Below are 288,358 nucleotides of genomic sequence, written 5' to 3' on the forward strand. Positions count from 1 at the left end.
TGACTCAGCCTTCCATCCTTCTGAGGTGGGTAAAATGAGGACCCAGACTGTTGGGGGCAAGAGGCTGACTCTGTAAACCGCTTAGAGAGGACTGTAAAAGCACCATGAAGCTGTATACAAATCTAAGTGCTAAGTGCTATTTCTATATAATGAACATACTTATATAAAGCAGTGAGAAAAGGCTGAGTATACTATGGTATCAGGATGGGGTTTATGAAGTAGAGTAGGAGATATGTACCAAGGAAACTACTCTGCACCTACCTATCTATTATAGTTATGTCTTGTATTATGAAATATCCAACATCTTTAATCATTTTTGTAAGCCGTCATGAGAACTTGGGTGGCCGTATAAATTTTCTTGATGAACAAATAGCAGCCATAATGGTGTAGTGGTTAGAATGCAGCATTGCAGGCAAACTCTACTCACAGCCTGCAGTTTGATCTTCACCGGCTGAAGGTTGACTCAGCCTTCCATCCTTCCGAGGTTGGTAAAATGGGGACCCGGATTGTTGAGGGGAATAGGCTGACATTATAAACTGTCCAGAGTGTGTTATAAAGCACTATGAGGCAGTATATCAGCCTAAGTGCTATTGCTAAACACTATTACTAAATACATTTCACCCTTCCTTCATGTTTAACTGACAATTTGGTGGCACGACATTAGGGCAGGACATGAAGTTGTACACAACTGCTGGCGTCTGAAGACATGCATGAACTGGATTTATTTTTCCCATCAAGGGCGTTTGTAAGAAAAGGCAGGTCCTCCGTGGTGAATTGTCGTCCATATCCCTGAGATCTGTTTTTCATTAATGAGGTCTTTTGAGCTGCCTACAGAAGTCTTGCCCATTAACCAAGCCATGGAGCCCATTCAAAGCTTTCAGAGTAAGTCGTAAAAATTAGTGGCATTTATAAAGTTTTAATCTCCCCGAGCATAGCAAGGGGCCCCCAAATTAAAGGGAAAATGTTGCTCTTTGCACAATGCAAGAATGTGGAGGGGAGATGGGGACAGAGAAAAGATGGGATTCATTTTCTCGTTGGCGCTGTAGAGCGGTGATGCTAAGGAAGGTTTTATCACTTTTCATATTTGGTGTGGACTCGGGCCTTTACAGAGTCTGATAATAAATATACAAATCTTACCCCAGTCCAAAACTGGTGAAATGGAGTGGAATTTGTGCTGAATTATAGAGTTAAAGGGTTCATACATAATACTAAATCAGTACTAACCTTTTTGTCATTGCTTGCCAAAAGCACATGCGCATACAATACACACCCACAACCATAATACAATCTGCATGAGAATCCCCTTGTGTGCCCTACCCCCTGCCCATGCATGTGTGATCCCCCCATGCTCCCCTCCCCCTGCGCATGCACACATAACCCCCTTGCACTCCTTCCCACACCCTGTTTTGGGTCTAGTAGGCATCCCAGCAGCTTCCTTGGACCAAAAATGGGCCATGGGGGTGGAGGGGGGAGGAGAGTCCACTAGGGATTCAAACTGCCAACCTTTCTGATAGACAAGCTCAGTGTCTTAGCCACTGAGCCACCATGTCCCCTCTAACCATAGTGATTTGTAAAACCATGGTTTATGGTTGAGGGCAAGGATAGGCAAGGAGCAGCCCCAGAGCTCCATTTGGGCCAAGTATCCCCTTTTTTTTGTAAGTGTAGGAAGCCCCTTTGACTAGGATGGCCGAAAATAGACATTGTTTTCATCCATCTTAAATAGGACCTCTAGCAGAAGCCCCATAAAACATAGTTTTAACAAATTATGGGCTATTTGTGGCTTGGGTCCATGGTAGTTTTGATCAGACTCAGGTAGAATTTTCCTATTCTCTATGTCCAGACCAAGAGGTTGTGTTGAGATTCCTTCTGTCAATTAGGTTAGGAGGAGGGAGGGGAGTACCCAGAAATAGACTTGGACTTCAGGGTGAGCTTGTCCCCTCTGTTAATGTTTCAGTAGGCAGTGAAAGCAATTCTTTTCTCATGAATCTTCAGGAAGCATCTGTATGGGGGTGGTAGAGCAGCATGATGCCTTAACTATGATATTTGAATGTTTCTGTTGGTGTAATGCCATCAGGAATCCACTGAGGACATCACAAATAAACAAATAGATCCTCCTCAAAAATCAGTCTAAAGAGTGAAACCTGCACGCTTTGTAGACCTCTGCCCACACTAAATGGAAACTCTTGACCATCAAACCTTGCTTGCCTCAATAGAGTGTGCAGAGTTTATTAATTCTCTGTAAGAACTCAAGAGAGCTGCTCTTGGGTTGAGGTGCTCAGTGCCAGTTGCAACACCAGAGTGGGTCTATGTGTGATTTTGTTGAAAAGGAGCACCTGTTCAAGGGGAGGGACTGTGCTGGACTCCCCTTCTCATTGTAATTTGAGATCGGAGTTTGAACTGTGGTGCTTGAGAAGGCGCTTGCTTATTTTGGGGATACCCACAGTGACCAACAAGCAAGTATTGGAGCACATAACACTAGGCATGTCACTAGAAGAGAAGTCACAAAACTGCATCTCACTTATTTTGGTCACATCATGCAGGGGAATTCACTAGAGAAATCAATTATGTATGGACGAATTAGCAGTAAAAGGAAACCAGGCCAACAAAGAACAGGGTGGTTGGACATCGTGACCCGACAAATGCGCGAATGACAAAAGCGCACCGACAAAACCGCGGTGCTAAAACCGCGATGTCAAAAGCGCGCCGACAGAAGCGCGATTTAAGTTAAGGTAAGGTTTAGGGTTAGGTTTAGGGCTAGGTTTAGGGTTAGGTTTAGGGTTAGGTTTAGGGTTAGGTTTAGGGTTAGGTTTAGGGTTTGGTTTAGGGTTAGGGTTACAGCGTGCTTCTGTCGGCGCGCTGTTGTCGGCGCGCTTCAGCACTCATTCGTCGGCGCGGTTTTGTCACCGTGGTTTTGTCACCGCGGTTTAGTCAGGCACGCTTTTGTTGTTCGCGCATTTGTGGTGGAACCGTTGGACATCATCAAAGCTGACACCAGCTAGAGCATAGAAAAAAATCAAAGAATCAAGTGCAAGATTGGAAAAGGTGGAGAGACCTGGCCCATAGAATTGCCAAGATTCAGAAATGACTGAATGGAAAATCACCACAGCCACCACCTCCTCCTGCTCTTCCTGCTCCTCCTCATCGATTGGATTCAGCACCTGATGTCAACTAGATGTTTGGCTTTTGATCTCCATCAGCCCCAACTGCATTGCTGAGGGCAAAGGGTGCTAGAAGCATTGGTCCAGAAAATCTAGAAGACAACCGATTGACTGTCCTTCACTTCTGGATACTATTAACATGGGATAAAAATAGAACAAGAGTGCTTCTAAGCCAGGTTGCTAGGTTAATCGCTCTATTGAACAATGTAAAAAGTGCAAAACAGTTTAAGAAATATATTGCACAGGTACAGTATATGTGGTACCTTGCTCTATAGTAGTAATTGTGAGAGGGACCTTGAAATCCTAGTGGACAACCATTTAAATATGAGCCAGCAGTGTGCCAAAAAAAACCCAACACAGTTCTAGGCTGCATTAACAGAGGAATAGAACAAGATCACGTGAAGTGTTAATACCACTTTATAACGCCTTGATACGGCCACACTTGGAATACTGCATTAAGTTTTGGTCGTCACGATATAAAAAAGATGTGGAGACTCTAGAAAGAGTGCAGAGAAGAGCAACAAAGATGATTAGGGGACTGGAGACTAAAACATATGAAGAATGGTTGCAGGAACTGGGTATGTCTAGTTTAATGAAAAGAAGGACTAGGGGAGACATGATAGTAGTCTTCCAATATTTCAGGGTTGCCACAAAGAAGAGGGAGTCAAGCTATTCTCCAAAGCACTTGAGGGTAAAATAAGAAGCAATGGGTGGAAACTAATTAAGGAGAGAAGCAACTTAGAACTGAGGATAAATTTCCTGACAGTTGGAACAATTTATCAGTGGAACAACGTGCCTCCAGAAGTTGTGAATGCTCCAACATTGGAAGGTTTTAAGAATGTTAGATAACCATTTCTCTGACGTGATGTAGGGTTTCCTGCCTAAGCAGGGGGTTGTATTAGAAGACCTCCAAGGTCCCTTCCAACTCTGTTATTCTATTCTATTCTATTCTATTCTATTCTATTCTATTCTATTCTATTCTATTCTATTCTATTCTATTCTAAATTCTTCAAAATACAACCAAAGTGAAGTAACAAGGACATCTTTATTTTTTCTCATGCATTTGGTTCCCAGGTCGCCTCAGGTACCTATAAATTGCCCACCTTAAGAACAATATTGTAGTAAAGCACTATGATTAAATTGTGCCTTAAGAACGCAATAAACTTCAATTTATCAACCATATCAAGTCTTTTATCTGCTTTATTGCTTAATAAAGTTAATATGTGGCTTTCCCACTATTGGTAGTTTCTATTTTTAGCCTCCTAGAGTTATTTTTAGGTCCATTAAAATACCCCATGGTTGTCAGATAGGAAATAAACGTTACAGTGAGGCCTAACAATCACAAATGCTCATGTTGGGTCATGAATTAACTCTTTGTTTTCATTTAAAAAAAATAAATAAATATGTTTTTGAACCTGCAATCCTGCATGTACAGTCTATCACCCCCTCCCCACATTTTGTAAATATTTAAGTATATCTTTTCATGTGACAACACTGATGAAATGATACTTGGCTACAATGCAAAGCAGTGAGTATGCAGCTTGTATAACAGTGTAAATGTTCTGTCCCCTCAAAATAATACAACACACAGCCATTAATGTCTAAACTTCTGGCAGCAAAATTGAGTACATCACTGAGTGATAATGTCCAAATGGGGTCCAACGTGTCAATATTTTGTGTGGCTACCATTATTTTCCAGCACTGCCTTAACTCTCTTGGGCATAGAATGTGTGCTTATGAACCTGTTGCTAAAGTTCGCCTCTGGGAACAGCTGATGGGGGATATTCCTGGCGGCTGGTCCACCCGCCAATCAGCTGCTCATGCTGAATCAGGCTAATGTGCTGAAACTGACCGGGCTGTTTGTTAAGGACACTAGCCAGAGGAACAGCGATGGATGCTGGTAGGCAGAGGCAGATTTTTTTTTGTTATTTTCCTCCCCAAAAAGTAAGGTGTGTCTTATACTTCGGAGTATCTTATACTCCAAAAAATACGGTAAATGTGCCAAAGAGGGGAATCATACAGGGGTGTTTATCTTATATGACTAAGTTGACCAATCCCAAAGCTTGATTGTATCTCCTTGTCTGAGGTTATGTAAAACCTGTTGTGAAAGCTTATTACCAAAGAAATTCTTTTTCTATTTTCCTTTCTGCTAACCACTCAATAAAAGTTTCAGGGATGAACAAGTTGAAAATCAAATTTATCGCTTCCTTATTTCTCATGGCCAAGGGAACAAGAACAATCTTTATAAGCTCTCTCAGAGGGTGCATAATGTTCCCATTGGAGTCCAAGTTGTGTGGCTGCACGTCTCTATACAAGATCCATTGATAAATTATTGAGAGTATATCATAAAACCGTCAAACAGGATAGGTTTATGAGGCTAAGGAGCATAGGGTTAAAAGGAGTTATGTACAATAATAAATGTTTGGAGTAAATAGCCTGTCCACTTATATGAAGAGCACCATGTGAGTTGGATGTTTTAAGCCCCTAAAGAGAAGGTGGCATTTCTAAAGCTGATGCTACATCAATTTATTGTTTCAGCAGTATCAGAATGAAACATAATAATAAAATCTTCCCATTTGGTGTCCTTTTTTTCTGCAGCATCTCTTGAAAAATGTTTGCTAATTAATTTACATTTTCACTAAAATATAAAAAAATAACGTGTTGAGACTCTAGAAAGAGTGCAGAGAAGAGCAACACAACTAATTAGAGGACTGGAGGTTAAAGCATATGATGAATGATTGAGGGGACACACTGTAATAAGTCATATAGTTATACCTGAAATTCTGCTATTTTGGATAGATACAAGAACTCCATAACAAACATTAATTTAAGGAACCTCAACCCAATCAACGAATGAATGAATGAACCAACCAACCAACCAACCAGTCAACCAGTCAACCAGTCAACCAGTCAACCAGTCAACCAGTCAACCAGTCAACCAGTCAACCAGTCAACCAGTCAACCAGTCAACCAGTCAACCAGTCAACCAACCAATCATATTGCTCAACTTAAAGTATAAAGTTAATCATAAAGGAGGTTGCTTCCTTGCCTTCTTAGCCAACTCTGCCCTTGCTAACCCTTTTTCATTTGCATATTGGGCCATTTTTGTCATTTAAAAAGAGCAACATATTCCAGAGTAGAAGAAAATAGACTAGAAAACTCTCTAAAATTCCCAGGAGCCAGTTATTGCTTTCCATATACAAAAACAATAGAAACCTCTTATTATGGTAAGATGCCCATAATGAACAACAGAGTTCTTGTTGTCAAGAAAAAAAACTAGCCCATTATAAGTCTGTTTGACTTAATCTTTCTTGCTACTGTCTTTTACATAATTTATTTAAAGAGTTCTACCATTTTCCATTTCCATTCTCTGTTCTCTAGACAGCATGACCAAGTTGTTGAATTCCAGGATTACTTTCTATACTCTTAATTGTCTATATAAGAGATGACCAGGCTGAGTCAGGGAGCAGAGTGAAACATGTCATGAGTTTGGAGCTGCTACACTATCACAAGAGACCTAGGCCCAGCCCCCTTTGAATTCCGTTGACTCTTTCTTAGCTCCAATTTGCCTAAACCATTAGTAGATCAGATTCTTGTATATAGCTAAAGGTAAAGGTTCTCCTCGCACATATGTGCTAGTCATTCCTGACTCTAGGGGACAGTGCTCATCTCCGTTTCAAAGCCGAAGAACCAGCTCTGTCCGAAGACGTCTCTCTGGTCATAGCTGGCAGGACTTAACTCCAAAGGTGCACGGAACGCTGTTACCTTCCCACCAAAGTTGGTCCCTATTTTTCTACTTGCATTTTTAGGTGCTTTTGAACTGCTAGATTGGCAGAAGCTGGGACAAGTAATAGGAACTCACTCCGTTAACTCAGCATCCTAGCCACTTAGCCACTGTATATACGTAGGTAGCATGTAATAAATTCAAAATACTTTGAAACTGTATCCTGGCTCTTGGATTCTTGTGCCTGACATTGTTTCTCCTGCACTTCTCAAATCTGCTCCAGTTTGCCATCCATCTCTTGTTCTTTTTCTTGCTCTTCTTCCCAAAAACTAAGACTGTTATTTTTTTTTAAAGCCCCATGAGAGCCTATCCCATATTTTAAACTTTCATGCCTGAATAGTTCCATGAAATCTGTGCATTCCAGTTTTGAGGACATTTTTTTCATTTGTTAAATAGATTATGCTTCTATTTTCCAAAGGCATATATGTCATTTCTTTCTTCACTAAAGTTCTAATGACCTCAATCCCTCATATATTCACAGGCATTTGTTCTTTCTGCTACCTAAGCCATAACTTTCAGCTTAGCCATCTACATATGCTTTCAATCTGAACTTTTCAACATTTTCCAAAGCTCCCAACACTTAACCACAAAAATGTTACATTTATTTTTCCTTTATTCCCGACTTAATCCGCCCAATCTGATTTTATATCTTAGAGTCCCTTACTCATTTCTACATCATGCCTCCCGCTCATAAAATACTTCACTGGGCCAGTAATAATCCTAGAAAAATGAATTGGGCTAATTCCAGTGGAAGTGGCTTGTGGATCAACCTTGGCAGTTCTTTAATGAAATAACTGGGAAGGAGTAAAAACAATCCAGGAAATCTACACGCCTTTTTTCATCCACAGTCTGCTCTCACTTCAAAACAACCAACCATATTAAAGGATTTCATGCTGCATTTCTAATTGTAGCTATTGCATTAACCTGTAGCCTTCTCAGGAGGAGGAGGAGGAAGAGGAGGAGGAGGAAGAGGAGGAGAATGGGATCTTTGGTGGTCTCTGAGCCTGGTGGTTTTCTGTAGATGTTTCATTATCCAACTGGTTAACATCATCAGTGCTTGAAGTGAAGAAGGAGGGGGGAGGAGGAGGGGAAGTGGAGGAGGAAGAGGGAAAGGGTAAGTGGAGGGGGAGGAGGAGGTAAAGAAGAAGGAGGAGGATTGGAAGAGGAGGAGGAAGAGGAGAAGGGGAAGAGGAGGAAGAGGAGGAAGAAGAAGAGGAGGAGGAAGAGGAGAAGGGGAAGAAGAGGAAGAGGAAGAGGAAGAGGAAGAGGAAGAGGAAGAGGAGGAGGAGGAGGATGGGTTCTTTGGTGCTATCTGAGCATGGTGGTTTTCTGTAGATGTTTCATTATCCAACTGATTAACATCATCAATGCTAGAAATGAAGAAGGAGGGGGAGGGGCGAAGGGGGAGAGAAGGAAGAGGAGGAGGGGAAGGGGAGGAGGAGGAGGGGAAGGGGAAGAGGAGGAAGAGGAAGAGGAAGAGGAAGAGGAGGAGGATGGGTTCTTTGGTGCTGTCTGAGCATGGTGGTTTTCTGTAGATGTTTCATTATCCAACTGGTTAACATCATCAGTGCTAAAAGTGAAGATGGAGGTGATTGATGATGGTGAGGATGATGATGATGAGGAGGAGGAGGAATGCAAAAGAGAGCCAGTTTGGTGTAACAGTTAAGGCTAGAAAGTGGGAGAACATGAGTCCCACCTTAGCTCTGCAAACCAATTGGGTGATTTGGGGCCATTCACTCTCTCTTAGCCTCACCTATCTTAAAAGGTTGTTTTTATGGGGAAAATAGGAGGAAGAAGGTATGTTGGACATGTTTGCTGCCTTGAGTTATGTGTAATAATAAAAAAAACCAGGATGTAATCAAATAAATAAAATAAAAATGATGGGCTCCAAGTAGATTACAAGTCCAAAAACTCTATAGAACAGTCCAGTGTTTTAGGAAAAAAGGCTAGGATGAGAGAAGTTGTTAACTAAAACGGTTCAGCTATTATGCAGCACAGACAGGGCCTTCAATGACATCTCTGCTTAGTGTAAAGTGATGGTACAATTTGTCTGAGATGAATTTGCTGCATAGCAGTAATATATTGTCAATACAGCCTTATATATGTTGTATTCCAAATATGAAAATGAAACCGAGACCTAGAAATGCTGAGGATCTTGCTATTTTTTTACTACCTGTTTTAATCTAGATTGTTGGTATGTTAACATACACAGGTTCAAGATATTGTTCATTCATATATATCTGATGTAGAATATATTTTTTAAAAATAAAAAGTTCCAGTTATTTTTCTACTGACTAATTTCCCGGACGTGATGACCCAAAGATGATGTGAAGTGGGATGCAGTGGCTCAGGGGGTAAGATGCTGAGCTTGTTGATCAGAAAGGTCGGCAGTTTGGTGGTTTGAATCCCTAGTGCTGCATAAGAGAGTGAGTTCCCGTTAGTTGTCCCAGCTTCTGCCAACTTAACAGTTCGAAAGCACATAAAAATGCAAGTAGAAAAAATAGAAACCGCCTCTGGTAGGAAGGTGACAATGTTCTGTATGCCTTCAGCATTTAGTCATGTCGGTTACATGACCACGGAGATGTCTTCGGACAGCGCTGGCTCTTTGGCTTTGAAATGAAGATGAGCACCACCCCCTAGAGTCGGGAACGACTAGCACATATGTGCGAGAGGAACCTTTACCTTAATTTTCCGGAGAAAGCAAAGATGGGTAGTTATTTTTCCATCTCACAACTTTGTTCATCATCTCCACAGTTACAAAGTTCAGCTTTCTCAGAACAATCAATTTTATTTCATAATCCCTTCTAATCAGTTTCCCAGTGCTAACACCCCAATGTGATTTTCCTAGCAGATGATACTTTACATTGGCTTTCAAGTAAAAACTGATTGCTCTGTAATTTTGAAGCACCTTAAATGCAGGAGCACATGGAATGAGCAATGGCCCAGAATGCTTGTCACAAATGCAATCAGGGTAAAGGAGAAGAGAATTTTGAGATAAAAATAATTCAAAAGGATGGATTGGAATATTTAGGATGTGTTCTTTAAGAGAGGCACATATTGCTGATTCTTTGGTGGCATGCTCATTCTTACTGTAACGTAACCTTTAGGGCATACAAAACCTTTGCCAGACCAATTCTTGAATACAGCTCGTCTGCCTGGAATCCACACTGTTTATTGGACATTAATATAATTGAGCAGGTCCAGAAGTATTTTACGAGAAGAGTCCTCCACTCCTCTGCTCACAATAGAATCCCTTATGCCACCAGGCTTGAAAATTTGGGCCTGGACAACCTGGAACTATGCCCCCTTCAGTCTGACCTAAGACCAATGATACACAAAATTGTCTGCTACAACATCCTACCTGTCAATGACTACTTCAGCTTCAACCTCAGTAATACACGGGCAAACAATAAATTCAAAATCAAGGTAAACCGCTCCAAACTCGATTACAGAAAATATGACTTCAGCAACAGAGTGGTCAATGCCTGGAATGCTCTACCTGACTCCATTATTATATACTCTAACCCCCCAAACTGTCTACCATGGACCTCACCCCATTCCTAAGAGGTCCGTAAAGGGAGTGTGCATAAGCGCACCAGCGTGCCTACCGTCCATATCCTACTCTCCCCATTTATTTGTACTCATTTCCTTTGTTCATGTCCATGTTTATACTTATACCTATTAACTTGCACATATTTGACTATCTAACTAACTAAATAAAAATAAAATAAATAACAGAATAACCTTCTAGTCCAGGGGTCTCCAACCTTGGCAACTTTAAGACTTGTGGACTTCAACTCCCATAATTCCTCAGCCAGTAAAGCAGCCATCAAACCAAAGCTGGCTGAGGAACTCTGGGAGTTGAAGTCCACAAGTCTTAAAGTTGCCAAGGTAGGAGACCTCTGTTCTCATCCAACCCCTTGCTCAAGCAGGAGACCCTATACAATTCAGGACCAATAGCTGTCCAAGCTATTGTTAAAAACACCCACAACTTACGTAAACAAAACATTTCCACTGATTAATTATTCTGATGGTCAGGAAATTCCTCCTTCGTTCTAGGTTGCTTCTCTCCTTGATTAATTTCTATCCATTGCTTCTTCTGCCTTCAGATGCTTTGGAGAATGAGTTGATCCCCCTCTTCTTTGTGGCAGATGCATGACATCGTGGCTGCTATCCTGTCTCACAGGTCCCCAGAGATGGTTGAACCTGTGACTCTTCATATATTGCATTTATCTATCTATCTATCTATCTATCTATCTATCTATCTATCTATCTATCTATCTATCATCTATCTATCTATCTATCTATCTATCTATCTATCTATCTATCATCTATCTATCTATCTATCTATCTATCTATCTATCTATCATCTATCTATCATCTATCTATCTATCTATCTATCTATCTATCTATCTATCTATCATCTATCTATCTATCTATCTATCTATCTATCTATCTATCTATCTATCTATCTATCTATCTTATTGAGTACCTTCAGTAAGGTCAATGTTGACCTCTGGTGTCTCTCTGAACTAGTTCCTGTAGCATTTTTGGCAACATTTTTGGAAGTGGTTTGCCATTGCTTCCTTCCTAGGATAGGAGACAGTGTGATTGGCCCAAGCCTGGTAAGCCCCAAATATGGGAGGAAGCTAACAGCTTCCATTATCTGTCAATCGGCTCGTCACAAGAGTCCATCATGACAGAAACCCAATATTTTTACTGTTGCCTTTGTTATACATTTTGTGTTATATTTGTGCTGATAAATAAATAGCACAGGTTCAAATCCCAGTAAGGGTATGGCTAGCTGATGAGAGCTAAATAGCTTGAAATAGATCTATACTAGTCTCCCTTTATTTATTTATCAGCATAAATATAACAAATGTAACAAAAAAGGCAACAGTAAAAAATATTGGGTTTCTGTCTGGATGGTCTCTTGTGACGAGCCTAATGACAGAGAGTGGAAGTGTGACCTTCCTCCCATACTTGGGCATACCAGGGGTTGTGACTTTAAGTATATACCTCCCACCCTGGCTGGCTGATAAAGGAGTCGTTCTCTGTAGCTCAAATGGTTAACTCCCTGCCTGGGAGGCAATTGAGCACAGGTTCGATTCCCAAACTTGGGTATGGCTAGCTGATGAGAGCTAAATAGCTTGAAATAGATCTATACTAGTCTCCCTTTATTTATTTATCAGCATAAATATAACATATATATATATATATATATATATATATATATATATATATATATATATATATATATATATGTGTGTGTGTGTGTGTGTGTGTGTGTGTGTGTGTGTGTGTGTGTATATATTTATATACAATTTATATATTGTTTACATATAAATATATTGAATACAGTGTAATTGTCCTGGCATTCCACTTGCTATGAAACAAATAAAATATATAGTATTTTAAACTTTGCCAGCATTGCACAGTAATTTCTGACCATCATATTCTAGTATGTCAACTTATCTATCATTCTAATACCTATATTCTAATACATACATAGTATCTCTTTCTAGGTTCACCTAACCTGATTCTTTCACATTCCAACTTCTACCTTGGGTTTCTAACCATTGATAGAATTATCCCAGGTTGCATAGTAATTTACATCTTCTTTATCTTTTATTTTTCGTATTAGTCTGTCCATTTCTGCACAGACTAGTATCTTCCTTATCATCTCTTCTTCTGAAGGAGTGTTTTTGCTCTTTCACTGCTGCGCATACACATGTGTAATGTTAGGTATATTGTCCCTCTATCCATTTGGCATAATGCCTAATAAAAATAATTCTGGCTTAAGCTCTATATGTCATTTTTTTTTAACCACCTGTGAATTTGTATCCAAAATTTCCTTACTTTTCTACAGGTCCACCACATGTGTTTTGTTTTCAAGTTCTACTCAACTCCATTGTAGAGGTGTGATGGCTTAAGACCTTAATGGTTTTGGAGATAAACTCAGCTCTGGCTGTTTGAGCCCTAGCTCTGTCTGAGAGAGTGAGCGCCTGTCATTTGACTCAGCTTTTGTCCCCCTGGAAATTTGAAAGCATGTTCTATGTGAGTAGATAAATAGGTACCACCTTGGTGGGGAGACAAGTTGGTGCTCTGTGCAGGCAGATGTCTCCAGACAAATAAACATTCATATAATATATCCCAAGTATGACTATTTTAACCTAGTCATTTGCACCTCCGGTGGGACACAAAAGCCAGCTCTTCGGAAAAGGAAATGTTTATTGCGCAGCTTCAGAATGAATGGCCTGAACAATGAGTGAAAGTCAGAAAATTCCTTATATAGTTTATCGCTTTCAGCTAAAGCCATCTGTGAGTTTTGGAAACACCCCACAAGATTTGCCCTTGAGTTACAGCAATATTATGTTTACAAGATGTCATAATACATAAGTCAGCCAACGGACAGACATAGCATGTATTTTGAGGAACTAACAATATGTGTCTACCAAACAGATTTACAGCCAAGCCAGCAAATGGGCTGAAATAGATGCTTCGCTTCAGCATATTTCATGCGCAGACTTCCTTCTAACCCGTGTCTAACCGCACCATGTCCTAAAAGCAAACCTTGCAATTTCTATATGAACAGTTAAAGCTTAATATCATGAAACCCTAGTTTGGTTCAGGCTTGAGGTCTACTTTGGTTCAGCCTGCCACCTTACCGGTGGGAAATTGGAATTATCTGAGGAACTGTTTGTTTTCTTTGCTATCTGCAGTATTCCCAGGAGTCTTTTCCAACACCATTGTGGTAATATGTGCCAGGTATTTGTTTACATTTCCAACAGTTTGAGGACATATTGCTAAACATTTTAGCCAATCTTGCCGGGGGCAGGTGCCACCTATAGAACATTTTATACAAATTTTCCTGATATGATGTGGCAGTTGTCAATTTCCAATTTCTCTCCCAAACTAGTTTAGTGTCTTAATAGCTAAGTAAACTGTCTCATTGTGAAATTACACTTCTTGCACATTCCTGAATAGCATGGGCAGTGATGAAGGATCCTGGGATTATAGTTCAGAAATAGGATCTCTCTCTTCTCCATTGTGTTGCAAGAGTGATTTAAGAATGAACATGAGCAGTTTGATAAGACAAGCTTCGAATTAAATATTTTAGTGGCTTCTCTATCCAGTTTCCACCTCAGTTGACTTGCACAAGCACATTTTAAGCCATCGTTTTTGAAGCTGGATTGAGTTCTCTACCCACTGTCAAAACTAAGTGCCATGGAACTCTGTGTTGAAGTCAATCCAAACAAGAGATATTCATCTCGAGCCCATGGGACTCCCCAAAGACTCTTCAGAAAGTGTCTGTTCTGATGGAGGCGTCCCAAGAGCATGAGGCGAACACCTTGTCCTGACTAAAAACCCTTTTATTCATTTACTGTGAATTCTGCTCATTCACATCCAGCAAAGTTTTTCAAGGGAGGATTTACAGTCACAGACCTTAGCTGGCTTGGAGGCCTGCCAGGCCGATGACTACAAAACGTGGCAAAATGACTTGGAGAGTCCCGAACCAATTAAGTGAATTAATTGTCTCCTGCAAATGCCACTTCCCTTTCTCTCCTCTTTTATTTCCCCTGGGAGGGGCCATTCATCATCCACCTGTGGCCTTACTCCCAAGTCGACCCCTGTTCTTTAGCTGTTCCCTTCGTCTGGCAACTCGATGCATGTGCACACTGGGAACAGGCTCCAGTTGTTTGTCTGCCTCACTGATGTCTGAATGTAGCTGATAACTGGCATATGGCCCTGGCCTCTGCCTCTGACACAGAGCCCTCATCAGAGGCTCCTCCAGACTCCAGGACTGGCCCATGTTCTTCCCCAACCTCCTTACTGTCCAAATCTGCTGATAGCTCCTCTGGCTGCTGGTGAGCCACAATAGTGGCACTAACTTATAAGTTAAGTGATCTTTAGTTTTTGTTCTGTCACCACCCACTTCCTTGTCTTGCCTGGCTGACATTTTAAGCCCTTGATATATTGCTTAAAGGCTAAATGTGGCACTTGACCAGGGAGAGGCTGTGCATCTTTGATTCAAGCAGGGAAATGTGAAGGGGTTAGTTTGAAGGATGTTTATCAGCTATATTGATTTATTCCACATGTCTTGGGACCATATCATCAACCATTCCATTGGGAATGCCCAATCAGCATGGACTGGGAATGCTGGTAAGTATCATCTGAGACTATCTGGAGGGCACCAGGTTTGGGACCGAAGAAGTCCAAGTGAAAATTTAGTCTCAATGCAAGCAAGTTATGGTGCTGATTTCCAACTATTTAATTCATGCTCCTTTATTTGACTGGGATTAGTGTACTCCCATCTCGTTTCAGGCTTTTAAAATACTTTCCTGGTGGCAATGCAGCATTCCTCATTTCATATGGAGCGATGTAAGTATCATCATTTCCATTTTGCATTTTTTTTTTTAGAAAAAAGAAAGGCAACATATGTTGCTGTCATCTTTTACAAATTCTGCCGCCTCCTGTCTTTTCCAGTCCTCCAATTGTACAAACAATTTTCTGACACATGGTGGATAAATCCCAACAGGATAAAAGAGAGATACCGCCAGCTGTTGAGTCATCTGGATTTGGGATAGTCACCATCATCCATGTCCTCCTCAAATCTATTGGAAATGAGCAGATGGATGTTTAATTGGTGGCCGTTCCTATTAGACCATTTTAATTCTTACAGTTCAGCTCAAAAGGAACAACTAACACCAAACCAAACTGCTACATTGCACTGAGAGGAACAGGTGGATAAACAGCACTGAGTTCTCACTTTTTTGATTTTGTTTTCTAGTTCTACTCACCTCCATTGCAGAGGTGCGGTAGCTCAGGGCCTTAATGGTGCTGGAGATGAACTCAGCTCTGGCCGTTCGAGCCCTAGCTTTGTCTGACAGAGTGAGTGCTTGTCATTCGCCTCAGCTTTTGTCCACCTAGCAATTTGAAAGCACGTTCTATGTGAGTAGATAAATAGGTATCACCTTGGTGGGGAGACGAGTTGGTGCTCTGTGCAGGCAGATTTCTCCAGACAAATAAACCTTCATATAATATATCCCAAGTGTGACTATTTGAGCCTGGTCATTTGTACCTCCAGCGGGAACTTGGAGTTGATTGTCTGATGAACTATTTGCTACCTGCGGTATTCCCAGGAGTCTTTTCCAATATCATTGTTCAAAGGAGTCAGAGGTAGTATTCAGAGGTAGTATTCAGCCAGTTTGGACCACTTCATCCGAATTAGTAACGGAAATTGCAGGTGAGCCTGCCCACTCGCCCTGGCTCTATGCCATCCTAATTAGGCATGTTTTTGTGTCCGGGCACAAGTGGGAAGGAACGTGCACAAGCAAAGCACATGTGCGAAAGGCTGGGCACTTGCGTGGAAGGGGCATATGTACAGTGAACCAGTGGTAACAAAATGTGAAACCTACTGCTGGTCCTATTTCTTGAGAGTCTCATTCTTGTTTCCATATTTCCATGTCACAGGGATAACTGCTTGTATGATTCTGATCATCATGGATGGACAGGCATAAGCAAATCACAACTTCTGAATACTATTCTTAGGGCCTTCATTGCTACTCAATCAAATGCTAGTTTGTTGTGTATTTCTACTGCTGGTTCCTTTATTGTTGACAGTCAGCCTCAAAGTATTGAAGTTATCCACCTCTTCAGTCTCTTCAATGTCAATGATTAAAATAGGATGCTTTGAGGATGAAAATTCCTGGTGCTGTGGAAAATAGGAGTCAATGTATTTTCCAAAGTACCAGAAGGCATGGATGGAAACTAACCAAAGGAGAGAAGCAATGTAGAAGTAAGGAGAAACTTCCTAATGGTGAGAACAATTAACCAGTGGAGTGCCTTGCCTTCAGATATTCTGGAAACCCTATCACTGGAGGCTTTTAAGAAGAGACTGGACAGCCACTTGTCTGAAATGGTATAGGGTCTCCTGTTTGAGCAGGGGGTTAGACTAGAAGACCTCCAAAGTCCCTTACAACTCTGTTATTCTAGGTTCTATGTTTAGTTCTAAGAATAGTTAGAACATAGATTAATAAGGTTGGACAGGACCTTGGAGGTCTTTTAACACAAGCAGGAGACCCTATACTATTTTGGACAAATGGCTATCCAGTTCTCTTCTTGAAAACTTCCAGGATATCTGTTGTCATTCATTTGATCTTCTTTACACTATATTTAACTGCACTAGTATATATTTCCACTACGTTCCTTGATTTGCCTTACTACCAAAGTACATTAGCGTGGAGGCCTTTTTATTTTCTTTGTAATAGCTTCCTGATGATCTGGTGAAGGATCAGGTGTCTTCACTGTTAAGGGGAAAGGTAGCAATGGATTGCTTCAGTGGTGAAATTCATTTTTTTTACTACTGGTTCTGTGGGTGTGGCTTGGTGGGTGTGGCAGGTGAAGGAGACTGCAAAATCCCCTTTCCTACCCCATTCCTGGGTGAAGGATACTGAAAAAACTCCATTTCCATCCCATTCTGGGGCCAGCCAGAGGTGCTTTTGCTGGTTCTCTGAACTACTCAAATTTTCCGCTACCGGAAATGGAGAGAAAGAGAAAGAGAAGGAGAGAGGATAGGAAGTGGAAGAGGAAGAGTAGGAGTAGGGGAGAGGTAAGGGAAGAAGGAAGGGGAAGGAGAGGAGGATGAAAGAAAGTAGAGAAGTGAGGGAGGGAGAAAAGAAAGGGAAAATAAGGTGGTGTTATAACAGGCGGAAGGGATGGTAAATAAAGCAACCCAAATTGTATATTATAAACTATTAAATGGAATAACAAATGTATAAGAATGACAAATGTAAAGAAGAATAACAACTATGTGAATGTATACTTATAACTGTATGTAAGAGAATAAAAAATAAAACAAACTTCTTAAAGAAAATATATTTCACTATCGGTTCTTCAGAACCTGCTGAATTTCACCCCTGGATTGCTTGCATTATAGCTTCTTGACTTTTCATCAGTCTGGGAAATATCTGATGTGGCTTGTTAAGGAGAATAGCTAGTTGGCTGTGCCCTTAGCATGTTTATTGTGGAGCCAAAGAACGTGTAGATTTGGAATGGTGATTTTTTTTTTTTTAAAAAAAGTCTTCCACCAGTTTTGCACTTGGACAAATGAGGCTTGCTGACTAAAATCTCAATCAATCAGAATAGAGCTGGAAGGGACCTTGGAGGTCTTCTAGTCCAAACTCCTGATCAAGCAGGAGATCCTATACCATTTCAGACAATCTTTTCTTTAAAACCTCCATTGATGAAGCATCTATAATTTCTGGAGGCAAGCTGTTCCACTGATTAATTGTTCTCATTGTTAGGAAGTTTCTCCTTAATTCCAGGTTGCTTCACCCCTTGATTAGTTCCCATCCATTGTTTCTTATCTTGGCTTCTGGTGCTTTGGAAAATAAGTTGACCTTCTCTTCTTTGTGGCAGCCCCTCAAATGCTAGAATACTGCTATCATGTCACCCCTAGTTCTTCTTTTCTCTAGACTGGCCAAACCCAATTCCTGCAATTGTTCTTCATATGTTTCAGCCTTTAATCATCTTAGTTGACCTTCTTTGCACACCTTCCAAAGCCTCAACATCTTTTTTTTGGTAATGTGGTGACCAAACCTGGATGCAAACAGATGTAGTCTTAACTCTTGACCAGGAATAGGTGTGCAGGGAAAGGAAAGAAGGCCAAATATGAATTTCTGATGATTTTTAATACTGGGAAATATCATAGGCGGGGAAACAACAGAACAGAACATGAACTCACAACACAGGGGAAAGGAATTTATATAGACTTAAAAGAAAGAAAGCATGGGCACATTTTCACTTGGAATGTCTTTCGCGTGTTATTCTCCCTTTGTTCCTTGGAGCTGTTATGAATTATATATTGTAAATATGCTTCTTGTTCTTACGTATGATGTGTATGTGTGTTCTTGCTTTGTTTTCCTATGGCTGATCAAATAATTGTGTGAAACAGAGTTTGTTTTGTTGTTTTTAAATGCCAGTCCTCCATTTGTATTCCTAAATGCTATTAATGAGTGTGATGGGAAAAACGCTTTCCACTCACGTGGCATCTTCCATTTCATACACATTTTGTGGAGGAAAGTTGGTCTCACCCGAGAACGCGAGACACGGAGCTGGAAGGGCAGAGATGTTTTCGGAGTTGTGATCTTACTTAGATCAATAATGTATTTGTGTACACCTGTGTCACAATGTATGCCTGTGTGTATCTCTGTGTGTGCTGTAACAGTATTACAATACACACAGTACTAGTGGTAGTAGTAAGGTTTCCCATCACAGGGGAATCGACTGTCTGTTGTTTGTGTGAGTGCTTACTTAATTTATCCATTTGTGAAAAGGCAAATCTATCTGCTAATTTAAAAACGATTCAATTTACGTTTTATGGCATAGAATAGATCCATGATGGTGAACCTATGGCACACGTGTCAGAGGTAGCATGCAGAGTCCTCCTTTGTGCACGCATGCTGTTGCCAGCTTGTCTTTGCAGGCACCAGAATACCAGAAAACAATCGGGAGAAATGGCCAAAAAAAAAGAAAAGCTCTTTTTCAGGCTGTTTTCAGGACATTTTTGGGTTGTTTTCATCCTGAAAAACAGCCCCCAAACAGGCCTGACAAATGGCTTGAAAATGACCAGGAAAACGGCCTCAAAATGGCCCGAAAAATGGCCAAAACTGACCAAAAACCAGGCATACTGATACCGATCATCTGATGTTCAGGTTTCTGGTTCTCTGACGCATGCGAACACCAGCTGGCTGGCATGCATGCAAGTTCCGGAAATCTGAAGACCAGCTCCAACACAAACACATGCATTCAGTTTTGGGCACTCATGCTGAAAAGGTTCGCCATCACTGGCATAGATTTATGATATTTTATTACTTTTTAAAATTCTTTTTGCTATAGATTCAGAAATGTGTTTGATATTTTGATGAATAGGCAGCCTATATAATTTTTCTGCTTTTGTTTTGCTTTGTTTCGCTAACATGGTATCTACATTATTTTTCAGTTTTCATGTTTTTGTGGTTTTCTCCCAGAGGTGGGTTCCTACTGGTTTGGACCAGTTCAGCCGCACCGGTAGTAACTTGGCTGCCTGGGTCGCTGGAACCGGCAGCCACCCAGGCCTGCCACGCTCCCAAACCAGTTCTCTCGGCGGTGCCATTGGTGCCACCATCTTGTTTTTGCCTTCTACGCATGTGCAAGAGCAATTTTTGTTGCATTGTGCAAGTGAGGGAACTGGCAGTAGCGGCAGCCGGAACCCACCCCCCAGGTTCCCCCCTTATTACTTTCTGTAAAACGTGTTAAGATAAAATAAAATAACTATTTTAAAAGCCAGCTGTGTGTTCTTCTTGGGAAGACAGTCCCCTTGAATTCTGAAGAATGGATACTGGTGTAATTTGAAAATAATGTACTAAAGATAGCACGTAGGTGGATAACTTCCACTAATAAACTCAGCGAGAAGGAGAAAGGCTTCAGTTACTTTTCAAGGCTAAAATTCCTTTTAGAGATAACAATAACAATGCTATTCAAAGGTCCCATGGAAATAATTCTATGGTCAGGTTTTTTGTTTTTAGATTTAAGAGAAATGATACAGAATGTACCCAGGGGTGGTATTCACTCACTTTCTCTACCGGTTCACAAATGGAAGGGTACAAATGTGCTCGGCCTTCCACAAATGCGCTTTGGCTTGAAAACGTGCCTAACTAGGACGACATAGAGTTGGGGAGGGTGGGCAGATCCAGCCACAATTTCGACTACTGGTTCAGGTGAACTGGTCCGAACCGGCTGAATACCACCTCTGAATGTACTCCATGGGAGATAGGATTGCACAATTAATGTAGGCTCCACTTACATATCTTGGTCATCTCATAATAGAGCAAGTGCACAAATAGCACAATTCATTGATAGGAATTCCAGTGCAATTTCTTTTTCTTTGAAATAAATGTTGAAAAGAAATCCTCTATTCATAAATTGGATTTTAAAAGAATCATAAGGGAAAGAAAATATACATATAAACCAACTGTTGTGGCCTGCCAGCAGCAGATTCGGACAGTGAGGACGTTGGGGAGGAACATAGGCTGGTCCTGGAGTCTGGGGAAGGCTCTGATGTCAAAGGAAGAGTGGGGACCAGGGCCGTCTGACAGTTATCTGCTGCCTTTGGAGTCGGATATCAGTGGGGCAGAAGAACAGCTGGAGCCTGTTCCCAGTGTGCGCATGCGCAGAGTTGCCAGGAGAAGGGAACAGCTAAGGAACAAGGGCCGACATGCCTGCTTTCCAGAGATGTATCTCTCAAGACGTTGCTCTGAATTAAGGTAGCCCTAGACTTATGACCACAATTGAGCCCAACATTTCTGTTGCTAAGTGAAACATTTGTTAAGTGAATTTTGCTCCATTTTAGGACCTTTCTTGCCATGGCTGTTCAGTGAATCACTGCAGTTGTTAAGTTTGTAACATGGTTGTTCAATGAATCTGGCTTCCCCATTGATTTGGCTTGCCAGAAGGTCGTAAAAGAGATCACATGACCTCATACAGCAATGATCATAAGTATGACTCAGTTGCCAAGCATCTGAATTTGACCCTGGGGATGTGGCAAAGGTTCTAAGTGTGCAGAGCAGTCATACATCACTTTTTCAGTGCCGTTTCAGTAACTTTGAATGATCACTAAATGAACTGTTGTAAGTCAAAGACTACCAGTGCTTTTTTAACGTCAGTAAGGATAAGGAAACTTGCCTTTGAAAAGGAATGCAACAAATGATTTGTGTTATTGGCATGGTTGTGTTATATTCATACAGCCTTCTCCTATCTCTGATTCTCCAGCTTCCAACATTCCTAACCAGCATCCTAGCTGAGAATTTGGGAAGTTAACCCCAACAAATCTAGAAGATGCCAGGTTGCTGGAAACCAGTATTCAGCCAGTTCTGACAGGTTCTGGAGAACCAATCGCGGAAATGTTGAGTAATTCGGAAAACTGGCAAATAGGCTGGCCCCGCCCCTGCTGCCTCCCAGCCGATCTTCTTTTGTTGCCCTGAACAGGAGAACGGAGCTGGAAAGCAGGTTAGTGGGGTGGGGAAAGAATGGGGATTTTGCAGTATTTTTCCCCTGCCATGCCCACCAAGCCACACCCACCAAGCCATGCCACACCCACAAAGCCACGCCCACAGAACCGGTAGCAAAAACCTTTTGAACCCCACCACTGCTGGAAACGACATTCAGTGTTTTTGATGTATATGAATCAATAATATGCCTGCATATTTTTACATTACAATGTAAAATTTCATTACAATTGTGGATAGCAATAGCAATAGCAATATAGCAGTAGACTTATATACCGCTTCATAGGCCTTTCAGGCCTCTCTAAGCGGTTTACAGAGAGTCAGCATATTGCCCCCAACAATCTGGGTCCTCATTTTACCCACCTCGGAAGGATGGAAGGCTGAGTCAACCCTGAGCCTGTGAGATTTGAACCGCTGACCTGCTGATCTAGCAGTAGCCTGCAGTGCTGCATTTAAGCACTGCGCCACCTTGGCTCTTATGGCTATTTCTATTTTATTTTATTTTTTCAGGGAAGCACTAGTAAGCACTTCTTCTATTCTTTAGGATGAGCATCACACCTAGCCAGGGTTTACTTGAAGCTGAGCGTTCTCCATCTGGGGAATATAAGCGATCAATCCCTTGCACAATTTCTTCATATAGAATTAATGTGATTTCTACGAAGGGACCTTAATAATGTATACAGTGCCCTCCTGTGGTTAATATTTTTTCTTTTCCACAAATAATAGTTATTTCCTAGAATACGCTGCTTCATATCTTTTTCTCTAAAATGCTTTCTCCAAAACGCCCAACACTGTCAAATCATTCACTAAGGCTGCATTACTATTACTATTAGTCTTCTCATTGTTCTTATCACCCATCTCCTCCTACTTATGACTCCAGAACTGTAACTTTGTTGCTTGCATCCTTATGGTTTACATTGATATTATTTCCTGATTGCTTATTTGTACCCTATGACTATCATTAAGTGTTATGCCTTGTGATTCTTGATTAATGTCTCTTATCTTTTTATGTACACTGAGAGCATATGCAGCAAAGACAAATTCCTTGTGTATCCAATCGCACTTGGCCAATAAAGAATTCTATTCTATTCTATTCATTGAACGCGTTGATACTCTGGTCCTGGTGCCTTAGAAGTTACAGGATGTTTACAGATTGGCGGGACAGAGAAGAGGCTATTCTATGATACAGGAAGATAAGTAGCACTTAGAAGGTTTCAAGAGTGTCCCACAACCACATTGCCACCATCTGGCCAAATTTGAAATGCAGGACTGTACCTTTTCTGTGTGTCAGGGTTCCAAATAGCATCCAAAACTAAATCAGAGTCCAAGGCAAAGTATTGCTCAAAGTTTCAATTGATTAAGAGAGCCATGTTGGCACATCCGGGAAAACCCGAATCTGAAAGCTTCCCGATTTTGTCCACCTAGTTGAAAGTTCAAGATCTTGCCCCCACACCCACAAGTCCATCACATGGTCCAATTTCCCACTGCCATGCTGGCAGTTCCACCCATCCAATTCTGGTCAGGTGCAGAGGTCCAGAGACAAAGGATGACCTTGGCTTTCTAGAAAGAATTTTGTTATGGCTACATAGTATATAACTCCTTACAATCCTCCCTCCCATTTTCCCACAATAGAAAATGCATAGTATGAATAATAGAAAGTATGGCAGGCCAGAGATCCAAAAGAAAAGATGGCTGCAGGCTTGACACTGTGATCCCTAAGATGAATTAGATATCCTGTTATAATGATATGTACATAGATAACATAAATCAAACATTATTTCAATATTGGGAGAATTGGGCAAAAAAAGAGAGAGATATATTGAATGAATTGGCTTTTTTGACTTTGATTTCTTTCCAGGATGTATTTGGAGATACGATTGTTATTGGAAAGTTGGCAGCCCAGGGTTGAGACCTGAGTGCTGTGTGACGGGGTGAGCTCCGGTTCTTGCCCCAGCTTCTGCCAGCCTATCAGTTTGAAAGCATGCAAATACGAGTAGACAAATAGGTACCACTTCAGTGGGAAGGTAACACTGCTCTGTGCTCTGTGATGTCATGCTGGCCATGTGACCACAGAAATGTCTTTCTCCAAAGTGCCTTATGGGTCTGAATAAGCTCAGTGTCCTGTGGATATTCAGAGAGTAATATATTTTGAGAGAACCTCTCCAAATGAAGAAGATATTAAGGGTCTGGTCCCATGCAGTAGCAATGTATGGCTGTGAAGGTTGGACCATAAGAACGGCTGAGCGCCAAAGAATTGAGGCCTTTGAACCAGGGTGCTGGATAAGATTCCTGCGAATTCCTTGGACTGCAAGGTGATCAAACCGGTCAGTCCTAGAGGAGATCAACCCTGACTGCTCTCTAGAAGGCCAGATCCTGAAGAGAAAACTCAGATACTTTGGATACCTAATGAGAAGGAAGGACTCACTGGAGAAGAGCCTGATGCTGGGAAACATGGAGGGCAAAAGAAGAAGGGGATGGCAGAGAACGAAGTGGCTGGATGGAGTCACCGAAGCAGTCGATGTGAGCTTGAGTGGACTCCAGAGGATGGTAGAGGACAGGAAGGCCTGAAGGAATGTTGTCCATGAGGTCACAATGGGTTGGACACAACTTCACAACTAATAATAATACATGCAGATGCCAAATGTCTTAGAAGTTACAGGACATTTAAAGATTGGTGGGAAAGAGGAGAAGCTATTCTGTGATACCAGAAGACAAGTAACACTTAGAAGGTTTCAAGAGTGTCCCACAACCATATTGCCACCATCTGGCCAAATTTGAAATGCATAGTCAGCAATGACTAGCGGACTAAAACCCACAGGAACTCCCTTACCTTTCTTGATTAAACCCAGATAAACCCAGGAGAGAAATCAAAGTCATAGCCTGGAGTATAAGAAGTATAACAAGCAAAGACAAGGGAAATATTAATAAAAGCACAATAGGAGTGAATATACTCTGTATTCTTTATTACATGTCAATACCAGCGTCTGTGAAGGAAGAATGGTCATCTGTGAACATAACTGTTGTCGGCTCTTGCACCATCTGAAGACAATGGAAGCTTTAAGGAAATACCAGGACCAACCATCCATCCATCCATCCATCCATCCATCCATCCATCCATCCATCCATCCATCTGGCGAAGTCATATAGATGATAGAAAATCAGGGGAAATAGAAGTCCTGGAGGAACAAGTTGAAAGCAGTGGAATGTTCCAGTGGTTTGTGCAAGAAAGAATGAAAGCAAAAATGATTCTTCTATGGAACTGGGCAGATAAAATAGCCTAGAAAAGTTTTAAAGTTTATAGAAGTAAAAAAAAAATTCATATAATGAGTAGATTCCCTAGCCTAGGTCTCCGTTAAGTTGAAAAATATTTCGTTCTCAACCGTGCTCAGCTTCTCTCTTCATGATAGCTTTGTGGAAAAAGAACCAAACCTCCTTGTAATGTCATCACACATTTTTTTAATTAAGTTATAGAATATTATAAAATACAAAAGTAAATAGAAGAACAGTGAGGGGGAGAGGAAAGGTGGGAGTGAAATGAGGAAAGATAGGGGGAAATGAAAAAGAAGCATTGACTTCTGATTCTCTCTGTTACAGTAAAATAAGGCATTAACATTAAATCACAGCTTTTTGCTTTTCCATAATAGTATGAACAAGTCACTTCTATAAAGATCTATCAATCTAATCCAGGGATGTCAAACTCAAGGCCCGTGGGCCAGATATGGTCACATCCGGCCTGCAGGGCTGTCCTGGTCTACCCAATGCAAAGAGAAAATATGCCAGCAGTTTGGGGAGTGGCATCAAGCTAACCACGCCCACCCAGTTGTCCACACCCACCCAGTTGACCATGCTCACCCAGTTGTCCACATATCCCTCTGAGGTCAACCACAGTCCAGATGTGGCCCTCAATGAAATTGAGTTTGACACCCCTGATCTAATCTGTAAAACCCAAAGTCAGAGTTACATTCTTTTCCACATAAAGCATGAAGTTCAGAAGCGGTTTCCATGTGGAAACCAAAGTACTTACCATATTTTTCGGAGTATAAGATGCACTGGAGTATAAGATGCACCAAGGGACAAATTAAAAAAAGTTTTTGCACTCTGCAAACCTCTCAAAAATGGACCCGTTTTTTGGTCAGAAAAAGGGCATGGATAGCCTTTAGGAAGCTTAAATAGTGCTCCTGGCAGCTGGGGGGGGGTTTAAAATTGAGCAAAAAACAGCCCATTTTTTGCTTGTTTCTGCCCTTCCCAGCCCCAAGGAACAATCTGAAAGCCTTCTAAAAGTTATGCATGGCCATTTTGGTGAAGGGGCAGGGCTTCAGGAAGCAAAAAATGCTGTATTCAGTGTATGACACAGCCAGATTTTGAGCCTCTTTTTTGAAGGAAAAAGGTGTATCTTATACTCTGAAAAATACGGTATGTACTTTTCTTTAATCAAAGTAGTCAGTTTTTTCATTTCCGCCAACTCCATTAACTTCCGCAACCATTCATCCATGGCGGGGATCAAAGTGTCCTTCCATTTTTGCCCATACAATCAATAGTTGTGCTGCTGTCAACATGTATAGCAACAAAGTTCCATTTTTTTTCTCCAGTTCTTTTTCCATGAGACCCAAAAAGAAAAGTTCTGGCTTTGTTTTTATGTCTGTTTTCAGAATTTTCTGTATTCAAATATGAATCATACTCCAATATTTTTTTTTGCTTTATCACATGTCCACCATAAATGATAAAAAGTCACTTCTTTATTTTTACACCTTCCAACATTCATTTGACATGCCTTTATACATCTTGGATAACTTATCTGGTATTAAATACTAACCATATATCATCGTATAGAAATTCTTTTTTAGTTTATAATTTAACGTACATTTTAAACCCATTGCCCACATATTTTCCCATTGTTCAAGCATCACATTATATCCAAAATTCCTTGCCCACTGAATCATACAATGTTTTTACATGTTCATTTTCCAAGTTCAATTTCAATAACATTTTACAAATCTTAACAATCATATGTTCATCGTTGCCACATAATTAAAGTTCCCATTCATTTTTTTAGCAAAGTCAAATCCATAGCATTTTTTATCCAATTTGAACCTTTCTTTCAGTTGCTGATAAGTAAACCAGTGGCAAGCATAACCTTCTGTTTCAAATTCTTCCCTCGGCTTTGGTATTGAGTTACCAGAATTATAAGATAAAAGTTTACCATACGCCAGCCAATCTGGCTTTGCCACCATTTCTTTTTTTAAATAAAGCTTCCTGTAGTGATACCCAAAGGGGCAGCTTCATAGAGAGCCTTGTTTTACCCTGTTTCCCTGAAAGTAAGACCTCCCCGGATAATAAGCCCAATCAGGTTTTTGAGTACATGTGCTAAAATAAGCCCTCCCTGAAAATATTGCAACACAGCAGCAGCCATGAGGTGACCACGCTCGCCGCCTCCCGCACCTTCAATAATAATAAGACCTTCCCAAAAATAAGATCAAGTGCTTATTTCGGGGCTCAAAAGAAAATAAGACCCTGTCTTATTTTCAAAGAAACACGTATATTTACTCCAAACTCTTAGTATAGCATGTCTAACAAAATGGTTATTAGAATCAACATTAATTTTACTTTTGTCATAGCATAAATAGCCGTGCCATCCAAAGCTGAATTCAGGGTCCTCTAATTCGAGTAACCTCTTGTTCTGCAGTCTCACCCATTGTTTTGCCCAGGTCAAACAGCATGTATCAAAATACAATTTCATATTTGGTAGACCCAACCCTCCCTCCCCTCTTTCCTTGGCATCTTGCAATAAAGGTAATGGTAAGGTTCTCTTCACACATAATCGTTCCTGACTAGAGGGCGGTGCTCATCGCCATTTCAAAGATGAAGAGCCAGCGGTGTCTGAAGACGTCTCCATGGTCATGTGGCCAGCATGACTAAACACCGAAGGCGCACGGAACACTGTAACCTTCCCACCAAAGGTGGGCCCTATATTTCTACTTGCATTTTTATTTGCTTTCGAACTGCTAGGTTGGCAGAAGTAACGGGAGCTCACTCCGTTATGTGGCACTAGGGATTCGAACCGCCGAACTGGCGACCTTTGTGATTGACAAGTTCGGGCTCTTAGCAATTACTTATATCTAAATTATTGGTTTTTTCCTGTGCCTTCAGAGCTGGGTTGCTCCCAGTTCAGCCCAGATTGGCTGAATCTGTAGTAGTGGCAGCAGGAAGCTCTGCCCACCTGCTCAGACACTTCTGTCCATGCACAGAAGCATCACACATGGGAGCATGCATGGGAGCGCGCCCAAACTGGTAGTAAAAAAATTGGCAAACCACAACTGAGTGCCTCTTTTTTGTAATTTGAACCTGAGCAATTGAAAGCAAGCTCTCTCTCGATATCTGAAAAACGATTCATTTTCCTCTTGCAATTCAATTAGTCACCACTGGGTGGCAGGAAAACATTACAGAAATACAGGGCAGGGTTATTTTTTCTTTCTCAGTTTTGTTTTTGGTTTTGTTCATGATGGGTGATCTTATTGCACCAGATGCTTTGGAAGTAATACACCTTTTGGAAGTCAAGATGTCAGAGATGCAGTGTGACCTGAGCTTTTGACTCTTTCGGGGCAGATGAAAATGCAAACTGGGTGCCTCCTACAGTGCACCTGTTGTATGTGATCAGGAGTATCCAAAACTCTTCATGTGCAGAGAGTTGAAAAATATAATTTCATAGGGGTTTTGTTTTTTGGGGAGCGAAATATTTCAGAAGCAAGGATGAAGCCTGAAGCTTGGTAGAGGATTAAGTCACCCTTTAATTCTTTAAGCTTCATAAACTCTCTTAAAAACTTTTAGAAACTCTTATCCCTTTTCTTATTTTTAAGAGTATGCCTCCCTCCACAGTTTGATACACAATAGCAATAGCACTTAGACTTATATACCTTTTCAGAGGGCTTTACAGCCCTCTCTAAGTGGTTTACAGCGTCAGCATAACGCCCCCGAAAATCTGGGTCCTCATTTTACCAACCTTGGAAGGATGGAAGGCTGAGTCAATCTTGAGCCTGGTGAGATTCGAACTGCCGAATTGTAGACAACCGGCAGTCAGCAGAAGTAACCTGCAGTACTGCATTCTAACCACTGTGCCACCATAATACCCAGGGAGGTCATGAAGGTGTTAGTAGCGTAGGTCAGAAGTGTTAAACTCAATGTCATTGAGGGCAGAATCAGCGTTGTGTTGCTGGCAGAGGCACCGTGGGCCAGTTGTTTGTGTTTCCAGAATGACCCGTGGGCCAAATCTAAACACCCCATGGGCCAGATTTGGCCCCCGGGCCTTGAGTTTGAAACCCCTGCTCTAGGTTATGTTAGTTTTACAGACATGGTCTAAGGCCAACTCAGTGGCTTCATCTGAGTAGTTCTGAGTACTGAGAACCAGTAGCAGAAATTTTGAATAGTCCGGAGAACCTGCAAATACCACCCCTAGCTGGTCCCAGAGTTGGGTGGGAATGGGGATTTTGCAGTATCCTTCCCCTCCCACGCCCACCCAGCCACGCCCACAGAACAGGTAGTAAATAAATTTGAATTTCACCACTGCTCCCAGTCACTAGTTTATCCAGTCTTGTCCATTTGTGCAATGCTTCTCCAAACTGATTTTCAAAATATCATTATGAACAGAAAGGCAGGAAAACTAAAGTTGAAGTGCAAATACGATAATCCCAAACAAACATTCACGTTCCTTTCCCTCCTTCTGCTCTGCTCTCCCCTCCCTCCCCTCCCTATTCTTCTCTCCTCTCCCCTCCCCTCTCTATTCTCCTCCCCTCCTCCCCACCCTCCCCCCATCCCTCTCTTCTCTCCTTCTCTCAAATTCTCTCTTAGCTGAATTGGCTGGGAGTCTTGTTTCTCTCAGAATAAGGAAAGAGGTGAGAAAAAGAAAGGGGGAAGATTAGTTAAGTACAGTATAGGCCTACAACTTTGTGTAAAAGGCTGTTACCATTGTTTGTAAGTCATAATAGTCTGACTGTTCTATCCACTCCCCCTCACACACAAAAAAACTTGAAAAACAGGATAATAAAAGAAAATGCAGCTATTTCCACCTGGGAAGCAGATTTACCAGCAAGTCAATCACATTTACAGTGCATTTGTTTAACTTAGCCTGTAAGGCATTTATTTCAGGCACAAACCTGTTTAAGAATTGTCTGGCTTTGTATTTATTTCATTTATTATGTAAAGTTTTATAGGTTATTCAGAGGTGAGGGCCAGTCCTAGCATAATCAAATGTCTGTAAGGTAAAGGTAAGGGTTCCCCTCGCACATATGTGCTAGTCGTTTCCAACTCTAGGTAACGGTGCTCATCTCTGCTACCAAAGCCAAAGAGCCAGCGCTATCTGAAGACATTTCTGTGGTCATGATTAAACATGATTAAACACTGAAGGTGCACGGAATGCTGTTACCTTCCCACCAAAGGTGGTTCCTATTTTTCTACTTGCATTTTTACCTGCTTTCGAACTGTTAGGTTGGCAGAAGCTGGGACAAGTGATGGGAGCTCACTCGGTTACGCGGCGCTAGGGATTCGAACCGCTGAGCTGCTGACCTTCTGATCGACAAGCTCAGCGTCTTAGCCACTGAGCCACTACGTCCCAAATGTCTGTACCTACATCATAATTATGCTTGCTGTGTTTATCTCTGGAGCCGCTTTTTCATTTTTAATGGACCACTAAAAAAAAGGCAGAGTCCTCGTCCCGACAAAGCCCCATTTTTTTCTTCTCTTTGAGATCCCTGGCATAGGTTGGGGAAATTTAATGGAAAGAGGCAAAGTTTGGCAGTACTTTTTGTTTTGTTTTATTTTTTAAAAAAATAAGAAAGCGAGAAGCCAAATCGGGGCACTAGTCCTTCCCTAACTTTAATGCACTCATTAGACTCAATTTTCTACAATCTTTTGGGACGGAAATGTTTGGCGATGCCATTTCAGATGGCTCCCTGCTGAGAGAGGGTTGCGGAATACATGAAATGGTAGTTGTATGTCTTTTATGTACGTCACTCTTGGGGAACAATCTGGACCAAGGATCAGACTGTTCTCAGGTCTTTGAAATGAATCAGTGAAGAAGCTTGAACTTCAGAAAGGTTTGTTCTGACCTAGGCTTCCCCAAAAAGCACGAAGCAGAGTCCTGGTCCCGACAAAACCCCTTTTATTAAACGAATGTGAATTCAGCCAGGGTGGCATTTGGGGGTTCGCCGAACTGGGCAGAATCCTAGCTAGAGGATTGCCCAAACCTGTGTGATCCCCCAGAAGCCCACCCCTAAATGTTATCCTTCTCTCCATGCTACTACCATATTTTTCGGAGTATAAGACAAACTTTTTCCCTCAAAAAAGAGGCTGAAAATCTGGGTGCGTCTTATACACTGAATACAGCATTTTTTGCCTCCTGAAACCCCGCCCCCTTCACCAAAATGGCCATGCATAGCCTTTAGGAGGCTTCCAGAGTGCTCCTGGGAGCTGGGGAGGGCAGAAATGAGCAAAAAACGGGGGAGGTCTGCAGAGTGCAAACACCTTTTTTTTAATTTGCCACTTCAAAATCTTGGTGCGTCTTATACGCCAAAAAATATGGTAAGATGACCAGGACTTTGTGAAGTGCTTGTTGTGACTGACATCAGCTCCTTATGAACATGGATTAAATTTAGGTTTGAGGGGATTCTAGACCACATCTAGCAACTAAGTTGTGTGGACTTCAGCTCCCCAAATGAACTGAACTATAATGAATATTATTCTGAAGCTCCAAAATTTATTTGTTTATTTAATGTTCTTTCCTCTCATTTTCCAGGATTTGATTGATTTCTGAGACCTACTTTTTGCTTTAGTCAATGCCTGCAAAAAATACTAGCATGATTAGCACATTTGGGCTTAATTTTTAAAAAATTAATAATGAATGAATGGACTGATAAGATTAGTTTACATTTAACAAGGAGCTAAAGAGCCCTATTGATAGCTATCACATTTATTGTTGCAAAATAGTGGGAAAGTAAAATAAATCTCTCAGACGTTTTGAAAGATGTGGGGGAATAGATTGAATTTTGCATCAATGCAAAATTCTATAATGAAGGAAAGGCGTAGTCAACTCTGCCACCATTAATAGCTATCTTAGAAATGTCTTTCATAATAAGATTACCTTCCTTTGTGCAAATGTTATTTTGAACAGAATATTGAATAATGGATGATTAAAATGTTTGTATTTCCCATTTAGGAGAAAGAGAATGAGAGAGAGAGGGGGGAGGGAGAGGGAGAGGGAGGGAGGGATATAGAGTGTGGTATAGTAGTTAGGTGGGCTTCAAAAATTTTAGCAAGGGATTCTCTGCTGGATGGTTGCTGGATGGGCGTGGTTATAGTGGGCGTGGCCTAGTCGGCCTCCAGCACCATGGTGGGGGAAGGGGAATTTTTGTGCTCCATGGACCACGTGGGGCTCCTGAGAGGGGAGGGGTGGGTGGGGCCAGCCAGGAGTGGGATTTGGGGGTTCTCCAAACTGCACAGAATCTTAGCTAGAGGTTCTCCCGAACCCCTGCAAACCCCCAGCAGCCCACCCCTGAGTTAGGGTGATGAAGTAGGAGTTGTTTTGGTTGGGTGACTTGAGCCAACCATTTTTTCCCCAGCTTTAGGCTGAGAAGTATGTGTGTGTGTATGTATGTATGTATGTATGTATGTATGTATGTATGTATGTGCATATATATATAACTTTAAAGTATATATATATATATATATATATATATATATATATATATATATATATATATATATATATATATATATTTCTACCTTCTCTGACTCTCATGATGGATTAGGATCTATAAATTTAAACGTACATAGCTACACATACAAATTCTTATATGTTCACCAGTTCCCCTTCCCCCCCTCCCTTACTGCTTTTCTGTCTCTTTCTATTGGTTTAGTTTCCTTTTCAAAATGGTATCCCTGTAGTTTGCTTGGCTGGCTTATACATCATTAAGTGTTGGTTTGCATTGATTGAGTAGAATTCTTTCAAAACATAACTTTTCTTTTTAATTTTTTTCCCCAGGTAAAATTAGTGCACGAGATTGGTCATCTTCAGAATAGATCTATTGCATGTTTGTAAGGGATTACATGTAATGGACAGTAACTGGCTTTACCAGCTGAGGATGATGGGTATTGTAGATGGAAGCTTATGCAAGCTATAATCAGAAAGAGTTGGCATCACATGTGAAAAAGTGGGTTAGAATATCAGAGGAAGCCTGGGAAAATCCCGTTTAATTTCGCAATTTGTCATGAAGTATCTGGATGAATCAGATTAACTATCTCCCAGGGCTGTTTGGAAAAGAGAAAGAAATGATCTTAGTTTTTTGATGATGAATTTGTACGTGTAAAGGTTTGTTCCCTGGCACACCTTTGTGATACCATGTAGTAATCAAGATTTTATAAACAAAAACTAACATTGGCTTGGGGTTTGGTTACAATCAGGAAAATGAGCAGCGTGTGCAATAGATGGTGTATATTTATTTAACACCAAGGGTTTGGTTCTGCAACACGACAGGCACAGATTTCAGAGGATAATCAGAACTGCAGAAAAAACAATTACTGCCAACCTGCCTTCCATTGAGGACCTGTATATTACATGAGTCAAAAAGAGAGGCATGAAAATATCTACAGACCCCTCAGATCCTGGACATAAATTGTTTCAACTCCTACCCTCAAAACCATGCTATAGATTACTGCACACCAGAACAACTAGACACAAGGACAGTTTTTTCCCCAAACGCCATCACTCTGCTAAACAAATAATTCCCTCACCGCTGTCAAACTATTCACTAAGGCTGCATTACTATTACTATTAGTCTTCTCATCATTCCTATCACCCATCTCCTCCCACTTATGACTGCAGGACTGTAATTTTGTTGCTTGCATCCTTATGATTTATATTGATATTGATTGTTTCCTGATTGCTTATTTGTACCCTATGACTATCATTAAGTGTTGTACCTTATGATTCTTGATGAATGTATCTTTTCTTTTTATGTACACTGAGAGCATATGCAGCAAAGACAAATTCCTTGTGTGTCCCATCACACTTGGCCAATAAAGAATTCTGTTCTGTTCTATTCTATTCTATTCTATTCTATTCTATTCTATTCTATTCTATTCTATTCTATTCTAATGAGGTTGTATCAAGCATGGAGCCTGTTAAATATCTAAGCCAAATCATAATTTTTAGTTATAGGAGGACATTCATCCTGTTTCAATTCAGCACCCATTCAATTCACTTCACTGCACTGCAACTCAGCACCCTTCCATTCACATTGAATTCATATTCATCCTGCTTCAAATAACTTCAATTCAGTGAGGCTTAAAGGAAGGTGCAAGAGCATCTGATTGGGGCTAAAGTTTTGCCCATGTGGGGAAAGGTTATTGGAACTGTAGAACAACAGAATAACAGAGTTGGAAGGTAACTTGGAGGTCATCTAGTCCAACCCCCTGCTCAAGGGGGAGACCCTGTACCATTTAGGACACATGGCTGTTTCCTTGGTTAGTTTTCATCTATTGTTTCTTGTCCTGCCTCCAGATGCTCTGGAGAACAGGTTGACCTCTTCTTCTTTGTGGCAGCCCCAGAGATATTGGAACACTGCTATCATGTCACCCCTAGTCCTTCTTTTCATTAAACTAGACATACTCAGTTCCTGCAACCGTTCTTCATTTGTTTTACCTCCCTAATCATCTTTGTTGCTCTTTTCTGCACTCTTTCCAGAGCCTTTACATCTTTTTTATAATATGGTGACCAAAACTGGATGCCGAATTCCCTCCCTCCCTCCCTCCCTCTCTCCCTCTCTCTCTCTCTCTCTCTCTCTCTCTCTCTCTCTCTCTCACACACACACACAAATAAATGTCCTGATTTTCTTTTTAGAGGCTTGGCAGTTATTTATCCTCTAACCAGTGATGGGATTCAGCCGGTTTGCACCACTTTGGGAGAACCAGTTTTTAACTTTCTGATCATTTTGGTGAACAGGTTGTCAGAAGAAATCATTAGGACAGAGAACCAGTTGTTAAATTATTTGAATCCCACCACTGCCTCTAACCCTATTGATAGTAAACCGTAATAAAAGGTAAAGGTAAAGGTTCCCCTGCACATGTGTGCTAGTCATTTCCGGCTCTAGGGGTAGTGCTCATCTCCGTTTCAAAGCTGAAGAGCCAGCGCTGTCCAAACACGTCTCCATGATCATGTGGCCAGCATGACTAAACACCAAAGGCGCATGGAGTGCTGTTACCTTCCCACCAAAGGTGGTCCCTATTTTTCTACTTGCATTTTTTACATGCTTTCAAATTGTTAGGTTGGCAGAAGCTGGGACAAGTAACAGGAGCTCACCCCATTATGCAGCGCTAGGAATTCGAACTGCTGAACTGCCGACCTTCCGATTGACAAGCTCAGCAGCCACTGAGCCACCACAACCTTAAACCACAATAGACCCTCCAAATGTACTATTTGTAAGCTGAATCAAATATAATGCTGATTTGAAGTAGGATATATTATTTTTCAAGAAGTGATGGTGTTGAATGAAGTATTCTTCATCTGCCAGTCTGTCTGGGGGGTTAATTAGTTCCGTGAAATGGGATTTCTGCTCTATCAATGTGGGTTTTTTATTTCCTTGTATAATTATGCATGCCACTTACTTTTCCCTCCGTTCTCTCTGCTTTTGATCCTTTCTTTAGTACTGACCTGATCTGACCTGATCTTTAATTTTGTCTTTTAACTGTGCTTCCAATAAACAAAGCTTCAGTGTTGTGAGCTTCATCTACAATAGCTTTGCCTAAAACAGAGGTCAGAAGAAATGTTCTAGCACCACAAAGAAGGAAAGGAAAAAAGAAAGAAAGAGCAAAGAGAGGACAACACAAGGTGATCATTCGTGGGTCTCGGTGATGGAAATTGGAGAACATGAACTGGGTGATTCTTCCCACAATAACCTGCTTTGCTGTGCCAGAACATCATGTTCTTTTGATGTTATTGTTTTGTTCTTCCAAGAATGTGGAGGGCCCTTCTAAAAAACTCCTGTTCAGAGCAAATTTTACAGTAAGAACCAAGCAATCATTGCCACGGAAATGCCTACTTACAATTTTGTAACCTGATTAACTTGAGAGAACATTCTCTTGTCTCTGTCACGTCTTCTAAAAGCCAAATTTGGCAAACGAAGGTCATACTTTAAGGTTACAACCTAGTGCCATGTATCAGCAGTAATTTCATGTCCAGATCCTTATGTCAACTTACAGGGAGTCCTCAACTTATAACCATTTGTTTAGTGACCATTTAAAGCTACAGCAGCATTGAAAAACATGACTTAGGACCACATATCTTTCTCCTTCTGTCCTGGCCACTTTTTACAGAGGCATGATTGAGAGCATTTTAACAAACTTCATCCCTATTTGGTTTGGTGACTGCAGTGCCTCAGATAGAAAGACCATACAGAGAGTGGTAAGGACAACTGAGAAGATTATAGGAATCTCACTTCCCTGTTATTCAGTATGCTGATTATAAGAGCTATGTGATTAGAGCTCAAAGCATTGTTGGGGACCCCACATGCCCACTTCACAGTCTATTTCTGTTGCTCCCCTTTCAAAGTATCTCTAGTAGGACTATCTGATTCTGTAACAGCTTTGTTCCAGGGGTGAAATGCTACCGGTTCTGCCCGGTTCGCTGGAACCCGTAGTAACAAATGCTTCCAGTTCCCTGAACTGGTAGTAAAAAATGCTTTAAAAAAGTTTACAAAAAGGTTCTCAGGATTGCACAGCATAGCTGATTGTCACAGCTGATGAACTTTTTTTTACTTTTTAAAAGCATTTTCTACTACCTATCTGCCCAACTGATAGTAAAACAATGCTTTAAAACGTTTAAAAAAGGTTCCAACTATCAGCTGTTTGACAATCAGCTGTTCCGGGGGGTGCTGGAACCTTTTTCTTTTTTTTTAACTTTTTAAAGCATTTTTTTTTACTATTTATTAGCCTTAACTGTAACTCTGTGAGGTTCCTGCTTGTTGTGGGAGCCATTCTGTGTGAAGTCCAGCTGCTTTTGCATTGTGTGTGAGTCAGTTTTGTAAGAGTCAGTTGTGTAACATTTCTGTTAATTTTGTGTAAAGTGTGAGAGTTGATTTTTGAACTCCCTGTGACTCTGTGAGCTTCCTGCTTGTTGCAGGGGCCATTTTGTGTGAAGTCCAGCTGCTTTTGCATTGTGGGTGAGTCAGTTGTATGGCTTTTATGTTGTTTATGTGTGAAAGTTGGTTTTTGAGCTCTTTGTGGCTCTGTGAGGTTCCTGCTTGTTGCTGCAGAGGCCTTTTGTGTGCTTTTGCATTGTGTGTGAGTCAGTTGTGTAGCTTTTGTATTGTTTGTGTGTGTAGTGTGAAAGTTGGTTTTTGAGTTCACTCGGTCACATGACCACATCCACCAAGCCACACCCACCCAGTCTCATGACCAACAAGCCATGCCCAACAAGCCACGCCCACAGAACCGGTAGGGAAAATTTTTAGATTTTTTGCACACTGAACCGGCAGTAGCAACCTACCCCTTATACATGTGTGCCTGCCACTCACTTAAATGGAGCACATGTGCTCATTCATCCACTGCTGGCACACGCATGCACCTGCTGGCTGTTTCCGCAGCCTGGTTGCAAACCCCTCACAGCCCACTAGTGGGCCACAGCCCATAGGTTGGGGACTCCTGAGCTATGTCTAAGAGCCGAGGTGGTGCAGTGGTTAAATGCAGCACTGCAGGCTACTTCAGCTGACTGCAGTTCTGCAGTTTTTGGCTGTTCAAATCTCACCGGCTCAGGGTTGATTCAGCCTTCCATCCTTCCGAGGTGGGTAAAATGAGAACCCGGATTGTTGTTGGGGCAATATGCTGACTCTGTAAACCGCTTAGAGAGGGCTGAAAGCCCTATGAAGCGGTATATAAGTCTAACTGCTATTGCTATTGCTATTGCTATGTCATGGACAGCTGCACTGAATGAATTTCAGACATTGACTGAAATAGGAGAGGACCATGCAGAGCCTGAGGGCGGGGTCAAAGGCATAATTAGTTTGGAGTTGTTACATCTACACAGGTAACCCAAATCTATCCCCTCCTTTGAATTCTGCTGACTCTTACCTAGAGCCAGTTTGGATTGACTACATGTAGATTAGATTCTCAAGTATAAGTAGCATGAAATAAACTTTTAATGCTTCGATCTCTACTCTGGCTTTTTGCATCTAACATTGACTGCATGAATGGGCGCAGTGAATGAAATCTTCTACAGTCTCTTTGGTTAATATTTCACATCAATCAACTCTGCCTAAGGAGAGGAACCCCAATGTCTTCTAAATATTATTTGTTCATGTCTGTCATTATTTCATATGGTCTGTAACTAATGGAAGGTGGAGTCCCATCAACATCTGGGTGGTTGTGGGTTCTGTGGGGTCTTTGGTGGTCCCTGAGCTTGGTTGTTTTCTTGCAGATGTTTCATTATTCAACATCATCAGTGCTAGAAAAGAGTGGGGTTTGCTTTCTGTTTACATACAAGTGGATTGACCTTGTTAGTTTTGATGGGACTACTTCTTGGTAGTTTCAAGATTAGTCTTGATTTACTTTTGATTATTGGTCTAAATGGGTAATTCCTGACCAGAGTATGATTTGATTGTTAGTCTGGTATTGATTTTGGTATTGATCTCTGCTGATGTGGATGTTAATTGCTGGTGTGGAGTGTTTGGGTCTTTTTGTTTTCCTGCTTAGCTTTTAGTCCCTTTTGAATGGCATCTAGATGTTATCTGCCTATTAATGGCTGATTTGTCTGAGTGCCAGACTTCTAGGAATTCCCTAGTATTTCTTGGCTTGGTCTAGGATGCTCACAGTTTCCCAATTGAAACCATGGTGTTGTCTCTTCATGTCTTGGGCAATTAGTGTAAGAGGATTGTCGGGTCAATGTTTGGGAGTGTTCTTGGTGGTTCTGTGTTTACCATTAACTTGTTTATCTAAGTTGGTAGTTCCTTGGTTAAGTTTATTTCTTGATTGGTGGCCTTCTTGGTGTTAATTTCTGCTTATCTGAGTATTGTTATTTTGGCCTTTTTGTTTACTTTATGGCTTTTTGATTCTCTCTTTTGAATGGTGTGTAGAGGTTGTTGATCGCTATAGGTCTGCCGATAGCTAATTTAAGTGCCAGGCTTCCAGGAATTCTCTAATGTTTTTGGCCTTAGCTTGGTCTAGGATGCTCACAGTTACCAGCCGAAGCCATAGTTAAGTCTGTTTATGCATTTTGCAATTGGTGCAAGTGTTGTTGTCCTAGAAATGTTATGGGAGTGTTCTTGGTGATTCCTTGGTTAGGCACTCCTTTATTATTAGTTTGTTTGTCTGAGTTGTAGTTCCTTGATCAAGTTTGGGTTTAAACAAAGTTTATAAAACTTTTATAAAAGTTATAAAACTTTTAATATTCTCTCTCTCTCTCCTCCACCCCTATCATGGACAATTTACAAATTATGCTCCCTAATATAAAATACTTTTGAGCAGTCTTTCACCTAAAATATGCAAATGTATAATATGGTTCCCGTTTGTTTGTTATCTATACTTTTTGATAACTAATTACATTAGTAGTGAACTGAATCACAACATTGAGAACATTGCAAATTTCAGCATACACACCTGCTTTGTAACAACATGCAAAACTCTAGCAAGAAAAAAAATTGGGCTTCTTTTCCTATTCAAAGTAGGTTTAGGAAAACAAACATAGTAAATTCATGTAAAATATAAAGGACTGAACAGTTATTTCAGTCCATACGGCAGTCTTCCTGCTCCACACGCTAAAGCTAGCTATAAGATTCACCATACAGATTATGCCATGAAATGTTGACCCTAGTACACTGTTTTTCCACCTTAACAACTTTAAGATGTATAGACTACAACAAGTTGAGAAACACTTCACTAGAACAGTGTTTCTCAACCTTGGCGACTTTAAGTCCTATGGACTTCAAGTCACCAAGGTTGAGAAACACTGCACTAAAAGATACATTAGACTTCACACATTTAGGGAACAGTTAAGAATACAATTGTTTTTTTTTAAATGTTAATCCTTAAAAGATCAAAACAATATATTCATTTGTGTGCTCTCTGTGCACTCAATGTACCCTAACATGTTTATGTATTGAATGTTGTCTGGGATTATAATATTTGCAGATCAACTTCTTTAAACCTCCTGCCTTTCTGTTCATAACAATATTCAGAAGCTCAGTTAGGAGAAACATTGTACAAAGATTGGGCAAGATTGGATAAACTAGTAATAGGGGAGGCAAGGTTATATTGTCATGCATCTATTTTTGGGATGTTCAATCTAGGTATTTCTCCCATCTCTATCCTCATCTACTGCCTAGTTCTTTTGATTAATTATTCTCACTGTCAGAAAATTTCTCCTTAATTCTAGCTTGGATCTCTCTTTAAGTCAATCCCCTCTTCTCTGCATTAGTCCTTCAAGTACTACGGTAAGAAAAGCAGTTATCATGTTCCCTTTATGTCTCAAGAACATTCATTTCTGAACATGGTAGTCGTTTACCTCCCACGTTGCCCTCTCATTTTAAAAGACTAGACAATTCTCATTTATGGCAGTGGATCAAAAGGCAACATCAGAAGAAAAGAACATCTCTTCGTTCTTTTGCCTCATTAACAGCAAAGTATATTAAAAAAATCTCACACAGTGAATCCTATTCATGTGAAGTACCTGTAATATAGTAACTACTCCCTCTGGGATTTCTCATGAGAGGGGTTAGGAAATAATAGGAAAACATACTGTATGTCAGGGTTCCAAGTAACACCCCCAATGAAAGAAGATTCTAAGGCTTGGGTTTCCTCAAAGCTCCATTTTATTAGAGACGTCATATTGGCACATCTGGGAACACATGAATCTGAAAGTTTCCAGGTTTTCCCCACCCAAAAGAAAGTTCAAGTCCCTGCCCAGCACCTACATGTCCGTCACATGATCCAATCAGTACCATCCAAAACTGGAGATGCTTCCCAGTCACGCCACTCAATTTGCAGGGCGAAATGTCCTTGACTCTCTGAGAAAGGAATGTTATTTAGACCCTATGGCACCCATACTCCATATAATCCCCACTCCTGTTTTCCCACAGCAGAAAATGCGGCAGGCCTGAAGGCCCCAATATAAAAGATGGTTTCCTGGCCTGACACTGTATATGCTAATCACCGCTGCAAAGAAAACTGTTTTAACAAAATGAAAAAGTTAAAAAACCTTATTCATATTTTACTGCTGTGCCCTACACAAGGGGATAGATTTTTCCAGTGTGATATTTGATGGCATCTTACAAACTTATCTAATGTCCCAGCTCCTGTTCAAATTTCTAAACTTTACAACATCACCAAAGATCATCTCAAGATTTAAGTATTCATAATTACAATTTCACTAGTGTTCTTCAGACAGATCTTCAGATTTCTGCATTCATTTTTTTAAAAAAAGAAGAAGAATATACTTTGATTTGAATCCTGAGTTCATGGGCACTCTTCTGACCCTTGGAACATGTAAGCATCCTGTAGCCAACAGAAGAACACAGTCAATGATCTCAAGGCAATTTCCACCCAGATGTGTTGGCTGACTGGGATTTGTGACAGCTGCAGCTGTAAGAGGGTTGTAAGCTAACACATAAGAGTTCAGTTTCAGGAAAGTTGGTCTAGCTGCGGTCATAGAGTAAATACTTCTGTCTAGATCAGGGGTGTCAAACTGTAGGCCTGTGGGATGGATCCGGCCTGCAGGATGCTTAGATCTGGCCTGCAGGGCCATCCTGGATACAGCGAAGGACCGGCCTGTGGTCTCTCTGCTAGCAGGTCCCTCCTTCACTTTTTCACTGGCAGAGGGTTGCAGGAGGCACTCAAAGTCAAAAATGGAGCTTGCGAGCAATGGTGGGATTCAATTTTTTTTACTACCGGTACTGTTGGCATGGCTTGGTAGGTGTAGCTTGGTAGGCATGGTGTGGCTTGGTAAGTGTGTCTTGGTGGGTGTGGCTTGGTGAGTGTGGCTGGGGAAGGATACTGCCAAATCCCCATTGCCACCCCACTCCAGGGGAAGGATACTGCCAAATCCCCATTCCCTCCACACTCCAGGGGAAGGATACTGCAAAATCCACATTCCCTCCACACTCCAGGGGAAGGATACTGCCAAATCCCCATTCCCTCCCCACTCCAGGGGAAGGATACTGCCAAATCCCCATTCCCTCCCCACTCCAGGGGAAGGATACTGCCAAATCCACATTCGCTCCCCACTCCAGGGGAAGGATACTGCCAAACCCACATTCCCTCCCCACTCCAGGGGAAGGATACTGCCAAATCCCCATTCCCTCCACACTCCAGGGGAAGGATACTGCCAAATCCACATTCCCTCCCCACTCCAGGGGAAGAATACTGCAAAATCCACATTCCCCCCACACTCTAGGGGAAGGATACTGCCAAATCCCCATTCCTTCCACACTCCAGGGGAAGGATACTGCCAAATCCACATTCCCTCCCCACTCCAGGGGAAGAATACTGCAAAATCCACATTCCCCCCACACTCTAGGGGAAGGATACTGCCAAATCCCCATTCCTTCCACACTCCAGGGGAAGGATACTGCCAAATCCCCATTCCCTCCCCACTCCAGGGGAAGGATACTGCCAAATCCCCATTCCCTCCCCACTCCAGGGGAAGGATACTGCCAAATCCCCATTCCCTCCCCACTCCAGGGGAAGGATACTGCCAAATCCCCATTCCCTCCACACTCCAGGGGAAGGATACTGCCAAATCCCCATTCCCTCCCCACTCCAGGGGAAGGATACTGCCAAATCCCCATTCCCTCCCCACTCCAGGGGAAGGATACTGCCAAATCCCCATTCCCTCCCCACTCCAGGGGAAGGATACTGCCAAATCCACATTCCCTCCCCATTCCAGGGGAAGGATACTGCCAAATCCACATTCCCTCCCCACTCCAGGGGAAGGATACTGCCAAATCCACATTCCCTCCCCACTCCAGGGGAAGGATACTGCCAAATCCCCATTCCCTCCCCACTCCAGGGGAAGGATACTGCCAAATCCCCATTCCCTCCCCACTCCAGGGGAAGGATACTGCCAAATCCCCATTCCCTCCCCACTCCAGGGGAAGGATACTGCCAAATCCCCATTCCCTCCCCACTCCAGGGGAAGGATCCTGCCAAATCCCCATTCCCTCCCCACTCCAGGGGAAGGATACTGCCAAATCCACATTCCCTCCCCACTCCAGGGGAAGGATACTGCCAAACCCACATTCCCTCCACACTCCAGGGGAAGGATACTGCCAAATCCACATTCCCTCCACACTCCAGGGGAAGGAAACTGCAAAATCCATATTCCCTCCCCACTCCAGGGGAGGGATACTGCCAAATCCACATTCCCTCCCCACTCCAGTGGAAGGATACTGCCAAATCCACATTCCCTCCCCACTCCAGGGGAAGGATACTGCCAAATCCACATTCCCTCCACACTCCAGGGGAAGGATACTGCCAAATCCACATTCCCTCCACACTCCAGGGGAAGGATACTGCAAAATCCACATTGCCTCCCCACTCCAGGGGGAAGGATACTACAAAATCCACATTCCTTCCCCACTCCAGGGGAAGGATACTGCCAAATCCCCATTCCCTCCACACTCCAGGGGAAGGATACTGCCAAATCCACATTTCCTCCACGCTCCAGGGGAAGGATACTGCCAAATTCCCATTCCCTCCCCACTCCAGGGGAAGGATACTGCCAAATCCCCATTCCCTCCCCACTCCAGGGGAAGAATACTGCAAAATCCACATTCCCCCCACACTCTAGGGGAAGGATACTGCCAAATCCCCATTCCTTCCACACTCCAGGGGAAGGATACTGCCAAATCCACATTCCCTCCCCAATCCAGGGGAAGGATACTGCAAAATCCCCATTCCCTCCACACTCCAGGGGAAGGATATTGCCAAATCCCCATTCCCTCCACACTCCAGGGGAAGGATACTGCCAAATCCCCATTCCCTCCCCACTCCAGGGGAAGGATACTGCCAAATCCCCATTCCCTCCCCACTCCAGGGGAAGGATACTGCCAAATCCCCATTCCCTCCCCACTCCAGGGGAAGGATACTGCCAAATCCCCATTCCCACCCCACTCCAGGGGAAGGATACTGCCAAATCCACATTCCCTTCCCACTCCAGGGGAAGGATACTGCCAAACCCACATTCCCTCCACACTCCAGGGGAAGGATACTGCCAAATCCACATTCCCTCCCCACTCCAGGGGAAGGATACTGCCAAATCCTCATTCCCTCCCCACTCCAGGGGAAGGATACTGCCAAATCCACATTCCCTCCCCACTCCAGGGGAAGGATACTGCCAAACCCACATTCCCTCCACACTCCAGGGGAAGGATACTGCCAAACCCACATTCCCTCCACACTCCAGGGGAAGGAAACTGCAAAATCCATATTCCCTCCCCACTCCAGGGGAGGGATACTGCCAAATCCACATTCCCTCCCCACTCCAGGGGAAGGATACTGCCAAATCCACATTCCCTCCCCACTCCAGGGGAAGGATACTGCCAAACCCACATTCCCTCCACACTCCAGGGGAAGGATACTGCCAAATCCCCATTCCCTCCCCACTCCAGGGGAAGGATACTGCCAAATCCACATTCGCTCCCCACTCCAGGGGAAGGATACTGCCAAACCCACATTCCCTCCCCACTCCAGGGGAAGGATACTGCCAAATCCCCATTCCCTCCACACTCCAGGGGAAGGATACTGCCAAATCCACATTCCCTCCCCACTCCAGGGGAAGAATACTGCAAAATCCACATTCCCCCCACACTCTAGGGGAAGGATACTGCCAAATCCCCATTCCTTCCACACTCCAGGGGAAGGATACTGCCAAATCCACATTCCCTCCCCACTCCAGGGGAAGAATACTGCAAAATCCACATTCCCCCCACACTCTAGGGGAAGGATACTGCCAAATCCCCATTCCTTCCACACTCCAGGGGAAGGATACTGCCAAATCCCCATTCCCTCCCCACTCCAGGGGAAGGATACTGCCAAATCCCCATTCCCTCCCCACTCCAGGGGAAGGATACTGCCAAATCCCCATTCCCTCCCCACTCCAGGGGAAGGATACTGCCAAATCCCCATTCCCTCCCCACTCCAGGGGAAGGATACTGCCAAATCCCCATTCCCTCCCCACTCCAGGGGAAGGATACTGCCAAATCCCCATTCCCTCCCCACTCCAGGGGAAGGATACTGCCAAATCCCCATTCCCTCCCCACTCCAGGGGAAGGATACTGCCAAATCCACATTCCCTCCCCATTCCAGGGGAAGGATACTGCCAAATCCACATTCCCTCCCCACTCCAGGGGAAGGATACTGCCAAATCCCCATTCCCTCCCCACTCCAGGGGAAGGATACTGCCAAATCCCCATTCCCTCCCCACTCCAGGGGAAGGATACTGCCAAATCCCCATTCCCTCCCCACTCCAGGGGAAGGATACTGCCAAATCCCCATTCCCTCCCCACTCCAGGGGAAGGATACTGCCAAATCCCCATTCCCTCCCCACTCCAGGGGAAGGATCCTGCCAAATCCCCATTCCCTCCCCACTCCAGGGGAAGGATACTGCCAAATCCACATTCCCTCCCCACTCCAGGGGAAGGATACTGCCAAACCCACATTCCCTCCACACTCCAGGGGAAGGATACTGCCAAATCCACATTCCCTCCACACTCCAGGGGAAGGAAACTGCAAAATCCATATTCCCTCCCCACTCCAGGGGAGGGATACTGCCAAATCCACATTCCCTCCCCACTCCAGTGGAAGGATACTGCCAAATCCACATTCCCTCCCCACTCCAGGGGAAGGATACTGCCAAATCCACATTCCCTCCACACTCCAGGGGAAGGATACTGCCAAATCCACATTCCCTCCACACTCCAGGGGAAGGATACTGCAAAATCCACATTGCCTCCCCACTCCAGGGGGAAGGATACTACAAAATCCACATTCCTTCCCCACTCCAGGGGAAGGATACTGCCAAATCCCCATTCCCTCCACACTCCAGGGGAAGGATACTGCCAAATCCACATTTCCTCCACGCTCCAGGGGAAGGATACTGCCAAATTCCCATTCCCTCCCCACTCCAGGGGAAGGATACTGCCAAATCCCCATTCCCTCCCCACTCCAGGGGAAGAATACTGCAAAATCCACATTCCCCCCACACTCTAGGGGAAGGATACTGCCAAATCCCCATTCCTTCCACACTCCAGGGGAAGGATACTGCCAAATCCACATTCCCTCCCCAATCCAGGGGAAGGATACTGCAAAATCCCCATTCCCTCCACACTCCAGGGGAAGGATATTGCCAAATCCCCATTCCCTCCACACTCCAGGGGAAGGATACTGCCAAATCCCCATTCCCTCCCCACTCCAGGGGAAGGATACTGCCAAATCCCCATTCCCTCCCCACTCCAGGGGAAGGATACTGCCAAATCCCCATTCCCTCCCCACTCCAGGGGAAGGATACTGCCAAATCCCCATTCCCTCCCCACTCCGGGGGAAGGATACTGCCAAATCCACATTCCCTTCCCACTCCAGGGGAAGGATACTGCCAAACCCACATTCCCTCCACACTCCAGGGGAAGGATACTGCCAAATCCCCATTCCCTCCCCACTCCAGGGGAAGGATACTGCCAAATCCCCATTCCCTCCCCACTCCAGGGGAAGGATACTGCCAAATCCACATTCCCTCCCCACTCCAGGGGAAGGATACTGCCAAACCCACACTCCCTCCACACTCCAGGGAAAGGATACTGCCAAATCCACATTCCCTCCACACTCCAGGGGAAGGATACTGCAAAATCCACATTGCCTCCCCACTCCAGGGGAAGGAAACTGCCAAATTCCCATTCCCTCCCCACTCCAGGGGAAGGATACTGCCAAATCCCCATTCCCTCCCCACTCCAGGGGAAGAATACTGCAAAATCCACATTCCCCCCACACTCTAGGGGAAGGATACTGCCAAATCCCCATTCCTTCCACACTCCAGGGGAAGGATACTGCCAAATCCACATTCCCTCCCCAATCCAGGGGAAGGATACTGCAAAATCCCCATTCCCTCCACACTCCAGGGGAAGGATATTGCCAAATCCCCATTCCCTCCACACTCCAGGGGAAGGATACTGCCAAATCCCCATTCCCTCCCCACTCCAGGGGAAGGATACTGCCAAATCCCCATTCCCTCCCCACTCCAGGGGAAGGATACTGCCAAATCCCCATTCCCTCCCCACTCCAGGGGAAGGATACTGCCAAATCCCCATTCCCACCCCACTCCAGGGGAAGGATACTGCCAAATCCACATTCCCTTCCCACTCCAGGGGAAGGATACTGCCAAATCCACATTCCCTCCCCACTCCAGGGGAAGGATACTGCAAAATCCACATTCCCTCCCCACTCCAGGGGGAAGGATACTACAAAATCTCAATTTCCGCTGCTGGTTTGCCAAAACCAGTCAGAACCAGTTGAATACCACCTCTGCACGTGAGGGCCATGCATAGCCCTCCTGACTCCCGAGCTCCATTTTTGCTGGCAGAGGGTTGCAGGAGGCTGTTGAAGCTGAAAATGGAGCTCATGAGCCTTTTTTCACTGGCAGAGCACTCAGGCAATCACAGGCGCCCCTGACACGAGTGATGTCCAGCTGGCCATGCCTACCCCAGCCCCCTGAGGTCAAACACAACCCTGATGCAGCCCTCAGTGAAATCAAGTTTGACACACCTGATCTAGATTGTCAAGGGGGAAGATTAGTTGAGGAAAACTCAAGTTTTTGTTACCAAGTATTGACTGCTTTTGCCTTAAATGTTGTTAGGCACAAAACAGTGGGAAAGAACAGGATAAAAACTAATTTAATTCTGCACAAGTTCAGTCAATTGATTAAATGCAACTGATAGAATTGTTGCCCCTTTTATCAAGTTATAAAATGCAGTTTGGTAGCTTCTCTTGGAAATGCAGGTTAAACATTAGTGGCTACATCTAGAAGAAAGATACTGAGTCAACATTCCAGGAGAATTAACTTTACGAAATGGTTTCACTGCCAAGCTCATTTCAAAATGTTTTACTTCCTTGGTACATTTACATTTACTGTTGATTTCAGTAGAACTTACTTCTAAGTAAAAAAAAAATGCCCAGAATCATAATTTGGGAATGGAAGCTATCATGACCAGCATATTGCTATTTTCATCAGGAATATATTTAATACTTTTTGTATCTCCCAAAGCCATGAAAATCTCTTCTACAATTCACTAGGCTCTATGAGGCTTATGTAAATACAGTTAGTTTACTTTTTACAATTAGTTTCATGCCTCAGTGACATCATTTTACAAGACAGACTCATCAGTTTTATCTTAACCATTGCAGTTTGAAAGTCTTCACAGACAAAGAAGAGGAGCAGCAAAACAGCATATAAATACAGGAGAGGCTTCATAAAAATGTCTATATCAGCATGCTTATTCACTTTTGTTTGTTTGTTTGCAATTTCCATTCAAAGAAGCTAGAATCATCTTGGTGCTCAATAGAGACCCTCAGAAGGTCTGCAAAACGAGAATTGCTATAAGATATTTTGACTAACAAATTACCATCTTCACTCCTTTCAAGCTGCAGGGAACAAAATTGGAAATTTCATTTGAAATTATTGTTGCATAGCGTGGGAGAATAATGTTCTAGGACACATGATACCACCCACATTGAAACTTTCACAACATTCAGAGAAAGGCAACATCACAGTGAAAATTACTTCTGACAATTTTTTCCTGAAAAGTATGACTGAAAAATGACCTGAAAAAGGCCCGAAAAATGGCCAAAACCCCAAAACAGCCTGAAAAACAGCCTGAAAAATGGCCTGAAAAAGGCCTGAAAAAGGCCTTAAAACGGCCTGAAAATGGCCTGAAAAAGGCCTGAAAAAGGCCTTAAAACGGCCTGAAAATGGCCTGAAAACAGCCTGAAAATGGCCTGAAAATGTTCTGAAAAAGGCCTTAAAACAGCCTGAAAATGGCCTGAAAATGTTCTGAAAAAGGCCTTAAAACAGCCTGAAAATGGCCTGAAAAACAGCCTGAAAAATGGCCTGAAAAACAGTCTGGAAAATGCCTTGAAAATGGCCTGAATAACAGCCTGAAAAATGGCTAAAAATGCCCCCAAAACAGGCATGCGCGCCAGCCAGCTGCTCTTTGGGTTTCCAGTGCTCCGGTGTGTGCAAAGACCAGCTAGCTGGTGTCCATGTGTGTGCCGAAAAACCAAAGACCAGCTAGTCAGCGTGCACATGCGCACAAGCCAGCTGATCTTCAGATTTCTGGTGCTCTGGTGCACATCCATGCACCCATGTTCCGGTTTGGGCACTCGTTGCTGAAAACTTTCACCATCTATGGAACAGGTGCTTTTAAAAAGCATTTTGTAACTAAACTTTGCAGGTGGTCACTTTAACTGAACAAGTGTGTTGCTGTTGGTGACTGATCTGGTGATTGTCTGCTGTGGTCATCCAGCTGCTCAGAGGAAGTATTAGTCATTCTGAAGAGAAGAAAGGGAGGAAGATTTAGTATTGAAATGTTTGCAAGAAAATAACCAAGCTCAGAGAGCACCAAGGACCCCACGTCCACGGTACTCATAAGCATGAACTGCTACAAAACAGCAGTGATACGAGCAGTGCTTTACAATGACAAAGTCTGCATTTTCAAGAATAGCTTTACTAACCATTGATTTCCAAAAGGTTAAGCATAATAGCTATTGCAAAGTTGCTTTGCTTGGTCTCTTGCCAGGATCTGATTCAAAGAATCGGACAAAAAGAGATTAATGCCACAGAAAATGTAAGAAGGAATCATTTTTCCCACATCTTTTTTTTTTGTTTCTTTTCATGCCTCTGCTTGTTTTGTTGTTTTATTTTCTAAAGCTGTAAAGAGTCATACTGTGACTTATGCACTATTAGAATTAGATGTAGTCAAGGACGCACATATTTCACCTACACATATAAAAGAGAAGGGCTTTGTGGCCATCACCCTGACAGTGTTTTACTAACTCTCCCTGCAGATGCCCATAGTTTCAGTAAAAAGAAGAAGAAAAATGAAATCACTGAACCTTAGTGGTGGTTAGAACTCGGAGAGATGTTCATTAGCAAAATGAAGAACACAGTAACAAAAATCTAATTTGGTATTGTGGTTAAGATCCTGGTCTAGAAACCAGGAAACCATGAGCTTCAATCTTGTCTTAGCCAGCTGGGTGACTTTGGGCCAATCACCAGGAGACTGTGAGTTCTAGTCCTGGCTTAGGTATGAAAGCTGAATGGATGACTTTGGGCCAGTCATTCTCAGCCCAGCTTAACTCATAGAGTTGTTGTTGGGGAAAATCGGAGGAGGAATGTTCACCACTTTAACATATTTATAAAAATAATAGAGGCAGGGGAAGAAATCTAAAAAAGAACCAGAAATCAAGAACAAAGCATTTGACCATACACCCTATAGGTCTATAATTATATTATGGGAACTGCACATTGTCAACAATGGTGTTATTCAGGGGTCTCCATTTGAGATTAGTCTTGGCTCCAGAGACTTTCACCTGACCCTTCTTTTTTTGATGCCTAGTTTCCAAGACAATTAAGACTTTAATCACTATGCTGTAAGTGCATTTGGAATGGCTGCCACCAGTTATGGAATTCTGTGGTTTGGGATGGAGCCATTTCTTCTCAATTGTAGCAAAATCCAGGTGGGAACTCACAAAAGCCTTTGGCTTTCTATCGACAGCTTGTCAGCGACAAATGGCGCCTTGCACTCCATTCTTGTCTGTGGGTGTCACTCAAGAGGGCTTAACATCAGCAGCCTGCAATGTCTGTGCTTGCACAAACATTTTCAGTTTTCCTTGACCTCAAGTGAAGTTTCTATCAGCTGTGAGTGGGAAGAAAGGGATATTAGCTTTCTGGAGAAAATACTTCCTTGATCTTCCCTACTCAGCCTTTTTTAGGGTGAAGTTGCAAAAAGGAAGAATGGTTCAAGCGAGTTTTGAAACATTTGCAAATCTGCTGAGGTCTATCCTAGACTTTCTAATTGATTTGTAACATTTATTTTACTGTGGTATCCTTTTTGGAGGGCCAGTATGGTTTGGTTAGGGTGTTGGATTGGGTTTAGGATGCCCATGTTTAAGTCTCCAGTTACCATGCACCTCCCTGGGTGACTTTGGACAATTATTTTTCTCAGCCAGTCTAACTCACATGATTGGTGCTGTGTAGATAAAATGAGGGGAGACCTCTATATATCATCCTGAACTCCATGGAGAAAAGGTGGAATATTAATGTATGAAAAGACTAGAGATTCTTGATTATAGCTCTTATGCAATTGATTATATTGAAGGATTTTCTGTTTATGCTTTTTCTCTTTGACCAAGACAATATCATTCAATGTAGATCTAATAAATCTTAGCTTATGACGCCAGATAATAGACCAGCAAACAAACACAAGAATATGATTAAGATACTTTTTCTAAAATATCTAAAAAGGGTTAGAATTAATAGTACATTGTACAACACTTAGCTGTGATCAAGGAAACAAAATCAGATTGATCCAATAATAACATTTTGAGATAAAGCAAATCAGAATGACCAGGATATTTAGTAAAGAGTGAGAATAATAATGAATTCTTGGTGAACACTTGCATAGAGAGAGCAATAAAGAATAACAGGTTGCATCAATTCAATTAACAGATTAACAGAGTTGGAAGGGATCTTATAGGTCATCTGGTCCAACCCACCACTAAAGCAGGAAACTCTACACCATTTCTGACAGATGGCAATCCAATATCTTCTTGAAAGTCTCAAGTGATGAAGCCCACACAACTTCTGAAGGGAACTTCTGTTCCATTGGTTGATTGTTCTCACTGTCAGAAAGTTACTATACAGAATACAGTAATATAGGAATTACTGTATTACTTCACCACATGGACACAATCTTTGCTTGGAGGAGATTTTTTGGCATCTTCCTTCAGTAATGACTGGTATCCAGTCATGAAAAACCATAAATTTATAATTTTGCATTTTTGCCTGGCTCCAGGAATACTGAAGCTGTCAATCATAATGAAAGGGGCCAAGCCAACTAGAGAAATCGAAGTCTGGACTCATATTTTCACCAGCCTAACCTCCAGCTAATGAAGTTAAAATGACACTTCCAAGTAGCTGACATGGTGGTTTTATTAACAATTAGCATCAAGGGTGTCACAAAGAAGTTGATAATAAAAGAGATAATAGTTACCCAACATGAATGATCATTATGTTGGAAGACTTGAGCAGGGAATCTTCAATTGAAGATGGCTTGAGGGAACTTGTGTCCATAGGTACCCCATTGAAATGATGATAGAGACCCATAGTAACATTCAGATTCTCCAGTTCCTTTTATCTTTAAGCGCACATCATGCACAGTTTAGAGCAGATTAGGTCCATAATTAAGGTCTTTGATGCACCCAATATGTCCTTCATTGCAATGGACACATATATTGCTTTAAGTAGAGTGACCATTAAAGCATTGGGCAATGAACAGCTGCCATTAACAGTACACAAAATGAACTCATTTCCACTGTTTCGCATTACCAAAATTTTCACTTCTAAAAAAAGACAGCAGCTGAGCTAACCAGGAGAATGTTAGCAAGCTTTCCTATTAAGGAAGAAAGACAGAAAATGTAATCTGAAATGTTGAACGTGTTGAAAATGTGGCATTAAACAAAGAGGAAGGAAGTTGAACATAGTGTTTAGCTTCACATAATTTCAACAAGTTGTCTGATTGAGCACTTGACAACACGTTTACAAAATTGTGAAACGATGGCATATTTCCAAGTATTGAGCAAACCCAAGGGACAAAAGAGAGGAAACTGAAAGCCTTTTTAAAAGTTGCACTAGCCAGCTTAGTTTCTCCTTTTCCTTTTCCACTTCTTTTATCCACCTATAGTCCTTCTCAAGGACCTGGAATAGGCAGATATTGATGTTTGATGGTGTTAGAGAGATCATTGCAAGATATTATGGATATTATGGTCCGAATTCCATCATCTAGCCAGTGTAGACTGGCAACTACCCGGAGGAGAGCCTTCTTGGTGGCTGCTCCGACCCTCTGGAACGAACTCCCCGTGGAGATTCGGACCCTCACCACCCTCCAGGCCTTCCGCGCCGCCCTAAAGATCTGGCTGTCCCGGCTGGCCTGGGGTTAAGACTCTAACCCCACTCGAATTTGTGTGGCTGTTGTGTTTTTTTAATATGTTATATTGTCTGTATGTTGGAAATTGTTTGTCCCTCCCCCCCTTTTTTTGAACTGTGAGCCGCCCTGAGTCCCCCCAGGGAAAAGGGCGGCATACAAATAAAGGGAAAACTATAAAACTATAAACTATTAGGTGTTCCGAGCAAAGCTGCTTTTTGAATTGACCACATCAACAGCTTCCAGAATGCTTTGTCAGTTGGAATCCAGCAATGGAAAACATTAATCCAATGTATTCCAAGAATACCCTGATGAACCAAAAGTTCATCACGTTTTTTCTTGTTTATGCATTGATTTAGAATTTAGAATGGAATAGAGCTGAAGGCACATTGGAGGTCTTCTAGTCCAGCCCCTTGCTCAAACAGGAGAACCTATACTATACTATACTGTCTAGTCTTTTCTTAAAAACCTTCAGTGATGAAGTACCCACAACGTCTTGACTTCTTCAGGCTTCTTGACAAATGTAGAAGATATAAGATTGAAAGGGTGGGAACCATTGGTTTCTAGCCTAGAGAAAGCCATGAAGCATCTTTCACCTACTTCCTAAGCCACTCAATGAAGTATTTGTGAACTTAGAAGCGCAAGAGGAAAGTGCAAGAGGAAAGAACCTTAGGACTTCTACTCTGAAGTATAGAAGCTTTGAATGTCTAGCATTATAAAAACAGACAATTGTTGGATATAAGGTGTCATTCTTGCCTGCAGTGAAGATCCTAATGTCATAAAACCATTTCTGAGAGTTTTCTGTCAAGCTATGTCTATTTCTGAACAAGAGTTTGGAAAGCTATGATAATGGAAGAGTTGATATCTGATGATTTAAACTGTTGCAATTCCCTTGTTACCTTCACAGAAATTGACTTGGGTTTAAGTAATTTTTGCAGCATTTAAAATACAGGTTGAACTATTATTTCCCAGAAATAGTAAATATTTTGGTCAGATCTATATACATTTCATCAATGAAATAATTCATGGCTTTGCAATTAGATTTAACTGATGTGGCAGTTCAATAATTTATGAAAATTTCCATTAGTCTGACAACTATGACAAAAAAGTTTTTTAAAAAAACTGACCAAGAAAAGAGATCAGACATTGAGACAGGACATCAAACAGGCAAGAATTATCTCTAATTTTCAGATTTGGCTATTTATTTAGTAGAAATATATAACAGAGAAACAGTTATATTTTCAGGAATATTTATTGAGAAATGAGATACTGGGGAACAACAATTATCATCAGGATTGGTTTTAGATTTTCTGATTAGAAAAACTTATTATTTGTAAATGTTCAAAGGCTTTTCCATTTCATTTGGCTTACAATCTTGGGAATGTGTTGTTTTTATTGTAAGGGTATGATACCTAAGTGACATTCTATTGTCACAACATTTTGCAACATGTCCCTTTGCGGTTTTGTGATTAACTTCACATTTCAATCAGTGCTCAAAAGTCAAAGCAGTGCTTGTGTTGTTTACTTGGGTTTTGAAAGTACAGTAGGTGCTTAAATTGCAGGAAATAAAAACAAGGACACCACCAAGTACAGTTGGATAGTGACGCTGGTACTGATTGAAATTACAGTAACAGCATTATCTATGCATCATTTTGCAAGGAAATTTACGTACAGAACTTGTAGATACAAACATTTGCCTCAAGATGTTCCCCTCCCAATATAATTACAAAGAACACTAAAGCCTTCAAAAACAATTAAAGTTCTGCTGATAGTTTGGGTAGCTTTCTCCAAATTTTCCATCTTCCAGTGATGTGGATTTCACCTCCCAGGATTCCCTAAGCAGTGTGCTTATTGCTAACTATTCTGAGAGTTCATCTACACTTCTCAATAAGTGGCTGTAATAAAAACAAATTCATATATGGTTGGTTTTGTTATTTGCATATGATGTATTAGAAATGTTGCTGCCAAGACTAATATAAAATAAAATCCTTCTCAGAATAACAGAGTTGGAAGGGACCTTGTAAATCTTCTAATCTAATTCCCTGCTCAAGCAGGAGACCCTATACTACTTCACAGAAGTGACTGTCCAGTCTCTTAAAAGCCTCCAGAGATGGAACCCGCATAACTTCTGAAGGCAAGCGGTTCCACTGGTTCATTATCCTCACTGTTAGGACATTTCTCCTTAGTTCTGGGTTGCTAAGGAATTCTGTTTCATCTCATATTCAATAACACAAAGCATTCCCTTGTAATGTATGTGTCTCTTTCCCCTTGTTCCTTTGGTCTTCTGAGAATTAGCCTCAGAGATGACCCTAGAGCAGGGGTGTTAAACTCAAGGCCCGTGGGCTGGATCCAGCCCACAGGGTGCTTAGATTTGGCTCACAGGGCTATCCTGGAAACAGCAAAGAACCAGCCTACAGGCTCTCTGCCAGCAAAAAGCCCTGGGTTCCATTTTTGCTGGAAGAGAGCTAGAAAAACAAACTAAAAACAAAAGGAGAAATGTTTCCCCTTTTGCATTTCAGCATGCAAGAAGGAACAGGAAAGGAGAAAGGGAAAGAGGAAAGAAAAAGAATGGAAGATGGGAAGAGAGCAAGGAAGGAAAAATAAGGAAAGAGGGGAAGGAAAAAGAAGAAAAGGAAGGAAGGAAGGAAGGACATTATAATGAGAGGAAGGGTCTCAGGGAAGTCCTTCCTTGGCAGTTGGCCACCACAGATGTCTCCGATTTGAGTGATGTCGAGATGGCCACACCCACCGTGGCCAGGCTGCTGGCCACACACACCGTCCCTCCAAGGTCAAATGCAATCCTGATGCAGCTCTCAATGAAATTGAGTTTGACACCCCTAGACAGTTAGATATCATGTCGTAATCAAAGGTCATAACATGAAGCTATTTCTCAGGTTTATGGGAAGATGCAACTGAAAATGACATCAGTGGAACTGTTTCTCACATTGATCATTCCAATCAATCAGGGATAATGCTGGTGTAAGATAACATGGTGTGAATGCAAAGCTGATTTTCTATATTTGTGCATGACAGATACTAAAGAAGAAATGCAAAGAAGAATTTGTGTAGATTTTATTTTTCAATTAAGGGGGAGAGAATTTGGAAATGCAAAGTACCTTAATATCACTAATATAACTCTCTTGATAAAAATGCAGTCTTATTCTTTTAAACCTGTATTAAACCATCATACAAGTGTTCAATGTGATTAAGAAATGACGTACTCTATGAGGACTCATATTTCCTAAGTACTGTTCTTCCTTATCTGTTAATAAACTGAAACAAGAGTACAATTTTAGGTGATCAAAGAAAAATAATGATGTGATTGAGTTGTGCAAATGTTAGATGTTTGGGTCATTGCTACACTGAAAACATTTTAGGCTACTTGTCATCAAAGCTCAAAATATTGATCTAGGGTGATAAATTCTCTTTTACTGTTCAGAACAGCACTACTCATATCTGCAAAAATGATTTTCGCTCGAAAGTAGATTGGTTTCTGATTGCCAAAGGAAACTCAGTGGTATGAAAACTATCCCCAAGTTGTTTGCAAGATGGTTGATGTATGAATGGTGGTTATTATAGCAACTTAAACCTGCTTCTTCCCTTCCCTGCTCAGTTCTGGACAAAGCCAGGCACCCTGCATTAAAAAAATCCTCCTTTTGCATTGATATCCCAAGAAATAGGAAACCAGATGCAAAAATAAGATAGGGGCTTGTTTACTTTCAGTAATTGCCTGAAAGGGAAATTTGCAGGTGTGCTCACCATTCATATGAATGGTTATAGCAATAACACTTGGTCTTTTTACGACTTCACAGTGCTTTACAGCCCTCTCTAAGCGGTTTACAGAGTCAGCATATTTGCCCCCAACAATCCGAATCCTCATTTTACCCATCTCAGAAGGATGGAAGGCTGAGTCAACCTTAAGCCGATCAGAATCGAACTGCTGGCAGTGAGCAGAGTCAGCCCACAATACTGCATTCTAACTACTGCACCTCTATGGCTGCTTTTATTTCATGAAAATCTCTTGGTACAATTATTAAAGAGGGAGGGCTTTTTTTTTCTTTTGCAGCTGTTCATCCTAAAATGCAACATTCCCTGATTTCAGTAAGAATGTTTGAATTAGTCTTGCCTACTGGCAGGCACAATAGAGTGTAGAAATGAGAGAGATGGCTTTGATGGAGGCAAGAACTGTGCATCAGCAAAGAGGGCTGAAACATTCATTAAGTCCCAAGAAATAAGCTACCATTTAGAAGAGCCTTGGGCTCCCTTCTCCTCATTCACTGGGGTTTGTGAGGGAGGGGAAATAAAGGAAAAACAGGTTGCACTATTCATGTCAGCCCTTGAGGTGCCCTATGAACAATTTGAACAAATGAATCAGATGACATCACAAATTTCAACTAGTTAACTAAAGCATTGCTCATAATCCTATTAAACAGGGGGATTTTTTTTTGCCTTGGGGGGGAATTCATGAACAGGACTTTTGAGAACATGACACAGAGATGCTCCTGTAGGAGAATAACATAGACATATTTGCGACAATTGCAATACTTTTTGAGTTGACAGATATCCGTTGAGATGAAGAGAGATGACACAATCTTCCTGTATGAAGACATTGAAGATCAACTTAATCTGAATGTAGGTCCTTTGCTACCAACTCATCCTAGCACTGTCCAACACTCTGCATTATGTTCCTACAGGGATAGGCAGCCAGTGTGATCCTCCAGATGTTGAGGAAATTCCAAGGCTGACCTGTATAGCTAATAATCACAGATGCTATAAATGGTGAGATGCTGGCTCAACAACATCTGAAGTGCTTCAAGTTGGTCCTGCCATTGCTGAATAATACTGGATCTCCATGAGTTGCACGCATTCTCTCTCTCTTCCAAGAAAACAAGAAAACCCAAACCCTATCCTGGATTTATTTAGTAGATGAAGAGGAGTAATTACTTGGTGTTCTCTTCTATAAGACAATGAACATGCATCATTTTTTGACTAAAGAATTAGGACAAAGCCAGATCCATAGACTTGAGGAGGCTTTGCAAATTCAGTTTTCAAACTCATGTTTGGTACAAGAATTCTGAGCTTCAACATCCTCTAAAGCTGTTTAGGCTCTAGATGGAAGCTTATGGTAGGGACCCTTTACCTCCTCTGTAAATTGCTTATTCTTCCTACTAATGTTGCTTATAATGTTCAGCCGATACCAATCTTTGTGTAACTCGCACTATGAGAGCTAGTCCATTTTCTAAGAAAGACAATAAGAATTGACTTTTCTCTGTAACAGTCTTCTGAAATGTACTCTCAGCTGCCCCAGCTTTCCAGCATCTCCTCCACACTTAACAGACTAACAGAGTTGGAAGGGACCTTGTAGGTCATCTAATCCAACACCCCACCCAAGCTGGAGAGCCTACACCTTTTTTGACAGATGGCAGTGCAGTCTCTCCTTGAAAGCTTCCAGTGATGAAGCTGCCACAACTTCTAAAGGCAAGCTGTTCCATTGCTTCATTGTTCTCTCTGTCAGGAAATTCTTCCTTATTTCCAGATTGAATCACTCCTTGTTCAGTTTCCATTCATTGTCCCTTCTCTGACCTTTGGGTGCTTTGGAAAAGAGCTTGACCCCCTTCTCTATGTGGCATCACCTCTATCGGAAGACTGCTATCATGTCTCCCATGTCCTTCTCTTCATTAGACTAACCATGTCCAGTTCCTGCAACTGTTCATTGTATGTTTTAGCCTCCAATCCCCTAATCATCTTGGTTGCTTTTCTCTGCGCTCTTTCTAGAGTCTCAACATCTTCTTTCTGGAGTGGTGACCAAAACTTGATGCAGTATTCTAGGTGTGGTCTTACTAAAGCTTTATAGAGTGGTATTAGTACCTCACTTGTTCTTCATTGTATCCCTCTGTTAATGCAATTTAGGATTACATTGGTTTATTTGGCTGCTGCCACACACTGTTTGCTCATATTTAATTGGTTGTCCACTAAGACTCCAAGATCCGTCTCACAGTTATTGCTATTAAGCCTGGTTTCACCCAGCCTATATGCATATTTTTGGTTTTTCTTGCCTAAGTATATAAGACTTTACTTTACATTAAATTCCCCACATTGAATTTCATTTTGTTAGATAGGGTCCGGTGTTCAAATCTGTCAAGATCCATCTGGATCTTGAGCCCATCTTCTAGGATGTGGGCTATTCCTGCCAACAAAACTTAACAAGTGCCTTTATTCTTTATTCTACTTTATTCTTTTCTCACATAACTTGTTCTCTATATCTATGACAATTTATGTGGTCCTTCCCTAAAGTGGTTCTCCACATTCTCCATGAATGGTAGAGACCAGAGCTGAAGGCCCCACATGAGGTCTGAATAATGCAAGACCAAAGTTAAACTCCTTCTCAGAATTTGGAAATTATGTCTCTCATAATGTACCCCCACAGCATAGTGATTCTTTTGTATTATACTGGGATTGACCTCACTGCAACCACTGGGGACTTAAGCTGTCCAGCCCCACCAAGAGCAAATCAAAGCCACTGATCCCCTATTTCTTTCCCACTGTCACTGTTTGCACTTTGATCTCTGAAAGGCACAAAGAAAATTCAAAATGGAGGTAGGCTCCTTGAGTGGAGAACAACAAAAAAAAAAGATACAGGCTGAAGACAAGTGAGTGCAAGTCAAGGGTGGGTTCCTGCCAGTTCTAACCTCTTCTATAGAAGAGGTTCCACAAATCTACCATGCCATTTAGAACCGGTTCCAGCTCCCTCTCCCCACCTTCACACATTATCAAGATGAAGAGCGAGAGGAGCAATTCTGGGAGTTGAAGTCCACAAGAGTTAAAGCTGTCAAGTTTCAACACCCCTGGGGTTTTGTTTCTAAAGGGTTAGGGGTGCAAAGGTCTTGTAACTTGACAGCTGTAAGACTTGCGTGCTTCAATGCCAGAGTTCCTGAGCCAACATGACTGGAGGAGGAATTCTGGGAGTTGAAGTCCACAAGTCTTAAAGCTGTCAAGTTTGAACACCCCTGGGTTTTTTCCCCCTAAAGGGTTGGGAGTGTAGGGGTCTTGTAATTTGACAGCTTTAAGACTTGCGTGCTTCAAATGCCAGAGTTTCTGAGCCAACATTTTGGTTGCTAAGCAAGAGTGTTGTTAAGTGAGTTTCACCACATTTTACAAGTTGACCACACCCACCCAGTCAGATGACTGGCAAGCCACACACCCCCGGTCACATGGCCAGCAAGCCACCCCCCCCGGTCACATGGCCAGCAAGCCACTCCCAAAAAGCAGGCCACACCTACAGAAGAGGTTCTAAAAAATTTTGAAACCCCCCACTGGCGCAAGTGTATTCCACATGACGCAGAGACACAAGGAAGGAATAGGATTTTCATTTGGGGCATTTGTCTCCTTTCAATTTTTGGGTCATTCCAGTGAAAGTGTACAGATTAGTGAAAACAGACTCTAAAAGGAAATATGGTTATAGCTTTTCCAGCCAATGCATTTTATTAAAGGGTAGGAACTATTACGAACTTCATCAGATGCACAGAGGGGCTAGACCAATGATGGCTAATCCTTTTGTCATCGTGTGCTGAAAGCACACCCATAATGCAATGTGCCCCCCTGTGCATGTACGTGTGACACCTAGCAGGCCTCCCTGAAGACTCCTGGGCCCAAAAACGGGGTGTGAGGGGAGCGCCGCACCTCCCCATGCTCCCCCACTCCACCTCACATGTGCACACGACCCCCTACCCACATGTGCGGGTGTCTCACACATGTGCACCCCTGTGTGCCATAGGTTTGCCAGCACGGGGCTAGACTGATGCACAATTTAAATTGGGGTGGGTAGTTATTCAAATGCAAGTTACATGTAAAACAGATTACCAATACCTTATCACTTAAAGGATTAAGACCCACTTGCGGTTGTTGAAACCTTCTGATCCTAGTAACATAGTTTTAATACAATACAATAGTAGAGTTGGAAGGGACCTTGGAGGTCTTCTAGTCCAACCCCCTGCCTAGGCAGGAAACCCTACACTGTTTCAGACAAATGGCTGTCCAACATCTTCTTAAAGACTTCTAGTGTTGGGGCATTCACAACTTCTGGAGGCAAGTTGTTCCACTGATAAATTGTTCCAACTGTCAGGAAATTCCTCATCAGTTCTAGATTAGTTTCCACTAAATGCTTCTTGTCCTATTCTCAGGTGCCTTGGAGAATAGCTTGACTCCCTCTTCTTTGTAGAAGCCCCTGAGATATTGGAAAGTTGCTATCATGTCTCCCCTAGTCCTTCTTTTCATTAAACTAGACATACCCAGTTCCTGCAACTGTTCTTCATATGTTTTAGCCTCCAGTCCCCTAATCCTCTTTGTTGCTCTTCTCTGCACTCTTTCTAGAGTCTCCACATCTTTTTGTCATCATGGTGACCAAAACTGAATGCAGTATTCCAAGTGTGGCCTTACTAAGGCCTTATATATATTTTAATATGTTTCAAGTGTAGCTTGCATCTGTCTTAGGTATTCCATGATAACACATCCTGTAAGTTGACAATAAATGTTTCCTTGTGCAGTCCACAATGAATAATATATGCTTTGTGCATAAGGTAAAACTAGAACTCACAGTCTCCCAGTTTCTAGTGGCACCTTAAACCTATACAGCAACCTGGCTCTTTAAGCAGTAATACTTTTTTCTCCCATGTTCAAATGAAAGCCAAATAATATTGAGCTGCTTTAATGAATGCCAAAGACATTTCCAGAATACTGTTTGAAGCATACATAACCCTCTTGCTGTAAATAAAGAGTGCAGGGACTTTTGATTTCCATTGGTTTTTAATTAAAAGTGCCCATAAGATACTTACTAAGATAATAAATGTCAAGGGATCTGTGGACACCTGCTGCTCATACATACCACATTGCTTAATCCAAAAACTAGAGAATGACAATGAGCATTTAAAGAGATGAGCAGTCTGAGCAATAAAGAAAACAGTTCTCTCTATTTACACACAAACTCCTCAGCTGGGAACACTCAATAGCACTGCAATTGGGTTTGACGCTATTGGAAATTGCATCATTCGATGAATATTATGTTTTGCTGTTGGGTAATTCTTTTTTGCATTGTCATAAACTACGAACATCTCAGGGAACTGATGGGATACCAGTGTGACAGCAGGTACAGATTAACAGAGTTGGAAGGGACCTTGCAGGTCATCTAGTCCAACACCCTCCTCCCTGCCCAAGCAGATTCTACACCATTTCTGAGAGATGTAAGTCCAGTCTCTTCTTGAAAGCTTCCAGTCATGAAGCTCCCAGAACTTCTGAAAGCAACTTCTGTTCCATTGTTGATTGTTCTCACTGTCAGGAAATCCCTCCTTATTTCCAGGTTGAATCCCTCCTTGTTCAGTTTCCAACCATTATTCCTTGTCTGGCCTTCAGGTGCTTTGGAAAATAGCTTGATCCCCTCCTCTCTATGGCAGCCCCTCAAGTATTGGAAGGCTGCTATCCTGTCTCCCCTGGTCCTTCTCTTCACTAGACTAGCCATGTCCAGTTCCTGCAACCGTTCATCATATGTTTTAGCCTCCAGTCCCCTAATCATCTTGATTGCTCTTCCCTGCACTCTATCTAGAGTCACAACATCTTTTTAATAGTGTGGTGACCAAAACTGGAAGAAGTACTCTAGGTATTCTAATTGCTTTATGGAACAGACTGTGGAATGAGGTCTACAGGCTTTATAGAGTGACATACGTACCTCCCTTGATCTTGATTGTATCCCTCTGTAAATGCAATTTAGGATTGCATCGGCTTTTTTGGCTCATATTTAATTGGTTGTCAACGAAGACTCCAAGATCCTTCTCAGAGTTACTACTATTAAGCCTGGTTTCATCCAACATTGCCACTTTTAGAATCTTTGGCAACAGAGAATACCTGTAGGGTGCATAAGGAATGGTTTTGAAGGACAGGAGAATAGTCCCAATACCAAGTTAACAGTCAGATAAGAGGTACTTGAGCCTGGGCCAACAAAATAATTTGAGAAAATGCCACTCCCTAGTTTAGACAAAGATAAAGCAAAGGAGGGGGGGAGCCACATTCAGACTTGTAGCTTATATTACTATAGATGTTACAGTTGGAATAGTCCTGACCTATATGACATTGATTTCTTAGCCTGGTCTGCCATGTTGGGTTGACAAGACCTCATTCCACAGTCTGTTCCATAAAGCAATCAGGAACTTTGGTTTTAGGAATTAAATTATGGAAAAATATGATTGAATATTATTGATATCAGGTTCTTGAAGCTGCAAATTTGGCAATATGTCCCAATGAATGGAATAGGGTTTCATAGAAGAGATGGTAACCCTTAGACCTCCAGATGTTGCTAAATTAAAATCTATATAGCTTGGCTATGTTGCTTAGGGAAAGTAGGAGAAGCCCAGTTTTTGTCAATTTCTAAAAACTTAAGGGACTATTGTAAAAAGAAGAAGAAAAGAATTCTGAAACAAAAATCTCGATGTGCCTGTTACATATAACTGTACATATAACATTGCTATTTAAAGACAACAGAAAAATTGTCTCACTATTAAGTGAACTATTCTCAGAAATTATTTCTGTTATGAGAGATTATTTGTCCCACTCTGAAGAGCAAGAAAAAGTGTGGGAAGGAAATCTTTAGCTCACTTTATTCGTAGGTATTTGGCTTTGATTAAGATAAATCATACTGCATTGCTGATATTATCTGAAACCTACTTGAAGATATAGGAGTGAACAATGTCATCTCCTTGTCTTTTGGCCTATTTGTTATCGATGTATCCACCAGGGGCAGTGTTGGCGAACATTTTCAGCACCGAGTGCCAAAATGGGAGTATGTGCATGCGCACATGTCCCAGAAACTGGAAGAGCAGCCACCTGGTGGGCATGCATGTGCCGTCAAGATGATCTTCTGGTTTTCAGTGCTCGCATGTGCACTGGCCAGCTGGTCTTCATGTACGTATGCATGCCAGAAACTGGAAGGCCAGATAGCCGGTGAGCATGTCAGAGGTGGGTTCCTACTGGTTTGGACTGGTTCGTACAAGTAGGTAGTAACTCGGCCTGCCACGCCCCCAAGACGGTTCTATCGGCATTGGCGCCATCTTGATTTTCAGACAATCTTCATTGCAGAAATGTAATTTTTCCCTTTTCTAACGTTGTGCACATGCACAGACATTTTTAGGTGCAAATGTGCATGTGTTTGGAGTGTGTGTTTGGTGCATGCACAAAATTGTTTGTGTGCCAAACCAGCAGTAATGCTGGCAGTAACCCACCCCTGGTGCATGTGTGCATCGGAAACCAGAAGATCATCTTCCCAGTGCATGCATGCACACTGGGCAGCTGCTCTTCCAGTCTCCTGCACTCCCACATGCGTGAAGAGCAGCTGGCCAGTGCATCAGAACCAGAAGAGCAATCAGCAATGGCTTGTGTGCCCAGAGAGATGGCTTTGCATGTCACTTCTGGCACCCGTGCCATAGATTTGCCATCATGGCATTAGGGAAAGGAAGATGGTGTGCCCTGCCATATAACAAATGACATGAATGAAAAGTGATTATGAATAACTAATGGACATAAACACAAATTTCTTCTACAAGCCACAGTGACATCAAAATTATGGGTTTGTGAAACGGATTCATTATATCTTGATGAATCAGCTCTTCCAGTCAAGATGAGGTAAATTCAATCTATAGAAGCCAATAAATGCCCAAATAAACATCTATCCTAAGAAATTAATGATGAAGCCCATTTTTTTAGTCGTGATGGTGCAGTGGTTAGAATGCAGTATTGCAGGCTAACTGTCGACTGCCAGCAGTTCGATCCTGATCAGCTCAAGGTTGATTCAGCCTTCTATCGTTCAGAGGCTGGTAAAATGACCCAATTTGTTGAGGGCAATTATATCTGTCAATCGATCCGAGGAGGCTGTAAAGCACTATGAAGTGCTATTGCTGTTGCTTTTAACCTAAAGGCAGTCATGTTTAGATGTTAACAGTTTAATTTTGTACATTTCAACTCTTTCACCGTGGGACAATATATATTTATTTGTTTATGTCTGCATTGTAGTTTCATTTCCTCTATGAAAAGTGGCATTTTTATTTTGTGGCTTTTCTCTTGGAAAAAATTATAATAGCAGAGTTTCTGCTATTGGGGAGGCTAAAATTATACAGATTGAGTAGAGGTGTGAGTGAGTGTAGGGAATATTCATGTTTTCTGGTATGGTCTTCCTTCTATTTAAAGTACCAGTAACTGGAGTTCTTTGGGCAGTTTGTCAATGAAAACCTGAAAATATAGGGAAATAAAACAAGGACAGTCAAACAGATCTGAAAGGAATCATAACCCCACAAAAAGAGTCTGCAGGAGAGAGAGAAAAATATATAATGATGATTTTACCAAATGAGGCAGCATATGCAAGAAGTGAACATATGGGGATTCCTAATGCTTTGCATTCCCCAGACTCTGGAAGAAGAGATGGAGAAAAATAATAACTTGGACTGAGCTAAAGAAAGAATTGGAAACAAATTTAGACAAGGGAGGGAGGTTGAGAGTATAGTGTTAAGTATAAGGGTCAAAAGATTAATTTTCATGTGTTGTGGTGAACAACTAAAAATAATTTACACAGAGAGTTGGCTTATGAAGCAGTTATTCTCAATCAATAAACTATCTTACAGTCATTGACCAATTCATAAAAAAAGAAAAAGACAAATATTTTAGCTCTAGTAAATAAAACTTGAATAAATATTATAGTGAATAAATGGTGCAGTCAAAATGCAGCATACTTTACAAGAGATAAAGCAAAATGTAGCCACATTCAGTGAAAGGGAAACAGATCAAACAATAAACATTTAGACAGAATTAATCTGAGTACCTGAAAATGATCAACAATTATTACAGCAGAGAAATACAGTATGTGGTGATCTAGAAGTTTCCTTGTCTACCGACTTGTGACTGATGATCTCTTCTTCAGAATCAAACTATAGAGGCACAGAAAGACAAATTACTGGGTGGTGGTTCAATTGGGTAGCAACTATGAGGAATGACCTCAATTGTGGAAATCTGTTTTTTTTTAATCTCTTCATTCTTTGATCACTCTAAAACAGGACCCTGTTCTCAGTGTAAGAAAGCTTGTTGGAGAAGCCATTTCTAAGAAGGCAATGGGTGGAAAACTTTTTCCTCCTCTTTCCCTATTCTGAGGAAAGAATTTAAAGTTTCTAGATCAAGGCCAGCATCAAACTGAAATAAGAAAAGCATTAAAGGCAGGTCCATATATGCAGAGGCATGCATATATTGTAACACTGGTTTCTCCTTTATCCTCCTCTCTAAGAGAAATGTTAAAATCAGCATAAGATGTGGCTTGAGGCTACTTCTATAGCACTTCACCTAGACAGGCTTTGGCATTTTAATTAGTTTGGTGCCATTGCGAGAGAGGACTGATGGTGATGGCAAGGGCAGAAGTTGGGAAAGAATACAAGCTGGCCACCAAAGAGAGTTTCAAATGCTCACATACCTCCTTGTTTCTAAACAAAGAGAAGATTATTTTGCCTTTGTCCTCTTGGAATGAAGCTGCTGTTTCTACCTTGACTTCTCTTTCTCCTGAAATTGCCAGACTAGTCAAAAGTAGATTTTCCTTTTCCCCTCTTTTCTCTCACCAAAGATTTCTGCTTTACCTTTAACAGGAGGTTGGGTTCTTGCCCCCCTTTTTTCACACGCCTCTTTATTTTGTCCTTGTAGATGTCTATCCCAGGTGGAGACAAAAGGAGAGATTATAAAGGAAAAGTGGGGTCCCCTTAAGGCAATTGAAATGATCCACTCTGCTATGTGAGTCATCTCCTAGTTCCCCTTTCAAAAGCCCTTTGAATGCATATTACTGCTGCCCAACATTTGGATGACCAATTCTCTTGTTTCAGAAAATGGAGGGGCTTGTGGAGGTGTTACATGAAGAGCATTACAAAAGGTTCCTGTTTTTTTTTTTTTTTTACAAACTGAAAAATCTATTATTGCATAAGGTTTTCTCCCCTGCAGTGAAGGCAAGGGTCCTTTTGGTAACTGCATTGGCATGGATTCAGTCTTTCGCCCAATAACATCATTTTTCAGAGTCTACAAGCCAACTCATTGAGCTCCCTGATGATCAACTAGCCCTAAATGCTAGCAACATTGAAAGAAGGTTAGATTGTTCAAAAAGTGTCCCTGACTCACAAAATACTACAAAATCCAACTCACTGCTAGTGTTCTCCTTGGAATTTAAAACCCCTTGCACAAGAGCGCCCAAATTTAATTGTATTAGCATGCCAGTCAGGGAGAGCTCTGGTGTGACCACTTAATCCCTTCCTTTTGCCTTAGATTGTTCAAAAAGTGCCTCTTACAAAATACTACAAAAACCAACTCATTGCTGTCTTCTCATTGGCATTTAAAGCCCCTTGCCCAAGAATGCCCAAATTTATTATTTGGTGGTATTAGCATGCCAGCCAGGGAGAGATCTGCTGTGACTTCTTAATACCCTCCTTTGGGTTTTTGCCTTGGGGGCTGTCTTGAAAGAGCTCTTCCAGGTATCATTGTTGGAGTCACATGCTAAGCCAGCTGGAAACCTGCCATCTAGTAGTACTTGTTGCAACTTTGAAGTTGTGCAACACCTTTAGCAAACACTTCCTCATTTAAGGGCATGAAAGCTGGAGCACTCATTACTCGCTTCTCACAGTCAAAAGGAGAACTGCTCAGGTTGGCTAGAAAGCAGAAAGAAATCTCTTGTCCACCAGCCAAATTCAGGATCCATAATGATCCAAGCCCTCCTGGTTACAATATGCTTAACAATGTTTTCATTCCAAGGTAAGATGTTTTCTTCAGTTTCATTTTTTTCAGATTCTTATTGCTTAAAGGCTACTGTACCTGAGAAGTTTCTATGGTTTTTCTTTTGATGATTAACAAGCACTTGTCCCAGACTAGCCAAAAGAATGCTCTCAAAGATCTCAATTGTGCTAAAATTACATTGAGGGTTTTTTTTTTTTTTTGTATTTGCTTAAATGTTGCCATGCAGAAAACAGATCCTAAGAAAGAAAAATCCTAAGATCCTAAGAAGCAAAGCACGTTCAAGTTAGAGGGAAAGTTTTCCAATTATGTGAGTGAAAATTAGGGTAGAAGACTGAAGGGGATAGAGAAACAGAGTTGGTGTCAAGAAAATTTCAGGAAGCAAAATATGAAAGGAAAGATAAATATTTTTCATTTTTAATTTTCTTCCATTAGAGCTCCTGTAATTAAGCTTGCATAATTTTCGGCCAAACAAAATCTAGTGCTATTGTTGTTATCTTCAGAGAATCTTCACACTGTACATAAACTAATGTGACACCACTTAGTACTTTTCTCAATATAAGATTTTCAGATGTATGCCACCAGAGAAATGCAGATTTTATTTCCCAGTTAGCATAGATGAATATTCTTTAAAATCCATGTGAAGTGTGGCATTAAAAACTTTCCCTTTCAATATGAGACTTGGAGTGGGGGGAATTGTTTACTATGGTAGGGAAAGCTGTATTTATCCAACATGCTTAACTAATTTGGTGGAAGTCTGGGTGGGGGTATCACTAATGGGGTATATCAATTATAAACTTGGTTATATGATTTTGAGGTTTAGTGTATCTATAAAGTCAGTCTGGTTGGTAAATTTAAATAGGGCTCGGTGTAGTGTGCTGGGTTAAGATGGTGGCATGAACCACTTTCAAGCCAGGATTTAGAGTGGGATGCAGTATGGAGATCTACTTTGGTTGTGCTTGTTTTTGATCTGTGGTAAACCTAGGATGTGGGTAGTGCATTCATCCTGATTCCCTTGATCTCTCAGTAGCTTTTGATACTATCAGCAATGGCATCAAAGGTTGCTGAGGGAGTTGAGAGTGGGAGGCACCATTTGAAGAACACAGAGTTTTTCCATCTTTGGTTTTGCATGGGATGGTACATTCCATTCAGAATTTATGAGCAGTCTGGGGTTTCTTCTGAATCCATAGCTCCTACTCCAAGAGCAGGTGGCAGCTGTGGCCAGGGAGACCTTTGCACAACACAAATTTGTGCACCAGTTTTGTCCATTCCTGGGCTGCAAGGCACTGTGCTTGCATTCACTCATCTCTTAGTCACTTCCTGATTGGACAACTGCAAAACACACTTCATCGGGCACTACATAGTCCTTGAAGACTATCTGAACCTCCAAAATGGTATCGCTATCCTAATTTATTTGTTAATTTGTTAATTTGTTAATTTGTTAATTTGTTAATTTCTTAATTTCTTAATTTCTTAATTTCTTAATTTCTTAATTTCTTAATTTCTTAATTTCTTAATTTCTTAATTTCTTAATTTCTTAATTTCTTAATTTCTTAATTTCTTAATTTCTTAATTTCTTAATTTCTTAATTTTAGGAAATTTATATTGCCACCTATTCACACATGGTGACTCAAAGCAGCTTACAATACAAAAGCCTCTTATATAAAACAATAAAACTAATAAAAGAGAATGATCATATAATAAATAAATAAAATAATATAATAACATAATCTCCTACCCCAGTGACATCACATGAGCCATTTAATGGGCTCCATCCCACTCTGCGTTCCCCATGCCCGCTGGCATTATTCTTCCATTTGTGCTTCTTTCCTATTTAGGATAGTGTCTTTTTTGTAAGTAGAAGCAGGGATGCATTGCTTTGTGAAATCTGATGGGAGTGGGAAAGCTGGACCAAACTTGCTGTGTAATATGCATGCTTGGATCTAATCAAACTGAATCAGCACTGTGGCATGGAAGGAGATGCCTTTATCTTTCTCCCATTTTTTCTCCAATCCTGCTGTTTGCAATAGAGCAAGTGTGGTTAACTGTAACCGTAAATTCAAAGAGTTGCTAAATGAATGGTTCTAAGACAAGAATTACCTGTACTTAACATTCTGGGAAATTTGCAGCATTGTTTTTTTTTTTGTTTTAAAGAGAACATTTATATTTACAAACCTTGCATCATAAAAGGAGAAGAACAGGAAAGTTTCCTGTTTTTTTTTTAAAAAAAGGTTATTGAGCAACTTATATTAACAATACATCAATTAGGTGATTGTTCATAGAGCTTTTATGTGTTAAAGTATATTGGCCATGCATAAAGGCCATCTGAAGATTGATATAGTCTAGGTTAAGTGTATGTTGAAAAGCAATTGCATTGAACACTTTCATGCGTTTGTGTATTGTGGACCAAAAAACAATCAGGTGCCATCACAACTCAGTGTATGTTAGTGTTGGTGGCTTTAAGATCTGTGGACTTCAATTCCCAGAACTTGAACTTCAGCTCCAGAATTCTGGGAGCTGAAGTCCACATATCTTCAAGTTGCTAAGGTTGAGAAACACTGGTCAATGTAACCAAATTCAAATGGGGAATGAATCATGGAAAAGAGGCAAATCTGTAGATTTGGAATAATTTCTGTCTTCAGGTTCCTATCTAGCAGCTACAAAAGCAGTAGCACATATCAACAATTCAATAACTTGGAAGTGAGAAGGATATTTCCTTTCACAAGCTCCTTACATGACTCTGACTGAAACAGCCATCACTCTGTTTGCCTCACAGGTGAAGTCTTGTGTTAGCTGGTGGCACATTTTGTTCTCCAGGTTCTGATGAATAATTTGCTTTTAGGTTGCCTTACCCAAACACCCATGCAGAAACTAGTTTGCATTTACTTACTGATATAAAATCAGCGGTAGTCAAATAACACAAAGTAATTGTTTGGAAAGACCTGATTCCTTAAAAAGCAACAATTGAAAATGGTTGATGGTTCACTTCTAGCAGATTGATTGCAGGACAATACTGACAGGTCCAGACCAGAATCCTGCTCTGATATAGATAAATGGAGCAGATCTCCTGATCTTCTAAGTTGTACTTCTAATTCATTTCTGTAGAACAGGGGTGTCAAACTTGATTTCACTGAAAGCCATATTAGGGTTGTGTTTGACCTTGGGGTGGGGGGAGGCATGGCCAGCTCAACGTCACTTGTGTCAGGGGCGCCTGTGGTGGCCCAAGTGCTCTGCCAGAGAAAATGGGCTTCCAAGCTCCATTTTTTGCCTGAGACAGCCTCCTGCAATCCTCTGCCAGTGAAAACAGAGCTTGGAAGGGCTTGCCCATGGCCCCCGCTAGCTCTGTTTTCACAAGCATCATGAGCCAGTTCTCTCTTTCCAGGGTGACCCCATGGGCCAGATCTAAACACTCCATGGGCCGGATCCAGCCCCCAGGCCTTGATTTTGACACCCCTGCAACAGAACATGGTATCTGGCAAATAACTTTTATAAATCAAATTGCTCCTGGAAATATCCATTGGACCATTGGATACCTAAGAAACCCTATACCAGTGGTTCCCATCTTTCACAATTTAAAGATAAGTGGACTTCAGTTCCCAGAATTTTGAGAAATGGCTATGTTGGCTGTGGAATTTTGGGAGTTGAAGTCCACATATCTGGAAATTGCTAAGGAAATCCTACTGTGTATGGTCAGATAAACAGCCATTGCTCCCTTGGAGTAGGGCTGTCAAATTCCTGGCCCATAGGCCAGATGTGTCACAGGCTAGTCACACCCATGCCCAGTTTAGTGAATGGGGGAAAAGTCCCGATATGTCATGTGACATTGGCGTGACAACGTCAATTTGACATCCCTGCCTTAGAGGTTCTTCTAATCAGAAGTTTCTAATTAGACATTTTTGAGTTTAAATAGCAAACTGCCTACTTAAAAAGCAAGTTCCTAACCCAGACAAGTCAATTATTCCATCCAGGGAAGGAGACACTGTGTTATTTCAGGCCAAATCATTCTTTCTGTGAACCCCATTTGAAGTTAGCTCACTAGGTCTTCACATCGATCAGTTTTTCTTATGAAAAGTTAAACAGGACTTCATGCAATCAAAGCATTCCGGAGTTAAGAATTTTGATTTCTACCACTCCTTCTAATGAGGTAACCTAACGGCTGCTTGCCAGCAGAAAGAATAAAAGAGATTAGTGTGCCAAACTTTAAACTATATGCCTGTAGAGGTTTTAACCTTAAATTTAATGTTTAATTTAAATGCAATCCAGTTGGATTGCTCATATCCACTTTTTGGAGTACATACCAGGTAGGGTACCCAAAGATCAAATATGGCCCTTGGTGGGGGAGGGGAACATAGACCTCCATTATAGGGATGGTTAGACACCCTTAATCATCTTCTTCACCATGTTTTGAGGCTGTTCTGCTTGTTTATGTTCTTCTGAAAGGGTCATACTAGAGATCAGAAGTGGTATTCAGCAGGTTCTAACCAGTTCTGGAGAACTGGTAGCAGAAATTTTGAGTAGTTCGGAGAATCGGTAAATACCACCTCTGACTGGCCCCATCTCTACCTATTCTCTGCCTCCGGAGTCCCAGCTGATTGGGAGAAAATGGGGATTTTGCAGTATCCTTCCCCTGGAGTGTGGTGGGAATGGAGATTTTACCGTATCCTTCCCCTGCCATGTCCATCAAGCCATGCCCACCAAACCATGCCCACAGAATCAGTACTAAAAAAATTGAATCCAACCATTGCTAGAGATGATACCTTTGGCATCCTTTGAGTTATTTCTACTATTCATAACTTGTTGTAGAATCCATACTATAGATACAGCATATCCTGCTCTGTTGCTATCAAGCATTCCTATGTAATGACCTGTAATATGGATCTATTTAATCCCTAATTACTTTACTATTATTCAAGCTCAAGTGGAAGTTGTCTGCACAGTTTTTTAAACACTCTGAATTACACACCACTACTAATGTTTCATAGCTTCAGGCTGGCATTAGGGCTTAGGTGTTATAAATATATGGGTGGTTTCCAAAGAAGTAAGCAGAAGTAGGATCTTTTACCTGTAAGGCATGTTCCCCCATGACCTGTGTGAAAAGAACAACCCTTCTGAAAAAGTCCTTGTTGAAAGGATGAGTCCAGATTAACATAGTTCTTCAGTCATATATGTATTAATTTCAGAGGCCTTTTGGGAGGGATCAGATCTCTGACAAAAAGCCACCCATCCTCTTTTTTGGCAGCTTGCTGTGTGAAGAGGAAGGCAAGAAGGAAGGAGAATATTAGAGAAGGAGAATGACTAATGTCCCTTCTTGCTTTTAGCTTTGTCCCTGTGTAATATTGGTACACTTACGTAGCCTGCAACAAATTGTGACACATGAGAACAACTGCGTTAAACTGAATGTAGACTGCTTTAAATTTGATTGTAAAAAAAAAAAGACTTTTATAACAGAGTTATCAAGGTCTGGAATATTTTACCCAATTCTGTTGTTTCAGCTATTAAATTTCAGTTTTAATTCCAAATTAACTTCTGTGGACCTCATTCCATATTTAAGAAGTTCCTAAGGAGGTGTGCCTAAATGCACTAATATGCCTATAATCCCTGTCACATTTTAGTTCTTTCATTTTGTTAGAATTCATAATTTTTGTTTCATGATGATGATACATGATTTAAGATAGAAATAGATGATAGATGATAGATGATAGATGATAGATGATAGATGATAGATGATAGATGATAGATGATAGATGATAGATGATAGATGATAGAAGATAGAAGATAGAAGATAGATAAATTGATAGACAGACTGATAGATAGTATTTGTAGGAGAAAAGCCCCCAACAGAATGTGCCCCCCAAATGTTGGCAATTCTCCACAACAGGTTATGGCATGACACCCTGAGTTTTTGCAGATAACCAGTATGATACAGTAGATACGGGTTAGTCAAGGATTCAGGAAGGCCATGCTTAAGTCCGAGAGGGCAAGGTTCTGAGCATGCATATACTGTATGTATAGAATTACTCTGAATTAGAAACCAGGAGCTGGAGCATTGCATTTTTCTGCTCAGATACTCACTTCCTTTAGAATTAGGTTACTATCCCTAGTTGTAGAGAAATATTCTAGTCTTCATCCCACTCATCCCCTGACAAGAATTACAGGAGGGACTTTCAGGAATGGATGTGTCAGCTTACTTCAGGGCAGAAAAGAGGATGGTAGAAATGTTGAACCGAAAAACTCTGAAGCACAAATGCACATAAGAATTCTCTATTATGTGCAAGTGATTCATAATTCCCTCTCTGGCCGATTCATCCTTGACTTTGTGTTCTTGATAACTATGCTTACTATGCCATAGCCCAACCCTCACCCACGTTTCGAGACTCAGTCTATTTACTTTTAACGCTGAAGGCAGGGAATTTTCTAGTTTCTGGTTGAAGAGTCCTTCATTCAGTAGCTTCAGGCCCTGAGAACATCTGCATTTTACTTAGAACAGGGACGATGATGAATGAAAGAAAGAAAGAAAGCTGATTACGTATTTATTTCTTTAGTGTTACAGTGTTTTATTAGCTACCCAATGTTATTGCAGTAATTCAAATACAAAGCAATTAAAATAATGCTAGCTTCATCAGGTAGTCTAGGTAACAAGCACAAGAATGAATATTAGTTCTCTGTAAAGGTATATTAACAGCATCTTGCAAGGCTGAAATTATTTCTTCCCTCTGTGCTTTTAGTCTCCAAAAATCCCACAATCCCTTCCGAAATGCCTCCCACATTCTCCTTCCTTTTGCAAGCTGAGATACCTTTTACAAGCTGACCTCTTTGTGGCTCTTCCTCCTATCTCCCAAGTCATTCCCACATAACATAACAAATCATGATACTCCACTGATTCAGATGATTGCCCAACCACAACTAAGAATTAGAAGTTCACTGGAGTAGCCCTGATTTTTTTTTTAAAAAACAAGGACAGGTGGGATTCCCCTTACCAAGGAGGCAGTTTCCAAAATTAGAAAAGTAATTGGTAGAGAACAATTTGGTAAAGAAGAAAGGGGTGTGGAATTGCTGCTTTTTCTGTGCTCTAAGCAGGAGATAATAATAATGTTTCTTGCCCTGGAGGGGAAAGCAATCAAACCCCTCCCATGTTTCTGGGAGCATCAGGTACAAAAAGGCAGGTACATAAAAGTATGAGAAAGGTGTAAATTTCTGCCTAGTCAGTGATGGTGAACCTTTTTGGGGCCCCAGTGCCCAAACCAGAATGCACATGCATGCACGCTGGAGTGCTGGAAAGCTGAAGACCAGCTGGTCGGCATGCATGCGCTTCCTGGCCAGATGGTCTTCAAATTTCCAGCATGCAGCTGATCTTCATGCATGCCTGAGCACCGGATACCCAAAGACCAGTTGGCCAGTGCACACATGCCTGGTTTTTGGCCATTTTGGGGGGCATTTTCAGGCCATTTTTCACCATTCCGGCACTCGCGAAAACCAGCTGGTGATGGTGCCCGTGCCCACAGAGAGGGCTCTGCGTGCCACCTCTGGCACGCGTGCCATAGGTTTGCCATCATAGGCCTAGGGCTTTCTTTGGAAGATGTCCATCAGTTTCAGAAGATTCATTTCCATGGCCAAATGCTTAGTCTTCAGTCACTCTCTACCTTAAGAAATCTCTTTCCCTCTCTCTTTTCCTCTCTCCCTCTCCCTCTCTCTTTTGCATGGAAGCAGACGATAAAGACTGTCTCATTAGGTGTTTGGACATTAAGTTTCCCCCCCTACTGGGTGGCTATTCATATTTTACTTTATTGTTTCATTTGCAATTATAATTATTGTTATTATTGTATTGTTTTGTAATGTGTATTGGGCTACTTTGAAATTTACAATGTTATGAAAAGACTGAATTAGAAAAGTAAAGAAATAAATAACCTTAATATCTACTGTAGGAGAAACAATTCCGAGTTGAACCAGCTTCTGGTAATTACATGGTGATAGTTATGTAGTTTGCTTGGCTGCAGAATGGAAGTGATTTTCCACTATTTTCATTCTTCATGAGTAACTGAATAACAAATTGTGTTGCAGATGTGAAAAAGGTAGAATAACATACTAAAGTGAACCTTTTTATCTTTTCTTTGTGAAGTGAGCTCTACAAAGGATTCCTGGAAGGTTAAAGATTATGAAGTAGTGTATCCACAAAAAGTCCATGCATTGCACAGAAGAGACGTGGGAGAAGCTCAGAAACCTGACCAAAAAGTAAGAAAAAGATTTGCTTTTCATCAACTTGTTTACTGATGAATCTGACCATAGGTTTTGCTCAAGATTCATGTGAATCAGAGTTAAAACTACACTTCTTTCAAAACTTTGCAAAGGCAAAGTCTCAACTGTTTTTATTGTTCACTAGCTGATAATCCGATGCTGCCCGGGTATTTATTTATCCCAACCGTCCTTCCATGAACATCATCACAATTTCTAATGTTGGATTTTCTCCCTTACCAGAGGGAGCCCCCTTGTGGAGTACTGTGAAGCCATTACCATGGCAACTCCACTGCACTGAACAGTAGAAGCCATTTTATGGCAGTACAATAGAAACCATTTTAAGGCACAACAGGCTGTATCTTAACAGAACACACATCCCGAGGGGTGTTATGGGTGTCTTACCCCCACAGTATTTGTTTCCAGATGGTAAGTCATCTGTGTACCAAGTTTGGTTGAAATTGCTCGAGGTGTTGATGGAAGCGAGGTTATAATTTGGAACCTATCACCTGCTTAATTTTTTAGATTGGATCTGGCTTGTCTAGGATCCTTGTCCAGCCCTTAGAGATCTTTGAATAATACTTTAAATAATATTTGCATAGATGGATTTTCATAAACAGCTTCAAGTAAAGAATGATTTCCTCTTTTTAGTTAGACATACCGTAAACCTCATAAGACTGAAAAATTCCAAAGGGGTGTTTCACTTTGATTTAAAAAATGGTCAAGTTGCAGAAATCTGAGAAAAGTCATTGCACACATATCAAGATTTGCAATTGATACTGTTTGAGTGAAACTTACACAGCCCCCATATTTTATGGGAGCGAAAAATCCTACTGTGCAGGATCATTTAGTCTGGCTAATTACTTTGTTATTAGCCAACAGAACATTTAATGTCCTTTTGCTGCCATCTAAATTTGCCATCTGCTTATCTGGATTTATGCACTGCAATCTATGCAATTGCTTGGGTAATTACTGATTTATTATTAATCTGTAATAATATTAATCTATTTATATGGCTGCCCAATTCAACACAATTGAAGAGACCAGGGGTGGGTTCTGGCTGCTGCTACTGCCAGTTCACTCAGGGACTGGCTGTGCACATGTGCACACTTTGCACCTGTGCATGCTTGAGGCACACTATACGTGCATGCACAGTAGTAAAAAATGCTTCTGCGCATGCGCAGAAGCAAAAAACAAGACGCCACCCACGGTGCCACGAGAGAACTGGTTCGGGGATATGGCAGGCCAAGTTGCTACCTACTTGGCTGAACCGGCAAGAACCCACCTCTGGAGGAGACTTCCCAGAATGCATCACTAGGAAATATAAAAGTTGTATTTGTAGATGTAAATGGCATAGTGAGGTTAAGAACAAGAACTGGATGCAGGTCCATCCTCAGCCATAGAAAAGCTCATGGGAGAACTTTTGAGTCAGTCACTGTGTCACAATCCAACCTTATTCATCAAGATGTTGAAATGGAGAAGAAAACCTTGAACCTCTGGAGAAAGTTTAATTTAAGAATCTAATAAATGAATTGGCTGTAACTTTCCATTTGACACAGGTTTTTGAGTTGTTAAGAATGTACACGTTTTGTTTCCCTATTTTTAAAAGAATATTCCACTGTTACTTCTCTAAATATTGAACTCTTTGCATTTCAGACTACATATGATGATACCATGCAATATGAATTTAAAGTGAATGGAGAGCCAGTGGTTCTTCACCTAGAAAAAAATAAGTAAGTTAATTCAGAAGTTCTTTTAACTTTGATGAGATGATGTGAAAAATATATATTCTTGGACACAGTCCAAGAGAAATTACATTGTATTGCTTTGTTTGGGAAATTAAAACTAAATTAAATTAGTTAATTGAATTAAATTAAATATAATTACTGTAAAGGAGAAGGGGATAGAGTTAGTGAACATGTTAATTATGTCTTACCCCAGAATTGAGAATTTCTTTTTTCCTGCTTTCTATGGTAGACTGATGAACCATAACAATTCTAGATAAAGTTTAACTACTCAAGGCTCATAAACTTCAGTCCCTTGATTACCTAGGTTAGTTATGAAATATTAGAGATTTAAATATGATTGGTAACACATTGATGCTGCTCCACAGACACCCCCAGCAATCTGTATAACTTTTCTTAAGAGCCTTACATAGCAATAGTACTTAGCCTTATATACCACTTCACAGTGCTTTACAGCCATCTCGAAGCAAGTCACTTCGAGATGGCTGTGACTTTTGCAGAGTCACCCTCTTGCCCCCAACAATCTGGGTCCTCAGTTTCTCGACCTCAGAAGGATGGAAGGCTGAATCAACCTTGAACCAGTGAGAAATGAACTGCCTAACTGTAGCCAGCAGCCAGCAGACGTAGCCTGCAGTACTGCACTCTAACTACTGCGCCAGCATGAATTTACATCAGAGTTTACATGTTGAAGCATGAAAGGCATGAAAGGGGACATGACCTAAACAAGCCCAGATTTCAACACATCATGTTAGGGTTTGTTTGGGGGTTGTTGTTTTTTTCCCATTTCTTTCAGTGTTCTCCATTTGAACTGTAAATCCAGATACCAATAAAGATAATAATAAGTAGATTTGCCACCTGGATTATATCTGCATAATAATTAACCAGTGGAACAGGTTTTGCGTCTTTCACTGACTTATCTAGCCAGGCCACTGCGTTTTTATTAGCAGCTTTGTTTCAGTAGGGGGAATAGACACGGACTGAAATTATTTCTCCCCTCTAAATAAACTACTTCTACTAGTAATAAAAATAGGTGTATAATTTTATTGCCTCAAATCCAGTAAATGTCACATCAAAGTTGAAATTAGTATAGCAGCCACTGCATGGTAAACATAGGAACAATTGTTTAGAATTGAATCTCTGCAGCCCTGATGCAATTTAATATGAACATTAAGGCCCAGATACTACATACTGAATGCTTTGGGAATGACTTCCTGCTTTTGATTTTAGAATGTATTTTTCTATCTATCCTGCTATATGTGGCCCTCTAAATGTATATTGATCTAATTATTAAGGATGACCTGTAAAGAAACCGCCCCATGGGTGTGTCATTTTATCTTATATTGTTGAGCTATTTTGTGTTAAATTAGATGATGTGTGTTTTTGAAATTATCATGTTACGCTTTCCTATTGTCTAAATCAGTGGTGGGTTGCGAGCGGTACGCCCTGGTATTGGTGTACCAGAGTCTGCCCGGAGCACTGGGTACCATTTTGGTATGATGCTCTGGAGGAAGTGCTCCTTACCTGTCTTTAAATCCTTTGGCGCTTCCGCACACATGCATGGCCCATACAGTGCCTGCGCGATGCTCCGTCGAGCATCTGGAGCATCACGGAGGTTTGTGGAGGCATTGCTGGAAGGTAAGACACATGTGTGGGTGCTGCACATGTTCATGTGGACAACTCCAGGCCCCACTGTAACTATGCCAGTTGCAACGGGATCCAGAACCCACCACTGGTCTAAATGTGAAGTCTGGGTAGAATTTCATGGGTAGCATCTGGATCAAGGGTGTCAAATTCGATTTCATTGAGGGCCACATCAGTGTGGTGTTTGAACTCAGGGGGCTGGGCTGTGTGGCCAGGGTGGGTGTGGCCAGCTCAATGTCACTTGTGTCAGAGGTATCTGTGGTGCAGCTATGGGATCCTCCTGCCCCCCCTGCCAGAAAAAAACAGAGCTTGGGAGAGCCGCGATGACCTCCTGAAGCTCTTTGCCAGTGAAAACAGACCTCAGGAAGGCAGCCTGGTCTAAGGCTATGGGCCAGGTCTAAACACCCCACGGGCTGGATCTGGCCAGTGGCCATGAGTTTGACACCCTCGATCTGGATGACCTTATTTGGACTTGGAGCAAAACAGGGCTAAAGCAAGGGTGGGTTCCTGCCAGCATTACTGCCTATTCAGTGAGCCTGCAATTTTGCGTGCATGTGCTTGCTTCACTCATGCACGCACGAGACATGCACTCTGCACACATGCGCAGTTGCCTACAAAGAGATCTGCACATGCAGAGAAGATTTTAAAAAAGGAAAAAAAATGCCGTCCTGACCAGTGAACCAATTTGGAGGCATGGCAAGCCTGGATCACTGATGGTTCCAGTGATCCAGACTGGAAAACTACTACTGTTTTGGCAGAACCAGTCCAAACTGATAGGAACCCACCTCTGGGCTAAAGTTAGGAGACCAGTAAGAAATGCCGGGAGCATATTAGAAAAATGGAAGGCAATGCCAAGAAAAGGGCATGAATGTGTCTGCATAACCAGCAGGAGGAGAAAATAACTCCATTGTGTTGATTTAGAGCAAGGGTGTCAAACTCATTTTGCGTGCATGTGCTTGCTTCACTCATGCACGGACGAGACATGCACTCTGCACACATGCGCAGTTGCCTACAAAGAGATCTGCACATGCACAGAAGATTTAAAAAAAGGAAAAAAAATGCCGTCCTGACCAGTGAACCAATTTGGAGGCATGGCAAGCCTGGATCACTGATGGTTCCAGTGATCCAGACTGGAAAACTACTACTGTTTTGGCAGAACCAGTCCAAACTGATAGGAACCCACCTCTGGGCTAAAGTTAGGAGACCAGTAAGAAATGCCGGGAGCATATTAGAAAAATGGAAGGCAATGCCAAGAAAAGGGCATGAATGTGTCTGCATAACTAGCAGGAGGAGAAAATAACTCCATTGTGTTGATTTAGAGCAAGGGTGTCAAACTCAAGGCCCGGGGGCCAGATCCGGCCTGCAGAGTGCTTAGAACTGCCCTGCGGGGCTGCCCTGGAAATGCTGAAGAACTGGCCCATGGTGCCTCTGCCAGTGAAAACCAAGCTTGGAAGGGTTGCGTGTGGCCCTTCTGGACTCCATTTTCCCTGGCAGAGGGTTGCTGGAGGCCATCACAGCCAGAAATGGAGTTCAGGAGCCCATTTTTGCTGGCAGAACATTTTGCTGGCAGAACCAAAGGTGCCCTCGACATGAGGGATGTCAAGCTGTCCATACCAGTAGTGGGTTGCAGGCGGGACACCCCGGTACAGGCGTACCGGTGCCTGCTGGGAGTACTGGGTACAGTTCCAGTATGGTGCTCCGGAGGGCCCGCCCGTCTTCTTCATGAAGCAATATGAGCCCCTTTACTCTGGAACAAAAGGAGCTAAATTGCTCTCCTTTGCAGACCTAGCAGCTTCTTTGGGTTGTCACATTGGCCAGAAGAATCAAAGAAGAGGCAGTACACAATGTCTTCTCCTGGTCAATCATGTCCCCTACAACAGTAGTTGTAGACTTATTATGCAATTATCTATGTTCCCAAGACTAAATAATGTCTTCTTTGTATTATTTCTAGGGAACTTTTTTCCAAAGATTACACCGAGACTCATTATTCCCCAGATGGCAGAGAAATTACAACAAGCCCTTTGGTTGAGGTAATGTTCAGAGCATCTCACTTTTATGAAATAAATTGAAAATATGTGTGCACAATAGTCAAAATATGCATATACTAGAGCAGGCTATTCAAACAAGAAGGGCTGTATATGCATGAAGTGTCTTATATTGAGAATGTTCTGTGTAAGGATTTGTGGGTTGTTAAAACCCAGTTGATTCTACTTATTGAATTAGAGCAACATCTTAATCAATCAGTTGTTTCCTACCGATTAAAAACAAACATTTTGGGGACTGAGCTCCACAAACAGGTTTATTTTAAAAAATGTCATGTTTATAGGATCCACTCTGCTTTTTAATCCGATTGCATTGATACAAAGGGACGTGGTAGCTCAGTGGCTAAGACACTGAGCTTGTCAATCGAAAGGTCGGCAGTTCAGTGGTTTGAACCCTTAGTACTGTGTAACACAGTGAGCTCCCTTTATTTGTCCTAGCTTCTGCCAACCCACCAGTTCGAAAGCATGTAAAAATGCAACTAGAAAAATAGGAACCAACTTGGGTGGGAAGGTAACAGCATTCTGTGCACCTTTGGCATTTAGTCATGCCAGCCAGGTGACTACAGAGACGTCTTTGGACAGCGCTGGCTCTTCAGCTTTGAAACAGAGATGAGCATTGCTCCCTAGAGTCGGGAACGACTAGCACATATGTGCAAGGGGAACCTTTACCTTTACACTGATAAATGCAAAAAAAAAAACACATTTGTGTAGAATACCAAAAGTAAGAGGAATTCACAATGCTTCTATAGAATATAGAAACCCACACTTAAATGGGCCAGAACCAGTTATAATATCACAGCACTAACATGCTTTCTTGACTCCCTCCTCCCAAATTCATCTTTGTCTCCAAAGATTGTCTATTTCTGAATTAGCATCTTCAAAGGTCATACAAACTGTTCTTACTTAATGTGTAAAAGAAATCTGCTTTGATAATTTGATGTCTATCTACATGGGTCCTGCTTGCAGAAGATGCTAGGAATCAAAATTCAATACCAGTTGGAGTCTTCCAAGTTATATAGGGATTTTTAGTGTAGTGTTAGTATTGTGTATTTGTGTCTCTGATGTGTTTCTCAAAGCTTTCATTGTGTGGACTCAAGTAAATATGCAATTGATATCATAGGTAAATATGGTTCCCCCCCACACATTGTGATAATATTTCAGAACATAGGACAATGAGCAAGACTTAAAATTTATTCAGCAAATCCTGTGGTGCAGGAGTAGATTTGACCTCCAAGAAGATCAAGTTGGTGGAGAAAAGTTCTTGTAACTTGAAAACCACATTTTATATTCCTTTGTTGATTGTCTGCCCAAATGTTCTTAGCTTTTTTCATCCATGGGGTTCTTCCTGCAGTGATATTCTGTAATTCCAAATAACCAAGAGTTATTTGTAAAATACATTTGTTTGAAAGTCAATGTCTTTTGGCATTTGTGTACTGCATGTGATTATTTCTCTCTGTTATAAACATTCACTTCCTTACATTCAGAACAGTTCAAAGCCAGTTCTGTTCTAGGACCAGCATTTGCAAAGTCATATCTCATTTACAATCAGCACAGGTTTTGGTACACCTTAATTTCAATCTCTGTGGGAGGACATATGATCCATTTTGGGGACTGGGTGGCTTTGTGCTTGCTGAGAGATCTCATTTTTAGAGATTTATCACAGGGACACAGGTGTTGCTGTCTGTATTCCAAGACAAACAAATGATTCTCCACCACCCCAACACACACACATATCTCAATGTTATTAATCTATTAAAGAGATGTGTTGGACTTCAATTCCCATTGCCTCAAGCATTCTTTGAGATTTTCTACAGAAAAAGTCATTAAGTCAGAATACAAATTATGACTATGTTAATTAAAACCACTTGAAGAAGTCATTGCTTTGCATGCAATTCTAGATTATTTCCTTTGATTCCCCTTTTTTAAGGTTCTGTCTGAAGGAATTCTTCCCCTTTTTGGCATGCTGCAGGAGGTGGGGGTGGGAGGCACTGTCCTACGGTGGTTCTCCTCTTACTCTCGGACAGGTCGCAGTCGGTGTTAGTCGGAGGGCAGAGATCGACCCCTAGGCCCCTAACGTGTGGGGTGCCGCAGGGTTCGGTCCTGTCCCCCCTTCTTTTTAATATCTACATGAAACCGCTGGGAGAGATCATCCAACGGCACGGGATAAAATACCACCAATATGCAGACGATACACAGCTGTATCTGTCCGCCCCGTGCCAACTCAATGAAGCGATGGACGTGATGAGCCAGGGCCTTGAAGCTGTTAGAGACTGGATGGGGGTTAACAAGCTTGTACTCAATCCAGATAAGACCGAGTGGCTGTTGTGCTTCCCTCCCACTAATTGGCCAAGTGTTCCATCTCTCAGGCTGGGGGGTCAAATTGTACGCCCCTCAGACAGGGTCCGCAACTTGGGAGTCCTCCTGGACCCACAGCTGACTTTTGAACACCATTTGTCAGCTGTGACCAGGGGGGCATTTGCCCAGGTTCGCCTGGTGCACCAGTTGCGTCCCTACCTGAACCGGGAGGCTCTCACAACAGTCACTCATGCCCTTGTGACCTCTAGGCTGGAGTACTGCAATGTGCTCTACATGGGACTGCCCTTGAAGAGCATTCGGCGACTTCAGCTGGTCCAGAATGCGGCCGCACGAGCGATCGTGGGTGCACCTCGTTTCACCCACGTAACACCTATCCTCCGTGAGCTGCACTGGCTGCCTGTTGATATCCGGGTGCGCTTCAAGGTGCTGGTTGTCACCTACAAAGCCCTTCATGGTATTGGATCTGGGTACTTGAGAGACCGCCTACTGCCAATTACCTCCACTAGACCAATAAGATCGCATAGATTAGGCCTCCTCCGAATTCCATCAGCCAGCCAACTACCCGGAGGAGAGCCTTCTCGGTGGCTGCTCCGACCCTCTGGAACGAACTCCCCGTGGAGATCCGGACCCTCACCACCCTCCAGACCTTCCGCGCTGCCCTTAAAATCTGGCTGTCCCAGCAGGCCTGGGGCTAATGACTTTAACCCCACCCGAATGGTATGACTGTTGTGCTTTTTTTTTTTTTTTAACAATGTACTGTCTTCTTGTTGTAACTTATTTGTCTTCCCCTCCCCCTGAAATGTGAGCCGCCCTGAGTCCCCTCAGGGAAAAGGGCGGCATACAAATAAAGTATACAATACAATACAATACAATACAATGCTCAAAGAATTTTCTACTTTTATCCCTTCTTCCTGATATCTGATTCACACAAGACACTTCTCTTAAATGCTTTTTGAGAACTTTTCAAGGAAATGGCAAAAGCCAGTTAAATCTCACAAGACTTGTGTTTATGCAGCAAAATGTGAATAAAAAATGCTGCAACATAAGCTAAAAAACCTGATTTAATTTAGAATGAGCAAATAGATATTTGGAGCCCTAAATGCTGCATGGATTAAGCTGGAAAGGGAGTTTATTTATTTATTTATTTTAAAAAAAACTTATTTAAATTATGTATAAGATAAAGGTGAAGAAGTCCCCGTATGTTTTACTCCAGTAGCTGTAGCCAACTTTACAGGGTGTTTCTTTAAGCCATTGAGACTGTCTGAAGATGAGACATCATGCCACAGCACAAAGCACACAGCAAAACACAGAGTGCAGGTGCTTTTCCACCAAAATAGTACCTATTTTTCTACTCACATTTGCATGCTGTCAAACTGCTAGGTGAGCAGGAGCTGAGGCAATTGACAGGAGCTCAACACTTGGGTCTCAAATGTGAGCTGTTGTTTTCCAGCTACCATACCTAGCATCTTAACTGCTAAGACATCACACCAGATTGTGCTGCATCAATTCAACTATGCTGGGATAAGAGCCGTGGTGGTGCAGGAATTAGCTAACAGTCATTTACTTGTAAGATAAGGGAAGTTAGATCTGCCACAATCCAAAATGACATACAATTGAACAGCCGATGTTAGAGAGAGCCTGCTGGTGGAGGATTACTCCAGTTTCACCCGAGGGCTTTCTAAAAGCATTTGTTTTTCTATAGCTGATAGCACATTGCCCCTATTCAGAAAAACTCTTCCCTTTTCTTCACATGAAAAAGTCTAGTGAGTATCTGCTTTGACTCTTGCAAAATATTGCAAGAAACAGTGGTTTTGTATTTGTTGTTGTTAATTGCAAAGTCATGTCTGACCCATCACAACCCCATGGACAATGTTCCTCCAGGCCTTCCTGTCAGTGGTGAAATTCAAAAATGTTTACTACTGGTTCTATGAGTGTGGTTTGGTGGCCATGGTGTACCTTGGTGGGCATGGCTTGGTGGGCATGGCAGTGGAAGGATACTGCAAAATCCCCATTATCACCCCACTCTGGGACCAGCCAGAGGTGGTATTTGCCGGTTCTTCAAACCACTCAAAATTTCCACTCCGAAAAAATTTCCACTACCAGTTCTCCAGAACCTGCTGGATTTCGCCCCTGCTTTCTGTCCTCTACCATCCTCTGGAGTCCATTTAGCTCAGGCCAACTGCTTCATCCAGCCACCTCATTCTCTGTTGTCCCATTCTTCTTTGGCCCTCAATCCATCCTAGCTCTTCTCCAGTTAGTCCTTCCTTCTCATTAGGTGGCCAAAGTATTTGAGTTTCCTCTTCAGAATCTACCTTTCTAAAGAGCAGTCAGGGTTGATTTCCTCTAGGACTGACTGGTTTGGTTGTCTTGTAGTCCAAGTGACTTGAAGGAGTCTTTGGTTTTGTGTAGGAAGCCTCTTCCTAGACTCAATTATCAATTTGCAAATGATGTTTCAGATCTGGAAGTGCGAAAGTGTATCTTGCTTTGGTTTTTGGTGTTGGAGAAAACTTCGACATAATGCTGTTCCTCAGTGTGTTTATGCATATAGTACATACATAGCACATTCCTAAGTAAAGACTCAATGTGCTTGTCTTGCTCTTTGGAATAGAATGATATATAGGCAACTTTTTGGAAGCAACTTCTAGCAAAGTGAAAAGAAAAATATTTTAATACCCTCCCCCCTTTCTACCTTGTCAACAAAATCCTGATAAAGCAGATAGGCATAGAATTTTGATCAACAAAATCCTGCATCAGAAAATAGGAAAATCTAAGTAGTAACTTTTTTTAAAAAAATATTTCTGTCAATTAAGCAAGAAAATGTGAGTCTGCTTTTTATTTATAGCTGCTGTCCAAAACACTAAGTCAGCCAACGATTTTACCAACTTATATACCAAGTAGGGTGGAGAATCAGAACTGGTATTGAGTCATGAAAAATAGCATCTGGGAGACCTTCTTTGGCAGGGAATAAATTATTGGAAGGTGGCTCAGTGGCTAAGATTCTGAGCTTGTCTATCAGAAAGATTGGCAGTTTGGCAGTTTGAATCCCTAGTGCTGCATAATGGAGTGAGCTCCTATTACTTGTCCCAGCTTCTGCCAACCTAGCAGTTCAAAAGCATGCAAATGCAAGTAGAAAAATAGGGACCACTTTGGTGGGAAGGTAACAGTGTTCCATGCGCCTTCGGTGTTTAGTCATGTCGGTCATATGACCACGGAGTTGTCTTCGGACAGCACTGGCTCCTTGAGTTGTTCCTAGAGTCAGGAATGACTAGCACATATGTGTGAGGGAAACTTTTACCATTACTTTAAATTATTGGATGATTTTTAAAATGCCACATAGATGCATCAAACTGTACACTGAGAATTGCCAATCTAAAATTTTATTTCCCTTTAGTTGTTTTTCATGCATTTCTCTCTCACACTCTCATTTGGAATGCTCAAGTATTTCACAGAGCCACTTATAGCTCTCTCATTAGTAAATTAAAGCAATCTTTAAGTAACATTTTTAACATCTTTCTATGGGAACATTTTTGAGATTTCTTTTAAATGGACTCAGCCCAGAAAAAAACATTTCCCCATCTAGGAATGATGGCGTCAGAGTTTATGAAATCTTGAGGATCACATATTCCCCAGTTCTGCAATAGAATTCTTTATTAGCCAAGTGTGATTGGTCACACAAGGAATTTGTCTTTGGTGCATATGCTCTCAGGTACCTAAAGAGAATAAAATACATTCATGAATAATAAAAAGATACAACACTTAGTGATAGTCATAGGGTACAAATAAGCAATCAAATCATACTAGGAAACAATCAATATAAATTGTAAGGATACAAGCAACAAAGTTACAATCATACAGTCATAAATGGGAGGAAATGGTGATAGGAACAATGAGAAGATTAATCGTAATGCAGACTTAGTGAGTAGTTTGACAGTGTTGAGGGAATTATTTGTTTAGCAGAGTGATGACATTTGGGAAAAAATGCTGTTCTTGTGTCTAGTTGTTCTGGTGTGCAGTGCTCTGTAGTGTTGTTTTGAGGGTAGAAGTTGAAACAATTTATGTCCAGGATGTGAGGGATGTTTTTCATGTTTCTCTCAAGGATATTGATTGATTGACTGATTGATTCAATTTCTATAGTTGCTCATTTCAAGCAATAACTCTGGACAGCTTATAAAAATCAAGATAGCAGTCACAAAGGTACCATCAAAGTTCTGCCTGTTTTTGGTCTGTATTGCAATGGCGCCAGCAACAATATTCTTTGGATATCCTTGAATTCAGGTTAAGTTCTCCCATATAAGCTCTGTTGAAAAGTTAAATAATTTGGGAGCACAGGTGTGCAGTGCAGCTTGCTTTTAGGGAAAATTGTGTGTTTCTACAAGTCTACAAAATATGCTCATTTTGAAACAATCAGTCATTCTGATTCCTACAATGGATTAATGACTGCAAAAGTTGGTGGAGTTAGCAAAGATGGTTAAATTGAATGCTTTGATTAAAGGGGAAAAATCACAATTACTTTTGGAAACCACTTCTGGACTTTGTGCTTGAGGTGGGAAAAAAAGTGAAACTTTGATTTTGGGTTTTACTGATTAGACAGGTTTGTTGCTTTAGAAATGGCTAGTTTATACTGTTATGTAAAAGTAAAAAGTTGAGGTTTAATACTATTATCTTATTTTACTGCACCAAAAGGAGTCGGAAATCAATGCATTTTCTTTCTTTCCCCCCCTTTCCCTATACTTTTCCCTTCGCTACTTTCCCACTATATTCTTTTGCATTTTATATTATAATCTAATAAAAAAAAGAAACAATCAATAGTAGTCAGATTTTTTATCCCACCAATCAAACTATTCTGGACTGTTTTCTGTCTTGCTCATTACTTCACTTATGTGGTGGAATACATTGGAACCACATTACTGCTTAACAAATCACAGTCCAATCCAGTGTAGTCTTCTTGCTTCCATACAGGATCACTGCTACTATAGCGGGCACATCCAGAATGATACTGACTCAACTGCAAGCATTAATGCGTGCCATGGTTTGAAGTAAGATACTGTCTTATCTTTTCTTTATTTCATAAGAATGAAGTATATTATTACTGTTCTTAAAGCTGTTATAGTTAAAAAGTGGAACATCACTTTCTTATGAAAATTAGTTGCATAACTTTAAACTTTTTGGTTGGATACTTAGAAGAACTGCTGCTCGCCAGCAGATACAGTAGGGAGTTAAATCTCTGTCTAAAGGAGCTTCCAAGACCCTGTCTCCTTTGTACAAGGAAGCTGATGTTACAGGAAGAGAAGATAAGTAGGTTTCAGATTATGAAGGAAGTGTAGGACGTAGCTAGGAAGTATACAGGAAGAAGTAAGCAGACTTTCAGTTCTACCAGAAACATTTTCTTGAGCCATTCTGCACACTTTCTCCAACCAGCTAGATATCTTAGCTGTATAAAGATTCCAAAATTTAGAAGGACCAAATTATCATTAGCCTGATTCAATGTCTTCCTGACAGTCATTACTGAAGGAAGACATCAGGAGATCCCCTTTGAAGAAAGACTATGTCCATGTGGCAGAAGAATAATTGAAATGACAGAATAAGTTGTTGCAGGTGTTATTATGTTAGGTATTTACTAAATATCCTGATAGTTTTGACTTCTATCTAAAGTTGTTATTGTCAGATCAATATGATTTCATTTCCTTGACCACAACCAAGCGCTGTTTTACAGTTTGTATTCTACACACTATTTTCTCTTACATATTTTAGAACAATTATATTTTATCCTTTTTTATCTTTATTAACTGTGACTTTCATGTTTTATGTGCTGATCTATGAGCAACAAAAGATTGATTTGATTGTCTACAGTAGGGAAATATATAAGATATATAGTATTTCACCCCTGTGAAATAAAATTGTACAAGAAAACCTGAATCTTCCAACATGTATAGTCTTACATTTTCACAGCTAGAAACATTTTCTACCTTTTAAACAATAATTTAGGAATTGTACAGTGTTGGATTCCATGACAAACTAAATCCATACAAATGTTGTATACGTAATTCATAATTGTACTGATAAAGTGCAATATCTTATTTTTTTCTGAGCTTAAGGTGTATCTTTGAGAAGCAGGAGAAAGTGATATGTAAACTAGGGAAAACTATGACTCAGTTTATTTTCAGGAGGGATTCATAAAGATAAGTTATGTTGACTTTCTTAGTTAAAACTGACTATTCAATATAGAATAGCCAGTTTGAACTGGCTTTGTGTTCTCTGAGCTTAATTGTTTACTTGCAGATGTTTCATTGCCCAACTAGGTAACATCTAGTGCACTAATGAGGTTACTAGCTGAGTAATGAAATGTTTGCAGGAAAACAACCAAGGACCCCACAGTTCAACCCTGAGCTCCGAATATTCTTTTCTATTGGTCTTCCACATTGTGAAATTCATTTTTTTTACTACTGATTCTGAGGGAGTGGCTTGGTGGGCATGACAGGGGAAGGATACTGCAAAATCTCCACTCCCACCCCACTTTGGGGCCAGCCAGAGGTGGTATTTGCCAGTTCTCTGAACTACTCAAAATTTCCACGACCAGTTCTCCAGAGCCTGTCAGAATCTACTGGATTTCACCCCTGGTCTTCTACCTCTAATCATGCTTTTAAAAATGAACCTACAATTGTTTTACAGAGGGTATTTCAAGAATCAGGGTGAGAAGTACCTTATTGAACCTATGAAGCTTTCTGACAGTGAAGCCCATGCAGTCTACAAATATGAAAATCTGGAAGAAGAGGATGACACCCCCAAAATCTGTGGGGTAACCAATACTACTTGGGACTCAGATGAGCCCCTCACAAAGACCTCTCGGATGAGCATGAATATTGAAGTAAGTCTCACATTAAACCCTCAAGAATATGACATGGTTTGAGAACAGGGAATCATTTACTTGTTTTTAAATTGTAAAATGAAAGATAAATTCTCTAGGACTGCTAAAAAGATTTCAGAAGATAAGATCCCTAAACATCCATTCCACCCATGCTGCAGAAGAACATATGGAAACACAATGAACAGAAAATACACATTTCAGGTTTACATCATTTTCTATGGTCATCCAAACTTAATTTAGAAAATAGAAAAGGAATTCTTTATTGGCCAAGTGGGATTGGACACACAACGAATTTGTCTTTGGTGCATACGCTCTCAGTGTACATAAAAAGAAAAGATACATTCATCAAGAATCATAAGGTACAACACTTAATGATAGTCAATAGGGTACAAATAAGCAATCAGGAAATAATCAATATCAATATAAATCGTAAGATTCAAGCAACAAAGTTATAGCCCTGCAGTCATAAGTGGGAGGAGATGGGTGATAGGAATGATGAGAAGACTAATAGTAATAGCAATGCAGCCTTAGAGAATAGTTTGAGAGTAGTGAGGAAATTATTTGTTTAGCAGACTGATGGTGTTTGGGAAAAAACTTGTGTCTGGTTGTCTTGGTGTGCAGTGTTCTGTAGTATCATTTTGAGGATAGGAGTTGAAACAATTTATGTCCAGGATGCGAGGGATCTGTTTTCATGGCCCTCTTTTTGACTTGTGCAGTATACAGGTCCTCAATGGAAGGCAGGTTAGTAGTCATTGTTTTTTCTGCAGTTCTGATTATCCTTTGAAGTCCGTGTCTGTCTTGTTGGGCTGCAGAGCCAAACCAGACAGTTACAGAGGTGCAGATGACAAACTCAATAATTGCCTTGTAGAACTGTATCAGCAGCTCCTTGGGCAGTTTGAGCTCCTTAAGTTGGCGCAGAAAGAACATTCTTTATTGCACTTTTTAATGACATTTTTGATATTAAGTGTCCATTTTAGGTCTTGAGATATGATAGAACCTAGAAATTTGAAGGTCTCTACCATTGATAGTGTGTTGTCTAGTATTATAAGAGGGCATAGTATAGTAAGTGGTTCAAAACAGATTCAGCTGAGTTTCCAAATCATCACAACTTTCTGAATCGGTTTAGAAATAAGTGTAATCAAATTATCAGTTGGAGGCCTCTTTTATTATGCATCCATAGGGGACTTGGGATTGAGGGTAAAACTGGTTTGAAATACTAAATCAAAGTGCTTTGCGATGTCTAATTAGACCAATACCTAATCTTGATTCAATTTTCCAATATGATTTGAATCATCAAGTTGAATTGAAGCAAGGATTGAATAAAAATTGACAAAGTGAATCTGGTTAATCATTGCAAAGTTTCCTCGTTCTGAGAAATTTCCCAGCACATTCTAAAGTGCTGAAGTTTTAACAAGCTCTCTCACAATAAATGTCTTCTTCAAAGAGCCAATATTTCTAAAAGTTCAAGGACTTTGTTGAGGGAGTATAACAAGATTATCTGATGATGACCCAACATTTCTGTTGACTGCAGGAAGCAACATGTCTAAACAGTCTTTTGGTTCATGTTTTGTCTAGAAAAAGGAATACTTGCAGGCCAGAAAATATGTTGAGTTTTATGTAGCGGCAGACAACAGAGTGGTAAGTATCCTGAATACCATTTTTTTCCTTTCTGCATTGAACACAAAATTTTGTTTTTGTCTTTTTCAGTGTGGGTGTTTTTGAAGACATCACCAAAAACAACATTCTAACTACATTTTATCCTAAAATATGTATTAAAATATACTTTAACAATTTTTGTTTTTTTATTATTGGACCTGACCCCTATCTCCAAACTTAAGTCACAATTGAAATTCAATGATTCTCTGATTTGTACTAAATTGTTCCTGCAATTTACCTAAATTTTAATGATAGTTTATCCAGAAATGCCCAGATCAGGAAACTGAAGTTAGTTAACATGGAGAATATAAATGAAGAGTAAAAGAGAGAATCACCATACGTCTCTTCTACCTGGGAAATCTAGCATTCCAAGATCCAGAGGAAAATTCACGAGGAGATTTTTGAATTAGTGGGAGGATGGGCAAATCTGGATGTTTTGCTTTCCCTTATTTGTTTATTTATTTCAAAAGTCTTACATTCAAGTGGCTTTTTAAATTACATTGAAATATAAATATACTTTGGCTTCTATGCCTCCCAGCATATAATTTTTTTTTATTCACACTTTGCTTGATTTTGAAAATAAGTTTCCCTAGCAGAAACATATTTTAATTTATTTTTATGAATATATGGATTTGAAATTGATTTTCTCCTTTTGTGTGTTTGTGCAAGTATGAGTTTCAATTAATAAATTGGTTCAAGAGGTCAACATTATGTATTGTTAATTTTCAAACTATCATTCATATCATTGGTGGAATTCAAATTTTTTTACTACCGGTTCTGCAGGCGCATCTTGGTGGGCATGGCGTGGCTTGGTGGGCATGGCAGTGAAAGGATATTGTAAAATCTACATTCCCTCCCCATTCCAGGGGAAGGTTACTGAAAAATCCTCATTTCCTCCTGATCGGCTGGGACTTGGGAGGCAGAGAATAGATGGGGGCAGGGCCAGTCAGAGGTGGTATTTACCGGTTCTCCAAACTACTCAAAATTTCTGCTATCTGTTCTCCAGAACTGGTCAGAACCTGCTGAATACCACCTCTGATTCAGTTTAAATATATTTCTCCATCATAACTAGCTCAAATAGAAGCTAACCTTTGGTTAATAGACAAGTAAGATCCACATTTTACTTAGCCAACCTCATTTGCAGTAATATAGCATTTGCAGTAAAACAACTCTTGGGGATATTTGAACTCTCAGAATGTGCACATTTCCCCCCAATAAAATAAAACTAGATACCAGTCTGAGCTTTCTCTTTTAATACTATTGCAAAAGGGAACATCTTATGCAAATTTATTTCAGGGAAATTGGTCTCAGGCTGGTGGAATTTAAATCCAGTTTGTAGTGAAGAATGTTTAACTTTTCTGAGCAGAGAAATACAGTTTCCAATTAAGGAATTGAAAGGTTTTCAATAGGCTGACCAAAATTTTCTCCAACCAGGAGGAAAACGCATGTGTGATGCTGAAAAATTTGTTAATATATTAATGTAGATTCAAATTAGGTTAAACAATCAGCAAAAAATAATTCATCAGTGTGCTTGGATATAGAATTATTATTTTTATCTGAATCAGCAAATTCCATGAATTTTTTTAAGTCTCTTACTTTCCCTGACATGTTCTTTCTCTCTCTCTCTCTTTCAATCCCTCCATCCAAAAAATACCTCTTCTTAACCTTTTTGTCTTTTCTGTAGTTCAGGAAGTACAACCGGAACATCACAGAAACAAGGCTGAGAATATTTGATATGGTCAACTATATAAATACGGTAAGACAACATGGCAAAAGTTATTTCACTTTTTGGATTTAAACCTCTCAAATTTTCACTGTGTTCACACAACAAACTTAACCAGGTAAAGAGACCTAGGAGATGCACTTCTACAAGAATGTTAACTTTTCCAGTTTTGAGTTCAGCAAAGCTGGGTCATTTGGTAAACTTGTGATCCAGTATGCAAGGCCAGTTCAGAAAATGGGTTAGTTCAGTAACTAAGTTAATAAGCCTCTTATGTGAATACAACCACTGTTTCAGGAGGATGCAAGTCCAAAACTGTTGCAAGAATTCAATCAGTAATAGATTTCAGTACCTGGATTCTTTCATGGCTGCGGTTACTCTGCTGAACTTGAAGATTAGAAAGAGGTTATTTTAGTAAGACTATTTTAAAGTTAAATGATTACGAACATGATCTCTGAGAAGAAAGCAGGAGAGAGGAACCCAGTTAAGTTGGACAGTTTGAGTTGAGGGGTGGGCTGCTACTGGTTCTCCCGGGATTAGGAGAACCCATAACTAACAATGACTGGTTCAGAGAACCTCCAAATACCACCCCTGGCTGGCCCCACCCATCAACCTCACCTGCCACTCCCACCTCACGCCTCCCCTCCCAGGAGTCTCCAAGCAGCCCGTTTTGGATGCAAAGTAAGCGCAGGGCCTGCTCAAAGTCTCGGGGAGGGGAAAAAATAGGCCTCCCAGTAGTTCCAAAAGGCCGGAAACAGGCTCATTTCTTGAAATGGACTTGTTTCTGGCCTCCAGAGGGCCTCCGGAACCTGGGGGAAGCAGTTTTCGCCCACCCAGAGGCTCAAGGGAAGCCCTTGGAGCCTGGGGAAGGCGAAAACAGCCCTCCTGCTGTGGTGCAGGAGACCAGCTAGGCCACACCCACCATGGTCACGCCCACCCAGCAACCAGGCAGAGAACCCATTGCTGAAATTTTTGAAGCCCACCCCCGGTTGGGCTGTGACACTTAAAAGGAGATCCACTCATATTGTACTATTATATAGTATACTATTATACATCTTGTACCTATTCACCTTGTTCACCATCTTTACTGTTGATGATTAGTTAGAATCAGGGAAACCAGACAAAGGGTCAAATCTCCCTTAAAGTCCTCCTCCACTTTTGTTGCTGATGAAAGAGAATAATCACCTGTTTATCATTTATTTCTCCTGCTTAAAGAATAGCAATAGCAATAGCAGTTAGACTTATATACTGCTTCATAGGGCTTTCAGCCCTCTCTAAGCGGTTTACAGAGTCAGCATATTGCCCCCACAGTCTGGGTCCTCATTTTACCCACCTCGGAAGCATGGAAGGCTGAGTCAACCCTGAGCCGGTGAGATTTGAACCGCTGAACTGCAGATAACAGTCAGCTGAAGTGGCCTGCAGTACTGCACCCTAACCACTGCGCCACCTTGACTCTTAGCGGCCAGCAGGGCTTTTGGACATAGCAGCAGGGCGGCTTTTGCCTCTAGCGCTGGGGCGGCAGGGCGGCTTTTGCCTCTAGCGCTGGGGCGGCTTTGGTTCCATCCAGCATTGATTCTTTGAAGCTTTCCATAGGTCCTCTCTGCTTTTAATCTTTACTCTAGAGATTTTCTTCTATGGATTCCCAAATCTATTCCATTTCACTCACCCATAGAGGCCAATGTCAGTTGCTTTTTAGTCTTGAAATGTTTCTCAAAGTTTACTTGTGTTTGAGTTTCTGATTGATGTCATGTCCACCACACAGGTTTACAAAGTTCTGAAAATTCACATAGCGTTTATTGGCTTAGAAATTTGGTCCGATGCAGACAAGATTGAGATCAACGAAGCAGCAGGTGTCACTTTGAACCGCTTTTCAACGTGGAGAGAGTCTGTTTTGAAGAGGCGCAAAAATAATGATATTGCTCAGTTACTCACGTATGTCTGATTGTTGGGAAAAGGAAGGGGGTGGCCGGGAGTGGAGGATTATGGGAAAGTGAGTGCTTGCACAGAACTTCCATTCTATGCTGCATGCTTTAAACCACGTGTAAACTATATTTCAAAGCCAAACATTTTTTTGTAGATGAGATCTAGTTTTGAGAAATCCTTGAATGATTGCAGGTCAAAAACTCAGCTTGATTTCATTTCATCTGGATTTGAAATTGAAACTGAACTGATTATCTTGTTATGCTTTGGCTGTACTTACACCTGCATTTTTAACCCGATTAAATGATGTTTTGGTTCCCATTCTGTACCAGCTGAATGAATACTTCCATTACACAAGAGATAAACCAAGAATAAAATAAAATAATAAAATAGCTAATCTTGAGTTTGACAGGTTGTCTAAAACTGTCATCTAAATCTTAATGTGATCTGGTTATAGATGCAGTGTGAGTTCAGCCTATATATTGCCATACAATTTTATGAGTGCAAAATTGACAAATTTACTGGATTATATCTATAATATATTGGACAAGTAATAACTGTGGTGTGAGCAATCCTACAAGATCTGTGCACAACGTATGGGTCTTATAAAATATATTAGGGGCTAGATAGAATGCATATCAAAGCAAAAAAGGAGAATATAAAAAATTGAAAAAAAAATCAATTTTATTTTTCCCACAGATGTTGATTTGATTCCTCCCCTTAATCACTTTTCCAAGCTCAAGTTTTTTTTTATAACACCACAGCTAAACTGATAGGAGAAATCGAATTATGAAAGAAATCTGCATTTGGGGTTTTTACAGTACATGGAATTTAAACTAACCTAATGGGCTGGATTCATACAAAATGCTAACCCTTTTCCCCAACTTAATGAAGGTTAGCATCAACCAAGCTTAGCATGTAATGAAAATTCACCCTGAATATGTTTAACAATCTGCTTAGTCAAATGACTTGGGTGAGTAGAGCCTAAAATGAATTCTAACATCCTGACTGGCAGGAACTGAGGACAGGATTAGCAATAGCAATAACACTGAGACTTATATACCACTTTACAGTGTTTTTACAGCCCTCTCTAAGCGGTATACAGAGTCAGTGTATTGCCCCCAACAATCTGGGGTCCTCATTTTACCCACCTAGGAAGGATGGAAGTTAACCTTGTGTCTGGTGAAATTCGAACTGCCAAATTGCAGGCATCCAGCAGTCAGCAGAAGTAGCTTGCAGTACTGCACTCCCACCACTGAGTCACCGCGGCTCATAAGAGGTTTCATACAGCCCATGGGTGGGTTCTGGCCAGCATTACTGCTGGTTCGCTTGGGTGCGCGCTCCACAATGCACACGCACTGGATGCGCGCTGTGCTCACATGCACAGTTCAAGGGCAAAAAGATGGCAATGGCGGCGACCAGGGAACTGATATGGGAGCGTTGCTGGCTTGCATCACTGCTGGGTCTGCAACTCAGGCCTGCATACCACTATCAGTTCAGCGGAACTGGTCCAAACCAGTAGAAACCCACCTCTGATATGGCCCAAGGCTACAGATTGTGCTCCCATCTTCTACAAATTTTACTCCCCTTTTCTTTCTTATAGGGGTATTGACTTCACTGGACCAACTGTAGGATTGGCTTTCCTCGCTTCTATGTGCAATCCTTCATTTTCTACAGGAGTTATTCAGGTTGGTAGAAAAGCTGCCTGTTATGACTTCGGCTTCAGGAGAAAGCATAAAGCACAATCTTAGTCCCCCAAACCCTCTTTTATTTAGAGCGCTGTAATTTATGGTCATTAACACTCCGCAAGGCTTCACAAACAGTCTGTGAAGGTTCCGACAGATGTCTGCTTGACTTGCCACAGTCTTTCAGGGGAATGTTGATAAACACCCCCATTATCTCGCTTGGAAGGCTGCCAAAGACCTAATTGCCAAATGCAGAGCAAGGCCAAACTGAGCAGAGTCAAACAGAACTTTTCAAAGCTTGAACCGACCAGATGAACTAATTGCTTCCTGCAAAAGCTCACAGCCCATTTGCTCTTCTTTTATGTCTTATGGAGGGGCCAATCATCTCCAAGCCTTACTCCCAAGTCGACCCTGTTTTCTTAATTGTTCTTGCCTTCTGGCAGCTCTGCGCTTGCACACACTGGGACCAGACTCCCGTTGTTCTTCTGCCTTGCTGATATTAGACTCTGGAGGCTCCAGAGGCAGCAAATAACTATGAGATGACCTTGGTCCCCTCTCTGCCTCTGACGCAGAGCCCTTGTCCGAGCCTTCCCCAGACTCCAGGACTGGCCCATGTTCCTTCCCAACCACCTCACTGTCTGAATCAGCTGCCAGGTCTGCTGGCCATAATACTATCTGTTACTTGGTTATGGTCAATGAAAGCACGTTAATGCAGGAATAACTTTATTACAAATAAAGACTTTTTATATTTGATCCACAATATTTTTATCCATCTTTATATATATGAATTTGACATCTCCAAACTATAATTGCCAATCTCAGTTAAGTTCATAAGTTGAGGAATACTGGTGTAATCCTTTAGCTTCAGATTTCAGAGAAACATACTTTTTAGTGCTTCTCCACATTAAAAACCAATCACTAGTTGCAAACCCTGTTGCCTATAGAAAAAGTAGCATGATCTGGAGAAAGGTTCTTACCCCTTCCACTCTCTTTGAAGCTAGATTTCTATTAAATTAAAAATCTATTCAATGTTTTTAACATGGACAAATAAATAATACTTTTAATTAATAAAAATAATAAATAATAGAAGACCCCTTTGTACTATCACAGCATTCCAGTGAGATAATTGTGGATAAAGTGCCATCTCTAAGCTACTGAAAGGAAAACTGTTAGTACCCTTTGTTATTTTAAAGAAAGAGAATACTTTTTATAGGAAACTCTAGTTCAGCTTTGCAAATCATTAATCTTTTTTTCTAACTCTTTGATTTTTCATTAGAAAGTCCTTGAGCAAAGGTTTCAGCTCAGTGCTAGTAATAATTAAATTCACCTTCAGTTCCTTGGAGGACTAACAATAGACAAAGTGTTCTCTTGTTTTCAGGATCACGGAAGCAATCCACTTGTTACTGGTTCAACAATGGCCCATGAGATGGGTCATAATTTTGGCATGGAGCATGACTCAGATCAGTGTATTTGCAAGAGTGGCAGATGCATTATGAGTGCCCAGCAAAGGTAACGGCTCAAGAAAACTTTTAATGCCTTTCAAATCGAGATGTTTTCAAACAGTTGCAGTTAACCATAGTGTAAAGAAATAGCATAGGAAGCATAACCCAAGGCTACTTCTGCTGCCTGCTGGTTTCCTGGAGTTTGGCAGTCGGATTCTCATCGGCTCAAGGTTGACTCAGTCTTCCATCCTTCTGAGGTGGGTAAAATGAGGACCCATATTGTTGGGGCAATAGGTTGTCTCTGTAAACCAGTTAGGAAGGGCTGGAAAACACTGTGAAACAGTGTGTAAGTCTAAGTGCTAGTGCTAAAGACTTCCCTAAAGTGGGAAGCAGAATGGGAAAAAATATTCTGAACTAGGCAACAGCAGAAGGAAAAGGATAAATTAGTTTCTTGTGGGTTTTCCTGCCTTGCTCCTTTATCAAGGTAGAAGATATGTTATATCTTTCATATATTACAATCTGCTGAAATCAGCAGGTAGTAACATACAGGTAGTCATCAACGTTTGTTTAGCAACCATTTGAAGTTACATTTGAAGGCACTGAAAAAGCTGGCTTACGACTTCACTTACAACCATCCCTTCAGTTGCATGGCAACCAGCAGGCCTTTATGATGGTGGCAGCCTCCTGGGTTCATGTGATTACCATTTCCTGACCTTTCTAACTGTCTTCTGATAAGACAGTGGAGGAAACCTGACTTCTTAATGGTTTTGTGGTTCACTTAACAACTGCCTTGTTTACCAATGGAAATTCTGGTCCCAGTTATGGTTGTATGTTGAGGATTTACCTGTATTATATTGCTAGCGCTTGTCTAGCCTCTACTTCTTCAAGAAGGAAAAGGAAAAGGAGGATAGAATGTTTCAGGTAACTGAGGATTTAATAGCTGCCAGCTGATGTAAGGTTGTAATCTGTAAGCTAATGCAATGAGGATGATTCAGCAATATATGGTATTGCCTTGTTAAGACTCTGGTGGGGTCCACACAAGGCATTTCTCCTTTAAGAGGGATCTATATATAAGTGGCCATTAGAGGGCATTTTTCTCTCTCTTATCATGTATCTCATTTCTCTCCTTCAGCTCCTTCATAGCTGAGTGGTAAGGGATTTATTTACCATGTGCATATCGGTATATATTTGTATATAAACCTCTATTAATTGTATAAAGGTTCTGTGTGCTGTGTGCTCTGTTTTGCTCCTGGGTTTATCTCATAATACTAGTTGCTATGCAAAAACTCTGACAGAATGGAGAGGAGAGGAGAGCAGAGAAGAGGAGAGCAGAGGAGAGGAGAGGAAATGTCAGGTCTTAGGAATTGTCTGTTACAAAGCACCCAATAACCTTGTGTGCAAGATTTTTGTATAGCCTCAGTGACCATGCCACCTATTGTCAAATTGGTTTCTTCTGCCGAAACTCTAGGGCTATGTTGCCTCATTTTTTATGCAATGGCAATGAGTTCAGGAAGTATTGAGAATGCTATGTAATGCTATGTAACCTTTCCTGCCCTTACTTTTTGTGCGTCATTGTTACTTTTTAATACTTCAAAACCACTTTGTGGTATTTTGTGCAGAAAGCCTTGCATAGAGAACAGTTTGCTCAATAAACCTCATTTAATGGCTCTGGTGCAACTTTGATCTTAAAAGACCATATTGAGTCTTTAGTGGCCCCCAGCAGATCATCTTTGGGTTCTTGATTTCCCTCTAATTTGAGGACCAATAATTATGATTTGTAATATTAGGAAGGGGCTTGAGTGGACTTGGTGATAGCATGTTGACATCTCTTTAAGTATGCACTTTCAGAACCCAGTGGCAAGTTGGTGGTATTATGACCTTTTCAGCAAAAGAAGTCTAATAGTATATTAACTCTCCCTTTACCTTAAAATATTCCAAGTGTGTGCCTTGGTAAAGCCACACTTTGAATACTGCATTCAATTTTGTCGCCATGATTTAGAAAAGATGTGGAGACTCTAGAAAGAGTGCAGAGAAGAGCAACAAAGATGATTAGGGGACTGGAGGCTAAAACATATGAAGAACGGTTGCAGGAACTGGATATGTCTAGTTTAATGAAAAGAAGGACCAGGGGAGACATGATAGCAGTGTTCCAATATCTCAGGGGTTGCCACAAAGAAGAGGGAGTCAAACTATTCTCCAAGGCACCTGAGGTAGAACAAGAAGCAATGGGTGGAAACTAATTAAGGAGAGAAGCAACTTAAACTGAGGAGAAATTTCCTGACAGTTAGAACAATTAATCAGTGGAACAACTTGCCTCCAGAAGTTGTGAATGCCCCAACACTGCAAGTCTTTAAGAAGATTGTCTGAAACGGTGTAGGGTTTCCTGCATAGGCCGGGGGTTGGACTAGAAGATCTCCAAGGTCCCTTCCAACTCTGTTATTGTATTGTATTGTATTATTCCTTTGTTATAAAAAGTACAAACCTTTCTTCTTCAATAGCAATAGCACTTAGACTTATATACCGCTTCACAGTGCTTTTACAGCTCACTCTAAGCAGTTTACAGAATCAGCATCTTGCTCCCAACAATCTGGGTCCTCATTTTACGAACTTCAGAAGGATGGAAGGTTGATTCAACCTTGTAGCTGGTGAGATTTGAACTGTCAAATTGCAGACAGACAGTAGGCAGCAGAAGTAGCCCGCAGTACTGAACTCTAACCACTTTACCACCTTGGCTCCAAAAGAAGAAAAGAAAAAGAGGGTCAAGATTTTACTCTTTTCTCTTCAATTATGTTATTGCTCCTTCATCATCATCACATCAGCAACATCAGTGTATCATTTCCAGGCCTCCCTTCCACAGTGACATTGACCAAAAATGAAAACAAAAGGCAGCCCACTCAAACACCAGACGTAGCTTAAGCAACTAAAACCACATGGAGTTCTCCATTGCAAATTCATTGTGTTAAAAAAAAGAAAAAACGTTAGTGAAATTAAAAATGGGGGAACATAATCTGGTAGTAAGATCAAGTGGTGCAAAGAGTTCTTGTTAAAGCCATCTTGTTAATTTTAGAGGAAAAAAACACTGTTTTGTTCATTAGCCATTTTTTCCTATTTTATAAGGTTGTGGGGTTTTTTTGTTTGTTTTGTTTTGTGATGAATTCTGTTCCTGGTTGAAATATGGATGATGTCATGATCTTATATTGGTTCACCTTTACAGCTATACCCCTCCCCAGGAGTTCAGTTCTTGCAGTTTACAGGACTTTCAGAATTTTATCTTGAAGAAAAGCCCACAATGCATCCTCAACAAACCCACCAGGAAAGATATAATTTCACCTGCAATTTGTGGGAATGACTTCGTGGAGGAGGGAGAGGAATGTGACTGTGGTTCTCCAGAGGTATGTTTCTTTTTCTTTTTTTAATGAACAAGGGTGGTTCCAAAAAGTCTATCAAAAATAGGAATCCTTGCAAAATCATCTGTTTTTCTAACTGGCATAAGCCCTCCAATAGGTTGATTTGTGAATGGCATACGTTTGTGTCCTTTATGTACATATATTATGCAGTGGTTTCCTGGATTTAAGACAGTTATAGAGGAATGGAGAACTGATACCCCACTACTACTTTGGGAAGAATAACATATTTTTAAAAATGAGTGATTTATCACTCCAAGAAAATCCTTCCCTATTGAAAACCCCTATTCTATTGAAATGGTCACATTACTTTCTCAACATGGCCACATTATCTATCCCCACTATTTTCTTGAGCTTCTTCTTCCCAGAATGTATTATCCTTAATCTCTGCTTTCAACATGTAGTCCTCAATGGAAACATAGAAGGAAGTGTGCACTGGGGTAGCTCAATGTTCTGTCTTAGGCCCAGTTCTCTTCAACAACTTTATAAATGATCTAGATGAGGGGATAGAAGAGAAACTCATCAGAGTTGCAGATGATTCCAAGCTGCCAGGAATTGCCAACACTCAGTGACGTGCGGTGAGGTTTATGGCTGGTGAGGCAAGCGGGCAAAAGCTGCCCTATGTCGGACACAGCGGCAAGGCATTTGGATGCCCTGGCACCGTGTCCGTCATAGAGCGGGATATGTCCCACTCTATGTCGGACATTGCAGCAGGGCTTTAAAGCCCCGGTGCCGTGTCCGCCATAGAGGCGGGACACATCCCGCTCTATTTCGGACATGGAGCCGGGGCTTTAAAGCCCGGCCGCTGTGTCTGCCATAGAGGAAAAACTTCCTTAGACCAACGGAAGACTTTAAAAGCAGAGAGGACCTATGGAAAGCTTCAAAGAATCAATGCTGGATGGAACCAAAGCCGCCCCAGCGCTAGAGGCAAAAGCCGCCCTGCCGCCCCAGCGCTAGAGGCAAAAGCCGCCCTGCTGCTATGTCCAAAAGCCCTGCTGGCCGCTAAGAGTCAAGGTGGCGCAGTGGTTAGGGTGCAGTACTGCAGGCCACTTCAGCTGACTGTTATCTGCAGTTCAGCGGTTCAAATCTCACCGGCTCAAGGTTGACTCAGCCTTCCATCCTTCCGAGGTGGGTGAAATGAGGACCCGGATTGTTGGGGGCGATATGCTGACTCTGTAAACTGCTTAGAGAGGGCTGAAAGCCCTATGAAGCGGTATATAAGTCTAACTGCTATTGCTATTGCTATGTCCCACATAAAAAATAAAGTGCCAGTCCGTGCGCCAGCATAGGCGGGTAAAACACACACATAAATTACTTACAATAACACAATTACTTACAAATTACATTAATTTTGAATTACTTCACAATTAGGAAGTGAGGATGTTTTTATTTGTTTTATTCTTTTCACATAAGAAATATCAGATTATATTTCACATAGAGATGCCATCATCCATTTGCAATAACAAAAACCCAGGTAACTATTAATCACATCCACTTCCTAGCTTCAATCAATAAGAAGGAGCACACAAGGCAGAAATAACAGTTCTCCTTTTCAAAATAGACCAATTAAAAGAAACCAGGAAGAAAAGTTTATATGCTTGGTTTTCAGGAATGTAAAAATGATTGCTGCGATGCTGCAACTTGTAAACTGAACCCTGGAGCAAAGTGTGCAGATGGAGAATGTTGTGAGAAATGTCAGGTAAGTCTTGTTTATTTTTAACACCAGGAGAGATTTTACCTTGTTCCTTACTAGCCACATGAAAATGTGATCTCTTGGTGGCTTACTGGGAACAAAAACATTTTAACCTATTCCCATCCCTTCTTCCAGTTCATTGGACCCTTATGAACATATCCATAGGGAGGGCAGTTTAGCGAAATTTCTGTATTGTACTGTCTCAGTCTAAAATACACTTGCTGTGAAAATAATATATATCCTTCTTTGACTGAGTTTGCATGGACACACAGTTTAAATGGGTTTAGTCCCCCAAAGGAGTTAAAACACAGCACTGAGACCTTAGGTGGGGAGCCCAAAGGACCATGAAGGCAGTGGGGGTGGATTGGTACCATGATACCCTTCCCCTTTCCTTTGTCAACTAATTTTAACAGGGTTTAATTATTCCTGTCTCCTTAAACATTTTTTTATAATTTTTAAGTTTTTAATTTTAAATATTCTAACATTTTAATTTTTATATAGTATTTCATATTTTGATGTGTTATTATATACCTCCTTCGTGGACAGAGATGAGCAGTTCAGAAATGTAAAACATGAATGAATGAATGAATGAATGAATGAATGAATGAATGAATGAAGGCAATGTTTGAGATTGATGCCCTAACTCAGTTCCTTGGCTTTCTAGAAGATTCTAAGTGACCATGGCAGTTACTTTCTCATAGCAAATAAGGGAAGCTGGGACCTCTAGGCCCTAGACACAATGTCTTAAGATCTGGAGCCATTTGTAACATAGCAGCAATGCCTTGATTGGCAACCCTCAAGACAGATGAAGAGGAGGCTTTGAAATGTGTTGGGAATCATGGTGTGTCTCTTTGACCTCTGATGCTAAAGAGTGATAGCTGGGAATATTTTTCATTCTCATCCACAGTTTAAGAGAGGAGGAACAGTATGCCGAACAATGAAGCATGACTGTGATTTGCCTGAACTGTGCACTGGCCAGTCTGCCCAGTGTCCCTTGGATCGCTTCAGTGTGAATGGACGCCCATGCCAAAACAACCAAGGTTACTGCTACATGGGGAAGTGTCCCACCTTGGCAAACCAATGTATTGCTCTTTGGGGGCCAGGTAAGTCACCTTATGAGTTAAGAATAGTGATATTGCAAAACGAAATGAAACAAAACTAAATGAATCAAAACAAAACCCTAAGACAATCATTCGGCTTGATCAAAGACATTTTCTTTCTTTTTTTTCATTTCTGTTCTATATGTATTTTGTTCATAATCTTTCAAGATGAAGTTTGTTCTTCAGAGGTTTTAATGCTCAATCCTCCAGATCTTTTGTTTTAAAGCTCCAAATGTTGCTACAGAACATGGTTCAATAGTTAAATATGATAGCAATTGTAAACCAGAAATCTGAAAAGGCTGACTTTGGGGAAGGATGCAATCCCAAATTGCACAAAGATCTCTCTGTGTATGTGTCTGTGTCTGTGTCTGTGTGTTTGTGTGTGTGTGTGTTTGTGTGTGTGTGTGTGTGTATACATGCACACACACACATGCATGCATGCCATAAATAGATTGTCAGCTCAAAACTATTCTCCAATACTCTTTGTCTTAAATCAACGGGTCTTGTGAAGCAAGCCAATACTACTGGGGAAGCACAAACAATAACGTCAACTGTCATATGCTTAGAATTTTATCCATCTTGCAATGTTCCTCAAAGAGTTAATTGGGGCCACTGATTGACCCATCCCTTTTCACTGTTCTCAGTCAGAGATAATGGAGATTGAAAACGGGATGGTCTGCTAAGAATATTCATACCTGGTGACTAAAATGTTCTTTACATTTGGCATAATAATGAAAGGAACAGGTGTTGAGGGTGTTCTTGTCACTCTCTGGTAGAACATAGAACAGAATTGGAAGAGACCTTGGAGGTCTTCTACCCCAACCCCTTCAAGGTAGAAGATCCTATATCATTCTGGAGAAATAGTTGTCTGATCTCATCTTGAAAACCTCCAGTGATTGAGCACCCACAAATGTTTGGAGGCTGATAAATTCTTCTCGCTGTCAGGAAATTTCTGCTTAATTCTAGGTTGGATCTCTCTTTGATAAGATTTCATCCATTACTTCTTGTCTTGCTCTCAGATATTTTGTCTATGACAGCCCCTCAAATTTTTGAAGGTTGCTATCATGTCACCCCTAAATTCTTCGCACCTACTTCCCACAGCCATTCATGGTACAATTAAGCCTCCAGATCTCTTTATCATCTTTGTTGCTCTTCTCTGCACTTTTTCTAGGGTTTCAGCAACTTTTTTCTGTCATGCTAACCAAAACTGGATGTAGTACTCCAAGGGTGGTCTTACTGGTGCAGTCCATTTATTTAGGCCATAAATGGGACCTTGCTCTTTTATTTCCATGGCTTTCAAAATGGAAACTCTCAATTCAAACAAAGAGATCTTTATTTTGGTCAGTAAATAGCATGAAATGATGTAAAATTCCAAATAATGGTAATAGCTCAATCTTTTGCAAGTAATCCAGTTATATTCAAAAAGGCTTATGCCCAGGAATTGACAGGTATCAAGCTAAGAATGTTACATGATGATTCTTACAAGCAGAGTTTTTTAGTTTTCATACTGTGAATAAAATCCTGTCAGACTGAGATCTCCGCTAACTCGATCTACAATATAATATTTGGAAGGACATGTCTTCACCCTCTTTCTCTCACACATGATATCCAGGCAGAGTTGCCTCTTATTTCTCTGGAATGCAGTCCCTCCCTCCTGGAATTCTATCTCTTCATTTGTTCTGACCTAGGCTTTCCCAAACCACAAAGTAGACTCTTACGTCTGACAAAAACCCCTTTTTATTAAGTTACTATGAATTCCTCTCAACCACATCTAGCAAAGTCTTTCAAGGGTGAATATACAGTCACAGACCTTATCCCACTTGGAGAGCTGCCAGGCCGATATCTTCAAAACTTGACAATGAGCCTCTGAGTCACAAACCAATTAAGCACACTAATTGTCTCCTGCAGACTACACTCCCCTTTCGTTCCTCTTTTATTCCCTATGGGAGGGGCCACTTATTGTCCACCTGTGGCCTTACTCCCAAGTTGGGCCTTGCTCCTCAGCTGTTCCCTTCATCTGGCAACTCTGTGCATGCACACTCTGGGAACAGGTTCGAGCTATTCATCTGCCTCACTGTTGTTTGACTCTGAAGGCAGCTGATAACCATCAGACGGCCCTGGCCCCCTCTCTGCCTCCAATACAGAGCCCTTATCAGAGCTTTCTCCAGACTCCAGGACTGGCCCATGTTCCTCCCCAACCTCCTCACTGTCCGAATCTGCCACACCACCACTACATTCCAGCACAGAAATGTATCTGATAGTGATGAAGTTAGAAAATGGGGATACAGAGGAAGGAATCTTTGATTGGGATTTCTCGACAGCCATTGATTTACTAGTCTTCTGCAAGTTGCATAAGAGTAGCTTCAGTGTTGTCTATAAAGTGGAATAAGCAAATTTATTGTAACACTGTAGGAGATGATGAATGCTTCATGCATAATGAGGATTAGATAAGTAATGGGTTACAAAATAATCAGTTACAAATAAGTGAACATTAACTAAATTATCTGGAACTCCTGAGATATCTTAAGCCATTCTTTATTCTGCTGGCATGTTACACACTCAAGTATTTATGTTTCTTCCTCACTCCCTCTTACAGATGGAAAAGTGGGTGCAGATTCATGTTTTGCGGTCAACAGAAAAGGGGTTTATTACGGCCACTGCAGAAAAGCAAATGGTAGCTACAGTCCATGTAAACCAAAGTAAGCAGTCTACATTATTTCCTACTATAGCAATAATAGCACTTACACTTATATAGCACTTCAGAGTGTTTCACAGCCCTCTCTAAGCGGTTTACAGAGTCAGCATATTGCTCCCAACAATCTGTGTCATCATTTATTATGATGATCATGTAAGGGTAATGTAAGGGACATGATTCTATCATGTCACTAAAATTAACAGAAATGTGTGTCAATTTCGGAATGGCTAATTTTGTTTGCTGTTGGAGTTACAAGCTGGAGCTATAAAAAGAGGCCATGAAAACTTTTAAAGTACCCTTTAAAAGACTGTGTGTGAAAGGGCAGGAAGTCCTAACTTGCAACCACTCATCAACCATTCACCGTTACAACACTGAAAGTGACTTATTTTAGCATCCCTATAGTCATGTGATCAAAATTCAGGTGCTGGTAACCAGCATGTATTTATGAAATTGCAGTGTCCCAAAGTCACATGATGATCATTTTCCCTTTTCTCAGCCAGCTTCCAACAAGCAAAGTCAATGAGGGAGGTTGGTTTTGCCTAACAACTGTGTGATTCACTTAACAACCATGGCAGAAATATTATAAAATTGGGTGCAACTCACTTAACAACTGTTTTGTTTATCAATGGAAATTCTGGACCCAGTTGTGGACTGACACACAATCAACCTTTCTCTCTGGGCTAACACCACCCAGCAATAGCTTGTTTTGCAATATTTTTGAATAAGCCCTGGTTGGCTGAGTTTATGAATTGCACTTAATTATGATTTAGAAACCCACAATGGCTAGATTTGCATCACAAGTTGAACTCAAGAGAAACAGTGAGCCACAATATTATTTAGTGGTGTGTGTAATCAAGACTCTGTCTTTTAGACAGTTTAGACCCCGTACAATATTTTCCTACTAAAACAAGGGCAGTTTTTATTTAAATCTTTAATTTCTTTTTTTTTTTCATATTTATTTGAAATTGAAATGGAATAATTTCCATTTTCAGGGCAGTTTCTCTCTCTAATATTTAATACCCCAACCTTTAGATTTCAACTCACATCATCCCCTGTCATCCAGTCACAGTTTATGGGAATTTAAATTAGAGGTGAAGCCTCCTGAATCTGCTTTAGGAGTTTTCCAGGTGGATAACAGATACATCACCTGCTCTGAAGATACGCTTTCTGCTTCAAACTACCTTCACCCTCAAAAACAGAGATTCCATGTGAGCTAGTTAGAGGTACAGAAACTGTGTTTCTCTGGTCCCCCCCCCCCAAAAAAACCTGGAAACACTTCTCGAGATTTTTTTTAGTTATCTCTTAAATGCAACCAAGTTCATTTTGAGGCTGAGCAAAAGGTTGTTTAGCTCTAATTTGAAATCATGTTAATCCAAGAACAATTCATGCAAATGAGCAAAGGAACATTAATCCATTCTTTTTCATTAAAAGGAATTGGTTATTTCCTTTTTAGGGCTCTAAAATGTGGCAAGCTATATTGCACAGGTGGTACCCGTATGCCCTCAGATGGAAACCTGGTGGCTTTTTCCAACTGCAGAGGCAGTTTTGCAAAAGAAAATGAAATAGAGGTTGGACAGGTTCATCCTGGAACAAAATGTGGAGAAGGAATGGTTAGTAAAACATTATGTCTAATTTGTGTGCTGTAAGGGGTAATCAGTGAAATAATTTTGCAATCGATCTTGCTGAAAGCTGGTTTACATTTTGCGTACTATAGTGTATCTATGTCTGTGTGTGTGTGTGTATGTGTGTGTATGTATATATGTGTGTGTGTGTGTGTGTGTGTGTATGTATATATGTATGTATGTATGTATGTATGTGTGTGTTTGCATTTGTGCTGATAAATAAATAAAGGTTCTAATCCCAGTAAGGGTATGGCTAGTTGATGAGAGCTAAATAGCTTGAAATAGATCTATACTAGTCTCCCTTTATTTATTTATCAGCACAAATGCAACACAAATGTAACAAAGGCAACAGTAAAAAAAATGGCTTTCTGTCGTGATGGTCTCTTGTGATGAGCCGATAGACAGAGAAAGGAAGCAGTAGGCCTCCTCCCATATTTGGGCATACCGGGGGTTGTACAATCATATATATATATATATATATATATTTGTTATATTTATGCTGATAAATAAATAAAGGGAGACTAGTATAGATCTATTTCAAGCTATTTAGCTCTCATCAGCTAGCCACACCCTTACTGGGAATCGAACCTGTGCTCTATTGCCTCTAAGGCAGATGTGTTAACCATTGAGCTACAGGGCTCGACTCCTTATCAGCGAGGCCAGGGTGAAAGGTATATATTTAAAGTCACAACCCCTGGTATGCCCAATTATGGGAGGAAGGTCACACTTCCACTCTCTGTCTTCGGCTCGTCACAAGAGACCATCCAGACAGAAACCCAATATTTTTTACTGTTGCCTTTTTATTACATTTGTTATATTTATGCTGATAAATAAATAAAGGGAGACTAGTATAGATCTATTTCAAGCTATTTAGCTCTCATCAGCTAGCCACACCCTTACTGGGAATCGAACCTGTGCTCTATTGCCTCTAAGGCAGATGTGTTAACCATTGAGCTACAGGGCTCGACTCCTTATCAGTGAGGCCAGGGTGAAAGGTATATATTTAAAGTCACAACCCCTGGTATGCCCAATTATGGGAGGAAGGTCACACTTCCACTCTCTGTCTTCGGCTCGTCACAAGAGACCATCCAGACAGAAACCCAATATTTTTTACTGTTGCCTTTTTATTACATATGTTATATATATGTGTGTGTGTGTGTGTGTGTGTGTGTGTGCGTGTGCGTGCGTGCGTACGTATGTACGTATGTACGTACGTACATACATACATACATGTTATATTCATGCTGATAAATAAATAAAGGGAGACTAGTATAGATCTATTTCAAGCTATTTAGCTCTCATCAGCTAGCCATACCCTTGCTGGGAATCGAACCAGAGAATGGAAGTGTGACCTTCCTCCCATATTTGGGCATACCAGGGGTTGTGACTTTATATATATAGTACTCCTGGAAACACCAAGCCTGAAGTAGCCTGAAGCAGCCTGAAGATGACGAATGAGACTTCATCGAAACGTCGCCAAGACATCTCCAATTCTACGCGGGAGAAAACCTGAACAACTAGAGACCTACATACATACATACATACATACATACATACATACATACATACATACATACATACATACATCTTTTTGTTTTTATTATTTTGTTTTTCCTGCCAACGACAACCACAACAAATCAGCAATAGCACTTAGACTTATGTATCGGACCATTGGTGCTTTAAGCACACTCAGGGCAGTTTAGAATGTCAGCATATTGCCTCCAACAATCTGGGTGCATATTTTACTGACCTTGGAAGGATGGAAGATTGAGTCAAGCTTGAGTCCCATCAGACTTTAACTCCAGACTGTGGACGGAGTTAGCTTGCAATACTGCATTCTAACCACTGCACCACCAAGGCTCCTCTGGTGGAGGCCCTTTCTTCTAAGAACAAAATGCCTGGTCTTCTTAGAGCCTTGTGCTTCTCCCCTGCAACACTTTCTGGACAGAGACAGTCCTTTCTCTTCACTTGTGGGTATCTCCATAAGGAAGGTGGAAGAGAGAAGAGGGGTAGATTTGCCTCGGCACTCAGCATCAATTCAGTGAAGGCATTTAGAAGTGCTGAGGCAATCCCAAAGCTTATTTTTAAGGATCGGGAATCACGCACACACACACTCCTGTCTTTTTACAAAGTATAGAACAGTGGTTCCCAACCTTTTTTTGGTCATGCCCCATCCAAGCATCTCTAAAATCCTGATGGTGTCCCCCAACCCTCCGTGACATATAATTCTTACTTTATTCAAAATATGAACTCCACCTCATGCAGAGGAAGCCTAAAATACCATTAACCTGGTTTAAACAAGGTTCGAATTGCCCACATAAGAAATCAAATTGTGGGCCCCATGTTGGGAACCAGTGCTATAGAACTTGGATGAAATTCATTGAAGAACCTGCTCTTGTTCCAGAGAATGTCAGAATTCTGTTGTGTAGGAAACTGCTGTCTTATTCTATTCATAATCTTTTACTTTGACTTTCAGGTCTGCAACAACGGGGAGTGTGTTGAGATAGAAACAGCCTACAGATCTACTAACTGTTCACAGAAATGCCCAGGACACTCTGTAAGCATTTTGTATTTTATATTGCAGCTAAAATATTCTCCATGCTCTTTAAGATTGTTCTGCTTTGGGCTTGGCCTGTAGAAAACTTACAAGTAATCCTTGATTTACAACAGTTCATTTAGTGACCATTCAAAGCTACAATGGGATTGAAAAAAGTGATTTATGACTGTTGTTCACCCTTTTGACTGTTGCAGCATCCCTGTGATCATGCTTGGATGCTTGGCAACTGGTTCATATTTATGATGGTTGCAGTATCCTGGGGTCATGTGATCCCCTTCTGTGACCTTCTAACAAGCAAAACAAATGGGGAAGCGAGATTCACTTAACAACAATGTTACTAACTTCACATTTTCAGTGATTCACTTAACAACTGTGGCAAGCAAAGTTGTAAAAGGCAGCAAAACTCACCTAACAAACATCTCACTTAACAACGTGACATTGATGACGTTGACATCTATACCTAAATATGTTTGTTGCACTAAAAAGTAAATGAGTATCATTATGATTATAATTTTACAATTAATATCTATATAGTAACTTCAAAAATAAAATCCATCATGAAAATAATTTTCATTGAAGGCAGAATTGGAACTAAATGAAAAATGGTTTGTTGAGCTGAGTGTTAGGTAAAACTTTGTGTGTATGTCTACATGCAAAATTTACATAATTTCCCTTTTATTCTTTTCTTTTTTCTGTGGTATTGTTCTCTTTTTTCTTCTCTTTTATTAAACAAATAAAGACTTACCCTCAAAAAGTGCTTTCCAGAATCCCTGATGCTAAAAATATTTCCTTTTTTTCTCTAAGTGTGACTAGAATTTAGAAAGACATGAACTTCTATATTTATCAAGCCAGAATAGTTTATGGCTTTAAAGTCTAAATTACATTAAATTGAGCTTTAAAATTAACAGGTAGTAATGGAATTAGCTTAAAATCTTTTGTCATAAATTAGAATGTCAAATACCAATAACTCAAATGGGAATGCCCCCTCTCTCATGGCCTTTAAGAGGTCATGAAGACCTGGCACTTCCAGAAGGTTTTTGAGGACTAAAAGTGAAGTCAACCAATACCAAAATAACATTTTATTGTATTGAATTACATTGTTATACCTCATTGTTTTTGAATTAACATCATTGTGCTATTTAATTTTGGTGCATTTTGATAAAGTCTGATTGGAATGGGGCAGTAAATAAACTGGATGGATGGATGGATGATGGATGGAGAGAAGGAGGGAGAAAAACTATTTGCTCTAAGTTAATATTTTCCTGATACCTTTGACCATCACAAGGAACCTCAAAGCTTGATTTAGTCCTTTTTACCCTGCTGTACTGTATAAATGCTTTGACCACAACTCTCATAATATCAAAAGAGAAACACCTTGTCCATGCTGTGCTGTTGTTAGAATTAGTCTAATAACTCAGCTGATTGAGAATAGTGACTAGGCTGTTTAGATGGTCTTTGGAACTATCTAAACAGTCCCAACAGCTGTGGCAGAAACCCTTAATATCTTTTTCTGTGTAGGATGTTTAAATGGATTTCCAACTTTTCGTCTGCCTAATTAATAGCAAAAGCACTTAGACTTATATACCGCTTCACAGTGCTTTTACAGCCCACTCTAAGCAGTTTACAGAGTCAGCCTATTGCCCCCAACAATTTGAGTCCTCATTTTACCCACCTTGGAAGGATGGAAGGCTGAGTCAACCTTGAGGCTGGTGAGATTTGAACTGCCAAATTGTAATCAGCAGAACTAGTCTGCAGTACTGTACTCTAACCACTGCACCACCGTGGCTCAGTATTAGGTTCAGTTTTATGGTTCAGGATTTTATGCCTTCTTCAGACTTCATAAAAATGCAAGAGAATGTTGACAGCTTCTTTTTCCTTCTATTTGTTTCAAAGATTAATACCAGTCTTTGCTATCCTAGGTATGTGACCATGAACTGCAGTGCCAGTGCCAAGAAGGAACAACACCGCCTTACTGTGACCCTACAGGAAATAAAAGTGAGTAAATTCAGGGGAGCACTTGTCCCTCCAGCCAGAACCTAATTAGAGGTTCTGGAGACATAAATCGATTGGTGTTTTTTTTTTAAATCCCTGGGATGAGTGGATTGTCTTAATAACATTTGATACTCCACCTGCAAATACTAATACTAGACATTTTGGAGGTCTTTCTTTTCTCAGCATATTTTATAGCAAATGCACCACAGTATGACATCTTCATAAGAAAACAGGAAATGATGGATGGAACTCTTTTTAGCTGGTACCAATAAATAAGTCAGAGGTAGGATATGTTTAAAGAAACAGGCAAATTGGTAGCTGCAAGAGTGTAATTGGAGCTTCATCTCCTTTCATGGGGATCATCACATCAATACAAGTGGGCAGAGCTTCAATCTTACCATCATCACCATCAATTTATATTTTTGACCATGGCCTGTGGGTATCCCTCTAATGTAGCAGTTGTCAACCTTTCTGGCTCTATGGACCAGCAGCAGCAACAGCAAATGGGGGTGGAAGGGGATGTTTCATGCTTGTGCAGCTTTGTATGCTTACCCACCACTTGTGTGGTGTAGTTCCCAATGAGCCATGGACCAGTACTGGTCTGCAGCCTGGGGGTTGGGGGCCCCTACTCTAGTGGCTATCTCTTTTCTCCCATCTCCTGAATATTTTTATTGTGGATAAAATATATAGGGAGAAGGTCCACCTCATCATTACATTTTAAGGTTCTATTTGTTATTTTTATGAAGATTAGTGATATGTCTTAGTAAGATTACACTTAAAATACTCCATCCAGTTTTGTTCACCACACTATAAAAAAGATATTGAGATTTTAGAAAAAGTTCAGAGAAGAGCAACAAAAATGATTAGGGGACTGGAGGCTAATACCTCCCAGTGGCCAGTAAGATCCCACAGATTGTGCCTCCTTCAGATGCTGTCAGCCAGACAGTGTCGGCTGGCGGGCCCCCAAAGGAGAGCCTTCTCTGTGGCTGCTCCAACTCTTTGGAATCAGCTACCCCCAGAGATCCGGACCATACCCACTCTCATGGCCTTCAGGAAAGCTGTAAAAACCTGGCTGTTCCAGCAGGCCTGGGGCTGTTGACTTCACTGTTGAGGTCCAGCCCTGATTAGAATGAATGTATGTGGTGGTGTGATTTTAAGCCATTTTTTTTTCTCTCTCTCTTTTTTTTCTCTTTTTTTGTAAGCCACCCGGAGTCCTTCGGGATTGGGCGGCATATAAATTTTATAAATAAATAAAATAAAATAAAATAAAATAATAAAATAAAATAAAATAATAAAATAAAATAAAATAAAATAAAATAAAATAAAATAATACTGTACATACGAAGAACGGTTACAGGATCTGGGCATGGCTAGTCTAGTGAAGAGAAGGACCAGGGGAGACATGATAGCAGTATTCCAATATTTTAACGGCTGTCAGAAAAAGGAGGGGAGTCAGGCTATTTTTTAAAGCACCTGAAGGCCAGATAAGTAACAATGGATGGAAACTGATCAAGGAGAGATTCAACCTAAAAATAAGGAGAAATTTTCTGATGGCAAGACCAATCATCCCATGGAACAGAAATTGCCTCCAGAAGTTGTGGGAGTTTCATCATTGGAGGTTTTCAAGAAGAAGGCCATTTGTCAGAAACAGTGTAGGGTCTCCTACTTGGTGGGCAGTTGGACTACAAGGTCCCTTCCAAATCCGTTAATCTGTTAAAAGACTATTATGATCTGTTAAATGCCATTATGACCTTTCCATAAATGATAAATCAGTTCCTCTATGGGTTATTTCATTTTATTATAAAAGTAATTGTATTTGTCATTTCTTTACCCAAAGCAATTCCCTTGTATTCCCTTTTCTGATATTCATGGTTACCTCTTAAGTAATTTTCATTAGTTCCATATTGTAAGTAATAAATGGTTTAGACTCAGTTCATACAGTAGAAAGCATCCACAGTAACTTTGGACTAAACTATTGCATGAAAATGGGGATTTACTTGAATCTTAGACAGTTAATCCTTATCCAAAATAGTGTTTGATATCTCAATTTTTCTATTATTATCTAGCAATGGAGTATTGCAAACTATACTTTAATTGTAAGAAGGGAAAAATAAGTTTAAGCCTTTCTGCAATTTATTTAACTATGGATAGCAAGAGTAATCTAAAACTACTTAATAGTGAAAATCCAAGTATACATTTAACAGATGATAGTTTGCTTTCTTAATTATCCTGCTACATCCATTTACAAGACTATCTTGGGAGGTAAGTTAGATCTTCCTTGAACCAAATTTATTTATCAGTAAGGGAACTGTAATCCCAACACATCTAAAAGTCATGGGGTTCAGTTAGAGTGTGTTAATCTTAAAGGATGATGACTAGTTAAAGTCATTCATGAAATGAGGTTTAGTGTATATTACTTGTTTTCATAGTTGGGTAGCACCTACATTGAAATAATTGAATAAATAAATACATTCCAGGCAATTCTCAACAGTGGCTCTTAGGAAAAACTCTTATTGCATGGCTGAGAAATGCCAGGGCTTAGAGCAATATAATTTTCAACCGATTGTCTCTATGTTTCCACTGTGATTTGATCAAGTCTATTCATAGCCTTTTCTCTTTATTTTTTAGATATTATCATCATCATTGTTGTAACTGTGGTATTAGTCTCAGTAGCCATGGCCATCCTCTTTGCAGTTCTCTTCCGCTGCTACATTTTAAAGAAGAAACAAGGAGACAGGTGAAGCTTTTGAATGTTCTCAGCCAAGCTTCTTTTAAGTGTGGGGAGATTACCAGTTTGCTGAGATCCATAAAAAAAAGCAGTGATGGGTTCTTCCAGCTTAATGGAGAGGCTGAACATGTACTGACTTGGAAAAAGCTGTATAAAACTGGATATTCAGTTCAGGAAATCTCTCGCTGAAGTTACTAGATGTTGACTGAATTATAGTATTGACTGAAGTATAGTATATGTACAAAACAAAACAATTTAGGATATCAGCAGTTGTCAGGTAACTACTGGTAGGCTGGGGAAGGAAGGAAGGAAGGAAGGAAGGAAGGAAGGAGGGAGGGAGGGAGGGAGGGAGGGAGGGAGGGAAGGAAGGAAGGAAGGAAGGAAAGCAGACATTCAAGGTATTTCCAGTGTTACCTTGACTTTTGTGTAGAATACTGTTCAGAATCCTATGTTCTATATTTTGAATATTATATATAAAAGGACATAAAAACAATTATAGTCAAATTAAGGTTGAGATATAATAATTGTGATATACATAAATATAGGTGAATTTAAAATATGTGATTTGATATGAAAAGCAGGTGGTGAATATGGAAGAGATGCATGGAAATACTGTAACCAACTGGCACACTTTCTACAATTTGTAATGGAAGATTTTTTTTTCCTATTTTTATGTTTGTTTGTTTGTTTAAAAATAAATAAAAATTGTTTTTAAAAAAGGATCCTATCCTAACTATAATATTCTATTATTTTTAGCAGCATTCACAAAAGTGCACCTGCAGCCACAAATCCTTCTTTCTCTGGTCCAGATCACAAGTGGAAACAGCATCTTGGTCCAGTGTCCAAGGATCCAGGGGTGAGAGATCAAATGGGTTGCCTGAGCAGAGTAGAACACTGAAATTTTATAAAATGCTTTATCCATTGGCTTCATGAAGAATGGTTTTCCAGTGGTAATTTAAGGAATTTGGGAACCAGGGTGGGTTTAGAGGCTGTTTACCCTACACACAATTCCTACAACAAGAAACAAGATGTTGAAACTGTGCTAAATGTGGGAGATTTTCATCAACACAGAGACAAAATGCTTGCCTTTTTATTCATTAGGCACAGAGAGAAACATGTTGTTGATTCTATTGCTGTGATTGTAAGATAAGGTCAATCAACCTGTTATCTTTCAAGATGCAACACAACTCTATGTTGTTTTCAAAAACAAAAATAACACAATTGCTATAAATACTGAACTAACCTATTGTTTGCACAATACACTCAATAGAATGTGTTTGTAAAGAAAGCAACACAAAATAATTAATGTTAACCTTCATGGAATTATGTATGTATGGAAATGCACCTACAAGGCTTATAACTGATCTGGCTAAGTGTGTGAAGATTTTTGGCTTTAAAACCAATATACTCAAAGAGTCTGTTTCTTCCTTTCAGATAAATTCTTCCAGATTTCTCCTCCCAATTCCATCCCAATCAAATACACCAGAAGTCCATGTTGTAAGTAAAATTCAATGGAACAATTCTTGCATATGAGTCTAAAGCAGTCTTTAACAAACAATATATATATATTCCATAAATAAAATAAAATGTGCTGTTTTTTTGTCAGTGGTGTGAATGTACATATTACATTGAGCCAAGTAAATTTTATTTTATTTCAGGTTAGCATGTTGTATGAATCAGAATATTGTCGTTTATCAATCATGGTTTATGTTTAGTGTAAACTAAGCATTGTGACTCATGCAATATATTTTGATAAGAATAAGATAGTGATATGTGAATATAGTTACTTGACAAATGTGAAGGATTTTAAACAAATGGGGGAAAATCTCTCTATTAATGTTCATTGGACTCAATGTACTTCTTTATGAGCAGATATAGAATGTAATTGTACTTTAGAAAAATAGATATGCATATATAAGATTTTTTTCAAACTTTGCAACTTTAAGATCTAGAATGTTGCAATGAAAAACAAATAATCTGCACACTTTTTAACCTTTGTTGAAAAAGCCATACTAGTATTCTGAAACACAACAAGTAGTTTCTGATTATTTAAATTATTAATTCCTTTCTGCACTTTAAATCCGTGTATAGAGTAGGGATAATCGGCATACTATCCAATGTTATAGGAACATCATTATTCTGTCATAAGGGAGTTCTACAAAATTAGCTAGTTAACACACATTCTTGGAAAAATCAACTGATTAAACTGATGTATTTCATTATTAACAGAAAATCCCAGATGAACCATTAAGACACAAATATGAAAATGCCAGAATGGTAAGTTTCTAAATGAATGGTTATTTGATCCAACAACTTCAGAATATGGTAGACATTCCCTCTGATTTTACTAATTCCCTGACACACACACACACACACACACACACACACATATACACACATACACACACACCACTTTTTTTGGAGCATCATACTTCATTCTATGTAGCCTATAGAAAAGTGAAAATCTTATGAGATGAATATTTTTGAACACAAGAAATCAACTGTTCATCGTCTACAAATGCTAACATGGAGTATTATGCTTAAATTTCCCAAACTGTCCATTAATGTAATATTTTCTACAATGCATTTCCAGCAGAGGTTTTTCCATAAACTGGTAACAAATCAATTGCAGATGCAAATTATTGGATTATGTCAATTATCCAATAACATTATAATTCTGTTCTGAATTAGGCAGATTTCAAGAAAATAACCAATGACACGTCAATCATTAAAGTATATCAATACCCAAAGGGATATATGTAGCTGGGGGGCATTTAGGTGATTTCATGGCAAATAATGCATCCCTTGACCAGTTTTCATTGCACCACTGTCAAGGATAAACAGAATAAAACAATTCAGGGGCTAAAATAGATTAAGACATCCCTGGGCTGTATTAATGGAAGCATTGTGCCTAGATGAAATGGTTCCATTGAATTCTGACTGGTTAAATCTTGTTTGCTGAATATATTAGGTCCAGTTTTGAGCACTATACTTTAAAAACACTATGGAGAGTGTTGCAAAGATTGAGTGATATAGAAAACCAGTCTGAAGGATTTGTCAGCCCAACAAAGTAGAAACCAATGACATATACTGTAAGCCAAGACTATCTTTATTGCAACAGTGTAATAGAATCTTGTAAGTCTGAGTGTGTTTTCTCCTTCCTCATTTTATCTTCATGTGAAATAGCGAGGAACTTCTCCAATATGTTTTCTTAAGTCATTATCAAGTGTGAAGAAATAGGGCCATAGGTTAAATTCTGATTAAGCTGATTTATTGCTCATGCCTATACACAAGAATTTACAGTCAATTTGCAGTCAGCACTAAACTGGCACTACATGAATGTTATCGGAATTCAAGAGGGGTTGGACTTAGACTGCTCATTGGAATGTAAAGACTCCAGGTTGATTCCTCTCTTGACTCCACCTCCAGGCTGTGACTCATTCTCCTACAGTTATCTCCTTGACACAGACTCAAGTCACTCTTCAAGCCCCTTCTTCCTATTCTTCAAGACCATTCCCTATGATCTCTGCAGAGCTCTGGAATCCTATTAGATACAGTTTCCTGAGAACCAGCAAGTTTCTTATATACTTTCACTTCTTCTAGTTGAGGAAAGGTTTTTTTATGGCACACTGAACTCCCATTAGTGTCTCTATATGGCAGGCATGCTAACATCCTCGTGCCTTTCCCTTCTGACTGCAACAGAGGGCAATCTTGCAGGAGAGCTACTATGATGATAGGCCTAAACTCTCTGTCCTTTGAAAAGTTGAAGGAACTGGGAAAGTGGAGATGTTTGGTTTGTGAGAAAATATAAGGAACTCAGTGCCAGACATTGACAGAGACTTACAAATATATAAAGAGTTGTCATATGCTAGAGAAAATAGACCTGTCTTCTGTTGAAACAAAAATTGGAACATGCCTCGGTGAATTGAATTGAAATGGCAAGAAAGAAAAGTGAGTATGAATATCAGTGAAGAATTTGATTAGAAAAATGGCAAACCCCCATTATGAGTGTTTTTCAACTAGGGGTTGGGTAGTCATAGACCAGTCTATCATCTCTCCTGGATAAAATAGGCAGGAAAGATTAACTTATTCTTCATTATTGTAAGGCTACATTAATACAATCTTACAAGTCATAATCAGTTAAAGTGAATCCTTCCTAAGTTTCTTCATCTGACTATTAAGGTACTGGGGGACTACTTCCTCTCCTTCTCTTCTTCTTATCTCCCTAGGACATCCTCACATACCACTGCATACTCCATATATATTCTATTCTATATTCAATTTCATAGGTCTATGATCCTATGATATTGAACAAATTTGTTGTGGATTTCTATCTGAAGTTTCTGTTAGAGCTTTCCTCAAAGAATCAGGAAAAATGTTTGCTTTGTGAAAATGCTTAGAATTTTGAGTTCATACAACTGCACATTTGGTGGAGAAAAGGAATAAGGGTTAATTTTTGTTGCAGACAGATGACTCATAGTTTAAGCTTGACAGGAAATGTGATCTCCAATAGATGTTGAAAGCGCTTTTTAAAATGAATCTTGAATACTGTGTAGAAAGGCAACTAAAAACCCTTCCAATTTACTTTCATTTCAGCCCATTGTGAAACCAAATATCCCTCCACCTCCTGTTCCAAACATATATCCAGCTATGGTATGTCAGCTTCCTAAATAAACATCACTTTCCAACGTATTTTGTTCCTTTATAGCATGGTGCTAGGGTGAGGCTTTGTGATAATAACTCCATCTAGCCAGTGTGACATTTTCACATTTCCAGACTCCTGGATGAAAAATAAGGCAAAGAACTGTACTGGGAGAAAAACTTCAACTAGTGGGTTGGGAATTTTTTAAATGGGCCTGACCCTCCAGGGATTGTGCCTAACCATATAGTAGCTTAAACTGCTTGTTGAATACAACCAGTAATAATTCAGTCCTTTCTTCCTAATGCCAAGAAAGACATAAAGCCTTTGGAATGTTGCATATCAGGTCTAGGTTTGATGCTTTTGTAAAGGGAGGTTGAATTGCCACTAATATATTGAATTACATTATGGCCTTATTCTTGAATCTCCATTTACCTAGGACAGTTAATCTATGATAGCAACTGTAGGAGAAGAGCAGAGAGCTGGGGGGGGGAGTTAAATGAGATTAATGTCAGGGATAAAGAAACAGGATAATTCATAAAGTTGGAGCATAGAAGATTTATTCAAACCTATACACAAGAATCTAGTCAATTAATAGTCAACCCTAAATTGGCCCTAGATAAGGGTCAACAGAATTCAAGGGGGTCTGGACTAGGGACTTGTGATAATGCAGGGATTCAAAAACTTGCTGTATAATGCATTTAACTCCACCCCCCAATTCTGCTCTTGCTCTTTTGTGTGGTAACAGAGTGATAGTATTCCCATGCAAGCTTTGTCCAAACTTCAGTTTTAATGGGGAAAAATTGGAACATGTTCCATTAATAAAATACTCCCTTACTTCATGTAAGAATTTAGGGGGCCCAGAAATACTCACTTTCCAGATTTTATCCTTGAAAGTTCTTTTTTCAAAGAAACAACTTCCCATAAGAACACTGAAGCCATCCAATCTTAGTGCAAAACTTGTAATCCTTCATCATGAATTGCCTTTCAAGCAGTGAATTCCACTTTTTGTAACCAACTAAATTGCTGTAAACACATATTCTGAAGATTTTGGATTACAAAGTTTCTTGCAGATCAATTATTCAAGAATGGTACCAGAATATGGGCATTAGGAAGAAGCTAGCTCATTTCTTGAAATATTATATATCATAATAACATTCTAGGTTTTTTTTTATAACCAAACCCAAGTTTTAGATCAGGAGTGCACTAAGGGTTAACTGGAGATTGAAAATGACCTTCTAGAATCAATGTTGCAACTGCCAAATTCTATTCAGAATGTCCTGGAGCAAAATTCTTAGCCCTCTTTCATTTGGCGGGGGGAATAGGTGGGCAATATTAAGAAACAAATTGGTACTTAAGCATTCTATTTTATCCATAAAAGTTCTAAAAATGACCTTTTATCGGTTCAATTTTCAAACATGACCCTCAACTTTCCATACAAACCTGGTGCAGGCAAGTGTAAAGTAAGTGAGCAAGAGTAATTTGATGTAAACGTTCTTTTATATCTTATTTGTTGACTTGTTACGGTTATAAACTACTGAGTCAACCAGGGACTCTTGACTGTTTGCAAATTGCAGTTTAGCAATAATATACTCAACATATACTAAATGGCTGATTAATATTTAACAGAAATAATCCGGCATTTCTCTTACAGACAAAAAGAATAAATCCAGCTCCTTCTTCTCACCTTCAGTCTAAACCAGCTCCTCCTCCCCCTCCACCCCAGGTAAGAGGCAGGTACCCTATGAAAATACAAAAATGATAAAGATGTTAAAGAGTTATGACTTTTTAACCAGTACAGGTAGAAAGATCAAGAGGCTACAGTTTACTCTCATGTGACAAGATTACATTTGGGTAGAAAAATGTCATTATTGGAAATGGCAAAATATGATCTTTGATATAGAGATCATTGAGAAGAATGGTACAGGGGGAATTGTGTCATCTAAGCTAACGTTTCCAAGGTCAACTAATTTAGTTTACAGAAACTGCCTTTGGGGAATGAAGAAGTTATCTGTGGACAAATGGAACTAGATATACTAGTCCTTTGTTGGCTGTTAATTCCTAAAATAAAGCACCTTGGAAACTTGGATGGTTAGATGCATATTGGCCCTGTTGGGTATAACTTCTCCCAGTGATTTCCCCCCTCCCTCCAAAAAAGCATGAATCTATCATAATCATATGGTATATTTTTTTCAAGAAAAATCAGAACAACAAAAGCAAAGCTTATTTTGGATGGGGAAAATGTATCTTCTTTATCTATTTATTGTGGCACAGTGGTTAAGATGTAGGGTGTATTGGCTGGAAAGCTGGCAGCCCAGGTTCGAGATCGAAGTGCCACATTTAGGGTGATAGCTCATCCTTGCCCAGCTCCTACCAACCTAGCAGTTAAAATGTCAGTACAAGTAGATAAATAGGTACCACTTTGGTGGGAAGATAACAGCATTCCATGCACCTCAGCTTACAGTCATGCTGGCCACATGACCATGGACGTGTCTTTGGACAGCACTGCTTGAAAGAGAGATGAGTGCTGCCCCCTATCATTGGCAATGATTAGTCTAGTAAAATCTACAGCACTCCTATCTGTTTATTGCTTCCTTCCCTATTCCACTCTGCTTTGTTTTCCATATTTATGACATGAATCTATTTATAATGCTTTGCTTTCAGTCATTTGATTTCAATATTTCTTTGCTATTGTTTGCAGGCGCTGAAACCCACTAAATAATCTGAGGGTATGAAACAAAACAAGAATCAGAAACAATGAAAATTCTCTGATTTCAAAGAAAACCTTTTCCATTTTCTCAGTTTCCATATCTGCAAAGAACAACTGAATGGTGATTTCCTTCCACAAGTCTAATGCTTCCTCTGCAGTGGGGAAGTTCTTTTTAACTTTGGGTACAGCATCACCTGTAGTAAGGATGGGAACTGATAGGAATATCTTCAGAGTTCTTCCATTATATCCTTGGATATCAAATGGGGAGATCCTAGTACAGTTGGGATGATTTTGTGAATTGTGAACTGAGCCAAAAGATGCATAGAAGAAAAAAATGCCTCCATAGGAGATTTAAACACCCATCACTGCCAACTGTGGACCAAATCAAAACTAAGGAAATATTTTTTTGATGCTTGAAGCAAGTGGAAACAGAAACTGTCCTGCCTACTGAATTTATCACTTTATTCTCTTGGATTACAAAATGACTTGCATGATGCCACCAGATTCTTTGACATAAGCAAAGGCTGATCTCTTTGAACCTTCTCTCTACCTGTGCAAACAAAGAAGCAGAGATGAGACTCAAGAACTCCAGTGCCTATGGTTTATTGCTCAAGGATTTTTCAATGTATTCTGCGAACTTTTTCCACCAGATTCTGCTCCTATTTCCTAAGGCTACATGTAATCTTTAGCTTAATTTAAAAAGCCATAGGCAAGTGACCCTTTCAGGCTTCTAGTAGAGATACTTAACCCTTTCAGGATGTTGCTTGAGAGAAAAAGGAATACTTAAAAAAATACAAGAGAGATACAGAAGTAGAATTCCTGGTCCTTTTTGCCTCTGGTCAGCCTTGACCAGTTTACCTAGAACATTTGCAGTGGAGTGGTCAAGATATTGAATCTGATCATGCAATTGAAGCTCTCCCCTTTTTACATATGTGCATTAAAAGAGGAAGGGCATTTATGGCTTGGTTACAGCTTTCATCTTTGTTTTTTCATTTCCCTCTCCATGGATACCCCTGAGTATAACTCTAAAGGAGTTGCTGTAATCTGCAATAGGCTTTCATGCTGTCAAAAGCTTCTTCTACTGATTTTTGCAGATCAACCTTCTCATAAAGGGAGTCATGAACCATCTTCAGGAAAAGAACCAAGCAAGGACCCAATCATTAAACATTGAGCCACATATGTTCTTGAGTATTTAAAAAGAAAGTGACAGAGATAGAGACAGACATAGACATGAAGATTTGATAAATCTAAATGGTAGGAGGAATTCATTATTAGCATTTGAATAGGCTGAGATCTCCTTGGAGGTCATTTTAAGTACTTTCTTTTTGTTACATTACAATTAAAAGAGACTTAAGTGCTTAGATCTTTCAAGGATAACATTTTCATTAAGCATCCAAGTAGTTCATGGGTTAAAATGATGGGAAAGGTTAGGAGGCAGGATTGCATAAAGCAATACAATGTTCTTTTTAAAAAATGATCTACTGTTTTAAAAAGTCAGTTGTGAGACTTAGGCAAATATCGGGATAGATGCAATAGGAGCCAAAAATGAAATGTGATTTGAAAAAAATAGGTCAAGGAACAGAATCAAAAGTATATACGGTAATTTTGTTGAATTTTGGGGGGTATTTTTAGTTGTGTGTTAAGTAAGGCCACTTCTGAAATCCTCCACATCTAAATTTTTTTCTGAGTTTGTAAGCTTTTGAATGACTGATCCTGTCTGTGATTTTCCATTGTATTTTTGTGTGGAAGAGGAAGTGACACTGTTTGCTCAGTTTTCGCTCCATTCATATTTCCCCCCTTCATTTTGCACATGAAAAAGAACACTGCAACAAGAAAGCAAACTTGATACATTTCTCCACATCCATCCACATGATTTTATATCTTGTTCTGCCTATTGCAAGAAACACCCAAAATGGGAAGGAATTATAATGCACCTTCTTGGAGTACCACAAAGCTACTATTTTGCAGTGCTTTTTACTGTTCATTTTGCTCAACAGGGGGTGCAAAGGCATCAAAGAAACTGAGGCAACCTGTACATGTTTAGGAAATGTCAGTTGAATTGAAATTTGAGAGGAATGACATGAAGAGCTGCCTTGATTGTTGCAACTGGTGACTTATATTTCTCAGTATGCTTACAGGATTTCTAACACACTACAAAGAAGCAGAAGCTGAGAAAAATAATGTCAACTAAATGAATCAGAGACGGGATGCACCTGTCTCTCAGTCTAAGTTGTATATACTTTGCACATATGGAAGACATGACTGGGACAGCATAAACCTGTGATTTGAATTTTCAACTTGAAGGCAATTGAATCAACTTTCCAACCAGAATACCAGAATAACAGAGTTGGAAGAGATCTTGGAGGCCTTCTAGTCCAAACCCCTGCTTAAGCAAGAAATGCTATACCATTCGAGGCAATGGTTGTCCAATCTCTTCTTAAAAACCTCCAATGTTGGAGCACCCACAACTTTTGGAGGCAAGTTCTTCTACTATTTAATTGTCAGTTGGATCTCTCCTTGTTTAGTTTCCATCCATTGCTTCTTGTCCTGCTTTCAGTGGCTTTGGAGAATGAATTTACCCCCTCTTCTCTGTGACAGTCTCTTAAATATCATATCACTCCTAGTTCTTCTTTTCATTAAATCTGAATCAGATTCAGACCAGAATCTGAAAGTCAAGAAAAACTGAACAGTTTAATTGAATCTGGTACTTGCAAAATGATTTGAACATGTAAAAAGCTTTTACATACTTAAAAAGTCCCCTTTCCCCTATTGATTCTGAAAAAATGTAATTGATCTTCTGAATTGAATTGAAATTAGATTTCAAGATGTTTTCAAAATAGCCTTCAGGTCTGAGTAGCATCTCATGTTTTGTCAAATAAAGTTATGTCATCTTCAGAAAGACAATAGATTACAATTACAACTAACTACAATTTACAACATACTGTAAATAGCTTTCTAAGTTAGCACCTTCAAAGTAGTCAGATAGATTTGACAATATTAGAATTTTCTAAGCAGCACAACCATTGATCAAGATTTAAAAAGGCATGGAGAGGCAAGCACTTGGCATGAAAGCCAACATTTCCTGATGAACAAAAGAAACAAATGGGCATTTGTGAAGTGGGTGGGACGTTGTTCTACACTACATGTCCTCTGCACCAGAAATAGCCCAGTTTAACATGTGGAAATCTCCATAAAATGTGCCTTATCTGTACTGATTGTACCTGTTCCATCACTTCTCTTCCAGTGGCATTATTTTATTCTAGAGGAGGTGTGGGCAGGCTCTTTAAATGTCAAATGTATTTTTTTTAAAAAAGATGAATTGCAAAGTCTTAAAAGATTTCAACTTTTTACATGTTCTTATATATGAATGCCAAAACATTGCATGCTCTCAACTGAAATCCTGAAATATTTCATTGTAGAACACTGACATCTTGTGGATTTTGGCATACATCTAGGATTTTGGCTGTTTTAATAGAATTAAATACATTGTTTTTTTAATTTTAGGCTTCCGTGTTTGCATAAATTACATGTAGGAAACTTCAAATTCAGTTTGGGAGTCAGGTATATAGAGAATATTCATTTCTGTTAGGAGTGAGGGAGCATATATCCTGTCCGGGTGACAGTTATCACCAACCCTCCTTTTTCTGTGTCTAAATTTAGCAAGATTGATTGCTAAATCAGAAGAGAAAGGATTAGGGAACTGGGACCAAAATTTCCATCACTGAGTAATGGGATCATAAAACAAGGATGTACTAGAAGTGCTGGTTGGGAAGGGAACTCCAAAGACATAGTAACATTGCCCCCCATTCAGAATCACTGTAATTTCAAATTGCTGAAAGAATCATTGTCAATCGAGGATTACTACAGACTTATCCATGAGATTGGATTTTCTAGTTTATAGGGATTAGAAAATTAGCATACATTAATATACATTTCACATGCTTGTCATCTTCAGAACTGAGGATTTTTAGGGGGGGGGGAGCAGGGTGCTGGAGAAAAAGAATACTTGCAAGTGAAAAATAGGATTCTAATTCTCTTCTTGGCCTTTGTGATTCCCCTGAAGTTTCTCCTCCAGTCCTATAAGACTGTTAGAAGCAAATGGCAAACTGCTAGTCTGGTCAAACTCTTAAGTTAAACGCAGATCAACTCAATGTTGCATTGAAATCTGCCTTGCAATTTATCAACTTTTGATCATAGTAAATAAAGAAATTCTTCTGTCTCCTTTTCAGAATGCTTGTGGGTTTCTTTCAAATTTGCCTGGTTTGTTTTATTTTTCATCTTATTTCATTGTTGTTATTGGCAGTGGAGACTTCTCTGAAAACTCAAGGAATTCTTTCCTTGATGTCTCTGCTAGAAATTTCAGGCACCAATTGATTATATGCTAAAACCAAAGGGAGCTCAAATGTTTTGCTCCTGAATTTAAATTCTTCCAATTCTTTCTTACAGCCTGACTTTTCTTTATCTTCAAAAGGTCTTTATATTTTTCCGAGAACATTGGGTAATTGGGAAGCCCTCAAGGGATTTTCATGATAAAAGGAAGTTATTGCAAGATGCTTTTTAGGAGGAGGAGAAGGAGGAGAGAAAGGGAAACTCAAGGTTTTTTTTTTACTTTTATTGTTTTTATCAATGTATGAAATACAAAGAAAAATTAAAATAGGAAATTAAGAGAAGAACAAAGAGAGAGGGAAAGAAAAGATGAGGTACAAGGGAAGAAAGAAAAAGGCATTGACCTTTTTAGCACCGTACAAGATAACCACATTACAGTCTTTTTAGTTTTAGACATTACTATACAAAGTAGTCATTTCTATAACAACAAATCTATCTAATCAGCATAACCAAAGTCAAATTTACATTTTGTTTTCATCACAAGCACAACATCCGGGAGTGATAGCCAAATAAAAAACATAATCAAATATATTCTTCTCTTTCAATAGAACAACAAATTTAACCATTTCTGCTTCATCTTCCTTGCTGTGAAAATAATTTCTATATTTCTATCTGAACTTAATACTTTTTATGAATTATCGCTATTTATATTAACAAGATTCACTGTATTCTTTCAAATACTTTCCCCCTAACCATTGTAAAACACTAAGCTTTTCTTTCAAAACATTTCTAAAATCAAAACAATCTAATAGATCATTTTTTTAAAACTTCCTCTTAACAGACATATGCTTTAAAGTTCACTTTCATACCATTAATATTCCAACTAACTCTGATTAAGTCATTAAATTTAGATCACTCCAAGTTACCCTCATAGAATTATTCTGTCAGGTTTTGGGCGGGAAGATTTTTGAGAGGAGAGTTGACTGGAATCCCAAAAGGTGAAGGGGACATTTTATCTCAGACAAGGTTAGAAATGGAAGAGTTAGTTTCCACTGTACCTAAAAAGTTAGAGACATCAGTTATAAAGATTTAGATTTTTGGATTCTATCTTTTTTTAAAAAAAAGTTCTTTAGATGTGGAACAATCCTGACATCTACTGTTCATAACTCTCAACTGCATCCTTAAACACAACGTGATTTATTTGCTATCTAATATGCCAGTAACAATGTTTGATAGTTCTTCCGTCATATTTGGCAAGAAGATTTTGTGAGTAATAAGATAAATGAAGCCCTCATCGTGGTAAATAAGTCTAAGTTCTATTGCTACTAGATTCCTGGAGAAAATATTTACTTCTCTTATGGTCCCCGCTTAGCTGTTTTTTAAATGCTACAGTGAAAGAAGGAAGAATGATCCAAGCATGCTTTGAATCATTTACAAATCTGCTGAGGTCTATCCTAGATTTCCAATTCATTTTTAAAAAGTATTTTACTTTGCTATCTTTTTGGAATGCTGGTGTGACATAGATTAAGATGTTGGATTGGATTCAGGTTATCCCTGTTTAAGTTTCCCGTTACCATGCCCCTCACTGGGTGACTTTGGACAATTACTTTTTGAATCACAGATAGTTCCTGTGAGTATAAAATGAGAGGTATATACTATTTTAACATCCACAGAGAAAAGATGGTAGATTAATGTAAGAGATTAATATAAATTCTTCATTATAGCTTTTATGCAATAATGTTCTTAAATTATATTGATGAGATTTCTGTTTATGTTTCTTTTCTTTGACCAAGACAATATCATTAGATTTAATTTCTAATGACTCCTAGAATAAGAGAATAGATAATAATTAACCAGCAAATATAACATAAAAATCACAAGCATAGGATAAAAAGTAAAAATATATATTTTTTAAACGATCTGAAAAGAGTTAATACTATACTGTAGAGTACAGACTATGCAGCCATACTTGGCTATGGTGTGGCTGTGGTGAAGGAAATACATCAGATTGATCTAATAACATCTTGAGATAAAGCAAATCAGAATCACTAGGATATTTAGTAAAGGATGGGAAATGGAATCAAGATTGCATTGGATAATGAGGCTTCCTTTTTTCCTTTCTATACATTTTTTCTTTCCCAATTTTTTTTGATGATTATAAAATATGAAAAGAATTCCAGAATACCCAATACTTGCTCACACCCCTTTCACACTAAATGCACAATAGATTTTTACTTTCAAAGGAGGTAGGTAGAGAAAGATGCCACAGCAATTTCTTTGACTAGCGCTAGTGAATTCCCCTAGCAAAAGTTCCATGTATAGTTTTTCTTTTCATGGTGGAGCTAGACATAAAATAGATAATGATGATTTTACCTAATGAAGCAGCATACGGAGGAAAAGAACAGATGGGAAATTCTAAGGCCTAGTATTCCCCAGAATCTGGCAGAAGAGATGGAGTCTAAAAATAACTTGGACTGAGCTACAGAAAGAATTAGAAACAAATTTAGATAAGGGAGTGTGTTAGATATAAGTGTCAGAAACTAATTTCTCATGTGCTGTTGTGGTAAACAATAACAACAAAGATTAACACAGAAAATTGATTTATGGAGTAATTATCTTATTATCAGTCAGTCAATAAGCTTTTTTATGCTTGAACTTTGATAAAAGGAAAATATTCTAGTTCTAGCAAATAAAATGATAATAACATTAAATATTATAATCATTAAATGGATACAGTCAAAGAACCACATATTTCACATGCAGAAAAAAATAAAATGTAGCCACATTCATAGAAAATAAAACATTTTAATTAGGCAATAATAATTAAAATAGAATTAATCTGAGTCTCCTGGAAAGGAACAACAGTTATAATAGGGGAAAAATACATGATGATCTAGAAGCTTCCTTGATTACCAACTTGTGAATGATAATCTCATTTTTCGAAACCAAATATAGAGACAGAAAAGCAAATTAATTGGGGTATATGAGGTTATTCAGTTGGATAGCAGATATGAGGATAAAATAAAATAATCTTTATTGTCATTTTTTACTGGCCCACAGTAAAAATGAAATTCTGTTGCCTCCTCTCAAAAGAAAGCATATCACTATATATATGCACATGCATAACAAACATATACACATGCTATATACATTCATAAATATATACTGGAAAAATCACTGACCATTTTGAATACATAGCAGAAAGAGGAAACTTGAGAGTTCACAAGCTTGATGCTATCTGGATAAAAAGAACTTTAAAAGCAACCTTATGTTTGCAAGGCATGTATATATAATAGTACTAGTTTATCATTTATACTCCCCCAAGATGGAAAAGCTAAATTCAGGATAAGGTATGGCTTGAGGCTACTATTATAGCTGTTCACCTAGACAGTTTTTGCAATTTTATTTAGTTTGGTGTCCTTGCAAGAGAGGATTTCTGGTGATGGTAAATGCAGAAGTCTCACACACCTCCTTGTTTCTAAATGAAGAGAAGGTTTTTTCCCTTTGTCTTTAATTCATCTCCACGTTCCCATTCAAGAACTCTTAAAAACTACAGAATAACAGAGCTGGAATTGACCTTGGACATTTTCTACTCCAATCACTAGAACGTTTCCATGCTGGAAATAATAGTTTTCCAATCTCTTCTTAAAAACCTCCATGCTGTAGCAACTTCTGAAGGCAAGCCATTCCACTGACTATTCTCACTTTGAATGCATAATACGTCAGCTTAAATATGCACCACCAAGACATAAATCTTTTATTTCAGATAAAAGAGGTTTGGTAGAGATGTTCTACAAAGGATCCTGGTGTCTCTTAAAAATTGAAAGATCTATTATGGCATAAAGCTTTTGTATTCCTGTAGTGAAGTCAGGAATCCTTTTGGAAGATGCATTTACATGGATTCAGTCTTTTCCACAATAAGATCATTTTTCAAAGATTATAAGTCATGTCATTGAGCTTCCTGATTAGCAAATACTGTAGCACTAAGTGCTAGCAATATTAAAAGGATGCTAGATTGTTCAAAAGTGCTTCTAACTCACCATAAAAACTATATGTCTCCTTGGAATTTAAAAACTCATGTACAAAGTACCTAAATTTAATTGTATTAATATGCCGGGTAGGAAGAGATCTGCTGTGACCAATTAAACTCCTCCTTTGGGCTTCTGCTTTGGGGAATGCCTTGAAATAGCCCTTCCCATCCAGCTATCATTTCTAGAGTGACGTATGCTAAGCCAGCTGGAAACTTGCCATCCAATAGTACTGTTACAACTTAGAATTTGTGGAAATCCTTTAGCAAATACCTTATCATATAAGAGCATGAATGAAGCTGAAGGACTCATTAATTGCTTCTCACAGTCAACAGGACAAAAGCTCAGTTTGTCTTGAAAGCAAAAAAAGATTCTTTGTCTGCCAGCCAAATCTAGGCTCCAAAATGTTCCAGGTTCTCTTGGTAACCATCTGCTTAGCGGTTTTTCCATATTAAGGTAAGATATTTTATTTGGTTTCCTTGTTCAAATTCTTACAGCTAAGAGATTATTGCAGCCAACAGATTACTAGATTGTTTCCTTTGATGATTAAGCAAAATTTGTTCCACTTCAGTTTCTACAGACCTACCAAAAGAAAATTCAAAGATTATATTTGTTATGAATGTTCATAGATTGTCTTTTGTAATTGCTTAAACTTTGTCAATCAGCAAACAGATTTTATAAAAAGAAAAGATCTAAGATCCTCAAAACAAAAACATGTTCAAATTGGATAGAAGGTTTTCCAATAATGTGAGTAGAAAAGGATTAGAAGACTGAAGAGGACACAGAGAGAGATCTTGTTAGAAGAAAAATCTAGGAAGGAAAATAAATGAAATGAAAATCTAGGAAGGAAAATGAAATGAAATGAAAAGAAATGAAGTATTTTCAGTTTTAATCTTTTTCCACTATGTCTATTAGATATCACAGAATTAGGCTGGCATAATATTGAGCAAACCACAGCTAGTGTTATTGTTGTTATCTTCAGAGAATCTTCAAACTCAAACTTGTTCATTTTCATTTCATTTTAAAGTTTGTTTATTGTTGTGTTTTGTAAAGGGAAATTATTACAAAGTCACATATTTGTCAGAGTTCATAGACTATGAAAGTGACATTGGGTTGTAATTGAGACCTATAACCTGTTTTATTTTTTGGTTGGATCTGATCCTATTTAAAACCTTAGAGATCTTAATATTTTGAATAATATTTTCATAGAGCAATTTATAGAGAGAGCTGCAAGTAAAGATGACATATGATTAGGGTGACCAGATGTCCCGCATTTGGCGGGACAGGCACGATTTTTCATCATTTTTCCCGCGTCTCGCCCGCTTCTCAAAAACCCCCGCTTTATTTTGGCGCTCGCTGGCTCCCCCGCCCATCATCAGCTGCCGCTAGCTCGCTCGTTCCGTTCCCCCATCTATTCTATTCTACACTAAAAATCTAAGCCAGCCCAGCCTGCCGCTCACTGATTGGCCTGGACTTCAGCCAATCAGTGAGCTGGCTGGGATGGAAAACGCGGCGTGCTTAAAGTTTTCCATCCCAACCAGCTCACTGATTGGCTGAAGTCCGCTTAGCATGCCGCATGAGTCGCAGGAGTCTCCATTTCATTTCGCCTTCGCGGCCATTTGCTTTGTTTTGCTGCTTCACTGGTGAGTAAACCGGGAATTAGTAACCTGCGTGGGGTTAGTGAAACAGCCGCCGCCGCCCTCCTCCACTTCCCTGTGTGCGAGAAAGGCTCCCGCTCGCCAGCCCGCACCAGCCCGCTCACCCTTGGGCTCCGGGGGCAGCACCTTCCCAGCTCCGCCGCTGCCGTGCTGCTTCCCTCGTGCCCTGCGGAGTTTTCCCTGTGTCTCCCAGGTCACGCCCATCCTGTGTGCGAGAAACTCCGCAGGGCGTGAAGGAAGGCGCTGGGGAGGTGCTGCCCCCGGAGCACAAGGGTGGGTGGGCGGATTGGCGAGCAGGCGCATTTCCCTGGGTCTCCCAGGTTGCGCCCGTCCTGTGTGCGAGAAAGCCGTCCGGGACGGCTTTCCCAGCCTCCTTTCTGTGCCCCTGCCCCGGTTCCACCTCCTCCAGCTGGCGGCCAATGGGAGGGAAAGGCGGGAGAAGAACAAAGGCGATGATGGCGCTGCTCTTCTCCGCCCTCCGCTCGTGGCTCCATGCCCACCCCAGCCTCCTGTTCACCCCGGATCCAGCCACCTAAGCAGATCCCTTGCCAAGCAGCTCTTGCAGGGGATCCTCTAAGGAAAGGCTTGGCTCGCAAACTGTCTTCAGGAGCTGCGCAGGGCGAGCCCGGTTCTCGCCCTTACTTAAGATGGCGGGCCCGTCCTCGCTTGCGGGGAGCTGCCTAAATCTTGGTAACCGGCCGGACAGGCGGCAGAGCTTCCCGGCTGTTGCAAGATAAGGCACGCAGCTTCCTTGGGGAAGCAGCGCTCACCGCCTCCTGCCCGCAAAGGGCTTGTTTGCTCTCTTCGAAGGATGCTCCCTTTTCAGGGCAGGGATTCCTCTTCCTCTCTCTCTCTCACACACAAACACACACTCAATCATACTCTCTTTCACACACACAAACACCCTACTCACGCTCAACTTCCTTTCTCTCTCACACACACAAACACACTCAGTCATTCTCTGTCTCACATACACACACCACTCACAATCACTCTCACTCTTCCTTTCTCTCTCTCCTTCACACACCCACCCCATTCTTAAGAGACCTTTGTCCAGTGTATCTCAATTAGCTGGCCCGTTGCAAGATTTTTTTTTTTTGGAACAGAGAACTGCTTGAATACAATCTGTATCATTCACTGGAACCAGAGGTTTACTCTTCCAAGCTTTGGGACTTGTGCTGGAGAGCCCATCCTTAGGGAACTTCTCTCTATTTGAATGTGTGTATTGAGACAGAGGGCTGTCTGTTTTCTTTTTTCCACTGAATTGGTGAAAATTACTTTGTAAACTTAAAAAAAAAAAGAAAAATGGGCTGGAAGGAAGAGAGAACACTTTGAGTTAAGATGAGCCACAAGATTTTAGGGAAACAAGACAGGGAAAGAGCAGAAAGACAGAGAAGGTGAAGGTAGATAAGCAGAAGGAAGGAAGAAGGAAGAAATAGGAAGGAGGGAAGGTGAGAGGATGGAAGGAGGAAGGAACAGAAGCGAAGAGGAAGAGAGAAATGGAAAGAGCAGAAAGACAGAGAAGGTAGATAGGCAAAAGAAATGAAGCTGAAAGAATGGAAGGAAGAAGGAAGAGAAAAGGAGGAAGGGAATGAGTGAGGAAAGAAGAGAGGATGGAAGGAGAAAGGAAGGAAGAGAGGGAAAGATCAGAAGACAGATAAGGTGAAGGTAGATAAGCAAGAGGAATGAAGGAAGAAGTGAGGTGTCTCGAGGAGGGGGAAAACATTTAGTGACCAAAGTTACAATGGCATTGAAAAAAGTGACTGATGACCATTTTTCACACTTAGCGACCGTTGCGACCATTTTTCACACTTAGCGACAGTTGCAGCATCCTCATGGTCACGTGATCAAAATTTTGGCAACAGATTCGTATTTATGCTGGTTTCAGTGTCCTGGGTGACCTTTTGACAAAATATAAAATTTTTAATCAAGCGCTCCCCCCGCCCCCCGGTCAAAGGTGTCCCTCTTTACCAATCTGAAAATCTGGTCACCTTACATATGATAAATCTCATGAGACTGTAAAATTCTGAAAGTCCATTTCACTTTGATTACAAATATGTTAAATTGCAGAAACATGGGAAAAGTGCATGTACATTTATATCAAGATTTGCACTTGAACTAATTTTAGTGAAACTTACACAGCTCTAATATCTCATGAAAATGAAGAATCCTACTGGGCAGGATTATTAAATCTGGATAATTATTTATTATCACTCAAGAGAGCTTTTGATATCCCTTTGCTGGCATCTGAATTTTTGCATTGCAATCTATGTGCTTGCTTGGATAATTTATTTATTAAACAAATTTATATGGCTGCCTAATTCACACACAATTGAGGAGACTTAAAACATTATTTTCCTAATGTTAATAGGTTACTATAATTAATAAAATCTTGGGAAACTCCCAGTCAAACAGGGTGGAAGGATCAAGCAAGCAGGAAATTAGCCTTGCATCTTCATAGAGTTGCAAAAGGTCCAGGACTGACACTCCCCTCCCCCCAATTCCATGGAATCTTATTCATCTGTTTCCAAGAGAAGGCAAGCAGTCTAGGGAGATTCCTGCATACTAGGCAGAATACAATGAATCTAGTCCCTTGTGCCTGAAATAAAGTTACTATTTCTTCTTCTTTTTTATGCTCTTGGGTCATCTTTCATAGAAGATGATGGGAAGCAGTGATAACTGTGAACCATGAGATATGAAATTATCCTTTCTAACTTCCAAGAATGCATCAGTTTGAAATATAAAAGTTGGGTTCTAGATGAACATGGTGTAGTGGTTACAGCTCAAGGTTGGGACTGGGGACCAGATTCAAGTCCATCCTCAACCATGGAACCTCACTGGATAACTTTTGAGTCATTCTCTCTGTGTCAGCCCCACCTCATTTACCAAGTTGTTGAATTAGAGATCTTGAATTTATGCAAGAAAGTTAAATTTAAGAAGATTTTACAGTGCCTTTCAAGCACCAGATGAAAAACTCCAAATCTAATAAATGAACTGGTTATGGGTCTCCATTTGACACAGGTGTAGACTAGTTAAGTGAGTAGAGATTTATTTTGTAGATGATGTAGATATAGTCATTGAACATGTAAATTGTTTTACCCCAGAACTCAGAATTTTTTATTCCAGATTTCAATACTACTCTGCTTGACCCTAGCAATTCTAGATAAAGCTGAACCACTCAAGACTTATGAACCTCTGGACCTTGAATTATGTAGGTTATTTATGAAATATTACAGACATTTAAAAATTATTCTTTACACATTCATGCTGCTCCGCAGACACCTCATCAATCTGTATAATGTTTTTTACGAGACCTATGTAGCTGCTCAAGTTTTATCAAAATTTACACACTGAAGCATGAAAGGCATGAAATGTCTTGCCCTATTAAGGCATGAAAGAGGTAACCTAAATCTAAACATGGTTGACCTAAACAAGCCAAGATTTCAACACATTGTTAAGAATGCTATGCCAGTTATCTCATTTGAATTGTAAATCAAGATATTAATAAAGGCAATAATAAATAGGTAAATTTGCTACCTGGCTTATATCAGCAAAATAAGTTCCCATTGGAACATGCTTTTGGTCTTTCAGTGACTCAACCAGCCATGCCTTAGCACTTTTATTAAAATATTTGGTTCAATATGGGAAATAAAAATAGACTAGTGTTATTTTTAGAATTAGTAGGGCAATATTTCAATCAATCAATTCTTTCCTATTGATTAAAATCAAACATTTTGGGGAGTGAACCCCACAAATAAGTTTATTATTAGAACATCAAGTTGATAGGATGCACTTTGATTTTTAAACCAGATTACAGTGATACCTGCAAAGTCATTTGTTTGTGAGAAGAATTTGTGAGAGGAATTTACTTTACTTGTACAGAATATAGAAATCCATTATATTTCCCTCTCACTAAAAGGGGCCAGAACCTGTTACAATATCACAGCACTAACATGCTTCCTTAGGTCCATGGTCACGCCCCCAGCCCCAATTGATAAAAAAATGCATCCTACTTAATGTGTAACCGAAATCTTCTGATTTTGATATCTATATTGGTCCTGCTTCCAGAAGATGTTAGTGATCAAAATTCACACCACTAGATGGAGTCCTCCATGTTAAATAGGCATCTTTTTTTGGTATTGTGTATTTATATTTCTGATGTATGTTTCCGAAAGCTTTCATTGTGGGAGCTCAAAGAAATAATAATTAATTGGTACATTAGTAAATGTGGAATTTTTCCTACATTATTATAAGATTTTAGAACATAGTTTGTGAATTAATTCGTCAAATCCTGTGGTGCAGCACTAGTTCACCTCCAAGAAGACAAGGTTGGTGGAGAAAAAAGCTTGTTATTTGGAACAGAACATTTTTTATTTCTTTCTTGATTGTCTTCCCAAAAGTTATTAGCATTTTACCATCAATGGGGCTCCCTCTGTAGTGTGAGTTCCTTTAATAGAGACTTGTGATTATCGTATCCTATGCTCATTTTGAACAATCAATACTAAGCAGGTTCCCCCTCAAGCAAAACATTCTGGACTAGTTGCCCTCTTACTCATTTTTTCATTAATGTGGTAGAATACTTTAGAACTGCACTTTTGGAACTGTACATACTGCAAACAAGCTTTAACCAGTGTAGTCCTCTTGCCTCCATACAGGATCACTGCTATTATCATGGACAATAATATTGACTCAACTGCAGGCATCAGTGCATGCAACGGCTTGAAGTAAGATAGTGTCTTATCTTTTGTTTATTTTATTAAGACTGTAAATATTATTAATGCTCTTGTAGTTGTCATAGTTAAAACAAAGACAGTTTTTCAGTCAAATTACTTGGTTTTGATCCAAGATATCTGCAGAATTAAGGAATACTTTGTTTGAAATCAAGAAGTGGTGATGTTACAGGCATAGGAGATAAGTGGGTTTCAGATTGTGCATCGTACCAGAACGTGTACAGGAAGAGGCAAGCAGACTTTTCAGTTCTACCCAGAAGCACTTTCTTGAGCCACTGCGCACCTTTTCCAATCATCTAGATGTCTTAGCCATATAAAGATTCCAAAATTCAGAAGAGCTTTATCTTTAACCATATTCAATACCCTCACAACAGACATTACTGAAAGAATATATATATATATATGTGTGTGTGTGTGTGTGTGTGTGTGTGTGTGTGCGCGCGCGCGCGTGTGTGTGCTTTTGTTATTTGTCTATGCCAGTGATGAGTAACCTTTTCTGAACCGAATGCCCAAGTGCGCCTATGGCTCCCCTGGCAGCCTACCGGTTGGCTGCCACCACTGGGAGCATTACGGCACAGCTGGGAGTGGGATTCCCCCCCCATTTTTACCATGGGGTTTCCCTGACTCCCGTTTGTTCTTTTCGTTTCCGAGGGAAGGGGCGTTTGCTTGCCCTGTCATTGCCTATGGCTGGCCCCGCGACTTTCGCTGTTATATCCGCCGCCTACGGCCTACTTGCCTCCCAGACATTTCCTTGCCTTGCCCTCCGGACCATCGTTGGGGAGTGAATTAAGGCCTATGACTTTATTGCCATTCTGGGTCTCCTGTTTATATCCCCACTGACTTTTTGCAAGCTTATTCCAGCAGAGAGAGAGAGGACGTTGGTCATTGAGCGCTTCAGTAGGGTGACCAAAATTGTCTCTAAACAGGGGGAGGACTCTTGAGTGGTGCTGAAAAATTAATCATGCTAATATATTAACAGAACAAATATAGGTTAAAAATTAGCAGAAAAAAATTCATTGGACTGCTTTATATATAGGATTATTATTTTTGTCCAATTCAGCATCCTGCTCTGCCCTGTTCTTTTTCTCTCTTATTCAACCCCCCCGCATCTTAAAATTGTGGTCTCTTCTTCCCTTTTTTGTCTTTTCTGTAGTACAGGAAGTACAGCCGCAACATCCTTGACATAAGGACGAGAGTATCTGAAATTCTCAACTATGTAAATTTGGTAAGAAGAAATGGCAAAAGTTTTTTCACTTTTTGAATTTAAACCTCTCTGTGCCCTGACTCAGATTTTTACTCTGTTCATGGAACAAACTTAATCTTGTAAAGAAACATAGGAGATGGATTTATACAAGAATTTAACTTTTCCAGATTTGAGTGCAACAAAGCTGAGTCATTTGGCCCAGAAAACGGTTCCACCACAAAACCGCGGTAGACTAAAGCGCGCTCGACGAAAGCGCGTACGTGACATCATCACAGCGCAACGAAAACAGCACGCTGTGAGCGGTAAAGTTAAAATTAACACGTAAATCTAAACCTAACCCCCCCAAACCTAACCCTAAACCTAACCCTAGACCTAACCCTTAACCTAACCCTTAACCTAACCCTAAACCTAACCCTAACCCTAACCCTTAACCTAATGCTAAACCTAACGCTAACCCTTAACCTAACCCTAAACCTAACCCTAACGCTTAACGTAACCCTAAACCTAACCCTAACCCTTAACCTAACCCTAACCCTAACCCTAACCCTAACCCTTACCTTTACGTGAATCGGCTTGCTTTAGTGGACCGCGGTTTTGTCGTGCCACGCCAGAAAACAACTTAGTTCAGTAACTAGATTATTCCAGACAATAGTTTACTTCAGTAACTAGGTTGAATATTCATGTAGCAATAACTGGCTTAGAAATTTGGTTTGATGAAGATAAGATTATAATCAATGGATCATGATAACCCACTGTGAGATCCTTTGCAGCATGGAGACATTCAGATCTACTGAAGGGCAAAATGAATGATAATGCTCAGTTATTCACGTATGTCTCATTGATTTTTATAATTTTTTATCTTTTCAGACATTTGTACAAAAGGAAAACCATGTTGCAGAATAACTTAAAATATTATCCATCATCTTCCTCCTTTCATTCAATGCACAGGGACATTTGTGTTATGTCCAGGACACAATCAAATTTGCAAAAGAATTGTGAGAATATAATTCTGGGGTCATAAAGCAATACCTAAAAATAAAGACAAAAAAGGAGGGCTAAATATATATAAGCTAAACTAAAATTGGGATGGGGAGGGTGACCAATCTTTAGGATCTCCAGGACTTAATTCCAAGCAAAAACCCCTAGAAAGCAAGGTTGAAAATGAAGTAAGGAGGGATGGGAAGGAAGACAAACTGAGACATAGGAAGCATACCCAGACTCAGTCATAAAGATCTCAAATGCCTATATACAAATGCACAAAATCTGGGGAACAAACAGGGTGAACTTGAACTATTAATACAGAAATGTAGATATGACATTAGTTGAAATAACAGAAATTTATTCTGTTATTCCAACTAGAACATACTGATAGAAGAATACAAACTGTTCAAAAAACCCAGACCCCGTAAAAGAAGAGGTGGAATTGCATTGTATGTAAAGGACCACTATATTGCTACAGAATTGCATGAAACCAAAGACGAAAACCTCCTAGAATGCATATTGGTTAACATAAAAGAAAAAAAAGAATGACATGGCTGTAAGTGTATATTATAGGCCACCCAATCATGAAGAAAAAATAAATAGCTTTTTTGCCAACCAACTAACAAATATATGCAGGACATATGCAGGATACATTACAATAGTAATGCAGGACTTCAATTACCTTGATATCAATTGGAAAACTAATTGTGCACCAATGAGAAATCAAATAGGTTCCTGACCAACCTAGCTGACACCTTTGTTTTCCAAAAGGTAGAGGAAGGAACTAGAGTCACAGCCATACTGGATTTAATATTACAAACAGAGAAGAAGTGATAGAAGGAGTTGAAACTGCAGGAATGTTGGGTGAGAGTCACCGTATCATACTAGAATTCAATATATTGCAAACACAAGCCAGAGAACATAATGGTACCAGAGTCTTGGGTTTTAAGAGAGCTGATTTTAATAAACTCAGAGAGAACTTGGGAAAGATTCCTTGGATGAAAATCCTAAAGGGGGAAGCAACTCAAGAATCTTGGGAAACTGAAAAGTACTATCATAAAAACCCAGGCCATCACAATATCACCGATAAAGAAAAATAAGAAATCAAAGAAAAAACCAGCATGGCTGCACAAAGATCTCTTTGACAAATTGAAAGACAAAAAGGACAAGTATGAGCCAGTAGGTGGTAGTGTCTTTAAATACAAATGACTTCAGATAAAGCACATTTAAATAATTGTACTTAAATGATAATTATGGTACACTGATAGTAAAGATTTTTGATTTAAAATGTACAATTCAATATGAATAAAGTATAAGTAATGACTGAAAGAAATGCACGAAATGTATTCGTAACCAATCGACACGCTTTCTACAATATGTAATGAAGGATGATGCTTTTTTGTGTTTTTTGTTTAATTAAGACAATAAAAAAATTATATTAAAAAAGGACAAGAATGAAAAATGGAAAGGGACACATAAATAAGGCAGGATATCAGCAGATAGCCAGAATCTGCAAAGACGCAGATAGGAAAGCGAAGGGTCAGAATGAACAAAGACTTGCAACAAACGTAAAAGGTAATATATACAAAGTTTCTTCCAACATATAAATAACAAGAAAAAAATCAAGGAAACAGTTGGTCCACTAAAGAGAGAAGACAGCAAAGAAATAACAGGCAGCAGAGAGAATGCAGAGCTCCTTAACTCATTCTTTGCATTGGTCTTCATGCAAAAAAAAATTATAGCCCAACCTACCAGAAACATAACTGTAAAAGACAGACTAGAAATAAAAGTTAAAATAAGCAAAAGCATAATAAGAGAACACCTGACTGATCTTGATGAATACAAATCATCAGGACCTGATGGATTACACCCCAGAGTTCTAAAGGAGCTGGCAGATGTCATCTCAGAACCACTGTATCATATATTTGAAAAACCCAGGAGCACCAGGAAACTACCGGAGGACTGGAAAAGAGCTGATGTATTTCCCATCTTAAATAAAAGTTAAATAAACCAGACCCAGGAAACTACAGACCAATCAGCCTAACGCCAATACCTGGGAAGATACTGGAAAAGATAATAATAATAAAAAAAAACAGATGCCACAGTGGAAAAATCCATCACCTTGTGTAGAGGACAGCACTAAAATGTCAATAAGGGTTTTAGTGTCTTCATTTTGTTAAACAATTTTTTTGCAGTAATGATTAGGGTATATGTTTTCTTAGTATTTCCTGATCCCTGCCATGAGAAAGTCTACATGTCAGAATGTCTGTTTATTGTTATAGGTTCTTGACACAGATGTGATTTACTGTGCTAGAGTTTATACTTGTTTTTCAAGGATTAGTCCATCTACATTACTGGAACTCTTAATTCTTCCAATGTCACTGATTAGGACAAAATAATATTATGACAAATACAGAGGAAATTTAATGTGTGATGCTGTAAGGAGAAAGACAAGTGAAATGCCACCACAGGGCATGTGAAATTTTTGTAAATGTAAAAATGGACATTGCCAGATAAAGTTATATGGACATTCATAAGGCAAAAAAGCTAAGAGTTGTTATCTTCTTCTGATATTGTCTTTTGAGTCACTGCTGTAAATGAGAGTTGTGTACTTTTTTAAAATGAGGGGGCAGCATGGGAAGTAGACAACTTCAAAGTTCATAAATGAATGTAACATGAAGAAAGCCAAGGGATTCATCTCAAAGAAACAGGTCTGAAAATATTATTTTACAGACTTTCTGAGTATCATTCTTTGCAAGTTTCTCAAGAACAAAACATATGTACCAGGGGCGGTATTCACTTACTTTCCCTTCTGGTTCACAAATGTGAGTGCCCCCCCCCCCATGCATGCATGCGGCAAGCTTTCCGCGCATGCACTTTGGCTTGAAAACGCGCCTAAATAGGAGGACATAGAGCCAGGGCAGGTGGGCGGAACCACCAGTGTTTTCCACTACCGGTTCAGGTGAACTGGTCCGAACCAGCAAAATACCAACTCTGATATGTACTTAGGAACATACACTGGATCAGATCTCTGGCCCATTTAATCCAGCACTATGTTCTCATTATAGTGGAACAACTTGCCTCCAGGATTTGTGAAGCCTCCAACACTGGAAGTTTTTAAGAAAAGATTGGACAACCATTTGTCTGAAATGATATAGGGTTTCCTGCCTGAGCAGGGAGTTGGACTAGAAGACCTCCAAGGTCCCTTCCAACTCTTCTCTTCTCTTCAAGTGCACAAAAAACTGCACAAGAAATCCTTTGGTCTCCCAGCAAAGGCTTTCAGAGATAGTTTCTCTCCCTTCAAAGGTAATAATAACCCTTGATCGCCATGACATCTATGAAAAAACAGGTATTCTGGGGGAGGGAAAGGTTGAGGGAGCTATGTATGTCTAGTCTATTAAAGAGAAGGATTAAGGGGGACATGATAATTATCTTCCAGTATCACAAAGCAGAAGGGAGATCCAACCTAAAAGTAAGACAGTAAGAACAATAAATCAATGGAATAGAGTTGTAGATGCTCCATCACTGGAGTTTTTAAAAAACAGATTGGACTGCAATTTGACTTGGTGGTATAAAGTCTGCTTTATTGAACAGGGCGTTAGACTGAGAGACTTTTAGCCCTATTATTCAATGCTCTATTAAGCTAGTCAAGCTAAGAACCAGTGCCACTTCTCATAATGGCTAATTCTAAATGTGAATTATGTTTTTTAAACCTATTTTTTTGCCTGTCATTATTCTTCCAGGACTGACTTTGATTGGGTAATTCCTCCTCTAAATAACCTCTCCAAATTATTCACCCTGTTTAGAAACTGAATCAAATGTCTCAATAGATAAGGGGAATTGTCCAGTTTTCTATGAATCATAATGGTCACCCATTTTCAGAAGGCTATAATTCCCACAACTTTAGTATCCTCTATCATTTCATTTCCCTTGGCCATCGAATGAAGATGAACACTGTGACAGGGAAACCTTTACCTTTTAAGTAAGAATTAAGCCCATGATAGATTTCTTGCTAGTTATCTCTACAATTAATAGAAATCAACATTGTCAAAAGCAGATCATGCCAGACAAACATTTTTTTGCTTTTTTTGATGAAGTGACTAATAGAAACAACATTTAGACTTATATAGTACTTCACAGAGCTTTACAGCCCTCTCTAAGCAGTTTACAGAGTCAGCGTATTGCCTCCAACAATTTGGATTCTCATTTTACTGACCTCGGAAGGATGGAAGGCTGAGTTAACCTTGAGTCGATGAGAATCGAACTGCCAAACTACTGGCAGCCGGCAGTTAGCAGAAGTAGTTTGCAGTACTGCATTCTAACCACTGAACCACCATGGCTTTTAGAGCCTCAAAAAAGTAGCCATAAACTATTACATAACCAACATCATATTGTATTATGAAATGTTTACATCAATTCATCTTACCAAAATGTCACCAAAATTCATTATTGGCTCTTCTGCTCCCCATACACCATATTTGTACTTTATCACTTTCTTCTCCCTCCCTCCTCCTCCTCCCTACCTCCATTATTCCCTCTGTCATCCTTCCCTTCTCAACTTCCTCTTCCTCTCTCCTTCTCCCTCCCCTTATCACTCCTCAATTTTCTCCTCCTCTTTCCCCCCATTCCCTCTCTCCTATCCCTTTCTTCTTCCCTTAACTTTCTCCTCTACTTCCCATTCTTCATCTCATTTACTTGGTGTATTTCAGCTTCTAGCATGTTCTATATTATGTTGATGATATTTATAATTCCTTTTCAATATACATATTTAATTTTTCTCCTCCTTTTTAGTAAAAAAACTCTAACAGAAAAGTATACATATATACTCATTGTGCTTTTAAACCACGACCACCCCCAATCTAATTTTGGTTGAGTTTTAGACCTGGTTACCATTCGCAGCTATTCTCATCATTATCTTTATATAATTATATATCCTTACATGCCCCCAATTTGTGATTCTGTCTTTTTATCACAATAGTTTCCCATTGTAGGTATATTTCATGTTCCCTCTCCATTTTTCCATATTTTGGATTAGATTACCCTTAATTGTCTCTATATGGCAAGATTCACTGTTCAGTGTTTGTTACACTTCCTTTAATTTATTGTATAAAATAACAAGCAGTAAACATCTCACTTTTCTCATCATCTTAAAAGTTCTATATATGTCCATGTTTCATATATTTTGACCCATGCTTAGTTGTCCTTCTATTGTCATATTCAATCAATTCGCAAATCAATTTAATTATCATGTTAAAAAGGTGGATCACAAACCTCTGTTTTACAACCTCTCCATATCAGTTTCATATTTATCCATATTCCATATATTTTAACCTTTATTTAGCTATCTTTCCATTATCATATTCAACCAGTTAGCAACTACATTTTATTACCATATTTAGGAATAAAGCCCTTAACTTTATATTTTCCCATATAGTAGTTTCTAGTTATCTGATTTTTTTTCTTAGTAAGTCTTTTGTTCCACTTCTCTATTCCTGTCTTCTCCCTTTTCTTTATTTTGACACATCCACTCCCTTCAATTTGATTTATCGCTGTGGGTTAGATAAATTTTCTTACTGGTCTTTCATCTCTTCTGCACCCTACTGTTCCTTTTGCTTTAACAAGAAGTTGGCATCTTGTCACCCATATTGCAGTCTGCCGCCTCAACTCCGATTCATAACCTGCGAGGGACCTCCAACCTGTGAGGGTCCTGCAAGGGACCTGTTGCCTCCCTCTGGGTCTGATCAGACGCTGCTCCCAGGGGAGGTTCTGATCCAGAAGGATCTCAGAATTGGTTTGTCAGACAGGATTCATGTTGGTTATGTAATAGTATACATGTGATAATATGTTATGAAAATGAAAAAAATAAAAAACTTTAATTAGAAAAAAGTTGCCATAAACAAGGACTATTCCCTGTGACCCATTAGCTTCATTGGCATAGAATTAAAGAGGATTTTCCTGACAGTGAGAATAATTAATCAGTGCAATGGCTTGCCTCTAGAAATGGTGGGTGCTCCATCACTGGAGGTTTTTCAAAAGTGACTGAACAGACATTTTTCTGGAATGGTTCCAAAGACTTTAATCTGGCCCTTCTTGCTTTGATGCCTACTTTCCAAGAAAAATAAGACTTTAATCCTAGTGCAACTATGCTATAAGGGTATTTCAAATGATTGCTGCCAGTTTTGGAATATTGTGGTTTGGCAAGGAGTCATTTCTGCTCAAGTACAGTAAAGTAACATCCTCTTGTCCAGGTGGGAAATCACAGAAGCCTTCAGCTTTTTACTGACAGCTCATAAGTGACAAATGAAGCCTTGTTCTTCTTTCTTTTCTCTCAATGTTGTGACTCGAGAGGACTTTTGGTAAGCAATCTGCAAGTCCATACCCACACAAACATTGTGTCCAGGACACCCATTTTTAAATCTCCAGTTTCCATGCACCTCACTGCATCACTTTGGACAATTACTTTTCTCAGCCCAGCCTAACTCACAATATTGGGTCTGTGTGTATAAAGTGAGGGGTGATCTTTGTATATGTTCTTGAGGTCCCTGGAGAAAAAAATGGTAGGTTAATGTTAGAAAATAATAGAGATTCCCAATTGCAGCTCTTATGCAACAAATTTAAAATTGAAACAAGTTTTCTGTTTATGTTTCTTCTGTTTGACCAGAACAATATTGCTTGATTTAGTTGTTAACAACTTTTAGCAACTTTTAGGAAGTAAAAGACAATAGATACAAATAACTAGAAAAAAAGGAAAAATGTAATTGTTCTAAAATATCTAAATAGGATTAGAGTAAATACTACGGTATGGTGTAGAAACTATAGAACAGATTGAACTGATAATAACATCTTGTGAGAAAACAAATCAGAATGAGCAGGATATTTAGTAAAAATAGAAATATGGTGGGTATAAAAAGTCTACACATCTCTATTAAAATGCCAGGTTTTTAACTTTTATACCGTGCAGTTACATATGTTTTATTTATCTATATATGCATTTTTTTTCATATACTCTTATAAGACTAGTATTTGTGCTTTTCTCTTTAAAATTTAATAGAACATGTGCTGTCTAGGAGTCTAAAAACACACAGGTTAAATGGAAGTGTGAATGAGAGAATTGTATCATGAACGTTAATGTTTTCCAGTACCTTTTTTTATATTTTAAACTGAGGAGTCCTTGATGCTCTCTGAAATTGGTTGTTTTCTTCCAGAGATTTCATTACAAAAACTTCTACACAATAAGTGGAGTTCTCTGGGCAGTTTGCAAATTAAAAACTGAAAATATAGGAAAAGGACAGTAAAGCAGAAAAGTGTAAGCAGCAAAGAACTTCAGATCATTATCCTAGGTACCTGAATTCTAGGTTAATGGAAGGGCTGATTCTGAGAAAGGCTTGGGTAGCTTCAGTCTTCTTTTTTCCCCTTTCTATATTTTTTTCTCCCAAGTTTTATTCTTTATTTCAGAATATTGCAAAATATGAACAGAGTGCCAATACTTACACACAGCCCTTGCACACCAAATGGCAGGTAGACTTCTGCTTTGAAAAGATTGCTAAGACAAATTTCCATTCACATACTTGAACAAAAGCAGATAGGAAAAAAAGAGACAATTTCTTGGACTAACACAAGTGAATTCCCCAAGCAAAAATGGCATATATAAATTTTCTTTCATAGTGGGGGTAGACAAAAAATAGAAAATTATGATTTTACCAAATGAGGGAATATGTGGGGGAAGAGGACAGATGGGGAATCCTAACGCTTAGCATTCCCATGAATTTGGAAGAAGAAATGGAGAAAAAAATTAACTTGAACTTAGCTAAAGAAAGAATTAGAAACAAATTTAGATAAGGAAGCGTGTTAGATATAACAACCAGAAAATAATTTTTCATTGTTGTTGTGATGAACAACTAAAAATAATTTACGCAGAGAATGTGTTTATGGAGTAATTATCATAATTGTCAGTCAATAAACTTACTTATGATTGACCAATCATAAAAAGAAAAATATTCTCATTCTAGCAAATAAAATGTTAATAAAATTAAATATTATAATTGTTAAATTGATATAGTCAAAGAACAGCATATTGCACATGTAGTAAAGTAAAATGTAGCCATATTCATAGAAAAGAAAACATGTTGGTCAGATAATAATAATTTAGATAGAATTAATCTGGTTGCCTGGAAATTAATAGATGAACTTTTTGTTAATCAATTAAGTGTATGTCGTAAACATACCACAATAGTAATGGGAGACTTTAACCACTCTGATATCAACTGGGAGACAAACTCTGCAGCAAGTGGGAGACCAAACAGATTCCTAACAAACCTAGCTTACTCTGTCATCCAAAAAGTAGAGGAGGGAACCAGAGGAAAAGCTGTACTAATTCTTACCAATAGAGAAGAAGCGATTGAGGGAGTTGAAATTGCTGGAACTTTGGGTGAGATTTATCACATCATATTGGAATTCAATGTAATGCAAACACAAGCAATAGAGCATAACCCAACCAGCGTCTTAAGATGTTAAGTTATGATGTCTTCTTCAGAAGCAAAATATGAGAAACACAAAGAGAAATTACTGGGAGGGGTTTGAGATTGCTCAATTGGATAGCAGCTATGAAGAATGACCTCAATCCTGGAATTCTGTATTTTTAAGTGTTAATTGATCCTTCTAAAACAAAACCAAGTTCTCACTTCAAGAAAGCTCATTGGATTCTAAATCAGATTTGGCATTAAACAGAGATAAGAAAAGCATTAAAGTCAGGCATACATTTGGAGATGTATATATTGTAATACTCGTTTATCATTTATGCTCCCCTTTGTTTTTAAATTAAGAGAAGATTCCTTTCCTTCCCTTTGTCTGTGGCTTATCTTTCCCATTCAAAAACCCTTTAAAGAATACAGAATTACAGAGTTGGAAGGGATCTTGGACTTCTTCTACTTCAATACCCTGTCCAACAAGGAGACTTTGTACCATGATTGTCCAATCTCTTTAAAAACCTCCAGTGCTGTAGCACCTACAGCTTTTGAAGGCAAGCCAATCCACTCAGTGTTCCACTTTGAATGCATATTATGCCAGTTGAAATTGGCACATCTACACATAAATCTTCTATTTCAGAAATGGAGTGGCTCGTGGAGGTGTTATGCAAAGGCTCTTGGGGTCTCTTAAAACTGAAATATCTAATATGGCATAAATATTTTATATTCTGTTGTGAAGTCAGAGATCCCTTGACATGTATTCAATTTTTTCCGACAATATTTCACAGCCAACAAGTCAACCCATTGAGCTTCATGATTAGTAGCTTACATTAATGCTAGCAATATTAAAGGATACTATTTTTTTCCAAAAAAGGCCTGTTGCTCAGAAAATACTATACAAACCAACTCTTCACATTTAAAACCCCATGTACAAGAGCACCCAAAGGTAATTGAATTAACCTGTAGACCAGGGAGAGGTCTCATCTGACCACTTATCACCCCCTTTGAGGGATGCCTTCAAAGAACCCTTCCACATGTAATGGTTGGCACTAAGCCACTTGAAAACCTGCCCTCCAATAGTATGGTTGCAACTCAGAATTTTTGCAAATTCTTTAGCAAACACCTTCTCATAAAAGGGCATGAAGTTGAAGGACTTATTACTTGCTTCTCAATAAGAGTCAACAGGAATAAAGCTCAGGTTGGCTTGAAAGCAGAAAAGAGATTCCCTGTCCTCAGCCAACTCCAGGCACCAAAATGATCCAAGTTCTCTGGTAGCTATATGCTTAGTGGTTTTTTCCATATCAAGGTAAGATGTTTTGTTTGGTTTCCTTGTGCAGATTCTTACTGTCTAATTGATGTAGTGGAAGGAAATTAAAACTAAAAGTTTTAAAAACTAAAAGTTAAAATTAAAAGATTACTGCACTCAACAGATTTCCTTTGGAGCAAATCAAAATTTGTTCCACTTTAGTTCCTAAAGATTTGCCAAAAGAACACTCCCAAAGATTACATTTGTTATGAATGAATGGATTTTTTTGTATTCGCTTAATTTTGTCAAGCAGCAAACAGATCTCAAGAAAGAAAAAAAAAACTAAGATTCTCAAAGATTCTCTAAGATTTTCAAAAGAAAAGTATGTTAAAGTTCTATAAGTTTTCCAATAATGTGAGTTAAAAAAGAGTAGAAGACTGAAGTGGAGGGAGGAGAGAGAGAGAGACAAGTTTGTTTGATGAAAATTCAGTAAGCAAATGTTAAAGAACAAAGTGTTTTAGTTTTAATTTTCTTCCAGTAGATCAATTAAGATATCATGTAGTTAGAGTTGCATAATACTGAGCAAACCACAGCTAGTGTTACTGTTGTTATCTTCAGAGAATCTTCAAATTGTAATCAAACTAATCTGACACTTTTCTCAATGCAAGATTTTAAATTATCTTAACTTATTCTGTGTACTGAGATACCTTTCATATGCCAGTTTTCCTTCTGTCTCCCAAGTGATTCATTGATATAATTACAAACAAACAATATTGTATTGCCTTAAATGGTTGCCCAAATACAATAAAGGGTCAAAATCTAGCTGGAGTAGCCTGATTTTTTTTAATCAAGGAAAAATGGGGTCATGCTTACTAAGTGGGAAGCTTCCCAAATTAAAACAGTAATTTATAGAGAACAATATGGTAAAGAAGAAAGGGAGATAAAAAGGAAAACACTGCTTTTTCCGTGCTCTAAGCAGGAGGGAATAGTAACTTTTCTTACCAATGAGATGAATTGGATGCCTCCTATGTTTCTGAGAGCATCAGGTACAAATGGGCAGGTACATAAAACTATGAGTAAAGTATAAACTTCTACCTGGGGTTACTTTTGCAAGATGTCCATCAGACTCAGAAGACACATTTCCAAGTTCAAGTGCTAGTTCTGCTTAGATTTCAGTCACTTTCTACCTTAGGAAATTTCCTTCTGTCTCTCACTGTCTCATTCTCTCATTTTTGCCTTGACTAAAAAGTGAATAAATAAATCTCTTTGTCAGTTTCCCTATTGCAACATCTACTGTAGGATCAAGAATCCTGGCTTGAATCAGCTTCTGGAAAGTACATGGTGATAGTCAAGGGCTTTGCTTGGCTGCAGAATGGAAGTGGTTTTCCATAGCACTCCCACGGCCATGTAATCAAAATGTGGGTGCTTGCCATGTATTTATGACATTTTCAGGGTCTAAAGGTTATGCGACTACCATTTTTAGCCTTCCCAACTGCCATCTGCAAACTTTTCTCCCAAAAGATCAGAAAACTGGGCAAAACCCATAACCATCCTGCTAGCAACAGAAATTCTAGTCCTATTTGGGTTGTAAGTCAAGGACTACTTGTAGGTGGCGGTGCTGTTGCTCGCCACGTTTTAAAAATATCTTAAGGAAAAATAGCAGATGACCATTGATTGTCCACATGGTAACTACCCTAGGGGGCTGCAGTGGCTCATGTGATAGGATGCTGAGTCAGGTCAGCAGCTTGGCAGCTCAATTCCTGTGAGCAAATAAACCACATAAGGAGAGGAAAGGAGCCTCCTCCGATTGCCACAGCTAATATAATACCACCTGAAAAAAAATCTTTTCACAGAGGCAGCCAGCCACCTCGGCGTGCCATACGCTAAAAGAAAAAGAAAACACCCCGAACCCTAAATTCTTCAAATATGGGTTTAAGTCTGAAATCACTGAATCTGACTATGTATGTGTTGTTAGATGCCCCACTGATAACTATGATGCTATGCATTCTCCATACATATTTTTAAAGTGAAAGAAAGGCAACAAATTTGTATGGCAGTGAAATAGCACTTCAACCTATAATAATTCCTAATCAGCTGCATTTCCATAATAAGCTAGGTTTGCCTAACTCTCTCACTAATGAATATGCTGAATCATAATATAGCTTACCTTAGTTTATTGAATTGTGTGAATCAAACTATTGTGATTTCTTATTTCTAATGTTATCCTCAGCACTCATCATCGCTCTGTACAGAAGCATACACAGTGGTTGAGATTTATTTGTTTATTTTGCCGTTTATTTGAGTGGCTGACATGTTTCTTTTTGGCCCTCCCAAAGCAATGTCTCCAGTTAGACTCCCAGTTATCAAACACCGTTTAGCTAATTTCATATGGAAAAAATTAACCTGAATTTCGGTACTATGCTCCACCAGAAAAGGATTCCATTCTTCACTGATAGCTGAATAACTGTTATAGATGTGAACATGGTAGAACTTTTCTTTCCTTTTCTTGTGAAGGGAGTTCTATAATCTTGGAAGCTGGGAAGGTTAACGATTATGAAGTAGTTTATCCACAAAAAATCCATCCATTGCCCAAAAGCAGAAATCAGCAGCGTGAGCAAAAGGTAAGAAATAATCTTCATTTCATCAACTAATTTATTGATGAATCTGACCCAAAATTTTGCTTCAGATTTATGTGAAGCAAAGTTAGAATTAAAACTCTACTACCATGTGAAAGTAGTAGAGTTTTACATTTTGCCATGTGGTTCTGAGGACAAATGTCCCTGAAATTCCCACTTATTTATTGGCCTTTTTAAAGTTAAGCTTGTTCTGTTTTGTAAAGGGAAATTACTACAAAGTCACATATTTGTCAAAGTTAATAAAATATGAAAAGTGATGATGGAAAAAGGTTATAATTTGGACTTATCACTTGTTTCACCTTTAGATTGGAACTGATCCTAGTCCAACCTTTAAAGACGTTATGAATAAAACTTTCATAGGTAGATTTACTGTGTATAGAAAAATGCAAGTAAAGATGACATACAATAAGTCTCATAAGACTGTAAACTTCTAAAAATCATTGTCACATAGATAAAAATCTGTCAAATTGCAGATGTCTGAGAAAACTCCATGCGTACCTGTATCAAGATTTGCACTTAACATGGTTTGAGTGAAACTTACACAGCCCTAATTTTTCATGGGAGCAAAGAACTCTACTGGGCAGGATTATTACATATGGATAAATACTTATTGTCAGCCAACAATGGTATTCCTTTGCTGCCATTTTATGGTCATCTGGATATTTGCATTGTAAACTATGTGCCTGCAAATTTATTTATTGAACAGATTTATATGGACACCCAATTTGCACACAATTGAGAAGACTCCTGGCAACTTAGAACATTAAAAGTTCATAATGTGAATAGGTTACTATAGTCATAAAGTGTTCAGAAATGCCTAGACAGACAGGGAGGAGGGATCCAGCAGGGACTTTCCCTTGAATCATTGTAGAGTGCAACAGATCCAGGGGTAACACACAGACACACACACAGACACAGACACATCTATAGAACCTATCTATCTATTACTTTGAACTCTACAAGTGTAAACCTGGTCAGTTGTGCCTGACACAAGGTTACTATTAATATGTAACTTTAAGAGATTTCTTCTTCCTTTTTATGGTCTAGGGTTATTTTTAATAAAAGATGATGGGCAGCTGTGACAACTGTGATTCATGAGATACAGAAATATCCTTCCTAGCTTCCCAGAATACATCACTTTGAAATATTAAAGTGTAAGATGGCGTAGTAGTGGTTACAGCTCAAAGTTGGAACTAAGCACTAGATACCACTATATCTATCCTGTAATAAATGAATTAGTTATGGCTCTCCATTTAACACGGGTGTTGAATTGATCAGAAGGTATACATTTTATGTTTCTTTTTTATTTTCCTTTTTTAAAAAAGGAACACTGAACTCTTTGCATTTCAGGTGAACTATGAAGATACCTTGAAATATGAATTCATAGAGAGCCAGTGGTCCTTCACTTAGAACAAAATAAGTATGTCAGCTCAGAAGTTCTCTTAACTTTGCTAAAAGAAGGCTAAAATGCATATTCTTGGATATAATCCCACATAAATAATACTTGTATTGCTTTGTTGTGGAAATTTAGTTTAAATATTACTGTATCGTTGAGGTAGATATTGTTATTGAACCAATTAATTATTTCTCAGCACAGAACTGAGAATTTTTTATTCCTGCTTTTAATGCTACTCTGCTTCACCTTTACAATTCTAATTAAAATTGAACCTCAAGGCACATAGACCTCTGTACCTTGAATTACCAAGCTATTTTATGAAATACTTCATAGATTTAAAAATTATTTTTTATACATTCATGGTGCTCCACGGACACCCCATCAACCTGTATAATGTTCCCTAAGGTTCTGTTTTTGCTGCTCAATTTATATTAGAGTTTCCATGCTGCAGCATGAAAGTCATGAAACCTCTGGCCCTATTAAAGCATGAAAGGGGTAACCTAAACCTAAACAAGCTTGGCTTAAACAGGCCCAGATTACAAAACACCCTCGTTTTTTTGTTTGTTTTTAAGAATGCTACATCAGTCTTCTCAATGGTGCGACATTTGAACTGTTTTAATAAAGGTAATAATGAGTAGGTTTGCCACCTAACTTATATTTGCAGAATAATTAACCATTGGAACATGTTTTTGGTCTTTCACTAACTCATTTATTTTTATTAACAGTTTTGTTTCAGTAGGGGAAATAGACAGGAAGTCAAATTATTGCTTTAGTAGAACAGAATAGCATGGTTGGAAAGAGCCTTAGAGGTGTCCTAGCCCAAACCTCTGCTGAAGCAGGAGACCATATACCATTCTGGAAAAATGGTAGCCCATTCTCTTCTTAGAAACCTCCAGTGATGGAGTAACCTCAACTTCTAGAAGCAAAACATTCAATTGATTTTTCTCACTGTCAAGAAATTTCTCTTAGTTTTAGGTTGGATTTCTCACAAGTAAATAAACTACTAATGTTGCTAAAAGAAATTGTGTCATTTTCACTGCCCTAAAACCAGTAAATGCCATATCATGGTATTAAATTAGTATTGCAACCACTGCTCTGTAAACACGAGAAAAATCGTTTAGAATCCCTGATGCAATTTAATAATAGCTTTAAGAACCTGATACATAGTGGGGACATTGGGTATGACTGCCTGGCTTTGATTTTAGAGTGTATTTTTTGTATTGACTATGTTATATATGCCCTCCAAATGTATATTGCCTTTATTATTAAGCATAAGTTACAAAGAAACTGATTTATATGAGTTTCTATGTGTCACTTTGTCTTATACCATTAGAGACATTAGAAATTATAGTGTTCCCCTTTTCTACTGTTTAACTATGAAGGCTACGTAGAACTTCTTTGGTAGCATCTGGATGATCATGTTCAGATCTGGAAGCAAAACAGGGTCATAGGTGAAATGCTAGCAAGGAATACCAAGGTTATGCCTAAACTGGAAACATAGAATTATATGCCAAAGAATGGAATGAATGTGACACCAGGAGTAGATTGTTTGGAACTTCAAGAGAGATGTTTCTGTATGAAGGTTGAAGGCATAAGTTCTTTCTTTCTTTCTTTCTTTCTTTCTTTCTTCTCTTTCTTCTTCTTCTTTCTTTCTCTTCCTTCCTTCCTTCCTTTCTTTTTAAATCATTTTTATTATTTATAGTTTTTCCTTTAATATCCATAAATACTTAGTGAACACATTGTCTGGGACAATATATTTTAGACATAATAACAGTAATAGAAGTATTGTTTAGTTATACATAATCATAATCTTTCAACTTCTAACGTTGTGTATACCAAGTAATTAAAATGCATTCTATTCTATGTCAGTATGCATAATACAATTTTCCAAATTTCTAATTTCTACCTCTTAAGTTCTTAATATGTTTACTATCTTATTCAGGGCTATTCTGTAACTACCCATCATCTCTTGCCCTTTTTAAAGTTTCATTTTTTTATTGACTTTTGGTGTGTTTTTAATGTTTCTCCCTTAGGATCTTATTGTTCCTTGCATCCAATTTATGTAATCTTAATATTTCATCTGCCACAGCACCTATCACTTGTTGAATCTCTGGTATCCCCAATTGTAATTCTTTCATTATCTTTGAGAAAGCTTTCCCCCTTATTTTCTTCTATGTTTTGGGTCCCTAAGGGGGACTGTTCCATTTTAAGAGTTGGTACTATCTCTTCCATGTTTTTTTCCACTATCTCCACTAGTGTCTTTTTTAGATTTATCTCCTCTATCTTTCCCTCATCTCCCTCCATTTTCTCTTCTGTTTTCTGAGTTTTTTGGTTCATCATTTATTTTCATTTGGTAGGATTTTGTTAATGTCACATCTTTATCCTGATTCCATTCTATCATTTCACTATGATTCCTTGCCATATCTTCTGGAATGCATTGAACGATCAATGCTATTTATTTATAAATCATATTTGTTTCCTTTTGTTGAGACATCTTGTTATTTTTTAATGACTTACTGATTGTTAAATAATTAGCAGGTTATGGTAATTCAATATTCCACCAAAATTCCAATATCTCAACTGCCCAAAAACACCTAAGACACTAATGTCAACAAAATTTACCCCATCCTGGAACTGTCCCTCAGAACCCACTAAAGGTAGGAGCCCTTAACATTTTCTAACTTACACCCTTTATATTTCCCAAATGTATAAGCCTTGTCAGGTTTTTCTTCTTTTTTTTCCATTTTCACCTCATGGAATATTCCTTCAAATGGCCTTAATAATCCCAATTGGTCCACCAGGTTTCCCCAGTTGTCTCTAGTTCACCAAGTCAAAAATTCAAGCTCAAAAGTGCTTCTTGTTAATTATAATCCACCTTGCCTTTTTCTTAAATTATCACTTAGTCCTCAGTGCCAAGGTCAATTCCCACTGAGTTCTAGTCCAATAACTTGTTTTGGCAGTAGGTGGCACTTCCAATCATAGATCTGGTATTAATCAGCTGATTGTCAAAAGGGAAGAAGAAAATTCACAAAAAAATTAGGGGGGGGGGGAGAAAAACAAACTTGCTTTTCTTTGTAGGCTTTCTTCCGATAATCAAACTATGTTATTCACAAGTTAAGTCACTTTTCAGGGTACTATCAGTTCCAGTCCTGGTTTTCTATATTTTAAAGCTTCAGAATCAGAAATTTCTTAAACTATTTGGCACCATCTTTCTCCCTGTACTAAATCATCACTTTCTTGATTTTGGAGAATCATTTTTCTCAAAAATACTTTTATTTGTGCTTAAGTGTCTAATATAGAAGTTGAAAGTCATCTCACCCAGTTTCAGAACTCTGTCCACTGTCCACTCCAGCTCTAAATCTTCTTAGCCTGGTTGTCCCAGCTTTGGTCTTGCCAAAAATGTCCATCATCACTGCTGCCGATCAAAGAAGGAAATTGCTGTTTCTTTGCAATCTACAAAGCATCCTTACAGGGTGGCTTTGGCCCCATAGAATCTCCTGCAGATATGCAGATATCAGCTGAGTTTCACAGAGCTCTGTTACCCCATAGCAACACCGCTGCAATTCTTGAGAGGCATCCCTTTCTTGAGGTGTCTTCATGAAGCAATATGAACCTCATGAGTAAAGAGAGCTATATTGCTCTTCTTTGCAGACCTAGTAGCTTCATCTGATTGTAAAAATAAAGGATTGTAAAGACAATCCTGATCAATCATATCACCACTGAGCCGTGATGAAGAGAATTGCACAACTTCCTTGATACAAATCTCCTCAAAAAAATCCAGGATGCTGTGTGTTCCTCATAGATATCCATACCTGATCAGATTGAAATGCATTATCCTTTCCTTTATACCAAACAATATCCTTAAATGCCATTATACAGTAATTGTAGGCTGAATACGCAGTTATCTCTGTTCCTACTTAATTCCTGATATAAATAATGCTAGCTAAATAACATCTTCTTTGCATTCTTTCCAGAGAACTTTTTTCTAAAGATTACACCGAGACTTATTATTCCCCTGATGGCAGAGAAATTACAACTAGCCCTCCGGTTGAGGTAATATCCAGAGTGTCTTACTTTTATGAAATTAATTGAGAAGAATATTTGTGCACAATATTCCAAACATGTATATTCCAGATCAAGCTATTCAAACAAGAAAGGCTATGTATGCATTAAGTATCTTATATTGACCATGTTTTATGAAAGAATGTGTGCATTACTAAAACCCACTATTCTAGTTATTGAATTAATAGGGCAATATCTCAACCAACCAGTTCTTTCTTACTGATTAAAAGTGAACAAATTGGGGAGCAAGCCCTACAAATAACTTTATTATGAGAACATCCGGTTTAGATTATCTACTTTGGTTTTTGAACACTTGTAGATGAAAAATCTATCAAATTTGTTTGGAATACCAAGACTTTCCTTCTACAGAATACAGACATTCATTCTATGTCCTCACACTAAAATGGGCCAGAGCCAGCTATCATATCACAGCTGTAACATGGTGCCTTAGGTCCTCTGCCACCTCCCCCAAATTGATGTAAAAGTGCATGCTCTCTCTCCCAAAATTCTCTACTTGTGCATTAGCATGTTCAAAGGTCATACCAACTGCTCTTTTCTTGGTTGTAAAAGAAATCTTTTAGTTTTAATTTCTACATGACTCTTTTTTGGGGGAGGAAGATGCTAGGAATCAAATTTCAACACCATTTGGAGTCTTCCTGGTTATATATGCAACTTTAACATAATGTTACTGTAGCATATTTATATCTTTGATGTGTTTCTGAAAGTTTTTATTGCTTGGGTTCAAGGAAATAACAATTAATTGGTAACATAATAAATGTGGAGTTTTTCCTACATTATGAGAGGATTTTAGAACATAGTTTGAGAGTTATTCAGCAAATCCTGAAGTGATCCTAGAGTTTGATCTCCAAGAAAATAAGGTTGGTGGAAAAATGGTCTTTTTACTTGAACAGAACATTTTATAGTCCTTTGTTGACTGTCTGCCCAAAACTAAGCAGATTTCCTTTCCTCCTCAATCAAAATATTTTGAAATAGTTGATTATTATTCATTATTCATTGTTTCATTGATGTTGTGGAATATATTGGAACTGTACTTTTGCTCATCAAATCACAGTGCAAACAAACTTTAACCAGTGTAGTCCTCTTGCTTCCATACAGGATCACTGCTATTATCATGGACGCATCCAGAATGACATTGACTCAACTGCAGTCATCAGTACATGTGACGGCTTGAAGTAAGAAAGTCTCTTATTTTTGTTTATTTTATTAAGAATGAAAATATTATTACTCTTCTTGGAATTGTCATAGTCAAAAAAGAGCATCAGTTTCTCATGCAAATTAATTGGGTGTGATCCAAGATATCTGCAGGATTCAGAAAGACTTTGGATACCAAGAAGAGCTTCTGCCAGCCAATAGACACAGTCGGGAGTTAATCAGACCTGTCTAGATGAGCTTTAAGGTCTGTGTCTCCTTTGCATATAGGAGCTGACGTTACAGGAAAAAAAGATAGGTAGGTTTCAGATTGCGCACCTTGCTAGAAAGTGTACAGGAAGAGACAAGCAGACTTTTTATTTCTATCCAGAAATATCTTATTGAGCAATGTTGCCCACTTTCTCCAAGCCTGTAGATAACTTAGCCACATATAAAGATTCCAAAATTCAGAAGCGGTTTATCCTTAATCAGATTCAATGCCCTCCCAACAGGCATTACTGAAGGAAAATACAAAAAAACTATATCTGTATTTATATCGATATCTATATCCGTGATATAGATATGCCACAACTGACTTCTTTTTAGGCCATTTTTCACCCTCTGGAGACTTTCCTGAAGCCTCCAGATGGCGAAAAACAATTCAACGTGCAAACTGGAAGTTCAGGAATGGACTTCCGTTTCGCCCATTGGGCTGTTTTTCACACTCGGGGTGGGGTGGTGGTGGTGAAAAATGACTCTACAGACAACCCTGAAGTCAATCCCCAAACTTCCAGTTTGCCTGTAGTGCCATTTTTCGTTCTCTGGAGGTTTCAGGGCAGCCTCCTGAAGTCTCCAGAGTGTGAAAAATAGCCCTATAAGAAACCCAGAAGTCTATTGCTGAACTTCTGGTTTTTCTGTAGGGCCATTTTTTGTGCTCCAGAAGCCTTAGGAGGGCCTCCGGGGGGGGGTTGTTTTCACTCTCTCCAAACTTCTAGAAAGCCTCTCGAGCTTGGGGAGGGCGAAAAATGTGTCCAACATGGGCCAAAAGCTGGGGGGGGGGAGGCGGGGCTCATGCATGGATGCGCACAGGGGGACATGCACATAGCATTATGGATGTGGGCAAGCCTGCGCAGAACCCCTCTGTGCTTCTCCCGCTTTTGGCAGACAATGGGGAAAAGGTTAGCCATCACTGATTTATATCTATACCTATACCATCTATATCATCTATCTCTCTATCTCTATCTCTCTATCTCTATATCTATCTATCTGACAAAATATTTTCATTTTATAAAATAAAATTTTACATAAAACCAAATCTTTCAAACAGGTTTAGTCTTCTTACAAATATTGTAGAGATATTTCATGGTTATATTGAGATTGTTGATGTGGTTAGTTAAGAATTGGTTACCCATCGAGGGATCCTATACACTCTGTGTGGTGGGTTGATTTTTTGTTACCCAAGTAGGTACCATCATTAGTGCAGTTCAGCCCTGAAGTACAAATATTGTCTTCTATTGATTATCCACCTTTAATCACCCTATTCATTAAGAATGTACTTTTTTAATACAGAGGACAATTCACGCATCAAGGTGAGACGTACCTTATTGAACCCTTGAAGGTTTCTGACAGTGAAGCCCATGCAGTCTACAAATATGAAAATGTAGAAAAAGAGGATGGGACCCCCAAAACCTGTGGAGTAACCCAGACTACTTGGGAATCGGATGAGTCTATCATAAAGACCTCTCAGGTGTCTATTACTCCTGAAGAAGTAAGACTTATCTTAAACCCTTAAATATATAACTATTTGAGAACAGGAATACCCTTATTTGTTTATAAATTATAAAGTAGAAGATAAATTCTCTGGGATAGATTAGAAAGAATTCATAGGAGAGGAACCTCCACTTCTGAAATTCTATTTCAGCCATGCTGAACAATAAAATATGGAAACTCAATGAACAGAAAATACATATTCCAGATATAACATTTTTATGATCATGCAAACTTAGTTTGGAGATTTGGTTCAAAATGGATTTAATTGAATTTGCAAACTTTCTAAATCAGTTAAAATGTAATCAAATGATCAAATTGGATGCCACTTTAATGCATGCATAGAACAGGGGTGAAATCTTCCCGGTTCAGCCAGGTTCGGCTGAACCAGAAGGGATGATTGACATCAGTTCCCTGAACCGGTGGTAAAAATTCTTGGTGGCCCCACCTCTGTCCACCTGATTGCCCACTGCTCACCTCTTCCCTCTTCCCGGTGCTCAATCCACCCATCCAATCTGAATGTTTCCCCCCTCCGTTCACAGCAGAGCTGCTGCAGCCTATCCCTTTAAGATAGACCCAGGGAAGGAGCGGGAAGGGGGAACCATAAAGAGAGCAGCAGGTCTGCTGTGAATAGAGGAAGAAACATTCAGATTGTCTCTGCCACAGAATTCAACGTTAAATGCAGCAGAGACAACCCAAACATTTCTTTCTCTCTTCACAGCAGAACTGCTGCAGCCTGTCCCTTTAAGATAATTCCCAGGAGGGAGGGGGATGGGGGGACCATAAAGGGAGCAGCAACTCTGCTGTGAATGGACTCATGCACACTTTTTTTCCTACTGGGTTCTGTGGGCGTGGCCTGGTGGTGGTGGCGGCATGTGACTAAGTGGGCATGGCTACGAGTGACATGGAGTTGGCTATGCCAACTCAATCACAGGACTCTACCACCAAGCTACACCCACAGAACCGGTAGTAAAAATAATGAATCTCACCACTGGCATATAGGGCTTGAAACTGTTTTGAAATATTAAAACAATGTCTAATAAGACCTAATAAACATAATCTTCTCTTAATTTTCCAATTTGATTTTAATCATCTAGATGAATTGAAGTAATGATTGAATCAAAACTAATAAATTGAATCTGGTCACAGATGATTCTCATACTCCCAATGTTTTCCTCCATTACTGGAGGCAGAATAAAATTGAAGATAAAATATTGCATCCAAAATCACAGTTTCTACTTTCCTTTTGGTGGCAGAAGTTGGAACTGGCTGAAACATATCCAGATGCTCTAAACTTCAACTTCTTTTGTTAAAATGTGATAGTCTTCGAACAACTGTAGTGCAATGCCAAAATGCAAATGCAATCGTCAAAATTGAATGTGAAGTCTACTTGATTGATCGTTTCAGTGTTTATGGCAATTGGAAACTCTTTGTCCTCAGCAAGTTGTGTTTTATAGTCACCTTCACATCTTGAATGTTCTAGTCTCAATGTCAGGTCATGGTCACTTTATTCAACGTGGATCTTGTGCAACAGGGTTAAGAAAGTGGCTGTCAGACAGCAAGGAAAGAAATTGCCCCATGGAATTGTCAATCTGACCTTGCAGTTCCATATGCTGAAAACGCATGAATACATTTTCCTATGGAAAGAAGGAAGTAATGCAATTCATATGGTTCAAATCTTAGCCATAAGGGTAGTTCCTGAGCAATTTCGATAGGTTAATTGTAGAGGATGACATTGGAATGCAGGAGGGAGGGGCTTTTCCTTTCCCAGAGAAATACAAGTAACAGAACTTTTGACAGGCTGAAATATAGGTCAAAAAAGTGTTTCTTCACTTGCTTGTTACTATGCCTATTAAATTTTGTTTAGAATAAGATATCCATATATATGCACTGATCTCTAAATGTAGGCACAATAAAATTCTGAAAATGGATGCAATTGGAAACAAGTACAAAGAAAATGTTTCATGCCATGACAAAATCTATAACTGTCTTCTTAAAAAAACAACAATATTTCTGAAACTCCAAGGACATTGACCAGGACATAAACCATGCAGATTTCTGAGTATTTGATCATCTGTTGGCTGCAGGGAGTAATAATCTTTTTTTTTTTTACTCTTCTGTTTAGCAAAAAGACTTCTTGGAGGACAAAAAATATTGAGCTTTACATAGTTGCAGATCACGTATTGGTAAGTATCCTGGATATCATTTCATTTTCTTTCTTCATTGAGAACAAAATTTTCTTTCTATCTTTTATTCAAATAACATTCAAACTGGATTGTATCTTAAAATGTGCTTTATAATAAACTTTGATTTTTTTTGTTATTAGATTCAACTAATAGGTTTAAGATACTTTTGAAATTTAACTATACTCTAATTTGCATATTAGTTCTTCCTGCACTCCATCTAAATTGGAATTATACTTTATCCAAAAATGTCAAGATCAGGAAATTGAATACAGAGAAGATAAATGAAATTTTGAAATGGAGAAAAGAGTAAAAGGGAACCATCATACATTTCTTCTACTTGGTCAATCTTGCTCCTTGTTCTGAATTGTGCTTAGTACTATGATTTTAAAACATTTTCACATTTGTTTCATGACATTGGATGGAGAAAGTTGATTGGAAAGGTAATTTATAAAAGCGTTCTTGCTTTGGGAAATGTTATGTGGGGATGCCCTTTCCACAGACTAGACAATGGTCAGCTAAGAGGCACCTGAGCCCATAGAAAGAATGTGTGCATGGAAAACCAGACAGAGGAGACCCTCCATAGTTTCTTGGACTGTGAAGGTGGGGGTGAGGGTGGATGGACAGATGTCCTTTCAGACATGCAGGATTCTGTTAATGTAACCTAGAATAACCACCCAGAACTGATACTACTGTTTGTGCTTCTTTCGGGACTTCCATGCAAGGCTGACACTTAAGGTGCACCTCTGAATTTATTTTATGCCACACCTGAATTTATTTTCCTCTAGCTTTTTGGGGTTTCTCCAAAACATTCCTGCACTATTTCTTTGTTCAAGTTGACAACGCATGAAGAATCAGATGGATAGTACAGAATGATTATCGCACACATCCCTGAATATGGAAATATAGCATTCAATGAAGGAAAGTATTTCAGTAGGCTCACCAACATTTTCTCTAACCAGGCAAAAAGACCATGTGTGGGGCTGAAAAATTAATAACATTAATATATTAATGGCCCAAACGTAGGTTAAAAAATAATCAGAAATGAAAAGAACTCATTGGACAGCTTGGCTATAAAAGTATTATTTTTGTCTAAATCAGCAAATTCAATGATTTTTAAATCTCTTTCTTTCCCTGGCATGTTCTTTCTCTCTCTCCCTCAATCCTTCCATCCCAAAATTATGGTCCCTTTTAAACTTTTTTGTCTTTTCTGTAGTTCTTGAAGTACAGTAGCAACAGGACTGTTATAAGGATGAGAGTATTTGAAATGATCAACTATATAAATTGGGTAAGAAGACATGGCTAAAGTTGTTTCTGGTTTTGGATTAAAATTCTCCCTGCCCCAATCCAGATTTTCATTGTGTTCACATAACAAAATTAATGATTAAGGTGACTTAGGAGATGGACTTCTACATGAATGTTAACTTTCTGGCTTTGAATGCAGCAAAACTACATCATTTTGTAAGCTGGTGATCCAGCATGGAAGCCTAACTCAGAAAATGGGTTAGTTTAGTAACTAGGTTAATAAGTCTCTTATGTGAATACAGCCACTGTGTTGGGAGGATGCAAGTCCAAAACTATTACAAGAATTCAGTCAGTGCAACATCTCTGTAATTGGATCCTTTCAGGGCTGTGGTCAATCTTCTGAATTTGGACATTAAACAGAAATGGACAGAGTAAGCCTAGTCCAAACTCAACTGATTACGAAGATGATCCCTGAGAAGAAAGCAGGAGAGAGGAACCCAGTTTGAGTTGGATTGGGGCACTTGTTTCTGCTTCTGTCCTATTAGCCTTGTTGACATCTTTATTGTTGTTCATCAGTTAGAATCAGGGAGATAAGGGGGACATCAGTGGGTGAAATCTCCCTTTAGTCCTCCTCCACTTCTGTTCTTGATTGAAGAGAATAATCACCTGGTTCTTGTTTATCATTTTATTTCTTATATGGTATAATAATATATAATAATAATAACAACACAACAACAACAACAACAACAACTCCGCTGTTGCCGGTCCCAAGCCTGGATGAGAAAGGAGGAGGGTTGGGGTTAGGTTGGCATCTGGTCCAGTAAAAAAAAAACCGCCAACCCATACAATATGGTGAAAAAAACAAATAAGAATTCCATACCGCATCGGTCATCGCGCGGGTTAACAAGGGCCGCGGTGGATGTTGGGGTCCCTGGACATCCGTCGACAAGTGGGCTACAAGTGGACCAGCCAACAAAACGACAAAAATATAGTGTAGATGAAAACCGTGCCATAATGGCCTGTTACTACAACTCAGAGCCAGAAAAAAGACGCTATTTAAAGCGAATGTATGAATTATGGAAACAACAATATCCAGATTCAAATGTTAGTGAACAACGACTAGCAGATCAAAGGCGATTTATTATACGGAATAAAGTGTTTAGTGAAGTTGAACATGAGGAAATTCAGGCAAATTGCCAAACCCAAAAAACAATATCACAAACGGAAATAACTGATATTCAAGACATAACTAAAGACATTATAGTAGAACTCCCAGAAGAAGCTCTCGGGGAGGAAATAACATCACCACCAGTTATCACTGAACCAACTGATGAACTAACTCAAAAACAAAAAGAATTGAAGGATAAGATCATGGAGCATTTTCTGCTTAATGAGGAAAGGCAACGTTTACCATCACTAAAAACTGTGCCTAAGAAAATTTTGGCCCCTATCATGAAAATGGTTAATGCAGTGTTTTCAACAATTGAACCGGGATCCATATTGGAAACAAACCAGTTAATGTACAGTGCAGCTGTAATAGTCACTAATGAACTAGGCATTAAAATTAAAGTACCTAGTCACACAACAGAAAAAGCATCAAAGCCAAAGTGGAAAATCCGTTTAGAACAAAAAATCAAAAAATTAAGGACAGATGCTAGTAACTTAAAGAACATGCATGAGCAACGGCTTAAAAACAACAAAACCATAGATCGGCTAATCAGAAGATATAGATTGGATACAAGAAACATCAATGAAGCTGTAGAGATTGTAAAACAGCGGATAACAGCAACAGCATGAAAAATTGAAAGATATGAGGACCAATTACATGGTTTCTGGCTCGCAATACCAGGTGATAGCAGGGTCGCTGAGAAGGAACATGAATAAATCGCAAGATACCAGGACTTAAAAATCGAAATTCAACGACTATGGCACAAACCAGCAGTGGTAATTCCAGTGGTAATTGGCACACTGGGTGCTATTCCAAAAGCACTGGAGTTACATTTAAAACAGTTAAAAATTGACAAAATCACCATCAGTCAAATGCAAAAAGCCCCACTGCTTGGATCTGCACGCATATTACGAAAATACGTTATGACGTCCTAGGCCCCTGGGTGGGGCCCGACTAGTAACCAATGCCAAATCCGGCGAAACAACTGGCCGCTGTGATATAATTGTATAATACTAATACTAATACTAATACTAATACTAATACTAATACTAATACTAATACTAATACTAATACTAATAATAATAATAATAATAATAATAACTCCGCCGTTGCCGGTCCCAAGCCCGGATGAGAAAGGAGGAGGGTTGGAGTCAGGTTGGCATCTGGTCCCGTAAAAAAAAAACCCGCCAACCCATAAAATATGGTGAAAAAAACAAACCGACAAAATACTGGCGCATAATACACCAGACATCACACTGGTTGAGAAAAATAAGGTCACAATCATAGACATCGCAATACCATGATAGCAGGGTCGCCGAGAAGGAACATGAAAAAATCGCAAGATACCAGGACTTAAAAATCGAAATTCAACGACTATGGCACAAACCAGCAGTGATAATTTCAGTGGTAATTGGCACACTGGGTGCTATACCAAAAGCACTGGAATTACATTTAAAACAGTTAAAAATTGACAAAATCACCATCAGCCGAGGTGGCGCAGTGGGTAGAGTGCAGTACTGCAGGCCACTTCAGCTGACTGCTAGATCAGCAGTTCAGCGGTTCAAATCTCACCGGCTCAGGGTTGACTCAGCCTTCCATCCTTCCGAGGTGGGTAAAATGAGGACCCGGATTGTTGTTGGGGGCAATATGCTGACTCTGTAAACCGCTTAGAGAGGGCTGAAAGCCCTATGAAGCGGTATATAAAATCTGCTATTGCTATTGCAGTCAAATGCAAAAAGCCGCACTGCTTGGATCTGCACGCATATTACGAAAATACGTTACGACGTCCTAGGCCCCTGGGTGGGGCCCGACTAGTAACCAATGCCAAATCCGGCGAAACAACTGGCCGCTGTGATACAATTGTATAATAATAATAATAATAATGATAATAAGCTGAACTGAATTTATTATTTGAAAGCACAAAATAATTTAGCCAAGACATTGGTATGCAGTTTGGAATTGACAAATGTGCAACAATGGTAACCAAAGCAGGCACGGTCATAGAAGATGATGGAAAAGAACTTGAGAATGAAGAAATGATAAAGGCTGTAAAACCAGAAGAAGCGTACAAGTATTTGGGGATTTTAGAGGCCTCTGACTTAATGCATAATAAAGTCAAGGAATTAACTTCAGCCAAGTACATTTGATGAATTCGCAAGATATTAAAATCCAAATTGAGTGGAAGAAACATCATAAAAGCCATAAATACCTGGGCTATATCTACCAAGAGCAGAGGTTGGTTGAGTTTTACTCCTACAAGTAAACTGTGGAAGACTGTGGAAGAAGAAAAACACAGTTTGAATGATTACATCCAGAGAAGTGAAGAACCAGTGATTAAGGAAGTAAATAAAGGAGGCCTTTTAAAGACAACTAAATCAAAAGCTGAATATAAGAAAGAAGCAATTGAGAAGCGAGCTGAAAATTGGAAAAGCAAAGCTATGCATAGCCAAAAAAAGTATTGAAGGCAAAGTTGACCAAAAGCTAACTTGGAACTGGTTAAGATCAGGAGCACTGAAAAAAGAAACAGAAGGCTTTATTCTGGCAGCTCAAGAACAAGCCTTAGTCACAAATTGCATGAAGGCAAAATTTCAACATGTTACCACCAACAGCAAATGTCGCCTCTGTAATGAGAAAGACGAGACAGTTGACACTTGATCAGTGGGTGCAGCAAAATTTCACAAACTGACTACCTACAATGCCATGACCGCATTGCTAAGATCATTCACTGGAAATTGTAACAAAAGTTTGGATTTGCGTACATTTGGGAACATCAGGTTCAGAAGGTTTTAGAGAATGAGAAGGTCAAGATCTTGTGGGACTTCAGAATTCAGACTGACAGGCACTTGGCCCACAACACACCTGACATAACAATAGTTGAAAAGAAAAAAGTATGGTTCATTGACATTGTAATACCTGGGATGCACGAATTGAAGATAAACAGCAGGAAAAATATCACAAAGTACCGGGACTTGCAAATTGAAGTTGGGCAACTATGGAAAAAAATTGTTTGTTGTCCCGATTTTAATTGGAGTCCTTGGTTACAGTTCCTAGGTCCTTGGTTAGACTCGAGCTGTTGAGCTACCAACCAGCCCCAAAGGCTGTGAATCTCACCAAAGATTAACCAAGCAATAATAATAATAGCAACAACAACAACAACAACAACAACAACAACCCAATATGTGGACTCCTTGGTGCTATCTGAATTTCATGGTTTCCTTGCAGATCTGACTAAACATCCGCAAGCAAACTACTAAGCTCAGACAGCATCAAGAACTCCACAGTTCAACCTTGAGCTACAGAGATTCTCTTTTATTCATTCCCAAATCTTTTCCATTTACCATCCCATAGAGGCCAATTTCAGTTACTTTTCAGTCTTGAAATGTTTCTCAAAGTTTACTTCTCTTTCATTTTCTGATTGATGCCATGTCTACCCCACAGGTTTATGCAGCTTTGAATATTCGTTTAGCATTGGTTGGCATAGAAAATTGGAACAATAGGAATGAGTTTGTGGTCAGTTCATCAGAGGACAACAATTTGAACTCCTTTTCAAACTGGAGAAATTCAATTCTGCTGAAGCGCAAAAGGAATGACAACGCTCAGTTACTCACGTATGTCTCATTCTGGAGAAAGGGAAAAGTGGGGCAGGGAGTGGAGGATTATGGGAAGGTTACTGTTTGCACAGAACTTCCTCTCTGGGGTGCATGCCTTAAACCATGTGCAAATTATATTCTGGGTCAACATCAACCATTTTTTTCTTACATGAGAATTAGTTTTGAGAAGTCCTTGAAGGATTGCAGGTCAAAATTTCAGCTTGATTTCATTTCCCCTGACTCTATATTGAAACTCAAATGATTAACAACTTTAATGACAACTTTAAAGAATGTCTGGATGTCAAAACCTTAGGATATAGAGGGAACTGCCTGTGGCCCAAAGAACTTTAATCTCTGCTTCGAAAGTCTTTTGGCATATGTAGAATGATGTCCTTAGAAGTTAGAAGAAAGCCAAAATCTATTTTTCTTTCCATTTCCAATATTTAGCAGTAACAAAATGATTTTTCACACTTCTTGGTTTACAATAGCAGCATTTCCTCCAAATGTTCTCTGAATGAAACTTCAAGTAGAAAAATGAAGAATGCCAACTTCAATTGATATTTAAGAAAACATATGGACCTAATTATTTGAACTAAATTAGTAAAAATCTCCAAGAATAAATTCAAATATGAATTTTTTTTTTAGGATTTTATTTATGATTTATAGGCCGCCCTTTTCCCCGAGGGGACTCAGGGCGGCTTACAATACATGGGAAGGGGGGGTGCAAAACAAAAACACAAGACAGTGCATAAATAAAAATAAAACAATAAAACACAAATATTGTCTTGTGTTTAGCAGGTTGTCTGAAACTGTCTCCTAGATTTTAATCTGATCTGGTTATAGAGGCAGTTTGAGTTCAGCTTATATATTCTTGTACAATTTCATGAGTGGGAAATTTGTAAATTTATTGGCTTATGGTCATAATATATTGGAGAAATAACAATTCTGTTCTGAGTATTTTCACTTATCACTCAATCGCCTTTTCCAAGCTCAACTAATCTTTAATAACACCACAGTTAAATTGATAGAAGAAACTTATTTTTTTAAAGAAAACTCCCATTTGGGGTTTTCACTGTACATGGAATGTAAATTAACCCAATGAAATTGCATCCGGAATATGTTTAACAGATCTGGTTGGTTAAATGGTTTGTATGGGCAGAGCCTAAATTGAATTATGACATCATGAAAACTGGCAAGAACTGACAGGCTGAGGGGTTCGCAAAAAGCTATAGAGGTTTCTATAGGCCCAAGGCTTTAGATTAGCTTCCAGCTTCTATAAACTGTGTCCCCTTCATTATTTTCCTATAGGGGTGTTGACCTAAGTGGAGGAACTATAGGATACGCTTCCCTTGGCAGTATGTGCAGTTCTTGGGGATCTACGGGAATCATTCAGGTTTGTAGAAAGTACCTGTTTGGACTCAATGAAAATGTATATGCAGGTATGTAAGTTCTAAGCTACTAAAAATGGAAAAAAATAGTAAATCTTCTTGCTTGTCTTTTTACAAGTTGTGGTGGCACAATGGTTACAATGAGTATTGCAGACTTGCTCTGCCCACTGCTAGGCGTTTGATCCTGAATGTCTCAAGGTTGACTCAGCCTTCCATCCTTGTGAGGTTGATAAAATGAAGAACCAGATTGTTGGGGGCAATGTGCTGATTCTCTGAACTGTTTAGAAAGTGCTGTAAAACATCATGAAGTGGTACATACAGTAAGTCCAGGGGGGAAATGCTACCAGTTCTGACCGGTTCACTAGAATCGATAGCAAAAAAAAAAAAAAAAAAAAAAGCTTTAAAAAGTGAAAAAAAGGTTCTGACAATCACGTGGCTCACAGCTGATCTGCGTGATCATCTGAACCTCCCCACCCACATTTTTCCCTACCTATTTACCTGAACCATCAGGAAAAAAATTCTTTAAAAAGTGAAAAAAAAGCTACCAATTATCATGTGGATCAACTGTGAGCCATGCGATTGTTGGAAACATTCCCCCACAGACTTTTTAAAGCATTTTTTTCTGTCAGTTCGGGCAAATAGATTAAGTCTGAGTACTGAGTAAGTATAAGAGCTATTGTTACTTGAACAAAGAAACTGTTCCACCCACTCCAGGAAATCCAATTGCAACCTTGTAAATTATTAACCTCTTTTTCTAACTCTTTGATTTTTCATTAGAAAGTGCTTGAGCAAAGGTATTAGCTCAATGCTAACAATAGCTGGATTCACTTTCGATTTCTTGCAGACTAAACACAAAAGTATTCTCTTTTCTTCAGGATCATGCCAAACATGCATATTTGGTTGGGGCTACAATGGCTCATGAGATCGGTCATAATCTGGGCATGAACCATGATGCAAATTCTTGTACTTGCACGAAAGGCCCATGCATTATGGCTGCTAGTGAAGAGTAAGTATTGAAGGAAAAAATAGTGCCTTTCAAATCAAGTTATATTTCAATGGTTGCAATTAAATGTTAAAGTAAATATGCTAAGAGCTTAAAAAATAAACTGGTCAGGGAGTTATGCAGCAGTGGGGTTTGGCCATATGTGTGTCACTTTACCTTGTGTAATTAAAATGTGTTGTACTTAAAAAGATAGGACTGGTCCAGAGGTGGGTTGCTCCCGGTTCGGCTCAGATCGGGCGAACAGGTAGTAGTGGCGGGAGGAGGCTCCACTCACCCGCCCAGACACTTCTGTGCATGCACAGAAGTGTTGTACATGCACATGAGCGCACGCAGGAGCACACCTGAACTGGTAGTAACAAAATTGGCAACCCACCACTGGACTGCTCTCAACAATTGAATATCCATCATTCAGTAGCTTCCTCCAAAACACAAGTGTTTGTAGAAATAATATAGGAAGTATAGCCAATAAACCAAATATTAATAACTCCAATAGAGAAAAGAGGAAGCCTATTGAGATGTTAAAGACTTTCCTAAAGTGGGAAGAAGTTATAAGCAGAATGGAATAAAATGATTTTGAATCAGGCAACAGGTGGAGGAAAGAGATAAAGTAGCATCCTTTCTAGCCTCAGCCTTTTTTCAAGTCAGGAGACACATTCTGTCTCTCTCATATATTGTAGCCTGCTGAAATAAATCGGTAGCATTGTATAGGTAGTCATTGACTTGCAACCTGGTCCTCACAATTACAACTGTCATAGCCTCCCCTCAGTCCTGGAATCAAAATGTGGTTGCCTGGAAACCAGCATGTATTTATAGTGGTTGCAGCATCTCATGAGACCATCATGTGCAACCTTCCCAGCTGTCTTCTGATATGCAAAGTCAATGGAGGAAGCAGGATTTCCTTAATGACTGTGTGATTCACTAAACATCTCCAGTGATCTGCTTAACAACTTGTGATTGTATATTGAGGACCACTTGTATTTTGTTGCTGTTCAACAGTTAGGCTTTATTTCATCCAGAAAGAAAAGGGGAAAGGGACAGGGAGGGGGAGGAAGATGGAATGGGAAGAGAGTAGAGTAGAGGAGGGAAGGGAAGGGAAAAAGGAAGGGAATGGAAAGAAAAGGAATCTTTTCAGGAATTTCTATTGCAAAATACCCCATAATCTTTATGTAAGATTTTTGTATAGTCTCAGTCTTCGTTGCCTCATATTTTATGCTATGGCAATGAGGTCAGGAAGTATGGAGAATCCTGTGTAGCCTTTCCCATCCTCACTGAAGGATTTCCATGCATCATTATTACTTTTTAATACTTCAGGTCCACTTCTTGGTATTTTGTACAGAAGGCTTTGCTTAGAGAACAACTTGCTCAAAAATCTTCACCTAATGGATCTGGTGCAACTTTGACTTTGAAAGAAGTCCATGTTGTCCATTTAATGGCTACCAGCAGACTGTCTTTGGGTTCACCCTTCTATTTGAGTGCCAAAAACTATTCCCATTGATTTGTATTAGCATTAGCAAAGTGCTTGGGTGGATTTATTATACTGTATTTGCATGCTTTTTAATTTGCATTTTCAGAACCTGTGGCAAATTGCTGATATTAAAGAAGTAGTCCAATAAATATGTTACTGTATTTTTCGGAGTGTAAGATGCACCAGAATATAAGACACACCAAGGTTTTGAAGAAGCATTTTTTTTTTAAAAAAAGTGGGTAGTTAGATAGAGGGATAAAGAGGGATAGAAAGATAAATACAGTAGGTAAGTAGGGAGAGAGAGTAGTTAGTTAGTTAGTTAGGTAGATAAAGGGATAGATAGATAGATAGATAGATAGATAGATAGATAGATAGATAGATAGATAGATGAGAGAGAGAGAGAGAGAGATCGAGATCTTAGGTTTAGGTTTTAGGTTTTATTGGGATTTATATGCCGCCCTTTTCCCTGAGGGGACTCAGGGCGGCTTACAACCACAGGGGAGGGGAAGTGCAAGGTCAAAACAAACACTTTGTGAACAAAAGAAAAATAATAAAACACAACTTTCATTCAGCAATCAAACACTCGGGCGGGTAATTAGAAGCCTATCCCCAGGCCTGCTGGGAGAGCCAGATCTTGAGGGCTGCGCGGAAGGTCTGGATCGTGGTGAGGGTGCGGATCTCCATGGGGAGCTCGTTCCATAGGGTCGGGGCAGCAACAGAAAAGGCTCTCCTCCGTGTGGTCGCCAGTCGACATTGACTGGCAGATGGAATTCGGAGGAGGCCCAGTCTGTGCGATCTGATTGGTCGATTTAGGGAGGTAATCGGCAGAAGGCGGTCTCTCAAGTACCCAGATCCACTACCATGGAGTGCTTTAAAGATGGTCATCATTATCCTGAAGCGCACCCGGAGACCAACAGGCAGCCAGTGCAGCTCGCGGAGGACAGGTGTAACGTGGGCGAACCGAGGTGCGCCCACTATCACTCGCGCGGCTGCATTTTGGACTAGCTGTAGTCGCCGGATGCACTTCAGGGGCAACCCCATGTAGAGCCCATTGCAGTATTCCAGTCTAGAGATCACAAGGGCTCGAGTGACTGTTGTGAGGGCCCCCCGATCTAGGTAGGGCCGCAACTGGCGGACCAGGCGAACCTGGGCAAATGCCCCCCTGGTCACAGCTGACAGCTGGTGGTCAAAAGTCAGCTGTGGATCCAGGAGGACTCCTAAGTTGCGGACCCTATCTGAGGGGTATAAAATTTGACCCCCCAGCCTAAGCGTTGGTGTATTAGCCAAATTATTGGGGGGGAAACACAACAGCCACTCGGTCTTATCCGGGTTGAGCACCAGTTTGTTAGCACTCATCCAGTTCTTAACGGCCTCCAGACCCCGGTTCATCACGTCCACCGCTTCATTGAGTTGGCACGGGGCGGACAGATACAATTGCGTATCGTCCGCATATTGATGGTATTTTATCCCGTGCCTCCGAATGATCTCGCCCAGCGGTTTCATGTATATGTTAAATAGTAGGGGGATAGGACCGAACCCTGAGGTACTCCACATGTTAGGGGCCTCAGGGACGATCTCTGCCCCCCCTACTAACACCGACTGCGACCTGTCCGAGAGGTAGGAGGAGAACCACCGCAAAACAGTGCCTCCCACTCCCACCTCCCGCAGTCGTCGCAGAAGGATACCATGGTCGATGGTATCGAAAGCCGCTGAGAGGTCAAGGAGAACCAGGATGGACGCATAGCCTCCATCTCTGGCCCTCCAGAGATCATCGGTCAATGCGACCAAAGCGGTTTCTGTGCTGTAACCAGGTCTGAAGCCGGACTGGAAGGGGTCAAGATAACTGGCTTCCTCCAAGGCCCGTCGAAGCTGAAAGGCCACCACCTTCTCAACAACCTTCCCGATAAAGGGAAGGTTGGAGACAGGACGAAAGTTGTTTAAGATGGCTGGATCTAACGATGGTTTCTTTAGGAGGGGTCTCACCACCGCCGTTTTGAGCGCGGCGGGGAAGTGCCCCTCCCGAAGGGAGGCGGTGACAACCGCCTGGATCCAGCCATGTGTCACCTCCCTGCTGTTGGCCACCAGCCAGGAGGGACACGGGTCCAGAATACAAGTGGAGGCACTTACAGCTCGGATGGCCTTGTCCACATCCCCAGAGGCAACTTCCTGGAACTCAACCCAGAACTGATGTGGCAAATGATCCTCCTGTGTCTCAGCTGGATCTACTGCGGTGGAGTCCAAGTCCGATCGAAACCGAGCTACTTTGTCCGCCAAGAATTGAGCATAATCCTCAGCCCTACCCTGCAAGGGGTCTCCCGCATCCCTCCTATTAAGGAGGAGCGGGTTATCCTGAACAGGGCGGCTGGGCGTGACTCGGCGGATGCAACCAAGGAAGAAATATATGATCTTTTTGCAGTTCTTAATGCTCGGACATAGTCCTTGGTGCAGGTAGTTAAGAGTGCTCGGTTTGCCTCGGACCTATCGGACCTCCACTGGTGCTCTAGGCATCTCCTCCGGCGTTTCTTCTCCCGGAGTTCCTCGGTAAACCAGGGAACTCTCCGGGATCCACTGACCCGGAGGGGCCGTAGTGGCGCAATCCGGTCGAGAGACTCCGACGCCGCCGAGTACCAGGCGGCAGCCAGAGTCTCCGCCGAACTGTGGGCGAGGGTATCAGGAATAACCCCAAGCTCCGTCTGGAACCTCAAAGGGTCCATAAGTCGCCTGGGGCGGAACCACCTGGTCGGTTCCTCCTCCCTACGGTGGGGGTTTGGCCTCCGGAAGTCAAGCCTCAGTAGGCAATGGTCTGACCACGACAGGGGTATGATCTCATTACCCCTCAGACCAAGATCACACATCCACTGCTCCGAGAGAAATACGAGGTCGAGCATGTGACCCGCTGCATGGGTTGGGCCCCGAATTACTTGGGTCAAGCCCATGGCTGTCATGGAAGCCATGAACTCCTGCGCCCCTTCAGAGCGTTCACCGAGCGATGGCAAGTTGAAATCCCCCAGAACTATAAGCCTGGGGAACTCAACTGCCAGCTCGGCTACTGACTCGAGGAGCGAGGGGAGGGATGCTGCAACGCAGTTGGGAGGCAGGTACGTTAGCAGCAAACCCACTTGACCCTTGAGGTCCAACTTTATCAGCAGAGACTCACACCCGACAAGCTCCGGAGCAGGGACCCTACGAGGTAACAGAGACTCCCGGATTACAATAGCCACACCGCCACCCCTTCCCTGGGCTCTCGGCTGATGAAGCACCTGAAATCCCTCTGGGCACATCTCTACAAGGGGGACTCCTCCTTCTGTGCCCAGCCAGGTTTCAGTAATACATGCCAGGTCTGCCCTCTCGTCAACAATTAAGTCCCGGACGAGGGGAGCTTTGTGAACAACAGACCTGGCATTTAGCGACAACAGCCTGAGACCAGGGTCCTGACTACTCGCGCCATCTGGTCTTGGAGTGGGACTCCTAGGGCCGGAAGGAGGGATCTCTGTAATGTAGCGAACCCTCCTTCCCCGGTAATGGCCAGCCCTAAGGTCCCCGCCGTATCTGCCTCTCCCTGTCACGACCGCTATGCTCCGACCCACTCCCATGTCCATGGTCCCCCCAACCACCCCAGTTCCTCCCGCCTTCCCCAGCAGGTCCTCCGAGTCAAGCATTCTCATTTATCCACTCTAACAAATCCCACGTAAGAATTTAAAACATATAAAATACAAAGGTAACAATTACTAAAAGTGGGCCATTCATTCAATTCCAAGCAACTCCCATACACTCAACATTCTAATTAAAATTGCGCAGTTATAATATATAATAATATGGAAACAGTGGAGGAAGCGATGGTCTGCTCCTCTCCCTTCTTATGTCCTGGGGAGATGTCCTTAGCCACCAAGTCAAAAGTACGTAGTATATAAGGTGGCTGTAGACAAACAAGATTGAGTATAAAGCTCTTATTTGTTCATTATATTTATATGCCACCCCTCTCACCAATAAGGTGACTCTTGCCTTACCATGCCCTTCTACTATGTTTAGAACACCCATCAATGCTTATCACTGTTTTTTTTTAAATGAAAACATTAACATACACACAAGTTACCTACCAGGAAAGCAGAGAAGAATCAACCAATTTTAAGCATGCAGAAGTAAGTAAGTAAAATCTTTATTACGGTCAAAGACCAGCAATGCACATTGGTTTTTACACTATGTTAAAAAAATACTGACATTAAAATATAATTACAAGGTATTGACGTTAAAAGTGGAAAATAACATACATTCTCAGATTGTTCGGGTCACTCCCTGGTTTACCTGGGTGTTAAGTACAGGAGTAAATACAAAGATTGTTAGAGATACTTCCAAATAATTGGTACAAGATGACAACTATACTTCTGTAGCTAATTATTTTCTTATGGACATTGCAGCAGCACAGAACTTTGCTACTGCATACGTGGTAACCGGGTTAGTGTCCTGGAGGAGAAAGCCTAGATAAACATTGTCTGCCTTCCCTGGCAATCTCTCTAATAGGGGGAAATATGTGACCTACAAGCTCTGTATAGCTCGCAGTATAATAGAACAGGTGAATTATCTTCCACTTCTCCTTTACCACATATACAAACCCGTTCTGCTATAGGTGTTCTCTTATACCTGCCCTGGAGGAGTGCTGAAGGAAGAATGTTAAATCTGGCTCTGAAGAAAGCTATTCTTTGTTTTGGGAAGATCAGGTCATTTAGATAGATTCCCTCACTCCCTGTTTGATTCTGTCCCTACTGTGGAGAGGCAACCTATTTAGTTCTTCTTGGAACTCCATGTCCTTCATTCTATTAATTACTACTTGCTTTGCTTGATCAAAGCCTAGGGACACTAAGAATAATGGCGAGAGCCCATAAGAGCCAGCTTGTGATCAATTGCCTGTTTCCAGGGGGAGGGGAAACTTTCAGTCAACACTAGTGGGGATAGTCCCTCTGGAAAGAAATGCATTTTAAGCCAATGAATGATCATCATCTTCCAGGCTCTTACCTGAATTTGAGGCATACCTGTCTCAATTCTTAACTGGGCATTTGGAGTTCCATTGGGTGCAGCTAAGGAATTTGGTTTGTATGGTTTCTAGCGAGTCTCTCTTTGCAAGGATTCCTGTTTGTGCCCCGTAAAGAATTTGTGCCAATGTTTTGGCCTCAAAAAGTTTTAAGGCAGCAGGTACTAACTGACCTCCACCTGTATAAAAGAAATGTTTGATTGCATTTGAGGACCTATTGGCTACTTGCAATACAGAAGTTAGTTTCTCTTGTCATGTTTTGAACATTAAAAAAAATCTTGTCTCTCAGGGATTAGGTGACCCAATGTGGGTTTAGCCACCTGTCTGATTTGCATGATTTTCAAGTAATTCTAAACTATGTGAAATCATAATCTGGGCTAGATTAATTCTGAACTGCGGAAACAATTTGGATTTAATGCTTCTGAATCCTAATGTGCTTAATTTTCATATTGGAAACAGTGTTGCTTTTTAAAAATAAGATATTAAGTGGTTATAGAAGACAAAAATGCAAATAATGCATTTGAAAACACCGTAATGTTTCCTTTGCCTTAAAACATTCATTTATTATAAAAAGTACAACCCCTCCAAAATAAGAAAAGAAAAAGAGAGTCAAATTTCCACTGTTTTTCCTTCAATTATATTACTGTCCTTCCACAAAGAGGCTGACTAAAAATAAAATAAAAGAGAACCCACTGTAACACAAGAAGTAGCCTAGAGAACTAACATTATATGGAGTTCTGACTGCAAATTCATTTTGTTAAAAAAGAAAAATAAAGTTAATGGAATTAAAACAGATGAAGCATAATCTGGGAGTAAGATAAAGGGGTACAAAGAATCACTGTATTTGTTCATGAATCACTTTTTTCCCATTTTATATGCTTTTGCAATGAATTGTGTACCTGGTCCATGTATCGATGATGTCACAAAGTTATCTTGGTTAACTTTCACAGGCTAGAAGTTTCTATGCAGTTCAGCTCTTGTAGTTTACAGGATTATCAGAATTATATGATGACTAGGACCCCACAATGTCTTATCAACAAACCCTTCGACACAGATATTGTTCAAGATGCAGTTTGTGGGAATTACTTTGAGGAGAAGGGAGAAGAATGTGACTGTGGCTCTCCAGAGGTAAGATTTTTTTTGAATGAATAAGGATAATTCCAAGATGTTTCTCAAAAATGGGTATCCTTGCCAAATCTGACTTTCTAAGTGGTATCCAAGAGGTTGGTTTGTGAGTAGCATAGGCGTATGTCCTCAATGTACATGGATGTGTGAATTGGTTTCTTGGATTTGGGAAGCCAGTTGTAGAGGTAAAGACTTGATACCTTGCTACTCAGTTGGGAAGACAATGCAGTTTTAAAAACAGCTGATTTATCACTGCAACAATATCCTTCCCTGCTGAAAACCTCTACTTTGTTGACAGGGTCACATTATGTGTCTCACTGTTTTCTTGAGCTGCTTCCTACAGCTTAACCTGTGGAAGCAATTGGTGCATGGCAAGCATCTTAAGAGGATACCTCCCACCCATTTTCTCCCCACTCTAAAGATGAGTGGGAAGAAACGTACTTCTAGGCATGAAAGACCCTGTTATCATAACTTTACAATAAAGGTAGTGTTAATACTCATGGTTGGTGAATCTTTTCTGGCTGACTTCAAAGGCTGACATCCTGAGTAGAAAATGGCTCAGAATAAGGAAGAGATTTGGACTGCAGGTTATGTGGCCTTCACAATTCGGAGGTGAGGATATTTTTTTAATTTTTTTTTTACATAGGAAATATCAGATGGTTCATGTAGCTCTGCCATCATCCATTTGCAATAACAAACCCCAGGCTGCTCTTTGTCACATTCTTTGCCAGAATGGACCCACAAAAGGAAACACATGACAGAAATATCCTTTTCCTTGGCAGTTTCCCTCTTCAAAAGAAACCAGGAAGCAGTGGCAGATTAAGGCTCACTGGTGGCCTGAGCACTGACAAATCTTGGTGCCCTCTTCCTTTGTACAAATTTTCATTTTTTTTCTTTCTATCTCAACTTTGTGGTGCCCCCTTGGGCCTGGTGCCCTAAGGATGTGCTTAGTCTGCTTAATGGTTAATACACCACTGCCAGGAAGGAAAGCCTATGACATAATTTGATGTCTTTTGGTTTTCAGGAATGTGAAAACAAGTGCTGTGACGCTGCAACATGTAAACTGAAACCTGGGGCAGAGTGTGCAGAAGGGGCATGTTGTGAGGAATGCCAAGTAAGGCTTTTTTTTATTTATAAGACTAGGACGGATTTTATCTTACTCCTTACTACTAATATGAAAATGTGATCTCTCTGCTTACGGTGATGAAAAGCATTTTAATTCTATTCCCATCCCTTCTTCCAGTTTATTTGACTCTTATGAAAATATCCATATGGACTTCCGGGGAAGGGGCTCGCCGTCATCGGCAGCTTAACTGAGCTGCCCCCAGAGTTCTGGTTCATATATCTACTTAACATCTATAGAGATCTCATTTTTCAGGCAAGAAAAAAGCAGGGAGGGACCCAGGCGGCTAGATCCTTCTTTGTAGTTTGCAGTTGTTGTTTTTTTGGCTGTAAACGGAGAAGGAGGATCGCCTTAAGCTGAGTCATTTACTCCGGCCAGATCTTCTCAGCTGTTTTTTTTTCCAGCTCAAGGCGAGGAACCCCCCCCCCGGACATTCTTTTGAAACTAAGCCATTGAAAATAAATACGAGCAGAGACCAAACCTGTGAACTTTTCTTTATTTTTTTTCTATCAAAATACCAACTTCAATGTTATAAAAAACTCCTTTGTTTAATTGTTTTTAAAATGGCGACTTTTTAGCTTCCGCATTTGCTATAACGATATATCTCCAACTTCCTGGCACAGAATCAAAGGAATAATTTATCACAATTTAATTAGCCCCCTTGAAGATCTTTTCTTATCAACCTCTAAAAATTTACTGAAATTATATTATCTGAAATCAACGCGAGCAGAGACTTTGTTTGCTTCCTTTCTATAATGGCACCAAAATCAAAGTTGGCAAGATGTTCTCTTAGCAATACATCTCAGGCATTTGCTACAAAGTCACAGCCCTTACCTTCTACGCCCCCTACTGGAGATTTGTTAATGAAAGAATTTCTTTTCGAGACTCTTAAAGAATTTAGAGAGGAGATGAAGCAACTATTACAGACTTATGTGATAAGCTTGATACCAAGATTGTTCAAACAAAGGAGGATATGATAGGACTTGTAACTGTTTTGACAGATTATGTTGCTGGGAATGGAAGATAAGTTGGAACTCCTGGAGAATCCAACACCAACCTGACATCTAAAATTGAAGTGCTGCAACAGAAGTTGAAAACGCAGAGAAAAACAACTTGTTATGACAAATTACAAAAAGATGGAGCGTGCATTAAGAGTTAGGGGATTGCGGTGAAAACGAACAGGAGAACTTGAAACAGATTTTTTCAGAGGCTTTCAGTCGTTTGGTGGGAAGTCCGGCACTCAACTTTGATTGGCAGATCCAAAAATTACCGTCATAATTCGTGGGTGGTGAAACAGAGACAGCTTCTGAGAGATGTAGTTATATATTTTGCTACAAGAGAATCCAGAAATGCGATATTACAAGAGTTTATAATACCTGGCTGCGAATTGACGGACAGGACTTGATTGTTTTCAAGGAAATACCACCCCAAATGTTAAGAGCTAGGAGAGACTATGCCTTTTTAGTTAAAGAACTCAGAAATCGTCAAATACAGTATAGATGGGATGCGCCATTTGGTATTATAATTACATTCGGTGAGCAAAAATATCATCTCAACTCTGTATGGGAAGCCCAGATTTTTATTATAAGACCCTAAAGGTGGGACATCCTGAACCACCTGGACCCGAAGAAAGACAAAGAGAAGGACAAGAGAAACAACAAAACACACAATCACAAGACAGGAAGTATTGCTTTCCCCTCCCGGAAGAGCAGAAGACCAGAGAACAAGGACCTAGCCGTGCTCCCAGACGAATGGAAAATAAGGTGGATCGCAGCAACATCTATGATTATCAGCCATTGATTAAGGAGATATCTACGAAACCATTATAAAAGAGAAGTAACATCTTGCTATATCAAACAGCTCAAAACGATATAACTTCTCTGTAAGAAAATTATACTAAATTAACTGATCCGAAATATTTGCTTAACTTTGAACTAGGTCAATATTTTGTGACTTTTGTTTTGCATAAAATGGTATAGTTGTATATCGATGAAGAGACATTAAGGCTGAAAGAACTGATGCTGATCTCTTTGGAAGATATATAGTATGGGATCTAAAAGACTTGATGGATAATTTTGAATTTTTATATAAATACTGATGACTTATTTCCAAGGGTGAGGAGGGCGGAGATCGTGGTGATTTTTCTGGATCGTGGCTCAGTTCGGATGGAGTTGGGAGGTGTGGTGTAGACGGCAGGGTAGTAGAGGTCGAATGAGAGCTTATTTTGAGATGGAAACTTATTGATGTTTGTAAAAATTGTTATCTGAATATACTGTTTGGAAGGATACATCCAGGGAGTTTGCAGGAGATCTAGGCGGAGCATATATGAGAGGAGCACGGATGAATATAAAACATATGTATGTGTATGTATATGTGTGTATATATATATACATACATATATATATATGTGTATGTGTATATATATGTATATGGATACGGACAGAGGCAGGGACAAGAAGAGCTGGAAGAGGAAATCGAGAGAAGAATTCGAGATGTGTTTAACTAGTGTCATAGAGGAAGGAGGCATAAAAGGGACAAATTAAGGGTTTGGAAACAGACAGATATTTAGATAAAGAGATAAGGCCTCTAGCTAGAGAAGAATTCTACTTGGTTAATTTACTTGGTTTTAACATAGTCTGAAAACCTGCAAGTAATAATAATTGAGATTAGGACTGTTAACTTTTTGTAGTGATAAGAAGCTGAGCTCAAAGCAGAGAGTTTATTGACTTTTTTTCTTTCTTATTCTTCTTTTCTTTTACTCTTTTTTTTTCTTTAACTTTTAACTTATTTGGTTCTAATATACTCCAGACTGTGTTTGATAAAAGTTATACCGGGTCTGGGATCTGGGAAGTCGGAAGGGAGGGGGGATCATAGGGGGAGGGGGGGAGGGGGGAAATATAGTTAATGTCAATTTTTAAAACAATAGAACGCACTTGTATACTGTGCTTTTTTTTTTCTTTTAATTTTAGTATAAAATAAGAAGCCGAATACATTGATGAATAGATGAATAGTAGAAATACATCGAAGTGAGGAGTAGAGATAAAGAAGAGGGAGGGCAGAGAGGGAGTGAGAGGGGAATGGAAGGAGGGTGAGATGGAAGGGAGGGGGGAAAGGAATGTTAGAGGGGGAGGGGAAGTAGAAGAGGGGAATGTTGAAGGGGAGAAAGGAAAGTTGGAGGGGGGAGAAAGAAAGGGTGTATGGAGGGTTGAAGCGTTATGTGGTTTTGTACTTTGGATATAAGAAGAGTATGTTTATTGCTTAATGTTATATGGCCTCAATCTTGCACAGTATATATGTGATTATATAAAATGAAAATGAAAATGAATAAAATATTTTAAAAGAAAATATCCATATGGAGGACAGTTTAACAAAATTCAGCATTGTCTCAATTTAAAATTAATTCCTTTGGCATCTTAAATCACGTCTGTGAAACAAAATATAGGCTTTTTTTTGCATGGAAAACCAATTTAAATAAGGGTGGGCAATGTTTGTGATTGGTGTCCTAACTCAGCTTCCTGACTCTCTAGAACAGTGATGGTTAACCTTTTTGGTGCCAAGTGCCCAAAGTTCGTGTGTGCATGTGCGAATGCACATATGCATGCCCCAATCTCCAAAATGCAATGCAATCCCCCTGCATATGCACTCCCATGCATGCACTCTCCCACACCTCATTTTAGCTTCCAGGGCGCAGGATGACCTCTTGTAGCACCCCCAGGCCCCGTTTTGGCATCCAGGTTGATGTGGATGGCAGAAATAGAGTACCAAAGTAAGGTGCATTGGGGGGGGGGGCTTGCAGAGATTAGGAAAGGCATGGGCAGCAGAAATGGAGTAGAAAGGTAGGGCGTGCTGGGGGGAAACTTGCGGCGATTGGGGAAGGCCCCACTCCTTCGGCAGAGACCCGAAGACCAGCTGGCAGTGGGAGGCATGCACACATGCGTGGTGGAGCTGGGCTGGGGTGACAGCTGGCGTAGTTGTAGTTGAGTTATTTATAGGCCGCCCTTTTCCCTGAGGGGACTCAGGGCGGCTAACAACTTGTATGGGAGGGGAAAACATACAATAACATAAAAACACAATGTATAATTAAAATCAAGCAACATTCATTCAACATTCGGGTGGGGGCGGATTATGCTCTTTACCCCCAGGCCTGGCGGGATAGCCAGATCTTGAGGGCTGTGCGGAAGGTCTGAAGTGTGGTGAGGGTACGAATCTCCACGGGGAGATCGTTCCCAGAGGGTCGGAGCTGCAGAGAGGGTTCTACGTGCCACTTGTGGAATGCGTGCCTCAGGTTCACCATCATGGTTCTAGAAGGTTCTACATCAGGGGTGTAAAACTGACGACCTGTGGGCTGGATGAGTCATGCATAGGCCACACCCACCCCAGCTCCATGAATGGGAAAAACATAGTTAACATCATGTGATGGCAATGTGACGTGGCGAGCTTACACCTGTGTTCTAAGAGGTCTTTGGTAATGTGTTGACATTTTTTCTTTCTGAGACTTTCAAGGCAGAAATGGATTCAGGAGCCTTTTGGAAGTCAAACTGCTTCTTTTACAACCCTTAAGTTCCCCATCTGCTCTCACAGCCCTCAATTCAGCTATTTTGGTGGCATCTTCTGAAGGGGCAGAAGGGCCATGAGAGAGAGGTGCAAGTTTCTCTTTCCTTCTTTATGGGATCCCAGTTGACTCTGTAATAAACTTGTTCAACAGAGGGGCCAAAAACCTATTATTATACTCCATCATAGCAACAGAAATCAGCCACCTATTTTTCAGCACATGACATGGAATTCTATGAATGCTTCTGCCCATGTAAGGAAATGAAAATATACCAATTAATGTTCTGCTGATTTTCATGAGAGCCAATTGAGTTTCATTGATGTTCATGGTCAGCCAACACGTAGCACTTGCATCTCATGGTGATCATTTTCTCATCGCAAATAGGCTGGGACTTCTGGGCATTATAAACAAGTCTTAATTAATGGAGCCCAACTGTAACATGGCAGGGATGCCTTGCTTGTAATCCTCAGACAGATGAAGAGGAAGCTTTGAAACATGTTGTGAATCATGGTTAGCTCTTTTAGCCCTAAGGAGTTATAGCTGGAAGTGATTTCATTTTCACCCACAGATTAAGAAAGCAGGAACAGAATGCCGGAAGGCAAGAGATGACTGTGACTTGCCTGAACTCTGCACTGGAAAATCTGCTGAATGTCCCATAAACGCTTTCAAAAGAATAAACACCCATGCCAAAACAACCAAGGTTACTGCTTCAGGGGGAACTGCCCACTTTGGCAAACCAATGTACTGCTCTCTGGGGGCCTGGTAAGTCAACTTTAGGATTTCAGAATTAAGGCATTGTAAAAAAAAAAAATAGATAATCTTTACTATTGAACAATTTTCTCCTTTCCAGCCGTAATAAATATTCATTTCTGTCTTTTGTGTGTATGTGTGCAAGGGCATAATTTTCCAAGATGACTTTCTTTCTTTGGAGGCTTTAGAGCTCAGTCCTCCAGATCTTTTGGTTTAGGTCCAATCATCCCTAGAGGACCCGGCCAATGGTCCAGCTGGAGAGATTGACTTCAGCCAAAGGATTTAGGGGGGTTCTCATTATATTCTCAAATTGGATCTGAGACACTATGCATATGAACTATAAGTGTGTGTATGGCATTAGTAGCGTGCCATGTTGTATATTACAGCAAAAGCTGAAAATTATTGCTCAACACTATTTGTCACAATGGGCATTGTGAAGTAAATCAAAATTCCTGGAAAGCACAAAGAATAACACCAAGAACCTCTTATATACTTAAAGTTTTATCCATACTTCCTTTTATTTCTAAGAGTTAATTAGGGCAACTGTTTGATCCATCACTTTTACTTCTCTGAATCAGAGATAATGGAGATTGAATATGGGACTGTCTGCTAAGAATATTAAAACTCTGTGATTGAAATTTTCTTTACATTGGGTATAATAAAACAGCATTGGGGATGTGATTCTTGTCACTGATCATTCATGACTTTAATGGCAGACTATCCCCAAATGAAGATGAAAGCAAGTTTCTCCTTTTCAGATAAAAGAGATATTTTTCTGGGAAACAGGAAACAGGGAGATTTATATTGATGATAGATGGGTGGTGCCGTGAGGCCTTGCATATAGATGAAAGAATGTCTAAAATAGAGTTTTGGGGTCATTAAGTAAAAGGTTCAGGTGGCACCTGGGGGTAATTGGGAATCCTGCTGGCAGGTGACACACTCAGGTATTTGTCTTGGCTCCTCAATCCCCTTACAGATGCACAAGTGGCTCCAGATGAATGTTTTGAGAATAACACGAAAGGTGATGTGTATCGCTACTGCAGTAAGATAAATGATAGAAATATTCCATGCAAACCAGAGTAAGCACTTTAAATTATTTTCTGCTATAATTATGACATCGTTTAAGGACAATATAAAAAATATTTTCAGATCCACATCTATGGGAACTTAATTCTACTACCCTAAAACAACAATTTCTGAATGGCTGATTTTCCTGTGTTTTCCATCTTGGGTTTCAAGATAGAGCACAAGTGGGCTAAAATAGAATAGAATGGAACAGAATAGAATAGAATTCTTTATTGGCCAAGTGTGATTGGACACAGAAGAAATTTGTCTTTGGTGCATATGCTCTCAGTGTACAAAAAGAGAATAAAATACATTCATTAAGAATCAAAAGATACAACACTTAGTGATAGTCATAGGTTATCAAATCATTCTAGGAAACAATAAAAACAATATAAATTGAAAGATCAAGCAATATGGTTATAGTCATAAGTGTGGAGACATAGATGCTAGGAAAGAAGAGAAGAATAATCGTAATAAAGTCTTAGTAAATTATTTGACAGTGTTGTGAGAATTAGTTGCTAAGCAGAGTGATGGTATGTTGGAGGAGAATTGTCTTTGTGTCTAGTTGTTCTACTGTGCAGTGCCCTATAGCATCGTTTTGAGGGTAGAAGTTGAAACAATTTATGTCCAGGATGGGAGGGGTCTCTAGATATTTTCATAGCCCTCTTTTTGACTTGCACAGTGTACAGGTCCTCAATGGAAGGCAGATTGGTAGCAATTGTTTTTTTCTGCAGTTCTAATTATCCTCTGAAGACTCTGTCTGTCTTGTTGGGTTGCAGATCCAAATCATACAGTTATGGAGGTGCAGATGACAGACTCAATCATTCCTCTGTAGAAGTGAATCAGCAGCTGTTTGGGCAATTTGAACTTTCTGAGTTGGTACAGAAAGATCATTCCTTGTTGTGCTTTTTTGATGACATTTTTGATGTTAGGTGTCCTTTTAAAAAAAAAAAAAAAAAGAGTGACAAAGAAAAGGTAGTCCTTGACTTATATTCATTTGTTTAGTGACTGTTCCAAGTTACAATAACACTGAAATAAGTGACTTAAAATTGAATCTTGCACTTAGGACTGTCACAATATTCACTAATTAAAAATAGACCACATACATAAAAAGTTAACCCAAGATCAACACAGGCCAGGGCTACCCTGGAAGAATATTTGGAAGGTACAACAGGTACTGATTGCAGTGGTGCCAACAATTCTGGAGGCTCCTCACATGGCACATGTGACACTCTTTTGTACATGATCGGGACAGGTTGCCACTTTGCTTCAGGATACAATTCAAGGTGTTGGTTGTTACCAATAAAACCCTTTCTGATATGAATGCAGGGTATCTGAGGAATCACCTTAACCCTTTTTGACTAATCCACCCAAGTCATTCCTATTTCAGACCCAGTCAGCCAAACCTTTCAGCTGGCAGGGTCCAGGAAAGAAACCTTTTCTGTTGTTCCCCTTCCCTCCTCAATATTCTCCGTCAGAGGTGAGGTCTGCCTCACAGTTCTGGATTAATCTTTTTATTCTCACTTTTTAATCTTTTATTTTAATTGTTTCTTTTAAACACTTTTTTGACATTTATGATATTGTAAGCTGGCCCGAGTCTTTGTATTAGTGAGAAAAGTGGCATGCAAATTAACTAACAAATTAATTAAACTGCAAATGAGCAAAGGAACAGACCTCTCATTAATCCACTCTTGTTAATTAAAAGGAATTGACTTTTTCAGGAATGTAAAATGTGGCAGGTTATTCTGCACAGGTGGTAAAGAGCACCCTTCGGCTGGAGAAAAGGTCTCATTTGGTTCGTGGAAAGCCAGCTATATTGAAGAAATTGAAGATATTGGAATGGTTGATCCAGGAACAAAATGTGGAAAAGGAAAGGTTAGTAAAAGATTACCTCTAATTTGTGTGTTCTAAAGTCTGATTCCAAGGGGTGATCACTAAAATAATTTTGGAATGGATGATTTTGACAGCTAGTCTCAATTTTCCACACTTCTGTGAATCTAAGTAGAAGAAAAATATCCACCTAGCCTTCTTTTTGTTTCTGTTTTATTGTTTTGTTTTCCTCCTAACAACAATTACAACGAATGAGTTGAGTGTCTGTTTCTTTCTTCTAAGAACAAAATGTCTGGCCTTCTCAGAGCCTTGTGCTTCTCCCTTGCAGCACTTTCTGGACAGAGACAGTCCTTTCTCTTCACTTGTAGGTATCTCCATACTAGGGAAGGTGGAAGAGAGAAATAAGAAAATCAGGGCAGAGCTGGTTGTGACTTAAAGGACACCAGTTCAATGAAGCCACTTAGAAGTGCTGAAGCAATCCCAAAGCTTATGTGAAAAGAGCAGGAATCACTTCCCTTGTCTTTTTATGCAATATAATATAAATATATATACTATACAATATATAAACTAAAAAAGTTTGTTGAACATCTTCGTTTTATTCCAGGGAATGACAGAGTTCAGTTGGGTAGGAAATTGCTGTATTGTTAGTCTTTGACTTTGACTTTCAGGTCTGTCGCTTGGGGAATTGTGTTGACTTATAGACAGTCTTTGGATGAACAATTAACTTCTCTCAAATTTGATTTCGGAGATCCTCCTTCCAGAAGTCTTCCTTCAAGTCCAAAGGAACCATTTACCATCGTTCTAATCATCAATCACTCTTAGCTCCTTGATGGCACCTAAAATATTTCTTCTCCCTATTTAATCTAACTCTCTTTTGCTGTAATTAAATCTTTCTCCTGCCACAGAGCTTCAGGGCATGTCCAACATCAAAGGCATATTTACTATCAATTGGTCATTTTGTTTTTTGCCAATTGCAAATCATGTTTTATTTCAACAAGTTCTGCCTTTTGAGCTGGAGTATCCAAAGGCAATTCTTCATGTTCAAAAATTTCATGCTGATTCCAAGATGTAGCTGCTTTCATCAATAAACAATTCTAACACTGCATTTTATAAAGGTTGATCTTTCAAATCTTCAGAAGTAAACCACAACAAGAATTTGCATGCAATCATGAGAAAGTTAAATCCTTAGGTGAATTATCTACTGGCATTAAAGAGGCTGGGTTTATCTTATTCAGTCACCCAGAAAATTCAAAAAGCTGATAGCATCTTGTTCACATTGTTTTAAAAAGAGCCCCTAACAGTAAATAATCTAAATATGACAACATTTTTTCCTGGTTTGGACAGGGAAGGGTTTCATCTAAGTAGGTCAAAAAGCAAAATCAAAACCAAAAAAGGGAAAATTAGAATATTGTAGACATGTGATGTGACACCCCCCAAAATACGGCATCCTTCCTTTAATCCTCCTGGGAAAGATTGAAGGCAAACAAGATCCAGGCAGAACAAGAACATCATGGCTTCAGAATCTAAGGGACTGCTTTGGGCAAAACTCAGCACCACTGGAGCAGGAGCAGGAGCAGGAGCAGGAGGAGGAGGAAGAGGAGGAGGAGGAGGAGGAGGAGGAGGAGGAGGAGGAGGAGGAGATAATCAGATACAGGAGACCCTAAGAATAATCCACATATGGCAACATTTGTTCCTGGTTTTGGTGGGGGTAGGTGTTCCCTCTAAGTAGGTCAGAAACAGGAACTTTATCAAAAATAGTTGGGCTATTTTCAAAGCCTTGGGTTAAGAAAGTCCAGTGCAGTTGAGCTCCTGTACCTATTCATTGTCAGACCAGTGAAAAGCGAACAACCTCTGGCTAACAGCTTGAAGGGGAATAGAGAGGGAGTTAGTTAGTTAGTTAGTTAGTTAGTTAGTTAGTTAGTTAGTTAATTGCACACCATACAATAAAATTAAATGCCATCTTCAGTGTACATTATAACTATAAAAATAAAAACACAAACACACATCCTTAACATTCTATATAATTGAAATTGAAAACCCTATATTGCATTAATATCGCATTATACCATAGAACTTAATAAAGTTACTGTCCTGGGATAGAAGCTGTTTTTTCAGCCTTTTTGTCCTTGTTTTTATTGTCCTGTACCAGCTGCCAGATGGTAATAGTTCAAAAAAGGGCGCCCAGGATGAGATGGATCTTTAAGAATGTTTTGAATTTTGTTAAGGCAGCGAGAACTATAAAGAGGGGCGAGGGCAACCAATGATCCTCTGGGCAATGATGTTAACCCTCTGGAGCACTTCCTATCTGCTAATATGCAATTGGCAAACCATACACAGGTGCAGTAAGTTATAATACTCTCTATGGTGCAGTGGTAGAAGGTCACCAGCAGTTTTTCATTCAGTTGTTGTTTCCCGAGAAGTCTCAGGTAGTATAATCTCTGGATGTCTGAGCTATTCCTTCTATAGTCCACTATAAGCTCCTTGGTCTTATTTGTGTTAAGGACCAAGTTATTGGCTCCACATCACGAAAGCAGCGGTTCCACCTCAAGGCATCTTTTAAGTGCAGTACAATAAACCAAGCAAGACCAGCAGTCAGAAAGCAAAGTATAAGGATCTGGCACTGGACAGTGAATTGTCACTGTGAGTAAATTGATAATTCTCAAGTCCATAACTGGATGAAAAGACCCATCAGGTTTTTTAATTCTATTTTTTAATTCTTTTCAAAAGAAATTTGTAGTTTTCCTTCTCTTTGTGAAACAGACCCCCCATATTTACACAGTATTGTTGATCTATCTTCTGTATATTATATTAATGACAAATAGTTAACAGGTAGAAGAAGAATGAAAAAGAGCCAATAAGATTCTATTCAAACTGATGGAGACAACTATCCTCCCTTCCTCCTGCTCTTCTTTCTTTCTTTCTTCTTTCTTTCTTTCTTTCTTCTTTCTTTCTTTCTCTCTCTCTTTCTCTCTCTCTCTCTCTTTCTCTCTCTCTCTCTCTCTCTTTCTTTCTTTCTTCTTTCCCAAGTCAAAATCTCATTCTATTACTCCATGGATTTATAACTAGTGGCTATCAGACAGGATTCCAAAAAGTTGGCAAAGCTGTCATTGCACCTCAGACAACAAAATTAAATGCCATTCTCAATATACATTATACATAAGAAAACTATAAAAACAAAACAAAACACACATCCTTCACATTCTATACAACTAAATTGAAAACTGATATTGAATTAATATTGCACTCTAAAGTGGAATTGAATATAGTTATTTCTCTGGGACAGAAGCTGTTTTTCAACAGTCTCAGTTTGGAAAACATAGAACTGTGTCGCTTCTGGTCAGACCTAGGTATTGCATACAAAATTATATGTAGCAATGTTTTACCTGTAAATGACTTTTTTTGTTTTAACAGAACTTTTTATTTTTCTTTAAAAAAAACACAAATATGTCATCATTTGTCAATCATTAAGACATTGAAGTACAATTTTTTTTGATGTGTGTACCCCTCCCTCCCTCCCCCCCCCCACCCCCCCTCCTCCTCCCCCCCCCCGACTTCCCAGAACCCGTACACGGTATGGATTTTTAACTAACACAGTCTAAAATCTATTGAGAAAAAAGAAATAAAGAAATTAATGACATTCTAGATTGACCTTAGCTTCTTCTTACTGAACTGACTTTTAACAGTTTAAATCATTTCTGATCTTAAGCATAGGCTAACTGGAATTTCTTAGTCCCGTATTTATTTTGTATATAGTCAATCCATTTTTTCCAGTCTCGTTTATATCTCTCATTTGAATGATCTTTGAGATATGCCGATATTTTAGCCATTTCAGCTAAGTTTGTTACTTTCAATGTCCATTCTTGAATTGTAGGCAAGTCTTCCTTCTTCCAATATTGCGCCACCAACAGTCTTGCTGCAGTTATCAGGTGCAGAATCAAATTGGTCTCTACCACTGTAAAGTCAGTACATATACCTAGTAAAAATAACTGAGGACTAAACTTTATCCTTCTTTTAAAAACATTTTGCATGACCCACCATATTTTTATCCAAAATGCCTTAACCTTTTGGCAGGTCCACCATATATGATAATATGTAGCATCGAGAGAACCACACCTCCAACATTTAGGCTGTACATTCGGATACATAGAAGCCAACTTTTTAGGATCTAAATGCCATCTATAGAACATCTTGTAAAAATTTTCTCTCAGATTTTGAGCTTGTGTAAATTTCACATTTCTTACCCAGATTCTTTCCCATGTATCCAACATTATTGGTTCCTCAATATTTTGAGCCCATTTTATCATACAATCTTTAACTAATTCTGTTTCCGAATCCATCTGTATTAATACATTATATATCCTCTTTATATGCATTAAGCTTTGATCTCTTATTTGTTTAAGCAGATTATCCTCAACTTGAATAAAACCAATTTTTTGATCTATTTTCCACCTAGCCTGTAATTGCCCATACTGGAACCATGTTTGAACTACCTTCTCCTCTTTTAATACCTCTAAAGATTTTAATTGTAATACCCCCCTTTCCGAGGTAAGAAGCTGTCTGTAGGTAATTCTGTCCTGTTTTTGTGCTGTATTCATATTTTCAATTGCGTGTCTAGGAATTGCCCACATGGGTATCTTGTCATTTAATTTATATTGGTATTTCTTCCAGACCCACAATAAAGCATTTCTTAAAATATGACTTTTAAAGTTCTTATCCAATTTTTTGTTGAATAACAGGTAAGCATGCCAACCAAATACCAGATCATGTCCCTCAATGTTCAATATTCTATCATTGGTTAAGTGAATCCAATCACTAATTACAGATAATACCACTGCATCATAATATAGTTTTAAATTAGGTAGTTTCAATCCTCCTCTCTCACGTACATCTTGCATTATTTTCATCTTTACCCTCGGCTTCTTTCCTGCCCACACAAATTTGTTGATACCCTTCTGCCATTCTAGAAGGTTCGCATCTTTTTTAAGTATAGGTAACATTTGGAAGAGAAATAAAAATTTTGGTAAAATGTTCATTTTCACTGCCGCTATCCTACCCAGCAAAGATAAGTGCAATTTCTCCCATTTTTTCATCTCTGTCTGTATGCTATGCCAAAGTGGTTCATAATTATGCTTATATAATTTCCCATTTGAAGTTAAAATGTTAACTCCAAGATATTTGACTTTTTTAACTACCTCACATCCTAGCATCACTCCTAATTCTTCCTTTTGTTTAATATTCATATTTATAGCTAATATTTTGGTTTTTCCTAGGTTTATTTTAAAGCCCGACACTTGACCATATTGATTAATCATATTCATTAAAACCATACTAGATTCCTGCGGTTGTTCCAATATTATGACCAAATCATCCGCAAAAGCGCGGACTCTATATTCTTGCTGCCTAATCTTGATCCCTTTTAAACCATCCAAGCCCCGTATTTTATTCAACAATACTTCCAAAGTTATAATAAACAATAATGGGGACAAAGGACAGCCCTGTCTTGTACCTTTTCCAATTTGAAAAGAGTCTGTTAGACTTCCATTGACTATGATTTGTGCTGTTTGCTGTTGGTATTTTGCTTTAATTGACTGTAAAAAATTATCTCCTATCTGCATTTTTTGCAGTATCTTCAACAGAAATTGCCAGTTAACTCGATCAAAGGCCTTCTCAGCATCCAAAAATATAAACGCAGCAGGGATCTGGTTGTTCTTTCCCAAATATTCTAATGCATTAATAATTAATCTAACATTACTTTTCATCTGCCTCCCTTGTATAAAACCTGTTTGGTCCGTATGTATCAATTGTTGAGTGACCAACATTAACCTATTTGCTAATATTTTAGTAAAAATTTTATAATCTACATTCAGTAATGAAATAGGTCTATAATTTTTGGGTTGAGTAGTATCTTGATCTTCTTTGGGTATCAAAGATATAAACGCTGTCTTCCAAGATGGAGGGACTTTACCTTCCGTTTGAATCATATTAAATAATTCTCTAAGAGGTTCTACCATTTCTAACTGTAAGTTTTTATAGTAAACCGCTGTCAAGCCATCTGTACCTGGTGCTTTCCCTGACTTTAATTGCTTAATTACCTGCAGGATTTCCCCCGAGGTTATTGGTTGATTCAATTTTTGCCTGTGTTCTTCTCTAACTGAAGGTATTTTCTCTTTGTCTAAATATTTGTCTATGTCTAAACCATTAATTTTATCCCCTTTATACAGTTCTGTAAAAAATTCCCAGAAAGCCTTTTGAATCTCTTCCTGTTGAAATACCTCCTTCCCTCTGTAAATCAGTTTAGATATATTTCGAGTTTTCCTTTTTTTCCTAATCTGATAAGCTAACCATCTGCCAGGTTTGTTTGCATTACAAAAAGTATTGTGTTTTGCATATAATAGATTAGTAGCTACCTGGTCAGAGATCAACATGTCAAATTGAGATTTTAATATGTTAATAGCTTCCTTAACCTTTGTATCGTCTGGGTTCATTGTTAACTCCAGCTCTTTTCTCTTAATTTCCTCTTCCAGTTCTGTTCGTTTTAACCCTTGCTTATTTCTATGTGTTTTATTATATTCATCAAAACTCCTCTCATATACGCTTTGCTTGCGTCCCATACAAATTCCATAGATGTACCCTTATTCATATTCAAAACAAAATATTCAGATAGTAATTTTTTACAATCATTAATATACTTTTCATATCTAAATAAGTTTTCGTTCAATCTCCAAGACCTTCTTGCCTGCACTACCCTTCCCAACTCCATCCAAACTGGGTTATGGTCCGAAAGGACCCTAGCTGCAATCTTTGTTTTCTTGACCCTAGAAAGCAAATCATTAGTGGTTAGGATAAAATCAATCCTTGAAAGGGATTGATGCCTGTCCGAGAAGAAAGTAAAGTCACATTCCTCTGCATTTCTTTCTCGCCAAATATCTCTCAATTCAAAATCATCCATAATGTCAAAGAAAGATTTGGGTAACTTTGCTCGCATCTTGGTATTTAGGCGGGAAATCTTCTTATCTCTCTTAGTGTCTATCACTCCATTCCAGTCACCCAATAGTATACAGGAACTATAGTCCCACTGTACTAATTTAGCATGAAGATTTCTATAGAATCTATCTTGCTGTTGATTGGGAGCATAAATTCCCAAAAGTAATGTCTTTTTCCCTTCTAAGATTAAGTCTAAAGCAATATATCTTCCGAAGGGATCTGCTTCTATTAATTCAGCTTTCATATCTTTTCTTAAGTATACAACTATACCATTCTTCTTTTCCATAGCAGAAGCTGCAAAATGTTGACCAAGTTTTGAGTTGATCAAATATTTTTGATCAGTTGACTTGATATGAGTTTCTTGCAAACAAATTACATCGTTCTTAAACTGTTTGAGATAATGAAATATTTTCTTCCTCTTCTGTGGAGAGTTCAGTCCGTTGACATTCCATGTTAAAATCTTAGTTGTCATCTTTGGTTGGTTGAAGCATTTTAGAGCTTCCTGCACGGCCTGTTTAACCTTAGGTCTAGCTCCTCCCATTGCTTCCAGATTTGTTGTTGTAGATCCTTGATCGATGGCCGATGATTGTTGATGCTGTTGCTTTTTAGCTTGTTTCTCCATACGTCTAGTAGTCATGCAGCTAGGTCTTGGTTCCATAGCACCTTGCACTTCTAGAGAAGAAAGATGCTCCATCTTGTCTGGTGGTTGTGTAGTTTGCTGTCTATCCTGTCCTTCTTGTGGTCTTTCTCTAGGTCCAGATGGTGCAGGGTGTCCGGCCTTCAATATATTATAATAAAAATCTCGGGCTTTCCATACAGAGTTGAGGCGGTACCTTTGCTTATCAAATGTAAATATGATGCCAAATGGTGCATCCCATCTATACTGTATCTGACGATTTCTGAGTTCTTCGACCAAAAAAGCGTAATCTCTCCTGGCTCTTAACATTTGAGGTGGTATCTCTTTCAAAACAACCAGGTCTTGACCGCCAATTTGAAGCTTAGTGTTATAAGATGCTTGCAGTACCATATTTCTAAACTCTCTTGTAGTGGTTTAGTGGTTTAGTGGTTTATTAGCATTTGTAGGCCGCCCTTTTCCCTGAGGGGACTCAGGGCGGCTCACAGAAAACCAGGGAGAGGGGGAATACAACATTAAGACAACAACATATAATAAAAATAGTAAGCAACATTCATTCATCCTTCGGGCGGGGTAGCAATTCTTATCCCCAGGCCTGACGGGCGAGCCAGTTCTTCAAGGCTATGCGGAAGGCCTGGACGGTGGAGAGGGTACGAATCTCCACGGGGAGCTCGTTCCAAAGGGTCGGGGCTACTGCTGAGAAGGCCCTCCTCCTTGTAGTTGCCAGCCGACACTGGCTGGCCGATGGAATGCGGAGGAGGCCTAATCTATGGGATCTTATAGGTCGTAGGGAGGTAATTGGCAGAAGGCGGTCTCTCAAGTATCCAGATCCACTGCCATGTAGGGCTTTATGGGTGATTAATAGCACCTTGAAGCGCATCCGGAGATCGACAGGTAGCCAGCGCAGCTCGCGGAGGATAGGTGTTATGCGGGTGAATCGGGGTGCACCCGCAATCACTCGCGCGGCTGCGTTCTGCACTAGCTGAAGTCGCCGGATGCTCCTCAAGGGCAGCCCCATGTAGAGCACATTGCAGTATTCCAGCCTAGAGATCACAAGGGCCCGAGTGACTGTTGTGAGGGCCTCCCGGTTCAGGTAGGGTCGCAACTGGCGCACCAGGCGTACCTGGGCGAATGCCCCCCTGGTCACAGCCGTTAAATGGTGGTCGAATGACAGCTGTGGATCCAGGAGGACTCCCAAGTTGCGAACCCTCTCTGAGGGGTGTAGAATTTGACCCCCCAGCCTGAGTGTTGGAATATTGGCCAAATCTTTGGGAGGGAAACACAACAGCCACTCGGTCTTTTCTGGGTTGAGCACAAGCTTGTTAACCCTCATCCAGTCCATAACGGCTTCAAGACCCCGGCCCATCACGTCAACCGCTTCATTGATTTGGCACGGGGCGGACAGATACAGTTGAGTATCGTCCGCATATTGATGGTATCTAATCCCGTGCCTGCGGATGATCTCTCCCAGCGGTTTCATGTAGATGTTGAATAGTAGGGGGGATAAGACCGAACCCTGCGGCACCCCATAATTTAGGGGCCTTGGGGACGATCTCTCCCCTCCTACTAACACTGACTGCGACCTGTCCGAGAGGTAGGAGGAGAACCACCGTAGCACGGTGCCTCCCACTCCCACCTCCCGCAGTCGTCGCAGAAGGATACCATGGTCGATGGTATCGAAAGCCGCTGAGAGGTCAAGGAGGACCAGGATGGAGGGATGTCCTTCATCTCTGGCTCTCCAAAGATCATCCATCAATGCGACCAACGCGGTTTCTGTGCTGTAACCGTGTCTGAAGCCTGACTGGAAGGGGTCTAGATAGTTTGCTTCCTCCAAGGACCGTTGGAGCTGGAAGGCCACCACCTTCTCAACAACCTTCCCCAAGAAGGGAAGGTTGGAGACCGGGCGATAACTATTGAGGACAGCTGGATCCAAGGATGGTTTCTTCAGGAGGGGTCTCACCACCGCCGCTTTCAGTGCGGCGGGGAAGTTCCCCTCCCGAAGGGAGGCGGTTACAACCGCCTGGATCCAGCCTCGTGTCACCTCACTGCAGTTAACAACCAGCCATGAGGGACACGGATCCAGAACACAGGTGGAGGAACTTACAGCTCTCATGGCCTTGTCCACATCCCCGGGGGTAACGTCCTGAAACTCAACCCAGAGCTGTTCTACTTGATCCCCCTGTGCCTCGGCTGGAACTGCAGGTGTGGAGTCCAAGTCCGACCGAAACCGAGCAATTTTGTCCGCTAAGAATTGGGCATATTCTTCAGCTCTGCCCTGCAGGGGTTCCCCCGTCTCCCTTTTGTTCAATAGGGAGCGGGTTATCCTGAACAGGGCGGCTGGGCGGGACTCAGCGGATGCGACCAGGGTGGCTATGTGTGATCTTTTTGCTGACCTAAGTGCCCTAGTATATTCCCTGGTGCAGGTGGTTACTATTGCTCGGTTCGATTCGGACTTATCGGACCTCCAACGGTGCTCTAGGCATCTCCTCCGGCGCTTCATCTCCCGGAGCTCCTCGGTAAACCAAGGGGGTCTCCGGGATCCGCCGCCTCGGAGGAGCCGCAGTGGCGCAATCCGGTCGAGGGCCTCTGACGCTGCCAAGTGCCACGTAGCAGCCAGAGTCTCCACCGGACTGTGGGCGAAAGTGTCAGGAATAACCCCAAGCTCTGTCTGGAACCTTGATGGCTCCATAAGGCGCCTGGGGCGGAACCACCTGGTCGGTTCCTCCTCCCTACAGTGAGGGTTTGGCCTCCGGAAGTCGAGCCTCAGTAGGCAATGGTCTGACCACGACAGGGGTATGATGTCGCTCCCCCTCAGAGTAGTAAAATATATAACGATGTCTCGAGGAAGCTGCTTCTGCTTTGCCAGCCAGGAGTTAACGCGGTAAGCTTTGTCAATTTGCCAGTCTTGATTGGTCCCTGGACTTCCCATCAGGCGGTCAAAAGCTTCCGATAGGATCTGTTTCAGGTTCTCCTGTTTCTCCTCACGCAGCCCCCTTACTCTTAATGCGAACTCCATTTGTCGGTACTGTATCATAATAATTTCTTTTTCAGCATTTTCCACTTTTTGTTCCACCACCTCTGTTTTCAATGTCAAGTTAGCATTGGCATCATTAAGAACCTCTAGAGTATCTTCCACTCCAGAAATATGTTCTGTTAATACAGTTACAAGACTCAGCATGTCATCTCTAATTTTATCAACCTTAGCATCAAATTTCTCATACAGCTCCTGTTTAAGTCCTTTTATTTCACTTTTAATTTCTTCTTTCATTTCTTTTATTTCCTCTTTTCTCTCCTGCTTTACCACCTCTCTATTATCTCTAAACTTATCTTCCATTTTAATTGTCTGTGCATTAAGAGCCTCGCTTAGATTACTCAGGAAAAATTCTTTCGTTAACACATCCCCAGCAGGGGGTGTAGGAAGCGGAGGCTGCAGCTTTGTGCCAGGCACTGAGGATGTGCCCCTGGAAGTAGAGGGTGACGACTTCAAGTTAATATTTGGTTTTGAGGCCATTTCAAAATTTATCTGCCTGCAGTTAATAAAACTCTTTTGCCTGAATATGCAGCTTTAAGTAAAGAGGCTTTTATTTTGAAGTTTAAGGCTTGGCAAAACTTTCAGTGAGTAAACATTGTAACAAGACCATTCAGCAGATTCATCACCATTTAACTTCCAAATAAGCAAGGTTAATGAAGGAGTAAAATTCTTCTATTGTGAAACCAAAACAAATGATAAGCAATCTCTTTTGTTTTGAATTCTTGTGAGGATTAGCAAAAAGTGTTCGTTATTACCGGAGAAACCAGCCTGCTCGGCGCCATTTTAGAAGCCTCTGAGTAAATAATTTTTCGGAGGAGAAAAAGAAAAGAAGCTAAAATGTTGATAAGCAATTATTGTCCACAGTAAACGGATCCAGCTCGTGATAAGAATAAATCAAACAAAACTTTGAGCAGAGTGGGAGAGACCTACTTTGTCCTGCACAAGGCAGTTTGAAGTTCCCAGCACGGACAGCCGTTCTGCCTTGGGCTAGCCCCCCTTTCCTTGCAAGCACAAAAGCTGCAAAAATCGAAGAGCATTTGCCAGCAAAACAGTTTCTTCTTTCCTTCTTGCCTGAAGGATAAGAAAACCTGATAAGACGTCAGATGGAAGATCCTCTAAACAGGTACGTAGCCAGGAATTCGGAGGCAGCTGATTTTTTGCTGCCTCCACCAGCAAGCTCCTCCCAGGAAGTCGACTTTTTTTGTTTTAATCACAATAATATGGGTGCTAACAACCGCTTTAAACTCAATGTAAATCATTCTAAACTTGGCTGTAAAAAATATGATTTCTGAAATAGAGTTGTCAAAGTCAGAAATATTCTACCTGACTCAGTTGTTTCAGCTACAAATTTTCACACTTTCAGTCACAAATTGACTTCTGTGGACCATACATTATACTTAAGTGGTTACGAGAGGAGGCGTGCATAAGTGCACTAATGTGCCTATTGTCCCTGTCACTGTATTTTTATTCTTTTATTCTTGTTCACTTTTTTGTTTGTCCTTGTTTTTATTGTCCTGTACCATCAGGATAGTTATACAAAACCAGCTGACTGTCTGCCGAACAAAAGCCGTAAACAATGTTCCCTCTAATTTTTTTTCCGTGTGAGCAGAAAAGTATAGTGTTTGAGCGGCACATTTTCATGCCTGAGCACCTGATTTTTTTTCACAGATGTTACCTAAGACAACAATGAAATCAGTATTATTTGAAACTCAAAGTTATGTTTATTCAAGGTACCCGCTTAATTAAAAGTGTTATATAATATCAGTACCACTTAACAACGCTCCTGCTTAGCAACCAAAATGTTGGGTCAGAACTCTGGCATTGAAGTGCACAAGTCTTAAAGCTGTCAGGTTACAAGATCCTTGCACCTCTAACCCTTTAGAAAAAAAAAAAAACCCCAGAGATGTTCAAACTTGACAGCTTTAAGACTTGTGTGCTCTATTGTCTTTTGCTCCACTTTTTCATTCTCTATTTTTAGTTGTTGCTCTAAGCTTAAAGTAGAACCCAAAGAAGAAGCAATTGTGATTTCACATTGATGCAGTTCCCATGTTAGTCGGGTAACCTCAAGCCTCATTCCTTCCAATTCTCTGCTATGACTTTGCTCTTTGAGGGATAGCTCTTCCTTCAGCTGGGCAAATTTGCAAGTCAACATTTTTTTTTGTAATAAATCATGGAGCATATTAATACCAATCTCTCTGTAACATAATTTCCTCCTGTTACCTTCCTAAGGAATCCCATACTGTAGCAGTGTTTCCTTAGTTGCCTTATGTTACAGTTAAAACAATCCTGTCTGAAGTTGGAGTATTAATCAGGAATCCTTGTATTCAACCAAATAACATCTAATTGATGATTTCCTGTATTTTCTTTGAAACCAGCCAAAAACAATGTACAAATATGATCAAGTAAGGCTGCTAAAGGTCTGCAGGTACAAATTCCACAAAACAAGAACAACCTCCTAAAGCCATTCATAATAAACACCAGCATCTCTTACAAAGTTGGAATGATGGGTCTAATCATCAAGTAGAAACCTTTCAACCCTAAAAATCCCAATATATATCAAACAAAGGATGGCTTCTTAAGATAATACTCTCAACTCCTCCAGATTTTATACATTATTCCTAGAGGACCATCATCCATCTTGGATGGGGATAAATATTTGATATGGGCTGTAAGAGAATGTAAGACACTATGCTTAGATTGCCACATGCAACTTTAAATGGACAACTTCAGTTCAATTTACATGAAACAGTCACTTTAGCAAGCCACTCTGCTGGAACATGAACAAGCTTAAACACTACTGGCATTTCATTGTATAGAGTTATGTTCAGTTTTTCCTTTCAATCAAGGCTGGATGACTTTCTATGCAATTCCTTGCACTCAACTACTCTTCTGGCATTTTGGAAATTATAATAACAATGATACGAGACATAAGGGAAGCTCTTGTCATTTTTTAGGAATATTCTGCAATAAGACCTTAGACAGCCCAAAATATAAACAGATATTAGTCTGTACTTTCTATAGCTATCTAACTTTACTTACATAACCTGAAATGGATCCTGGGCTTTTTTCCATAAATAATGTACTTTTAAAATGGAAAGGTCATCTTTCAGGCATGAAGATGATAATAATGGAAGCAATGAGTATTGCTCATTGCAATAACTAGAATAACTGCTGCCATCTCCTCCTCCTCCAACAGCACCACCACATTTGCTGCCCAGCGCTGCGGCTGAGGTGAAGCTGCAAAAGCTCCTGCGGCTCCCCCTCTGCTCGAAGCACCTGAGCTGGGCACCATGTTACCCCTGCCCCCTCCTCCACCGCCGTACTTTTGAGGAGCCATCAGGGATTTTTTTCCTGCTCCCGCCCCTCCGCTGCCTTCCTACTGGCTCCTGTAGCCTCAAGGCTCCTCAAAGCTGCAGCACCAGGCAGCAAATCCAGCGGTGCTGTTAGAGGAGGAGGAGGCAGCAGCAGTTAGTCCGGTGGTGGCGGGGGCTTTGGTGCTTCACAATTACCGTCAGTTGCCCGTGCTCATCAAAACAAGTCCAGGGCCAGTTGGCCAGTGCCTGCAAAGGACCTCCTCCCCAGCTTCCGGAGCCTGTGGAAATCACCGCGAGGGAGTTGAAAAGTCCTGTGCGGTGTTTTCTTGCCATGTGCACGGCCGCGCAGCCGCGCACCTTAGAAGGAACAGTGGCCGTAAACCCATCAAGTGCTGCCATACACCAGAGTGAGACTAACATTGAAAGCTTATCTGACAAAGGGGAATAAATTAATCGCTTAAGTGAGGCTGGAAATAAAAGCTATCCCCATTCTACCCAGGGGAATTTCTTTGGATGTGGGGGAAATCAGCCCAGATCAGCTTGTAATTTTAAAAAATACTGTATGTAAAAGGTGTGGTCGGAGAGGTCATATAGCTAAAGTTTGTAAGGCCACTTATCCAAGCCGCCCTAAGTCTCTCTCGAGTGGGCGGCATACAAATCCTAATAAACCGTAAACCGTAAGAGAAAAAAACCAGAAAAACTAAAATTTCAAAGGTGATCTCAGCCAAAATTCCTGCGAGGGAGAAATGACTGTAATGCTATATATCACTGTCCTGCTGTGTCCAGGAACTTTATTCAGCACACCAGCCCACCTCTGCATCCAAAGGTTTGCCCATGGTGCAAATAGGGCATCTAATTGTGACATGGAAGTGGACACAGAATCTGCTATTTCCATTATATTGTAGAGCACTATGAAAAGATTATTGCCAAGGCTGTCAAAGAAGCAATAGCAATCCTGTGATTTGTCCCTTAGAGATTACCAGGGGAATAATATTCACATTGTGTGTAGTGCCCAGTTCTGCATTAAATATAAGCAATTGACTAGCCACTTACCCTTAGTGGTTGTAGAGAGATGGTTACCAAGTCTTCTTGTCCTTGATTGGTTTGAGTCATTGGGTGGAGTTATTAGCGGAGTTAACCTGATACAAAATACTGATTTGGATATACTAGCACAAGAATTCCCTTCTGTGTTTGATGGCAAGCTGGGAATGTACACGTGAAAGCCAGTATCATTTAATTTTGATCCGGTTGTCGCCCCTATAAGCCTCAAGCCACTGCGTGTTCTATTTGCGCTTAAAGCTAAAATCAACGCTGAACTCGACAAGTTAATTGTTCAAGGGTTGCTAGAACTGGTGGACAAAGTGGGAGACCCCCATAGTAACTGAAATCAAACCAGTCGGGTCTCTTTGCTTGTGTGCCAACTATAAGTACACAATCAACCACGCTTTGCCAGCCAATGCCTACCCGTTGCCCGTGGTGCAGCATCTGCTGTACTCTTTAGGAAAGGGGCTTATATTTGCTAAACATGTCTTGGCCCAAGCTTACCAGCAACTGCTGGTAGATGATGAAATGGTGGAGACACAGACAATTATAACCAACCGTAGGGCATTTAGATGTTGTCGCCTCCAGTTAGGAGTTAGCGTAGCAGCTAGGTTATTCCAGAGCATGATGGAGAGGCTCTTGCAAGGGATTCCCAGAGTAATACCATACGTAAGCAACTTAATAATCATGGCACCTGATTGTTCCGTTCTTATGGCTCTGTGCTACAGCGGTTCCAGACATGGGCCTCAAAGTAAAGCGGGGAAAATGCCACATAGCTGTGCTTCAAGTGGAATTCCTGGGATTCCTTGTTGACTCTGAATGGCTCCATCCTACATCCAACAAAACTAGGGCTATTTTAGATGTACCCACACCAAACAATGTAGCTGACCTGCAGGCTTTCTTAGGCTTACTCAATTTCTATGAAAAAAATGTTCAAGAAAAAACAAAAAATCAGGGAAGAAGGCGGGGCTTAGCAGTGAGAAGACGGATTTTCAGGCTATTCCTGAAATTCCCCTATTCCGAAGGAAATTGGACGGTTCGTTTCAGACCCAAGCTGTCCCGGAGAGACAGTGAAAGGTAGAAGGAGATCCAGTGACCCCAGAGACGTTCGCAAAGTCTCTGGGGGGGCTTGGAATTTAACCTCCTTTGCCAGTGCCTTCTGGATTAGCTGTAAGCTAACCGAAACTGCAGGTTGTCCCTAAGAATGGCGTGAGTGTTTTCAACTGGAAAGCTGATTTTATTACTCAGAGAGACACGGTCCGCATAAAAATTTAAGCTAATTGAAACCAAAGAACAGAAGAATCTAGCGGCGAATTGGATTTTTTTTAATGAGTTTATGGCCGGTGGTTACCCTATTTCTTAAATGTTTTAAATGCTACTTACATGGACAAAGGAAAGATTACTTCAACATCTCCTCTGACTTTCTGTAAGTGGGCTGTAAACCAATTTACTATAATTTGGCTCCCTACAATTTGACACTTTTATTGCTTGGCTGGATTGGTCTAAGATCAGATAAGATTGCACAGCTCCCAGCTTGTTTTTACTTGCAAATACCTTAAAGCCTCTAAAGCAAGAAATACTAACTGCGTCACAAACATGGCGTCTATGCAAGTTTCAAATGATCCATTTCAAATGATTTTTTCCGCGTTACAAAAGTTGTCTGACACATATGATAGATTTGAAAAAAAATTGGACTATTTGTTGTTTTTAACATCAAAATATGAAGAAAAAGGTCAGAATGTTGACTGTTTGAATGTTCCTGAAATACAAATGAAGGATGTCAGAAATGAAGATTCTCAATTTGCTGACATTCTGGGCATCTGGTTTAAAGATTCTCAATTTGCTGACACTCTGGGCATCTGGTTTACTTCGGAGGGAGAAAGAGATGCAACGTTTGAAGGGGGGGCAGCCATACAGAAGATTTATTTCAAAAGACAGAGCGCAGGAGGAATGAGAAGCATTAAATAATTTATACTTTATGAAACATCATTTGCAAAATTTTCAATACCACCACTGAGAATTAAAGACAAGCTAAAAAGTGCAATAAGCGTAGGACAACAATATTATATCAGAGGCATCTTAAGCAAAAAGGTGCGAAGATATTCCTGTTTGAACTTGCTTATAAAAACGTTTGGTGAACTTGTTCCACGAATGGCAATATGATTAAGGAGGTTTTGTTATTGGAGAGACACAGGCTGATAGATGGAAGAATACAATTCAAAATTAGCTAAACCTAATTATTCTTATTTGTAATAGTCATAATTGAATAATAATTGATGATGATAGTAATGTATATAATGTGGAGTTGATATGATAAATAATAATTGGATATGAGAAGGGAAGGTTGGAAATATTTTTGGACTATACACAAAGGTTATTAATCACAATAATTATCACTATTAAAAAATAAAATAAAACTATATACAATTAAATGTTAACTAATATGGGGAAAATGTTACGATATACGATACAATTACATAAAGAAAGGAGAATGATAATAAACTATATACATGAAAGATGGAATTTTTGGTATTAAATATTATGGATGTTTAGCTAAAACAGGATATGAGGATTTGATGTTAATAGAGGATTTTACAAACAAGTAAATGAAATGCTAGCATGTGGTAATGGATTAAATCTTTGGCATAGTTAAGGAGGAAAGACTTTTAAATAACTAGTCAACTAAAAGTGGAGGTATAATGATGTCAATATGGTAAACATTTGAGTTAAGATATTTGAATTAATGTGAATTAATGGAAGAGATGCACCAAAATATGTTGTAACCAGCTGATATACTTTTTTATAATATATACCTGTGTTTTTTTTCTTTTGTTTTTCCTTTTTTTTCCTCTCTCCCTGCCTTGTTTTTTGTTTTTTGTTTTGTCTTTTTTGTGTTCTGATTTTTTTCTTTTCTCACCGGTGTGGGCATGTGTTGTTTATGTAATAAAATAAATGAAAAAAAGAAAAAAGAAAAAAAAAAAGAAAAAAGAAAAAAAATCACTGATAACTGATAACCTAATCTTGACTGTATGGGAAATTCTAATTAACCAACTGCCATAAATCAGAACTTGGAAAAGCAGGAGACAAAGAAGAAACATACCCGAGTTTTGGCTGTATGCAAGCTTGTTCCAATTAATATATTTTGAGCAGCTATGACCAACAAGAGGTGAGGAGTGGCAAGGAAAGGAAATAATAACAAAGTCATGAACTGGGAATTACGAAGGTTTTTTTTTTTCCTTCCTTTTTTTTCTGCAAAAGATTAAGATGGATCCAGCTTCTTTTCCGGTTTCACAGTAGTTGAATTAACTAAATTTAAGGGGGAACAAGAACCTCAAAATAAGACTTGTATAACTAACTGCAATTTTGGAACTGGACATTAAGGAAGAACAAAAGACAAAGATGGCTCCCATCGCTCTTCCCCACAGCAGCTGAATTAGATAAATTTAAAGTGGATCAGAACCGTGAAATAACAACTACATGAAATTATAAAAAATATGCATAAATCATTAAAATCAAGCCTAAATAGAATTCTGAACCCAGAGAAGCAGGTATTTAAAGAAGAAGGCAAAGAAGAAGGGGGGCAAGATAATGAAGGGGTAGAAATGGAGGGAAATAAAAAGCAGACAAAAAACTCCATTGGACTTGGCAGTGGTATGGGGGAAATTGTAAAACGGGAATGTGTTCCAACAAAAGGGAACAAAAAGCAGAAAAAAATGTTTTGGAGGTTGTTAGGGGCATAAGGAAAATTGAAGTAGGAGATTACACCCCAACAAAGAGAAATATAAAAGATTGTTTTGATGGTGGTTTGGGGAAAATTGAAGAAGATGGATGTGTCAAAACAAAGAAAAGGGAGAAGGCAGGAATAGAGACGTGGAACAGAAGACTTACTAGGAAAAAAACAGAACTCTTGAAATTGTTATATGGGAAAATATAAAGCTAAGATAAGGGGTTTATTCCTAAATATGACAATACAATAGAGTTGCTAACTGGTTGAATATGATAATGGAAAAATAATTAAATAAAGATTAAAATATATGGAATATGGACAAATATGAAACTGATATGAGGAGACTGTAAAGCAGAGGTTTGTGATTCACTTTTATACATGATAATTAAACTGAGTTGTTAATTGATTGAATATGAAAATAGAAGGACAATTAAGCATGGGTTAAAATATTTGAAACATGGACATATATAGAACTTTTAAGATGATTAACAAAGCGAGATGTTTACCACTTGTTATTCTATATAGTAGATTAAGGGAATCGTAATGAACATTGAACAGTAAGGATTGCCATTTATAGATAATTTATAGCAATAGCAATAGCAATAGCAATAGCAGTAGACTTATATACCGCTTCATAGGCCTTTCAGGCCTCTCTAAGCGGTTTACAGAGAGTCAGCATATTGCCCCCAACAATCTGGGTCCTCATTTTACCCACCTCGGAAGGATGGAAGGCTGAGTCAACCCTGAGCCGGTGAGATTTGAACCGCTGAACTGCTGATCTAGCAGTAGCCTGCAGTGCTGCATTTAACCACTGCGCCACCTTGGCGTGATAATTAAGGGAAATCTAATCCAAGATATGGAAAAATGGAGAGGGAACATGAAATATACTTACAATGGAAAATTATTGAGATTTAAAGACAGAATCACAAATTGGGGGGGGCATGTAAGGATATATAATTATATAAATATAATGATGAGAATACCTGGGAATTATAACCAGGTCTACATGTTGGCCAAAATTAGGCGGGGTGGTGGTGGTTAAAAGCACAATGACTATATGTGTACACTTTTTTATTCCATTTTTTTAAAAAATAAGGAGGAAGATATATGTTAAAATTAAATGTGTATATTGAAAAGGAATTATAAATACCATCAATATAAAATGGAGCTTTCTCATAAGCTGAAATACACCAAGTAAATGAGATAAAGAATGGGAAGTAGAGGAAAGAGGTAAAGGAGGAAGAGAGGAATAGGAGAGAGGGCATGGTGGAAGAGGAGGAGAGAAAGGAGGAGTGGAAAGGGGAGGGAGGGGAAGGAGAGAGGAAGAGGAAGTTGAGAAGGGAAGGATGATAGAGGGAAGAAAGGAGGTAGGGAGGAGGAGGGAGGGAGAAGAAAGTGATAAAGTACAAATATGGTGTATGGAGAGCAGAAGAGCCAATAATTGTTTTTGGGAGTTGATGGTAAGATGAATTGATGTAAACATTTAATAATATAATATAATGTTGGCTATGTAATAGTATACATGTGATTTTATGTTGTGAAAATGAAAAAAAAAAACTTTAATAAAAAAGCCTCAATAGCAGAACCACTACACTGGCTATTAGATCTGAAAACACTGTGATTTTCAGGACGCAAAGAAGCTCAAGCGTTCAAAGGCATGAAGCAGCTATTAGTATCAAATTCAATTCTGTCACAATATAGCGAGGCTCGACCCATTGTATTGTCATGCGATGCATCTCCTTACGGAGTGGGCCCCGTACTTAGCCACCTATTACTGAATGGTCGTGAAGCACCCATTGCATTTTTTCAAGAAATGTAGCTGTTAGGGGTAAGGGAGCATATATCCTGTCTGGGTGACAGTTATCACCAACCCTCCCTTTTCTGTGGTTAAATTTTAAAGATTGATTGATATATCAGAAGAGAAAAGGATATTTGCATTGACTTGAATTTAAATACAGGATGGTCCTCAATTTACAATGGCAACTGAGACCAAAATTTCCATCGCTGAGTGCTGCGATCATAAAGCAAGGATGTACAAGAAGTGCTGGTTGGGAAGGGAACTCCAAAGATGTCGTAACTCCCCATTCAGAATCACTGTAATTTCAAATTGCTGAAAGAATAATTGTAAATCAAGGACTACTACAGACTTATCCATGAGATTGGATTTTCTAGTTTATAGGGACTACAAAATTAGTGTACATTAATATACATTTCACATGCTTGTCATATCAAAACTAAGGATTTTTAGTGGGGGGGGTGCAGGGCGCTGGAGAAAAAGAATACTTGCAAGTGAAAAGTAGGATTCTAATTCTCTTCTTGACCTCTGCGATTCCCCTGCAGTTTCTCCACAAGTCCTGTAAGACTGTTAGAAGCAAAAGGCAAATTGCTAGTCTGGTCAAACTCTTAAGTTAAAAGCAGATCAACTCAATGTTGCATTGAAATCTGCCTTACAATTTATCAACTGTTTGACCATTGTAAATAAAGAAATTATTCTATCTCCTTTTCAGAATGCTTGTGGGTTTCTTTCAAACTTGCCTGGTTTTTTTCTCCAGCTTATTTTATTGTTGTTATTGGCAACAATAACAACAATAAAACTCTGAAAACTCAAGGAATTTTTTCCTTGACGTCTCTGCTAGAAATTAATGAAAACATGGAAATCCATGGAGGCTGCAAAGGCAATCTGTGCACTTTTTTCCCTTTTGCACAAATACTTTTGTGTCTAGTTAAATTGTGATTTAAAGTATTATGTTATTATGTAAAATATGTATTTGGAATAATACCTCTATTTAAAATGTTCTTATGTAAAACTTTGCTTATAAAAATAAACATGACCATGTCTTTCTTGTTAAGATGCAAATGTTTGTCATCTGCCCCTTTGATGGGTTTATGATCCTCCAGGACTAAAAAGAACCAGGCCAGCCTGGAACCAGATTCTCCGAGGTTCATTTTAGTTACAGGAAAGTTCAGGTTTCCAAAGGGCCTTCCCTGTAACAATTCCCCTTTTTCCCGCTCTAAAACACCCTGCCTGTTGCAATGCTACATTTCTTCATACAGAAAAAATGCATTTATCTAATAAAAGGTGTTAAAAAGAGGTCAACTCCTGGACACAACTTTACACTTTTCATGGAGCAGTCCAGAAGTTCTATTTTACTGGACTACATCTTCTACTGCTACTACTAGTACTACTACTACTACCACCTCCTCCTCCTTCCCCCTCTCCTTCTACTCCTTCTCCTCCTTCCAAAAAGCTTCTTGCAATAACTTCTTTTTATCATGAAAATCCCTTGAGGGCTTCCCAATTACCCAATGTTCTTGGAAAAATATAAAGACCTTTTGAAGATAAAGAAAAGTCAGGCTGTAAGAAAGAATTGGAAGAATTTAAATTCAGGAGCAAAACATTTGAACTCCCTTTGGTTTTAGCATATAATCAATTGGTGCCTGAAAGATTGATCCTGTGGCCCTAACACACCAAATATCTGCAGGAAAATGGGAAGTTCACTTCTGTGACACCTTTAATGGGGATTCTGATGTAATCACATAATCACATTCCCTCTCATGGTGACCTCCTGGATTGGAAGGTTAGGGTACTGGCTTTATTCTGCTTAGAACAAAAGCTATCAATAAACTGTCAGAAAACCAAAGTTTTAATGTTTGTCTAACGTGAAGGCAGGGAAAGGGTGGGATTTCTGTCAGGTTTTGGCTGGAAGATTTTTGAGGACAGAGCTGAGGGAGGAAGAGGCAGGAAAAAGGAGAGAAAGGGAAACTGTCAAGTTTTTTTTTACCTTTATTGTTTTATCAATGTATGAAATACAAAGAAAAATTAAAATAGGAAATTAAGAGAAGAACAAAGAGGGGGGGAGAAAAGATGAGGTACAAGGGAAGAAAGAAAAAGGCATCAACTTTTGACCTTTTTAGCACCGTACAAGATAACCACATTACAGCCTTTTTAGTTTTAGACATTACTATACAAAGTAGCCATTTCTATAACAACAAATCTACCTAATCAGCATAACCAAAGTCAAAGTTACATTTTGCTTTCATCACAAGCACAACATCCGGGAGTGATAGCCAAATAAAAAACATAATCAAATATATTCTTCTCTTTCAATAGAACAACCAATTTAACAATTTCTGCTTCATCTTCCTTGCTGTGAAAATAATTTCTATATTTCTTGTTGAACTTAATACTCTTTATGAATTATCGCTAGTTATATTAACAAGATTCACTGTATTCTTTCAAATTCTTTAGTCATAAAAGGAAAAATACTCCCCCCCCCCCAATCCATTGTAAAACACTAAGCTTTTCTTTAAAAACATTTCTAAAATCAAAACACTAATAGATCATTTTTTAAAACTTCCTCTTCAGAGTCATTTTTTAAAAAGTTCACTTTCGGACCATTAATATTCCAACTAACTCTGATTAAGTCATTAAATTTAGATCACTCCAAGTTACCCTCATAGAATTATTCTGTCAGGTTTTGGGCGGGAAGATTTTTGAGAGGAGAGTTGACTGGAATCCCAAAAGGTGAAGGGGACATTTTATCTCAGACAAGGTTAGAAATTGAAGAGTTTGAATTTTTAGTGAGAATAGCCCTGGAGCTTCCATTGAGGGAAGAAGAGGTGGAGAAGGTGGAGGAGAGGTGACCAAGGCGAGTGGGCAAGCCAGTGACCAGAGGGAGGCAAGATACTCCAGTGGACATTGGAGGTGACCTGAGCTGGGCCAGTGGATGTCCAGAACGATAGGACATTGAGACACCTGGTGATTGACTGTGTAGTGCGGATGAGCTGGGTTACCTATAGAAACCGGGTATTCGGACTCTAATAGCCCTTCCAGCTATCTCTACACTTTCATAATGTTCACAGATGGTAAGCAAATGGTACTCAAATGAAGCTGGTGTATACTTTTAAATGTCTTGGAGTTCAATTCCATGTTTCTCTGTCATTTATTTCATTGGGAAAGTGATGCACATAGTACTTCCTCAGATATTGTAACTTTTACTTACTTAGACAGAGACCATTATAACTCTGCAGATTGCAAGATTTTCCAAGGTAAGGTATTAATCTACTCTATAGCTCCCAAATTTGCTCTTTTTCAAAGCTTAATATTCTTGAAACTATTCAAAATAAGTATATAGAAGCACACCTGTTGTTTTACAATGTATCCAAAATGCCATCTTACGTCTAAAGATAGGTATAGATTTGTTGAGCTTCTTCCTAGCTTTTAGCTGAAAGATAAATGTGTGAATAAAGTGACCAGAACTTGAACTCCCACCCCCACTCCTATTCTTCTCTTGATAGCTTTTCACCCAAGTATTTTTAAAATCTGCCCTACTTAGCTTTCAAGCTGGGTTAAGATTGGTTGAGTTAAAGAGTGAACTAACCTAGAATTAAGGAGAAACTTTTTAACAGTGAGAACAATTAATCAGGGATGACTTCACTCCAGACGCTTTGGATGCTTCATTTATGGAGGTTTTCAAGAAAAAAACTGGACATTCATTTGTCCAGGATGCTATAAAGTCTCTTGCCTTGGTCATAGGGTTGGACTAGAAGATCTCAAAGGTCCCTTCCAGTCCCAAATTCTAAGTGCTGACTTCTAATAAAGATTCTCTCAATTCAAAAAGGTGCAAATTTCCTAACTGCAGATTCCTATAATGTTTACATTTTAAATAAGCTAATTGTATAGGCAATGTTTAAATTCTACCTAAAAACTCAGAGACATCAGTTATAAAGATTTAGATTTTTAAAACATGATTTGTTTTTTTTTAAAAAAGGGCCTTATATGTGGAACAACCCTGACATCTACTGTTCATGAATCTCAACTGCATCCTTAAACACAATAACATGCTATTTATTTGCTATCTGTAAGCCAGTAACAATGTTTGATAGTTCTTGCCTCATACTTGGCATGAAGATTTTGTGAGCAATACGGATAAATGATTTTGATAATGTAAAGAGATTTAGCTTTGCATTTCTGGTGCCAAAACATCTTTTGCAGACTTTGTACCAATGCTGTGCCAGATAAGATCTAAGAGGATAGGAAGAGATGCCATTTCTAAATTTTATTAGATAATATTAACTTTGGTTTTGAAAATTCTAATTGAGTCAAACTGATATTAATGGCAGATATATTTTCAGACAGAGCACATGAATTTGGCATTGTCTGTTGAATTGGGAATGGTAATGGCATGTGGGAAAGACCTTGGGAGTCTGGGCAAAGAGAGGAAACAGTCAGATAAGTGAAACATAATACACAGCTGTATAGTAGGTGAAGCAAGGGACCCTTCCTAGTTTCCCAAACTGTAAAAGAGACAGTGGTAGATTTGTATTTTCACATTTGCAAGATTCTTGCAAAAATAAAGATTTAGTTGATCTAAATGATTTTTGATAATATAGCTTTACAATAAAATAGAATTAGTTTTTCTAATCTACTTAAGTGATAGATAGGAGACAATTTTACTCCTGATCCTTTGGACCAGAAAAGAGACAGGGAACTTTCCAAAGGAGTAAGATACAGTTGGAGGTATTAATCAACCCGCTACACATGACATTACTGGAAATATGCAGAGGTGACAGAAAAGAATATGGCTGATTCTGTAGTTGGTTCTTATTTCTATGTTTGTTCTTTTTTTAAAAGTGAGAATGGGATGAAGAAGCTTCTTGGAAGTAAGCTACTCCCATTCCCACCTTCAAAGCTCCATTTTGTCTACTTCCACAAGCCAATGAGAAAATGGCCAAATTTCAGCATTTCAGAGTTAATTACTTGAGGGTGAGGTGGTTAAGAATAGTTATTAGAGGAGTTGGACTTCCAGAGCTTCATCCCTCCACTTCTGCTGTCATTTTGGAGTAGGAAAAGCTCCTCAAATACAACTAAAAATGCTCACTTGGCCCCAGTTCTCTTAATACTGTCTTAAAATCCATAATACAAAAGCATCTACTTTTACTTTTCTTCAGTTGCAAAATTTTACAGCCATCTGTGAAATCCCATTTTACCATTCCAATAGAATAGCTTGATTCCAAGAGTTGTGGATGCTCCATCTGACTGGATCAGACAGCAAGAGTAACTCACTTGGTCAGTTAAAGCTACCACCTGCAACATTTAGCAACAAAGTGCCTTTTAAAAGCACATATTCCATCTCTTCCTAGTGTTTGTCTTCCTTTCATCTTAAAATGTGATGTAAAAACTCCAAGCTTGTCTTACAATTTGGAACTGAGGGAGATCAGTTTTGCGAGTTCAGCGAAGGATGAGGCAGTAGACAAGACTTGGGAGGAACAACTTCTTTATTACAAGGCTAGAACTATGTACAAGGCGTTTCAGCAACTTTCCCTGCTTGACAGCCATTTATACAGAGCTGTCAAGCAGGGAAAACCAATAAGTACGCCTCTAACGGCCAGCGCTTAGCCAAGCCGTGTCTTAGCCAATCAGGGCACGGCTTGGCTTGTTTCTGGCTGCTAGGTCGTAGGTTGAGGACTTTCCAAGTCCTCAACACCCCTTTCCCCCCAGCAAGAGTGCATGTGCGGATGTAGCAAATGCATTTGCTACACTCAAATAGGTGGGGCACCGTCGGACCTGCCCAGAATGCCTCAATTAGATCAGTGTCATCGGAGGGGTGAATCGTGCTTGTGGTAGCTCCTCCCTGAAGGGAGTGGAGCTCCGAGTGATGCTATCTTGGTCAGGCCCAGAAGGCGGGTGCGACGAATCAGGTAGGCCGGGCCATGGAAGCGCGCCACTAGGGGGAGGAGAACAGCCTGGCTGCCAGTATGTGGCGGCTGGGTGACAGAAGCCAGAGTGGCCTGTGCAAGTGAGGCCTTGGGAACCAGGGGTGTGTGTGTGTCGGAATGGTTTAAGGAGAGCTCAGTGACAATGGCCAGCAGGTGGTGTCGGGTAGGTTAGGCCTGATGTGGAAAGGCTTGAACGTGGGGAATAATTGTGGCGAACTCAGGTTGAGAGTTAACTAGGGAAGGTTGCCGGCAGGCAGCATCAGGGTAGGAGAGGCCTGCCTGGGGAAAGGCCTCAAACTGGGAGTCGGTGGCCATAGGGCTCGGTGTTGCGGTGACTGGCTGGAGGGCAGTGGTGTCCTGGGCCCTTGGATCAGTGGGAGCGTCGGTCTTGAGGGGCAGACATCTCCTCAACTGATCCACGTGGCACCTCCACTTGGATCCATCGGCCAGGGAGACCCTATAAGAAAAGGGACCAGTTATGGACAGAATAGTGGCAGCCACCCACTTAGGGTCCCCCAAAAAGGAGCGAGCCCATACTAAATCCCCCACCCCAAAGAAGCGGGGAGGTGCCCCCAGGTTGCAAGACTGCTCCCTTGAATAGAGAGGATGAAGCCTATCCAGGGGGGTTCGCAGGCGCTGATCCATCAGGAGCTCCGCGGGCTTTTGTTGGTAATGGGGCAAGGGGTGGAGTGTTGGCTTAGCAGGTAAGCAGCCACCCTTGCCAGCCAATCACCCCGTTCCATCCGGCTGAGGGCCTCCTTGGCCGAGTGGACAGTGCATTGTACCCGGCCGTTGCAGGCCGGATGATAGGGGGCGGTTGGCGCATGCCAGATGCCCTGCAAGGCCAGGAACTCCTAGAATGCAGCAGATGCAAATTGAGGACTGTTGTTGGACACCACGACGTCCGGAAAACTGTGGGTTGTGAACAAATGGCGCAAGGCTGTGATGGTACTCACAGCTGTGGTGGAGGTCATGAGGACCAGCTCCACCCAGCGCGAGTACGCGTCTATTACAACCAGGAATACCTGGCCATGAAAGGGTCCAGTGAAATCAATGTGTAGCCATGACCATGGCCCTCTCAGAGCCTCCCACTCACGAGAAGGGGCTGCTGGGGGTGCAGGTTGGGAAAGTTGGGGGAGCAGCGGGCCACCCAAGCCGCAATCTCAGCATCCAATTGGGGCCCCCAGACATAGCTACGTGCCAAAGCCTTCATGCATGCTGTGCCTTGGTGGTCCCTATGGAGCTGAGAGAGGACTTGGTGGTGCAGGGAGGGGGAAATGATCACCCTGCCTCCCCAGATGAGACATCTTCCATGGATGGCTAACTCCGTCTGGCAGATCTTAAAGGGCCTGAAGGCGTCCCGCACCTTCCCTAGTGGTCATCCCCTGAGGACCCAGGAGTGCACCTGGGACAAGATGAGGTCGGCCAGAGTGAATGCCGCCACGTCCGTGGCGGTAAGAGGGTGATCTAGGGAAGCGATGGACAGAACGGAGAGGGAAGGCACTGGGGAGTGGTAGGTGTCCAGCAGGGGGCAGCGGCTGAGGTCATCAGCATGCCCCAACTGCTTGTCAGGACGGTGCAGCAGCGTATATGAATACATTGCCAGGAATTCCATCCAATGGTCATCCTTGGAGAAAGGATAGGAGGGGTTGGCTTGTCCCTGGCCAGAAGCCCAAGGAGCAGCTTGTGGTCCATAACAAGAGTGAAATGCTGACCATAGAGATAATCGTGGAATTTCTTAATCCTGGACACTGCAGCCAGAGCCTCCTTGTCAATCTGGCTGTAGTTACGCTCCATCAAGGAGAGTGTCCGGGAATAGAAAGCCACAGGCTGCATGGTGACCTCTGGCCATGCTAGTAAACTGCGTCTCAGGCGAGGATCTTTCACGCCGCAGACAAACTGCTCCACTAAGTTGTCATCCAGGTCAGCAAATTTGCACTGGATCACTGCCGTACACAGAGAGTGCAGGAATTGGCTGACAGTCTCTGTTGGTTTTTGTACATATTGCCGAAATGCATAATGGCAGGTGATCTGTGAGGGAGAGGGAGCATAATGGTTGCAGAGTTTGGTCATTAAAGTCTCCCAGTTTAGTTGGTAGACAGGCAAGGGAGAGGCTAGGGCTCTGGCTGAGGCAAACATCACTGGATCACAGCAGCTGAGGAAAAAACTACACTTCTCCTCAGGCGGCAGGTTGTGGTTCTTCAAGGTGATAAGATAGCACTCGAAGTGCTCCAGGAACCCGGCCCACGACTCGCCGGAGGTTCCAAAAGGGGCGAATGGAGGCAGAGCTGCCATCTCCTATCTTGTGAGGTGTGGAAGTGAAGCAGAAAAAAGGAAGAAAAAAAGTTTTCACGGATCTTCACGGCCTCTCGACTAACAGTCTTTCACTCGTCCTAGGTGGCAGTTCAGTGGAATTGCCGAGATCCCATCCTTGTCGCCAGTTTTGCAAGTTCAGCGAAGGACGAGGCAGGAGACAAGACTGCGGTAGGAACAACTTCTTTATTACAAGGCTAGAATTATGTACAAGATGATTCAGCACCTTTCCCTGCTTGACAGCTATTTATATGGAGCTGTCAAGCAGGGAAAACCAATAAGCGCACCCCTAGCAGCCCGCGCTTAGCCATGCCGCGTCTTAGCCAATCAGGGCACGGCTTGGCTTGTTGCTGGCCACTAGGTCATCAGTCGAGGACTTTCCGAGTCCTCAACAATCAGATTCTCCTAATCCTGAATCTGATTCTTTGAATGTATCAACCACTTTCTTAACAACATGGTAAACTGTAAGGTGAAAAAGATGTTGGGCTACTATAAATGTATTTGATAATATATCTTAGATTCTGGAGTGTTCATCATTGTATTTTTATTTTATTTTATTCTATTTTATTATTTATTTTGTTATTTTATCTTATTTATTTTATCTTATTTATTTAATTTTTATTTTATTATTATTTATGAGCTGCCCATCTTGTTCAGTGACAATTCTGGGAAGCATATAAACCTTAAAACTAGCATATTAAAATAATAAAGGGGAATAAATAATAAGAGTAATGAACAAGTTAACAGAGGAAAGGAACACTGAGTACAAAGGAAAGATGAGGGTCTTTCCCAATCCAACAGCCACCTCCAGTTGAAACCTCAGGCCAGCTGCAAGAGCCAGGTTTTCATACCCTTTTCGAGGCTCCCCAAAAAGGTACAGATATCACTTCTGGTGGGAGAATATCCCAAATGAAAAGGAGTCAGGGCAGAAAAGGCTCTTGTCTTAGACAGCATCAGCCAAATTCATTGATGGAGGTGCACACCATGCCCCTGTGCCACCATAGATGGTGTGGACCATTGATCTGAGATGATCTATTTATTACTCCTTTTCTCATGTAGTTCAAGTCAGAGCACAGGAGGAAGTTGGTCTTTCTCATTTTATATTTCTAAAATATTTACCATTTTTGATAGATTGGGGTAAGAGAGCCAACCAGCTAATAGTGATCCATGATTGAGGATAAGCTGAGAGTTGGATCATCTCAATCCAAACTCAACACCTTAGTTGCTATGATACACTTGCTCCTCTCAATGGCAACTAACTGGTAATCCTAACATTTACCAGATGGATGGAGAACGTTTTCCTCTGAAGACCATGTGGCTTGCTGGATTGGAAGTTGGGCACTGCATTGGTCTCCTGTTCATAAGTGTATTTTTGTTCACCTTCATATTTACAAAAGTCATCTTGACATAGACTTTAGTCTCTTTCTTTTCATCTCTCCACTAGTTTTGAAAAGCAGCACTGAGAAATGATGGATCTTCCTCTAGCTTCCCAGTCATCATTGTACATACTCTTTTTTTTATAAAAAAAAGCTAAAATCTGAAGATCTATCTTAAGAACGCTACCTTGGGAAATCAGAATTATGAACACTAAAATCTTGAAATAAGTTTGGTGATGCTGTGAAGTTTAGGATTATTATTTTTAAATAGAAGCTGTGCCATTAGATAAAACTGTAAATGTTAACCAATGCCACAGTGGAAAAATCCATCACCTTGTCTAGAGGACAACAGTAAAATATCAATAAGGGTTTTAGTATTTTCATTTTGCTAAACAATTTCCTTTACAGTAATGATTAGGCATGTGTTTTCTTATTTTTTTCTCAACCCTGCCATGAGAAAGTCTAAATGTCAAAGTGTATATTTATTATTACAGGTTCTATACACGGATGTGATTTACTGTGCTAGATATTGTGCTTGTTTTTCATGGATTAGGACCCTTTTCTTTACCAGGACTCTTAATTCTTCCAAAGCTCCTGATTAGATTAAAAGATCATTAAGACAAACAGAATGGAGATTTGATAAGTAATGCCAAAAGGAGGAAGACCAATGAAATGCCATCTCAAGGCATGTGAAAGTTTTGTAAAAGTAAAGATGGACAGTGCCAGGTAAGGCTATATGGACAAGGTCATTTATAAGGCAAAAGGGCTAAGAGATGTTCTCTTCACCAGACATCGTTTGAGTCACTGCTGTAAATGAGGGGTGTCTACTGTTTTGAAATATGTAGACAGCGTGGAAAGTAGACAACCACATAGTTCAGAAATAAATGTTCTTGAGAGAGTAACACAAAGAAGAGCCAAACATCAAGGGATATTTTTCAAAAGAAATAGATTTTGAAGAAATAGATCTGAAAACAATATTTTTTCATACTTTCTGAGTTTGCATACCACTCAGGAACAAAATGATATGTACTTAAGAACATATACTGAATTGGAGCTCTGGCCCATCTAATCCAGAATTCTTGTTCTCATTGTAATCAAACCAGAAACCCTTTGGTCTACCAGCTGATGGCTTTCGGAGATAGTCCCTCTGCCTTCAAGGCTAACAACTGTTGATCCCCATGACTTCTATGAATTAATACAACTCTTTTCTGAAAAAGCAAAAAGTTGATGTATGTCTAACCTATTAAAGAGAAGGATTGAGGAGAGCATAATTGCCTTCCAGAAGGGATATCCAATGTAGAAGTAAGACTGTAAAAACATTTAATCAATAGAATAGAGTTATGGGTGCTCCATCTTTAGAGGTTTTCAAAAATAGGTTGGACAGCCACTTGACTGGGATGGTATAAAGTCTCCTGCATTGAGCAGAGGGTTGCACTGGAAGACTTCTGGAGTCCCTTCCTGCCCTGTGATTCTATGATCTATGAACCAGGTAAGCTAGTAGCCAGGGCCACCTCTCATAGTGGCCAATTTTCCAGGATAAAATTTAATTGACTGATTCTTTTTCAACACAATCTCTTCAATTTCTTCAACCTGTTTATGGGCAAAGTAACCAAATGAGATATCGCAAAAGGTAAGAGAAATTCTCAGGTTTTCTATGAATTAGAAAGCTTTCATTTTTGGAAGGTTACCATGAAATTTGCAACTCCTAAAAAAGAAAAGGTCCATAAAGTAAAGGACACAATGTGTAAGAGCAATATTATTACAAAATATGAAATTCTCTTTTACTTAATTGATTTGAATCTCAACTTTCATCTCAAATTAATTCTGCGTGTGTGTGTGTGTGTACACACACACACACACACACACAACAACAACAACAACTCATGCATCATCACGAAATCTCCAGAGCCATAAAGCCTACAGACTACAAATTTGGTTTCTAGGTGCTCATTAAGAAATGATTTTTCAAAATAACCATCAGAGCGTTAGTATTTCCTATATTATTATTAACACTCTCTGATGCTAAGGAGTTCTAATCCACCTCCCCAACTCAAAATAAATTTGTTCCAAATGCAAAACACAAACAGAGGACAGGAGTTTCAATTTCTGTTTTACTTTCACAGCAACAAGCAGCTTTACTACAGAACAGTTGAGCTAAGGCATGCCCAGGCTCCTTTCTGTCTCCTTCTTGCTCACATAGCAAATACTGTTTTCCAAACACCCTTCAACTCTCTCACACACTGACAGGACACTGGCCAGATGAATACCGATTGATCCTGGTAGGCAGAAGCAGATTTTTTTTCCCTTATCTTCTTCCTCAGTTCAGATGAATCTTTTCCTTCTACTGTAACACCAGTTAAAAGGGAAAAGAGATAAAAACATAGAAAAAGATTTACAGATGCGGTTAGGGAAACACAAGCAAGGCAAGCTGCACACAAGTGTCATCAAACTCATCCTCAAGTCAGTAGACAATCTGTAAAAAAGTATACATCTAATAATGATTTGTGACTGTTAATCAGTCACAAATGAGATCAATTCCTTGGGCTAAGAAGTATTTGTCTGGTTTTTAATATGAAGTTCAGATTGATTACTCCAGGGACAAGGTTGTTGATCTTGAACCCGGCTACCCTGTGCCTGGTGCCATGCTCTAAAGTGGCAGGAAGAGAGTTCCAGGATGTGCTGCAGGAGCAGTAAAGTCCATTTCCCTCCCCTTCAGCCCTAACCTGAACCCTTCCACAGTCTTCTCACCCATCAGCATCCAATGGCATCTGAAAACTCTAAGTATCCAAGTACAATGTATACTTCCAAATGACATCTTTTGGAGCCAGAGAGGTGAAGGAGGGAAATTTTATGGCAACATTCAAAGTGCAGGAGCAGGTCTTCCACAGGATAGGAAATATCATGGTGGGACCTCAGCAGCAGCCTTCATCTCTCCAGATATATTTTGTTGGTGATGATTACAATAAGAAGACATCCATTGTGGAATCTACCCAGGTGTTAATACACAACTATTTAGACAACTTCAGCAGTTGCTGTATGAACACAACAAGTACATTCTGCAACTTAAGGCTGCTGTTGTTTCTGTTCCTAAGGGCTACAAGGACTTCCAAATGGTAATTAATGCCGATAGGAAGCCTTTTGGAGAGCACTGAGGTCGTTTCAATATCCCCAGAACTACAGAACTAAACCATATGATGAATGATTGAGGGAACTACAGAAGTGGCTGTTCTCATTGTCGGCCAGCATTTTGAGAAGAGAGATATTGTTCTCCACAGCAGAGACAATAGGATGTTACGAATCAGTGAGACACATGCCTATGATGCTCTCCAGTACCCTCTGATGTTCTGCCATGGAGAAGATGGCTATTACATCAATCAACCTCAGTGCGACCCAAACACCTCAAGGTTCCTCTCAAGAAGACTGTGTCTATTGCTGCCTTTTACAGCTTCTGGATAATGGAGCATTATGGCGAAGAATGTTACCTACTGCTGTTCCAGTTCCGTAGTGAAACATGGGTATCCAACCGACTAGTATAATATATACAAAGTATATCAAATTACTCTATGGAATAAAAGTCTTTGCAAATTTTACCAAATACCAAAACTTCATTTCAACACAATTTTCACTGCAGCAAAAATTGTTCATAAGCCTGCCAAGAATGGTCTATCCTTTGCCTTCTATATGAAGAGGAAGAAAGTATATTTATTTATTTTCACCTGCATATATACTATTGAGGCACAGTTGTAAAACTACATTTAATTCTTATCACCATCATACGCAATAGAAGTTGAGACTTTAGAAAGAGGACAGAGAAAATGAACAAAGATGATAGGAGTCTGAAGGCTAAATCGTATGATGAATAATTGAGGGAACTAGGCACGTCTATTTTAATGAAGAAATGGCTTAGGGATGATATGATAGCAGTATTCCAGAATTTGATGGTTTGTCAGAGAGGAGATGGAATCAATTTATTTACCAAAGCACTTAACAACAGGACAAAAAGTAATAGGAAGATAATTAAAGAGAGATTCAATCTAGATCTAAAGAGAAATTTCCTGACAGTGAGAACAATTAATCAGTGTAAGCGCTTGCCTCTGGAAGTTGTGGATGTTCCATCAGTGGAGATTATCAAGAAGGGAATGACAGATATTTATCTGCAATGATATAAAATCTCCTGCTATGGGCAGGGGGATAGGCGAGAAGACCTCCAAGGTATCTTCCAATACTATTATTCTGCATTCTATGATTGCTCTCAGTTATTTGTGCCTGACAATATGTCTATAATTGTATTATATAAACTGCATGTTTGGACAATGCTGGTATTCAAAAGTCTCCAGGAACAGGTCATGGTTCTAAAGACTTTAATCTGCCCCTTCTTTCTTTCATGCCTACATTCCAAGAAAATTAAGACTTTAATCCTAGTGCAACAATGCTATAAGGATATTTGAAATGGCTGTTTCCAGTTATGGAATATTATGGTTTGGCAAGGAGCCACTTCTTCTCAAGTACAGTAAAGTATCATCCTCTTGTTCAGGTGGGAACTCACAGAAACTTTTAGTTTTTTACTGACAGCCTGAAAGTGACAAATGAAGGCTTGTTTTCTTTTCTTGTCTACTGATTCTGTGATTCAGGAGGGCTTTTGGTCAGCAACCTTCAATGTCTGAGCTCACTGAAACATTTTCAGTTTTCTTTGACCTGAAGGGAAGTTTCTATCAGATAATGAGTAGGGTGAAAATGATATTAGTTTCCTGGAGAAAATATTTATTTCTTTGGTGGTCTGCTGAGGTCTACCCTAGATTTCCAATTCATTTAAAAAATTTATTCTACTTTGCTATCTTTTTGGAGTGCCAGTATGATATAGATTAAGGTATTGGATTGGGTTCAGGATATCCATGTTTAAGTCTCCACTTACCATGCGCCTCACCGGGTGGCATTGGACAATTATTTTTCTCAGCTCAGCGAAACTCACAAGGTTGGTGCTATGAGCATAAAATGAGAGGTGACCAATATTTACCATTTTAAGATCCAAAGAGAAAAGATGGTAGATTAATGTAAGAGATTAATAGAAATTCTTGATTATATCTCTTATGCAACAATTTTCTTGATGAGTTTTCTGTTCATGTATCTTTTCTTTGGCCAAGACAATATCATTTGATTTAATTCCTAACAGCTACTAGCATAAGAGAATAGATAATGATTGACCAGGAAATATAACATAAAAATCACAAGCAAATGGGATAAAAAGTAAAAATATAATTTTTATAAACTAACTAAAAAGAGTTTAATATTATAGTATATGGTGAAAACTATGCAGCTGTAATTGGCTGTGATGTGGCTGTGGTGATGTCAGATTGATTTGATAACACCTTGAAATACAACAAATCAAAATCATCAGGATATTTAATAAAAAATGGAAATATAAAAAGTCTATATACATCTGTTAAAATGCCAAGTATTTGACATGCCACTTCAGAATTTTTCCACCTTTAATAAAACTACAATTATACAAATATAAGCTATAAAATTCACCGATCGAAAAATAAATCATTTAATATTGTACATTTTAACCTTTATACCATACAGTATGTTTTATTTACATGTGTAAAATGTGCATTTTTTTTTCATTTCCTCTGTGAAAACTAGTATTTGCATTTTATTGCTTTTCTCTTTAAAAAAATTGTAATAGTAGAACTGCTATTTGGGAGGCTAAAAATATACAGATTAAGTAGAAATGTCAGTGAGTGAATTGTATCCGGAATGTCATTTTTTTTTTCTGGTTAGGTTTAGGGTTTTTTACACTTTAAACTACACAATAACTGGAGTTCTCTGGACAATTTGCAGATTAAAAATTGAAAATATATGAAAATAAAACAAGGGCAGTAAAACAAAATAGGAGAGAAATATATGATGATCTAGAAGTTTTCTTGTATACTGACATGTGAGCGGGGTCTTCTTCAGGAGAAAAAACATAGATTAATTGGTGTGTTTGTGTGTGTGTGGAATTTTGTATTTTTTAATTTCTTCATTCTTTGATTATTCTAAAATAGAACCAAGTTCCTACTTCCAGAAAGCCCATTGCAAAATCATTAGTAAGAAGGCAATAGATTGGAAAGCTTTTTCTCCCTTTTTTCTTTTATGAGAAAAGCATGAAAAAATTCTAGATCAGACTCTCATCAAATCAAAATTTTAAAAGCCCTTAAAAACTGGCTTATATTTTTTTCAGAGAGAAGCAGATGTAATAATACTTGTTTATAATTTATCCCCCCCTCAAAGAGCAATACTACATTCAGGATAAGATGTGGCTTGAGGCTACTTTTATAGCTCTTCACCTAGACAGTTTTTGCAATTTCAATTAGTTTGGTATCCTTGTAAGAGAGGACTTCTGATATTGGTAAGGGCCGAAGTTCTGAAAGAAAACAAGCTGGCTACCAAAGACAGTTTCAAAGGCTCACATACCTCCTTGTTTCTAAATGAAGAGAAGGTTCTTTCCCTTTGACTGTCACTCATCTCCATGTTCCCATTCAAAAACTCTTTAAAGAATACAGAATACAGAGTTGGAATGGACATTGGACATCTTCTACTCCAACACTCTGTCAAACCAGTATTTCTTTAAAACCTCCAATGCCACCTACAGCTTCTGAAGGGAAGTTATTCCATCATCTATTCACACTTTGAATGCATAGTACGCCAGCTGAAATTTGTCCCAATCAACCCATAAATCTTCTCTTTCAGAAAAGGGACTAGTGGAGGTGTTATACAAAGGCTTCTGGGGTCTTTTAAAAACTGAAAGATCTATTATGGCATAAAGCTTTTATATTCCTGTAGTGAAGTCAGAGATCCTTTTAGTAGATCCATTGACATGGATTCATTCTTTCCCACAATAAGAACATTTTTGAAAGATTACAAGTCAGGTCATTGAGCTTTCTGATTAGCAACTAGCACTAAATGTTAGTAATGTTGAAAAGATGGTAGATTATTCAAATGTGCCTCTATGTCTCCTTGGCATTTAAAAACCCATGCACAAGAGTACCTAAATTTAATTGTCTTAACATGCAGGCCAGAGAGAGGTCTGCTGTGAGCAAGTAATCCCCTCCTTAGGGCTTCTTCTTTGGGGGATGCCTTGAAAGAACCCTTCCCACCCAGCTATCATTTCTGGAGTGACATATGCTAAGCCAGCTGGAAACCTGCCCTCCAATAGTACTGTTACAACTTAGAATTTGTGGAAATCCTTTAGCAAACACCTTCTCCTATAAGAGCATGAATGAAGCTGAAGGACTCATTACTTGCTTCTCACAGTCAACAGGAGAACTGCTCAGGTTGGCTTGAAAGCAAAAAAGATTCCCTGACCATTAGCCAAATCCAGGCTCCAAAATGATCCAAGCTCTCTTGGTAACTATATGCTTAGTGCTTTTTCCATATCAAGGTAAGATGTTTTCTTTGCTTTCCTTCTTCAAATTCTTACAAGAGATTATTACATCCAACAGATTACTAGTTTGGTTCTTTTTATGCTTAACCAAAATTTGTTCCACTTCAGTTTCTACAGAATTACGAAAAGAACGCTCCCAAAGATTGCATTTGTTATGAATGAATGGATTGTTTTTTTTAAAATATTTGCTTTGTCAAAGTTTTTTCAAGCCTCAAACAGATCCTAAAAATGAAAAGACTTAAGATCCTGAAAAGAAATGCACGTTCAAATTGGAGAGAAAGTTTTCCAGTAATGTGAGTAAAAAAGGATTAGAAGTCTGAAGAGGACACAAGAGACATAGTTTGTAAAAGATTAAATAAACAAAATGTTTTCAGTTTTAATTTTCTTCCACTAGGTCAATTAGACTTCATATAATTAAGCTTGCATAATATTGAGCAAACCACAGCTAGTGTTATTGTTGATATCTTCAGAGAATCCGCAAACTGTACTCAACCTAATGTGACAATTTTCTCAATGCAGGAGGGAATAGTAACTTTTCTTGCCAGTAGGGAGACATGAACTCCTCCCATGAGCATCAGATACAAATTGGAAGCCACGTAAAAGTATAAATGTCTGCCTGGGTCTACTTAGGAAGATGCTTATCAGTCTCAGAAGATACATTTCCAAGGTCAAGTTCTAGTTGTGCTTAGACTGCTCTTACTTTTTACCTTAAGAAATCTGCTTCTCTCCCTCCCTCCCTCAATTTTGCCTTGAAGCAGACTATAAAGAATGTTTGACTTTGGATAGCAGGTTTTTTTCTCCATACCTTATAGTCATTGATATTTTTGTTATTAGTTTGTTTCCATTTAAAATTATAAACATTTTTTGTCGCACTTTGATTTTGTATTCAGGGAATTAATTAGATTTGCACAACATGATAGAAAGTCAGGATTAAAATGTAAATAAGGGAATATCTTTGTCAGTCTCCCAATTGCATCATCTACTGTAGGACAAGTAATCCTAAGTTGAATCAGCTTCTGGTAATTACATTGTGATAGACAAGAGGCTTGCTTAGCTGCAAGAATAGAAGTGGTTTTCCACTATTTCTTCAGGGATAGTTTTCCAGATTTCCAGTAGGGTCTGTAGTTCTGGGATTCCAGGTTTTAAAGAAGTCCTGCCCTGCTTAGTTTTGGGGATATCAGTGAAGATCAGATACAAATAGTCCTTGATTTACAGCCATTCATTTTGTGACTGTTCAAAGTTACAGTGGCACTGTAAAAAGTAATGATTTTCACAGCAACCCCAAGGTCACATGATCAAAATTTCGGTGCTTGGCAACTGGCATTTATTTATGAAAGTTGTGGTGCCTGAAGGTTATGTGGCTGCCATTTGTAGTCTTCCCAGCTTCTGTCTTCAAACATCTCCTCCAAAAGATCTAACAGCAGAAATTCTGGTCCTAATTATGGTTGTAAGGCTAGGGTTGGTGCTGTGGCCCACCACATTTACAAATATGTTAAGGAGTAAATAGCAGACGGCCATTGAATGTCCACACAATAACCAACCCTAAATTATTTGATTCTTGATCTACGTCTGAAATCACTGAATCTGATTATGGACATGTTCTTAGGTGCCCTGGTGATAACTCTGATGCTATGAACTCTCCATAGATATTTTTGAAAATGAAAGAAAGTCAGTGAAACTATTAGGATGGCAATGAAAAAGCAGTTCAACTGAAAGGAATTCCTAAGAAGCTGAATTTACATAACAAGCTATGTTTGTCTAGCTCTCTGACTAATGGATACACTAAATCATAATACAGTTTGGTTTACTGAATTGTGTGAATCAGATTATTGTGATTTCCAGTTTCTTAAATCATATTTAGCACTCATCACTAACTGCACAAAACTGGATGGTGATTGATATTTATTTATTCATTTTGCTGGTGAAATATTTCTTTTGGACCTGCCCAAAGCATCATCTCCAGTTAGATCCCCAGCCATCAAACATCATTTAGCAAATTTTATATGCACAAAAAAGCCTTTGGATTTTTGTGTTGTGAATTCCATTCTCCATTGATAACTGAATAACAAATTATGTAGTAGATCTGAAAATAGAATAACATAGAAAAATGAATCTTCCTTCCTTCCTTCCTTCCTTCCTTCTTTCCTTCCTTCCTTCTGAAGGGAGTGCTACAATCTTGGAATCCGGGAAGGTTAAGGATTATGAAGTAGTGTATCCACAAAAAGTCCCTGCATTGCCCAAAGGAGGAGTTCAGCGGCAAAAGGTAAAAAAAAATTCTTCCTTTCATCAACTTACTGATGAATCTCTCTTTGTTTGATATGTGTGTGTCTGTGTGTGTGTGTAATTTGTCTTTTTTTTGATGCTCTTCTTTCGGTTGTGATGAGAAATTTATATTTACACCACCATACTAAAAGTTGGTATCAGGTTTTTCCAAAATTGCAATGAACTCCTCTGCATTGTCAAGTTATCTTGGTAGTTTGGTAACTTTATCCAGCAGGCTCTCCAGGGCCGGCCGGCTCTCCCGGGGCACCACCAGGCCCACTGCCATCGCCCGGCCCGACCCGGCGGCTCAGCTCGCAAGACGGGAGATGCTCCACCCGGGCTCCCCTCGCCTCGCCTGCTCACTGCTGCCCGCCAGCCACCCAGCAGGGAAGGCGCCACGGAGGACAGGCGGGTGAGCGGAGCGAGGCCTGGAGCCTCTGCCCCCCTAGATGGCCTGCGCCCGACTGGCCTCGGAGTTGCGGGTCCCGTGCTCTGCCCGCCCGCGACAGAGCCTCTGCAGCCGGGAAGGGCCATGTGGGCCCCACAGGGGAAGAGCCACCCGAGCCCGCCCTCCCCCCATGGCCCTTCCCAGCCCAAAGCCCCCACCCACCTCAGACCTCACGGGCAGGCAGGAGGCCTGCAGCGTCTTTCCTTCCGCCCCCCCAAGGCTGCTGCCAAGGAGGACCCCCCACGGCCCTTCCTTTGCGCCTCCTTTGCATTGCGGGAGCCACCAAGACTCGGGTCTGCAGCAAAGGCGCTTGGCGGGTCCCGCGATGCAAAGTGCCCTGCCGGACAATTATTTGGAATACATTCTAACATCTTATCATTTTCCATAGCCATAGCTGTATGAATACTTTGAGAATCATTCTCTGCAAATATTAATTTAAACTAAAATAGATATTGATATATAAAAAAACTTGTAAAACAAATATTTCAGTACAAATTTAAATGTATATTAAATGTTAGCTAGTTAAAGATATTGCAGGTTAATGGGGAAATAAGAGACCTCTAAGTCTTCTGATGGTTTTGCTCACACAGGTGCATTTTTTTTTTAGAGTACAATTTTTTTTTAATTTCCATTTCATTCTATACAATCACATGTTTACTGTGCAACCGAGGCATATAACATTGAGGAATAAACACAGCCCTCGCTTTTATAGAAAATGCCCCCTACAATACAAACCCAATATACCGCCTTAGCCCACCATACACCCTCTTTCATCCCCCTCCAACTTTCATTCTTCCTTCTCTCATACCCCTCTACACCTACTTCCCCTCCCCCTCTATCTAACCCTAACCCTATCACTCCCTCTCTTAATCCATTCCCTCCCTTCCTTCTCCTCCTCCTCTCTCTCACTCTCTCTACTCTCCTTCTTCTTTCATTCAGCTCCTCCCTTCGGTATCTATTACTTTCCGATATATTCAGTTTGTTCTGTTTTGACACTAACATTAAAAAAACCACAGTATACAAGTGCAATCATGCTTTAAAATTTAACACATATTATATTTCCCCCCTCCCCACCTCCCCCTAGATCCCCGCCTCCCTTCCCTCCCCCCGACTTCCCAGAGCCCATACATGGTATAACTTTTTGACAATCACAGTCTAAAATATCTCTACATTGAACTCAGCTTCTTGCTGTTACCCAAATTTTTAACAATTTAAGTTATTACTAATTTTAAGCATAAGCTATCTGGAATTTCCTAATCCCGTATTTGCTTTGTATATAATCAATCCATTTTTTCCAGTCTCGTTTATACTTCTCATTTGAATGTTCTTTAAGATATGCTGAAATTTTTGCCATTTCGGCTAAGTTTGTAACCTTCAAAGTCCATTCTTGAATTGTAGGCAGGTCTTTCTTCTTCCAGTATTGCGCCACCAAGAGTCTTGCTGCCGTTATTAAGTACAGAACCAAATTAATCTCTACTGCTACAAAGTCAATACATATACCTAGTAAAAACAGTTTGGGAGTGAATTTTATCCTTTTTTTGAAGATATTTTGCAGGATCCACCAAATTTTTATCCAAAATGCCTTAACATTACGACATGTCCACCATATATGAAAATATGTAGCATCAAAAACCACATCTCCAACATTTAGGCTGAACATTTGAATACATAGAAGCAAGCTTTTTGGGATCTAAGTGCCATCTATAAAACATCTTATAAAAATTTTCTCTCAAATTTTGTGCTTGTGTAAATTTTACATTTCTTACCCATATTTTTTCCCATGTGTCCAGCATTATAGGTTCTTCAATATTCTGAGCCCATTTTATCATACAGTCTTTAACCATTTCGGTTTCTGAGTCCATCTGTACTAATACATTATATATCCTCTTTATGTGCATTAAACTTTGATCTCTTATTTGTTTAAACAAGTTATCCTCAGCTATTACAAAACCTATTTTTTGGTCTATTTTCCACCTGGCCTGTAGTTGGCCATACTGAAACCACGTTTGAACTACCTTCTCTTTTTTAAGTACCTCTAAGGATTTTAATTGCAGCACCCCTCTTTCTGTAATAAGAAGTTGTCTATAAGTGGTTCTATCGTGTTTTTGTTCTATATTCATATTTTCAATTGCATGTCTAGGAATTGCCCACATGGGCAATTTATCATTTAGTTTATGTTGATATTTTTTCCAAACCCGCAATAAGGCATTTCTTAAAATATGATTTTTGAAATTCTTATCCAGTTTTTTGTTGAATAACAAGTAAGCATGCTAACCATATACCAAATCATGTCCCTCAATATTCAATATTCTGTCATTGGTTAAATGGATCCAATCACTAATTGCAGATAAAGCCACTGCATCATAATATAATTTTAAATTTGGTAATTTCAATCCTCCTCTTTCACGTACATCTTGCATTATTTTCATCTTAACCCTTGGCTTCTTTCCTGCCCATACAAATTTGTTGATACCCTTCTGCCATTCTAAAAGGTTCGCATCTCTTTTAAGTATTGGTAACATTTGAAACAAAAATAAAAATTTTGGTAAAATATTCATTTTCACTGCCGCTATCCTTCCCAACAAAGATAAATGCAGTTTCTCCCACCTTTTCATCTCCATTTGTATACTATGCCAGAGTGGTTCATAATTGTGCTTGTATAATTTCCCATTTGAAGTTAAAATATTAACTCCAAGATATTTGACTTTTTTAACAACCTCACATCCTAACATCACTCCCAATTCTTCCTTCTGTTTGGTATTCATATTCATTGCTAATATTTTGGTTTTTCCTAAATTAATTTTAAATCCAGAGACTTGACCATATTGATTAATCGTATTCATTAAAACCTTACTGGATTCCTGCGGTTGTTTCAATATTATAACCAAATCGTCCGCAAAAGCGCGGACTCTGTATTCTTGCTGTCTGATCTTGATCCCTTTTAAAGCATCCAAAGCCCGTATCTTATTCAGCAATACTTCCAAAGTTATAATAAACAATAGTGGGGACAAAGGACAACCCTGTCTTGTACCTTTTTCTATTTGAAAGGAATCTGTTAAACTTCCATTAACTATAATTTGGGCTTTTTGCTGCTTATATATTGCACCAATTGACCTTAAAAAGCCATCTCCTATCTGCATTTTTTGCAATATCTTCAACAAGAATTGCCAATTGACTCGATCAAAGGCTTTCTCAGCGTCCAAAAATATGAATGCGGCAGGAATTTGATTATTCTTTCCCAAGTATTCTAAAGCATTAGTAATTAACCTGACATTGCTCTTCATCTGTCTGCCCTGTATAAAACCTGTTTGGTCAGTATGTATCAGTTGTTGGATAACCACCATTAACCTATTTGCTAATATTTTGGTAAAAATTTTATAATCTACATTAAGTAGTGAAATAGGTCTATAATTTTTCGGCTGAGTAAGATCTTGGTCTTCTTTGGGTATCAACGATATGAACGCTGTCTTCCATGAGGGGGGCACTTTACCTTCCGATTGAATTTTATTAAATAATTCTCTAAGAGGTTCTACCATTTCTAACTGTAAGTTTTTATAATAAACGGCTGTTAAGCCATCTGTACCTGGTGCTTTCCCTAGCTTTAATTGTTTGATTACCTGCAGGATTTCCCCAGAGGTTATTGGTTGGTTCAACCTATACCTATGTTCTTCGCTAACTAGGGGGATTTTCTCTTTATCTAAGTATTTATTTATATCTAAGTCCCTAATTTTGTCCCCTTTATACAACTCTGTAAAAAATTCTCGAAATCCCTTTTGGATCTCTTCCTGCTGAAACACTTCCTTCCCTCTGTAACACAATTTGGATACATTTCGAATTTTCCTTTTTTTCCTGATCTGATAAGCCAACCATCTACCGGGTTTATTTGCATTGCAGAAAGTATTATGTTTAGCATATAATAAACTGGTGGCTACCTGGTCAGAGATCAGCATATCAAATTGAGATTTTAATATGGAAATTGCTTCTTTAGTCTTTGTATCACCTGGGTTCAATATTAATTCCTGCTCTTTCCCTTTAATTTCCTCTTCCAATTCTTTACGTTTTTGCCCTTGTTTATGTCTATGTATTTTGTTTATATTTATCAATACTCCTCTCATATAGGCTTTGCTTGCATCCCATACATATTCCATAGGTGTACCCTTATTCATGTTAAAAACAAAGTATTCAGATAACAATTTTTTACAATCATTAACATACTTTTCATATCTGAATAAATTTTCATTCAGCCTCCAGGACCTTCTAGCCTGAACTACCCTTCCCAGCTCCATCCAAACTGGGTTATGATCCGAAAGGACTCTGGCCGTAATCTTTGTCTTCTTCACCCTAGAAAGTAAGTCATTAGTAATTAATATAAAGTCGATCCTTGAAAAAGATTGATGTCTGTCGGAGAAGAAGGTAAAGTCATATTCTTCTGCATGCCTTTCGCGCCAAACGTCTCGCAGTTCGAAGTCGTCTATCATGTCAAAAAAGGATTTGGGTAGTTTAGCTCGGAATTTAGTATTCGGGCGAGATGTCTTCTTATCTCTTTTGGTGTCAATCACGCCATTCCAATCACCCAATAGTATGCACGACTTAAAGTCCCACTGTACTAATTTAACATGAAGATTTCTATAAAATCCATCTTGTTGTTGATTAGGAGCATAGATTCCCAAAAGCAGTGTCTTTTTCCCTTCTAAGATTAAATCTAATGCGATATATCTTCCAAAGGGATCTGCTTCGATTAGCTCAGCTTTAATGTCTTTCCTTAAGTATACTACTATACCTTTTTTTTTTCCGTAACATAGGTCACAAAGTGTTGACCAAGTTTGGGATTGAACAGATATTTTTGATCAGTTTCTTAGTTGTCATTTTTGGTTGCCTGAAGCTTTTTTAGAGCCTCCCACATGGCCTGTCTCACCTTGGGTCTAGCTCCTCCCACAGCTTCTGAGCTTGTTGCTGTAGCTCCTTGGTCAATGGCCAAAAATTGTAAAGATTGTTGCGTTATGGCTTGTTTTTCTGTTTGTCTGGTGGTCATATGGTTAGATCTTTGTTCCTTAACCCCTTGCCCTTCTGGGAGGGGGAGATGATACGTTTTGTCTGGTGATTGTGTAGTTTGCTGTTTCTCTTGTCCTGCTTGTGGTTTTTCTCCATATCCCGATGGTTCAGGGTGCCCCACTTTCAAAATCTTATGATAGAAATCTCGAGCTTTCCATACAGAGTTGAGACGATATCTTTGCTTATCAAATGTAACTATGATGCCAAACGGGGCATCCCATCTGTACTGTATCTGGCGCTTTCTGAGCTCTTCCACCAAAAAAGCATAATCTCTTCTGGCTCTTAGCATTTGAGGTGGTATCTCTTTCAAAACCATCAAATCCTGTCCGCCAATTTGAAGTTTGGTATTGTAGGACTCTTGTAATATCTTATTTCTGGATTCTCTTGTAACAAAATATATTACCACGTCTCGGGGGAGTTGCTTTTGTTTTGCCGCCCAGGAGTTGACACGAAAAATTTTATCAATCTGCCAATCAAAATTGGATCCCGGTCTTCCCACCAGACAGTCAAAGGCCTCAGAAAACATCTGCTTTAAGTTCTCCTGTCTCTCTTCACGCAGCCCCCTAACTCTTAATGCAAGTTCCATCTGGTTATACTGTATCATAATCATTTGTTTTTCAGCATTTTCAACTTTTCGTTCCACCTCTTCGGTTTTAGATGTCAAATTAATTTTAGCTTCATTGAGAGTTTCTAAGTTCTCTTCCATTCCAGAAATATATTCTGTGAGTACGTTTACAATTCCCAACATATCATCATTTATTTTGGTAATCTTGGTATCAAATTTATCATATGAGACTTTTATCTCATTGCTTATCTCTTTCCTTATTTCATCTCTGAACTCTCTGAGAGCTTCCAAATTCTGTTCCCTTGATTCTCTAAACATTTCCAACAAAAATTCTTTTGTTAATACTTCTCCACTAGGGGGCATAGAAGGTGGGGGCTGTGACTTTGTGCCAGGTATGGGAGAAGCAGATTTAGGAGGTAATTTCGCAGGATTCGACTTGGAAGCCATAATACCTTTGCTTCAAGCACTTAACAAATCACTATGCCAAGAAGAGAAAAAAAAATTCTCCCTTTTTTGCCAAGAATTTTACGGAGGATTTCAAAGGGCTGGCATTACGCCAAAACAGTTCAACAAAACAAAACAAAAAACAGAGAAAAGCCCTGTTCGGAATGTCTCTGTGTCAACAAAGGGCCTTTGAAAACTTTTAATTAGATAAGGAAGTCTCTTCAAAGGGAATAATTAGAAAAACTGATTAGAAAAGCTGCCGGAATGTATCATCATTGCAAATACAAAGGCTGGAGAATCGCCATCTTTAAAAAAAAAATTAACACTGAAGCTTGAGTTTTCCTAAAAAAACAGAAGTAAAGTTCTCAAATATGAGCTCTGCTTGTATTAATTTCATAAGAAAAAAAATAATTTCATTAATTTGTCCTAAGGGGGGGTCTTGGCCTTGTGCCGTTAATACAGCAGAGAGATCTGGCCAGAGATGACTCAGCTTAAAAAAAAACAACCCCCCCCCCCTCGTTTGCAGCAAAAAAAAAAGCTACAAACTGCAAGGAAAAGTTCTTACCAGCTGAGACGCTCACTACAATCTTCTTATCTGAAGTTTGAGTTATCTAAAGGGTGTTTAATTAGATAACGAACCAGAAATCTGGGAGCGGCTCAATTAAGCCACTGCCGACGGCTAAGTTCCTCCCCGGAAGTCCACACAGGTGCATTTTACAAGCAAGGCTCCTGCTGCTAGATTGCGCAGTCGCTCAAGTGCAAGGCATGATTCGCTGCTCCCAGATCAGGAGGCAGGAGAATCAGTGCCTCCTTTGCATACAAATTTTTTCGCTTTTCAACCCTTGCTTAACTTTTAAAAGGCGAAAAATTCCTTATGCAAAGGAGGCCCCTAGTTCTCTCGCCTCCTCCTATAGTTAACACTAAGCAGACTCCAAGCCACTGTGACTTGGAGTCTGGTAGCAACTACCTTGGCTTTAATTATTTTAAAAAAATTCTTTAAAATTCTTTCCTTTTCCTGCCTCCCCTGCCTCTAGTGCCTGCACATCCCTGTTAGCCACCCACAGCAAAGAAGGCCATGGTACAAGTTAATACAATAATAAACTGAAATCCTAGACTTCAGTCTTTATGTTTCTCCGTCAGCTTTTTTTTTCTCCGCACTTCCTTATTTTGGAGAAAGAAATCCCTAAAATGGCACAACTTCTCAAAAAGGTGTTACAAGCTGTGACTAAAGGGAGCCTTTCAAAATTTAACTAAGAAAAGATTAATGGACATTGAAAGTGATTAAAAAGTGAAAGGTACAACTACTGCCTGTTTGAAGGATAAATTTCAAAATGGGAGCTTCTTCAACCACAAACAGATTGCAGCCCCCCCCCCCTCAGCTTTTGTCATGCAGATAGCTTCAGAGCTCAACTCCAGAAGACACTTGCAGGTTTTCAACTGTATTGGAGGGTCTTGAGGGGTAGTTCTTAGACTTTCCCTTACCTTGGTGAGTCATAAAAACTGAAGGAATGCCAATCTCTTTAGTTGAAAGCTGAAGAGATACAACCCAGGGAAAAAACCCTTCAGGGATCTCTCTCTACATGTGTATTCATTCAGGACTTCCAGGAAAGTGTTGAATTGTTAAGAAGGTACACATTGTCTTTTTAATTAAACACTAAACTCTTTGCATTTCTGATGAAGTATGAAGATATCATGCAATATGAATTTAAAGTGAATGGAGAACCAGTGGTCCTTCACCTACAAAAAAATGTGTAAGTTAATTTAAAAGTTCTCTTAATTTTTTAATTAAGACTGGAAACAGAAGCATGGATGTCACCCCAGGACTAGAATGTGACCCAATGCTATTGTTTTGGAACTTCAATAGAGATGCTTCTAAATGAAGGTTCAAGGCTTCCCTTTACTTGAGGCTGCTTATTGAAGCAATATGAATCCCTTTACTCTTGAACAGCAATAGCATTTAGACTTATATACCACTTTACAGTGCTTCGCAGCCCTCTCTAAGTGGTTAATAGAGTCAGGATATTGTCCCCAACAATTTGGGTTCTTATTTTACCCTCCTTGGAAGGATGGAAGGCTGAGTCAGCCTTGATCCTAGTAAGATTTCAACTGCCAGATTGCACTCAGCCAGCAGTCAGCAAAAGTAGCTTGCAACACTGCACTCTAACCACTGCACCACTATGATTCCTTTGAAATAAAGGGAGCTACACTACTCTCCTTTGCAGACCTACCAGCTACATTGGATTGTTGCATAGATCAGAAGAATAAAAGAAATGGTGATGCAAAAAATCTTCTCCTGGTCAATCAAACCAACTCTGAGATTTGATGAAGAGAATTGAACAGCTTCCTTGGTGCAAATCTCTTTGCTAAGGAGAATTTAGTATGGGCTTCACTCCTCTTAAATAGTCAGCCTCATGAGATTAAAATACCTTCTCCTTTCATTTGATACCAAACAGTATTTTTAAAATGCCATTATACAGTAATTGTACAATTATCTTTGTTTCTACTTAATTCCTGGTATAAATAATGTCTTCTCTACATTCCAGACGACTTTTTTCCAAAGATTACACTGAGACTCATTATTCCCCTGATGGCAGAGAAATTACAACAAGCCCTCCAGTTGAGGTAATATGCAGAGTGTCTTCCATTTATGAAGTAAATAAAAAGAATATTTGTGCACAATATTCCAAATATGCATATACCAGTCCGGGCTATCCAAACAAGAAGTACTATATATGTGACATATATTGGGAATGTTTTGTGTAAGCATGTGGGGATTGTTAAAACCCAGTCTGTGCTACTTATTGAATAAACAGGGCAATATTTCAATCAACCAATTCTTTCCTACTGATTAAAATCAAACATTTTGGGGAGTTAGCCCCACAAATAGCTTTATTATGAGAATATCGGGTTGATAGAATGTACTTTGCTTTTTAAACAAGATTACAGTGATACCTGCAAAATCATTTATTTGGCAAACCGAAAGTGAGAGGAATTCACTTTGCTTATACAGAATATAGAAATCCATTATATGTTCCTCTCACTAATATGAGCTGGAACATATTATGATATCACAGCACTAACACACTTCCTTATGTCCTTGACCACTTCTCCCAAAATTGATCTAAAAGTGCATTCTTTGTCTCCCAAAATTGCCTACTTGTGGCGTAGCACATTCAAAAGTCATACAAACTGCTCCTACTTAATATGTAACATAATTTTTCTGATTTTAAGGTCTATATGGGTCCAGAAGTTCCTAGGAATCAAAGTTAATCACCAGTGGAAGCCTTCCAGGTTATATAGGCAGCTTAATTCTGTTATGTGTTTCTGAAAACTTTCATTATGTGGGCCCAAGAAAATAACAATTATGGTAATTGACATCATTAGTAAATGTGGAATATTTCCTATGTAATGATAAGATCTTATCATAACAATATAGGACAATCAGCAAGTTTGAGGCTTTATTCAGCAAATCCTATGGTGCAGCACTAGAGGTGATGTCCAAAAAGACAAGACTGGTGGAGAAAAAGGCTTCTCAAAAGAGCTTTTTTCCCCCCAAAAGATAACTGGATTATTTTTTTCCTTGAAGAACAAAACATTTCATTTATCATCTAAGAAACCATCAGTTGTGGTGAAAAAAATAGTCCAGTTGCCTTTTGAAAAAATAAAACAAAACACTTTTGAGACAATTATCACCTGGATGACTGAGACTCTCCATAGACAAAAAAATAAAGGACTTGTTATCTGAAGTTCACATTTTACATTCCTTTGTTGATTTTCTTAGTGTTCTTCATGTTTTTCCATCAATAGGATTCCTCTTGCAGTGCAATTTGTTTTTATGGAAACTTGTGTTTATCTTTTGCTCTTTTTGAACTCATTTGTGCTCATCAAATCACACTACAAAGACGCTTTAACCAGTATAGTCCTCTTGCCTCCATATAGGATCACTGCTATTATCATGGTTACATCAAGAGTGATCGGGACTCAACTGCAGCCATCAGTGCATGTGAAGGATTGAAGTAAGATAGTCACTTATCTTTCAATTGTTTTTCATGCAAATTACTTGAGTTTGATCAAAGATATCTACATAATTAAGAAAGATTTTGTCTGGATACCAAGAAGAGCAGCTGACAGCCAGTAGTGACAGTAGAGAGCTAAATCAGATCTGTCTAGAGGAGCTTCAAAGGCCATGTCTCCTTTTTATATAGGAAGTGATGTTACATGCAAAGAATATATATAGGTTTCAGATTGTGTATCTTGCCTGAAAGTGTACAGGAACAGGCATGCAAACTCTTCAGTTCTACCCAGAACCACTTTGTTGAACCACTCTGCACACTTTCTTTAAGTTAGATATCTTAGCTGCATAAAGATCCCAAAATTCCAAAGGGCTTTATCATTAGCCAGATTCAAGGCCCACCCCACAGCCATTAGTGAAGGAAAATACCAAAAGATCACCTTGACATTTTATTAAGATTAAGATTTTTATTAAGACATTTTAGACATTTTATTAAGATTTATAGGCCGCCCTTCTCCCTGAGGGGACTCAGGGCGGCTTACAATCACAGGGAAAGGGGTGCAATACCAAAAGACAAACAGTGAGTGAACAAAATAAAATAATAAAACACAACTTGCATTCAACAGTCAACACTCGGGTGGGTAAATTAAGAACCTATCCCCAGGCCTGCTGGGAGAGCCAGGTCTTAAGGGCCGTGCGGAAGGTCTGGATGGTGGTGAGGGTACGAATCTCAACGGGGAGATCGTTCCACAGGGTTGGAGCTGCAACAGAAAAGGCTCTCCTCCGTGTAGTCGCCAGTCGACATTGACTGGCAGATGGGATCCGGAGGAGGCCCAGTCTGTGCGATCTAATCGGTCGAAGGGAGGTAATCGGCAGAAGGCGGTCTCTCAAGTACCCAGATCCACCTTGAGCAGAGTCTGTGTCCATGCAATAGAGAAATAATTGAAATGCTGGAATATAACATAACATAAATGATGGAGTATAACAATAGAATAACAGGATGACAGAATAATACAGTTGGAAGAGAAGTTGAGGTCTTCTAGTCCAACCACCTATTCAAGTAGGAGACCCTATACCATTCCGGAGAAATGACTGTCCACTCTCTTCTTAAAAGCCTCCAGTGATAGAGAAAACCATTCCACTGGTTATTTGTTAACACTGTCAGGAAATCCCTTCTTAGTTCTTGGTTGGAACTCTCTTTGATAACTTTTCATCCATTACTTTAGATGTTTGGGGGCATAGATTTCCCCTTCTTTTTTTAGACTGTTTCTTAAATATTGGGAAATTTATCATGTCATCCTTAGTCCTTCTCTTCATTAAACTAGACATTCCCAGTTCATGCAACCATTCATCATATGTTTCAGCTTTCATCCCCCTGTTATTCTGTATTGTTAAGCTGCATTTTCATTCACTCCATTGCCCACTATATGTAAATGCTTGCCAAGAATTATTATTTCCATTCTTTATTAAATATCCTGGGAATTCTGACTCTTATCTTGTTTTTATTATTGGATCAATCTGATTTTTACCACAGTCAAATAGTGTTCTATACAGTACAGTACATCATAATATGTCTAATTCTTTTTAGATATTTTAGATTTAGAACTATTATATTATCCTCACTTGACTTTTGTGTTTCACTCTTACGACAATAAGGTATTACACAAAATTATCTTTCAAACAGGTTTAGTCTTACATTTCCATAGCCAGGAGCCTTCCCTATTTTTTTAAACCCTAGGAAATATACAGCATTAGATTCCACGGCAAACTAGCTCCATACAAATATTATACAGATATTTCATGGCTGTGCTGAGAACATGCAATCTTTTGTATATCCCATAGTATCTTTGAGAAGCATAAGAAAGCGATATGAGTGCTGAGGAAGGAAAATTAAAATTTCAGTGAGTTTCAAGAAGGGATTCAAAGCTACAAGAGATGTTGACTTGCTCAGTTAAAAATGCGTTATTCACGAGTGGTCCTTGGTGCTCTCTGAGCTTAGTTGTTTTCTTTCAGACATTTTATTACCCAAGTAGGTGACAACTTGAGAGACCGCCTTCTGCCAATTACCTCCCTTCGACCTATTAGATCGCACAGATTAGGCCTCCTCCGAGTTCCATCCGCCAGTCAGTGCCGACTGGCGACTACGCGGAGGAGGGCCTTCTCTGTAGCAGCTCCGACCCTTTGGAACAATCTCCCCGTGGAGATTCGTACCCTCACCACCGTCCAGACCTTCCGCACAGCCCTTAAGATCTGGCTATCCCGTCAGGCCTGGGGATAAGGATTACGCCGCCCCACCCGAATGTTGAATGACTGTTGTGTTTTATTGTTATTATTTTGTTTATTCACGTATTGTGTTATATTGTCTTACACTCCCCCTCCTATGAATTGTAAGCCGCCCTGAGTCCCCTCAGGGAAAAGGGCGGCCTATAAATAATAAACAATTCAATTCAATTCAATCATCAGTGCATTCAGACCTAAACTACCAATATTCTCATCTATTGGTTATCCACCTCTGACCAGCCTTTTCAAAAAGAGTCTACAATTGTTTTTACAGTGGGTATTTCGAGCATCAAGGTGAGATGTACCTTATTGAACCCCTGAAGACTTCTGATAATGAAGCACATGCAGTCTTCAAATATGAAAGTTTGGAAAAAGAGGATGAGACCCCTAAAACCTGTGGGGTAACCCACTCTACTTGGAAATCAGATGAGCCTATCAAAAAGACCTCTAGGACATCCGCTACTCCTGAAGAAGTAAGTCATATGAAAACCTCAAATATGTAACAAGGTTTGAGGGATTCATTTACTTGTTTCTAAATTGTAAAGTAAAAGAGAAATTCTCTCAGACTGTTTAGAAAGAATTCATAGAAGAGAACCCCCATTTCTAAAATTTTATTTCAGTCATGTTGTACGAGAAAATCTGGAAGCTCACCAAGCAGAAAATACATATTATATCATTTTCTATTGTCACACAAACTTCGTTTGGATCAAAATAGTTTCAACTGAAACCCCAAATCATCTCAATTTTCTGAAATGGTTTAGAAAATGTAATCAAATGATAAAATTGCCTCTTTTACGCATGCATAGGATACTTGGGATAGAGGGAGACATTGGTTTGAAATAATAAATTGAAGTGTTTTGAGATGTCTAATAAGACCTAATAAACATAATCTTGACTACATTTTTCAATTTGTTTTGAATCACTAAGTTGGATTAAAGCAATGATTGAACCAAAACTAGCAAACTGAATCTGGTCACAGATAATCCTCATATTTCCACTACTAGAGGCAGAAAATTTTGAAGATAAAACATTACATCCAAAAATCACAGTTCCTTCTTTCTTTTGATGGCAAAGATTGAAACTGGCTGAAACATATCTGGAAATTCAAAACCTCAACTTTTTTTTTCTTAAAATGTGATATAATTGGAACAAGATTGTTGTTTTAATGGAATACCAAAATGCAAATGCAGACACCAATCCCTGCTGCTTACCCGCTTGTTTGATTTTTTACTTCAGTGTTCTGGCAAGTGAATATTCTTTATTCTCAGGAAGCTATGTTTATATGTAGTGTGTTTAAATGGTTCACTATTTTATAGTCACATCCACTCTTTGAATGTTCTAGTTTCAAGGACATTGACATTTTATTCAAACTGGATGTTGTGTAGCAGAGTTAAAAAGTGGCTGTTAGAGAGGAAGGAGGAAATTACACTCTGGAATTGTAAATATTGGGCTCAACATAGGAGCTTTCTGACTACATACATACATACATACATACATACATACATATATATATATATATATATATATATATATATATATAAATAAATAAATAAATAAATAAATAAAAATTTCATCCAACATATGGAAAAAGAATACATCCTCACACATTTTTAACTACTAAAATTCTAACACGCTCTCTCGCTATAAAAGTCTTCAGCAAAAAGACCAATATTTCTAACACTTCAAGGACTTTAACCAGATAGTATAAAAAGCAATTTTCTGATTATCTGATGACCCAACATGCATGTTGGCCTCAGTGAGTGACATGTCTAAATAGTCTTCTGTTTACTATTCTGTTTAGAAAAATGAATACTTGCAGGCTGAAAAACATGTTGAGCTTTACATGGTTGTGGACAATATAATGGTAAGTATCCTGGATATCATTCCACTGTCTTTTCTGCATTGAGCATAAAATTATTTATTTTATCCTAGATTTTGTGGATTTCTTTGAAACATTCCTGAACAATTTGTTTCTCCAAGCTGACAACTCGTGAAGAATAAGTTGTGTAATGTTTGTCTTACACATCTCTAAACATGGAAATATGGCATTCAATTTAGGAAAACATTTCAGTAAGCTGACCAAAATTTTCTCTATCTAAGAGAAGAGCGCTTCTGTGGTGCTGAAAAATTAATAATGTTAATATATTAACAGCACAAATATAGGTTAAAAATCACCAGAAAAGAATTAACTGGACTGCTTTATATAGAATTATTATTTTTGTCCAACTCAGCAAATTCAATTATTTCTAAATTTCTTCCTCTTCCTGACATGTTCTTTCCCCTGCTCCTTCAACACCCTTCCTAAAATTATGGTCTCTTCTTTTGATCTTTTCTGTAGTTCAGGAAGTACGACCGCAACTTCATAACTCTAAGGGAAAGAGTATTTGAAATACTCAACCATGCAAATAGGGTAAGAGGACATGGCAAAAATTATTTCACTTTTTGGATTAAATCTCCCTGCCCACCTGTTCCGCACTCCTGCTCAGGTGTTCACTGTGTTGACCTAATGGACTTAATCAGGTAAAGAGACTTAGGAGATGGATTTCTACAAAACTGTTAACTTTGAGGGCAGCAAAACTTGGTCATTTGGCAAGCTTGGGATTCAGCATGTAAGGCCATCTCAGAAAGTGGGTTAGTTCAGTAACTAGACACCTCCACTATGTTGAGAGGATGCAAGTCCAAAAGTATTACAATAATTCAATCAGTGCTATTTTGTAGCTAGATTCTTCCTGGACTATGTTTAATCTTCTGAACTTGAAAGTGTTAGAAAGAGAAAGAGAGAGTAAGCATCTTCCAAACTCAACTGATTACGAACATGATCCCTGAGAAGAAAGCAGGAGAGAAGAATCTGGATGGAGTTGGATTGTGAAGTTTAGGAGAAGATCCACTCATATTGTGCTGCTTCTGTCATATTAACTTTCTTGACTATCATGTTAATGATCAGTTAGAATCAGCAACAACAGGAACATCAGTGGGTGAAATCTCCCTTTTAGTCCTCCTCCCCTTCTGTTTTTGATAAAAGAGTATGATCTCCTGGTTCTTCTTTATCACTTTATTTACAGGGCGGGGCATAACCTTTTCCTAGGGGGTCACAGCAACACTTGTAATAACAACACAAATAATTCATACACCATTCGAAAGCCCATCAAAAACTGAGTTTATTGACACGATTTAATAGTCAGTATGACCACCATTAGCCCTTCGAACAGCATTCAAACGAGGTGGATAAGAACACAACAAATCTTCAAACAGTTCCGTTCGATTTTCCAGATTTTTCAACACAGTTTCCAAATTCATTCTCAAAGTTTCAACCGAATATCGATTTTGACCTTGCTCCTGAATCATCAGAGCTTCCACTTCATCCTTAATTATGGCCCCAATGTTCTCTGCCGGATTGAGATCTGGCGAATTTCCCGGCCAGACGTCATTGCCCCAAAATTCGACATTGTTTTCCTTTAACAATTGCTGAGTCGCATTTGAACGCATGCAAGGAGCTTTGTCATGAAGAAAGACAGCCTCACCAACCACCAAGACATTGTCTGGATCACTGAGAAATGGAATGACATTCTCCAATAAAATTTTCTCACGGAAATAACTGCCATCCCAGGATTCCCCTTTATCCTTCAAAACCCAATGCAGTTTCTTGGCTGTGAAAATGACGAAAATCCCGATGCAAGTCAGATTGCGAACGATTTGTCGATATCGTTCATGTTTGGCGATGTCGTCGACGTCTTTAGCCCAAATTCGATCGTTCTGGAAATTCGGTTTTCAAATGGCATAAACGAAGAATTCGTCAGATGGCGCCAAATGAAGAAAATCTTCCTCGGTCCATTCAGACAACCAATCGCACAACCAAAGCCGATCTTGAACGTGTGTTTGAGTTTTCAATGGTTTGCAAATGACGTGGAATGGCTTCAAACCTTCTCGTTCTCGATATCGGCCGATTGTCCTTTGATCAACTCGTTTTCCACGAATTTGAAGGATTTCTTGGGCCACTTTTCGGTTTCCTTTTCGTTGTTTGCGACTGCCAGTTGCAATGATGGCTTTGCTTTCTTGGGACAGTTGCAGAGGACGCCCTTCTCCAAATTTTGTGAAACATTCTTGGGCTGTTTTGTTCCAATTATCAGTAACCCAATCCGGATGACGTTTCAATTTGTTTGCAATCCATTTTCGATTGATAAACGTCGCTCCAGCATCGCGAGCCTCTCGAAAGGCAATGCATTTTATTCTGTCAATGATCCTTTGTTCTTCCGAATCGAATTTTCCAGCCATTCTTAAAGCAAATTTAACATTTAATAGCTCATTCAATTCAGTTTTTTATGGGCTTTAAAATGAGGTGTCGCGGAAGTTGTAAACTGCTGTCGATCTTGCTGTGACCCCCTAGGAAAAGGTTATGCCCCGCCCTGTATTTCTTCTGCTTAATAAATTATTAGTGTACCTCAAAATGGGGTGTTTTTGGTGCTGTCTGAGCTTGATGGTTTCCTTGCAGACATTTCATTATCTGACTAAATATCTGCAAGCAAACCAGGAAACTCAGAGAGCACTAAGAACTCCATAGTTCAACTATGAGCTACAGAGATTCTTTTATTTAATCTATTCCAGTTCACCTCCCATAGACACCAGTGTCAGTTCCTTTTAGTCTTGAAATGTTGATCAAAGTTTACTTGTATTTGCATTTCTAATTTATTTTGTGTCCACTCCACAGTTTTTCAAACCTTTGAATATTTATGTAGCATTGATTGGTCTAGAAATTTGGTCTGATGAAGATAAGATTACAATCAATGCATCATCGAGGCACACTTTGATGTCCTTTGCAACATGGAGACAGTCAGTTCTACTGAAGCGCAAAATGAATGATAATGCTCAATTACTCACGTATGTCTCATTGTGGGGAGAGGGAAGGGGAGGAATGGGACTGGAGGATTATGGGAATATTAATGTTTGCTCAGAACATCTACACTCTGTTATAAACCATCTGTGAACCATGTTCTATGTCAAAACAAACCATTTTTTTTCTTACCTACGAGCTACTTTTTAAAGTGGGTCTGGATGTCAAAACTTTAGAAGTCAGAGGGAGCTGCCAGAGGCTCTTGATTGGACATTTCTGTTTTGGCAATTATAAAAATGACTTTTGGGGAAATTTAGAATGAAGTCCTTAGAAATTAGAACAAACCAGACTTCAATAGTTTCCCATGTTTAATATTTACCAGTAAAAAAAATGATTTTCAGATTTCCCTGTTTATGGAAGCATCATTTTCTCCAAAAGTCTCAGAATGAAACTTCAAGTGTAAAAATGAAGAATGCCAATTGATATCCAAAAATAACTATGCATATTAGTTATATGAATCTTTGAAATAAATTGGGAGAAATCACCACTTATTTACTTATAAGTTGCAACAACCAGTGGAACATATATCAGACTTACTGCTTTTAATCCATATCTCATGGTATCTTCTCATTAGTTTTTTCCTATGCTTCGCCTGCACCACACAAGCATTTTAATTTGATTAATTCCCATTCTGCACCAACTAAATGGATGTTTGCATTATATAACATATAAACCAAGAATAAAATAAAATAATATAATATCTATTCTTGGATAATACTTTTGTTTTTTTATAATAATTTTTAATTATTTTTGAACAAAGACAAACAAACATAAAAATAAAAAAGCCATCTTCCATTACAAATTGTAGAAAGTGTGTCAGTTGGTTACAGTATTTCCATGCATCTCTTCCATAGTCATCACTTGCTTTTCATATCAAATCACATATTTTAAATTCACATGTATTCATGTATATCACGATTATTATATCTCAACCTTAATTTGACTATAATTGTTTTTACATCCTTTTATATATAATATTCAAAATCTAGAATAGGATTGCATGATAACATTCCATTAAATCATCCTAAAATCATCCAATCACAATACATCTTTATAACATATTCTAGATAAAACTTTTAAACCTCCTCTCATATTCTCCATGTGTTGTTTATATATAATTTCATATTATCAAACTAATATATCTATATGTATTGTTACCATTATTAATCATTATTTAACTATAACTATGGTCACTTCATTTTATACATATTACTAGTAAACTAAATTTAGTTTAGTTTTCATTATACAGTTTCATTGCCTCAATCTATATCTTTCCAGTAATAGTGCAGTCTTATATCTCTTGCCATTTGTAGCATTAATATTCTAGTTACTTTCTTAATAAATCTTGTGTGAACCTCTCTTTGCAACATGTTGTTCCTTTCGTATCTCATAAAAGCTCGAAACCCAGCATCTGCTGTTTCCATCAGCTTATCTTTGGTTATCACTGGTGCTTCTGTCAAGATTTCTCTCCTTATCTCCATCAAATTTTCCCCCTTTTCTTCTTGTGTGCTTTGACGTCTGGGGTAGAGTTTCAATCCATCCATCTCCCCTTTCCATATTCTGCTCTTGCCATTACCAACTACGCTCACTTTGTTGTCAGTATCCACAGATTTCTTATCTCTTTGCTCATTTTTGCTTCCATTTTTTGAACTCTCTCCTCCACATTCTTCATTTGATAAACATCCTCAGTTTTTCCGTCAAATTTTTCTGTTTTGTATTCCATATTCTCCAATCTCTTTTCAATTCTCTCTGTCACAACTAATAGATTTTGAATTTCAAACATAATAATTTGCAATGTTACAGTTTCTTTTTCCTGCTGTGCCATTGTTCCAATTTTTCAGGCACTGCCACTATAGGATTCAAGGCTATTTAAATAAACTTCAAACAGGTTCATTTATTATCTTTGAAGTCAAAATGTTGTCTTCCATCCAATAGCTAGTGAGAGAACTCCCAAAAAGCACCTGTATAAACAACTTGTGCTCTTCCTACTCTCATTCTCAGTAAACAAACTGAAAGAACCTTGAATCTCAAGTGACCAAAGAGAAAGAAGAAAAAACAATGTATCCAGCCTCCAGCCTCTAAGTGGCAGTGTAACTGCTTTTCCTCCTGTTGTTACAACCCTCTTTATAATCCTTCTTATTATCTTCTTTATATTCCAAGCTTAAAAAAGAAAAAAAACCCTCTTAAATGGAGATCAAAAACAAGTCCAATCAATCAAATCAAGCTTTATAAAAAAGAAGGAAAGTTTTAATCCATAAGTGTAAGCAAAAGTGAAAAAAGAAGAAAAAAATTAATCCATTCAGTTTAAAAAATAAGGACCCTTTGCAAAAATTTCATCTATGAAAAAAAATTAGAGACAAGATAACACATAAATTAATGTAGATTAATTTCGTCGCTTGCAGTCTTCTATCTTCAATTTTAATTTAACTTAATTTTTTGAGGAGGTAGTCTCTTTTTCTAATAATAAAATTTTCTCACCAATTCGACACACTTTCTCTTTTCGCTTTCTTCCCATTCTGGAGCTGTCCCAACTTCAGCAGCTTCATTAGCTGCATTTCTATTGCCAGAAAAAAAGGCTATTCCTGGATCTTTCAGGGACTTTGCGGTGTCCTGAGATCAGCAGGAGGTGTCCTTCTCAATCACCATCTCTGTGGGATAGTTTAGGTCCGAATGGACCGTCCAGTGGCAGAAATATCGACTGCTATCTCAGAGCACCAAGATCGCATGACTTGCTGTCGTGACATCAGCCCCCTTTTTTGATAAAACTTTTGTTTAAGCAGGCTGTGTGAATCCGTCTTCTAGATCTTAATGTGATTTGTTTATAGAAGTACTGTGAGCTCAGCCTATGTTATATACTTGAATGGGAATTGGCAAGGTTATTGGCTTATATCTATAATGTATTGAACAAATAACAATTGTATTTTGAGCAATTCTACTGGATCCATAGCAAATGATGAAGTGGACAAGGCCATGGGAGCGATGAGTGCCTCCACCTGTTTACTGGATCCATGCCCCTCCTGGCTGGTTTCAACCAGTAGGGAGGTAACACGAGGCTGGCTCTAGAGAATCACGAACGCCTCCTTGTTGGAGGGATCCTTTCCACGGCCTCTTAAGGAGGCAGTGGTGAGATCCCTCCTCAAGAAGCCTTCTCTGGACCCAGCTATTTTTAAAAACTATCGTTCAGTCTCCAACCTCCCTTTCTTAGGGAAGGTTGTTGAGAAGGTGGTGGCCCTCCAACTCCAACAGACCTTGGATGAAGCAGATTATCTAGACCCTTTTCAGTCTGGTTTCTGGCCTGGTTACTCCACTGAAACCGCTTTGGTCGCACTGACCAATGATCTCTGGCGGGCCAGGGACAGAGGGCATTCCTCTGTCCTTGTACTCCTTGACCTCTCAGCGGCCTTCGATACCATCAACCATGGTATCCTTCTGCGACGGCTGGAAGAGGTGGGAGTGGGAGGCATAGTTTTACGGTGGTTCTCCTCTTACCTCTTCGACAGGTCGCAGTCGGTGTTGGTTGGAGGACAGAGGTCGACTCCTAGGCTCCTTAATTATGGGATGCTGCAGGAGTCAGTCCTGTCCCCCCTCCTATTTAACATCTACATGAAGCTACTGGGCGAGATCATCTGCCAGCACGGGATTAAATACCACCAGTATGCGGACGATACTCAGCTGTATCTGTCCGCCCCGTGCCAACTCAGTGAAGCGGTGGAAGTGATGTGCCAGTCCCTGGGAGCTGTTAGGGTCTGGATGGGATTGAACAAACTCGCACTCAATCCCGACAAGACCGAATGGCTGTGGATGTTGCCCCCTAAGGACAGTCCATCTAGTACATTCTTAACCCTGGGGGCAGAAAAATTGCCCCCCTCAGAGAGGGTGCGCAATTTGGGGGTCCTCCTGGACCTGCAGGTGACTTTAGAACACCACTTGTCAGCTGTGACCAGGGGGGCCTTTGCCCAGGTTCGCCTGGTGCACCAGTTGCAGCCCTATTTGAACCGGGAGGCACTTCAGACAGTCACTCATGCCCTTGTCATCTCAAGACTGGATTACTGGAATGCGCTCTACTTGGGGCTGCCCCTGAAAAGTGTTCGGAGACTGCAATTAGTCCAGAATGCAGCCGCCCGAGCGATACTGGGTATGCCAAGGTACATCCATATCACACCTATCCTCCGCGAGCTGCACTGGCTGCCCATTGGTCTCCGAGCACGATTCAAGGTACTGGTTATCACCTTTAAAGCCCTACATGGCTTAGGACCCGGATACCTGCGAGACCGTCTTCTGCCACATACCTCCCTTAGATCAATAAGATCACACAGGATGGACCTTCTCTGGGTGCCTTCAGTGGGACAATGCCGGCTGGTGATGCCTAGGAGTAGGCCCTTCTCTGTTGCCGCTCCGCCCCTATGGAATGAGCTGCCCGCAGAGATCTGGGCCCTGCCCACTCTCATGGCCTTTCACAAAGCTATTAAAACCTGGCTTTTCCGGCAGGCCTGGGGCTGTTGAACCCTTGATTGAGGTCCAGCCCCCTTTTGACTGTGTGTTTGTTGAGTTCCTTTCTTAACTTTGTTGTGTCCCATTGTTTTTTAAAAAAATTCTTTTTAATTTTTTTCATTTCTGTAAGCCGCCCAGAGTCCCTCGGGATTGGGCGGCATAGAAATTCAATAAATGAAAATGAAAATGAAAATGAAATGGGTCTTATGAAATATGTTAGGGGCTAGATGGATGGAGATCAAAGAGTACAAAAATAGTTAAAAATCCATTTTATTTTTCCCACAGCTTTTGATTTGACTTGTCACTCAACCAGCTTTTTCAATCTCAAATAGTCTTTGATAACATCACAACTAAATTGATAGAAGAAACTTAATTATTAAAGAAACGTGAATTATTATTTTTTTTGGCAACCCATGGAATATAAATTAACCTGATGGGCTGGATTCACACAACGTGCTAAATCCCTCTCCTTGACCTAACTAAGGCTAAGAGCAGCCAAGCTTAGTGTGTAGTCAAAATGCATCCTGAACATGTTTAACAGATCAAGTTAGTTAAATGGCTTGTGTGAATACAGTCTACATTGAATTATGACATCCTGAGTAATGGCAGGAAGTGAGGATGGAGCTAGGTGGTTTGTAAAAAGCCATAAAGATTTCTGTATGCCCCGAGACTATAGACTATGTTTTCCATCTTTTATAAATTGTATCTTCCTTTTCTGCTTTCTTACAGGGGTATGGTCTTTGAGCACGGAACATTAGGATTAGCTTACACAGGTGGCATGTGTGATTCTTTCAGTTCTGTAGCATTAATTCAGGTTTGTATATTGTGATGAGTACTACTATATAGATATTACTTTATTAAAAATAAAGACTCTTCTGATTTTCAATTCACAACATTTTCATCCTTATTTATTTAGAAAATTTGGCATCACTGTAGATCTTTCCTCAATTGATGGTGTTTTGGCACAAGGCATTCTGGACATGCCATAGAACAAGCCTTTTGTATATATTGACTTCTATCAAAAGTAGAAAATATATGATTTTCTTGGAAAATAATCAGAAAATGAGCAGGTCAAATTATGATGCAATACTTGCAAACAAGGCTTCTGAGCAATATTCTTAGTGACACTTGTGACAAACATGACTCTTCCTTCTTTCATTATAAGAAATTTAGGATCTAAATTTTGTATATGGCTGCATTAATCTACAGTAAGATAATGAGAGAATACTAATCTGCTTTAAGAAAACAACTTCCAATATTTGAAGGACAGTGAGAAAATCATATTAGTTAAGAAGCTAAAGATATTTACTGAGAAACAGTAAACTTATCTTTGTTCACTTAGAATAGAATGGAGCCACATGGAGGTTATAAATTTTGTTCCTAAACAAGCAGAGTTAGGATCCTGAAATATGGGGTAATCCTAAACCTGCTTGTTTAAGAAACTCATTTTTATTCAGAAGGACCAACTCACTCATAAATCTGTTTAGCATTTCAGCCTTGAATATTCTGAAAATGCTTGCTTGTAGCAAAAGCCACTGGGTAGTTTTTGGACTGAAGTTGCCTGCAAGTTTTAGTAACTAAATAAATGCAGACAGCAAATGGATGCAGAGGTTTTGATCTTCTCCTGTGCTGTAGCTTCAGGGCTTTAGAGTTTTCTTCTGGATGCAAGTATTTGTGAATGTTCTGGAGTCATAGTGCACATATACACTCAGAAGAGCTGGAAGAATGTTGAGATGGTGTGGGTAGTAGTCCTTGAGTTACAACTGGCATTTAATGATGTTCAAAGTTACTATGGATGCCCAAAAGCTACTTATGACCCAATTCTGACATTGTATGACATGATTTTGAGCCCTTGGCAATGAGCCTGCATTTAAGGCCATTTCCAGTGCCCTGAGATCATGTGACTGTAATTTATGAGTTTTGCCAAAAATTGGTATTTTCTTCTGGTTTCTGGCAAAAAGGGTTCATTTAACAATCACAGCATTCTCGTAATGACCGTGACATTGACTTTAAGACCACTGTGTTTGCTTAATGACCACTATAAAAAGGTGATAAAATTGGATCAATTGTGTGATGACCCATTTTATAACTATCCTGACTTAGGCTCAAATATGGTCCTAAACTGAGGACTACTTGTATAATCCTTTTGTTTCAGGTTTCAGGTAAACAATAAATTTTCCTAGCATTTCTCCCTGTTAAAACTAATGGATAATAAAAACATTTGTTGCTGATTAAAAAAAGTAGCCATTGGAAGAACGTACCTTACCCCTTCCACAACTGCTTTCTGCAAAAAAAAAAAAAAAAACATTCTCAACTCTGTAAATTATTTTTTTTCTAACTTTTTTTAATGAAAATTTTGAAAAAAAACTTTTACAAATATTTACTTCCCTCCCCCCATCCTCCCCCCCAACCCCCCCAACCTTCCCCTCCCCCAACTTCCCAGAACCAATACAGGGTATAAATCTTTAACAAAAACATTCTAAAATAAACTTTAAAAAAAGTCAATATCATCTTCATTTGAGCTTTAACTCCTCCTTGCTAGACTAGCTCTAAACAAATTATATAATTCCTTGTTTCTTTAGTCATAAGTTATCTGAAATTTCTTAGTCCCATATTTATTTTGAGTATAGTCAATCCATCTTCTCCATTCCAGTTTATATCTCTCGTTTGAATGGTCCTTGAGATATGCAGATATTTTAGTCATCTCAGCTAGGTTTGTTACTTTCAGTGTCCCTTCTTGAATAGTAGGCAAGTCTTCCTTCTTCCAGTATTGCGCCACCAACAGTCTAGCTGCGGTTATTAAATGCAAAATCAAGTTAATCTCTACAACTGTACAATCAGTAATTATATCTAACAAAAATAACTGAGGGGTAAATTTTATCCTTTTTATTTTGCATAATCCACCATATTTTTATCCAAAATGCTTTAACCTTTTTACAAGTCCACCATATATGAAAGTAAGTAGCATCAGCACAATCACATCTCCAGCATTTAGGTTGTAAATTTGGATACATAGAGGCCAGTTTTTTAGGATCTAAGTACCATCTATAAAACATCTTATAAAAGTTTTCTCTCAAATTTTGGGCTTGTGTAAACTTTACATTTCTTACCCAGGTCTTTCCCCATGTATCCAACATTATTGGTTCTTCAAAATTTTGGGCCCACTTTATCATACAGTCTTTAACTAATTCTGTTTCCGAATCCATTTCTATTAATGCATTATATAGTCTCTTTATATGCATTGAACTTTGATTTCTGATTTGTTTTAGTAAATTATCCTCGTCCTGCATAAAACCAATTTTTTGATCTCTTTTCCATCTGGCCTGTAACTGCCCATACTGAAACCATGTTTGAATTACCTTTTCCTCTTTTAGTACATTCAAGGGTTTTAATTGTAGTACACCTCTTTCTAAGGTAAGAAGCTGTCTGTAAGTAATTGCATCCTGTTTTTGTATTATATTTATGTTTTCTATTGCGTATCTAGGAATTGCCCCATAGGTATCTTATCATTTAATTTGTATTGATATTTTTTCCAGACCCGCAGTAGAGCATTCCTTAAAATATGACTTTTAAAGTTCTTGTCTACCTTTTTGTTATATAGCAAGTAAGCATGCCAGCCATATACCAAATCATGCCCTTCAATATTAAGTATTCTATCATCTGTTAAATTAATCCAGTCACTAATTACTGATAAAACTACTGCTTCATAATATAGTTTTAAATTGGGTAATTTCAAACCTTCTCTCTCACGCACACCTTGCATTATTTTTAGTTTTATTCTCGGCTTCTTCCCTGCCCCTACAAATTTATTAATGCGCTTCTGCCATTCTAGCAAATTCACATCTTTTTTAAAGTATTGGTATCATTTGAAAAAGAAATAAAAATTTAGGTAGAATATTCATTTTCACTGCTGCTATTCTTCCCAGTAAAGATAATTGTAATTTCTCCCAATTTTTCATCTCTGTCTGTATGCTATGCCATAGTGGTTCATAATTATACTTATATAGCTTCCCATTTGAGGTTGAAATATAGACTCCTAAATATTTGACCTTTTTAACTATTTCACATCCTGTCATTCCTTCTAATTCTTCCCTTTGTTTAGTGTTCATATTTGTAACTAGCATCTTTGTTTTCCCTAAATTTATTTTAAATCCGGACACTTGGCCATATTGATTAATCATATTCATTAAAACCTTACTAGATTCCTGTGGTTGGGTTAATGTTATAACCAAGTCATCCGCGAAAGCATGTACTCTATATTCTTGATGCCTAATCTTGACTCCCTGTAAATCATCTGAACCCCGTATTTTGTTCAATAGTTCCAAAGTTATGATAAACAATAATGGGGATAAGGGACAACCCTGCCTTGTACCTTTCTCGATTTTAAATGAATCTGTTAAGCTTCCATTGACTATGATTTGAGTTGTTTGTTCCTGATATATTGCTTTAATTGATTGTAAAAAATGCTCTCCTATTTGCATTTTTTTTGCATTATTTTCAATAAAAATTGCCAATTCACTTGATCAAAGGCTTTCTCAGCATCTAGAAATATAAGCGCAGCAGGGATTTAGTTATTCTTTCCCAAATATTCCAGTATATTAACAAATTGTCTTACATTAGTTCTCATTTGTCTCCCTTGAATAAAACCTGTTTGATCATCATGAATCAATTGCTGAATAACCAACATTAACCTATTCGCTAGTATTTTAGTAAAAATGTTATAATCTATATTAAGTAATGATATAGGTCTGTAATTTTTTGGTTGAGGGATATAAAGGCTGTCTTCCAAGATGGGGGTACTTTCCCTTTCATTTGGATCTTATTGAATAGTTCCTTGAGAGGTTCTACCATTTCTAATTGTAAGTTTTTGTAATAAGCTGATGTCAGGCCGTCTGTACCAGACTAACTTTTTTTAAAAACTTTTTTAAACTTTTTTTTTATCTGAAACTTGCTGAACAAAGTTTTCAGCCTCAGTACTAATAACTGGGTTCCCTTCTGGTTTCTTGGTGGAGTAACTGTAGACAAAATGTTCTTTTTTTTTTCAGGATAACACCCTGTATGCAATTTTAACTGCGGGTACAATGACCCATGAGATGGGTCATAATCTTGGCATGGACCATGACAAGAATTTCTGTACTTGCAATAAGCGACCATGCATTATGAATCCCTATGACAGGTAAGGATTCAGAAAAACTTTTAATGCTTTTCAATTCAAGTTATAGCAATAGCACTTAGTAATAGCATTTTGACTTATATACCACTTCACAGTGCTTTACAGCCTTCTCTAAGTGGTTTACAAAGTCAGCATATTGCCATCAACAATCTGGATCCTCATTTTTCTGGACACAGAAGGATGGAAAGCTCAGTCAAATCTAAAATCCAGTCAGGATTGAACTTCCAAACTGCTGGCAGTGAGCAATTAAGGAAGAAGTCTGCAGTACTGCATTTTAACCACAGTGCCACTATGGCTCTTATATTTAAATGATTACAATTAATCATTACATTAAGTAATTGTCAGAGTGACAGAACAATGGGATCTAGTCAAATGCGGGTCAAGTTACTGTGTGCAGTGAAAAGGTCTTTTATTTAAAGGTAAAAGGTGGAACTGCTCTCAACAATTGAACAGACATCATCAGTAGCTTCCTCTAAAGCCCAGCAGTTTAAAGAACTGGTGTAAGAATCACAACCGAAGAAATCAAGTATTAATAATTGGGAATTGTTATTAAAGAGGAAACCAAATTATATGTTAAAGATTTTCCTAAAGTGTGAACCAGAATAGGAGAAAATAAGACATGTTCTGTCTCCCTCATATATTGCAGTCTGCTGAAATCAACTGGCACCAATGTACAGGTGGTACTCAATTTACAATCACTTGTTTAGAAACTGTTGAAAGTTACAGTGGGACAGAAAGATGTTACTGATCCTCTCACTTAAAAATGTTGCAGCATTCCCTCAAGTACTAGATCAAAATTCAGGCATTTGGCCGCCAGCATATATTTATTAGGGTTGCAGAATCCAGAGCTCATGTGGCCACCATTTGTGACCTTCCCAGCTTTCTTCTGATATGCAAAGTCAATAGAGGAAGCTGGATTCACTTAATGACTGTGATTCACTTAACAAGTCCAGTGATTCATTGAATAGCTTGAGATCATAAGTGAAGTATTACCTATCTTTTGTTGCTGGTCCATTTTTGGCGTTATTTTTTCAAGAAAAAAGAGAAAGGAGAAGAAGAAGGAGGGAAGGGAAGAAGAGAAAGAAGAAGGGGGAAGGGAATCTTCTCAGAAATTGTTTATTGCCAAATGTCTCATAAGCTTTTGTGTAAAACTTTTCAATTGTCTCAGTGCGCATGCTACCATGTTTTCCCCAAAATAAGAAAAGTTCTTATTTTCTTTTCGACCCGAAATATGGCCTTGATCTTAATATTGGGGATGGTGGTGTTATTATTCTCTGTCAGGTGGGGTGGGCAAGAATTGAGACGTGTGTCTTACCTTTCCAGCTCCATCACGTTCTTCACTATTGTGTCCAGGGAAACTCATACAAAAAAAACCTTCTCACAAGTTCAGTCAAACTTCTCGAACTCGTTTGAAGGTTTTTTTTACAAGATGCTTTCCTGGACACAACAATGAGGAACGCAATGAAGCTGCCAGTCTCCAGTAAGATGCATACCTTACAGTGAGGTGCAATTTGGGGGTGGCAGATGGGGCTGGAGATGCTGCAAGTTTTACCAAACACTGACAGCTCTCTAAGCCGGTAACTGCAGGGTTACCTTGCACGGTAAAAAAAATTCTCATGAGTTAATTAACTTCTCGAAGTAGCGAGAAGTTTTTCTTTACTGTGCAAGTGTTTAAGTTTAAGATCAAATCATTCCTAGTGATTTGTATCAGCATTAGGGAAATATTTGGGTAAACATGATACCGTTGGCATCCCTTTAAGTATGCAATTTCAGAGGTCAGTGGCAAGTTGTTGATATTATGAACTTTTCAACAAAGAAGTCCAATAAGTATATCCATTCCACTTTTGCCTTAAAACATTCATTTGTTATAAAAAGTACAAGCCTTTCTTCTCCAAAAAAAGAAAAAGAAAAAGAGGGTTAACATTCCACTGCTTTCCCTTCAATGATATTATCGATCCTAGTTCTTTGTCACATCAGCAACGTCACTGCATCATTTCCAGATTCCCCTTCCACAGTGGAACTGATTAAAAATAAAAACAAAAGGTAGCTCAAACACAAGAAGTAGCTTAAGCAACTAACACCACATGGAGTTCTCTTTGCAAATTCATTGTGTTAAAAAAAGAGAAAAAAAATGTTAGTGGAATTAAAACTGAGGGAGCATAACCTTGTAGTAAGAGTTCTCATAGCTATTTTGTTAGCTTTAGAGAAAAGAAAAACACTGCTTTGTTCATTAGCCATTGTTTTCTATCTTATATGTTTTTGTGATTAATTCTGCTCCTGGTCCAAATATGGAAGATGTCATAATCTTACATTGGTTCACTTTTACAGCTTTGACCCTCCCCGTGAGTTCACCTCTTGCAGTCTGTGGGATTATCAGTATTATCTCACGGCACGAGATGCACAATGCATTCTCAATGACCCCTTGAGCACAGATATTGTTACAACTACCGTTTGTGGGAATGGCTTTGTGGAAGCAGGAGAAGATTGTGATTGTGGAGATCCAGAGGTAAGGTTGTTGTTTTTTTAATCAACGTGGGCAATTCCAAGTACTTTCTCAAATATGGGAATCCGTGCAAAATCATCTGGCTTTAGAAGTGGCATGAGATATCCAAGAGATTGGTTTGTGAATAGCATAGGTTTGTGTCCTTTATGTACATGTGTTATGCAGTGATAATTTCATAGATTTGATAAATCAGTTGCAGAGGAGTGGAGAATCTCACTATTATAATCATAATAATGATTTTTTTAAATAGATGTTTTACCATTTCAAGAAAATCCTTCCCTATTGAAAACCCCTATGTTGTTGATCTGTACACATTACAATTGAAGGGAAAGGTACACGTCCTATGACAATGTTGCAGGATCCAATCTGGGTCATTCACCAGGTGTAGAGGTTTAGTCTTCTGAGCTTTCAGACATGTGCTTGAGCCCATCCTTAGGGATCTTCTTTCTCACAGAATGTGTGAGAGAGAAGTTGTGAGAAACAAGTTCTCTGACAATGGGCTCTAGCATGAGCCTGAAAGCTTGGAAGACTAAACCTCTGGTTCCGGTGAATGACCCAGATTGGATCCCACAACATGGCCACATTACTTATCCCTACATTATTATTTTCTTCAGCTGCTTCCTCTCAGTCTCTGTTGTGCTCACTAATAGTAATTGTTCATGCAAAGAGTAATTTAGTAAAATATTCTCCTAAGATTGTTAAATGCAGTCAATACACATGTAATGCTCAGTGAGAATGTGCTTGAGAGACAAAAGGAGGAAGAAAAGGCTACTTCATTGACAGATAAAAGGTAGCTTAGCCTGCAGAAGGAATGGGGCATGATAAACATCTCAAGAGGAACACCTCCCACCCATCTTTCCAGAAAGATGAGGGGATAAATGTAATTTCAGCCATGAAAGATTCTATTATCATAACCTTAAAATAAAGGTAATGTTAATATTAATGGTTGGTGATTCTTCTTGGGCCTACCTGCATCCTGAGTAGAAAATCAATCATGAATAAGAAAAGAATTTGGGCTGTATGTTATGTGGCCTTCACAATTATGAGGTGAGGATATTTTTATTTTATTCTTTTCACGTAGGAAATATCAGATATGTCATGTAGATAAGTGATCATCCCTTTGCGATAACAAACACCCAGGCTGCTATTAGTCATATTCATTTGCCAGCAAGAAGCCATAAGGGGGAACACAAGGCAGAAATATTCTTTTCCGTGGCAGTTTACCTCTTCAAAGTAGACCAATTAAAAGAAACAAGTCAGAAAAGCCTATGGCATAATTTGATGTCTTTTGATTTTCAGCAATGTGAAAACGAGTGCTGTGATGCTGCAACATGTAAACTGAACCCTGGGGCAAAGTGTGCAGAAGGGGCATGTTGTGAGAAATGCCAGGTAAGGTTTTTTATTTATAACACTAGGAGGAATTTTACCCTACTCCTGACTAGATATATGAAAATATAGTATCTTTTGGCTGCTTACTATGATCAAAATAATTGTAATCCTATTCCCATCCTTTCTTCCAGTTTATTTGACCTTTTTGAACATATCCATAGGAAGGACAGCTTAACAAAATTTCAGCATTGTTTCAGGCTAAAATCCATTTTTTAGCCTATTAAGACATGTCTGTGAAAATAATACATATCCTTCTTTGACTGAGTTTGCATGGTTGACATGGGACCAAAGTTTAAATAAGGGTGGGCAATGTTTAGGATTGGTGCTCTAACTCAGTTTCCTGACTTTCTGGAAGGTTCTAAGAGGTCTCTGGTAATGATGTGACATTTCTTTTCCTTTTTTTTCTTGTACTATGATTTTTAGGGTAGAGTTCAGGAGACTTCTTGAAGTCAACTTGTTTTCTTTCCCACCCTTAAGTTCCGTACCTGCTCTCCAAACCCCTAAATATTTTAGTTGCACATTTTGGAGGTGCTGGAGGACCATGAAGCCAGAGGTGCAAGTTTCTCAATACTTCTATATAGTATCCCAGTCAACTGCATAATAAATTTTTGGAGCAGAAGAGCCCAAAACATTTTGTTATTTCTATACTTCCATCACAAGGCAAAATTCACAGGAACATAAAACAGCCACATTTTGTTCAGCACATGAAGGAAAATTCTACTTCATTTAACCAAATGATTTATATAGCATACAGCATAATATACACATGAATTTACAACTTACAATAATATTTCAGCTAAATAAAAAATACAGTAAAATAAGAATGCTAAAGAGTTCTGAATTCAGATACCAATGTCTAGGTCAGGGGTAGTCAACCTTTTTATATCTACCGCCCACTTTTCTATCTCTGTTAGTAGTAAAATTTTCTGACCGTCCACCAGTTCCACATAAATGGTGATTTATAAAGTAGGGAAGTAACTTTACTTTATAAAATTTACAAAGAAGAGTTACAGCAAACCCCCACTGCCCATCATGAAAGCAGGAATGCCCACTAGGCAGTAGGGACCAGGTTGACTACCACTGGTCTAGGTCATTGATGTAAGGAAATAAAAACATATCATGCAAACATTCATCAATTAATGTTTTTTTTTTTTGCTTTTTCACAAGAGCCAAATCAACTTTCATTGACATTCATGGTTAGACAATATGTATCATTTGTTCTTCAGGAACTGAGTTTTTCATTGCAATAATTTTGTCATAGCAAGTAAGACAGGCTTGAACTTCTAGGCTGGGATTTCTAGGCATAAGTATCATTTATGTTTCAGGAATTGAGCCTTTCATGGTGATCATTTCTTCATAACCAATAAGATAGACTGAGACTTTTAGCCACAACATATTAATTCATGGAACAATTAATTAATTGCATTAATTAATTATTAATTCATGGAGCATTAATTCATTGTGACATTGTAACATTGAAGGGATGCCTCACTTGGTAACCCTCAAAACAGATGAAGAGGAAGCTTTGAAATATGTTATGAATCATGCTTTGGCTCTTTGATCCATAAAGAATGATAGCTGGGAGTATTTTTAATTCTCACCCACAGTTCAAGAAAGCAGGAGAAGTGTGCCGGGCAACAAAGGATGACTGTGACTTGCCTGAACATTGCACTGGCCAAACTGCGGAGTGTCCCGTAGATCACTTCCACAAGAATGGACACCCATGCCGAAACAACTTGGGTTACTGCATCAAGGGGATTTGTCCCACATTGGCTGACCAATGTATTGCTCTCTTTGGACCAGGTAAGTCAACCTTAGGATTTCAGAATAGTGGTGTTATAAAAAACTAAGATAGTTGTTGTTGATGAATTATATTTTTCTCTTGATGTAGCCATAGTAAATAATGATTACATTTTTGTTCTCTTTGTGTTTTGTGAAGATGAAAATTTTTTTCAAGATGAAGTTCTTTCTTTTGAGGCTTTAGTGCTCAGTCCTCCAGATACGTATTTTGGTTTAAAACTTTAGCCATCCCTAGAGAACATGGCCAATGGTCCAAGATGATGGCAGTTGTAACTAGAAATCTGGAGAGATTGACTTTGGGAAAAGGATGTTTTTGTGAGTTGTGCATACATTCCCAAATCAGACAAAGATCTGAGACAATATGTGTATGAAATGTATATGTGTATACACCATAAATAGACTGCTATGTTGTATATAATAGCAGCAGCCCAAAATTATTGTCCAATACTCTTTGTTTTAAATCAACGGGTATTGTGAAGTAAGCCAATACTACTGGAAAAGAACTAAGAATAATGTCAAGAATCTTTCATATGCTTAGAGTTTTGTCCATCTAACTTTGTTCTTCTAAGAGATAATCAGAGCCACTGATTGATCCATCACTTTCCACTTTTCTCAATCCGAAATCATGGAGCTTGAACATAGCACTGTTTGCTAAGAGTATTAAAACTCTGGATTTGAAATTTTCTTTACATTTGGTATAATAAAACAGGCATTGGGAGATGTGATTCTTGTCAGTGAAACAGGGAGATATACAGTATATTTAACATAAATGGATGGTGCAGTGAGACTTTGCATATAGATTAAAGAATGTCTCAAGTAGAGGTTTTGGGTCATTAATTAAAAGGATCAGGTGGCACCTGGTGGTGATTGGGAATCCTGCTAGCAGGTAACACACTCAGGTATTTGTTTTGGTTCTTCACTCCCCTCTACAGATGCAAAAGTGGCTCCAGATGAATGTTTTGAGAATAACCAGAAAGGAGATGATATTAACTACTGCAAAAAACAAAATGAAACAAAAATTCCATGTGAACCACAGTAAGCATTCTAAATTATTTCCTGCTATGATGAAGATATCATTTAAGGATAATATAAGAAATGTTTTCAGGTCCACATCTATGAGAACCTGATTCTATCACCCGGCAAAAACAACAGAAGTGTGAGCCAATTTCTGAATGACTAATTTTCTTTCATTTTCCATCTTGGGTTACAAGATACAGCAAAAATGGGGTGTAAAAGGAGAGCCATGGGAATCAAAGTGCCATTTAAAAGATTGTACAGGGCGGGGCATAACCTTTTCCTAGGGGGTCACAGCAACACTTGTAATAACAACACAAATAATTCATACACCATTCGAAAGCCCATCAAAAACTGAGTTTATTGACACGATTTAATAGTCAGTATGACCACCATTAGCCCTTCGAACAGCATTCAAACGAGGTGGATAAGAACACAACAAATCTTCAAACAGTTCCGTTCGATTTTCCAGATTTTTCAACACAGTTTCCAAATTCATTCTCAAAGTTTCAACCGAATATCGATTTTGACCTTGCTCCTGAATCATCAGAGCTTCCACTTCATCCTTAATTATGGCCCCAATGTTCTCTGCCGGATTGAGATCTGGCGAATTTCCCGGCCAGACGTCATTGCCCCAAAATTCGACATTGTTTTCCTTTAACAATTGCTGAGTCGCATTTGCATGCATGCAAGGAGCTTTGTCATGAAGAAAGACAGCCTCACCAACCACCAAGACATTGTCTGGATCACTGAGAAATGGAATGACATTCTCCAATAAAATTTTCTCACGGAAATAACTGCCATCCCAGGATTCCCCTTTATCCTTCAAAACCCAATGCAGTTTCTTGGCTGTGAAAATGACGAAAATCCCGATGCAAGTCGGATTGCGAACGATTTGTCGATATCGTTCATGTTTGGCGATGTCGTCGACGTCTTTAGCCCAAATTCGATCGTTCTGGAAATTCGGTTTTCAAATGGCATAAACGAAGAATTCGTCAGATGGCGCCAAATGAAGAAAATCTTCCTCGGTCCATTCAGACAACCAATCGCACAACCAAAGCCGATCTTGAACGTGTGTTTGAGTTTTCAATGGTTTGCAAATGACGTGGAATGGCTTCAAACCTTCTCGTTCTCGATATCGGCCGATTGTCCTTTGATCAACTCGTTTTCCACGAATTTGAAGGATTTCTTGGGCCACTTTTCGGTTTCCTTTTCGTTGTTTGCGACTGCCAGTTGCAATGATGGCTTTGCTTTCTTGGGACAGTTGCAGAGGACGCCCTTCTCCAAATTTTGTGAAACATTCTTGGGCTGTTTTGTTCCAATTATCAGTAACCCAATCCGGATGACGTTTCAATTTGTTTGCAATCCATTTTCGATTGATAAACGTCGCTCCAGCATCGCGAGCCTCTCGAAAGGCAATGCATTTTATTCTGTCAATGATCCTTTGTTCTTCCGAATTGAATTTTCCAGCCATTCTTAAAGCAAATTTAACATTTAATAGCTCATTCAATTCAGTTTTTTATGGGCTTTAAAATGAGGTGTCGCGGAAGTTGTAAACTGCTGTCGATCTTGCTGTGACCCCCTAGGAAAAGGTTATGCCCCGCCCTGTATCAGAAAGTGCAAGTCCTTGAGTTACAACCACTATTTAGCAACTTAAAAATTACAACAACACTGAAAGAAGTGTCTTAAAACTAATCCTTCCACTTACAAGTCTTGCAGCAACTCTATTGTCATGTGATCAAAATTAAGGTGCTTGTCAATCAAAATGTATTTACAATGATGTCCAACTTTCCCTGCCAGCATCCAACAAAGTCAAGGGAATGTCAGATTTGTTTAACAACTGTGTGATTCATTTAACAACTGTAGTGAGTCACTAAATAACCATAGTAGAAACATCATAAAACCAGGTGCAACTCACTTAACAACATCCTTGCTTAGCAATGGGAATTCTAGATCCTGTAATAGTGATAACCTCATATGGGGGTGGGGGGAAATACATTCCATAAGGCAGGAGCAACAGCAGAGAAGACCCTCTTCCTGGACACTGGTCAGCTGGAATAATCAGGCTGATAGGACCCACAGCATGCCTCTGCTGGCACATGTGGGGCATGCCAATCCCAGGGGGATGAGATGATCCATCAAGTACACCAAGCTTGCCTTCAGAAATTGTGGGCACTCCATCACTGGAGTTCTTAAGAAGAGACTGGATACTCACTTGTCTGAGATGGTATAGGTTCTCCTGCTTGAGCAGGGGACTGGACTAGAAGACCTCCAAGGTCCCTTTTAGCTCTATTCTATTCTAACAATTCTTACGTAACCTGGACCCATATGCTATGGTGGGGTTTAGAGGTGATCACCAACCCCTTGAATTGCATCCAGAAGCAGACAGGAAATCAATACAGCTATTGCCAATAGAGCACAGGTAATACAGGGGCCACCTTTGGGGCCCTCAAAACTGCCCACACTGCTGCACTCTGCATTAGCTGTAGCCTCTGAATGCTCTCCAAGAGTAGCCCCATGTAGAGTGCATTAGTCTAACCATGAGGTGCCTAGGGACTGACAACTGAGCACAGACAGTCTTGATCAAGGAAAGGCCACAATTGGTGTACAACCCAAAGTTGTGCAGAAACACCCCATCCAGAGTAAAAAATGACAGAATCTCAGATCCCAAAGTCCCATGTATCCAAAAGACATTTGGTCCTCCAAGGGTACAGTTGAAGCCTGTTGTTCCTGATCCGGACCCCCACTGCCTCCACGCACCTCAAGAGGGTGGACACATCATCATTTGAGTCAACAAGAATGGGGATATAAAATTGATCATCTTTGGTATACTGTAGACCCCGCAACCCGTGGTGATGGATGATCTTGTCTAGACGTTTCATGTAGATATTGAAAAGGAGTGGCAAGAGTACTATGCTCTCACACACCACAAAATAGCACTGGATGGTTGTACTTCTCACTACTTATCAATACTGATTGGGACTGGCCATGGGGAAAGTAGGTGAACAAGTGCAGAAGTGTGCTGCCCATCCCCAGTCCCTGGAGCTGACCCAAAGGATACCAGAGATGATGATATTGAAAGCCACCGAGAGGTCAAGGAAAGCAAGGATGGTTGATCATCGACAAGTGTGACCAATGCAACATCCAACCCATACCCAGGCCTGAATCCTAATGGAAAAGGGTCAAGGAAATCCATTTCATCCACGACCCTCTGCAGCTTCCAGGCCACCCCGTTTTCTACAACCATCCCTAAGAATGGAAGGTTGAAAACTAAGTGAAAATTGTCCAGGAAGGTGGGGTCCGGTGATGGTTTTTTAAGGAGGTGAACCAGAGCTTCCTTAAAAGCATGAAGAATTGTCCCCTCTTCCAGTGACATATTAATCATTGACTGGACCCACCCTCTTGGAAGCTTTCACCATCCAAGAGGGACACTGATTTAACTGACAGGCGGTGGCACTGAGAGCACTTCATCAGGACTAGCAGATGAAAACATTCCTAGATAACTGGGCAAGATCTCTTCTCAGGCATCTCACAGGGACTATCTTCAGATGTTGGATCCAACTGGGAACTGATCGAAGCAACTTTGTCCATAGGTACTGAACAAACTCCTCTGCCTGGCCCTGTAAAAGATCACCTAAGCCTCCCTGACTCAGGAGGGAACAAGTGTCCAGAAACAGGGCCAATGGGAAGCACTCTGAGGACATAATAAGAGCAGAGAAATGCTGCTGTTTCACTCCTCTTATTGCTCCGAGATATGCTTCAATAGTGGCTCTAAGTCCTTTCCGGTTGGAGTCATTCATTTTCTTCCTCTAGAGGGTCTCTAGGCATCTCTTGGCCCCCCTTCAGAACTCATAGTTCTTCCATGAACCACAGTGATGGGTGCAATTCTGTCCAAAACTACAACTACCCTCAGATTCCAGGCTGCCACCATTGCTTCAGCAGGCCATGCAGCAACATTTCTGGGTTATTCCCTACTTCCCTCTGGAACCCATCAGGATCCATCAGTCACCAGTTGCAAATGAGTCTAGCCTCCCTGTGATGAGGGGCAGCATATGAGAGCCTTAAGGATATGAATAGTGAATTGTACTCAGTCATAAACCATGACTTGGAAAACACAATGGTGAGATTTGCATTACAGATTGAACCAAATCCAAACAATAAGCCATCTCATCTTTTGGTGATGCGTACAAATTCACACTGCTTCTAGCTCTTATACAAACACCCAGAATCCCATGCCATTTTTTCCTACTAAAAGAAGGGCAGTCCTTATTTTATACATTGGAATGTTACTTTCTTTTTTCCCTCATAGTTTTATTAATTTGAAATTGAATAATAGCCATTTATTTAGGATAATTTCCCTCTCTTATGTTTAGTGCAATTGCCCCGACCTTTAGATTTCAATTCAACTCACCCCTCTCATTCACTAGTCACAGATTGTGGGAAATTTAGACTAGAGATCTGGAAAAATCAAGCCTCCTAAATAGACTTTAGGAGTTTTCTACATGGATAATAGATACATTACTACTCTGAAGATAAGAATCCTGAGTCAAACTATCTTCACCTTCATAAACAGGGAAATCATATGATTTAGCAGAAGATACAGAAACTGTGTTCATCTAATTTCCCCCAAAACCTTGAAACAGCTTGTGAGATTTTTCATTCACCTGTTAAAGGCAACCAATTCATTTTGAGACTGAGCAAGCTTTTGATTCTTCATCTCTGGTTTTAATTTTTAATTTAAATATTTCCAAATAAGCAAAGAAACAAAACAGATCTCTTTTAAACCACTCTTTTTAATTATAAGGAATTGATCTTTTTTCAGGGATGTAAAATGTGGGAGATTATACTGCACAGTTGATTCAACTGATGAGAATTCATGTAAATACCACTTTTCAAAAGGAAACCCAAATAATGGAATGGTTTATATTGGAACAAAGTGTGCAGAAGGAAAGGTTAGTAAAAGATTATCTCTTATCTGTCTGCTGGAAGATCTGATTCCAAGGAGTAATCATTGAAATAGTTTTGCAATAGATCTTGTTGAAAGCTAGTTTAGATTTTCTTTCTTTCTTTCTTTCTTTCTTTCTTTCTTTCTTTCTTTCTTTCTTTCTTTTTGTTCTATTTTTATTTTATTTTTTTAAAAAGTTAACATACAGAACACCAAAACTTTTTTAAAAAAATAACAAACAAATGAAGAAAAAATTGAAATAAGACATTAAAAAGTGCATTAAAAAATAAAAAGCTATCACATATACGCATATTATCCCCTCATATGAACACTGATTAATTACTGTAACATTAATTTCCCATCTTTTGAGAAACAGGTCCCAGCATTTTTTGAACTACTAAATCTATTTGGAAATTATTAACTTGTCATCTTCATACCATATTAATAAGAAAATAATTAACAAGAAGAACAATAATGGTAAAAATGGCTGTTACAACTGTTATTGTAATCAACTCATAGAAAATTTATCACAGCATCTTATCTACCCAAAATTGTCCCATGAGTTAACAATGATTCATCCTTGATCAAATATTCATGTTTTTTAATGCCATCTCTTATCAACCATTGTTTGGTTAAATATAATAAATCCAGTGTCCAAAGTCAGTTTATCTTCTCAAAAAATTCCCGATGAAACTGTTTTCCAGTGAAGTATAACAAATCCATTCCCGAATCTCTTTCAATCCTCCTAGGGAAAACCAATTTATCACTTCTGCACTTAGTCAGATTTCCACTGTTGTAAAAAGATTCAGAGTTCAACTTCAGGGAGATGTGCAATCAATTCAGTTCTAAATCTGTAGAGTCCACATTTCTTTCCCACAAAATTGCTGCTTTGAAATTACATTCCTTTTGTGAATCTAATTTATCCAAAGTTACATGGTCCTGGATATTTTCTGAAGCCATTACTATTATATCAAACTTTAAGAAAAAGCTTTCAACTAAAGATTGTGTGTTAAAAAATCTTTTTTCATATATTTTTTTCATATATTTGCTTGTCTGTAATCTGATACATTGTTGCTTTGTTTAATTTAGCAATGATAGTTAGGAGAGCACAAAGAATGTTGAAATAAAGTGAAAAAATAGATAAAGAAGCAGGGAATGTATTTTCAATCCAAAGTTAAAATAAACATAAATAAAATATTTTTTTAAAAAAATCAAAATATATTGTAAATTAATAAACCTGTGGTGAGAGACTAGCATAAATGAAAATCGAATGAAAATATTTTCATTACCCAACAACACACCATGTTTCCTTATGGAAAAGAAAATTTTATTCAAAGCAAAAATATAAACCAAAGGGGAAAAGAATAACAGAACAGTTAATAGCAATAGTAATATCACTTAGATTTATATTTTGGGCTATTTCTAGGGACTGATAGAGTTTTGTTGTGTGAGAAAGTGCTGCCTTACTTTATTGATAATCTTAGACTTTGACTTTCAGGTATGTGACTTTGAGAAATGTGATGACTTAGAGACAGTCTTTGGACCAACCATGTAGCTTCTCTCAAATTTGATATGGAGCTCTTCCTTCCAGAAGGCGTGGCTTCCCTCAAGCCCAAAGAGACCCATCCCTCTTCATTGTACCAGTAAATCATGCTTAACTCCTAGATGGCATCTAAAATCTGCAATATTTCTTCTCCATATTTAATCTGACTACTTTTTGTTGTGATTAAACCTTTTTTCCATCCACAAAGCTCCATGGTCATGTACAACACCAAAGGCATATTGCTGTCAAGAAAAAAAAATCAGCTGTTTTACTTTTGCCAATTTAAAAACATGTTTTAACGCAATAAGTTTTACTTTTGGAGCTGACATATTCAAAGGCAATGAATTGTGTTCCAAAATTTTCACTTCAACGATCAAAGATGTAGCTGCTTCCATCAATAAATAAATCTAATTCTGCATTTACTAAAGGTTGTTTTTCAAATTTGTTCCTCTGGAGTAAACCACATCAAGAATTTACATGCTGTCATGAGGTAAATCATCAGATCAATTATTTACTGGCATTAAAGAGATTGGATTCATTCAGTCATCCAGAAAATTCAAAAGACTGATAGTATTTTGTTCACATTCTGTCTCAGAAGGAGCCTCTAACAATATTTTATACACATATGGCAATACAGAGCTATTTGTTAGTGATTAGCAGGTGGGTAGGTCCATCTGAATAGGTCAGAGCCCAGAGATATATAATTGGGCTATTTTCAAATCCTTGAGGTATCACAGTCTGGTTTCTTGTATATATTCAAGGGATAGAATCAAGATTAGGTGAAGGGTTAATACCACATTATTGTAGATAAAGATTGTAGATAAATTTATTTATAGGCCGCCCTTTTCCCTGAGGGGACTCAGGGCGGCTTACAACGTATAGGGAAGGGAGTACACACAATGACATATAAAAACAATACGTAATTAAAAATAAAAGCAACATTCATTCATCATTCGGGAGGGGACGGATTATAATCTTTAACCCCAGGCCTGACGGGATAGCCAGATCTTGAGGGCTGTGCGGAAGGTCTGGAGGGTGGTGAGGGTACAAATCTCCACGGGGAGATCGTTCCAAAGGGTCGGAGCTACTACTGAAAAGGCTCTCCTCTGCGTAGTTGCCAGTCGACACTGACTGGCGGATGGAACTCGGAGGAGGCCTAATCTGTGTGATCTAATAGGTCGCAAGGAGGTAATTGGCAGGAGGCGGTCTCTCAAGTACCCAGATCCACTACCATGGAGGGCTTTATGGATGGTAAGTAGCACCTTGAAGCGCACCCGGAGATCAACAGGTAGCCAGCGCAGCTCACGGAGGATAGGTGTTATGTGGGTAAACCGAGGTGCACCCACAATCACCCGCGCAGCCGCATTCTGTACTAGCTGAAGTCGCCGGATGCTCTTCAAGGGCAGCCCCATGTAGAGCACGTTGCAGTATTCCAGCCTAGAGGTCACAAGGGCATGAGTGACTGTTGTGAGAGCCTCCCGGTTCAGGTAGGGTCGCAACTGGCGCACCAGGCGAACCTGGGCAAATGCCCCCCTGGTCACAGCCGACAGATGATGATCAAAGGTCAGCTGTGGGTCCAGGAGGACTCCCAAGTTGCGAACCCTGTCTGAGGGGTATAATATTTAGCCCCCCAGCCTGAGTGATGGAACACTAGCCAAATTATTGGGAGGGAAACACAACAGCCACTCGGTCTTTTCCGGGTTGAGTACAAGCTTGTTAGCCCTCATCCAGTCCCTAACAGCTTCAAGACCCCGGTTCATCACGTCCACCGCTTCATTGAGTTGGCACGGGGTGGACAGATACAACTGGGTATCGTCCGCGTATTGGTGGTATCTTATCCCGTGCCTCCGAATGATCTCGCCCAGCGGTTTCATATAGATGTTAAATAGTAGGGGGGACAAGACCGACCCCTGCGGCACCCCATATGTTAGGGGCCTAGGGGTCGATCTCTGCCCCCCAATCAACACCGACTGCGACCTGTCCAAGAGGTAGGAGGAGAACCACTGCAAAACAGTGCCTCCCACCCCCACCTCCCGCAGTCGTCGCAGAAGGATACCATGGTCGATGTTATCGAAAGCCGCCGAGAGGTCAAGGAGAACCAAGATGGAGGCATGGCCTCCATCCCTGGCTCTCCAGAGATCATCGGTCAATTATAATGCCTTGCCACACTTAGAATACTGCATTCAGTTTGGGTCACCACGATTTTTTTTAAAAAAAACATTGAGACTCTAAAAAGAAGAGCAGAGAAGCAACAAAGATGATTAGGGGACTGGAGGTTAAAACACATGAAGAACATCTGCTGGAATTGGATATGTCTAGTTCGATGAAAAAAGGACTGGGGTGACATGATAGCAGTATTCCAATGTCTTAGGGGCTGCTACAAAGAAGAGGAGGTCAATCTATTCTCCAAAGCACCAGAAGGCAGGACAAGGAGACCTGGTTGGGCCATGAGGGGGGTGTTCTCCTTAGTGAATTATGCCCACCAGGCTTCTGGGCATTTCACCAGTCGAGAGCCCAGGGCAGGGGCGGATGGTGGTGGTGGTTATTAGGGAAAGTCTCAGACCTCAGGAGGTCACTGTGCCTCAGATAGGCGGGTTTGAGTCCCTTTTTGTGAAATGGGCCCTTGGAGTTCAGGTGGGCATTTTTGTTACGTACCTGTCTCCCTGCTACGTTTCATTAGCCCTGCCGGAGCTCCTGGTTGTGGTAGCTGGATTGGCGGTTGATTTCCCCAGGCTTATGATCCTGGGAGATTTCAGTCTGCCTTCCATTGGCGAAACATCCAAGTCAGCTCAGGAGTTCATGGTTTCCATGATGGCTATGGACCTAACTCAGTTAATTCAAGACCCCACCCATAATGGGGGACACACACTTGACCTGATTTTTGTTTCTGGGCAGTGGATGAATGATCTAGATTTAGGGGATATTTCTATCCAACCCTTGTCATGGTTGGATCATTTCCTCATCAGGCTTGACTTCCATACTGAAACTGAGAAATGAAGAAAGATGGGTGAACAAATTACAAAAATCTAAAGAACAGACTTGGGTGAGAAAAGTATTTAAATAAATATAATTTCAAACTGCATTCAAAAACTACCATCTGAATGAGCTACATCATCTGAAGGAGCAAAGCTTCCCAGATTTTACCTAATTCTGTCAGGGCATGAATTTCCATAAGCGCACAACATGCTTCCACCATTACTATACAATAGTACAGCTTTTATTGTGCATTTAGGCAGGAAAAACCCAATTTCACGGGTATAGTATAGAAGGTAACTGGCTCAATTGTCATAACTGTGAGAAGTATACTGGAGTCCTAGTGGACAATCACTTAAATATGAGCCAACAGGGAGCAAAAAAACTTAATGCAATCATAGGCTGCAGCAGTAACAGAGAGATAGAATTAAGATCAAGTGAAGTATGAATACCACTTTATAATACCTTGGTAAGACCAGAGTTGAAATACTGCATGCAGTTTTGTCGTAATGATTTTAAAAAGATGTTGAGACCAGTAATGGGATTCAATTTTTTTACTATCAGCTCTGTGGGTGTGACTTGGTGGGCATGGCATGGTGTGGTGGGCATGGTTTGGTGAGTGTGGAACAGAAGGATAATGCAAAATCTCCATTCCCTCCCCACTCTAGGAAAAGGATACTGCAAAATTCCCATTCCCTCCCCACCCCACTAATCTGCTTTCTAGCTCCATTCTCCTGTACAGGGCAACAAAAGGAGACCCAGCCTATTAATTGGGACTCAGGAGGCAGAAAATTGATGAGGGTGGGGCCAGCCAGAGGTGGTATTTGCTGGTTCTCTGAATTACTCAAAATTCCCGCTACCAGTTTGCCAGAACTGGCTGAATATCATCTCTGGTTGAGACTCTTGAAAGATTACAGAGAAGAACAATGAAGATGATTAGGGGTCTTGAGGCTAAAACATAAAGAACAGTTGCTGAAGTTTTCTATGTCTAGTACAGGGTTGTCAAACTGATGACAAAATGTTGTCACATGATGTATTGCAACACATCCAGCCCACGGGCCACGAGTTTGACACCCCTGGTCTACTATAATGAAAAGAAGTATGGGTGATATGATAACAGTGTTTTAATATCTAAGGGATTGCTATAAAGAGGAATAGGCCCAACGTATTCTCCAAAGCACCTGAAGACAGGATAAGAAGCAATCAGTGGAAACTAATCAAGGACAGAACTAACCTAGAACTAAGGAAAAATTTCTTGACAGTTAGAACTATTAATCAGAGGAACAAGTTGCCTCCAGAAACTGTGGGTGCTACAACACCAGACTTTTTAAAGAAGAGATTGGACATCCATTTGTCTGAAATAATATAGGGTTTCCTGCCTGAGCAGGGGATTGGAATACAACAGCCTCAATGTCCCTTCCAACTCTGTTATTCTGTTATTCTTTTATACTTTGAATCAATATAGATTGAGTAGTGGAAGTTGCAAACTATCATACTTCTATTGGGAAAACTCAGTCTGCAGAAGTGACATTTCTCAGAAGACTTATTTTTTTCAAGAAAGGCTTTTATAATATTTCCCCCCACTCTTCAGACATCTGTAAAAAGGAAAGCCATATTGCTGAATAACCTCTTAAAATATTATCAGTTATTTTCCTCCTGTCAGCATTCCAAATATTATCCAGAATTAAATCAGAGTTCAAGGCATAGCTTTCATCAAAGGTCCAATTTAATAAGAGAGACATGTTGATACATCTGTGGAAAACCCAAATCTGAAAGCTTCCTGGGTTTTCCACCCAGTTGAAAGTTCAAGACCTTGCCCCCATACCCACAAGTCCATCACATAGTCCAATCTTCCTCTGCCATGCTGGCATTTCCACCCATCTAGTTCCGGTCAGGTGCAGAGGTGTAGAGACAAAGGATAACCTTGGGCTTCTAGAAAGGAATGTTTTATTTTGACAACAACACATTCTACAATTCTATTCCTTACTATTCCCCCTCCCAATTACCCCACTAATGAAACAGCATAGTAAAATAAGAGAGTGTGGCAGGCCAAAGATCTTAAAAGAAATATAACTCCAGGCCTGACACCTGCTATCTTTCAATGCCTAGAAACAATCTCATGTCCAGGACACAATCAAATGTGAGAATAGAATTCTATGGTCATAAAGCAACACTTAAAAATAAAGACAAAAACAGGGAAAAGACAAAAATGGAAAAACCCTAAAAGTAATCTTTGGCTGAAGTTCTTACTTCAGACAGACTGATGGAGACATCTACCCTTCCTCCCTCCCTTTCTCGCTCCCAGTCAAGCCAAAAATCTCATTCTATTACTCCAAAGATTTTAGCAAGTGATTATGAGACAAGATTCCAAACAGATCTGGTAAAACATTGTTGATTTGGATTCATCAATAGCTAGGGTGACCAGACGTCCCACATTTGGCGGGACAGCCACGCTTTTTCATAAATTTTCCCGCGTCCCGCACGGTTCTTTAAAAAATATGCTTTTTTTGGCGCTCGCAGCTCCCTCACTCCCCCGCCCATCAACTGCTAGCTCGCTGGGCTGGCTCATCGTTCCGTTCTATCCTACAAATTTAAGCCAGCCCAGCCTGCCGCTCACTGATTGGATTGGCCTGGACTCCAGCCAATCAGTGAGCTGGCTGGGATGGGAAATTTTCAGCACGCCACATGCTGAAAATTTTCCATCCCAACCAGCTCACTGATTGGCTGGACTCCGCTTAGCTGAGCACGCCTGCGTGAGTCTCCATTTCATTTCGTCTTTTGGGGTTGCAGCTGCACTTACTCACTGGTGAGTAATCATGTTATGAATTGGTACGGGTGGGAATTGGGAGGTGCTGGGGGGAGGATACAGCCCTCCTCTCCTCCTTCTCCCCCTTTGCGGAGTTCATTTCAATTCCTCGCGTCACAGCCAGCCCCTGTGCTGCGCCACCATGGGCGGCAGAAGCTCTGTGACTGAGTGGAAGTTCTCTGCACGAGTGAAACAGCTGCCGCTGCTTGCACAGAGAACTTCCACTCGATCACGGACTCACGGAGCTTCTGCCGGCGTGGCGGCACCTGTGCTGCACGGTTCCCAGCAACCACACTGCGAGTCCTTGAGGCATGGTCGCTTCCCGCCGCCCTCCCCTGCGGCTCTCCTGCTGCGGTGTCCGTTTCAGTTGCGCAGAGAACTTCCACTCGCTTCCGGGTCTTGTGCCGCCCGGCAGAAGCCCCGGGACCCAGTGGAAGTTCTCTGCGCGAGGTGAAACGGCCGGCAGCAGCCTCGCTCTCCTGCCGCGGCTTCCGTTTCAGTCGCGCAGAAAACTTCCACTCGCTTCCCGGGCTTGTGCCGCCCGGCAGAAGCCCCGGGACCCAGTGGAAGTTCTCTGCGCGAGGTGAAACGGCCAACAGCAGCCTCGCTCTCCTGCCGCGGCTTCTGTTTCAGTCACGCAGAAAACTTCCACTCGCTTCCCGGGCTTGTGCCGCCCGGCAGAAGCCCTGGGACCCAGTGGAAGTTCTCTGCGTGAGGTGAAACGGCCGGCAGCAGCCTCGCTCTCCTATGGCCAGCGTCTGTTTCAGTTGCTTCCCTTGTCTGTCTTGATTGCTGGAAGCAGTAACAAACGGCGCATCCGCTCCGCAGCACCCTGACAGCCACCCCAGCCGGCGGCTACCGGGCCTCGCTGGAGTCAATTGCAAAACCGCGTTCAGCGCTTTGAGGACCTGAGGCATCTTGGGAAATGCAGTTCCCTATTGGAAAGAATGGAGTAGCTGCAAATTTGTAACAACATAATATAACTTGGTGCTTCGCAGGTTACGAAAATCTCGTTTGATTTGCACACTGTTTTTTAAAAGTTAGATAAAGAAATTATGCTGTGAAAGCTACTAGAAAGCCCCCCCTCCCCTTCCTGTGTGCGAGAAAGGGAAGGAGAGGAAGGAAGGAGGGAGGGGGAGGAAAAGAAGAAGGGAGGGGGGGAGAAGATGGAAGGAGAAAAGATGGATGGGAGGAGAAAGAATGGAAGGAGAAGGAGGAAGATGGAAGAAGAAAGGAAGAAAAAGAAGAAGGGAGGGAGAAAAGAGGGAAAGAGGTAGGAAGAAAAGGGGAAGAGAGGGAAAGAGCAGAAAGACAAAGAGGATGAAGTTGATAGGCAAGAAGAAGGGGGAAGGAAGGGAAAAAAGAGGGAGAGAGGAAAGAAGAAAGGATGGAACTAGAAAGGAAAGAAGGGAAGGAGGGAGGAAAGGGGAAGACAGGGAAAGAGCAGAAAGACAGAGGTGAAGGTAGATAGGCAGAAGGAAGGAAGAAGCAAGAAATAGGAAAGGAGGGAAGGAGGAAGGAACAGAAGTGAAGAGGAAGAGAGAAATGGAAAGAACAGAAAGACAGAGAAGGTAGATAGGCAAAAGAAATGAAGCTGAAAGTATGGAAGGAGGAAGGAAGAGAAAAAAGGAGGAAGGGAGTGAGTGCGGAAAGAAGAGATGATGGAAGGAGAAAGGAAGGAAGAGAGGGAAAGAGCAGAAGACGGATAAGGTGAAGGTAGATAAGCAAGAGGAATGAAGGAAGAAGTGAGGAGTCTCGAGGAGGGGGAAAACATTTAGTGACCAAAGTTACAATGGCATTGAAAAAAGTGACTGATGACCATTTTCACACTTAGCGACCGTTGCGACCATTTTTCACACTTAGTGACCATTGCAGCATCCTCATGGTCACGTGATCAAAATTTTGTTTGGCAACAGACTTGTATTTATGCTGGTTTCAGTGTCCTGGGGTGACCTTTTGACAAAAAATAAAGTTTTTAATCAAGCCCCCCCCCCCCCCCCGGGTCAATGGTGTCCCTCTTTACCAATCTGAAAATCTGGTCACCTTATCAATAGCACATCATTGATGGCAAATCTTTTCCCTACTGACAGAGATTGTCACCTTCCAGCATATATCATCTCAACCCACAATTGTGCATTATTGGTATGCAAAGGAGATGCATGGGTTGCTGATTGACAAGTTCCCCCAGATTGTTTGAGATAATGTCTCTCCTGCATCCTAGGGACTGCTTTTGCAGATGAATATGGAATTGAATCATTCCAATGTGCACTGGGGTACAAGTGTTAGGCCGTAGTTCCAGCCACTTTATCTGGGGAATTCTTTTATGGCTCTAATGTCAGTAAAAAATATGCTTTTATGTCAATCTTTGTTCTGAAGATTGGCCTGAACAAGGGAGTGATCCTATCACTGTCCTTCACATTTCTATATTCTTCTGCAAAAGCATTCCCTAGAATGCAGGAGAGATATTATCAAATCATCAGAATCAAATCATTCCCACAAAGCAGGCCTACAGAAGAGGTTCTAAAATTTTTTGAAACCCATCACTGATATGTAAGTAAGTAAGTAAGTAAGTAAGTAAGTAAGTAAGTATGTATGTATGTATGTATGTATGTACGTACGTATGTATGTATGTATGTACATAATGAGCCAAGGTGGCGCAGTGGTTAGGGTACAATACTGCAGGCCACTTCAGCTGACTGTTATCTGCAGTTCAGCGGTTCTAATCTCACCGGCTCAAGGTTGACTTAGCCTTCCATCCTTCTGAGGTGGGTGAAATGAGGACCCAGACTGTGGGGGCGATATGCTTACTCTGTAAACCGCTTAGAGAGGTCTGAAAGCCCTATGAAGCGGTATATAAGTCTAACTGCTTTTGCTATTGCTACATATATGGAGCAGCAATCCTGACATCTACTGGGCATGAATCTCAACTGCATCCTTAAACACATGCTACCTGTATTTTTTGGACTATAAGACACACCATGATTTTGAAGAGGTAAATTTTTAAAAAAGTGCTTGCCCTGTGCAGTCTTCCCAAAACCTCTGCACACCTCATTTTTTGCAACAAAAAAGGGGGGCATGCAGAGGCTTTGGGGGGCTTGTAGAGTGCTCTTGGGGGCTGAAGTGGAAAAAGAGCTCAAAAATGGCCCATTTTTTTGCTCATTTTTGCCCTCCCCAACCCCCAGGAGCATGTCCATTTTTGCAAAGGGGGTGAGGTTTTGGTAGGCCAAAAATGCTGTATTCATTGTATAAGACGCATCCAGATTTTCTCCCTTTTGGGGGGGGGGTGCGTCTTATACTGCAAAAAATAAGCTATTTATTTCTTTTCCAGAAGATTTTGTGAATAATAGATTCAAATAGAACTCACCAGTTATGTGGATTTTGCCAATGTAAAGACAATAACATTTGAATTTCTGGTGAAAAGATCTTCTTTTACACACTTTGTCCTGATGACACGCAGGATAAAAGAATGGGAAGGCATACCATTTTTAGTTTTTATTAGATGGTACTAACTTTGGTTTTGAAAATCCTGAATGAGGCAAGCTGAGATTAATGACACATATGTTTTCAACAGAGCACATGACTATGGCACTGGAAGGTAGAAGACTATAATTTCAAGCCAGCCTTAACCATGAAAGCCATGTAGATGACTTTGGGCCAGTCACTCTCTCGAGCCAAGCCAATTCATAAGGTTCTTGAAGTTTGGAGAGGAAGGTGTGGTGGATATGTTCACTCCATTGTGTTATTTGTAAAAATAATGGTGGTTTTTAAATAAATACATTCTATTGTTTTTTTTTTAATAAATATTTTTATTGTATATTTTTCTTTATAATACATCACATTTCAAGTTTTGCAGTGGCTGTATCTAGTCCTTTTTTAGAATACATAGTTTTATACACCCTGATGATAACCAATATTCTCTTAATCATACATTTATAATCATTTTAAATACATAATGTTGTATGTCATAGTTATAGACATTATTGTCATAACTGTACCATAACAATCTATATAGTTATCTCTCTCCTTTCCCCTCTCTACTTCCTTCTTCTTCCTTCTCCTCCCTTTTCCTCTTCTCCTCTCTTCTCTCTCCACTTCCCTCCCCTCCCCTCTCTCCTACTCCTCTCCCCTCATCCATTTCCTTCATTCCTTTCTACTTCTCTCTTCTTCCCTCTCCTTCCTTCTTTTCCCTTTTCCTCTTCCCTCAACTTTTCTCTCCTCTTCTCCTCTGCCCTGCTCCACTGTACTCCACTTCCTTCTCTCCCCTCAACTCTCCCCTTTCCTTTCCTTTCATCTTTTTCATCTTCCATTTCCCTACAAGGTACAATGTATTTTCCAGGTGTCGTCTCTTTCAAATATAATCATACATTTTCTTGGAATTGCATTTAAGGAAAACAGATTAATATGATCTTTTTTATGTACACAGTAATGTGCATCATGATAGTATCCATTATTCATATGGATATACCAATACAATCTATACATTTGTAACTCTATATGTAACTCTATATGTACAATTGTGTACAATCCAATAGAGCTATTACTTGCTATGTACAGTATATTTATATATATCTTTGTATCTGTATTTATTTCTAATTTGTTAATCCACTCTCATTATTAAGTTTTCTACGCTCTACAACAGTGGTTCCCAAACTTCTTCAGTCCACCGCCCCTTTGGTGTTACAAACTGATCCTCAGTGCCCCCCATGCTGTGGTGGAATTCAAATATTTTTTACTACCGGTTCTGTGGGCATGGCTTGGTGGGCGTGGCTGGGGGATTATGTGATTGGGCGCTTTGCACGGCAGAAGGAAGATAGTAACAATAAAATTCAAAACTGTAACAATTAATTGCACATTTAATCAAAATCCAATTTAAAAACCTTTTTAGGTTTTAGTTAATGTTAATTCAATAAAATTTTTGTACATGATCCAATGATACCAGGTTTTCAAAGTCTGATAGTCATTTATCAAGAACCTTAGTAACTAGTAACTTAGTAAACTCAGTAAAATTTAGTAACTACTTCACTGTTCAGTAAATTCTTAATGTGATGGATGGGCTTGATGAAGTGATACCAGTTTTCCAATGTCTGGTTTTAAGTCAGTTCGCAGGCATCTTAAACCACCATGTTCAGTAATCTGGAGTCAATTTCTTTGCTTGGAGAGAAGTTGGATGACCACACTGAAGCCACGTTCCACCAAATATGATGTTGGAAATGCAACAAGAAGCTTCTTAACCACTGTCCATAGTGCAGGATAGTGATTAGAAATTTCTTTCTGTAACCAAAACTCTTGGTATGATTTCTTAAACTTTGGCTTCAGCTCAATGTCATTTTGCAGCTCTATGAGTTGTTCCTCCACTACCCCATCTTCCTCAGTATCTGAAAATAGATTTAGCACCCAATCTGGAATTTCCATCAAAAGAAGATCCTGATATCGCTCAGACGTATCTTTAAGCAGCATGTTCAAATGGTCACAAAAAACTTGAAGATCATCATCTTGTATCCACCTTTCTCTTCTAGCTCAGACAAGCTCGAAAATCGGTATAGCTCGCGACGGCCTATATTACACTTGAATAGAGTTAACTTTGAAATAAACATAGAGATTTGGCCTTAATAATAAACTAATGCAGTTTCCCATCTCTTCCATTGACCTAATTAACATCTTTTCATAAATAAAGTTCAGTTCCCTCTCTCTCACCTCTCTTCCCCATCTCTCTCCCTCTTTCTCCTTTCCTCTCTTCCTCTCTTTTTCTCCCTTCCTCCTTTCTCCCTTTCGCTCCCTATCTCTTGTGCATGCTCACATTTGTGAACCTGTAAGATTCACCACTGGTCCTAAGTCACTATTTTTAGTGCTATTGTAAATTGATTAGTCATTAAATGAACTGTTGTAAGTCAAGGACTACCTGTACTGTTCTAAACAAAAAACCTGTAACCATATATCCCCATAACCATTAGTCTGATCAGCCCTTGTAACAATTATCACAGCCTTCAAGATGGGGACATCTGTATAGGAGATCAAAAAAGATTCAATTATAGGCTGGAACCAGCATCTTGACTATTCTGACTCCCCACAACCCTACTTCATGTTAATATAAAGAAATTAGGTGGATACAATTCCATATTGAATTCAAATTGACTTACAATTGTGTGTGTGTGTGTGTACACAGTATATCATATACATATAGCATTGTAAAAGTTAAATTTCCACCTATTGTCACTCATATACTGGGTTCCTAATTTTCCTGGGTTCCTAAGTTCTTGTTAATTTTAATGCTTTTATATTGCTGTTTTATTGTATTGTAAGCTTCTCAGTATCACTTTGGATAGTAAGATGAGTGGCATATATATTTAATAAATAAACAAATAATACTCGTTAACTTATCATACCTATCTATAGATAAGCGCAAAAAGCAATTAAACAAGCATTTTCAAGAGGAGAAAAGTACCTTGAGTCTAAAAGATAACCTCTTGGGATTAGGGGGCATGATTTTGTTCCTTGATTTGGCAGATATGCCATTTTAGCAAAACGTTTCAGAATCCAATCCTTAAACCTAAATCATAGTTTGCTGGTTGCCTGAAGAAATATCATATGTTACTGAGATGGATTAGAACTAGTTAAACACCAAGCCTTCCTTGAAAAGTAGGGAAACCAAGTTTCTTAAGCGTTTTGAAGCAAATATCATTTAAAGGTCTTACTTAACTCCAAGTGATCTTTTGCATATTGGGGAGGTAAGTAGGCGAAAAACAATTCAGCCTTTTATTTCCTATCAATTCTGGCGCAAGGTGATGGTTTAACTTCCCCCCCCCCCACACCAATAGCGCAGAGGCTGGGGAAAATGAGAGCGGAGAATCAAGCTGCTCATTTTTCCGCAACCTGGTGGGGCAGAGGAAACGAGGTGAGGTGGCCTCAGGTGATAGCCCTTTGTCTGTAACAAAGCCCATGGTAAAGTGGTTGCCACCGCAGCGCCGGCTGCCTGGTAATTGGGTCCAGTCCCTTTAAGCCGCCAGAGGGTGGGATGGAGGCGAAGAAATCCTTTCAATCCCAACCTCTGGCCGGTTCCTCCGGTGCTCCCGCAGGTCGCTGGGTCCTGGAGCCGTCACCCTTTCCTTTTCCTCCTTTTGTGTGCTCACTCCCCACCCCATGCGGGCGGCGGAGGGGAAGGAGTCTCTGGTGGCTGCAGCAGCAGCAGCAGCAGAAGCAGTGGCGGCGGCTGGAGCGCAAATCCGGGCAGGTGGCTCTGGCTCTCCCTTCCCCGAGCATGTCCCATTGCTGCTTGCACCGTGGCGGGAGGAGCGAGCGAGACACTGACCAACCCCGCACATCCCATCGCCGACTCCACCTCGGCAGGCGAAGGGGTGGGCTCTCATTAGCAGCGGGGATGGTTAAATGTTACATCAGAAGATTGATGGGGTATTTTAGAATGCAATCAGCGCAGTAACAACTAAACAGGCAGACATGCCAAGTGGCACAGGACAGATGTCAGACTCTGCTTTGCTGCTGCTTTGGCTGCCATTGAAATGGGGAGGGGGCCATGGTATTTGGGAGGGGAATATTAATTGTGCTGGAGGAAGATTCTGGAGTTTCTGCTGCCTGACTTACTGCGCATGCGGAGGAGGTTTCCGGCCAAGGCCAACGGCACCGACATTCCATCTGGGTGATGCCTTTCGAAGTTATCTCACACCTGACACTTGGGAGAATTATGATTAGACTGTAACTGGGATGCCAAGGGGTGGGGAATGAGTTATTCTATATATCATTTGCTTTCGCGCCTAAATAATCAGTCTTCGCTTTGCTACGCTTCTAATCATTTATAATTAGTAAAAGTACACTTGATTTCTATCAATGGAGTCTCATGGTTTTCTTTCCTAATTATTCAATGGAGGAATATAGTGGGCCACCTGGTGACCATGGTATATATAGGGCTCTCAGAGGTGAGGCGATCGGTGAGCCAGCGAGTCAGTGAGTGGCGGGCAGGTAGGCAGGCAGGGCAAGCATGGTGCTGGGTGAAAGAGAGAGAGAGAGGGAGGGAGGTGACTGGGCAGGTGGGGGGACTAAGCATGGGCAGGCGAGGGACTGTACTGGTATGGGGATGTGGGCAGGCCCCCATTACTACCAGTTCAGAAAGGTACAGCCGATTTTCATTATCTATTCAGCTGAACCAGACCGAACAGGTAGGAACCCAACTCTGCTCCACAGCTATTGTAAGGTTTTACCACTCAGGCAGAGCCCATATATATTCTTACAGATTGCAAGATTTTCCAAATTCAGGTACTTAGTTACTCTACAGATCTGAAATTTGTTCTTTTGCAAAGCATTATGATCATGAACGTATTCAAAATAAATGTATTTAAGCCATACTATTAGTTTCCCAAAAAGTGTCATGTACACATAATCATGTTGGTTGCTAGAACCTGTTTTCTTCTTACTATCTTTTAGCTAAAAAGCAAGCATATGTGAATAAAGAGGCTGGTACTGGGACCCACCCCTCCTACAGTGGGATGGCTTGGCTCTAGGGGCTGTGGGCACTCCGTCACTTGAGGTTTTCAAGACACGCATTTGTGCAGGACGGTATAAGGTCTCCTGCCTTGGCCAGAGGGTTGCACTGGAAGACCTCCAAGGTCTTCTAGTCACTTATACATATTTAGATTTTATTTTTAAAAAAGAAAGAAAGATCTTTATATGTGGAGCAACCCTGACAGGACAGAAATTTTGTCTTTTGGTTCCCAATTCTTTTTTTTTAATTAGCTGATGACATGCGGGATAAAATCCAAGGGGTGTCATTTCTAGCTATTTATTTATTTTATTTCATTTGGAATAAATACGTGCTTTGAAAATTATATGCAAGAGAAGCCAATATTAATGGCAAATATATTTGCAAACAGGGCCCATGAATTAGTCATTTTCTGTGATGACCCGGGGTGTGGCACAAAGGCAACACAGCCAGAGAACCAGTGTGAGTCTCTTTATTACCACCAATTGTGTCCTAACATCCCTTTTAACTCTCCAGCCAGGAGAAAATTTCTTCCACAAACCTGTAACAGCCTTTGGCTGAAAATACTCCAGTCCAAATGTTGTAAGCAGAAAACTTCCAACTATAAATCCAACAAGGCAAGCTAAGTAATTACTCCGGCAGGGCAAGCAAGATAAGGAGTTCCAGAATCCTGAGATAGCCATGAAAGCCAGCTGGGAAACTATGAGCCAGTACGTAACTTTCCCTCCAGCCAAATAACTTCACAAGGTTCTTATAGTGGGGAAAATAACCGAAGAAAGATGTGTTGGACACAATCACTGCCTTAAGTTATTTGTAAAAATAATAAATAATAATTCCTCTCTTCAAATCCATAATTCAAAAGTATCTATTTTTATTTTTCTTCAGTTCCAGATTTTACAATCATGTGAAATCCAATTTCCCCCCTCTAATAGAACAGAATTGTGGGTCAGATCAGTCAGCAAGATTAACTCAGTTGTTCAGTTAAAGCTACCACTGTAAAGTTTAATAGCAAAATCCTGTTTTGAAAGGAGATATTCCATCTCTTCCTAGCATTTGCCTTCCCTTCAGCTAAAAAAATGATGTGGAAACACCACGTGTGTTTTACCATTTCCAGCACAGGGAGACCAAATTCCCCTAGTCCTGAATCAAATGGCCTCCAAAATGTCAAACTCATTCTTAACAATGTGGTAAGCTTTAAGATGAAAAAAAAAGCCTTCAAGGCTAGCATTAACCTATTTGATAATATGTCTTAGATTCTGAAGTTAGGTCATACAGATTTTTCTCTATGTTTTTAACATTGTTTTGCTTTTTTAATTCAAATCAACACAGGGGGTGCTGGTTCTTCTGTACAATATTGCTACAATATCTCTACAATAACCACCATTCGAAATAGATTGGACTAAAAGAATAGCCAGCCAAAATGATTCATGGCTGGGGATGAGCTGAAAGTTGGATCCAGCCAATCCAAACTCAACACCTTAGTTGCTGTGATATACTGCCTCCTCTCAATGGCAGCTGACTGCCAGTCCTTACATTTAGCAAATGGATGGAAAACCTCTTTGGCTGACAGACATGTGGCTTTCTGTATTGGAAGGTGGATGCTGCAGAGATTGATCTCCTGTTCATAAGCATATTTTTGTTCACCTTCATAGATGGAAAAGTCATCTCAGCATATATTTAGTTACTTTCTTGTCCTCTCTCCACCAGTCTAGGGAAGGAGCAATGATGCATCTTTCCCCCAACTTCCCAGTCATACCATGAAGATCACTGGTTTCTTATTGCCATTACAACTAGGAAACTGGTGATGTATTCTCAGTTATGCTATTAATCAGCTGGATAACAGAAATCAGACTACCAGATTGCTTTCCATTAATGATAGAAAGAATCTCATGACTGGTTTCCTAGCAAGTAGCTGATCCTGCAAAACTTGGATTGGTAAATTCACCCAAACTTCTCAGGGAAAAAAAAAGATGAATTGCATCAGTGGTGGGATTCAGCCAGTTCACACCACTTTGGGAGAAACGGTTGTTAGGTTTCTGAGCAGTTTGGTGAACTGGTTGTTGGAAGAAATCATTAGGGCAGAGAAGCCAGTTATTTGAATCCCACCACTGAATTGCACCCAGAAGTATTGAATTGAATTGAATTTATTATATTTCTATGCCGCCCTTTTCCCCGAGGGGACTCAGGGCGGCTCACAACCCAAGTCAAGGGGGGGGGGGTACAAATAAGAAAAAGAACACGAACAAAACAATACCACAATTTAAAACACTCAACAATCATACCATTCGAGGGGGGACAAAAACTCATTAGCCCCAGGCCTGTCGGAACAGCCAGGTTTTAAGGGCTTTGCGGAAGGCCTGGAGGGTGGTAAGGGTCCGAATCTCCATGGGGAGCTTGTTCCAAAGGGCTGGAGCAGCCACAGAGAAGGCCCTCCTCTGGGTGGTCGCCAGTCGGCATTGGCCAGTGGATGGAATTCGGAGGAGGCCTAATCTGTGGGATCTAATCGGTCTATTGGTTGTAATTGGCAGCAGGCGGTCTCTCAAGTACCCAGGTCCAATACCATGAAGGGCTTTATAAGTGACGACTAGCGCCTTGAAGCGTATCCGAAGACCAATAGGCAGCCAGTGCAGCTAGCGGAGGATAGGTGTAACATGGGTGTACCGAGGTGCACCCACAATCGCTCGCGCGGCTGCATTCTGGACAAGCTGAAGTCTCTGAATGCTCTTCAAGGGCTGCCCCATGTAGAGCACATTGCAGTAGTCCAGTCTTGAGGTCACAAGGGCACGAGTGACTGTTATGAGGGCCTCCCGGTTCAGGTAGGGACAGCTAAGTAAGTTGGCAGCCAGTGCAAGTTCATGTAACAGAAGTGTTACATGTGCCACTGCATCCCTGACCAAATTTAGCTTCCAAAAAGTCTTCAAGGGTAGCCCCATGTAGTATGTGGGAGATGGACAAATTTGGCAACAGGGTCCTTGCTAATTCCAAGGGTAGGAAAGGTGCCCATGAATCCAGAATTCAAAGCAAAGTACATTCCTTTAATGTACTCTTAAAAAATGCTGAAATCTGAAGATTTATCTTAGGAACATTACACTAACTTGTGAAATCATAATTATGAACACGAAGAAGTTGAAGTGAGTTTGGTGACTGGTTTAGGATTATTATTTTTTGAATAGAAGCTGTGCCATTAGATAAAACTGTAAGATGCCACAGTGGAAAAATCCATCACCTTGTCTAGAGGACAACAGTAAAATGTCAATAAGGGTTTTAGTGTCTTTGTTTTGCCAGTTTCTTTTGCAGTAATGATTAAGGTATATGTTTTCTTATTTTTTCCTAAAACCTGCCATGAGAAAGTCTAAATGTCAGAGTATGTATTTATTATTATAGGTTCTATACACGGATGTGATTTACTGTGCTAGATTTTGTGCTTGTTTTTCAAGGATTAGGACCATCTCTTTTACTGGAACTCTTAATTCTTCCAAAGCTCCTGAGTATATTAAAAGATCATTAAGACAAACAGAATGGAGATTTGATGGGTAATGCCAAAAGGAGGAAGACCAATGAAATGCCATCACAAGGCATGTGAATGTTTTGTAAAGGAAAAACGTGGACAGTGCCTGGTAAGGCTATATGGACAAGGTCATCCATATGGCAAAAGATCTAAGAACTGTTCTCTTCTTCTAACGTCTTTTGAGCCACTGCTTTAAATGAGGGATGCCATTTTTTGAAATATGTAGATAGCATGGAAGGTAGACAACCACATACATAGTTCAGAAATAAATGTTCTTGAGAGAATAACACAAAGAAGAGCCAAACACAGGGTTGGTTAGAAGAATAGAATGGATTGGAATGGATTGAAATGGAATGGAATGGAAAGGAATAGAATAGAATAGAATAGAATAGAATAGAACAGAAGGAACTTTGGAGGTCTTCTAGTCCAGCCCCCTGCTCAAGCAGGAGAACTTATACCATTTTAGTTAAGTTACTGTCTAGACTCTTTTTTAAAATATCGAGTGATACATCAAGGGATATATTAAACATAAAGAGATTTTAAAGAAGTCGGTCTGAAAATGGTATTTTTAATACATTCTAAATATTATTCTTTTCTCAGGAACAAAAGGATATGTACTTAAGAGCATACACTGGATTGGACCTTTGACCC

At 39.8% G+C, this 288,358-nt stretch overlaps 3 protein-coding genes across 4 annotated transcripts; all 3 read left to right on the forward strand.

Moving 5' to 3' along the window:
- The first annotated feature begins 67,874 nt into the window (after window positions 1–67,874).
- On the forward strand, window positions 67,875–128,113 carry LOC116516584 (zinc metalloproteinase-disintegrin-like ohanin). 2 transcript variants are annotated; one of them, XM_032229176.1, is made up of 25 exons: window positions 67,875–68,017; window positions 76,113–76,225; window positions 77,882–77,958; window positions 81,563–81,641; window positions 88,929–89,005; window positions 90,639–90,834; window positions 92,410–92,472; window positions 94,175–94,246; window positions 95,973–96,142; window positions 97,734–97,818; window positions 99,194–99,324; window positions 102,472–102,649; window positions 104,271–104,360; window positions 105,262–105,457; window positions 108,051–108,153; window positions 109,603–109,759; window positions 112,248–112,328; window positions 114,248–114,323; window positions 116,949–117,057; window positions 117,805–117,904; window positions 118,483–118,545; window positions 119,278–119,325; window positions 121,645–121,701; window positions 123,342–123,413; window positions 124,389–128,113. In XM_032229176.1, exons 1-25 carry the CDS (start codon window positions 67,966–67,968, stop codon window positions 124,407–124,409), a joined length of 2,466 nt encoding a protein of 821 aa, XP_032085067.1. In that variant the 5' UTR covers window positions 67,875–67,965; the 3' UTR covers window positions 124,410–128,113. The 2 variants fall into 2 exon arrangements, with proteins under 2 accessions (XP_032085067.1, XP_032085068.1); XM_032229177.1 differs by having other exon boundaries at window positions 117,808–117,904.
- Window positions 128,114–133,044: 4,931 nt separating this feature from the next.
- Window positions 133,045–190,331, forward strand: LOC116516611 (zinc metalloproteinase-disintegrin-like ohanin). Its single transcript, XM_032229215.1, is given in 21 exon segments — window positions 133,045–133,207; window positions 153,550–153,656; window positions 155,022–155,052; window positions 155,055–155,091; window positions 159,042–159,120; window positions 160,246–160,322; window positions 161,848–162,046; window positions 164,171–164,199; window positions 164,201–164,231; window positions 165,445–165,516; window positions 170,080–170,249; window positions 171,540–171,624; window positions 172,495–172,625; window positions 180,064–180,241; window positions 181,263–181,352; window positions 186,482–186,572; window positions 186,575–186,637; window positions 186,640–186,675; window positions 187,640–187,742; window positions 189,450–189,603; window positions 190,227–190,331. Coding segments are annotated over 21 exon segments (1,959 nt in total). The 3' UTR covers window positions 190,260–190,331.
- Window positions 190,332–226,958: 36,627 nt separating this feature from the next.
- LOC116516313 (zinc metalloproteinase-disintegrin-like NaMP) lies at window positions 226,959–269,944 on the forward strand. The gene is given in 18 exon segments (XM_032228743.1): window positions 226,959–227,049; window positions 227,052–227,120; window positions 229,286–229,386; window positions 237,575–237,645; window positions 238,438–238,516; window positions 239,834–239,910; window positions 242,461–242,659; window positions 243,988–244,050; window positions 244,525–244,596; window positions 246,892–247,061; window positions 252,295–252,379; window positions 256,611–256,741; window positions 259,067–259,244; window positions 260,541–260,630; window positions 262,238–262,433; window positions 263,363–263,465; window positions 268,267–268,396; window positions 269,888–269,944. Coding segments are annotated over 18 exon segments (1,962 nt in total).
- The last annotated feature ends 18,414 nt before the right edge of the window (window positions 269,945–288,358 follow it).

This window comes from Thamnophis elegans, chromosome 13 (assembly GCF_009769535.1).
Source record: "Thamnophis elegans isolate rThaEle1 chromosome 13, rThaEle1.pri, whole genome shotgun sequence".
Taxonomy (NCBI): Eukaryota; Metazoa; Chordata; class Lepidosauria; order Squamata; family Colubridae; genus Thamnophis; species Thamnophis elegans.

Bases quoted from the DNA above. Each gene is read 5' to 3' on its own strand.
- LOC116516584 (XM_032229176.1), top strand. From the start codon at position 67,966: ATGATCCAAGCCCTCCTGGTTACAATATGCTTAACAATGTTTTCATTC. The intron at 109,760-112,247 runs GTTAGTAAAACA...TTTGACTTTCAG, and splicing joins CAAAATGTGGAGAAGGAATG to GTCTGCAACAACGGGGAGTG. The intron at 121,702-123,341 runs GTATGTCAGCTT...TTTCTCTTACAG, and splicing joins CAAACATATATCCAGCTATG to ACAAAAAGAATAAATCCAGC.